Genomic DNA, 269,213 nt, shown 5'->3' with positions numbered 1-269,213 from the left:
AAGCAGGCATCTGAGGACAGATGGCTCCTCACATCACATGGTTCAAGTCCCCTCCAACTCTCTTGTTTGCCTAATTGCCAAAGAAAGAGTAGCTCCCCAGCTGTGCCCAGTCGCACCATGACCCCAGAGGCTCACACAAGGCAGACTAAGGACCATTTTTCTCCATAAGTGGTCTCACCTGACTCTGTGACTTACACTGGCAACCAAATCCCCCAAAGTCTTTGACACACATTATGTTGAATAGACTGTTGGGACTTTGGGGAGGGTTTTGAACTCTAGACTTATTCCTTTTAATTTTTTTCTTTTGTATTTTTCTAAAGTTGAAAACGGGGAGGCAGTCAGACAGACTCCTGCATGCGCCCAACTGGGATCCACCTGGCATGTTCACCCGGGGGCGATGCTTTGCCCATCTGGGGTGATGCTCTGTTGCGACCAGAGCCATTTTAGCGCCTGAGGCAGAGGCCACGGAGCCATCCTCAGTGCCCAGGCCAACTTTGCTCCAGTGGAGCCTTGGCTGCGGGAGGGAAAGAGAGAGACAGAGAGGAAGGAGAGGGGGAGGGGTGGAGAAGCAGATGGCGCTTCTCCTGTGTGCTCTGGCTGGGAATCGAACCCGGGACTCCTGCACGCCAGGCCGATGCTCTACCACTGAGCCAACCGGCCAGGGTCCTTTTAATTTTTTTAAACTATAAAATGTAACACCCAAAAGAGTCCATGGAAATACATATTCATTTTTATTTATTATTATTATTATTATTTTACAGAGAAAGAGAGTCAGAGAGAGGGATAGACAGGGACAGACAGACAGGAACGGAGACATGAGAAGCATCAATCATCAGTTTTTTGTTGCACATTGCGACACCTTAGTTGTTCATTGATTGCTTTCTCATATGTGCCTTGACCGTGGGCCTTCAGCAGACAGAGTAACCCCTTGCTCGAGCCAGCGACCTTGGGTCCAAGCTGGTGAGCTTTTGCTCAAACCAGATGAGCCCTTGCTCAAGCTGGCGACCTCGGGGTCTCGAACCTAGGTCCATAGCATCCCAGTCCGACGCTCTATTCACTGCGCCACCACCTGGTCAGGCTATATATTCATTTTTAAGGATAGTTTACCTGTGTTCTTGCACCCAAGCTAAGAAATAGAACAGCACCCCAGCCCCACTGCCTTGTGCCCATTTCTAATCACACCCTTTCCTCCCTTCTAGCTCCCCTGACTTTTGTGATAACCATTCCCTCGCATTTCTTCCTGGATTGTATCCTCTATGAGCATTTCTCAGAACAATACATTGTTTCTGCCTCGTTTTGAACTTTATATAAACAGAATCTTGTAATTTGTTTTTTATTACTTGTTTCTTTCACTCAATCTTATGTGTTTAATGAATTTTCCCTATTAAAGATATGTCATTAGAGTCTATGGAGTTCAATCTGGCTTTATTTCCTCTAACATAATCCTCTTTACAAATGTTATCAACATATTTATAAACATTCCTTCCATATTGTCATCCAAAAAAAAAAAATTGGAAAAACATTGACTGAGGTTGGTCTCAGGGTAGTGCTTTCAGCAAACTTCTGAAAACATCCTTGCTGACTAAGATGAATCAGTTATTCAGCACTCTTTGGGTATACTTGTCCAGTACCTAATCCTCCAGATTTTACATTAATCCAGACTATATTTTTCTACTTGCCCAGATGGTTATCAAAAACACCTTTCTTGAAATCCAGATAAAGTATATTTATTGCATTTTCCTGATCTACCAGTCCAGCAACCTTGGTAAAATGAGGCTTAGAGAGTTCGCAAAGGCTCCTAGTAATTGCTGTACCACTTTCTAAATAACAAAGCAGCACTTTGGTTTCTCTAATTCTGCCTGAGATTGATGGCAAACTCACCAAGCCTGTAGTTGTGGGAAATTGGCCTCTGGAAAATAAGAAATGTACTTTCTGATCCTTTGCTTGCCACACTTTCTCAAAAGTTCACAAGTTTTCAATACCTGGAGGGTCCCTTTTCTGGGCCAGGAAAGTATGACTGGGAGAAATCAGCAGAGACAAGGAAGGCATTTTTAGTGCAGAGAGGGGAACAGGACAAAGCTCTAAATGATTGGCTTCTGGGAAGTCATAGCTAAAGTAGTTTTAAGAAATTGGCCTTCAGAGTGGGTTTAAGAATTAGAGGGTGAAAGGGCAAGGTTGAGATAGTCACTAGAGTAATGAAAAGCATGCTATTACAAGAAATGAATCAAATTGCCCAAAGGCGGTGGTAGAGTGAGAATGATTTTGTACTTGGTCCATTTAGCATGGAATGATAACTTTCTCCACCAGCCAAGAAACAGGAGAGGAAAAGAAGACAGAATATTCCAGGGCTGAGGGTGTAAACCGAGTTGAGTTTAGGCCGTTTGTGAGGATAGCATCGAAGGGGCTGAGGAGTTCCAGGTCCCAGAGGAAGGAAATCAGATGGAACAGGGGAAACCGGGACAGGTTATGGACTGTGATTTGATGAGAGGTGATTGGGTTTTGATTAGGGTAGGAAAGGAAGGCACGGTGTGGCAACAGGGGAATGGACACGGAGTAGGGTGACAGGGTGGCCTGGGGCAGTGGTGATGCATGCTGCTGAAGACGGCAGAGTGATGGCAGAAAGGTGGAGCAGGCTCAGATGGGGCGTCCCCATTCAGGTAGGCACCATGGCTGTCAGAGCATCAAGCCCACCCAGTAGGTGCCAGAGTCACTAGAGCTCAAGAGCAAAGGACCAGAACCAGATGTGAACTTCGATAGAGGAGCAGGAAGCCAGTGATAGATTCATGGCCTCCAGACAGCAGGGAATGCAACAAAGTTTCCTACAGGACCACAGAAGGTGATGGCAATGGAAGAGGTCTCCATAGTACAGGGGAAAGCCACTTTGGCTAAGGAGATGGATGAAGGAAAGAAGGGGGTTGAAAGTGAATAGAAATTCACAATGATAAAGCAGGAATGTCCAGGCTCCGGGCTTTGTGACAGGCGCTCTGCTCTGGGAATCAGACTTTCAGGAACCGGGCTGAGGCTGACTGGAAAGTTGCTGGACATAGTAAGGGAGCTAGTGAATGGCTTTTCAAGGAGATAGCCATGGATAAAGATGGATGAAGGCACAAAAAGTTGGGGGGTCTGCAGGAGGGCCACGAGTGATCTTGTTGAAGCCTCAAATCACCTTATGGGGTGAAGATATTCTACATTTTATTTTATTTTATTTTTATATTCTACCTTTTATAGGTGCAGAAGTCCAGAGGAGAAAAGAACGTAACCAGTGAGTGCTCTGCAAGCAGGGTCTGCCTGGATCTTCATCTCCATGTATACAGAACACCTGCCTGATGGGGGTAGTTCAAAACGAGACAGTTTATACACGCGCCACAATCCCTGCGAGCTTTTCCAGGGCACGCAAACATGTGAGACTTTGACAAACACACACTGGCTTCCAAAATTAAATCGAAACCAGCACATTCAAATACATGGTTAGCTCATGTCTACAAATGAATGACTGGCATAGCATCCCTATGTTTAGAGTTAGCATTCATAAACATTTCATTCCATTTTACACTCTTAAGTTTCCAGTGCACATTGAGTACTGAAAAATCTTAATCAGCTGTAAACTTGAGTTCATCAAAGCCAAACAACATCTGAGTCATCTGAAATAAGGGTGAGCTCCAGTCCTGGGTGTTCCTGGTGAGGCCCCCAGTCTCACCAGCTTTATCTCACCAGAGGCCACCAGGGCCAATCTCATTGTTCTTTTATCAATCATTGCCAAAGGCCAGAACACTGAAAGCCCAGGGCCATGATGGGTAGTAAACCAACCCTGCTCTTATTTGTGCCTCATTGTTTAATTTATTTTCTGTTTAAAATTTTTTTTAAATTTATTTTTCTCTATAGCATGTATCACCATCTGCCACATATTTTTTGTATCTATTTGTATGATCCCACAAAGGCTCCATAAGGGCAGGGATTGTTGTTAACTATGCAGCCCGATCCTACGGGGGCCTGGCTCACAGTCGCATTAATTTCACAGAGGGACAGGGAACTGGTTTAGACTGAAGAAGACAGAAGACCCCTGATAGCTAAATTCAGCGCATGGTTATGGATTGGACTTTTGTTATCAAGGATGTTATTGAGACCATGACAGAACAGCTTAAATGTGGTGTGAATATTACGTGCTAGTGAAGTATCCACGTTTATTCCTGATTTTGACGGTTACCCTGTGCGTATGCAGAAACGTGTTTTTGTTCGTTGGAAATATAACAAGTATTTGGGATTTACACGACATTCATGTCAGCAGTTTACTCTCAAATGGTTTTGGGGGGGATAGTTCTTTTACTTTACTTTCTAACTTTTTCATAAGTTTGAATTTCTTTTCCAAAACTAAAAAAACGATAGCATTTAAAAAAGTGTTTCCTATGTTTATTAAAGAGACTTGACAGCAGTGATAAGCCAGTAGCCGTGCATGCCTCCTGTGCCCAGATTATCAATCCTAAACACCTTTTTCCACCAAAATGAATCAGAGTTCCTTAAAGAATGTTGGATTAGCCTGACCAGGCAGTGGCGCAGTGGATAGAGCGTCAGACTGGGATGCGGAAGACCCAGGTTCAAGACCCCAAGGTCGCCAGCTTGAGCGCGAGCTCATCTGGTTTGAGCAAAAGCTCACCAGCTTGGACCCAAGATCGACGGCTTGAACAAGAGGTTACTCGGTCTGCTGAAGGCCCACGGTCAAGGCACATATGAGAAAGCAATCAATGAACAACTAAGGTGTCGCAACGAAAAACTGATGATTGATGCTTCTCATCTCTCTCCGTTTCTGTCTGTCTGTCTCTATCCCTCTTGCTGACTCTATCTCTGTCTCTGTTTAGAAGGGGGAAAAAAAGGAATGTTGGATTAAAAGTTCAAGACAAGCAATATACAAGATAGGCCAAGAATGTTTTATCCTGAAAGCAAGAAAACTATTGAAGACTACTGAGGTTGGGTCAGAAGAGTTTGGGGAATAACCCAACAAGGCCAAGGATGGGACCCTTTGAGCACAAATAACAATAATAAGTGCAACAGTTTGAAACACATCAAAATTGTTAAAACTCATTAGTTAATAACAATAATACAAAGAACTCATAGATCACCCTGGGATGATATAGTGTGGGAACCAGCTCATTCTGAAAACTGGAAAACAAGAAAGGAAGGGACTTGAATTCACTCTGCCTACCTAGAGGAGCTGTGATCACTATTTGAGGAGAACAAGTTTCTCTTTGAAAGAATTCCAGCTGGTAAGTGAATATGCAGTGCTAGAATCACCATTTTATGAAGCCCTATGAGCTAATGGGCCTAGATAATGATCATCAGTATCCGCTAACATCCCCGAAAGGGAGACCGGTGGATATTGTGTACCTCCTAATGGCACAACGTCATGTGACTGAAGTATTGTTGCTCCCAATCACACCTCACATCTATACACCTCAGTATCAGTTTAGAGGAAATACCTGGGACAAGAACATGGTTGGGATACTCTAAGAAAAATGACCTACCTGGCTTCTTTAACAGATGCAGTTTGTAAGAAAAAAGGAAAAAGAGCAGGAACCTATAGATTCAAAGAGACTGAAGAGACAGCTCAATCAAATGCTATACTATGTACATTTGGGGGCAATTTGAACACTGACTGTTCGATGATAGTATGGATTTGCTTCAAACCAGTCCCTTTGTGGAGGTGAGAGTGGCTAATGACACAGTTGAAGGAGGTATGGCCGTGAGTTGATCTTTTTAAAAACAAATTTGGGTGATCAATACATAGTAGTTTATTGCTCTCTACTTTTGTTGTGCTTTATTTGTTTTTTTTTTTTAATTAAATTTATTGGGGTGACATTGGTTAATAGGATCATATAGGGTTCACATGTACATTTTACAATACATGATATATTTATTGCATTGTTATGCTTTCAGTTAGCTATAACACTTCTAAATATCATTAAATCCGGCCTGACCAGGCGATGGCGCAGTGGATAGAGTGTCGGACTGGGATGCGGAAGGACCCAGGTTCGAGACCCCGGGGTTGCCAGCTTGAGTGCAGGCTCATCTGGCTTGAGCAAAAAGCTCACTAGCATGGACGCAAGGTCACTGATTCGAGCGGGGGGTTACTTAGTCTGCTGAAGGCCCATGGTCATGGCACATATGAGAAAGCAGTCAATGAACAACTAAAGTGTCACAACGAAAAACTGATGATTGATGCTTCTCATCTCTCTCCGTTCCTGTCTGTCTGTCCCTATCTATCCCTCTATCTGACTCTCTCTCTGTCCCTGTAAAAAAATAAAAAAAATAAAAAAATAAATAAACCCAATGTGCGTATGGATTTCTGCCTAGGTTGTTATGGCTCTGGTGCCTCCCTTAGCCTGCCTCCCAGCTGTTCAGAGGGGAGCAGGAGATCCTCTGACAAGTTATGTTAATAGCATCCCCTTTGACAAAAAAAAAAAAAAATCTTCCTTCTCCCTCCACCCAGTGGTGAGGGAGCAGAAACCGGAGAAGAGGTTGAGGCCGCGGGCAATATAAAGTTTTGGATTTCAAGCCTCCAAGAACAACGGTAAAGAGTGCTTGTGAGGCTCAAATATCTGAGATAATGTATATGAAAGAGAAAGAGCTTGTATGTAGAAAATGATTTGCAAATGTAAGACGAGATAGTTTTTATTTTCAATTCCTTCTCCTGAAGAGGATTTTTCTTGGCCCCAAGCTATAGGAATATAGGCAAAAGGGGTATGGGGGAATTGTTGAAGCCTAAGAGAAGTCTCTCTGATTTTCTGCAACTACCTACCCCTGAATTTGCTGACCTGGGGGTCCTGACATCTGTGTCTTAGGGCAAGAGCTGCCTGGGCCAGCCGGGAGGGTGAGCTGAAGGGAGGGGAAGAAGGGGGGGCAGTGATGGGATCCCAGCCAAGTGATGAAGTATATGAATCAGAGTTGGCTGGAACCAGGCATCAGCACTAGGTTGGCCATGCAAATGACACAGCTGGGTTTTCTGGCTCCGGCCCTGGGCCAGCATCCCACGCCTTTGGGCACAGAGGGAATTGGGGGAAGCCAAGCAGCTGCCCGCTTAGCAAAGGGGCTCCACTGGTCTGAGGGGAATCTGAAGTTGGGCAGGTGCATCTGAACTGGCCTCCATGGGACTTGAAGCATCCCCTCAATCACTCCCCCGGCCCCAGCACTGACTCGCAGCAACGCTATCCAAAGAGATGCGTGGTTGAGGTTTCTTGGACCCAGTTGGGTACATTAAGGAGAAAACCAGGATGGATGTGCGGAGGACAGAGCGTGCAGCAGGACGGCAGGGCCTCATTCCAGTCCACCTTTTCCTGGCCTGGTCGCCTACTTCTCCTCCTCAGGGCTGAGTTACCCCAGGTCTTGAAATCTTTTCTTCTAAAATCTCTTCAGGTCATTCTGATGATCACACAAATTAGAAACCATGCCCTCAACCAGATGGTCACTCAGCCTCCTTCTGACTGCGCTTTGGAATCTGATCCTGTCCGACCCTTTGCCTTTCTCTCAACTGTGTTTATTTAATTAAATAAACAGATACATGGGAAGTGTTCATTCATGAGGGAAGAAAGCAAAACTGACATTACTTGAGGTAATAGTCTGTGTTGGGTACTTTACCAACTTGCTCAGAAAACAGTCATAGGCTGTAGATGTACCTTCAGCAGCTTGGCTTTCTCCCTTTTCCTGACTCTGAAATACAAGGGCTGTTACTCTGCCCGGGGTCCCCTCACATCTGGAAGGAAATGGGGTATTTTTTTAGGTATTTTATTTTTTTAGGTATTTTATTTACAATTTTCTAAACTAAAAATTATATTAAGAAACATGGCGGGTGGCTCAGTGGATAGAGCATTAGCCTGATGTGCGGAAGTTCCAGGTTCAATTCCTAGTCAGGGCACACAGGAGAAGCGACCATCTCCATGTCCCCCTGCTCGCTCTCCTCTCCTCCTGCAGCCAGCGGCTCGATTGGTTCGAGCCTCAGCCACGGGCACTGAGGATGGCTTGATTGGTCCCAGCGTCCGGTTGCTGGAGGCTGCTGGGTGGATCCTGGTCAGGATACATGCGGGATTCTGTTTCTCTATTTCCTATCATCCTCTCACTTAAACAAACAAACAAACAAACAAGAGAGAGAAAAGAAAAATAAAGAAACATCCATATGTAGTTTGAAAAGCCTGTGATGAAAAATAGTCTGTTTTCTCCCCATATTCCAAAACTGTCCCCCTTTCTATCACTCAGACAACCACTTTCACCTGTTTCTTTTGGTAGCTATCCCTGTAGTATAAAAATAACATGCTTATACTGCTTCTTTTTGATACGACATATCTTGACATCTGTTACGATAGTGCTGTATTTCCCCGTGTATAAGATGCTCCCATGTATAAGACACACCTTAATTTGGGGGCCCGAAATTTAAAAAATAAAGTGTATTAAGTAAAGTTATTGAACTCAAGTTTTATTCATCGTAAAATTCATACAACTCCTCATCACTGTCAAAACTCCCATCCAGGCCCTGGCTGGTTGGCTCAGCGGTAGAGCGTCGGCCTGGTGTGCAGAAGTCCCGGGTTTGATTCCCGGCCAGGGCACACAGGAGAAGCGCCCATCTGCTTCTCCACCCCTCCCCCTCTCCTTCCTCTCTGTCTCTCTCTTCCCCTCCCGCAGCCGAAGCTCCATTGGAGCAAAGATGGCCCGGGCGCTGGGGATGGCTCCTTGGCCTCTGTCCCAGGCGCTAGAGTGGCTCTGGTCGCAACAGAGCGACACCCCGGAGGGACAGAGCATCGCCCCCTGGTGGGCAGAGCATCGCCCCCTGGTGAGCGTGCCGGGTGGATCCCATTCGGGCGCATGCGGGAGTCTGTCTGACTGTCTCTCCCCGTTTCCAGCTTCAGAAAAATACAAAAACAAACAAACAAAACAAAACAAAAAAAAAACCCAAAAAAACTCCCATCTATTAGCTTGTCCTCATCTGTGTCTCATGATGAATCACTGTCTTCAACAACGAGCGCAAAAACAAGCACAAAAAAGTAGGAAATGCAAGTAAAAAAAATTTACAACCACTGTATAAGACACACCTAGTTTTTAGACCCCAAACTTTTTGAAAAATGTTCATCTTATACATGGGGAGATATGGTATATGAGAGATTGAGTTTGCTTATATCTCCCCCACCTGTTGTCTCCCAGATCCTTTCAATATAATTGAATCACTGTTTTTATTATATGTCAGTAACCAGGTTTACATCATCAGGACTATAAATCTTGTTTGTTATGGCAGAGTCAACTAGCACATTATGATTGTGTTCTCTTTCCTGCACAGTTTTTTTTTCCCCCCGGAGTTATTAATTTCTTTTTTAGTTGCATAATTTTCCATACTTCTTTCCAGAAGCTCTATCATATAATCTACCATAGCATTTATGTTATCAAGTTTATGTTTTTTCTAGAGAGCTCCTTTTCAGAATCCTACATTCTTCTCTCGTCTGGAGAGGTCCCTCCCTCGATCTGCTCTAGGAACGTCCTCTGAGACTTCTTTACCATCCCTCTGAGTGGCAACCCCATTTCCTGGAATCTAAGACTTTTTGCATCTGGGTTTACGTTTTTGTCTTGCTGGCATCTATGTTTCCTTAGTTTCATAAGGCAGTGTGAATGGAAATTAAATTTTCTGAATCTTTACCCTGGCTGGGTAGCTCAGCTGGAGTATCGTCCTGATACGGCAAAGTTGTGGGTTTGATCCCTGGAGAGGGCACATACAAGAATTAACCAGTGAATGCATAAATAAATGGAACAACAAAACTCTCTGCTTTCCTTTCTCTCTAAAATCAATCAGTCAATTAAAAAAAATTTTTTTGAACCTTTGTATATTTGGAAAACATTTCTCTTCTGCTTTCACATGTGATTGGTAGATTAACTCGGCACAGAAATGTAGACTGAAAATAATTTTATCATAATTTTAAGATACCTTTGCTCTGGAGAAGTTTAATGGCATTCTCATTCCTTTATGTGTAATTTTTTCCTTTGTTCTGCCTCTGGAAGCTTTTTTGTTTTTTGCTTGGTGTCCTGATATTTTAGGATCAAGTTCCTGGGTTTATTTATTTTATTATTTTTTTATTTTTTATTTTTTAAATTTATTTATTCATTTTTTTAGAGAGGAGAGAGAGAGAGAGACAGAGAGAGAGAGCAAGGAGAGAGAGAGACAGAGAGAGAGAAGGGAGGAGGAGCTGGGAGCATCAACTCCCATAGGTGCCTTGACCAGGCAAGCTCAGGGTTTCAAACCGGCAACCTCAGCATTTCCAGGTCAACACTTTATCCACTGCGCCACCACAGGTCAGGCTGAAGCTCCTGGGTTTAGATCTTTTAAAATTCTTTGTTTCAGTCCCTTGGCAGATTCTTTTAAACCAATGATATGTATTCTTTAGTTCTGGAAATATTTCTTATATTATTTGTTTCATAATTTCTCTCTCTTTTTTTTTTTTTTTTTTTTTTACAGGGACAGATAGAGAGAGAGAGAGGTATAGACAGGGACAGACAGACAGGAATGGAAAGAGATGAGAAGCATCAATCATTAGTTTTTTGTTGCAACACCTTAGTTGTTTATTGATTGCTTTCTCATATGTGCCTTGACCGTGGGCCTTCAGCAGACTGAGTAACCCCTTGCTCGAGCCAGCGACCTTGAGCTCAAGCTGGTGAGCTTTGCTCAAACCAGATGAGCCCGCGCTGAAGCTGGAGATCTCGGGGTCTTGAACTTGGGTCTTCTGCGTCCCAGTCTGATGCTCTGTACACTGCGCCACCGCCTGGTCAGGCCATAGTTTCTTTTTTTTTTTTTTTTTTCCATTTTCTCTCTTTCTGGAATTTCTATTAGTCAGTTGTGGAACCTCTTGGATTGATCCCCTAATTTTCCTTTTTTTTTTTCTCTCTTGTTTTATATTTCTATGTTCTATTTTCTAGGAAATGTCCTCAATCTTATCTTCTAACCTCCTAGTGAATGTTTTATTTTAGTTACTAGTTTCTAAGAACACTTTCCTGTTAAATGATTGTTCCTTTTTCATAGCACCTTGTCCTTATGTTATGGCCTCTCTGGTTTCTGTGAACCTAAGAGCTATGTGTTGTCTCTTCATATTTAAGAATGAGAAACTACAAAATTTGATTGGAATCTCTGTGTTGCTTGTCACTTTAGGGTGACTGAAATGAGACTGCTATTTCTTTGGAAGAAGCCCCCTAAAAATTAGTATCTGGAAGATTTTTCCTTGGAGACTATTTATTTTCATGAAAGAACCCTATTTTCCTACAGAGGGAAGGATGCCCATCAGCAGGTAAGGTAAAAGACGAAGGGACTAGAGGGACTAGAGGCCTGCCTGCTCCATAGTCAGACTTTCAACTGATATCTGCTTTTCAACCCTGAATCTCACCCTCACTATTTAGTGCCTGGAGCCCCCAAGTCCATAACCTCTGCTGTTTTCCTAATAATAAATCCTGTCTCTTGCCTAAGAAGTAAGTGCCTGGCTGCTGGCATTCTAAAGGTAGACAGGTTTCTAATCCGTGTCCTCATTTCCCTCCCATCCCTGCCTTCCCCCTCCCCCCTACCTGGTGCCTTCACATTCTAGGCCAGCGATTCTCAACCTGTGGGTCCCGACTCCGGTGGGGGTCGAACAACCAAAACACAGGGGTCGCCTAAAGCCATCGGATTTTCGTGACCCACAAGTTGAGAACCGCTGTTCTAGGCCTTTCCAGGGGTCTATGGTATAGCTCTGTTCTTTTCTCAGAGACACCATTCTCAACTAGCCCATTTCTCCCCATCAGTGCTAAAATAACTACTACTCCTTCCATCACTGAAGCATCCTCTTTTTCTACAACACCCACTCCACTTCCAGGTTCCATTGGTTCTTCCTCTCAATCACCTCTCCCACTGACCTGCCGTCTCCTTTCTGCCTTCGCTTCACCTCCACAGTCAGATCCCCCCTTGTCTCTTGCTCAGTTCAATCGAATAGCCTTCTTCTGACAGTCTCTTTGCCCTGTTGTGTATTTCTCTTCTGCACCCTGGAGCCTCCCAAATCTGATCCTCTTGTTCCCCTGCTGAAAGCCTTCATTAAAGTCTAGGCTTAGGATAAAGTCTAAAGTCAAGCATGAGCAGTCAGGTCTCCGCTGCCCTGTTCATCCTCGGCCGTTCCTGGTCTTCTGTCCACTGCACGTGCGCCATCTCCTGCTGTAGTGACCTATTTCTATTCCTCCATGAATCCGTGCTCTCTCTTACCACCAGACCTATGTACGTGTTGCTTTTGGTTTTCCTTTTTGATTTTAAGACACTACTTATCCTGCCAGGCTCAGCTCAGGTGTCATTTTTTTCAGGAAGGTTTTCCTGGTTCCTGTATACATCTGTATAGTAGCATCACTTGTCCTCACTAAGCTACAAGCTCATCTGGAGCAGAGACAATAGTTGGATTACTAGTGTGTCCCCAGTGATAAGCACAGTGCCTGGCTTCTAGTAGGCACTCAGTAAATATGTGTTGAACGAATGAACATGGGAATAAATGGTCGGATTCCAATGTTGAGATCAAGAAAGTGAAGTTGGGAGAGTCCAAGCAAATTATCCAAGGTCACACAGCCGGGATCTGCACTGATACCCCTCTGGCTCCAAAGCCTGGGAGTCCCTGTTGGATGATGGGTACCTTGTCTCTTGAGCTGTGTTGTCTTTCCTGCATCCTGGCCCCTGGCTCAGAGATGTTGACTTTGGTGGCCTCGGGGATTACGTTTCCAGGGCTTTCTGGGTAGTTGTATGGTCAGCACTGATGTCCAGCTGTTCCAGCCTGGGTCTGCCGAGGCCCTGCAGTGGGTAGCTGCCAGGCAAGTGCCCATAATGAAGGAGAGAGGCACATCGGGGTCAGCCCAGTACCAGGCCTCTCCCTCCTTTCCCCAGATCCCCTTAGCACTCTTTTTTTTTTTTGCCCTCGGCTCCCAGAGAAACTCAGACTGAGGGTTTCTGTGGGGGGAGGCGAGAGGGAAGTGTGAGCGAGGCAGCTGGTTGGTGCCCTCACTAATGGCTCCCTTAATGAGCTGAGGTGTGAGTTCCGTTTTGGTCACATCCAGAGGACGCTGCCCTCTGGGGAGAAGCCAGGGCTGAAAGTTCAGATTATTTTGCAGTTTTTGAAGCAAACATCCACTCAGAAAATATGATGTCACCAAAGATGGTTTGATTACTCTGTGGGCCCTGGCAGCAAAGTCACCTTTCTCCCACCTCCATCTCATCCTCAGGGACAAGAAGAGGCTCATTTCAAAGCCAGAATGGTGCTTCTGAAGGGGGCTGGCCCAGTGTCTTCTGGCTCTGTGTGTGTGGCAGAGAGAGAGGGGGGGGGACAGAGAGTCTCCCAAACATGGGACAAACCCCATGCCAGCACGCTGTAGTGCTGTTAACTGTCCTCACAGCTGGCACCACTGCTAGTTCGGGAAGCTTCCCCCTAGTCCAGCCCAGCCGGGTCTGTAATATTGACCCTAAGCGAAGCTAGAGGGCACTGACCAGTATTCCTCTCGCTGTCCCTCAGGCGGGCCTTGCTCTTTGAGAGGTCCCCACGGAGCCCCAGGGATTCCCGAGGAGAGGATCAACTCCTCCTTTCTCCCCTTTTCTTTTTTGCTCTGATTCCTTCCTCTTTTCGGAGTTTCTTTCTCTCCTTTTTCCTTTCCTCCTGCTTCTTCCCATCTTCTCACCGTAAGCTGATAATATCTAACACTTATGTATCTATTATTATATGGCAGCCCCTCATTTTGCTAAATGCTATGTGTAGTGCTATAGTATGTGTACTGTGCCATTTAATAATAATAAAAAAATGTCCCGTTAAATGTTTTTCACAAGTAATTTTTGCTCTTAAAAAAACTTTTTTAGAACATTCAGGTGAAGAAAGAAACAAGAAACAAAAAAATTAAAGTCTCCCCCATTCACATTGTCCACGTTTTGGTACGTGCTCTCCCAGATTTCTCTAGAAGAATAACCCCTTCAAAATCTCCTAGGAGGCTCTTTGGAAGTCAGAAGTCCTGGGTTTGTAGCGGAAACTCCACCTTGAGCAAATCACAGCCCCTCCCGCCCCCAGCCCCCACCACCCCAGCCACAGCCCGGGTCTCAGTTTCCCGGGGCTGCACCTGCATTGCGAGGGAACAGGCCCCGCTGTGTCTGGGTGGCCACACCCAAGTTGGGAGACAAGGGGTTTTTTCTCTCAAGGACGCCCCAGCCTGTTGCCTTTTGCCACCATTTTAAGAGTCAGACTTGGATTCTTGGCCCAGCTGAGCACCCCCCACATCCCCTCCCACCTCACCCCTGCCTTCTCAGCTTTCACTTTTCTGCCAACACATTGGAAATTGCTCCTGTTCTCCCTCCACCTGTACTAACAAACACAAAGTGCTGCCCCAAGCACTTTTCCCACGTTCTGCATGTCCTGTGCCAGGCGCAGGTGCTGCACAATAGGGTGCTAAGTGTTCCTGGGCATGGCTCCTTTCTCCACTGATGTACCCGGTTTGGCGGGGCTCAAGGGAGGCTCTTCTCCTGTGTGGCTCGGGCCTGTTTTTTCCTCCGGAGGACCGGGGCCAAGTTTCCATGGCCCCGTGTTCAGGGACCCTGGGCCAGGGCTGTGGTGTGGGCAGCTTTCGGTTCCATGTGGGTTCTCAGCAGGAAGGGCTTTCATGTGGGTGCCAGCTGGACTCCCAGGCCCAGCTTCGGGCTGGGCAGGGCCCGAGGAGGGAGAGCTGTGAGTGTGATAAACACTCCCTGCCTGGGAGCTGGCTGGTGGGAAGGGAAGGCGAGAGGATGAGGAATGGCAGGTCACAGTGTTCGTCCAGGCTGAGAGGACAGGGACCGTCCTGACCCTGTGGCAATAAGACCATATGGCCCTTTCCACCCATGAAGAGGCCTCGGCAGAAACACAGGGAAGAAAAGTCCACTGGGCAGGGATGGAAAACAGTTTCTCCAGCCGCCTTTGCTCAGCTCTCTCCAGGCTCACTGAGCCTAATCAGGTCAAGCATCCAGCTCCTGCCGCCAGACACAGTGGCATTGTTTTAATACCCCCGGCCTCCCTCCACCCCCTCTCCCCACGGAGAAGGGAGTTCTGACAAAGGAGGCCCTGAGGGACGGGTCTGAGAGGACAGAGGCCCAAGGTCTGGGGAGGCAGGGTCACTCCCTCTGTCACTCTCTCTTCCCTCCCACTGGTTATTTTTCTACCAGGGACCTGAGAGGGAAAACAAGGGCCTCTGGAAAACCTGAAGGCTGTTTTTGTTTACATAAAGTCACTTTCCGAGCAAACTGCTCCCTGAAAGGTCAGCACCAATCCCAGGCAGCCCGGGGCTGGGGAACGGGTTTGGGAGGTGGGGGGGAAGGGAAACTGCAGGCCACTGTGGGTCAGATGACTTCAGTGGAGCCGGGGAAATGGCAGGCCAGGCAGCAGGGAGGGGAGCTTCCTGTAGATGAGGTTCTGGGAGACGTTGGCTGATACATAAAACTTAAATAGGGCTTGTTTATCTGCTTTCCAGAACACCCAAGAGCATGGCTGAGAGGCTGGAGTCAGGAGCTAAGAGCAGGACACAACAGCCTGGACCTGGGCCTGGATCTGCCCTTACCTCTGGCTCCACCTCCCTGGGCCTCAGTTTGCATGAAGACACCAAGGTAGAACAACCTTGAGATCCCTACTAGCCCGCATATTGTCAGCTTTCAGTAAACATTTACTTAGCATACACCACGTACCTGATATGATAACTAAACCCAAGGTCCCAGATAAGGTGACCAATAACCCCGTTTGCCTGGGACTCTCCCAGTCTTAGTACTGAGAACCTGGACTGTTAGTCACACCTAGACCTCCTGCAGCTCATGATCTGGAAACAGTGACAGGTGCATAATAAATAGCATGTGATGAGTTGTCTCACAGAGGGTATACAAAGTGTGGAACTTCGTGGAGGCAAAGACTAGCTCTTGGCAGGGAAGCTGGGAAACTTCACCATGCTGACACTTGTGAGCAATGGGGAACTATGGGTGGAAATTTTTAAAAAACCAACTGTATTGAGGTATAAGTTATGTATAATACAATGTACATACTTCAATGTACAGTTCAATGAATTTTTTTTTTTTGTATTTTTCTGAAACTGGAAACGGGGAGAGATAGTCAGACAGACTCCCGCATGCACCCGACTGGGATCCACCCGGCATGCCCACCAGGGGCGACGCTCTGCCCACCAGGGGGCGATGCTCTGCCCCTCCGGAGCATCACTCTGCCACAACCAGAGCCACTCTAGTGCCTGGGGCAGAGGCCAAGGAGCCATCCCCAGAGCCCAGGCCATCTTTGCTCAAATGCCTTGGCTGTGGGAGGGGAAGAGAGAGACAGAGAGGAAGGAGGGGGAGGGGTGGAGAAGCAAATGGGCGCTTCTCCTATGTGCCCTGGCTGGGAATCGAACCCGGGTCCCCCGCACGCCAGGCCGACGCTCTACCGCTGAGCCAACCGGCCAGGGCCCAGTTCAATGAATTTTGACAAATGCATAATATATTCGTGTAACTATGACACCAATCAGAATATTTATGTCACCCCCCCCCCCCAAACACCCCTAGGGCTCCTTGGTAGTCAATCCTATTCTAACCATTCCATCCCACGTAACCACTTACCTGGTTTCTGTAACTATAGATTAGTTTTACCTGTTCTAGAACATCGTATAAGTAGACTTAAGCAATCTGTGTTCTTTAAAGTCTAACTTCCTTTGCTCAGCACAATGTTTTTGAGGTTCACCAAAGATATTGTGTATTATCAGTAGTTTGTTCCTTTTTTAAATTCAGAGTATGGCTATAACCACAATTTGTTTATCCATTTACCTGTTTCTGATCATCTGAGTTGTTTCCAGTTTGTGTTTCTCCTGCTAGTATGAAAATCCAATGGTAAGAATGTTACCATATGCTGTTATAAATATTCTATGCAGGTCTTTGTGTGGATACGTGTTTTCATTTCTCGGGGGTAAATACTGAGAAGTAGAACTGCTGGGTTAAGTATATGATCAGATTGATAGGAAATTGCCTCACTTTTCCAAAGTGGTTGTACCATTCTACAACCCTACTATCAATGTATAACAGTTCGGGTTGCTTTACATGCCCGTCAACATTTAGTATGGTTCATTTTTAACATTTTAGCCATTATTGTGATCTCCCATAGTTTGATTTGCAGATCCTGGTGATAAATGAAGTTGAACACCTACCATTTACTTACATGTCATTCATATATTTTCTTTCTTTTTTTTCTTTATTAAATTTAATGCAGTGACATTGATAAATCAGGGTACATATGTTGAGAGAAAACATCTCCAGATTATTTTGACATTTGATTGTGCTGTATACCCCTCCCCCAAAGTCAAATTGTCTTCTGTCATCTTCTATCTGGTTTTCTTTGTGCCCCTCCCCTCCCCCACCCCCTCTCTCCTTCCTTGCCCCCTCCCCCATCCCCCCCACCCCTGTTGCCATCACATTCTTGTTCATGTCTCTAAGTCTCATTTTTATGTACTATCTATGTATGGATTCATGTAGTTCTTAGTTTTTTCTGATTTACTTATTTCACTCCGTATAATGTTATCAAGGTGTCTGGGAAGCTTTTTATTTCTCCTTCAATTTTAAATGATAGCCTTGCTGGATAAAGTAGTCTTGGTTGTAGGTTCTTGTTCTGCATTGCTTTGAATATTTCTTGCCATTCCCTTCTGGCCTCAAGTGTTTCTGTTGAGAAGTCAGATGTCATCCTTATGGGGGCTCCTTTGTAGGTGATAGCTTTTTTTTTTCTCTTGCAGCTTTTAATATTTTCTCTTTATCGCTTAGCTTTGGTATTTTAATTATGATGTGTCTTGGTGTAGGTTTCTTTGGGTTTCTCTTTAATGGAGTCCTCTGTGCTTCTTGAACTTGTGAGAGTTTCTCCTGCATTAATTTAGGGAAGTTTTCAGCTATGATATGATTGAACAAAGTCTCTATCCCTTATTCTTTTTCTTCTTCTTCAGGAACCCCTATGATGCAGATGTTATTTCTCTTCATGTTGTCACAGAGCTCTCTAAGAGTTTCCTCAGACTTTTTGAGTCTCTTTTCTTTTTTCTTCTCTGCTTTCATGCCTTCATTCCAGTTGTCTTCCAACTCGCTGATTCGATCCTCAGCTCTATCTATCCTGTTTTTAATTCCTTCCATTGTGGTCTTTATTTCTGATATTGTATTTGTCATCTCTGACTGATTCTTTTTTATACTTGCTATTTCTTTATTTAGGTGTTCATAATGACCATCCATTGTTGTTCTAAGAACCCTAACCATCCTTAAAATCATTATTTTAAACTCCGCATCTGGAAGTTTGATTATTTCCATATCACTCAGTTCATCTCCTGAAGGTTTCTCTTGTGGTTTCATTTGGATTGCACTTTTTTGTCTTCTCATTGTCTGTGTTTGGGTGTTTTGTTTGTAGAGTTGGTTGAGTCTAGGCTTGGTGTTGTCTGCCTCTAATTTTCAGTTGTGTTATTTCTAGGTCTTCTTGGGTTGGTATCCCATATATTTTCTTTTGAAAAATGACTGTTCAAGTCTTTTCTCATTTTAAAATTGGGCTGTTTGTCCTTTTTAAAATTGACTTTTAAGAGTTTTTTATATATCTTGAGAGTACATGCTTTGTCTGATATATGTATTACAAATATTTTCTCTTAGTTTGTGATTTGCCTTTTTATTTTCTTAAAGGTATATTTTGAAGAACAGAGAGTTTTAATTTTGATAAAGTCCAGTTTATCAAGATTTTTCTCTTATGGCTTTTGACTTTTGTACAAGGTCATGAATTATCTCTTATTTATCCTTTTAGAAGTTTTATAGATTTACTTCTTATGTTTAGGTCTGTGGTTGATATTAGATAAATATATTCAAAGAACTAAAAGAAAATATGCTCAAATGAATGACAAAACAGAATCTCAAAGGAGAAGTAGAAGCTATAAAAAAGAACAAATGGAAAATTTAAAATTACAATAAACTGATATAAAATATTTACTGGATGAAATTAGCAGCACATTGGCAGTGGAAAATAAAATGTCAATAACTTGAAATCAAATCAATAGAAATGGTCCAAACTGAAGAATAAAGAGAAAGATACAGCAGAAAAATGAACAGACCCTCAGGGGCATATGGAAAAATACCAAATAGTCCAACAATATTCATGAAATTGGAGAGCAAGAAGAGAAATTGAAGATAAATACAAATGAAATCACACCTATGCACTTACTAGTCAAACTGCCCTAAACCAAAGATAAAGAGAAACATTTGAAAACACCCAAAGAATAAGACACATTACAAACAGAAGAATAATGACATGAAATATCTCTGACTTCTTATCAGAAGCAATAGAGACAAGACAATGGAATGAAATCTGTCAACAGAATTTTATATCCAGTACAAATATTATTTTTAAATGAGGGAAAAGCAAAGATATTTTCAGAAAAATGAAAATTCATATGCCTGGCATGTAGAAGCAGCATAGTGAGTAGAGCATTGACCTGGAATGCTGAGGTCGCTGGTTCAAAACCCTGGGCTTGCCTGGTCAAGGCACATATGACAAGCAATCAATGAACAACTAAAGTGAAGCAACTATAAGTTTACACTTCTTGCTCACTCCCTCTCTTTTCTCTCTGTAAATCAATAAGTAAAATCTTTTTTAAAAATTAAAATTCATAAAATTTGGAGCCAGAATATCTGCATTATAAGACCTGCTAAAGGCCTGACTGGTGGTGGCACAGTGGATAGAGCATCGGCCTGGGATGCTGAGGACCCAGGTTCAAAACCTTGAGGTCACTAGCTTGAGTGTGGGCTCATCCAGCTTGAGCACAGGCTGTCAGTTTGAGCACAGGGTCACCGGCTTGAGTATGGGGTTGCTAGCTTGAGCATGGGATCATCAGCATGATCCCAGGGTCACTGGCTTAAGCCCAAGATCACTGTCTTGAGCAAGGGGTCATTGACTTGGCAGAGCTCCTGAGGGTCAAGGCATGTATGAGAAACACTTAATGAACAACTGAAGTGGCACAACTATAAGTTGATGCTTCTCATCTCTCTCTCTTCCTGTCTATCTGTCTGTATGTCTGTCTCTCTCTCTCTTGCAAAAACAAAAACAAAACAAAACAAAACAAAAAAACCTACTAAAAGTTATTATTCATGCTAACAGGAACTATCAGATTAAAACGTGGATTCATGGGAAGGAATGAAGAGCAGCAGAAATGGTAAATGAGTGGACAAGTATTAAAATTTATGGGATTTTTATCTTCTCTGAATTTTCTTAAGAGACATCTAAGAAAAATAATAAGGTAGTAGGGCATTTATAATGTGTGTACTTATAATGTATTAGGAAGAGATAATAATAGCATGTTAGACAAGGGGAAGTATGTACATGGAATGTTGCTGTTGTAAGTTTATTATATCAATGAAGTGGGATATGTGATATAGGAATGTCAAGTGTGAAATAGGAAATGTGGAGTGGAAATAAGTTAAAATGCATATTATTAACCTTAGAGCAAGCACTAAATTATGTATTGCTAAGAAGCCATTAGAAAAAATTAAAATAGAATATTAAATTTTTTAAATTAACCATGAGAAGACAGGAAAGGAACAATAAATAGAAGAATAGAAAACAGAAGGAAAGATGGAAAACAAATACAAGATAGTAGACTTACACCCTAACATACTAATCTTTACGTTAAATGTTGAAGGACTAAATACTCTTAATTAAAATTCAGAGATTGTCAGGCTAGATTTTTTAAAAAGACTTAACCAGGTACTGTCTACTTAAGATGGACTTTAAATACAAGGATAAGCTGAAAGTGATAGGATGGCAAAAGAAGTTTTCATGGCAATAGCATGCCTATGAAAGCTGGTGTGCTATATTAACAACAGAAAAAGTAGATTTCAAGACATCACAAGAGAAAAAGAAGAATGTGTCAGAATAAAAGCGAAGTAACTTACCAGAAAGACATAACTATTATATTTGTATAAACTTAATAACAGAACTTCAGAGTTATGAAGCAAAAATTACAGAATCAATGAAATAAACAAATTCACAGTCATAGATGGGTATTTTAACACCCTCCTTTAAGTAATTGACATAATAAAAAGACTAAAAACAGGTCAGTAAGTGTACAGAAGATATGGAGCAACTTTAACTGATAATTATCGAACACTGCACCAAATAACAGCATCAGAAACATTTCTTTCGAGGAAATATAGGTCATCAAAATAGAATATACCTTGGGTCAAAAATTGTCTCAGTAAGTTTTAATAGATTGGAATCTTACATAATATGTTTTCTGATTACAGTGAAAATAAAATAGAAATCAATAAAAATAAAATATCTAGAAAATCCCCTCCACCCCGTAGATACTTGTAAACTAAATATCATACTACAAGTATCACCCCTTTGGTAAAAAAAGAAAAAAAAAGAAAAAATAGTTCTATATCGATTACAAAAATTGAATTTTTAATTCTTGTGTATAATGCGAGGTAATATCAAGGTTAATTTTTTCCATATGAAAAAAAAGACTCTTCTCTCCTTCTCTCCTTACTGAAATTTTTTGGTGCCTTTGAGGAAAATCACTTGATAGTGTATAAATAAATCACTCCCAACAGGCCAGTTTCCATGCCTCCTCCATGTCTCCAGTTTCCATGCCTCCTCCATGTAGCCCTGGAGGGGTCAAATTTACAAATTAAATCGTAAGTAACCTGTGATTACTAAACTACCACAGAGGTAAGCTTCTTACTGATCAGAAGCTTCTTACTTTTTAAAAGCTTCCTACTTTTTAATCCCACACGTTCCCTCACCTTCTCCTTCTGAGCTGTTCATTTCCTCAACTATCTGCTGAGTCCTTTTTATTTTTAAAATACATTCTTAATCTCTGTCTTTTTCCTAGTCAAAAATAATTTCTTGTTTCTTGGGTCATATGAGTATGATCTGTATACCTTAGAGGAAATCAATTTATATGTATAATATATTTACATATTGGTATCTATTACATACGACTAACATCCACAAATTGATTTACATATATATGCCTGGCGAGCGGTGCTTCTGCTTATGTTGGCGAGAGTGTGACATAGTTTCTGTGGAATCTGATGGCAAAATGGAGAACATCGAAGGGGAGGGAGAGAACTACATTGACTAAGCACTGACGTTAATATACACCCTTTCCATTCAAATGCCATTTCATCCTCATTACTGCTCTATGGTGTAAGGAGCCTTACACTTAGTTTTTAGAAGGAAAGCTGGGGCTCAGTGAGGTGAAAGTAACTTGCCCAAGGCACAACTGGTAAACAACACAGCAATGACTCAAACCAACATCTCTCTGGTTCAAAGGTGGACTCTTTTTACTAGACGATGCTTTCTTCCCAGAAAGGTGTCTGTTAAGAAATGTAATCAAAGGGCACATAGTCCCCGAACTCGTGGGTTTGGACTAAAGGAGAGAAGATATATGGGCAGCAGAACCACAGTCTGGCATTGCTTTGATGGAAATTATCAGATCATAGGGTCCTGGATTATAGTCTCCCATCTGGGACCTGAGTGATCTGGGAGGGTTTATGATCAGGCACAGGAGAGTGAGAAGGGTGGGAGAACTTAGCCGGGGGATCAAAGGTTTAAGGAATTGAAAATTGCAGAAAGGGAATCAGGACTCTCAAGAAGATGAGCCCAAGATCTAGGAGGAGGAATAGAACCCTAAGGGGATAAAAGGGTCGTTGGGTACTGAAATTTACAGGAATCCACAGTGGGCAGGATTAATGAAGCATACCAGAGCCTTCCCAGAAGTCAGTCACATGTGGAGAAACGGGAACTGGGTGAGTGCAATCAGCCTCCCCTTGTCTCAGCAGGGGGTACCAACATCACTTATAATCAGGATGAAACAAGTGATCTAGTTGGAAATGTTAGCATGTTATGAATATATACTGAAATGAAGCATGATGTCATGACAAGTGTAAGAAAAAGGGATGGTGTCAGAAAGTTTGAAAAAGAAAAAAGAAGTAAAGTGAGGAAAGAATCTCAGAGATTCTGCCACTTTGGCCAAGAGAGAGACTGAACTGGGGGATTTAAAATGTGCTCTCCAGGAAGCTGTAGTCTTGGATGAATATAATGATTGGCCAAACTCTCCCCAGTCTGGAACAAGTGTAAATACTTCCTACTTGGAAAGGCAGCCCAATTTCTTTACTTTTTAAAAATATTATAATAAAAATAATTGTTTAAAACATTCATAAGAGCCCAATGAGGCAAAAGAATATACAGGAAAAATCAGGCCTGCCTCCTCCGTCTGTTGCCCAGTTCCCCTTTCCAGAGGCCACTTACCAAGCTTTTATAGAACCTCCCAAAGATATTCTTAGCATTTAAAAGCAGCTATGTGTATATTTATGGTTTTCACACAAGCGATAGCACACTACATTCTCTTTTGCACCTCGCTTTTAACAAATTTTAAGTTTTACAGGATATTTTGGAAATGATTTCTCATCATAGAGACCTTATTACTTTTTCTTTTTTTTCTTTATTCATTTTTAGAGAGGAGAGAGAGAGGGAGAGAGAGAGAGAGAGACAGAGAGAAAGAGAAGGGGGGAGGAGCTGGAAGCATCAACTCCCATATGTGCCTTGACCAGGCAAGCCCAGGGTTTCGAACCGGCGACCTCAGCATTTCCAGGTCGACGCATTATCCATTGCACCACCACAGGTCAGGCGAGACCTTATTACTTTTAACAACCACATAATTTTCCTTCATATAGATGTATCATAATGTAATTAGTCCCCTATTAACAGGAATTCAGGTTAATTTCCAATTGTTTGCTATTATATACTGGACAATAGACATCCTTGATTATATGTCATTTTGTGTGTGTGTGTGTGTGTGAGAGAGAGAGAGAGAGAGAGAGAGAGAGAGAGCGCATAAGAGTGGAACCACAGAGTCAAGGGATATGTTGTTTTAAAATATGGAGAATGTCTGCCTTCTTGAAACGCATGATGGCTGCTCATTTGTGAGCGGGTGGACCTGTCCTGTGAACTCTCTGACTGATGGGAGGAAACAAAGCAGAAATACCATACAGGTGTTATTTGTCTAGGTTCTTCTGACAATGCTGTGAAGTACAGAATTAAGTTATTCCTATGTTTTGTCCAAGAAAGTCAAGCTCAGCAAGGTGCTGGCAATTCCAAATGAACTGGGCAACTTCTGATTAGTCTGCCAGGTACCTTAACACAGGCAAAGGTTGCATCTCTCTGGATAAAGGATGGAGCTGTTTGATCTCTAGAAGTATGTATGTAGCCTTCATGATAAATAACCTCATTTTACTTTCTGGTCCAAGTTGGCTGCTGGGTCTGGCTCAGCTTGAATGGAGCTGAGAGAGGACACCCGGGCCTGCTCCCAACCCACCAGGTTATTCTGCCATGCCCTAGGGCTCTGAGATGACCTGGCCAACCACCTCCAAACACAGGGTTCCCAAGATTGTAGATCAATCAGGTGTTCTCTCAGTGCCCACACACCCACATCTGAGCACAAGAGGACTTTTATTTCCAAAGACAGGGCCTTGGGAAGCCTGCTCTACCCACCTGAGTCCTTCCTCTGTGGTGTGGGAAGATCATGAGATACAAACACTACACGGCTCAGTGCATTATTAACAGCACGTTAGGTGACTCGGTTTAGCTTGGAACTGCCACACAGTAATCCCGCTTTTGATCAGCGGCTCCTGTTTCGCTTCCTCGTTCCTCAGGAGCTTCCACCCCCAGGCTGGCTCAAAGCCCTTTCCCACTGGGCCTCCCAGATTCCAAGGACACCAAAACTGTTCCCACTGCCCCCCCACCCCAAGTCAGCACTTTGGTTAGAACCTGGGAGGTCTGTAGACCCCTGAACCCAGAGAGTACCCCCCTCCCCCAGCTGGACACTTCCAGACTGATTTACCAAATTTTTCTCTCAGGACCCTCTAGGGTGGCTTGGACACACTCCTTTCAGGGGCTGCTTCTGATCTTCAGGCCGTTCTGATTGACCAGTTTGATCACTAGTGTTTCCGGAGCATTTCCCATGGAATTCCAGGCCCAAAGAGGGTGCTTTGGATTGCTTTGGAGAGTCCTTTAACCACAGGGTTCCCTCACCTTTAAAAAATTGTGAACTATATATCTTACATTCAGAAAAGTATGAAAACATATGTGTACTTTGTTTTTAAAATAGTTCTAGTTTAGAGCCCTGGCTGGTTGACTCAGTGGTAGAGTGTCGGCCCGGCATGTGGAAGTCCTGGGTTCGATTCCCGGCCAGGGCACACAGGAGAAGCGCCCATCTGCTTCTCCACCCCTCCCCCTCTCCTTTCTCTCTATCTCTCTTCCCCTCCCGCAGCTGAGGCTCCATTGGAGCAAAGTTGGCCCGAGCGCTGAGGATGGTTCCATGGCCTCCGCCTCAGGCACTAGAATGGCTCCATCTGGTCGCAATGGAGCAACGCCCCAGATGGGCAGAGCATCGCCCCCTGGTGGGCGTGCCAGTGGATCCCAGTCAGGTGCATGCGGAAGTCTGTCTGACTGCCTTTCCACTTCTAACTTTGGAAAAATACAAAAAAAAAAATACTAGTTTAAAAAGAATTCTAGTTTAAAAATAATTCTAGTGTCCTGGCCAGTGACACAATGGATAGAACATCATCCTGGAGCACCAAGGTGGCCGCCTAGAGTCCTGGTCAGATGCAATCAGTGTCACAACTGAGTGGAACATAGAATTATTGCTTCCCTCTTTCTCTCTCTCTCTCTTTCTCAAAAAAAAAAAAAAGACAAAAATAATTGAAAAGCCAATACATTCACCAGGTCAAGAAATAGAATATTGTCAGGACCCGAAAAGTCCACTTTGTGGCCCTCTCTAATCTTTTAATAATTGAAATTCATAGATTTCTCCTCTGAAGCAAGTCTAAAAAACACCAAGTTAATGTCCTTCCGGAATGCTCCTCTAGCCATATTCCCAGCTGCTAATCACACATATTACCGTCTTCACTCTGGGTCTGTGAAGCTCTGAAACTTTGCTCTCTCCCAATCCCGGCCTTGCACCTACCACCCAACCGGGTTAGGGAGAAGTATTAGTAGGCAAAAAATACTTAACAAAATGCATAGGTGAGGGAGAAGTGGTTTGCTACAGTAATTGTCTTCCCTTTATCTTTTTTTTTTAAAGAAGTATGGGGGGGGAGGGAGTGGCCACGATCAAGGACTTTGGCAGTTTTCCCCCTTTATCTTGGCTCCTTTTTATCCCTATCATCCTTTCTTCCCGATCATAATCATGACTGTCATCATGACTCCTTCCTGTAAGTGAAAATACTTTTAGAGTACAAACCATTCACAGGTCACAAACTACATGTACAATGACTGGGCACAGAATTCATTTCTGTCCAGCACTTTTAGTTAGAATGCCTAAAGTATAGGAGGCATTTAATAAATAGTTTGGAACAAATAAAACTTTCTTGAAGTTTTATTTATCTTCCAGCTTTATCCCAGGCTCAAGTTTTCTCCTACCTGACACCTCAAGAAACCAACCAGATTCCTAGCAGTTCCTGGCTTCTCTTTGTTGCCTAACTTGAGTGTCCTCCAGCTCTCTTGGCCGAGACCTTACTTCCTGGTTTGCTATTTCTTCAGGGTCCACTCGGGAGCAAAAATCACACCAGTTATTCAATAGAGAGAATATAATACAAAGAAGCGTTGACTAGTGTAAAGTTGTTCATTAGAGAAAAGGCAAGGTGAGAACCCTAAGGCACCATGGAGCTAATCACTGCAGGCAGCAGCTGGTAAAAGAAAGGGTCAAGACTGAATTATTAAGACTCAGAGCCTGACCTGTGGTGGCGCAGTCAATAAGGCCTCGATTTGGAATGCTGAGGTTGCTGGTTCGAGACCCCGGGCTTGCCAGGTCAAGGCACCCACAAGAAGCAATTGTGAGCTGGTGCTTCCCGTCCCTCCCTCCTCCTGCCTTTCTAAAATCAACAAATAAAATCTCAAAAAATGACAACAACAACAACAAAAAAACAACTCAGAAACTTGGGAGAGGGCCCATGAAGCTAAAACTCAAATGTCTGAGGAGGGGGGCTTGCTCAGCTGATACTAGGGTCTCAGGCAACCAGTGCTGGTGTTTCCAACGGGAGAAGGGGAGGCAAGAAGGCTGTTTCTGTGCTGGACAAACTTAGAACTGGCGTCAGTTGCTGGTACTGGTTAAGAAGGGAGGTTGGGGCGATGATCACAAGAAACAGAGGTTCTCAGGAAGCAGACAGGAGGGGTGAGCCTTCTCCTCCAGTCTTGCAGTCTTCCTCTAGTGCCCCCTCTGGGCAGAGCCGAACAGGGAGCCAGGCGGGCAAGAGAACTGAGGCCAGTGTCATAAAGCAGGTATAGAGAGGAGTGCAGAGTTTGGACCTGAGAGACAATAGCTTAATAACAACTGACCCAATCGGTCAGACAGGTGACTGGGGCCTGGCTGCCGTGGAGCCACCAACTGAGGGCTGCACTGGTCCGTTTCAGCTCACATGGATTGAGCCAGTGGTGGGATTCAGCCTGTTCACACCTGTTCGGTAGAACTCATACCTAATTTTTTGTTGAGTTCGGCAAACTGGTTGTTAAAATGGCACTTGCAATCAGGCTTCTCTCTAAGGTGGGCGCCTGCGCAGCCGCCCAATGTGGAAATCACAAATTTACATTCCTTGCTATTTTTTAATCTTCATCTGCACAACCCCATATTCTAAGCGTCCGTGGTAATGTTCATTCGTCCATGGGTAAAGGAATGGGATCCTACTCCTACAGTGAAAAGATGGTTAAGGATAAATCACACAGCCGATGATGCTCGGATAAAAGCGAAGAAAATTGCAAGCAAGGACGCCAATCAAGAAGCAATATGGAAATATTTTAAATAACAGTTTTATTGTTTTTTGTCAGGTATTATTTAATATTTTTCATTAATATCTAAAACTCTTATAACATGATCTAGTTTTGTGTACCTTTTTATTGTTTTTATTTAAGTATTAAATACATGAAATAATAAACTGCCTTTAGGTATGTTGGTGTCTTATACTTAAAACGGTCATTAGGGCAGAGAACTGGTTGTTAAATTATTTGAATCCCCCCACTGAATTGAGCACTCAATTCTGGAGAAGCAGAGATGAACGTGTGAAACACAGAGCCTGCAGTCCAGGACTTAACTGTCTGGTGCGAGGGCACGTCTTTATGCAGATTAATACAGTGCGAGCGGTCAGTGTGAAGTGCTCCCTCTCTGCAGCTCACCCATCCCCATACTATTAATTTCTCCCCCTACTTTTGAAGAGTTGATCAGGGGAGGCCCCCCGGAAGAGGTGACATTTGAGTGGAGTTCTGAAGGATCAGGAGAGTCAGCCAGATGAAGGTCACAGAGAATAGGGTTCCGGGCAATGAAATCCACAAGAGCTTATACCCTGAGAATGGAACCTGCTGGCCTGTTGGAGGAAGGTCAGGGCCCCTGTGACTGAGGGAGTGAGTGAGGGGCAGAGGGCCAGGTTAGACAAATCTGCAGGGTCTAGAGCAGGCAGAGCCTCGTGAGCCTTGTTAAAGGGTTTGGAAAATATTCTGTATGTCAGGGGTCGGGAACCTTTTTGGCTGAGAGAGCCATAAACACCACATATTTTAAAACATAATTCCATGAGAGCCATACAACGACCCGTGTACGTTACGCATTATGCAATAAAAATTTGGTGTTGTCCGGGAGGACAGCTGTGATTGGCTCCAGCCAACCGCAACCATGAACATGAGCGGTAGGAAATGAATGGATTGTAATACATGAGAATGTTTTATATTTTTAACGTTATTATTATTTTTATTAAAGATTTGTCTGCAAGCCAGATGCAGCCATCAAAAGAGCCACCTCTGGCTCATGAGCCATAGGTTCCTGACCCCTGCTGTATGTGATGGGAAGCTGCTGGAAGTGTTTTTGGAATGGAATGGCCCAGACTCTGGTTGCTCTAAAGAGAATCAATTAGGAGCAGCAGCAGCAAGATCAGAGTGTGCTGGGAATTGTGCTGTGAACCTTACTCCCAGTATGTCTCCTAAATCCAACAACCCTGTGGAGAGCTTTTATTATCCTCACTTTATAGACATGGAAAGTGAGGCTCAGGAAGTCACACAGCTGGCTGGAGCTGAGATCCAAATCTAGACACCAGGCACATGCTGTATCTGTGCCCGCCAGGCTGCAGCCCTGTTCTTCAGTTTCCTCTTCAGGAGGGAAGAGAAGGGGCCAAAGAAAACCTCCTCCAAGTTCCTGGGGTGTGGGAGGGAGAGGATACGAACCTTCTGACTGACAGGCTTGTAATCTTGTCAAGTTCATGGTGAAAAGCAAATGGCAAAATAAAGGGTGTTGACTGAGTTAGCTCATCACTGTAGAAAATAAGAGGCAAAAATATCTCAGACACCATGTGCCTTTTACCTTTTATTACCAGACGTCAACTCCTATGTATTTTACCATTTATTTTATTTCTTTTTCTTACTTTATTGAAATGTACAGGCTGTCCAATTCAATGTTGACTGTAAGTGGTGATAGCAACAGACACCCTTATTCTTTTTTTAGCATTAAAAAAAATTTTTTTTTCAATTACAGTTGACATAAAATGTATTAGTTTTTTTTTTTTTAATTTTTTTTTTATAATTTTATTTTTTTAAAAATGTATTAGTTTTAGGCAGACACCCTTGTTCTTGTTCCTAAAGAGGATGCATACTCTCTGTCTCTTTCTGTCTCTCTCTTAAGATATTTTATTAATTAATGTACTGGAAGATGGAAGGGAGACTGGCTTGAGGGGAGAAAGTGTGGCTATATTCGGGGACTATAATATTGTCATCAGGCTCTGCGTCTGCTTTCTTATTGTGGCTTCTTTCTTAGACAGGGTCTTACCTCATTTTTAGGCAAGTGGTCATAGCCACTCCAGGTTTTCAGTCTCCTGACTTGGTTACCCCAAAAAGAGAAAATGCCTCCTTTCTATTATTTCCAGCAAAATTCTGGAGGCGACACTTTTTGGCTAATTGATCCTGCCTGGGTAACATGCCCATTTTCATGATTAGTGTGGCCAGAATAATGGCATTCTCACTGGTCAGAACTGAGTCACTGGCTCACCTCTGGGGAAGTTTGGGTGGTGAGGTCATTCCCATTTGAACAACATGAAGTGATTACAGGTATTTACACAAAGGGAGATAGGGGTGTTGTTACATGAAGACGAGGGAGTGGATGCTTGGTAAACCAAGAACAGCTAACTGCGGTCGATAGCATCTGAGCTGTGTTTGCAGGTCAGGCAAGATTTAGGCCTGGAGATACATTATCACACTTCATAATTTCTTTTTTTTTTTTTTTTCTTTTTTTCTTCTTTTTTTATATTTTTCTGAAGCTGGAAACAGGGAGAGACAGTCAGACAGACTCCCACATGCGCCCGACTGGGATCCACCCGGCGTGCCCACCAGGGGCAACGCTCTGCCCACCAGGGGGCGATGCTCTGCCCCTCCAGGGTGTCGCTCAGCTGCGACCAGAGCCACTCTAGCGCCTGGGGCAGAGAGAGGCCAAGGAGCCATCCCCAGCACCCGGGCCATCCCTGCTCCAATGGAGCCTTGGCTGCGGGAGGGGAAGAGAGAGACAGAGAGGAAGGAGGGCGGGGGTGGAGAAGCAAATGGGCGCCTCTCCTATGTGCCCTGGCCGGGAATCGAACCCAGGTCCCCTGCACGCCAGGCCAACGCTCTACCGCTGAGCCAGCCGGCCAGGGCCTATTGCGGTTCACTTTTTGTGGTCTCACTGTATCGTGAATTTTAAAATTGTATATATCTAATTTTGTTCCACAGGTTTTTCATGGGATTTTGCGGTATGTAGGTATTTTTATATATTTATTATTTTAATTATTTTTTTGTGGTAAAATAAGCATAGGAAGGGTTTATAAGAGTATGGGAAAGGTTAGTAACAGTGTGGGAAAGGTTTACAAGAGTGTGGGGCTTTATAAACCCTTAAGATATATATAAATAATAAAATAAATATAAGGTCGCAACTTTGCAGATTTTTGCCTATAGCGGAGGGTTCTGGGACCTAATCCCCGCGATAGACAACAGACCACTGTACATGCATATATTCTTTATCCATTCATCCACGGATGAACACTTAGATTATTCCCATTTCTTGGCTATAATAAATAATGCTTCAATGAACAGGGAGGGTTGCAGATATCCCTTCAAGTTTTTGTTTTTTCTCATACCCAGAAGTGGAATGTAAGTCTCTTTTAATCTATAATATTTCCGGCCTGACCTGTGGTGGCGCAGTGGATAAAGCGTCAACCTGGGAACACTGAGGTTGCCGGTTCGAAACCCTGGGCCTGCCTGGTCAAGGCACATATGGGAGTTGATACTTCCTGCTCCTCCCCCCCTTCTCTCTCTCTCTCTCCCCCCTCTCTATAATGAATAAATAAAATCTTTAAAAAAAAAAAAAATATTTCCTTTCCTCTACTCTTCACTTTCCCCGTGGTATTTATTTGTTGAAAACACTGAGTCATTCTGGGTTTGGCCAACATCTCAAGGTCATGAGATGGTGTTAACATATTTCTTTCTTTGGAGCTATTGTACGTAAACTGGAAGATAGTGTAAACTGAAAGATAGATCTAAAGACTTGACTACACTTAGGGTCAATTTTCTTTCTTTTTTTTGGCAAGTCTACATAGGTGGTGGCTGTTTACCTTCTATTGCGTCATATCAGGAGGTATGTAATGTCTGGTTCTCTTTAAGGGAATAATTTCAGTTTTTCACCTTTATTAAGGATATTTGCTGTGAATTTTTTTGGTAGATACTATATTTTATGTTTAAAAGTTCCCCTTTATTCTCAATTTGATAAGATTTTTTAAAAGGCATGAATAGATGCTTTACTAAATGCTCTTTTTTTCTTTGGATCTATTTACCTATTTTCTTTTCTGGTTTTTGTATAAAGGGTTTCTGTCCTCATAGAATAAGTTGGGGAATACTCCTTGTTTTCTTCGTTCTTTGGAAGAGTGTGTTAGATTGAAATTGTATCTTTTTTTAATGTTTCGGTAGAATTTGCCTATAACTCTTTGTGTATGGACCTGGTATTTTCTTTGTGGGAATATTTTAAACCACTGATTAAGTTTCATCAATGGTTTTAGAATATTCATCTTTTCTATTTCTTGAGTCAGTTTTGATTAGTTACATTTTCCTATGAGTTTGTTTATTCCATCTAAGTTTACAAATTTATTGCCATCAAATGTTCATAACATTTCTTCTTAAGTTCATCTTTTTCATTTCTAATATTCTTTATTTTTGCCTTCTTTCATTTTTCATGATTAATGTTGCCTACAGTTTAATTGATTTTATTTGTCTTTTAAAAGAATCAACTTTTGGCTTTCTTGATCCTCTCTATTCAAAACCTCTGTTTTCCATTTTCTTAATTTCTGCCCTTTATTATTTTCTTCTTTCTGCTTCCTTTACATGGTGCACTTCTTCAAACTTTTAAAGTTGGGCACTTAGCTCATTAATTTTAGCCTTTGTGTTTCCTCTCCAAGTTCTGCCTTGGGTACATGCCTCAACTTTTGAGATTTAGTCTTTTCCTTATAAAATAGCTTTAAAGTGTTTTCTATATTTATTTGAACCTAATTTTTATTATAATTTCTTTTTATTTATTTATTTATTTATTTTCTGAAGTTGGAAACGGGGAGGCAGTCAGACAGACTCCCGCATGCGCCCGATGGGATCCACCCGGCACACCCACCAGGGGGCGATGCTCTGCCCATCTGGGGCGTTGCTTTGTTGCAACCAGAACCATTCTAGGGCCTGAGGCAGAGGCCACAGAGCCATCCTCAGTGCCCGGGCCAACTTTGCTCCAATGGAGCCTTGGCTGTGGGAGGAGAAGAGAGAGACAGAAAGGAAGGAGAGGGGGAGGGGTGGAGAAGCAGATGGGCACTTCTCCTGTGTGCCCTGGCCGGGAATCGAACCTGGGACTCCTGCACGCCAGGCTGATGCTCTATCACTGAGCCAATCGACCAGGGCCATAATTTCTCTTTTGACTCATGAGTATTTAGAAATGAATTTCTATTTTTTATGGTTTTAAAAAATTTATTGATTTTACATTTAGTGAAATGTGCAGGTCATGTATATAGTTTGATGAGTGCTATCAAAAGCATACATCTGTATAAGTCACACATCCACACATCTATCAATACATAGACCATTTCCATGACGGCAAAACATGTCTTATGCTCTTTCCATCAATCCTGCCTCTTCCCCTGCACAACCTGAGGCAGCAATGATTCTGAGCTTGAACATGGTAGAGTAGCTTTGCCTCCTCTAAAATTTAATAGAAATGGAATCATACTATGTGCCGTGCACTCTTTTCTTTTCTTTTTAAAATTTATTTATTGATTTTAGAGTGAGAGGAAGGAAGAGAGAGAGACAGGAACATTGGTCTGTTCCTGTATGTGCCCTGACCTGAGATTGAACTGGCAACCTCTGGAGTGAAGCTCTAACCAACCAAGCTGTTCAGTCAGTTCTCTGTACTCTTTTGTATCCAGCTTTTCTTCAGCATGTTTTTGAGTGTTTTCTCTGTTGTTGTCTCAAGGTTTTGTTGTTGTTCTCACTCTTCCTCTTCTCATCATCCTCTCCTCTCCCCCTCCCTTCCTCCTTGCCCTTCTCCTTCTTTTTGAAGAGTTTATATTTCATTGCATGAAAATACCACAACTTATTTATCCCTTCTTCTGCTAATGGATATTTGTGTTGTTTCCAGTTTTGGGTAATTATGATGATGAAAACTGTTATGAATGTTTTTACACAAATCTTTTTGTGTAATATGTTTTATTTCTCTTGGGTAAATACCTAGGAATGGAAGCTGAGTCATGAGGTAGGTACATATTTACTTTTATGAGAAATTGCCCAACGGCTTTCCAGAGAGGTTCTACCATTTTACACTCCCACCAGGATTATCCTCACTAACTCTGGGCATTTTAAGTCTTTTATTTTGTTTTAATTATTCTAGTGAGTAAAATGTGGTTTCCTAGATGTTTTTTAAAATCAATTTTACTGAGGTATAATTTACATACAATAAAATACACACATTTTAAATGTATAATTTGGTGATTTTTGACAAATGTATATGCCTGTATATACCACCATCTCTAATCACAATATAGAACATTTCCATCACCTGAGGAAATTCTCTTGTGGCTTTTTACAGTCAATTACACCCCACTTGTGCTCCAGGTAACCACTAATCAGATATATTTCTAGCACTTGTGATTTGTTTTGCCTGTTCTAGAATTTCATATAAATAGAATCATACACTATGTATTGTTCATTTGGTATGGCTTCTTTCACTCAGCGTAATTATTTTAAGATTCACTCATACTTTTGTGTCTAGCATTAACATTTTCCTTTCTTTGCTGAGTGGTAGTCTCTTATATGGATGTACCACAATTTGCTTATTCATTCTCCTGATGATGAACATTTGGTTTGTTTTTACTTTTTGGCTATTATAAATAAATCTTCTAAGAATATTCTTGCACAAATTTTTTTTGATATATTTTTTCGACATATTGGTTTTTATTTCTCTTGGATAAATTCCTAGAAGTGAAATGGCTGAACCACCTGAAAAGCACATGTTGAACTTCTTAAGAAACTACCAAACTGTGTTTCCAGCGACATGTGAGGGTTCCTTCCAGTTGCTTTACATTCTCACCAACACCCAGCATGGTCGGTCTTTTTAATTTTAGCTGTCCTAATAGGTGTGTAGTGATACCTCACTGTGGTTTTAGTTTGTATTTCCCTGATAGCTGATGACGTTGACCATCTTCTCATGCACTGTCTTTTGTGATGTGTCTGTTGAAGCATTTCATCATTTTTGTGGGTTGTTTATATTCTTATTACTGAGTTGCAAGGGATAGTTATATATTCTATTTATAAATTATTTGTCAAATATTTTCTCCCAGTTGTGTAACATACCTCATTTACTTAACCAAATCTTTTAATGTGCAGATTTGAGGGTTTTTTTGTTTTTGTTTTTGTATTTTTCTGAAGCTGGAAACGGGGAGAGACAGTCAGACAGACTCTCGCATGCGCCCGACCGGGATCCACCCGGCACGCCCACCAGGGGCGACGCTCTGCCCACCAGGGGGCGATGCTCTGCCCCTCCCCTCTGGGGCGTCGCTCTGCCGCGACCAGAGCCACTCTAGCGCCTGGGGCAGAGGCCAAGGAGCCATCCCCAGCGCCCGGGCCATCTTTGCTCCAATGGAGCCTTGGCTGCGGGAGGGGAAGAGAGAGACAGAGAGGAAGGAGGGGGGGGGGAGAAGCAAATGGGCACTTCTCTATGTGCCCTGGCCGGGAATCGAATCTGGGTCCCCTGCATGCCAGGCCGACGCTCTACTGCTGAGCCAACCGGTCAGGGCCAGATTTGAGTTTTATGAAATCTAGTTTAATAATTTTTTTCTATCATGGTTAATGCTCTTCTTGTTTTAGCCACAAAATCTTTGCTATTCCAAGGTCATAATGGTATTTTGGTGTGTTTTAGTCTCTAAGTTCTGTAATTTTAGCTTTTGTATTTACCTATCTTGAATTACTTTTTGTTTTTAGTATAAGGTAGCGGTCAAGAGATATTTTTTCCCATACTGATATCCAATTGTTCCAGCACCTTTCTTTTTGTTGTTGTTGTTCACATTTAAGTTCTAATTTATTATTGGGGGAGGAAGAGTAAAATGGAAAGTGAGGCTAGGAAGGAGGAATAATGAATATCAAGTGGTGTGTTTCTGAGTCAACCACAGTTTCACAAGAAAACAGCTGGTTGCACAATCATGGGCAAATCCATAAAGTACAGGACAGGAGCAATTACTGCCAGGTTCTTTCTATCAACTGTCCTTATTAGCCTGCTTCGCACTTTAGAGTACTCTCTCCTCCCCACTTCTGCCTCATCACTTCTTAATTTCTATGAGAAAACCATGCAGAAACTTTGGGATTGCACAATTTACGGAGAATGTACAATAGTGAGCCTTTCAATCCATGAATATGTCCTGTAATTAAAAAATTTTTTAAATGTTTTAAAAAAACGAATGAATATGTGTATCTCTCCATTTATTCTGATCTTTTAAAATTTAACAACATTTTCTATGTAGAGGTTTAACACAAAATTTTTTAGCTATTCTCAAGTATTTTATGTTTTTGATACTAGTATAAGTGATAGTTCTTGAATTTCATTTTGTAGCTAATCTATAAAGATACCACTGATTTTTATATATTGCTTTTATATCCTGTGACCTTGATAAGTTTGTTTATTAGTAAAAGTAATTTTTTTAGGTTCTTTAAGAATTTCTGCATTTACAATTGTTTTGTTTGTCAAAAAAGACCCTTTTGTTTCTTTTCCAATCATTACATTTGCTTTGCTTGCTTTATTTCACTGGCTAGAATCTCTAGTACAATGTGGGAAGCAAGTGAGAAACCAACACCCTTGCCTTGCCTCTGATTTTAGAGCAAACATATTTGGTCTTCACTTTTAAGTATAATGTTAGCTGAAGGATTTTCATAAGACAACTTTATTCAAGTCTGAAATTTTCTTTCATTCTTAGTCTGTTGAGGGTTTTAATTAGTAAATGTTGAATTTCAACAGTCTTTTCTTTTTCTTTTGCATCTATTGAGAAGATCCAGTGCTTTTTCTCCTGTAATCTATGATGAACTATATTAATTGACTTTCAAAATGTTAAACTAACCTTGTATTACTATGATAAACCCCACTTATTCATAATGAATTATTTTCTTTACATATGGATAGATTTGATTGACTAATATAATTTGTTAATAATATTTTCATTTTTATTTATGGAGGTTGTTGATAATTTTATCTTCTTATAATTTACTAATTCCTTCCTCTATTTTAAAAAAGAGTTTATGTAAGATTGATAGTTATTCCTTAAATGTGTGAAATAAATCACTAATTAAACCATCTGGGCCTGGAGTTTTCTTTAGGGAAAAATTTTAAATTATAAATTCAATTTAAAAAATATGTATAGGTCTATGGAGATTTTCAATTATTTTGTTTTAGTTTCTGTAATTATTGCCTTTCACAAATTTATTTTTTCATTTCATCTAGATTATTGAATTTGATGGTATAACTTTGTTCACAATATTCTTTTAGTATGCTTCATTCTCTGTAGCATTCATAGTGTGGTCCCCTCTTCTATTCCTAATATAGTTAATTTTTTTCTTCTCCCTTTGTTTTTCTTAATCAGTTTAGCTAGGGGACTATCAATTTCATTTATATTTTCAAATAATGAACTTTTGGCTATGTTAATTTTTCTTATTTTTGTCTGTTTCCTATTTTGTCAACTTTGACTTTAATCTTTGTTTCCTTCTTTGAACTTATTCTGTGTTTAAATTTTCTTTTATTTTTCTAGCTTCTAAAGATAAAAACATAAATCAGTGATTTAAAATCTTTCTTTTTTTCTTATATAGTCATTTAAGGCTCTAAAATTTCCTTCTAAGCACTGCTTTATCTGCATCCAACAAAGTTTTGTATGTTGTGTTTACAATGCCAATTCAAAATATTTTCTAAGTTTTCTTATGATTTTTTTCTTTGACCAATAGTTATTTAGAAGTGTGGTTTTTTTAAAAAATGTGTAAGAACTTGTGGATTTTATATGTATTTTTCTGTTACTGGTTTCTAGCTTAATTTTATTGTGGAGAGAAAATATTGTCTTTATCGTTTCCATCTTTTGAAATGTATTGATACATAAAGCCTAGTATATGATCTATTTTAATCAATATTGCTTTTGCCCTTGAAAATAATTATGTTCTGAAGTTAATGGTTCTAGTGTTCTATAAATGTCAGTTATAGCAAGTGGATTGACTTAATTCAGATTTTCTATAGCTGTATTGATTTTTTGTCTACTTGTTCTACCATTTACTAAAGAATAATGTTAAACTTCCACTTACAGTTGAATATTTATATATTTTTTTCCTTGAATTCTGTCAGTTACTGCTTCAGGTATTTTAAAAGTCTGTTACAAGGTTTTTACACATTTAGGATTTTTAAATTTTCTCAATGAATTGCTGCCTTAAACATAAAAAACAGGCCCTGGCCGGTTGGCTCAGCAGTAGAGCGTCGGCCTGGCGTGCGGGGGAACTCGGGTTCGATTTCCGGCCAGGGCACATAGGAGAAGCGCCCATTTGCTTCTCCACCCCCCCTCCCCCCTCCTTCCTCTCTGTCTCTCTCTTCCCCTCCCGCAGCCAAGGCTCCATTGGAGCAAAGATGGCCCGGGCGCTGGGAATGGCTCCTTGGCCTCTGCCCCAGGCGCTAGAATGGCTCTGGTCGCGGCAGAGCGGCGCCCCGGAGGGGAGGGGCAGAGCATCGCCCCCTGGTGGGCAGAGCTTTGCCCCTGGTGGGCGCACCGGGTGGATCCCAGTCGGGCGCATGCGGGAGTCTGTCTGACTGTCTCTCCCCGTTTCCAGCTTCAGAAAAATACAAAAACAAACAAACAAAAAAAAACACAAATGTGTCTTTTATTTTTGGTAATTGTCCTTGTCCTGGAGTCTGCTTTGTCTGATACTTATATAGTCAGCCCAGCCTTCTTATGATTAGTATTTAAGGTACATTCATTACATTTTTAAAATTTTTGCTTATCTTTTTAACCAGTCACCCCAATAAATTTAATAAAAATTTTTAAAATTTGCTTATTGTTATTTATATTTAAAGTGTGTTCTCTTTCAAACAGTTTATTAAGTCTTCTTTTTTATCTAGTTTAACATTCTCTGCCTTTAAATTTTTTTTTTATTTTTCAATAACAGTTTACATTCAACATTATTTTGTTTTAGTTTCAGGCATATAGCATAGTGGTTAGACAATCACATACTTTACAAAGTGATCCCCATCTGATGCCATACATAGTTATTGTAATATTATTGACTATGTTCCCTATACTTTACATCCCTGTGACTATTTTGTAATGATCATTTGTAGTTCTTAATCTCTTGACCTTTTTCACCCAGTCCTCCAAACCCTCTTCCCTCTGGCAACCATCATTCTGTTCTCTGTATATATGAGTCTGTTTCTATTTTGTTCTTTAGATTCCACATGTAAGTGAAATCATATGATAGTCATCTTTCTCTGTCTGACTTATTTCACTTAGCATAGTACCCTCTAGGTCCATCCACACTGTTGCAGATGGTAAGATTTCATTCTATTTTATAGCTGAGTACTATGTACCACAACTTTTTTATGCATTCATCTATTTTTTTTTTTTTTGTATTTTTCTGAAGCTGGAAACGGGGAGAGACAGTCAGACAGACTCCCGCATGCGCCCGACCTGGATCCACCCGGCACGCCCACCAGGGGCGACGCTCTGCCCATCAGGGGGCGATGCTCTGCCCCTCTGGGGCATCGCTCTGCCGCGACCAGAGCCACTCTAGTGCCTGGGGCAGAGGCCAAGGAGCCATCCCCAGCGCCCGGGCCATCTTTGCTCCAATGGAGCCTTGGCTGCAGGAGGGGAAGAGAGACAGAGAGGAAGGAGGGGGGAGGGGGGGTGGAGAAGCAAATGGGTGCTTCTCCTATGTGCCCTGGCTGGGAATCGAACCTGGGTCCCCCGCACGCCAGGCCGATGCTTTACCGCTGAGCCAACCGGCCAGGGCCATGCATTCATCTATTGATGGGCACTTGGGTTGCTTCCATATCTCTGCCTTTTAAGTGAAGTGTTTAGTTCACTTATCATATTTCCCCATGTATAAGAGGCTCCCATGTATAAGACACCTTAATTTTAGGGCCCAAAATGTTGGGAGCCTATCCACTAATGCTGGCTAACTAGGTCACAGCAGGAGAAGATCCACAACTGCTGGTTGACAAAGTCACAGCAAAAGAAGATAGAGTCACCGCAGTAAAGACCAACAGCTGCGGGTTGACAAAGTCACCGCAAGGAAAGGCACAACGATACTTCCCCCTTTAATCTTTTGAATTAATCTGGCCTTATATTCCCCCCTTTTCTGGGTGTGTGCTATTATTTATGGCACAGGGATAATAGTACCATGCTTTCCCTGTAGATTTGTAGTAATTTCTTTGGAAATGAGACAGAAGGTGTAAGTTCCACAGAAAACCCTGTAAGCCCCTTGAACTGGGCTCATAAACATAAGAGGCTGGCTATGATATCCCTCGTAAAGGGTTAAGTTTGTAGGAGAATTTCTTCTTAATCATGTTAGAAAGAATAGATTGTGACTTGTGAATGGGTAGAAGGCAGGGGCTGTGCGCAAAGCACCTTTCGGCCTTCACTTAATTCATCATTTTTCCTCCCTAGCCTTTTCATGTGATAGAGTAGAGAAACTTTCCTTTCTTCTTGCTTATTTGATCTGCAGATAGTGGAACACTCTAAGAAGAATATAGTTAAAATTTACTAGTGTGTGAATATAGTAAATAAACAGAATTTGACTAGACAATAGAATCTTAGGTAAGGTGTTATGGAATGGCCCGTTGCATGGCTTGGGATGGGAACGCAGTCAGCAAGAAAAGAATGTTTTGCTAAGAGACTTGTTTTATGACTAAAGGCAGTTACTGGGCTTTCTCAGTGAGACATTCTCATGAGATTTATATACTTTCCCAAGGTTTTTCGTTCAGATAATAAAGAGGAATATAGAAGAATCCATAGAAGCAATAGCAATTAATGCCTTCTGATATTATGTTGCTACTAAGCTATCTTGCAGGTGCACTTTATATATCTTTAAGCAAAAGTTACTCTTGATGTTATGACAATTTCTTAATAAGCAAGCCTTTTGAAGTCTTGTGAGAAAAATTAGGACACTGCATGAACTCAAGGCCATTTGCCTAAGCAAGCGGTGGTCCTTTGCTAGTCCTCAATGATTTCGTCTGCTAATCTCTCTCTGCGCCCTTGACTCACAACAACAGTAGAGTTATTAATTAGTACTAATCTTTTAGAAGTTTGTACCAATATTGTTATTGCTATTGTATAACTGTACTTTGAATAACTTACCACCTGATTTATAGTTTATAGATATGAATTAACTGTTATCTGGAAACATGTAACCATAGTGAAACAAAATACCATGTGATTGTAACTTAGTGTGTGTGCATAAAAAGAAAGCTAGACCAGCATTTGGTAGAGATGCCTGGCAGTAAATGCTAACTAGAGAATAAAGAGAAAGAAAAGAATTCGGCTCTCTCACTCGATTTCGCCGACGCCGTCTCCTCCTGTGGGACCCCTGGATCCCCCCGGGGCTGGACCCCGGCACCAAAATTTGAAAAAAAATGTAATACATAAAGTTATTGAACTCAAGTTTTATTCATCATAAAATTCATACAACTCCTCATCACTGTCAAAACTCCTATCCCTCGCCCTGGCCGGTTGGCTCAGCGGTAGAGCGTCGGCCTGGCGTGCGGGGGACCCGGGTTCGATTCCCGGCCAGGGCACATAGGAGAAGCACCCATTTGCTTCTCCACCCCCCCCCTCCTTCCTCTCTGTCTCTCTCTTCCCCTCCCGCAGCCAAGGCTCCATTGGAGCAAAGATGGCCTGGGCGCTGGGGATGGCTTCTTGGCCTCTGCCCCAGGCGCTAGAGTGGCTCTGGTCGCGGCAGAGTGTCGCCCCCTGGTGGGCAGAGCGTCGCCCCTGGTGGGCGTGCTGGGTGTATCCCGGTCGGGCGCATGCGGGAGTCTGTCTGACTGTCTCTCCCCGTTTCCAGCTTCAGAAAAATACAAAAAAAAAAAGAAAAACCTCCTATCCATCAGCTTGTCCTCATCTGTATCTGATGACGAATCACTGTCTTCAACAATGAGCACAGATGCAAGCGCGAAAAAGTAGGAAATGTAAGTTAAAAAACCTAAAACCATTGTATAAGACACATCCAGTTTTTAGACCCCAAATTTTTCCAAAAAAGGGTACATCTTATACATGGGGAAATATGGTACATTTACTATAATTATATAATTAATTTATTTTGTTTTTTTTATTTGTCCTTTTTTTGTGTGTTCCTGTACTCTTCTTTACTATCTATTTTTAGATAAACGGAGTATGTTTAGTATTTCATTTTATCTCCTGTATTTGCTTTTTAGCTACAGCTCTTGCGCAGGTTTCTGGAGCTCCTTCTCTGTACAGCTCCCTCCTGCCCAGTACCCTGTCCGGTGTCTAATTGCAGCTGCCTTGGCAGCCCCAAACTCCGACCCCTTCTGTTTCCAACAGTGAGACCAGTGCTGTCTATTCGGGACCCACCTCTCTGTGAGGTGGTTTGCAACGTGTTCCTGGGCAGAAAGCTGAATGACTCAGGAGCTCACCCACCCTGTACTGAACACAGTCTGTGGCTGCTGGCACACCTCAACAACTGGGGGTTGAATGAGTGAACAAATTCAGTGGGCTCTGCATGCTGCATATGAAGTTATTAACTGTTTCCTTCCATGTCTACAAGAAAGGAGCCCTATGATGCTGAAATAAGGACCATGATGGATGATGGGAAGCAAGTGTTCCCAATTTTCTTCTTTTAAAATTTTTTAAAATTGGTTTTAGAGATAGGGAAACATTGATTTATTGTTCCACTTATCTGTGCATTCACTGGTTGATTCCTGCCTGTGCCCTGACTGGGGATTAAGCCCACAACCTTGGCTTATCAGGACAGCACTCTAACCAATTGATCTACCTGGCCAGGGCTCAAGTTCCCAGTTTTAAACATAGACAGGGGAAGAGTCAAGCGTTTGGAGTATGAATAGGTTCTGGGGGCTCAAAAGAAGAAGGAACCATCAGATTTCTGATCTGGGTAAAATCATCATGTGAAGATTCTTCCTTTCCATATGAGGGAGTTGTGCTTTTCAACAAGGGAGAACGCCGGAAGCAACATTTGGCTTAGGACAATGGTGTTCAAATATTGTGATCACACACCCCCATTAGCAAAAATGTTTGGACTATTTTTTATCTCCTAACATATGTAAATTAATTTATTTATAAATTATTTTCCATATTTCTATTATTGGCTAATATCTTAGGGCATAATTGCACTTAGGGTGGTGTTTATCATTAAGGATAGTAAATACAAATTCATTTTCAAATTATATTCTTTTTTTTTTTTTTTTTGCATTTTTCTGAAGCTGGAAACAGGGAGAAACAGTCAGACAGACTCCCGCATGCGCCCGACCGGGATCCACCCGGCATGCCCACCAGGGGGCGATGCTCTGCCCACCAGGGGGCGATGCTCTGCCCATCCTGGGCGTCGCCATGTTGCAACCCTCCTGAGTGTCGCCATGTTGCGACCAGAGCCACTCTAGCGCCTGGGGCAGAGGCCACAGAGCCATCCCCAGTGCCCGGGCCATCTTTGCTCCAATGGAGCCTTGGCTGCAGGAGGGGAAGAGAGAGACAGAGATGAAGGCGCGGCGGAGGGGTGGAGAAGCAAATGGGCGCTTCTCCTATGTGCCCTGGCCGGGAATCGAACCCGGTCAAATTATATTCTTAGTCATTCCAAACTGTTTGGCTGACTTCATGTCAGATCTGATTATGTGAAAACAAACTGTAACCTAAATGGACGAAACACCATAACAAGATGTTTTATTTATTTATATTTTTGTATTTATTTTTTAATTGAGTTTATCGGGGTACAGGTTCAGGTGTGCAACTCGATGAAATATCATCCTGCACAGTGCATCATGTGTATGGTACCCCAAGCAAAATGTCTATTGTCCCCCTCCCCCCCTTGTTCCACCTCCACCTACCCCACCCCTCTTTCCCCCGGTTGTCACCACCCTGTTGTCTGTGTCTATGTGTTATGTATATTTATGTTCTTTTTTTCATTTTTGCTTAATCCCTTCACCTTTTGTTATTCAGCCTCCCAACTCCCTCTCCTCCGCCAGCTCTCAGTCTGTTCCATGTAACCATGTCTGTTTCTATTTTGTTTGTCAGTTTAATTTATTCATTAGATTCCACATATAAGTGAGATCATATGGTATTAAGAATGCGGTTTAATATGCAATAGTTTGTTCCTTACCCATTTTGGAGATCTTGGGTCTAAGGAAAAGGTCACAGGGAGGTTAGGGGCCTGGCATCTGGCTGGCATCTGGCTTCCTTCTCGAAGCCTCCACCTGTCACAGTAGGGAACGTGCTTCTGTCTCTAATTCCAGCAGTGCTCTTGCTAATCCCTTGTGACTGCCTAGTGACAAGGCAGCAGGATGGGGGCGGATGCCTGGCAGCTCTGAGGTTTGGGGTCTTGTCATAGCTTTGCCACTGGCCTACTCTGGGACCTTGAGCAAGTCCCTTTCTGCGATTCTTGGCCTTCTTCGGCACAAAACACAGGCCCGTTGAATTTCCGGTCCTACCATTCTGAAAGAAGTAGTTTAGGGTAGGTGGCTTCCATAAATCCAGAGTTCAAATCCACATAACATCTATGTGGCCTTGAATGAATTACTTTACTTTTCTGAGCCTTGTTGTCTCAGAAAATACATTTAGCTTGTTAGGATCAAACAAGATCATATATATGGATCCAAAAGAATAATATTTTCCTTTCTTTATCTCTTACACCTGTGGTTCTCACATTTTATATGGGAACTCAGAATTCCTGGGGCAATTCTCCCCCGCCTCCCCTACTCCACCCCATCTCTGCGGTTCTGAAGCAGCTGGTCTGGGGTGGAGGCCCATGGTCTGCATTTTATGGGCTCCTAGGTGGTTATCCCCTGCTGAGAACACTACTCAGGCCTCCTACCACATCAAACACAGAGCCTTACACGTCCATGTGTTGAAAAGAAAACAAAAGGACTGGACAGGTGAAGGCAGGGAAAACAAATGACCTGTGCTTCTGGGGGCAAGCAGTCTCCAGGGGCCGCTCAGTGTGTGCCCGGGCCGTCCCTTGTCAGCCCAGCCAAGCCCAGCCCTGCTGGAAAGGACAGCGTGCTCAGACCATGTTTGTCAGCTCCTCACTCTCCGCTCCCATGGCTCTGTTTTGACAGGTGTGTCCAGGGCTGGCACGGCAGATGGTGCCAGCTCAGACCCTTACAGGGAAGAGGAGCTGGAGGAAGGCCTGGAGGTTTGGCCCAGCCCACTGTCCCACCCCAGCCTGAGGGGCAGTGAGACTGCTGGGGAAGAAGGGTGGGAGGCCTGGGGTTTTTAGGGGTGCTCACAAATGTACCTGAGGGCTGTGGCCTCCAGGAAGCCCTCTTGGTCTCCTTAGAAGGAGGCCCAGGAGCTCCCTCATGGCCCTGCAGATCTGCTTGGGATTAAAACACCCCAGCAGCAAAGTGCATGGTTCTAATCCAGTAACTGCCATCCTGTGAGCTGTCACCTCACAGTCTGGGGTCAGGCTTTATCGCCTTGGCCCTGGCAAGTTCCAGGAAAGTCACCAAGGCAGGCAGGAGGAAGAGCACTTGGTTAGAATTGCAGAACAGGGGAATCTGGCACATTCCATGTGACTCCCTAAATGAGTTAAGATCGGGTCACTGTCTGTTTCCTGATAAAGAAACTGAAGGTCAGAGCCAGGCAGTGCTGGGCCTACGGTCCTACAACGAATGAAGGGCCCAGCAGGGAGGAAGCATGACCAGCCTGGGTCGATGTCCACAAAGGGACCCTGTGGAGCCCACCCAGTCTCCTCACTCTGATGTGATTGGATCCATGTTCATCAAGTTCAAGTTCAAGCACAAACAACATATTGACTCCTAGTATTTGCTACAAGCTTTATGGTTCTGACTGGCTGTCCCACCAACCCTCATGGTCAGCTCTTGGGATTATCAGCAGCACTTATAACGGCCCAGGTACTCGAAGGGTCACATTAGTTCTGTGGGCTATTTGATGAGGTGGGACAGAGAAATCGGGGTGTGGGTACCATTTGGGGAATGTGCAGCAGGACCTGCCCAATGTTCCTACCCAGCAGCAAAATGGCCTGAACATTGGAATGGTGGCAGAACCAGAGACATGAGGAATTGCATTGACCAGGAACCAAGAGACCCAAGTTCTAGTCTGAATGGGCAGTAAGCCCCTTGGCTGTTCTCAGACTTGAGTTTCTCACTTGAAAACTCAAGTGTTTGCACCTGATGGTTCTCCAGCTCAGTCCTCGCTCTAACCAGGAAGGGAATGTGGGAGAGGGCAGGGCACCAGTGCTGGCCACTCATCTGCAGAGGAAACTGGCACCCTTGTGGTTCAAGAAGCTCTGGATCTGGGTAATGAGGACCCTCATGATAATGCCTGATGTTTATGGAATGGCAACCGCTGTCAGGTACCATGGACAAAATCCATATGTTGAAGCACTAATCCCCAGTGTGACTACCTGGGGATGGGGTCTTAGGAGGTGATTAAGGTTAAATGACGTCATAAGGGTACAGCCCTAATCCAATAGGACTGTGGCCTTCTAAAAAAAGAAAGAGAGGAAGAGAACTCTCTCTTTCTCTCTCTTTCCCCCACTTTCACAACTCTTTCTCCCTCAACGATGTGGGCACAGAGCAAGAAGGCAGCCATCAGCAAGCCAGGACGAGCTGGAACCTTGGTCTTGAACTTCTAGCCTCCAGAACTCTGAGAAAGTACGTTTCTGTTGTTTGAGCCTCCCAGTCTGTGGTATTTTGTTATGACAGCCAGAACTAACTAATACACTGGGCAGCTGGACAAAAGAGTCATCTTACTGCCCCCTCAGCAACCTCACAGGGTAGGTTTAATTATAATTTCCACTTCACAGGGGAGGAACAGAAATACAGAGAGGTTAACTCACATGAGGCTAAATTTCAATCAAAATGTGTCTATAAATGTCATTATGTGACTGTGGGAAATTAATTCACCTTTCCAAATCTCCGTTTCCCTATTTGTAAAGGAGGAATAACGATAGCACACACACACACACACACACACACACACACACACATATATATATATATATAGTACATATATATATAGACATGGATATATAGAGATATGTAGATATATAGGTACATTACAAACTATAGAGAGGATTAAATGAGTTAATGTATGTGAAGTACTTAGAATGGAATTCTGTTGCATAGTAACTTGTTTTTGTTATTATTGTTGTTGATGTTATTATGCTCCTAGTCCTGTATCACCAATGGCAGATTTCATGTCCAGCTTTGTTCATGTTCCTCTTGCTCTTGTGTCTCTGTTACCACATGACCCCTCTTCCTCTGCCTCTGCCCCTCCCTCTGTGGTCACAGCCCCCTGGCTCAGTGGTTGACCTCTGACTTGAGGGTTAGCAATCAGATTGCTCTCTTAGGGTTGGGGATTAGAAACGGTAGTGCTGAGTCCTTTGGTGGGGAGCAGCACCCTGATATGCTGCACCTTGTGCAAACATAGGCAGAGATAGGAGGCAAAGAGTAGCAGAGAGGAGCGATTGAAACCATCGAGAGAGGACAGATGACAGACTGGTCATTTCTCTGAAGTAAAGACAGAAGCTTGAGACACCGGCAGCTTTCCATGTCTAGTAACCCTGAGGCTTACCTATACTGCAGTTCCTACCCCCTTAGCATGAATGCCTCCCACTGTTTCCTTGCTTGAGAGGACTTCTGTGACCAGGGAAACAAGAGGCCTGGGACTTGGGGTAGGGGTGACTGTATGGGTGGGTTCAAGGTGTCTGTCTTCACCCTGTGCCTTTGAATCAAGCTGATCCCCCAAATCACATGACCAAGGATGTGTTGGTGGAAATTATCCAGGACCCAAGAGTTCTTCTAAATGTCTTTGCTTTGATGTTCTTGAATTGCATCAGTTTTTGATCCTTGTGGCCTTGACTTTCATTTTGGCCTCCACTCATCCTTTGGAATTGCTCCCAGATCTAACTTCTCTGCATTTTGACTCTGGGACATTTTTCTTTGTGTATGTGTGTGTGTGTGTGTGTGTGTGTGTGTGGCAGAGACAGAGAGAGTCAGAGAGAGGGACAGATAGGGACAGACAGACAGGAAGGGATAGAGATGAGAAACATCAATTCTTTATTGCAGTTCCTTAGTTGTTCATTAATTTCTCATATGTGCCTTGACTGGGGGGCTACAGCAGACCAAATGACCCCTTGCTCGAGCCAGCGACCTTGGGCTCAAGCTGGTGAGCCTTGCTCAAACCTGATGAGCTTGCACTCCAGCTGGCCACCTCAGGTTCTTGAACCTGGGTCCTTCGCGTCCCAGCTTGATACTCTATCCACTGCGCAACTGCCTGGTCAGGCTCTGGGACATTTCTTGCCCTGCTGCTTGGGCTTTTCCTGCCCCCACTTGCCAGGCCCAGTTTCCCAGGATGTGAGCTTATGCTGGCCCTCCCAACAGTGCCCCCACTGGGCATGGCTTCCACCCCACCCTGGACAATGAGTAGCTAGAGTTTCCTGGAGATCTCCTTGGGGACCCAGACTTTGAAATGACATCACTGGTTCGTCCTCCCTCCCTCCTTCGTGGCCCATCATCTCAATGCCACTATCTGAGTAACACTTCCCCTGCCTGCTCAGCCTCACCTGCCAGGTGTGACCTCAGGGGTCCCTTCCGCTCCAGCCCTTGACATGCCCCATACCCTGCTCAAGGTGGAGAGCTATCTTCTACTGTGTGTTTCTCTCCCCTACTAGAGATGAGCCCCCTTAGGACAAGGCCTTCTTCACTCACCTCAGTGCCCAGCACACTCAGGTGTTTGTGAGAAGGAGGGAGCCCACACCATGGGTGGTTGAGGAAAAGATGAGGGCCTTGTGCGGTGGCCCCAATTAGGCCTGTTCCCATTCTTCCACTTTACTGTTCGCTTCCCCTACAAAGAACCCTGTGAAGGTTCATTTTATGTACCAACTTGACTGGGCCACGGGATGCCCAGATATCTGGTTAAACACTATTTCCAGGTGTGTCTGATGGTGTTTCTGGAAGAAATTAGCATTTGAATAAGTGGACTGAGTAAAAATCGCCCCTCCACCAATGTTGGTGGTTATCATCCAATCTGTTGAGGGACTGACTAGAACAAAAAAGTGAGGAGGGAGGAATTCTATCTCTCTGCCTGACTACATGAGCTGGGACATGAATCTTCTCTTGCACTTGGGCTAGAATTTAAGCCTTTGCCTCTCTTTGATCTTAGCTTGCAGATGGCAGATCACGGGACTTCTCAGCCTGTCACCATGTGTACTACTGGTTCCGTTTCTCTGGAGAGCCCTGATTAATGCATACTCCTCCCCACTAAAGCAATTCTGGCACATGGCTTGCATTAGGCCATGTTTTGCTAGTGAATAAAGTTTTGTGCTGCCATAGACTGTCCCCCCAAAATTCGTATGTTAAAGTCTAATCCCCAATGTTAGGAGGTGTTGCCTTTGGAATGTGATTAGGTCATGAGAGTAAACTCTTATGAATTGGATTAGTGCCTTTATAAGAGACCCCAGAGAGCTCCCGTGACCCTTTCGCCATGTGAGGACACAGCCAAAAGATGGAGGCCTATGAACCAGGAAGTGGGCTCTCGCCACTGAACCATGATACCTTGGTCTTGGACTGCCCAACTTCCAGACCTGTGAGAAATAAACTTGTTTGTAAGCCCCCAGTCTATGGTATTCTGTTAGAGCAGCCCCAACACTCTAAGACATGTGCCTTAAAAGCTGACTCCCAGAGACAGAGCTCCCCACACACCCCTGCTTCCTGGAGCAGCCAGCTGATTCACAGGGGACCCACCTGTCCTTTGTTTCCTGTGCACCCCGCAGAGCCAGACGCTTCAGGGCAGGTCTGGCCTGATCTCCTCCTCTTCTGTTTTAGCTCCTTGACTTAGAAATAAAAAGGGGAAGCAGGAGTTGTCTCGCAGGGGCCTGGGCCTGTCTTATTTCTCAGTCTCATTTTACCCACATTGCTCTAGGACCCTGCTGCCCGATTAATAAAGTCGACCTTGCTCGCCACTGGGTTCCTGCTCTTCATGGGTAATTCCCTCAGATACTTTTGGTCCTTGGTCCCAATGGGACCACTGTGACCTCCCAGCAGAGTGAGGGGCCAGGTGTTTAGACCCAGACTCCACAGTGGGACTGAACACCTAGGGGACCCTTTGTCCACTGGTTCCCCTTCACCCCTTCAAATGCCGCCTGAGGCAGAACCCTGAAGGCATCGAGCCTGCAGTTGGGCAGAAAGGATCAGAAGACATCTCCTTCTTGGAAACAGCTCTTTACTGAGTCAGTAACACTATGTTGCATGATATCATATGTAGACAGGAGAATTACATGGTAGTGGAGATGGGCAGGAGTGCAAACCAGTTGCACATCTATTACAAGGAGGAGATGGCATCAAGGGTATTGGAATGGGGAGAGCGGCTGGTCTCTGAGTCAGTTTGGGAAGGAGACGGCTCCGCGCCCCACCTCAGGAGTGGTTGGCTCTGCTGGAATACAAAGGCGGGGCCACTTCGCAGCGAGGGAGCCAATGGGCGGCCTTCTCCCCGCTGGGGGACTTTCCCCTCGCTCCTTTCTACCCGGTGTGCAGAAAGTTGGAGGTGGAAGAGCGGTGATGTCCAAATGAGCCTCTGCTGATGCTCCGGCCCTTCCCTCCTGGTTCAGTTGTGCTGCTCATCATACAGACGGGGCCATGGGCCCTTCTGGGTCATGGTGGGGTGAGGTCAGTGGGCCGCTGTGGGCAGGAGAGCTGCCCTGTTACTCGGGGTTGGTCCTCCCCCAGCCACCACACAGGGGCGCACCCTAGGATGAACAGCAAGGGGGACGGCTTGCTAGGCAGCCCAGTGATCACAGCCTTGGCCTCCATCTCCCGAGTGCCGGGCGCCGCTTTGGCCGAATGCTCCAGTACCTGGAGAGGGTCCCCGCACTCCTGTTTAGATTTCTTCTGGAAAGCCCCTGTCAGGTGGGGGTGAGGATGAAGCAAGGACTTTTCTGGAGTTGTGGGAAACAACTGCCGAGCTCCAGGAGGCACGGTGCACAGGGCCCAAGATGAGGGAGTGGTGGATTTCTCTGTCCTGTGCCACACGGGGTGGGCCCTAGGACTCTGCTCCTGTGGTTACAGGGAGGGTCTGCTAGTTGCCAAATCCACCTTGTCCCTAGGATTTGGAGCCATATCTCCTATAAAGGTTTACCTGGGTCATTTTAGCCACTGGGAAGCCAGGAAACTCCTGGCTGGGGTAGGTGTGAGGATGCTGGAGGGAATGAAGTTGGTCGCAATTCAGAGACAGATTCAAGACCTTTCTCCCGAGGTAGCCGCCTCCCTGGCTGGCTCAGTCACAGGAGAGAGAGGTCTTCTGCCCTCTCCTCCTGCCCAGCCAGGGAAACCCAGCTGGCTCCCTGGCCAGCAGGGAGATGCATGTGTGTGTGCGTGTGTGTCTGAGGGCTGCTTTCCATGGTATGGGAACTACTGGGGAGCCCAAAGGTGTGGGGAAGCCTGGGGGCAGCCCCCTTTGGTATCAAAGGAGCACAATTGTCTGTATGGGAGGCTTTCTGGGGGCTCACCCTGCCCTGAGCCTCTGTCCTGGCATTTTATGTAGCAGTGTCTGGGACTGGGCACCCTCCTCAGTAGCGGATCTGGCTTCCTGGTGGGCCTGGGGGCCCAGGAAGACCAGGGGGACCCTGGATCCCTGGCTCACCCTTAGGCCCCACAGCTCCCCGCTGGCCGGGCAAACCTGTCTTCCCAGCAATCCCTGGTTTTCCCTGAGGCCCTGAGGGCCCTGGAGACCCTGGGGGCCCCTCTGGTCCTGGGGGCCCCACATCCCCTTTGGGGCCTGGCTGTCCTCTTGGGCCTCCAGTTCCAAAACTGCCTTTTGAGCCTTTGAGGCCTGGGAAACCTCGCAGGCCAACTGGCCCCCTTTCTCCTACAGGTCCAATTTCCCCAGGTTGCCCCTGAGGACCCTGGGGTCCCGGGGGGCCCAAGCTGCCAGGGTCTCCTTTTGGTCCTCTGCCACCAGCAGGTCCTTTCATGCCCACATCTCCTTTGAGTCCTCTTGGTCCTGGAGGGCCGGGGGCACCTAGGGTTAGAGAGAAGAGGGGAGAGGTCAGTCCACAAGGGATAGGTCTCATGAAGTCGATGCACGAGGGCTCGATAGATGCAAAGCCCAGGTCTGCCAACTGCAGGTTTGGGGAGTTCAGGCCTGTGACTTGCCTTCTGTAAGTTGGCTTAGCCATCTGTGAAGTAGGAATGAGAATATTCATGATTCTGAGTTAACACGTGTAAGTATCCAGTATGAGGCCCGGTGCATGGTGGGCACTTACTGTTCAGACTTCAGGGCTGTCCATAGTTCTACACATGCACTCAAGTTGGGGATAGCTGGACAGCTCTGGGAAATGGCCAAACCTGTCCAGGATGGTCTGTCCTGCTCCAGAGTCTGGCCTGGCCTTCTACAACTCCTCATGGTCTTTGTTTGCTATGCTCATCCTGCCACGCCCCACTCCCCACCCCAGGCTGTGCTAATGATCTGTTAGGCATCTGAGACCAGGAGTGAAGTCAGGTGTTATGGAGGAGAAGACCAAGACAGTGAGGCATAAGAAGCAGATGCCTCCCAGTGTGAGTGGGCCCAGCAACCACCCAGAACAGAGGCTGCTCCTCTAGGAAGCACACACTGATCACTCCAGTCTCTTCTCTGAGCTATTGGGGCTACTGCTTTCTGAATCTTTTAGTTGGCATGTAGAAGGAGAAGTCTCAGGTCAGAGAATACAGCCTTGGAGCCTATCTGGTGGACTCTGCTGGACTGTGGGGTCCCAGGACGATGGTGAGGGCCATGGCTTACATCTTCCACCCTGGGCCAGGAGCCTGGCAGGGGGCAACTCAGGATACACTTGAAGAGGGCGATTCACCAAACAGCTGTGGACACCTATTCCACCTGCCTAGGGCCTAGGGGAGATGCCAACGTGAAGATATACCCCTTCTTTAAGGAGCCCAGTCTAGCGCCCAAGCCAGGGCTCAGATGACCTGAATATCCTTCTGGCTGCATAGGCCTGCAAGTCATCACCTCTCAGAGCTGTGCTGACTGAGGACACAAAGCAGAGTGTAGCCATCGCTCTGCCCAAGGCACATCAGAATGCTTGGGAGCACAGAGGACAGACAACCATCTGGCCTCACTGGGATAGCAGCTGTGGAGAAGAGCTTTAGCCCCCCGGGGGCCAGGGCATAGTGAAGAAGGTGTGGCTTTCTTCAGCAGTGTGGGCATAGAAGTGGTGGGAAGAGGGAGCCTCGGGGCTAGCCTGGGGGATGAAGTCCTGTGCCATAGTCAGCTCTGTCTGAGAACTCTGCTGTTACATCATCCTCTTGGCAAGAAAATTCTAGCATGTTTGAGCTGGGTAGGAGCCAGTCCAATTCCTTCATTTCACAGAGGAGGCAACCAAAGCCCAGAGAGGGGAAGTGATATACCCAGAGGTCCCTGAGTGGAAACCAAAACCCAGGTGACTTCTCAGAGAGAAGGGATCCTGCCTGCTGGGAGTTGGGAGCCTGCCCAGTGGCTGTGGTGCAGGTCTGTGTCACGGCTCCTTCCTTGGCCGATGCTACCTGCTGCCACCCCACCCTCCCGCATGCTCCCCACCCCTGCTGTTCCTCTCTGTCTCCTTCCAAGAGTGTGTCTAAATGGGACAGAGTGTCTGTGAATACTGTCCTCTATTGCCATCTAAACTGGAAATGGGAACCCAGACAGAGTCAGCCCCATGAGGGCCAATAAAAACCTTCCAACAGTTCCTGCCACTGCCGGCCACACCCACTTCTTGCACACCGTGGGGATGTGACCCTGCGTGGGCTCGGCTCACGTGGCCTGCCAGCAGCACCAGCAGGGACTCCACTGTCAGGCTGGGGGCAGGGTGGGCATGGCCCTGTCTTGGGGGCAGCCTGAGATAGACCTTGCCCTCTGCTCCACAGCGATCCCCCCCCTGCCCCAACAAAACAGCCAGACAAGAGAACATGGGCACAGGGAGGTGCCCGAGCAGGGTCTTTTCCCTGCCTGGCAGGACAGGCTGGGAACTGGCAAAGCCACCACCCTGTCTGACCCCAACTCTGCTCCTGGCACCTAGGCCAGCTGAGGATGGAAAAAGCAGAGCCATTCAGAGGAGGTGCAACCCTGAGGCTGTGCAGATGGATGAGAGTCAGGCCACGGACGGACACTGGGCAAGTCCCTGCTCATTCGAAAAAATTGAGAGTTGCATTCAACAGTTCCTCATGGCCTCCATGGCTCCATGACCATCCTTGCTTCTTGGCCTGCTTTTTTTTGTTTTGTTTCCTTTTTAAAATTGATTGGAGAGAGGGGGAGAGAGAGAGAGAGAAAGAGAAAGAGAAACAGAGAGAGAGAAAGGAGGTGAGGAAAGAGAGATCAATTTGTTGTTTTGCATTCACTGGTTGATTCTTGTATGTACCCTGACCGGGAATCAAACCCACAACCTTGGCATATTGGGATGATGCTTAACTAACTGAGCTACCTGGCCAGGGACTCAGCCTGATTCTTTGGGCTCCTCGGGCTTGCCCCCAGATCCCTGCTTCTTCACTCTCTCCTCTTACCATCACTCTGTGGCTTCCATTCTCGTCCCCTGGATGAATGGCTCACAATCCCCATCCCTAGTCTTGACTCAGGAAAAGCCAGAGCAGTTTCATCTCGACCAGGAAACCCTGCCCTGCGTGGCCCCCAGGTCCAGCTAGAGCCTCCTCACTCTCAACTATTTCTTCCCATGCGACCATCTTTGGTGGGTGCTCTCTACTCCCTGGCCCCTGGAGCTGGATGCAAGGATTTCTAAGGGTTTCTATGCCAACAGCAGAGAGAAGAGTTCTCTCTCCCCCTCTGACTCACCTGCTCCCTCAGTCCTCTTCCTGGGGAAGCTCTCAGTGTAGCCCCTAGATGGGGAAGGCTGGATGCCCACATGCCCTGGGTTACAGTTTGTGGAGAAGCCCAGGCCACACCTCCACCTCATTTTCCCAGAAGTTGCAGTCCCCAGCACGAGTGATGAGTGGCAGGAGGATGACAAGGAAGGGGTTACCTCCTTCTCTATACCCCCACTGGCCTCGCCTCTGAGAACCCAGACAGGGTTCCCAGGCAATAAATAGCCTTGAGCACATCAAGCAGGGTGGCCTCATCCAGGGCCATTGCTGGGTGCCCGTGTTGCAGACAGTGGCCTTCATCGCTGCCTGTGTCACGGGCGGTGGATGGAGCCTGCGCCATGTCCTGCCCCTATGGTTGCCCCGCAGTATTCAGCCCTGACTCAGCCTCTGAACTCTCTGTGACCTGCCTGCTCGAGGAGAAGGGAAGATTGATTAAAGAAGTGAACATTTGTCCACAGAGTCTCTACTCTGTCCCCAGCACTGCACACTGAGACCATGGTCTCATTTTATGGAGGAGAAGCCATGGAGCACAGAGGGGCAACTTGCCCAAGATCACCACCCACTGAGGGGCAGAGACAGGTTCAAACCCAGGTCCAAGAAGCTCTGAAACCTGTGCTCCTTCATCCCCACCCTGCTGCTCATGCGGCTCATCACATGGTGGCTGGGCTCCTGGCCCTGTCCCTATCCCTGCCCTCCCTCTGCCAGGGCCTCCTCTCCTGGTGCTGCCCACAGAGCAGGGAAGGGGTAACCAGAAGGCCTGTCTTCTTCAGGTGAGCCAAGCTCCCGCCTGTCCTCCTGGGCCAGCCATGACTCATGCGGTCAGAGAGTGGAGAGCTGTCAGGACCTGGGTCTGGCTAGGGAGGAAGTCAACAACCTCAGTTTAGTGGTGAGCACAGGACGGAGACTGACCGAGGCACTGTCCAGGACAGGGTGCCCCTGACATTGCCAGGAATAGGATCTTGGTATCAGCAAAGCTACAGGGGATAGGACGGGAGCACTACGTGCCACTCTGAGCAGTGGGCACGTTTCAGGCACAGGAGGCATTGTGGGCGGCAGCAGCTGCAGTGTGGTGTTGGGAGCAGGGAACTGAGGACTCGGGAGTCCTGGGGAGGCCCGTAATCACTCAGGAAGCCAGAGGCTGTAATTAGGCCATCCTGGCCCATTAGGGCAGAGCCACAACTGACTGACTGTCTGGGACAAGTAGGTGGTCTGCTCCTGGTCTGCACTGGGAACAGGGAGGGGGAGGCGATGAGCAGAAGCACCAAGACTTTCAGGGCACCAACACTGCCAGCCAGGGGTGGGTGCTGCAAGGGCAGGGGACGCCCCAAGTCCACCCTCCAAAGGAACAAGCCAGCCTACAAGGGTAGAAGGACAGAGAGACAGAAGGGGTGCCTCTTGGTGAGTTGGCCTGGTGCCATGGAAGGCACACTGGCCTGGAGCTTTGAGGACTTGGGTTTGAGTCTCAGCCCTGGTACTGACACACTGGGGGCTGGGTAAAGCCCTGTCCCTCTCTGGACTTCAGGCTTCCCTCTGTTCAATGAGAGTATCGGCGGAGGTCTGCAACTCTCTATCCTGGCTTTTGTCACCCAAGGAGCAATGAAGAAAATACTAATGGACTTCCACTTCTATCTACAACTGACTAGTTTGTAACAGGCTGAACTCTCACCAAGTACAACCAGCATCATTAGATAAAATACCAACCCAGTTTTCTGAAGGCGTTGGAGAGAATTCAAGGGCCAAAAATCCCAGGGAGAAAGGAAACTCGTTGAACTAAGCCTGACATTTGTTGATTAGTAATGGGTTTGGGTAGAGAGGCCAAGAAGCTGAATAGAAGACCACAGCTGTCAGGCTGAGAAGCTGAGTAGGGTTTTCAGCAGCTTCAGTGGGGTGAGAGTTCAGGGCTGCTCAAGTTCACAGTCACAAGTCAGGAGAAAAGGAAACTGTGTGCATTTGCTATAAGGACCTCAGGGCAGAGCAGCTGAGCAGAACATTCAGCTTCATGTATTCAGTCTTGTGGCGCTGATGAGATGATAGTTCAAGGCGACACAGTGGCAGGGACTGAGAGGACCAGGTATCAGAAATCGGCCACCTGTCATGGCGAGGTCTCCTGCAGGATGGAAGGCTTGCCTGGTCCTTCTCATCAATCACTTTTTTTGCTGTTCAGCAGCAAGCAATCATCACTGCAGGCATTTTCCTCACTGCCACCTCCCCAGGTGCCCCCTCTGCCCTAAACAACAAAATAATGCGACATTCTCCACATTTCCCTTTTTAACATGTAAACTCTTGAACCCTTTGGGTGTGGGAGAAGAATGGAGGGTGGTGCTCATGGAACAAGACTGAATATTTACTTCCTCTCTATCTCCCTTTCCTGCCCATCCTCAGCTTCGACCCTTTGGTCATGCTTTCATTTATGCATTCAAGGAGCAAACGTTTGCTGAGTGCCTTCCAAGGGCTAGGCACTCTGCTGGGTGCTTCATGAGTAAGACAAGGAGCCCACCATCAAGCAAGCTGGATTCAGAATGATCCCTTCCATTAAGACACCTTTTATAGTTTACAAAAACTTATTCACACTGATACTCACAACTACAGGTAGGGCAGGTTTTTTTTTTTTAAGACTTTATTCATTTTAGAGAGAGACAGAGAGAGAGAAAGGAGGGAGGAGCAGGAAGCATCAACTCCCATATGTGCCTTGACTGGGCAAACCCAGGCTTTCGAACCAGCGACCTCAGTGTTCCAAGTCAACGTTTAATTCACTGCACCACCACAGGTCAGGCAAGGGCAGGTGTTTTATTTGTGGATGAGGAACCTGACTTGAAAGTAGCCAAGAACTTTGTCCAAGGTCATTCAGCTAATAAGCAATGATAGATGGTTTCCTGTCTCCAATTCCCATAAACACTATCTAGCATAGACACAGAAATCATCCTACAGAGTAGGAAGAGAGAAATCTTCTGAGAGGCTCAAACACTATAGAAATACCACAGGCTTTCTGTTCAGCAAATGGAGATTCAGAATTAATCACAGAGCTAAAAGAAGTCTTTGAGAACAGCTGGTCTTATCCCTTCAGCTACAGATTAAAAAAACAAATTAACCAAACAAATAAAAAAACAGAGGCTCAGAAAGGTTAAATGATTTTCCTAAGGACCCAGAGCAAGTCAGAAGCCAGGCTTCTTTCCCATGCAGTTCAAGAGTCCCAGCCTGACTATCAGCACTTGGCACCTTCCACATTGGCTGGGACCATTGCTGTCCTTGCTCTCCTTATTCTAGAGAGCAGCTCAGCTGCAGCCAGAGGGAGACTTCATTGCCAGTTCCAACATCAGTGCCTGTCAGCACCTATCTATGCATCAATAAGTGAACGACAAGTTCCTGTAGGAAAGCATGTATATTTTGTCCCTAAAATTTTCTTTCCGATATGAGACATTTTTCATGTGGTGATTTAACAACCAAGAGGAATGTTGGCCAATAAAAAACTATAAGCAGAGGTTGAACTAAGAATCAGATGTAGCTCACACAGATATCCCACCTTATTCTCCAGCTGAGGTCCTTTGGCAAGAACACTGCTTGTTATTAGCACACCAGCAAGTATAATTTCCTGTGACTATGGTTAGGTTATATTTAGAATAAGGTTCTCAAACAGTTCCCCTGCCAACACTTTTGGTCTCTCATCTCCTCCTTCTCCTCCCCTCTCTGCCCCCATCCTACACCTACCTAACAGGACTGAGCAGAAACACCTTGTTGATATTTGTATGCTCATGTTCTCAGTGCCTCCTCTTCTGGCTGGGCACTATGTATGTGCATCTCAGAGCCATGGCAAGGGGTCAGGATTTTAATTACAGTGTGCCCTTGAGCTCATTCCTTAACCTTTTCTTATGTCAGGTCACCTTCCTGTAACATCTTGGCCACTGTACAAAGTTGCTGGGAAGCTAAAATGAAAAAAAGTGTGTGAATGTGCTTTGTCCTGGGGAAGCTTTATATTTCACTTGCAACAAAGATACAAATTACTAGAGGATGAACCAAAGGAACTATCCACTAATGCCTTGATTGGAACACTGTATTCTAGAGGTCACACAGATAGGCTTCTTAGAAGAATACTGTGAAAAGATTTCGGTTACCAAGGAAATACTCAGAAACTGGCATTTTAGGAGAATGGTGTGGGAAAATTTCTGTTACCAAGGAAATACTCAGAAACTGGCTTTCTACAAAAATAGGACAACAGGCAAACAAAATCTACTCTCCCATGAGCCCCCAAACCACCAATCTTGATGAAAGAGAAAATGACCCTCAGTGGCAGTAGAAATGCTCAATGATACAAAATGAAGGCAACATACGTTTGAGACGAAATGGCTAAAGAGTACCAGAGAATCAGAGAGGTAAGTTCTAAGTCTGAGCTCTGTGGAGAGTACAGAGCTGCCTGGGATAGTGGGGGTCCCTGGAGCTCCCTGGATAACTGGGCCCAGATATTGTCCCCCCAAATGTCAACTATATGTTCTGGAACTACCAGATCTCTGTGGCTAACTATTCTGTTCTCTAGAGCCAAACAAGAGCTACTATATTTTTAGATTCAACATTCTTCCCACAAAGACGCAGACTTTATGGGGGATGGTCCAGGGAATCTGGGTATAGCTATACAAGTTCTTTGTGAAAAGAAACCCTGATTAGCAGTCTTTGGGATCATTTTCCAGAGAAAAACTGTTGGCATTATTGCTGTGAAGGACTAGAATAGAAAAAAAACACAACCCAATAATGTTCAAGGGTTGAATTGTGTCCCCTCAAAATTCAAATGCTGAAGTACTAACCCCCAGTACTTGGAAATAGGGTCTTTGGAGGTAATCATGTTTTAATGCAATCATTAAGGTGGCCCCTAATCCAGTATGCCTGGTGTTCCTATGAAAAGGGTTAATTTGGACACAGAGCCTGACACCCAGAGGGAAGATGACATGCCTCCAGAGTTGTGTCTTGGGGAGTCAGGAAGGGAAGGCTCTAACAGTGTGGTTGGCTGGTTGGCTGAAACATGGGCCAAAAGGAGACCCACAGAGAATGGGTTAGAAGTGCTGGACCAGCTTCGGTTTAACGTAGAGGAAGAGATTCAAAGACTTAGGGAGATTGAAATGTTGGCGTGGATCTGTCATTTCAGACCAGTCACCCAGAAGACGTGCCTTTCACCACGGCTGTGTGAAATAAGTTTGTGAGGGGCGCCCAGCACCCTAGGAGAGCTCTGTGATTGCTCTTCTCTGTAGGCCACACCTCTCAGGAGGAACTGCAGTCACTGAATTCGGAAACCAGAATGGGGGTGTGTGTGTGAGTGGATCCCATTTCAAGGAGGCAGCGGCCAACTAGCAGCACTCAACCACCAGAGGCACGGTGGGTGTGGTTACTGACTGGACAGTCACAGCAGCAACCAGAATGGTCGGATGTGCTAGGCTGTTAGTTCTCTGAGCATGGTGTTCCTAGAACTGAAATGGAAAGGAAACCTACTAAATTCTTACTCTGTGTAAGCAGAAAAGTTCTAGGTCAAGTGAATAAAGTCTAATCTGAATCATTAAAACAAGGGTCATGGCCCCTCAATCAGTCCCCAGACTTGAGCCAGTTTACAGACCCAACACCCCTTGAATGAAAGGAAGACTGGGTCCACTTGATAAGGGACTCCAGCACACTATCAAATATTTATACTGTTAAGCTTTGTCCCAGCCTTATCCAAAAGGACCTAGGCCCTTTCATTGGGTACCTGCACTGGAAAAAAGGAAACAATCAGACCTTTGAGGACTACTGGACACAGGGTCTGAACTGACACTGACCCCAGGAGACCCAATGTCACCAACGAGCACCTGCACAGGTGCTCACGAAAGCCAGGTGATCAGTGGAGTTTTAACTCAAGTCCATCTCACGTGAGCCCAGTGAATAGTTATTTCCTCAGGTCTGGAATGTAGAATTAGAATAGACATACTGAAAAGAAAAGAAAAGAAAAGAAAAAAGAACAGATATACCGAGCAGCTGACAGCCCCCCACATTGGTCCCCAGGCCTGAGGAGAGAGGGATATTAGGAAAATAGTGAAGCAAAGCAATACCATGTTCCTGGAAGGACTGCAGAGATTAGTGCCACCATCAGGATTTACGGGATTCTCACCACATCCCCATCCATATCTCCTACCTGGTCGGCAAGGAGTGAGAAGAGGATTATGTAAACTTAACCAGGCAGTGACTCCAGATGTGGCTTCATTGTTGAGAAAATTAACACATTCCCCGGTATGCAAATACATTTAACAAATGCCTTTGGGTCCATCCCTGTACAGAAGGCCCACCAGAAGCGTGTGCTTTCTGCAGGTAAGGCCAGCATTACACCTCCACTGTTCTCCCTTGGGCATCTATCAACTCTCCAGGCTGGTGTCAGAATTTAGTTTTCCGAGATCTTGATAACAGGGTCCCTTTCCCTTCCACAGGATACCTCACTGGGCTACTGAGAACATTGTGCTGATTGCACCTAGTGAGCAGGCAGATAGCTCACTCTGATACAGCCCTATTTGTAAGACATCTGTGTGTCACAGGGTGGGAAACAAGTCTGACAAATTTTAGGGTCCTTCCACATCGGTGAAATTTCTAGGGTTCCTGTGGATGGGGCATGTTCAGGTATCCCTTCAAAGGTAAAGGATACAGGCCCTGGCCAGTTGGCTCAGTGGTAGAGCATCAGCCTGGCGTGCAGGAGTCCCGGGTTCGATTCCCGGCCAGGGCACACAGGAGAAGCGCCCATCTGCTTCTCCACCCCTCCCCCTCTCCTTCCTCTCTGTCTCTCTCTTCCCCTCCCGCAGCCAAGGCTCTATTGGAGCAAAGCTGGCCCTGGCACTGAAGATGGCTCCATGGCCTCTGCCTCAGGCGCTAGAATGGCTCTGGTTGCGGCAGAGCAATGCCCCAGATGGGCAGAGCATCGCCCCCTGGTGGGCATGCCCGGTGGCGCATGCGGGAGTCTGTCTGCCTCCCCGTTTCCAACTTCAGAAAAAATACAAAAAAAAAAAAAAGGTGAAGGATACATGTCATATCTGGTCCCTCCTACAACCAAAAGGAGGCATCACACCTGGTGGGACTGTTTGGGTTTGGGAGGCAACATATTCCTCATCTGAGTGTGCTACTCCTGGCCCATTTACTGAGTGACCCAATAAGCTGCTGGTTTTGAGAGGGCTCTGCAGCAGGTTCAGGCTGCCATACAAACAGCTCTGTCACTTGAGTCATCTGATCCAGCAGGTCCAATGGTGCCGGAAGTGGCAGTGACAACAGGGATGCTGTCTGGAGCCTTTGGAGGGTCCGCACAAGTAAATGGCTCAGCAGGCCCTTAGGATTGGGGGCCACAGCCTCGCTACCCTCTGCAGTTAACTGCTCTCCTTATGAAAATAGTTCTTGGCCTGCTATTGGGCCTGAGGAGAGAATGAATGCGTAGCCATGGGCCAGCAAGTTACCATGCAACCTGAGCTGACCATTGTGAACCAAGTGTCCTCTGACCCCCCACTCCATACGGCTGGGCATGTAGAGCCGCACTCCATCATCAAATAGACAAGGAATATAGGTGATTAGGCCTGAGCAGGCCCTGAAGACACAAGAAAGAAGTGGCCCAAATGCCTATGGCCCCCATTCCTGTGACACTGCCTTCCTCTATGGCTTCATGGGGCGTGCCCTACGATCAATCAGTAAATAGGGGAAGAGACTAGGTTCAGGTTCTGCACAATATGTGGGCCTCCGCTGAAGGTGGACAGCTGCAGCACCGCAGCCCCTCTCTGGGACATCCCTGAAGGACAGTGGTGAAAGGCCATCCTCCCAGTGGGCGGGACTTCAGACCGTGCACTTGGCTGTTCTGTTTGCTTGGAAGGAGGAATAATCAGACAGGTCTTCAAATCATGTCGTTTCATTCAACGTCATTTTGTTATAACGTTGATGAGAAAAACAAAAGGTCAATTCCCAGCCAAGGCCACTGTGTGGAGTTTGTACGTTCTGCTCATGTTTTCACGGATTCTCTTCAGAGGCTCCGGTTTCCTCCCGCACCCTGAGGATGTGCACATTAGGTGATTGGCATTTCTACATCGTCCCAGTCTGGGGGAGTGTGGATGCGTGACTGGCCCTGCTATGGAAGGGTGTCCTGTCCAGGGTGGGGTCCTACCTTGCACCCTCAGCTTCTGGGAGAGGCTCCAGCACCTGAGACCCTGAACTGGAATAAGCAGGTTGGAAAATTATTTTCTCATTTGTTTTTATTCATCTTTCCCAGTGTATGTATAGCTCACATGTCTTTCAATGTTTAATATTAGAAGTGTTTTGGGTCTCTGTTTATTAGTTTGGTGATGTTTTTGTAACCAGAAATATGCTGTGAGAACCTAACTTTGTTTATATCAACTAACTTATGGTAAAATTGGGTTTTATATTGTTTCATTTTTAGTCACAGTTTCCAAGAACCTACTGACAACATTAAATGAGAATTTATTGTGTACCAATTCATAAGCTGTGGCCAATGAGTTGGCTGGATGTTCAGGGACTTGGAAAGAAGACAATTAGAAAATTAGTGTCACACTGTAGTCACACTGTGACTACAATTGTGTGACAAAATTGTTGAAACAAAATTTGGAGAAGAAGTATGTGAATAGTTCTCTCTGAATGGGTAAACCATGTGAAGACTTGTGTCCTATGTGAACACTTACCAAAGGGTGACCTCAGCAGAGGAGGATTTTTAATAGGCAAGTGGATAAGAGGGCCTATCTGTGGAAGCCAGTCAGCCTCTTCCCCAGGCCCTTGTCATCCAGTGGGCTCATGAACCCCGTGGCCATGGTGACTGTGTTGGAAGTTATTCATGGTTTTAGCAGCATGCACAAAGGCTGACCTGGTTAGAGCCACTGCTGGGAGCCCAACCTGTCAACAGAAGAGACCAACAGCGAATCCCTCATGTGGCATCATTCCCCAGGGGAATCAGCCAGCTGCCTGGTGGCAGGTAGGTTACCTTGGACCACTTTCCTCATGGAAGGGACAGTGCTTTTTTCTTATGGGAAGAGACACTCACTCTGGATATGGACATGCCTTCCTGCATGCAATGCTTCTGCCAAAACTACCACCACGTGCTTACAGAATGCATCCATCTGCATGGTATTCCACACAGCATTGCTTCTGATCAAGGAACTCACTTCACAGTGACTACAGTGTGACAATGGGCCTGTGATCACAGGATTAATCGGTGTTACCATGTTTCCTACCACCTTGAAGCAGCTGGCTTGCTGGAAGGGTGGGATGGCCTTTGAAGACTGTTACAGTATCAGTCAGGGGTCAAACACCCTCAGGGCTACATATGCTCTGAGTCAGTGTCTAATATGTAGTGCTGTTTCTTTGATAGCCAGGATTCACAGGTCCAGCGTTCAGGGGGGAAATGGAAGTGTGCCACTCACTGTTACCCTTAGTGACCCAATAGAAAAGTTTTGCTTCTTGTTCCCACAATCTTATGCTCTGTTGGCTTAGAGATCTTAATTCCAAAGGGAAGAATGTTTCTGCCAGCAGACACAACAATGATACCATTGAACAGGAAGTTAAGACAGCTTCCCAGAGACTATGGGCTCCTCATGCCTCTGTCTTAACAGGTAAAGAAGCTATGATGCTGACTGGGTGACTGATCCCGACCACCAAAGAGAAACTGGACTACTACTCCACAATGGAAGGGTATGTCTGGAATATAGGCGGTCACTTAGTATGACCTGTGATTAAAGTCAATGGAAAACTACAACCCAATCCAGGCAGGACTACTACTGGGCCTTCAACAATGAAGGTTTGGATCACCCTGCCAAGTAAAGAATGGTGACCAGCAGAGTTGCTTGCTGGGGGCAAAGGGACTATGGAAAGGGTAGTGGAAGAAGATAGTTACAAGTATCAGCTATGCCCATGTGGCCAGTTATAGAAATAAAGACTATAGTTGTTAAGAGTATTTCCTCCTTATTGTGTTATTAGTATATAAACATTTATATCTTTGTTTCTTTCCTCTCTTACCCCTTTATCATGTAACATAAAATATAAAATGTACTGATTTTATATCACAGTATTTAAGTACTGTAAACTTTATGTCATAGTATTTAAGTTATAAGATATCAAGGACAAGAGTCAGCATCACTGAAGGACTCTGCCTCCTCTTCTGGGCAAGAGGTTACTGTGTTTTTGGTTGTACACAGGACAGTTACATCATGTACATTAGGTGAAATTATGACCTTGTCATTATCTTCATTTGGGGATTAAGTATGATTTAAGGAGATATCTGTGAGGGTCAAGTTGAAAAGGGGTAGATTTGTAATGGTTAATTTTATGTGTCAACTTGACTGGGCCACTTGGTAGCCAGATATTTGATCAAACATTATTCTGGATATGTCTGTAGGTATAGTTGTGGATGAGATTAACACTTAAATAAATACTGAGTAAAGCAGATTGCCCTCTCAATGTGGGTGGGCTTCATCTAATCAGTTGAAGGTCTGAATAGAACAAAAGGCCGACTCTCTCCCAAATAAGAAAATTCTCCTGCCTGACCTAATGGTCTTCCAAGTGGCACATCACTTCCTGTTTCTACAGCAGCTCCCAGTCTTTGGCTATGACCTGGGATGTCAGCGGTACAGATTTTGGACTTACCAGCCACCATAATCATATGAGCCAATTCCTTATAACCTCTCTCTTTCTCTCTCTCTTTTTCTCCTATTGGTTATGTTCCTATGGAGAACCTGACTGAGCAAGAGTGAGACAGGAGAAGATAACATCGTAGTGATGGGCATCTAATGGGCAGGTGAGAGGGTGAGAAGGAAAAAACAAGAGGAGACAGAATTTCCAAAGGACGATGTCTGCCTATGTCTTTCTGTGGAGCAATTAAACAAATCCACATCTAAAAATAAATAAATAAATAAACAAACAAACAAACCCACATCTAAAAATCCAGATGTGTACGACAGACGTTAGGAGCCACAACATCTTTACAAAAGAGGTTCATGAGTGCGTTAAAACTGCCAGCTGCCCTACGCATTTGCTACAGGGTTATATTAGCCCACTAGGATTTCTGCCTGAAAGTAGGTACCTCTGGGTCCAGAAAGATGTCCAAGGCCCCCTGGGAGCTTTGTAGCAGCCTGGCCCATATCTCACTCTCACCTCGTAGAATGGTGACATTGCGAAGGATCTCTCCATGTTGCGTGTCCACGGCCTTCATCTCCTCCACGATCATGGACAGGTTGCGGACGTTGAAGTCCAGGCGGGCGCTGAGCAGGCTGAAGCGCTCCCGGAGCAGGTCCGTGGTGCCCAGCATGAGGGAGACGGACTTGTTCAGGTAGTAGAGCTCCTCGGCGTGAGTGTGGAAGCCCAGCGTGCAGGACAGCCGCACGTCGTCCAGGTACTTGAGCATGCTGTGCACGTGGCTGTCGGTGGCATTGATGTTGGTGAAGATGGTGCCAATCTCGATCTCATGAGAGGCCATGCGTCCTTCCAATGTCTCGAACCTCTCCACCGTGCGGTTCTGGGCATAGCGGGTGTGGTACTGCAGGTCGTGCATGTTCTCTTCATGGTCGTCCAGGAAGGACGAGATGTTATCCAGCTGCAGCTGTAAGCCCATGACCTGCATCACCAGGTCATGCATGCTCTCGGCATTCTGGCTGATGCGCTGTGATGAGGCCCCCAGTGTGGCCTGGATGTTCTTGACTGCTTCTCCGGTCTTGGCCGAGGTGGTGCGCAGGCTGCTAAAGAGCCGGGTATAGTTCTGCCAGTCAGTGACAATCTTCTGGAGGGTCAGGGTTTCCTCGTCTGTCTTCCGGCGGATTCCATGGATCCACTCTGAAGTCTGCCCCACGGTGAAGTTGATCTGGTGCACTGCAGCCCTGACGTCATAGCAGTCCTGGGTGAGGTCCTTCAGAGAGAGGTCCAGGCCAGCTGTGGTGGCCTGCCAGCCTCTCACCTGAGTCAGGAAGAGCCCCAAAGATTGGTTGACCTGGTGGATGGAGAAGGAACAATTGCCCATCTCCTGGGAGATTTGACTGCTGGTGGTGGAGAGCAGTTCATGAGTCTGAGAGGTCTGGTCCAGCTGGACCTCCTGAGCCAGAAGCATCTTCTGAATTCCCTCCAGCTCTTCCTGCATTTTTCTGATCTCTTGCCCCAGTTGCCCAGCCTCATGGCAGAAAGAGCAGTTGTTCGGAGCTTTTACATCTTTAGGAGAGAGATAACATTTTAGTTGTTGAAAGATCATGGGAAAAAGGTTGCTTCTTGAAGCAAAATATTTCAGAGCATAAGAATTAGCAAGTGACTTTCTCATCCCCTTCCTTTCCTAAGTCCTGCTATGAAATCTTACTTTGGAAGAGCCTTGTCATCTCTGTGAAATCTTATTTTTATCAAATGTCTTTACTAGAACCTGAGATGTAGGATCAGGATATTTTCTCTGTCTTGCCATCAAATCTCGAGAATATACCTTCCTAACTTTTCTGAGGTTGCCAAGAACCTCCTCTCATTTACATTTGACTTTAAAATTTCTCCATATATTTTTATATGTTATCTTATTTGATCTTCTCACAATACACTTACAGAGGAGATGGTGCAAGGATTCCCCCCCCTCCGTGACTGATAAGAAATGAGGCCCAGCCCTGGTGGGTTGGTTCAGTGGTAGAACGTCGGCCTGGCGTGCGGGGGACCCAGATTCGATTCCCAGCCAGGGCACATAGGAGAAGTGCCCATTTGCTTCTCCACCCCCACCCCTTCCTTCCTCTCTGTCTCTCTCTTCCCCTCCCGCAGCCAAGGCTCCATTGGAGCAAAGATGGCCCGGGCGCTGGGGATGGCTCCTTGGCCTCTGCCCCAGGCGCTAGAGTAGCTCTGGTCGCGGCAGAGCGATGCCCCGGAGGGGCAGAGCATCGCCCCCTGGCGGGCAGAGCATCGCCCCTGGTGGGCGTGCCGGGTGGATCCCGGTCGGGCGCATGTGGGAGTCTGTCTGACTGTCTCTCCCTGTTTCCAGCTTCAGAAAAATACAAAAAAAAAAAAAAAAAAAAAGGAAGAAATGAGGCCCAAAGGGGTGACTGGACAAATGTCATTCATTGAGATGGGCCAGAACAGGACTTTCTCTTTCCGTGACAGCAGACCACCTCCAACCCCTTCTATTATTTCTTTTTCTGGATCACCGTCAACATGAGAATGTTCTTTGTTAAAGCAGGAGATAAAGAGCATCATGCAACGTGCACAATTTAAAGCAGTGATGAGGACTTATCAGGAGGCTTTGGAAGGTCTTAAAAATAATTTCAGACACATGAGGACATTGGAAGAATGAACCATCTTTGGTTTCCTTTCCCACCCATAGGCTCTGGCTCTGCACACACAACCTCCAGCCCAGGATAGCAGCCCTCCTTCGATGGGTGGCTCTGCAGCAGACAGGGAGCAAGGAGCCATGCTGTCCTCCTTTAAGCCTAGGCTGGTGGAGGCTGCCCTGTCCAGGTACCACGCCATGGAGGACACATAGCATGGGGAGGGGATTCTCACCCTACCTCAATTAATATCGGTCTTTCAACATAGCCATTAGCACAGCTGGACACTGGACACTTACCTAGTCCCTGGAGATTTTCCTGCACAGACATAAGCTTCTTGTCATACGTGGCCTGGGCCAGGGAGATGTCTTCTGAGAGAGAGTCTACTTTCCTGAAAACTGTAGGGCAAATACAGATGAGAAATTGGGGCAGGATGTTAGATCAGAGAAAGGCATTTTTATCAGCTTTTCTGCAACCAGAACCATCCAGCCTTCTTCTACAGGGCTTCCCAAAGGTGCAGACAGAAAATTCTTCTTATGAGTTTGTCACACATCTCTTAAAAAAATACATATCTAGCCTGACCAGGCGGTGGCGCAGTGGATAGAGTATTGGACTGGGATGTGGAGGATACAGGTTCAAAATCCAGAGGTCACCAGCTTGAGTGCAGCCTCACCCAGCTTGAGCAGGGGCTCGCCGCTTGAGTGCAGGGTCGCTGGCTTGAGCAAGAGATCATAGACATGACCCCCTGGTCACTGGCTTGAGCCCAAGTCACTGGCTTGAGCCCAAGTTACTGGCTTGAGCAAAGGGTCACTCGCTCTGCTGTAGCCACCTCCCCCCCCGCCCCATCAAGGCCCATATGAGAAAGCAATCATTGAACAACTAAGGTACCGCAATAAAGAATTGATGTTTCTCATCTCTCTCTTCCTGTCTGTTTGTCCCTCTCTCTGACTCTCTTTCTGTATCTGTCAAAAAAACCCCAAAAAACAAACTAAACTAAACAAAAAAAACCCTATGTGACTATGTCTACCTCTAGACATAGATAGATATGTATAACATCTTTTCTCCCCAGATTTCAGAACTAGGGCCTGACCACAGGATAGAATAGGGAAAAATCAGGAAAAAAATATAAAAAGAAAAGCAATATTCTTACTCCTGTCACTGAGCCATAACTACAATCTTATTTATCCCCACAACCATTCTACAGCTAAATAGATACATTTTTAGAAAAACAACAGAAAATTGGGATGTTCCAAATACCTCTTCTATTTTACTTTCCTTTATTAATATCATATCATGGAAATTTTCCCATTGATGTTTAAATCATTTAAAAATCATTACTTTTAATGTCTGTTAACATACTCTATAGAAATGATTCATCAACAATGATATAAAACTTCCGTAATATTGGGGACATTTAGGGCACCTCCCCTTCTGAGCCTACAAATGAAACTCAATATGTAGATCAGAGTAATTCTTGATCCTAGAAATAATCCCTGGATATGATGGTTGTGTGTACATGGTTTATCTCTTAGGATAAATTGCTAGAATTAGAATGAATGAGTCAGAGGGTATTAATATTTTTGCAGCCCTTGATACATGTCGCCAAGTCGCCCTCTGGGAAGGGGTATCCCAGGTTACCCTGTATGGCAGCCTCGTACCTCCTAAGGGTCAGTGCTGGCCAGAGGCTAGAGCGCCTGGGCAGCATCAGCACCCCTGGCTTTCTTCATCACATGCCTGGCTGGGCACACAGTGAGAGAAGGGCACAGATGGGATGGAGGGTGAACAAGAGATTTCCCACAGATCCTATGAAGGTCAAATGTTGAGGGATGAAGTCAGCGTCAGCAAGAGAGTTGAAGAATTCGACTTCTAGTTTCGATTTGCCTCAAATGTGTTGGGTGACTTCAGGCAAGACAATTAATCTTTCTGGAGTTCAGTTGGATCATCCCTACAAAGACAGTCTGAAGCTAAATGACTTCTAAGGTTCTTATCAGCTCCAAAATGCTATGATTCCAAAAATTTTGGAATCAAAATCGGGTTCTAATTAACATTGTATAGGTCAGAGATGTCAAGATTTAATTAGTAGCAGTGATTCGGTGAGAGAACCTGGGCGCTCTGAGTTACCGTGCATGTGTGTGATGCGCCTGGGATGGAAAGGGGTCCTGTCCAGGGTGGGTCCCTCCTTGTACCCCGAGCCGCTGGGGTAGGCTTGGGCCACCCGCCACCCCAAACTGGAATCGGCAGGTTGGAAAATATTCTTAGTTATTCCTATTCATCTTTCTTAAATGTATAGATAGATCATATTTATTTTAATGTTTAATATTAGAAGTATTTTGGGTCTTTATTTAGAAGTTTGGTGATATTTCTGTGACCAGAAATGTAATATAGGAACTATTTATATCAATTAGTCTATGGTAAAACTGGTTTCAGTATATGTCACTTTCCTTCAAGTCACAGCTTCCAAAAACCTATTGTTGATGTTAATTGATGATTTACTATATCTCTAACCAGGGCCAGAACCAGGTACCCTCTTAAGGATCAGATGGACAAGTGCAGGGTTAACACCTAGAGTGAGGTACCCTCCACCCCTCTTTTGTCTCATTCTAGTCCCTGTCTTGTCTCTGATGTCTAGGCCATTAGGGCAAGCAAACTGACTGCTTCCTTTAGTAAAGAAGCCTGGATTTTTAAAAATCTGAAGCTAGGAATGGAATGTGATTACAGTGAGAAGTCATCAAATTTGTTTTCATCAATTTACCATGAACTGTTTAGCATCCAGAAGGCAGAAGTTAACCTGAATCTAGCTGTAGGCCGTCGCCTGGGTCAGCTACCACTCACATGAACTACAGCGTGTAAGAGAAGCACCAAGCTTCAGCTCCCTGGACTTTACCTGCATGGCTCTGATTCAGCAAGTCTGGGTCACACTCAGGAATCCGCACTTGAACAAACACTGAGGTGACCCTGACTCAGGTAGGCATCCCACCTCACCTTGAGAAACATTCTCAGAGACCCCAGAAGGGGCTTAGAAATTGTCCGAACCAGTGACCTCAACCCTGCCCATACCACAGAATCATCCGGAAAGCTTAAAGATAGGAATGAATTCCATTATTCAGGGCCCAGCCAGCAATATTTTTTTTAAAGCTCCCAGGGTGATTCTAACATGGAGTTAAAACTAAGAATCGCTGATCTCGTCCCAGCCTCTCATTTCATCCCTAGGAAAACAGAGGTCCTGAGAGCCTAAGGTTCTTGCCCAAGGCGCACAGCCAACTGTGGACCAGAAATCAGGAGCCAGTCTTTGCCGTTTGAATCAGGCATTGAGATTCCCCGGCCAGGAAGATACTGGCTCTGGGCCCTGCCGCATAGCTCTGTGCTTGTCTGTGCGAGAGTTCCGGTGCTGGACGCCTGACCAGACAAGCCCTGAAGCCCGGGGAGGATGCAGGCTTGGGGGAAAGCCCCAGGTCTGCCGGACGCTGCTGCGAGTCTGCACTCACCCAGAGAGGCCAGCACGACCACGGCCACCAGGAGCAGGGCCAGGAAGAGGTAAAGAATTCGCACGGACGTGTGCAAAGACAAGTTCTTCTGGCAGCGGCTACAGTGGGGCCCCAGCCGGCCTGTGGGGGGGGGGGGGGAGGGAAGAGAAGGAGGATGGAGGCTTAGAACAGCAGGTGATGCTGCAGCTGAAAGCCAGTTCCATGTTCCCGCTCTGGCCTGTCTCGTCGCATTTCACATTCTAGATCCTCATTCTTTACGCATCTCACTGCCTTTCCTCTAGGCCCTAGAGCTTTCAGGAACAGAAGAGACCGGAGTCAGGGTCTTCAAAGTATACTCATCGCTACCATCGTTCTATGGCATCGTCGTTCAGCCTGGGCTGTGAGCAAACATATCTTCCCGATACATTGCCCTCACTGGTGACCCACAGCATGGGGCAGCCAGCAAACGTTTCACTGCTGTGTGACCGACTCGCCCCGGTTTGCCTAGGACTTTCCTGGTTTCAGCACTGAAGGCTCATGTCACAGGAACTCCTCAGCAAGGGGTTGCCCAGGATGGTTTACCAAGATTGAAAGTCACAAACCCTGGGTAACCCTCTTAGTCCCAGGCAAACCAGAGGATTGATCACTAGTCCCCAAACTTCACAGCAATTCTTATGGAAACCAAATGAATTGTTCCAGTCCACCAGGAGGTCCCTGGTACAGAAGAAGGAGAGAACCAGCTATTCCTGGCTACTCTGGCAGATGGCGAATGCCCAGTGAGAAGGCAGTGATATTCCCATCTGTGACATCTCTAGGGTTAGTGCCATTTCAGCTGCACATCAGGAGTGCCAGGAATGTTTGAAAATCTTGATGCCCTGTTCACACTCCAGACCAAAAGCCATCAGCATCCCCGAGGGCTGGTCTCAGGCATCGCTGGGTGGTTACAAGGTGCATGCAGCCAAGGACGAGAAGAGCTGCTCCGATCTCTCCTGAAACCCACCAAGAAGCCCGACTCCAAGTACTGGCTCAGAGGAACCAAATGCCACGCTGGCTCCTGTGGGCCTGAAGAAGGACATGCTACTAGGGTGGCATGGGATACAGTGAAGGGGACAGTTCGAGGCCAGGTGAAAGACAGGCCCTGGGGGAGATGGCAGAGGTCCTTGACAGGTCTCGCCAGGAGCCCTGGAGACAGATGGCACTGTGTCAAACTCTGACTTCATCCGTAACACATAACCCAGGACCATGCCTTTTTACCCCTCAGGAAGCAGATGGGAGAAAGACAGCCAGGATTCTGGCACCATGTGACCAGCCTGAGGATGGGAGCAAGGGGGGACCCCCGGCACAGAGAACAGACCAGAGCGCAGCACCCGGAGCCCTTACCTTTCTGTGTGCAGGGGAAGGACGGCATGTCCTCATCACCAGCCAGCTCCTCTTCTGACACACACAACGCATCCCCGTCGCCGCCAGCCGACCTCACTGTGAGGAAGCCCAGTGCCATTAGATGCTGTCAGGTGGGCCCCCGAGCCACACCCACCACTCTCCAGCTGCCCCATTCACTAACAGACCCCACATTCTGGGCCCACCTCCTCCTGCCCCTGGGTCCAAGTCAGCCCACTTGAGCTCCAGGTGACCTGATGGTAAGCAGAGAAAACAAGGACAAAGAAAAGAATCAAGTGGCTGAGGAACTAGGGTATCCCAACAGGCCTGGATAAAGACTCCATGATCTCTCACAAGCTGGAAAAGACATACAGGCCGGTTCAGCCGCCTATTCTATATGCGCCTTGTCCATTCCTCTTCAGATGAAGTAAAAAGAAGTTAAGAGCCAGTTGCTTGACCCAGTGTCCTTCCACTCCTGGACACACGGTGACTGAAGCAGGTGTATCCTCCTCCCACCCCTAGCCTCCTGCCCTCGCTCCTGTTTTTCCAAGGAGCAGACTAGCTGACCTGAGACTCAGAATCTCCCGCCATAAGCAGAGGTGCTGACCAGGCATGCAGTGTGGCGGGTCCGGGGGCAGTGCCTGCTAGGGTGGGGGCTTGTGCTGGGGTTGTCGGTCCAGCTGCCCTCCTCTCCTCGCGCATTCTCAGCCTAGACTCCTCCTGCACCCAAGACTCGAGGTTCCTGGCATCCAGCTTCTCTAGTTGTTGACCCATCTTGTTTCACCTCCTAATTTTATTTTTTTCTTAGCTTGGTCTTTGGGGATTTCCTCTGTTTCCTTTCAACTTTAGCTATGCATTTGGCAGTTTGCCTAAAGTTTATCTAGTACCTAAGTTTCATAGTCCCAGGACATTTTAAGCTAGTAACGCTAGAAGTAGAAGCTCCAAGTTTGGCTTTCCTTTGTTCCACTTTTTAATGCTGCGAAGGGCTGGGTCTTGTCTCAAGGCATTCACAACAACGCTATAAGCCAGGGGTCCCCAAACTTTTTACACAGAGGGCCAGTTCACTGTCCCTCAGACCATTGGAGGGCCGGACTATAAAAAAAAACTATGAACAAATCCCTATGCACACTGCACATATCTTATTTTAAAGTAAAAAAACAAAATGGGAACAAATACAATATTTAAAATAAAGAACAAGTAAATTTAAATCAAACTGACCAGTATTTCAATGGGAACTATGGGCCTGCCTTTGGCTAATGAGATGGTCAATGTGCTCCTCTCACTGACCACCAATGAAAGGGTTACCTCTTCTGGATGTGCGGCCGGGGCCAGATAAATGGCCTTAGAGGGCCGCATGTGGCCCGCGGGCCGTAGTTTGGGGACCCCTGCTATAAGCTTTATAGTGTAAAGCAGTGGTAGTCAACCTGGTCCCTACCGCCCACTAGTGGGCATTCCAGCTTTCATGGTGGGCAGTAGCAGAGCAACCAAAGTATAAATAAAACGATAGATTTAACTATACTAAGTTGTTTTATAATGATTTATTCTGCCAAACTTAGCGAAAATCTGACATAAAGTACTTGGTAAGTAATTATTATTATATGCTTTAACTTGCTGTAACTTTGCTTTATAAATTTTATAAAGTTACTTCCCTACTTTATAAATCACCATTACTATGGAACTGGTGGGCGGTTAGAAAATTTTACTGCTAACAGAGATACAAAAGTGGGCAGTAGGTATAAAAAGGTTGACTACCCCTAGTTTAAAGTATCACTTTTAGGGCCAAAAAGACAAAGGTTCAGAGATGTTAAGAATGTTGCTTAACAACACCCAGAGTATGGGGTGAAGCCAAGATCTGAACTCAGAAATCTCTGCTATCATACCTACCACCTCCACAAAGTGGTGAGCAAAGGTTCTACAAGTGCTAAGAAACTGGGTAGACATGCCAGGGGGTTGGGCCCATGACTGAAGTTGTGATGGAGCCTCAGGGGCCCTGACAATGACCAGGAAGTAACCGGAGTAGCATCTGTGACCTCATTTCCCACATGTTGTGACCATTGTAATCAAAGCTGAAGCCAAGAGGCTAAGCAGGCAAGGGACCCTCAGTAAGTGAAGGCAGCCCCGAGTAGGCTCCAGAGGGAAGGAGCTGTGGGTGACCCGAAATTCACGATGCCACCACCATCCTCGGGAATGCCCTTGGCTTTGTCTCCAGGTCACAGCTTATATGTCGCTCCCTCAGCAGTATTCTGGGAGCTCCTGGACTGAAGTTAGTCTTCTGTTGAATGTATTTCCAAGTGCTCTGCATTTATCCTTTAGAATGCAAGACTCCTTTTATTACTTATCCAAACAGCTCTCTTCCCCAGTGTTTAAAATCTGAGGGTGGGGAAGCGTGTCTGTCTTGTCTACTCTTTCCAAAGCCCCCAACACAGTCATCGACTCAGAGAAATGCCCAACAAACACAATTTAGAATAAATCTAAAAATGATTGTGTATTATGCTTTCCGGAAGTAGGTCTATGCCTGTATATGGATCGTTGGGGAGCTTGAGACCAAGGTCAGTGCTTTGCCCCCAGAGATTCTGAGTTAACTGGAGGGAGGATGGAGACCTGGGCTTACATCCATCATCCCTTTTGACCCCTACAACTAGCCTGATAGGCAGAGTGAGAAATGATTTACCCGATTTTACAGGTAAGGAAGCTGACCTGGGGGAGAGGGTTAACTTTTAATATCTGGCTATGGTCACATAGCCAGCTAGTGGCAAAGCCTCCTGAATCCTGGCTGAGTTTTCCTTTTTTACAGTAACAGACTCCAGGTAGCCTCTGATAGTGTTAGAATGTTCTTATGTGTGTGCATGTATACATGTGCATGTATACTTTGGAGTATGGTGTGTACAAAGAAGAAAGGCTGACATGGTGGGTATGACTGATCCCTGTGTAGTGTATGTATTCTGAGAAATCAACCATTTCAGCCCTGCTTTGTGTCTTGCGCTGCTATTCTATTATCAATCTGCCAACAGTTTACGGGATAACTTTGCCTGGGAGGTTACCATGATTACCATGCCTCGGGCGGGGCCTATAGGACTCGTTGGTGCCTTCTGTGTTCTGTCTCACCCCAACCTTAGGCCCTCTCACCCCAGATGATGTTGCGCGCTGTCGGATTTACCGCCATCACGGGCCCCCTCAGGGAGGTATCCCTTCCACTTATTTGAGCAGAAATCCTTCTAGGCCTTCCTGTCGTGTTCCTCATTTCTCCCCACCCCTTGATGGTGCTTCTCTGCCCTCCCTTGGGACTAGGCCTCCTCCCTGTTCTGGCTCCAGGGCTCATTTCATCACTTCACTGTTTACAGCTTTTGCAGGGAATCTGGGAAGACTTAAATCAAGCAAGGCTGACATGGCCCTTCAGCAAACACCCCCCTGAAAGGCACACAGCTTTGTCATAACTTTGCTCTCTCTTTGAGAGCCCCTCAAATTGGCAATCATTAGCAAGTGGGAAGTAATCAAGACCCCCTTCTGGCACTGTGTGGAGCAGCCCATGGGAAGGGAAGTGGCAGCTGCCAGCAAGGATCTCAGCCCTCTCTGGAGGAGGGCTTCGCAAGGATTTGGCCCTATTCCCTCAGCTGACATCTCGGTCCATAACTCACGGCCTCCCCAACCCCCAGAGCTCTCTTCTCTTTCTAATCCTTTGGACTTCCTGTTCACCAGGGCTGAGCCTTGAATCTTGGGGACCCCTGACTTACCTGTGTCTGGAATGCTATAGCAACTCTCCACTTATGCCGTGCTCATTTTAATGAGAACACAATCCAAAGCATTTGTGAGGCTTTTATAAGCCAAGCCCTTTGCAAGCACGGGCTCATTATATTCACATTATCCCAAGATTGTTCCAGTTGGAGGATGGAGGAAGAAACAGACATAAAGAATTAAGAAAAGGTTGGCTTGAGGACACAGAGTGATTGATGGGAAGATGATTGATTAGACAGGAATCTGAACTCCTTCCTTGCACTGGGCCAAGCAGGCTTGACAGAGTCAGGAAAAGAATGTTCCCCCTCCTCTCAGTCTCCCAGGCCTTCTGGGCTGATCTGATTTAGTGTTGGGTGTCCCAGCTTTCGGAAGTGTTTTCAGAGATAGGTAGTGTGGACGAGAAAGGGGCCACATACTAAACCTGACACGCTTAGGGACCAAAAGCAACCACACAGGATGGTCTGAACATAAACATTCCTAACTAAAAGCAAGTCATGGTGGGTAGCACATCCTAGGCCTATAGCTTCCTCGACAATCTTTGCCTTCATTGAGCCTGTCTGTTGTCCGTTTGCATCTACAATAATACACACTTGGGATGTCAGAGTAATCAGGGCACCACTACACCCGAGAGGAGACCACAGGCCCCTCACTGTTACCTTGTTCCCCACACACCATCTCCTTGTGTTGTGAATGTTCATTGTTAACCATCCTGTGCCCACCAATGCAAAAGAAGTATGCGTCTCTCTTTATCCAATCTGAGATTTCTCCAGTTTGCTTTCTAAATCCACCACCAGTGATTTTCCTATAAACCCTTAAGCTTCTTCCTTTGACTTTAATGTATAAAATAAGCTGTAAAACTAACATTCACTGGAGAATTTTCTCAAACTGTTGAGATTTTGTTTCCCCGCAACTGTCATCAGTTTGGTTCAAATAAACCAATAAAAACATCCCTGCAGGTTTGGATGTTTCTTACGTAAATGGGAGTGGGAACTTGTAAGTCACAGCACCCATCTGTCATGTTACAAAGGCTCAGAGAGGTTCAGGGACCTGCCAGCTAGTTGGTGGTTCGTAAATGTCCCGGAATCTGAGGCAAGATGCAAACAGACATACAGAGTGCTTGCAGAATTGCATACACGCAGCTCAGACAGGCTACAGGACTGGGCAAAGTCTTTGCAACCAGGCCTGCCATCTGTTTCCATGTCTGGCCTCCCAGCAATTCGTCATCTCCTTGAGGTCAGGAAATCTTCCCTCAGCACAGGGCCAATCACAGAGTGGGTGTTCAAAACAGATGGGTTCACTGACCCTTTGAGAAGCCTGCATCCTTACTTAATTATTAACTTCTGCTCTTTTAATTAGGGGCTCATTTTTATTCAAAAATAAAGATGGATGACTGGAAATGTGGTTTAAATATGGCTTACTGTTAGAGTTCTCCATGGAAAGGGAGTGTTGGTGCATTGAAGAGGCAAAGGCTTAAAGTGGTAGAGATTTAAAATGAACACACATAGGCCCAATGTTTCAACTGAAAAGGAATGAATGGGGGAACAGCATTTCCCTCCCTCTCTCAGAACTGGAACAGGGCTATCATATTCCTCTCCTAAAGCTCAAAAGCCTCTCTTGTGGTTTTTTGGGGGGAGGGTTTTATTCCCTTTAGTCTCCCACTTAATTACCTTAGAAAACCCCTGGCATTTTTATGGCCCTCCAAAATAAGGCCCTGATCTTTCCCTCTGTCACACAGACATGACCCATGGATAACTGAGGACTTCTGACATGCTGAGAACTGAGAAGCACCTGAGTATCAAAAATGATGGGTAGCCAGGTGTCTGAAATAATTGGAGAAGCCACCATATTGTAGGCCACGGGTGTCCGAAAAGAGGCTAAATTTCCTCTGTTGCCTTCTCTCTCTCTTTCTTGCTTTTTTTCACTTGGCTCATCCTGCTTAAAGGCTATTGTGACAGGAGGGGGTGAGTTTAGGAAAGGACACTGGAGAAGATGTGGTAATGCCTGGACTTTGGGAAAGAAAGTCCCTTTCTTGGGACAACGGGAGGACAAGCTCTGGGTAGCAAATATCTGAGACTCCATAGCCAGCTTCTGCTTCCCCTATTCCAGAGCCCCCAAGAGATGGGGGCTGTCACGAGAGAGTATCCTGGACCCGGTACTAAAGAAGCCAGGCCCACGACTTACCTATCCAAGACAGCCAGGACCCACTCTTCACCTAGCAATCTCTACTGCAATTACAGACGGTGTTGTTTTTAAAAAAGTCAGTGTTGAAGCCAGTGTTGTAAGCTCAGACTCGTAAAGCAATTGCAACCTTGGAGGTTTGAAAGAGCCTCTGTTCCTCTCATTCCTAAGGTCATAATAGCCAACTCAAACACTGGGACAGCCACAAGAGGTACTCCTTTTTTTTTTTTTTTTTTTAAGCCTCTGCTCCCACAGAGCCACGTGGAAGATCCGATGGAAGGTGCATGTGTTGGCACACCGTGAGGCACGACTGCTGAGTCGGCGGGGTTCAGCCTGGTTCACTCCTCCTTCTGGAGGCGGAAAGCAGCCCAGACCTGGTAACCAACTGCTAATTCCGCTGCGGTTGCGACCCCAGCTTTCTTTTGGTTGACCAAAAAATGTGGAGTTCATTCACTCGTTAACCTTTTTGCAATCTTCCATCAGAGTCAGCAAGGGGGAGAGATTCGAGGAATAGAATAAAAGGTCTTTCTTTGGGAAATTCAAGGAACACATTTTGATGATTATCTCTTCTACAAAGTTCACTGAGTGGGTTTTCAAAACAGCCAATTGGGTCAGTAAAAATAAAGATTTGAGAGTCTTCTCAAGAGCCAATGCTATATTTAAAATTGCAGACTAGCTATAGTCTAAGGTTGGAGAATGCTATAATTAAGGTTGCAAAATTGTTTTCATTAGAAGCCTCCTGCTCTTACCCCCTCCCCAGAGGCTTCCTCTGTGGATGTGCCTATATTCGGACAGGAATCAGTCTGCCCGACACAGCTCTAGGGAACCTGGTCCTTCCCTTTCAGGCTCTCCTGCCCGAGTGCTCACGATCTGCACCCCTGGAATCCCACGTCTTTTCTGCCCCTTCATTCCTAAAACCCACACTCAATGCTCAGGGACAGGCACTTCCCCTCCCCCTGCCACCTCTGTCTGAAGCCAAGCCGGCCCACAGCCTGCCACTGTCTGCCTTCCACTGCGCTCCCGGGATCACAGAGCTTGTGGGCAAATTCTCCCTTTTTCCCAAGCCCTCTTTATCCTGAATGACTCTCCTCCCTTTTCTTGCCCTCAGTGCTTCTAACTGGGGTACTCGTGGCCTTTGGGTGGCACAATTCTTCACGAGACAAGATTTTCCCACACTGCACTGACGCGTGGGATCCTGGCCTGGTAGCTGCTAGTAGCAATCCCTGGTCCTTGGGAAAACTCTAAGTGGCCACTCCTTTTCTAAATACCCTTTCAAGGGGCGGCATGACTGCTAGTCGGAAGAGAACCCAGTCCAGTCACCAGTACAAAAGACCCCAACTCTGCCCCTCCACATTACACACTGGCTTCCTCTGTGCAGAGAGCAGCTCCTCGGCCCCCCTAAACCCCACAAGTCCAGTGGGATGGGACAGACCCTGATGTCTGTTGTCACCTCTTGGCCTTCAAACCCCACTTGGGGTCCATGCTATCTCTCACATGGGGGCTTTCCTTCCCTTCTCTGAGTTTTATGTACAAAAATAGTGGAAACACCATCTACTTTACAGGTGCTGGGAAAATTCAATAATGTGGTATACAAGCAGTACCTGGCCCATAGTGAACACCTGATCAGTGGTAGTAACATCGTTTTCATCAGGACTGGCCTTCTTTGTCTCCCTTTCTTCCCCACGCCTGTCACTTTCAGGACCAATTTCCAACTTTCAGCAAATCCATTTTCTAAAACATGTCCTATAGAACACTGGATTCAAACTACTCTTGATGAAAAAGAACCCTTTGACCGAGTAAGTCTAGAAAATGCTGCATCTCCTTTCACCATCTGAGACACTCACAGCAATCCACCAAAACTTTTTTAGTCCCTCAAAAAAAAAAAAAAAAAAAAAAGACGCCTGTTTCAATCTGATTGATTCAATGTTTCTCAAATTAATTTGACAATAGAACTTCCTGCCATTCTTGAAAAAAAGTGAACTATGAAAGCCCCTGGAAATGGTGCTCAGAGGTACACTGACGTCGGGGAACACTGTTCTGGACAAGGATCTCGCCTGGACTGGATCAATTCTTCATCTTGTCTCCCACCATCAACATTATGTTGAGAGCCCACTGGACCTCTGGACCTCAGGGCCCCATGACCTGGAATCTATAGGTCTCATCTCAGGGGCCATAGCTCAGCCTGACCACCCTCTGGAGCCTAAAGTTTACAGCTATTCTATCTGCATGATCAACTCCTTTCTTATACCTCTCCTGATGTTTCCTCCTAATCCCTGCTGCACTAAACCTTTACACCCCGCACTTCATCCGGGCTCTGGGTGAGCCCCTGGTATCAGTGGCAGCTCCCTGGAGCCTTCAGTGTACTCTCCTGCCCCTGTGCCCTTCCCTGCTCGGCCAGTTTGCTCTGCTCTGAGCTGGGAAAGCCCAGCCGGATGAAAGCATGTCAGAGATCGGTGTGGGTCCCCCCCCCCAGCCAAGTGCTGCCATCTGGATCCTCCCGCCATATTCCTCCTCTTCTTAGCCCACCCCATTCTCCAAAGATGAGCTCACCTCCTCCCTTTTAGAAAAGAACAAACCCATTCAGTTTAAGATCTTCATCTTCCCCTAACTCCCTCCAGCTGTTTTGCCTCAAACCCACTATAGGAGAAGGTGTGTGGGAATGGGCCTCTGTGCGTTTGGAGCACAACGAGGCCCTCATTTCCACACTTCAGGTGGGCATGCCTTGTGATGCACAATCCCCCGTCTAAGAAGTCTTCCCCTCAGTGGATACACATTCAACTAGGCTAAAATGAGTGTGTCAAGATGATCGCTAGAGGCTCCCATAAACCTGAGGAAAAAAGTGGGTAACTCAAATGCCCATTGATAAGGGATTGGTTAAATAAATTATTGTGAATTTGTACTATGGAATATAATGCAGCCATTGAAAAAATAACACAGCTCTCTATTTATTGCCCAGGAAGAATATATATGTTCTACTATTAAACTTATAAACACAAACAGATAGTATAATCTTACCTATGTGAAAACAATCTGTGTGCAAATATACAGAGAAGGACTTCTGGAAGAAAGCACAAGCCAGATCTTGTCAAAAACCTCTGAGGGCTAAGGGTCCATGTGGATGCTGCTATTTTTTCCTTTTCTGAATTTTTCAAAAGTTTTCATGAGTATGTATCGTAAAGATTAAATGCAACTGGTAATGCAGCAAGTCTATTTCCATAGCCTTTTCTCAGGAGAGCCCTTCTTCCTTCCACGGCCGAGGTCACCCACTCCTGCCTTCTCCTCCACCCCACCCCCATTTCTCCCTTCCCTTTCCCTCTGCCTTCCAGTGAGCACTGGACAATGCCGCCCTGAAGAACCCGTCATGCCTGGCCTTGCCTCTTACTTTAATTATTCAGTTCCCTTTTCCAGAGACTTCTCTGACACGAGGCCTCCCGCGCCTTTGCTTCAATGCTCTCCACCCCCTTCCCAGCCTGTGCAGCCTGGCTTTCTCGGATGAGATGATTCCGTGCAAGCTCTGTTGATTATCAGTCAACTTTTTGACACTGTTGCCCTCTTTCTTGGAACTTTCTCCTCTCGATTTCAACATTACCATCATACGTCTCTGCTGGAGTCCCTGACCACTCTTCTTGGCTCCTTCACAAGCGTTTTCTTCCTCTCATTCTCTAAAAGCAGAGATTTCCCAACGTCTCGAGGGAGAAGTAGCAACCAAGCCATCTCCTGACAAGCCCGTTCAAATCCTCTCCAATGTCAACAGCACACAGTTGGAAGTCCTTAGTATATAGCACTCAAGGCCTCCTGCTCTTGTGATTCTCTGTGTCTCTCAACCAACTCTCAACTCCAGACAAATTTTTACCCATCACACCTAAATATATTACCAATGACCGGCTTTCACCAACACTGTGTCCTATCTTTACTGACTATCCCTTGAATAACCAGATCCAAATATCGCCCAACCTTCAACTCCCCCCTCATGTTTTTCCTGAACTACCCCAACTTGAAATGCTCTCTTTATCTCAGGTGATTCCTGTTGAATCTACTATACCACTCATTTTTCTTTTGCAGCATCTCCCTTGATTATCTTGTTTTCTTAAGGGGGCATGTCTAGTCTCTGCCTGAGGAAGGAATCATCCTTGTTTCCCTTTAAACTGGCATGCCTCCTCCCCCAAAGCAGGTACTCAGTACATGTTTGCTGACTGAAAAGGGTGGGACAACATCCAAAATAACCACTATTTTAGCTTGGGTTCAGGCAGCTATAAAGGCATCTCCTCTGAGCCTCAAAGGAAGTGTCTGCAGGGCTGCATCTGGAGATGTTCAGGACACTGTTGGAAAGAGGAGCCTGGAGCTCAGAGAGGTACATCCGGTATCATCAACCTATTCCCACGTCAAATCTATGAAGCTTGGAAAGGCTGTTCAAAGAATAGAGGCCCAGCCTGACCAGGTGGTGGTGCATTGGATAGCGTTGGCCTGGAATGCGGAGGACCCAGGTTTGAAACCATGAGGTTGCCGGCTTGAGCATGGGCTCATCTGACTTGAGTGTGGGATGTGTGGGATCATAGACATGACCCCATGGCCACTGGCTTGAGCCCAAAGGTCACTGGCTTAAGCAAGGGGCCAGTGACTCGGCTGGAGCCCCCTGGTCAAGGCACATATGAGAAAAGCAATTAGTGAACAACTAAGGTGCTGCAACTATAAGCTGATGCTTCTCATCTCTCTCCCTTCCTGTCTGTCCTTCTCTCTCTCTTTCACTAAAAAAGAAAATAAAAGGAAAAAAGTGGATGCTTAGTAAGAACCAAGGAGTCTATGGCTGAAACCACAGACTCATCACAAGAGGAGCAGCAAAAGAGAAGAGACAGGAAAAGAACCAATACCAGCTAAACTGCCTCCTGGGACCGCTCTTAGGACACTTCCTACTCTCAGTCTTTTTTCAATGATCTGGGCATAGATCTTAAGTGTCTTAGCAAAGGGTAAGCTCCTTGAGAGAAAGAGCAGGGTCTGAGACCTTCTTTGCATCTTTCTTGGACATTAGACATATGTGGATATCCAAGCCCTGGCATTTATCAGTTGGTCAATAAATGTTTGTTAAACAGAAGCATAAATCTCCACTGAAAACCTACATTAGGTTCGGGGGATGCCATGGTGTGATACTTGCCTTTAAGGATTCCAGCTCGGTGGGGGACTCAAATGTACCCACTGAACGAATATAGTGGACACCATCTATGTGCCAGGCACAGTGTGTGAGTGAGACTGGAAAGAGGCAGACAGGGACCCCATGCTCATGAAAGTCACATTCTGATACTACCCTGTAGGCAGTGGTGGGATTCAGCTGATTCGCACCAGTTTGGTAAAACTGATACCTTATTTTTTGTTGAGTTCAGCGAACCTGTTGTTAAAACGGCACTTGTAATCAGGGTTCTCCCTGAGGTGGGTACCTGGGCAGCTGCCCAATGTGGAAATCACAAATTTACATTCCTTACTCTCTAACATTCATCTGTGCGACAGCATATTGTGTATCTATTTTATTATTCTTATTTAAGTATTAAATGCATGAAATAATAAACTACCTTCCATATATTGTTTTCTTATACTTAAAACGGTCATTAGGGCAAAGAACTGTTTGTTAAATTATTTGAATCCCACCACTGCCTGTAGGCATTACAGTTCTATTTTGGGTGTGTGTGTGTGTGTGTGTGTGTGTGAAAGTTCTATTTTGGGTGTGTGTGTGAAGGAAAAAACAATCCAGTAGAAAGTTAGTGCTGGAAAGAACCTCAAAGATCATCCAGTCTACTTGCAGATGAGGAGACTGAGGAACAGGAAGTATCAATGACTTCATCATGGTTATATAGTTATAAAGCTAGTTTATAACAGAGGTAGGCCTAGCCTTGGGCTTCAGTGCTCACGACACATACACACACACACACACACACACACACACTTGCTAATATGACTGGCAGTCTGTCGTGCTGCTATACGTGCCAATTCTAACACCCAGCACAGCTGCCTGTCCTTCATGTAAACGGCCAAGCTATCCACCAACATCTACTGAGGAGCAGAATTCTTATTCCTCTCCGAAATCAGCTGTGGAATATAAGTCTTCAGTTATTAAAGTCACCCCAGCTGGTGACAAGGTGACATGTGTGTGTGTGTGTGTGTGTGTGTGTGTGTGTGTGTGTGTGTGAGAGAGAGAGAGAGAGAGAGAGAGAGAGAGAGAGAGTTTGAAGCTGATCCCAACATCTCAGACCCTACCACCTCCCTGATTTGGGTCATTTAGTGCAGTGGTCCCCAACCCCCGGGCCGCGGACCGGTACCGGTCCGCAGAGAAAGAATAAATAACTTACATTATTTCCGTTTTATTTATATTTAAGTCTGAATGATGTTTTATTTTTTAAAAATGACCAGATTCCCTCTGTTACATCCATCTAAGACTCACTCTTGATGCTTGTCTCAGTACGTGATACATTTATCCGTCCCACCCTAAAGGCTGGTCTTGTGAAAATATTTTCTGACATTAAACCGGTCCATGGCCCAAAAAAGGTTGGGGACCACTGATTTAGTGGGTCTCTGCACCTTTGCCACATCAGCTCTGTTTGTTCTAGCACCCCGAGGCCTGGGGATGGAGGTCAGGCTTCCCATGTGGACCCAGTCTGCCTGCTCATGAGTGGCTATAATCTCCCCTCACCCAGCTGTGGGAGGTGGAGTTTCCTGGGATCGCACTGCTGTATTCTGCAGCCCCCTCCTCCTCCTGCCTGCCCTTTGCCCACAGGGAGTGGGCACTGCTCTCTGATTCTTTTGGGGAGGGGCTGTTCCTCCCACACTTGGGGAATAGCAGGGTGTGTCTCTGCCTTGTCTGTGGCAGCTGAGGACAAGTCTCCCAGGGGCAAAGAGTGGCCAGTGCAGCAGGCCTGCTTCCAACCAGCTCTCCACCAAGTCACTTCCGCTTCCCAACGCCCAGAGCTCCTGGCCCGAGTCACTTGCATCAGAGCAGGACAGCCTCAGGGACATCCAGGAGACCAGGACCCAGAGAGGGGAACACTTGGCCTACAGGGCTAGGGATGGGGGTGGAGCTCATATTGCTGGGAGGCCTCCCATGATGGGACCCTCATTGGAGCTGGAAAGGATCCCACAGGTGGCTCCTAAGGGCTCAGACAGGCCAGCGGGAAGCTCCAAGTGGGTCTAGTAGGAGACAGCTGTGTGGCCCTCACGTGTGAAAGGGGCTGCATCTGGGGCCAGGGGCCAGCTTGCATCAAAGATGCGACTGCCTGGGAGGCCCGGCTGGCGGCTGGCGGGCAGGCAGGAGGGGCCTCGGGTGGAAACAGCTTGGCTGGCAGAGCTGGCCCTGGCGCCTGGCCACTGGTGGCAGCGCTCCTCAGAGAATGTGTTTTCTTGTTAAAGTACTGTCCCCGCCAACATCCCTCTCCCCCACAAAACATAACATCACAGTGTTTTGCTTTGAGTGGGGATGGTGAATCTTTGTCAACAGATGTAATTCTCAGATTGGTGGGGCCTTTGGAGAAACATCTGAAGCCAGCTCCCTCTCCAGGAAGGGTTGCCCTGGAAGGGGCTGCCCTGCTCTGCTGGGCACTTTACTTTTTCCATGTGGGGGAAAAAAGTCTTGATGTTTCACACTCCACAGATCCCAAAGGCCAAATATTTGCTGTCTGTTCTGCCTTTTCCATCTCAGGCAGAGGTGCCGGCAATTCCTGGCTCCTGGGGAGAACGAGGGGAGACCCTGCAGGGAAGTGGGCATCACCACTCACCCTCCCCAGAGGCTCTGCGGCCTGGGTTCCCACATGTTACGGGAGAGCACGGAGACGGGAAATACATGAGAGCTGTCCTGAGGCCTCACAGGCCAGGACGCAAGCCCACGTGGTGGTGAGGCTGTCGGCTGAAACAAGAAAAGGAGGTAAGAAGGGCAGGCCTTGGCCTTCTTTCTCGGTCTCCCAGCCTCCAGGCCAGCAGGCCAGGAGGACCCTGAGACCTGATAACATGATGACACATTTCTGCTCGTCCTCCTCAGGAGCCTCCTCTAAACATTGTCACACCAGCTCTTTCCCCCTCCATTTGGAGGAGAAGAATCGCCTCATCAAGTTTCAGAAAGACGTCTCGTGTGTTCCTGACTACCTCTTCCTTGGAGCGGGGTGTCTCCTCCGTTTCGGAGGACTTAGGCCCTCCCTGTGCTTTCCGCACTGTGTTTTGTTTCACAGTGCTTCTCTGGATGGCTGGTGGAGCCAAACCACTCTGAGAATGTGCAGCATCATTGAGGCTGAGAGCCGCGTGGGCTTCGGGCCTGTGGTGAGATGTGGTCTAAGACCTTTCCAAAGGCTTCTGGGTAATGACCTGCCCCTGCCGGCTGACTAGGGAGGATATGGCTGCCTAGGTGCTGTAGCCCAGAGCAGAAACTTCCTGGGTGAGGCTCCTCGCTGCTGCCACTCGAGCTTCCTGGGTTTGATTATAACTTGCTTGCCTCATCCCAGACAGTCCAAGACAAGGTGAGGCCCTCAGGAAGGACAGAAGGGCCAGAGGCCACGGAAGGAAGCATTCTGGCCAGGAAGTCAGGAGCCCTGGGCTGTACTCCCTTGACTAGCTGGAAATCTTAAGCAAGTCCTTTTCTCTTGTCCATAGGACTAGCAACCTAATTTGTGGGGCCCAGTGTAAAATTAAAGTGCAGGGGTCTCTTATTTAAAAAAATTAAGAATTTCAAAAATATATATATAAGAATTAAAAAAATTTTTTTTCAAGACAGCGACAGCAGAGCATTAACCTAGTGCAAGGCCTTCCAAGCGCATGGCCCTGTGGGAATGCACAGGTTGCAAACTCGTGAAACTGGTCCTATCTGTTTGGGCCTTAGTTTCCTCAACTAAAAAGTCTTTATTCAATGAGTAACCCTCAGACCTTTATATGTAAAAGAGACAAAAGGAGTCACTTCTTCAGCACCACTACTCTCAGTCTCAAGCCCTGTGGGTGACCTCAAAGGTCCTTTTTGGTGTCAACATTCAGTAAGCCAAAGAGGTGATGAGGTTCTCACTTCTAAGTGAGGAGTGCCATGGGAGGATTAATGGGAAGCACAGGGAGATGGCACAGATACCCACCCATGGTTCCCCCTTCCACAGCCTGCTTCTCCCTCAGGCTGAAAATTAGCCTGAAGACCAAGCCTGCTCTTGCCCAGGCCCTAAGAAAGCCAGGCCCAGGGAGGAGCACCTGGGACCAAGTCTAGTACTTGTTTCCATCCCAGGAACTGGCTGCAAAGGCCATCATCTGATGACCCACTGTCCTAGGGACAGCTCAGGCCTGGACCACTGGTTTTCTTCAGCTGCTCTGTTCCCAGGAGATGAGAGGGCAGGCAGGTCAGGAAGGATTCAGAGGTTGGGAAGGGCAGGGCTCTCCTGAGATGAGGCTGAAGTCCCTGGAGGAGAATCCCTGGCCTGGCGCTGGGCAGAAGGCTAGGGTGGGGGCGGGGGCCTGCAGGAGCCTCTGAGATGGGTCCCATGAGTGGAGAGTTGCACTGCTAGAAAGTTGTGCTGGTGACATCTTTCTGTGCTTGCTGACCAGTTAAAGGGATTATTAGAAACTTCTCTGTTATTTAAAATCCTTTTTCTTTTTTTTTTTAGGGTTAGAGCAATGACAGGACAGGGCTGTATGAACTTTCTCCATGTTCCTTCTTCTCTCCCCTTCCTCTGGACTTCAGGGCTCCGCGCCGTCCTCCCAACACCCTCCGCAAGGGTCGGTCGAAGGGGCAGAGAGAAGACCCCTGAACTCCTGCCCTGGGGAGTCCTATCCTCAGCCCCGCCTGGGTAGGGTGGTCCCGCAGGGTCTCGCCTGGGAACCCGAGCACGCGGGGCTTACCTTTCATGGTCCCTTGTGCCGGGGCCTCGGGAGGGCCTCGCTGCGGGCGGCTCGAGTTGACCGGGGTGAAGCCGGTGGCTCCTCGAGGGATACCCGATCGCCGCCCTACGCGCCGCCCGCAGGAGCCAGGCTGGGCGTCGGAGTTCCACTGGAGCGCGGGACTGCGGAGGCGGCGCGCCGAGAGGAGGGTTCGCGGGGTCGCAGCCTAGGGGCGCCGAGCCCGCCGCCCATCCCGCTGCCCGCCGCCCGCGCGCTCCTCGCTGGAGGCCGGCGAGCTCTGCGGCCGCCGATCCCCGCGCTCCCGCCCTCGCTCCCTCCCTCTTCGTCACTTCTTGGGCCCTGGCCCAGATCAACTTCCTTGGTATTTTCAAAACTGCCGCGGCCAGGCCTCTTTGTGCCGCCGCGGGTCCCTACGCCCGCGCCCCCGCCCGGGCGCAGAACCTCGAACCCGCCTGCCGCCCTCCCTCCCCGCCGCGGCTGCGCGAGGGGAGCGCGCGGAACAGCCGCTTCCAGGGCCGCGGTTTGCCTGTGGGAGACCCCTGGGGGCCGAGGCGAGGTGGGGGAAGAGGGGCGGGGCGGCTGGAGTTTCGCCCTGGACACTTTTCTCACCCGTGTAAGGGGTAAAGGCACTGGGAACAAGAAGGATCCCTAGGTTCCAGTACCAGCCCTCACCGCTCTGGTTTGCCTGGGACCGTCCCTGTGTTAGCGCTGAAAGCCCCGCATTCTTAGAAAACCCCTCAGTTCTGGACAGACCTGATAGTTAGTTGGTCATTCTAGCTCTGCCACCCCTCGGTGAGTGACTTCATGTCTGCAAACCTTGGTTTTATACATGATAGAACTGGTTCCCCCGGGACCACCAAATTCTGTGATTTTGTTGCTGGAGTGACCTCTGACATCTAGGGGAAACTGACCTCAAGCAGAGTTGTGACTTTTGTCACAGACGCTCTTCTGAGATCTTCACATGCCATTCTTCATTGGTGGGACAAACATTTAATTTACTACGCACCTCCCTACCATGTACCAAACTCTGCCCCAAACTCGAGGCATGTGAGGAACGCTTCACAGCACTGTCTCCATGAGAAGCATCTGGTGGAGAAAGCCAAGTTAAACAAGTAATGGTGCTGAAGTGTGTGAACGCCATGGTTCAGTGGGTGAGAGAAGGGACCACAGAGTGGGGACAACCCTGCCTGGTACCTTCTGATTTCTACAGTCAGAGCTTTTCCCCACACCCCCACACCTCCATGCCCACCCCTCATTTGGCATTTGGAGTAAAGTAGGTGAGGCCAGTGAGGCAGAGAAACTTTCTCCACCCAATCAGAAAGGGTGATGTTCAGCTATCCTTAACCTCCTTTACTTTGGCAAATGAAAAGTTGCCGTTCACAAAGTGCTTTCTTACCATTATCTCAACAGAACCTCAAGACAACCTTGAGAGAAGGAGCAAGGAACCGTGCTACCATTTGAGGAAACTGAGGTTCAGGGATGTGGACAAAAAATGAACACTGTAATAAATCTGACCAAAAGTGATCTCACACATTGACCTGATCATAAGTTCCTAAATGGGCAGGTCATGGTGGGTAGTCATGCCTCAGATATATAGCTGCCCTAGGAAAAGGCATATCTTTGCCTTATGCAAGCCCTTTTCATTATATCTGTGCATCTACACCTTTGAAATGCTTCTTTTTCAGACCCCTTAGAAGCATAACCACCCTCAAGAGAGCACATAAGCTTGTAAACTCTTATAATCTAACCTCTGCCTTATTTCTTCCCACCTTCATATAACCCTCCTTCCTTCCTGCCTTCATTCCAAATGTGTTAAGGAAACTGCAAACCGTCATTCACTGGAGCATTTGAGATCTTACTTCCCAGCAATTATCGGTTTGGCTCAGATAAACTCATAAAAATCCTCTACAGGTTTGGATGATTCTTATGTTGCCTACCTTGTAGTCATGATGTACTCCTGGAGCCCTGGATTCTAAATCTGCCACGTGAGCCTCCCAGGATTTGAGGTGTTGCTATGATAGTGCAGATGCATCAGCAAAGAAATGAAAGATGCCAGTGTCTGGTTGTAGATGGGCCCTGGATAAGCAGAGCTGGACCCCAACCTGAAGAGGTTCAGAGGATGAACTCCAGTTCTAAAAGGGCTCTGGGCATGGATCAGAAGAACTGCTTTGTAAACACCAAGGAGATATTCATAGCAAAGGAATCTTTACCTAGGCTGTTACCTGTATATTAACTTAATAACCCTCACAGTAGCCCTATGAGATAAACACTATTGCAGTTCTCATTTTTCAGAGGAGGAAACTGAGGTATGGGGAAGATAAATAATATGCTAGTGAGTGGAGATCTTAGGATTTTGAACCCAGGCAGGCTAAACCCAGCACCTGTGGGCTTAGCCACAGTACACCACACTGCTTCTCATAGAAGGCACTCAAAAGTTTGTTCACAGAAAGAACAAACACAAAGTCTTTGGTTTTCTCCAAGCTTTCTTTAGTGGCCCATCCAAGATGTTTGGTTAAAAAAGGGTCTAACCCTCTTCCATCTCCCTTCCCCTTTGGGATTGGGCAGTATATGTACCTTGTGCTGCTGCTATGATAATGCAGATGAATCAGCAAAGAATGAAAAATCAATGTCTGGTTGTAGATGGGCCCTGTATAAGCAGAGCTGGACCCAGCCCTGCAGAGGTTCAGAGGATGAACTCCAGTCCCAAAGGGTCTCTGGGGAGAGGGGACCCAGAACTGTGGATTGGCTGCAAAGAGCTGGAGCCAAGTTGGCAGACACCAGGAGCCAAAGCACCAGAATAGTTCAGAGAGGGAAGAAGCCAGAAGAGGAGCATAAAGGATCATCACAGATCAAGATCACACATCCCAGATCAAGAAGGGAGGAGACAGGACTTACTAGAGATTACACCAGCCTTTGGGTAAAGTTTTCAGCTGCAATTTCTACCAATAACCAGAGAGATGGACCCAAGATAAACTGGACCCACTCTCTCCGAAGGACCAAATTATGGGACTATTTGGATGTAGCTCAGCTGGGCCTACAATGCAGAGAAACAGACAGCACCAGACAGGGTGGAGTTGGGTAGGATGGGGCAGGGGGAACAGCTTAATACAGTTTTTAACTTGAGTTGGGGTGGGGGTGGGGTGGGGGCTGTTAATTGAGGTACATATGCCAGACTTACATTGAAAGTCAAAAGAAATAGCTAAAGAGCAGAGGTCAGTTAGGAAGAAAAAACAAAATCACTATTGGTGGAACCTTCTATGTACTAATGAAGGGAGAAACTCCCACCTGAGTTTTTGAGACATGCTGTAATTTGCTCAGAATAAAACCTCCCAGGGAGCACCCCAGACTTTATCTTTTCAGGGAAACAAACAAACAACCATCCTCCTCCTGACCTGTGGTGGTGCAGTGGAAAGGCGTCGACCTGGAGCACTGTGGTTGCTGGCTTGAAGACCCAGACTTGCCGGGTCAAGGCACATACAAGGAGCAATTCTGAGTTGATGCTTCCTGATCCTCCCCCTCTTTCTCTCTCTCTTCTCTCTAAAAATCAATAAATAAAAATCTCTTTTTCTCCTAAAGCTCAATGCTCCCACCTCTGCCTTTCACACTTCTCCCCACCGCCATGCTCCTCTCCAGTATTGGGAGATTACTTCCATTTTCCTCCTTAGAATGTAGCTCCAGCCCTCAGTGCTCAGTGAAATCACTCCCTTCATTCTAGTTGCCAATTATGATAGCCTTTTCAAAATTTGTATTGTCTTCAACCATTTTATAAATTTCACAGTGTATCAGTCAGGTTTCTACAGAGAAACAGAAGCAATAACCAGTGGGCTCCATATTCAGGGAAGTGCTGGTACTGCAGCTAAAGCACAAAGCCAGTCTACCTGCACAATTCTTTCTTTCTCTGGGGAGGTCAGCCTTTTTTTTCTGTTAAGGTTTTTGACTGATTGGACAAGGCCCACCATAGGACAGAGGCTAATCTGCTTGACTCAGAATCTATTGATTCAAATGTTAATCTCATCTAAAATATACCTTTACATCTAAAACATCTAGAATAATGGTTGACCAAATACCTGGGTACCATGGACTAGCCAAGTTGACACACACAATTAACCATCACAAACACCATTGGCAGCTCCTTCTTGAGCCTCTTCTCTGGTTTATGAGATATTATGTGCTTCTGTTTCTCTAAAACTTCTTTGGCTTCTTTTTCTCAAACAGCTTCTCCTATTTGGTATATTTTATAAATATAGGTATCTCCTACCTTTATATTAATTCATGAAAGTAACACACGCTGCTGTGGCAACAACTCCTACACATCCCACTATCTTAACACAACAGAGGTTTATTTCCCATTCACATGACAGTCAAATGTGGGTTGGGCAGTTCTCTTCCAAATGGTGACTTGGGGAACCAGGGCTCTTTCATCTTCTATCACCACCATCTTCCACATATGTCTTAAAGTTGTTGCAAAATGAAAGAGAGAATGGATCAAGGTCCATGTCCAAGGCTACAGGGTTCTCCCTGTGATTCTGTTTTCCATCAGGTTTGGAAGCGATTCCAGTCTCAAATGGAGGAGCCTAGGTCAGATTTGACAATCAACATGCTCATTCAGAAAAGAAAAAAATGAATGACAAAGAAGCTTTCTGTCTGTGGAAATTTTGAGATCCCCTCAGACAATGTAAAGGGCCCTGAAGTATAAAGATTTTCAAGTTTCTCACATCCTGCTACTCACATGCTAAGCTCATGTCATATATTTATGTTTTCATTACAGTAGCATCCCATTTCAAGAAAATAATTTCTACCATAGTTAGAGTAAGAAGCACTAACTCTAATAAATAAGTACAAGATTCTCAAGACAGTATAATAATAGTTTATTTCTCATTCAAATCACAATCCACTGCAGACTGGGCGTTTTCTTACAAATGTTGACTCAGGGATCCGGGTTCTTCCCCCCTATGATGCCGCCATCTTCAGTAAGTAGCCTCTAGGTTTGTTGTAGAAAAGGAAGAGAGACTGGAGGATTGCAGGTTGAAGATTATCCTGGGACAGGCCTCGAAGCAGCATATGATGACAATCAGCCACACTGTCTGGGCCAGAAGAGTGCCACATGGCCCCAACCAAAGGCAAGGGGGCTGGGAAATATCCTTTAGCTGTGTAACCATGAGGAAAGGGGGAAACAGGGACACTGGTGAGCCCTACCATTCATTAACAACCCCCTTTCCAACCCAGACCTTTGCAAGGGTTTTTTGTCTTTCTCCCTCAATAAGCTCTCTGATGCCATGGATTCAAACCCAATGCAGTGTTACAGCCTTGTGAATGTCAGTGCTTCCCCTAGATAATCAATCTTTTGCAAGTGAAAGAGCAAGATATTTTGGAAGGCAGCTATGCTCACCACTCTATCATCAACACTGCACAGGAGTAAAATAGTTTTGAAGAGACTCAGATTGCCAGTCTAGGGTATTTCAAAGCACTTTCCAGCAAAGTTGGCTATAAAGAAAAATCTAAATCCCATTTTCCTATTGGCATCCATTTAAAATATATAAATAACAGAATTCCCTGGGAAAGAATCCATCAACATTCTCAATTGAAGAAGTTTGTCCAGAGAAGTGCTAAGTTGGCAGAGGTTTTTTTTGCTCATTCTCTGAATTATGTAACATTTTCACAATTCTTAAGTTTCCTATCTTTTATTCCTTCCTCCCAGAAATTCACCTGAAGCTTCTCCTAGGCCTATAGATTCTCACCTCACTTTAGCTGTACTAATATTGGAATTTTTAGTAAGTAGTTTGCCCTGCTCTGTGGGCAATACGTTCCAAGACCCCCAAGTGGATGCCTAAAAACATGGATAGTTCTGAACTTTATATATGCTACGTTTGTAAAGTTTAGTTGGTAAATTAGGCACAGTGAGAGATAAACAACAGTAACTAATAAAATATGACAATTATAACAATATACTGTAATAAGTTATGTGAATGTGGACTCTGTCTCTCTCACTTGCTCTAATTATCTTATTGTACTATATGTATAGTGTGAATATGCTACTCAGAACAAAGTGCAATAAAAAACTTATGAATTGTTTATTTCTAAAATTTTTCATTTAATATTTTTGGATCTTGGTTGACCACAGGTAACTAAAACCATAAAAGCAAAATTGTGGTTAAGGGGGTGACTAGCATATCAATGGCCAAGAGGTGCATTGCATACCACTCTTTACCAGTGAGTGATGTTATATAATATGATGTCTAGCCTGAGGAATCATTAAAGGGGGGGGGCATCATATCGTCAAATAACAAAATTAGCTTATTTTATGTACTCCGTAAGGGTGAAGTTCTGAGAAAAGCAGTACAATTCTTCTTGATTAATATAACGACGTCTTGGCAAAGACAAACTACTTAGATCAGTGGTTCTCAAAGTATGTGCCCTAGAAGATTTCCAGGTGCACCCTATGGTATTCTAGAGAAATATGTGCCTGTTGGGGACCAAAAAACCAACAGGAGTTTTGGAGTTTAGATTTTTGGGGGACAGAGGTATGGGGAATTGGCTGTAAGCTGACAGTCTGCCCAACCCCCCACCTCGCTTGCCTGATTAGGTTGCAAAGGCTGCTAAGCTGTGGTGCTGAATTGTTTACACTAACTCCCATGTTCCTCAGAAAGACTGGAGGTAAATTTCTTTATCCTTTGTTATAAAGCAAGATGCGGTTTTGGGGTGCACTTTTTCTTGCCAGCAGCAATTATAGGGCCCTCTCGACTCTGTATTTTCTTAACTCCACGTATTTTCTTAATTCTTCACTTGGGACCTGGAATTACTAGCTGTGCTGCTTTGCAGCATGTCCCTAGATATAAAAATAAATATAGTCACTCTATTATACCATTTCATTATGAAAATAAATATTGCTCTTTTTGTTAACACATCATTATTATATTTATTAACATATTATTATATTATTTTAAAATAAATACACCCAAATAACATGGATAGATTTCTCAAAAAGAAGCGTGATATTGAAGAATCTGATTCTGGAAGTGAGCAAAAGTTAAGTGTAAATAAAATAGGACTTGAAGGCTGATGGGAAAATTTTAATTTATAGCATTTTCCATCACTTAACACTGAACAATACGATTGGATCAGAAACCCATTCATGGAAGCTTCAAGTGATTTTGGTTTAACAGTAACAGAAGAAGAACTGGCAGCTATATCCACTGATTGTGGATTGATGATTAAACATAAGGAATTGTCTCTTGAAGTCTTTTGGATTTCTATAAAAGAAGAATATGTGGCAATATCTAAAAAAGCTTTGAACATTTTACTAGAATTTTCAACATCCTATTTATGTGAATTAGGATTTTCTACCCTCAACACTATTAAGAGTAAAAAGAAAGAAATTCTTCAATGTATTGACAAGAAAATAAGAGTTTGCCTTTCAAATATATGCCCAAACATTGAAGAAATCACTAGGACACATCAAGCTCATGTTTCTCATAAACACAGAATGAAAAAACTTAACATATCCACACCAGGATGTGCCAAATTTACAAAATCTTATTAAGAATGTATCTTATTAAGAATGTATAAAAAGATAACTTTTGGGGGGCGGCAAGATGGCAATGGAGTAGGCAGACATATCAACTTCCATTTCCCAGAACCAAAGTGGATTACAACTTAATTTTAAGAACCATCATCTGGAAAAACCAACTTTGGACTAAGCTAAGAGGACTCTTTAACCAAGGAACACTGAAGAAGCCACACTGAGACTGGTAGGAAAGCAGAAATGTGGAGGGGGCTGCCCAGCTCCCCGGAGCAAACGGCAGCCTGGAGGGACTCGCATAGCGGGAAGTGAGTTTAGCAGAGAGGGGAGGGTCCTGAGTCCCAGCAACAAAGCCCCAGCCTGCAGCCCCAGAGCCTAGAAGAAGCATATGGACAATATTTAGCTGCAAAACAAATCAGGATACTGTTTGTGAGAAAGAGACAGATTTCTCAGACCCAGGATTCTTCTTAAAGGGACTGCACAGAAAACCTCTTTCACAACCACCCACCGGGGGCTCCAGGGGACAGGAGAGAGGAGAGGACCAGAGTAGCAGGAAGAGAGTGTGACCTAGGAGGTACAGGGAGAAACACTTTGAGGGACAGCCACCCTAAGCCCTGGGCTGAGTTACCCCCCAAATCTGAAGTGAATATTTCCCCTGGAACCAGCAATACCAGCAAAGGGAAGCTGGACACGAGCCAAACAAGCTCTCCCATGACATTCAGAGCAGAGTCGCTTAGAAGGAGGGAGCCTTCAGGACTACAGTATGGAGTGTTAGGATCTGACCTGCAGCACCCCCACCAACACTGCCGAGGGCGGGCAGGGGCGGGACACAGAAACGAGGTCCCATTGGTGGGGGTGGAAGCCGGGCCCGCCACAACTGAGGCCCAGTGTGAGCTCAGTCTCACCCGGCGGGGGTGGAAGGGACACATGAAAGTGGTCCGACCTGGCTGCGGGCCGGATGAGCAAGAGTGGTCCCACCTGCAATCTTTCCCTCAGGGAAAAGGCAAAAGCTGGGAAACTGCAGAGACCCACAGCTGAGTGTGGACACACAGCCCCGCTCGGCCTACAGAGCCAGGGCTTGTGGCCCAGCACCTGAGTGCAGCTCTGCCCGCAGGGTGGGGGGAAGCCAGGGAACAGGCAGAGACCAGCGGCTGAGCATAGGTGCTGTGCACAGTCCCACCCGTGGGGGTGGGGTGGAAGTTTGTAGACCTGGGCATGTGAACATAGCCCCTCCTGTGGAGGAGAGGCAGAAACTGCAGCGATTGCCGCAGCGCAGCAACTGCCACAGTGGGTTGGCCCTGGCAACACCCATACCCAAACACCAGAGGGAGGGGCAGAGGGGATGGTAGGCCTGCAGACAGACCACACATAGGGAACACAGAGGCCACACCCACTGGACTCCAGTGGCCACACCCTTCTTACACACAGAAAAAATGGGAAGGCAGAGAAATGCAGCCCAAATGAATTAAGAGAAATTCCCAGAAAAGGACTTGAATGAATCAGATATAACCAAATTACCGGATGCAGAGTTTAAAATAATGATTATTAGGATGCTCAAAGATCTTAAAATAACAATAGATGGACATAACAAACACCTAAATAAAGAGATATCAAGTATAAAAAAAGACATTGAAATAATAAAAAAGAATCAGTCAGAAAGGACAAATACAATATCAGAAATGAGGACCACAATGGAAGGAATTAAAAGCAGGCTGGATGAAGCTGAGGATCAAATCAGTGAGTTAGAGGACTTCCCAACAGAATCACTTGAGGCCAGATGGGAATGGCAAGAAATATTCAAAGTAATGCAGGACAAGAGCCTACAACCAAGGCTACTTTATCCAGCAAGGCTATCATTTAAAATTGAAGAGAGAAATAAAAAGCTTCCCAGACAAAAAACAAACAAACAAAACTCAAGGAATTCATTACAACCAAATCAATACTGCAAGAAATGTTAAGGGGCCTATTGTAAACAGATCAAATGGGGGAAAATACGGTAAAAGAGGATTATAGCTTTAAAGAATAAAATGGCAATAAACAACTACATATCAATAATAACCTTAAATGTAAATGGATTAAATGATCCAATCAAAAGACATAGGGTAGCTCTGTGGATAAGAAAACAGGACCCATACATATGCTGTCTACAAGAGACACGCCTCAAAACAAAAGATGCACATAGACTGAAGGTAAAAGGGTGGAAAAAATATTTCATGCAAATAGAAATGAAAAAAAAAGCTGGAGTAGCAATTCTTATATCATACAAAATGAACTTTAAAACAAAGGCTATGGTAAGAGATAAAGAAGGTCACTACATACTACATAATGATAAAGGGAGCAATCCAACAGAAAGATATAACCATTATAAATATCTATGCACCTAATATAGAAGTACCTAAATATATAAAGCAGACTTTGATGGATATAAAGGGTGAAATCAACAGCAATACTATAATAGTAGGGGATTTCAATACCCCACTAACATCATTAGATAGATCCTCAAGATAGAAAGTTAACCAAAAAAAAGCAGACTTAAAGAACACACTAGATCAACTTGATTTAATAGATATCTTCAGAACCTTTCACCCTAAAGCAGCAGACTATACTATACATTCTTTTCAAGTGCTAATGGTACATTCTCTAGGACAGACCACATGTTAGGGCACAAAAGTGGTCTCAACAAATTTAAGAAGATTGAAATCATATCAAGCATTTTCTCTGATCATGATGGCATGAAACTAGAAGTCAACCACAACAGAAAAATGGATAAATACTCAAACACTTGGATACTAAATATCATGTTATTAAATAACAAATAGGTTAACAATGAGATCAAAGAAAAAATAAAAAAAATCCTAGAAACGAATGATAATGAGCATACATAAACTCAAAATTTATGGGACACAGCAAAAGCAGTATTGAGAGGGAAGTTCATAGCATTACAGGCATATCTTAGAAGCTAGAAAAAGCTCAAATAAACTACTTAACCCTGCATCTAAAAGAACTAGAAAAAGAACAGCAAGTAAAGCCCAGAGGTAGTAAAGGGAAGGAAATAATAAAGATCAGAGCAAAAGTAAATGACATAGAGGCTAAAGAAACAATACAGAGGATCAATGAAACCAGGAGCTGGTTCTTTGAAAAGGTAATCAAGATTGATGAACCTTTAACCAAACTCACCAAGAAAAAAAGAGGATTCAAATAAATAAAATTAGAAATGAGAGTAGAGATATAACAACTGACACAACAGAAATACAAAGGATTGTAAGAAAATACTATGAAAAACTGTATGCCAACAAATTAGACAACTTAGATGAAATGGACAAATTCCTTGAAACATATGATCTTTTAAAAATCAATCTGGAAAAAAAAATCAATCTGGAAGAATCAGAAAACCTAAACAGACCTATTACAACAAATGAGGTTGAAACAGTTATCAAAAAACTCCCAACAAACAAAAGCCCTGGGCCTGATAGCTTCACAGGCGAATTCTATCAAATATTCAAAGAAGAACTAATTCCTATTATTCTCAAGCTATTTCAAAAAATTCAAGAGGAAGGAAGACTTCCAAGCTCCTTATATGAGGCGAGCATAATTCTGATTCCAAAACCAGGCAAAGACAACACAAAGAAAGAAAATTATAGGTCTATATCCCTGATGAATTCAGATGCTAAAATCTGCAACAAAATATTAGCAAACTGGATCTAGCAATATATGAAAAAAAATCATACACCATGATCAAGTGGGACTTATTCTGGGGAGGCAAGGCTGGTACAATATTTGCAAATCAATCAATGTGATTCATTACATAAACAAAAGGAAGGAGAAAAACCACATGATAATTTCAATAGATGCAGAAAAAGCATTTGATAAAATCTAGCACCCATTCATGATCAAAACTCTCAGCAAAGTGGGAATTCAGGGAACATACCTTAACATGATAAAGGCCATCTATGACAAACCCATAGTCAACATCATACTCAATGGGAAAAATTAAAAGCAATCCCCTTAAGATCAGGAACAAGGCAGGGGTGCCCCCTTTCACCACTCTTATTCAACATAGTTCTGGAAGTCCTAGCCACAGTAATCAGACAAGAAGAAGAAATAAAAGGCATCCAAATTGGAAAAGAAGAAGTAAAACTATCAATTATTTGCAAATGATATGATATTGTATATAGAAAACCCTGAAGTCTCAGTCAAAAAACTACTGGACCTGATAAATTCAGCAAGGTGGCAGGATATAAAATTAATACACAGAAATTAGAGGCATTTTTATACACCAACAATGAACTATCAGAAAGAGAAATTAAGGAAACAATCCTCTTTACTATTGCAACCAAAAAAATAAAGTACCTAGGAGTAAATTTAACCAAGGAGATTAAAGACTTGTACTCGGAAAATTATAAAACATTGATGAAATCAAGGAAGATACAAACAAGTGGAATCATATACCATGTTCAAGGATAGGAAGAATAAACATCATTAAAATGTCTATATTGCCTGACCTGTGGTGGCGCAGTGGATAAAGCGTCGACCTGGAAATGCTGAGGTCGCCGGTTCAAAACCCTGGGCTTGCCTGGTCAAGGCATATATGGGAGTTGATACTTCCAGCTCCTCCCACCTTCTCTCTCTCTCTCTCTCTCTCTCTCTCTCTCTCTCTCTCCTTCTCTGTCTCTCTCCTCTCTAAAATGAATTTTAAAAAAGTTTAAAAAATGTCTATATTACCCAAAGCAATTTATAAATTCAATGCAATACCAATTAAAATACCAATGACATATATCAAAGATATAGAATACATATTCCAAAAATTTATATAGAACCAAAAAAAAAAACATGAATAGCCTCAGCAATCTTGAAAAGGAAGAATAAAGTGGGAGGTATCACACTTCCTGATATCAAGTTATACTACAAGGTCATGGTACTCAAAACAGCTTGGTACTGGCATACGAACAGGCATATAGATCAATGGAACAGAACAGAGAACCCAGAAATAAACCCACACCTTTATGGACAATTGATATTTGACAAAGGAGGTAAGAGCAAACAATGGAGTAAAGACAGTCTCTTTAACAAATGGTGTTGGGAAAATTGGACAGCTACCTGCAAAAAAATGAAACTAGACCACCAACTTACACCATTCACAAAAATAAACTCAAAATGGATAAAAGACTTAAATGGAAGCCATGAAACCATAAGCATCTTAGAAGAAAACATAGGCAGTAAACTCTCTGACATCTCTCGCAGCAATATATTTGCTGATTTATCTCCATGGGCAAGTGAAATAAAAGGCAGGATAAACAAATGGGAATATCAAACTAAAAAGCTTTTGCACAGCTGAAGACAGTATGAACAGAATAAAAAGACAAACCACACAATGGGAGAACATATTCGACAATATATCTGTTAAGAAATTAATAATCAAAATTTATAAAGAACTTGTAAAACTCAACACCAGAAAGATAAACAATCCAATCAAAAAATAGGCAAAAGAAATGAATAGACACTTCTCCAAAGAGAACATACAGATGGCCAATAGGCATATAAAAAAATGCTGAACATCACTATTCATTAGAGAAATGCAAATTAAAACCACAATGAGATATCACCTCACACCAGTCAGAATGGCGCTCATCGACAAAACAACACAGAATAAGTGCTGGCATGGGTGTGGAGAAAAGGGAACCCTCCTGCACTGCTGGTGGGAATGCAGACTGGTGCAGCCACTGTGGAAAACAGTATGGAGATTCCTCAAAAAATTAAAAATCGAACTGCCTTTTGACCCAGCCATCCCACTTTTAGGAATATATCCTAAGAACGCCATAGCACTATTTCAAAAGGAGAAATTCACCCCCATGTTTATGGCAGCATTGTTCACAATAGCGAAGACCTGGAAACAGCCCAAGTGTCCATCAGTGGACGAGTGGATTAAAAAGCAATGGTACATGTATACAATGGAATACTATGGGGCTATGAAAAAGAAGGAAATCTTACCTTTTGCAACAACATGGATGGACCTGGAAACCATTATTGTTAAGTGAAATAAGCCAGGCAGAAAGAGAAAAATATCATATGACCTCATTCATTTGAGGAATCCAGTGAACAATGTGAACTGAAGAACGGAATTGAGACAGAGGAGAGATCAAAGGGACCAGAGGAAAAGAGGACAGAGGGAAAGGGGATGATAGGATGGGATAAAGCTGAAGGGAAGGGGGGAGGGCGCTATGGGGATGGGGGCAAGGGAGTTGTTGAGGAGAATACCTGGGAGACGGGAATGCATTCAGGGCAACTATAGAATCTATGTAAACACAATAAATTTTAAAAAATAAAAATAAAATAAAATAAATAAAAAGATAACTTTTTTGTCTTTTTTATTTTTTAACCCTTCTTATTTACAAATTCTAAAAAGCATAACTAAAAAAATGTAACATAAAAATGTTTTTTAATGTCAGAATAAATTTAATTTTGTCGTATTTATTTTGTTTAATTACCATAAAAGCACTCTTGGACTTTATATTTTTTCTTTAATTATTATAACATATTTCTCAGAAATTTGTAAATAGTGCGCCTACAATTATTTGTAAGATTTTAAATGCACCCCGACTTCAAAAAATTTGAGGACCACTTAGATTGTTCCTCTGAATGAGTTACATATTCAGGAAGAAAGTGGTTGATTTTATTTGGGGCTGGATGTAGATGAAAAAAGAAGGAGCCTTGATGATTGCAGGAAGGCGAGACTCTTTTAGCCAAATCACTCCTGGACAATGAAAAGTTCTCCTTGCAGGAATCCCACAACTTAGATGACTGCAAATAGGACTGGAAAATCCCTGTGTCCAGGTGGCCAGCAAGTATATGTATTAAAGTAAAAAGACCAGAGCTGAAGGGGCATGACTGCTTTTGAGGAAGATATTCTCCAAACAAATTTGGTACATAGAAATTTTTTTAGCAGGCCTTCAAGAGGTTGGGATTTTAAATTGATAAGAAGGGCCCTAATGGACATTTCTATCTATATTCTGAACAGAGAACCAGAAGCCATACTTGTTTCTTTGCAAGATTTTGTTTCTCATTCAAAACTGGAAGTACAAAATTCGGAACAATCCGGACAGATGTATACCATGCATTTATAAGATCAAATTCCAAAGAAATAAATTTAAACCCTATATTGGATTCACCATCAGTTACAAAGAATGAAGTTTAGTAATTCAGAGAGAAAGATCCAGTTACTATTGGGCTATGCATAACTTTCATTCATTTATTAAACAAATATGTAGCCAAGAGCTGTTCTTGTGCTGGGGATATGTTCCCTAGCCTCATGGACATTATAGTTTTTACACAAATCAAATATAAGGTGTGCTTTTAGATTATAGTAATTGAAAAATTAATTCAGGTAATTTATCAAGTAATTATTAAGCACCTATTAGACTACATCTTAGAGCAGGAGTCAGGAACCTTTTTGGCTGAGAGAGCCATGAACGCCACATATTTTAAAATGTAATTCCGTGAGAGCCATACAATGACCCGTGTATCTTACGCATTATCCAATAAAAATTTGGTGTTGTCCTGGAGGACAGCTGTGATTGGCTCCAGCCACCCGCAACCATGAACATGAGCGGTAGGAAATGAATGGATTGTAATACATGAGAATGTTTTATATTTTTAACATTTTTTTTTTAATTAAAGATTTGTCTGCAAGCCAGATGTAGACACCAGAAGAGCCACATCTGGCTCGCAAGCTATAGGTTACCGACCCCTGTCTTAGAGAATAGGAGTACAAAGCTGAATAAAAGGAGACATGTTTGAACTATAATCTGAAAACTCTCAGAATAATATGTTTGGTCAGGATTTCTCTCATTTTTCCACTGTCATATGACAGAAGTAGCAAAAAAAACCTGAAGTCTTTACATTTATTTATTTATTTAAATTGTGAAAAAAATGTTTAAAAAGTTTAGTTGCTTGTTACTGTTTGAACTGTGAAATGCAATTCCACAATGATGACACTGACACAAAATGGTAGTGAGGAATCCATGCTAGCCTACCAAAAACTAACTTAACATTAGTAAAATGATCATATACACATACATGAACCTGTATTATTACTTGAATTGCCTTCTCACTCTCCATGATTTAACTTCCAGTGTCAACCATTTGATGTTGAAGTCCAAAGTACCGTTATGGGTTAAATGTGCACAGCCTAACACAGAGAAATATATAGGCAGTCTAGCAAGGTTTTATTTTTTTTATTTGATGGTAACCACCAACACTGCAGTTTAGAACCTAAACCTGCAGTTAATGGTGACCCTTGTAACTAGGTAGAGTCACTAAAATACAGCTATGAAATCTGTAAAGAAAACTAGCAGGACCTGGAACAAAGAGGCAGCATGCACCTGGCTACTGCAAGATAGCGTGCACGCCTCTATTTCAGCAAGGGCAGGCAAGCCAGAATTACTGACTCCTTTCCTTATTGACTTGAACCAACAGAGTTTCTTCTGATAATCCTGTACAAGTTGCATTCCACTGCATCTAGTTAAATACCGAAAGAAAGATCAGCCCTCTTAATAAAATTACATTTTCCACAAATATTATACATAATATATTCAATTATCACTGATTGCTTTTTCTTATCTTTTTTTCCCCTTGAAGTGTAGGTGTTTTAGTCTCTTCTGTGTCTTCTTTTATGCCAGATAAAGGCTGTTTGAAAATGATTATCTTAATCATCATTCATTTCAGTCACTTCAGGTTTTTGCTTCTCCAAAAATGTCACGAGGCCCTGGCTATCCATAGACTTCTCAGGAGCATTAGGAGCAATGGTGGGATTCAATTTATTTACTGGTAACAACCAGTTCTCTGCCCTAATGACCGTTTTTTTTGTTTGTTTGTTTGTTTGTTTTTCTAATGACTGTTTTGAGTATAAAAAAAACACCATACCAAAAGATATTTTATTATTTCATGCATTTAAATACTTAAATAAGAACAATAAAAGAGGTACACAAAACTAGATTATAAGAAAGAGTTTTAAAATATGTTTTACAAGAGTTACGTAGATTTGTCTTTTAAATTGTTTTTGCTATTGCCTTCTTTTTTAAATATGAAATTTATTTTAATTTATTGTGTTTACATAGATTCTAGTGTCCCCCCGAATACATCTTCCCCCCTCCCGTGTTCCTCAGTACATCCTCCTTGACCCCCTCCCTGAACCACTCTCCCTGCTTCCCTCCAGGATTTGCTTTTCTGCTCTCGCCCCATCCTATCATCCCATCATCCCCTTTCTCTCTGTCCGCTTTCCCTCTGGATCCTTTGATCCCGCCTCTGTCTATTCCATTCCTCAGTTCACATTGTTTGTCGAATGAGTGAGGTCATATGATATTTTTCTTTCTCTGCCTGGCTTATTTCACTTAACATAAAAATTTCCAGGTCCATCCATGTTGTTGCAAAAAGTAATATTTCCTTCTTTTTCATGGCCCCACAGTAGAGTTTTAAAATATTAATGAAAAAATATTTAATCATTCCTGACAAAAAACAATAAAACTGTTATTTAAAGTATTTCTGTATTGCTTCTTTTTTAAAAAAAGATTTTTTATTTATTGATTTTACAGGGATGGGTGGGGGCAGAGAATGAGAAGTAGTTGTTTCACTCTAGCTGCTCATTGTTTGCTTGTCATATGTGCCTTGACCTGGCAAGCTCAGGGTTTTGTTTTTTTTTTTATTATTTTTTTATTTTTCTGAAGTTGGAAACGGGGAGACAGTCAGACAGACTCCTGCATGCACCTGACCAGGATCCACCCGGCATGCCCACCAGGGGGCAATGCTCTGCCCATCTGGAGCATTGTTCTGTTGCAACCAGAGCCATTCTAGTGCCTGAGGCAGAGGCCATGGAGCCATCCCCAGTGCCCGGGCCAACTTTGCTCCAATGGAACCTTGGCTGCGGAAGGGAAGAGAGAGACAGAGAGGAAGGAGAGGGAGAGGGTGGAGAAGCAGATGGGCGCTTCTCCTGTGTGCCCTGGCCGGGAATCGAATCCAGGACTCCTGCCCACCAGGCCGATGCTCTACCACTGAGCCAACCGGCCAGGGCCAAGCTCAGGATTTTGAACCAGAGACTTCAGCATTCCAGGTACAGCGCTCTATGCACTATGCTACCACATTGTGCCAGGCCATATTGTTTTCTGATTGATTGGAGTCCTCACTTGCAATTTTTTTCACCTATGGACATGGAATGAACATTACTACAGGTGCTTAGAACACTCTGTTGTGCAGATGAATGTTAAAAAAGAGTAAGGAATGTAAATTTGTGATTTCCACATTGGGCAGCTGCCTGGACTACCTTAGAGAGAACCCTGATTACAAGTGCCATTTTAACAACCAGTTCACTGAACTCATCCAAAAATTAGGTATTGTTTCTACTGAACCAGTGTGAACCGATTGAATCCCACCACTGGTTAGGAGTGATGAAAGCCATTTTCTTCGTCTTCTTAGGTAAAGTCTGGCTTTTTGTGGATTTCCGAAGATCAGTGTTTGAAGCATTGTTTTTCTCCTTTTTATGTAAAATCAATGAAGGAAAATTATAATCAATTCCTTTCTTAGCTAATCTCTTCCTGAGTAATTTTTCTTTCTTTTTGAATCGCTCCTCCATTCACAGCCTTAGAAAAAGTGTCTGGTTCTGATTATACCCTTTCACTGATGGACATGCTGTCTTCTTAAATGGAATACAGAACACCCCTCTTTGAAAAGCTCCTCATGTATTTTCTTGGGTGGCACAAAATGACACTTCAAGCATCTTTCATCAAAAAGGTAGTTGTTCATTGTTTCAGCAACTGTCTTGGCAACATCTTCAGATTCAAACTCCACGAAGCCATAGCCTTTGCTATTTCTAGTTTCTCTTTCTCTCCCTCTTTCTTTCTTTCTTTCTTTCTTTCTTTCTTTCTTTCTTTCTTTCTTTCTTTCTTTCTTTCTTTCTTTCTTTCTTTCTTTCTTTCTTTCTCTTCCTTCCTTCCTTCCTTCCTTCCTTCCTTCCTTCCTTCCTTCCTTCCTTCCTTCCTTTTTTCCTTTCTTTCTTTTCTTTTACTTCTGGACAGTCTGAAGCTCATAACAATGCCAAACTGGAAGAAATATGTTTGGATCTGGGTTTTGTAAAGAGCTGGAAGTAGGTGGCCCACATAAATTATGAGTAAGTTTTTCTTTTTTCTTGCTTTTGTTGCTTACTTGTGTGCTGCCAAACCTGAGCCATCTCCTTGGGAAACTTGGCCTTCTTCTGCGGGTTCAGGGACAGGCCCAGGTGTGGCTTGGCTGGGCCTGCAGAGACTGCCATGCAGAAAGCATCCAAGTCAAGTGCTCCACGCGGCAATCTCGGAAATTCCGAGCCTGTAGCTCCTCCAAAGTGGAACTCTTTTGTCTAAAAAAATGATGTAAAAGTTGCATGCTATGTCATAAAGAAACAGTATTTGTTTTAATATAAAACTAATATTTACTGGATTGGGGAAGGGGGCAGTGGCAGGGTAGAGAAATGGTGAAGCATGTGGTAGAGGACTGCGGTGTTGGAATTTTTTGTACAATTTGATTTATTAATCAATTTGATTATTTGATATTTTAAAATTATATGCAGAACTTACTTCAATAAAAGAAAAATTTATTTAGAAATAAAAAACTGTATTTTTCGCTCCATAAGACACACCTGACCATAAGACACACCTAGGGTTTTTTGTTTGTTTGTTTGTTTTTTGTATTTTTCTGAAGCTGGAAACGGGGAGAGACAGTCAGACAGACTCCCGCATGCGCCTGACCGGGATCCACCTGGCACGCCCACCAGGGGCGATGCTCTGCCCACCAGGGGGCGATCCTCTGCCCCTCTGGGGCATCGCTCTACCGCGACTAGAGCCACTCTAGCGCCTGGGGCAGAGGCCAAGGAGCCATCCCCAGCGCCCGGGCCATCTTTGCTCGAATAGAGCCTTGGCTGCGGGAGGGGAAGAAAGAGACAGAGAGGAGGGGGGGTGGAGAAGCAAATGGGTGCTTCTCCTATGTGCCCTGGCCGGGAATTGAACCCGGGTCTCCCGCACGCCAGGCCGACGCTCTACCGCTGAGCCAACCTGCCAGGGCGACACACCTAGGGTTTTAAGGAGAAAAGTGAGAAAAAAAAATTCTGAACCAAATGGTGTGTTAAAATATTTAATAAAATACTGTATTTTTCGCTCTATAAGATGCACGGGCATTTCCCCCTCCACTTTTTTTGGGAAATAAAGTGCGTCTTATGAAGTGAAAAATACAGTAATAGTTTAAATTATTTCTAGACAAGAAGGAATATAAAAAATGTGAATTCTTCCAAAACGAATATGTGCATTTAGTGCAACTATAATTACAATACAATTTTTTTTCAACTTGACAAAATTAACTTAAATTTCATAAGGAAGAATTAATGTCCTTTCATAGTAAAAAATAAAACTTGCAAAAGACAAGTGAGAGTGACTACCTTCTCAAAATTAAATATTGTTTTAAAGCTAGATAATGAAAATATTGTTACACATGAGCAAAGATATAAATCAGAGGAATAAACTAGAAAGTCTTGAAACAGATCCAATTTTACTTGGGAAACTTCATAGATAATAAACTGGCATTTCAGCTCAGCATGAATAGGATGGTCTAATAAATTATGCTGACATAATTGACTATATATCTGGAAGTAATGAAGGTAGATCAGTGGTGTGATTCAGCCAATTCGCACCAGTTTGACAGAACTGATACCTAATTTTTTGCTGAGTTTGGCGAACTGGTTGTTAAAATGCCACTTGTAATCAGGGTTCTCTCTAAGGTGGAAATCGCAAATTTACATTTCTTACTCTTTTTTAACATTCATCTGCACAACAGCATATTCTAAGCACCTATAGTAATGTTCATCTGTCCATAGATGAAAATAATTTGATGGAACTATACTTATAATATTTATTTATTCATTTCATAAAACTCATTATACCTTTGATGAAATACTACAGTGAAAAGATGGTTAAGAATAAATCACACAACCTATGATTCTTGGATAAAAGTGAAGAAAATCGCAAGTGAGTACGCCAGTCAAGAAGCAATATGGAAATATCTTAAATAACAGTTTTATTGTTGTTGTTGTTGTTTTTACAGAGACAGAGAGACAGTCAGAGAGAGGGATAGGTAGGGACAGACAGACAGAAACGAAAAGAGATGAGAAGCATCAATCATCGGTTTTTTTGTTGCAACACCTTAGTTGTTCATTGATTGCTTTCTCATATGTGCCTTGACCGTGGGCCTTCAGCAGACCGAGTAATCCCTTGCTCGAGCCAGCGATCTTGGGTCCAAGCTGGTGAACTTTTTGCTCAAACCAGATGAGCTCATGCTCAAACTGGCAACCTCGGGGTCTCGAACTTGGATCCTCCGCATCCCAGCCCGATGCTCTATCCACTGCGCCACCACCTGGTCAGGCAGTTTTATTGTTTTTTGTCAGATATGATTGAATATTTTTTAATTAATATTTTAAAACTCTTTCTTATAACATAATCTAGTTTTGTGTACCTCTTTTATTGTTCTTATTTAAGTATTAAATGCATGAAACAATAAACTACCTTTTGGTATGGTTTTTTAATACATAAAACGGTCATTAGGGCAGAGAACCGGTTGTTAAATTATTTGAATCCCAGCACTGAGGTAGATCCTTGCTTCACATCCCTCCTTCACAAACTCACACGTGAGGACTTGCGTGCACGCATGCACGCACACACACTCATTACACACACACACTCCATTTGGATTATCTAAATATAAAAGTAAAGTAAACACAACAGAAAGGTGAAGGAAAATTAGGAGAATAACTGTTCATGTTTTACTTACAAAGGAAGCAAACTTAAACAAGACAGGAGACCTAGAAACTATAAAGGAAAGCTAAACAAATTTCACTACATATAAAAATTTTAAAGCCTTCCTGGTTAAAAAAACAAGACACATGCTAGCTTGGTAAAAACATTTGCAACACACATAGGGTTACTCTATTTATTTAAAATGCTCCTATAAATTGATTAAAAAAAAGACGAATAACAATAAAACAAGCAAACAATATGAATAGGCAGATCACAGAAGAGGTGTTTTGGGGGGGCAAAATTATGCTCAGAGACTGAGGTGACCTTTGTCAATAGTTTAACATAACTTCACACAGGAATTATAATAATTTCACAAGCCAAAAGCATACAGGAAAATGTCTCTTAATAAGCCAATAAAGAAATAACATATTCCAGAGCAATGACAGATTAATCACACTATACATATTTCCAGGCAAGGGGAGAAGAAGTCTGAATTTAGTTGAGGTGTGCCTTTATATGAGATGGTACTTGGGAGAGATGGCTTAGCCAACTGAGAGCTGCCCTTCAGCTGTGAGCACAAAAGTAAAAGTCCCCTGTTGCTAGAACACCTACTAAGCAACAAAGGGTTTCAGTTTTGACAGACAAGCTGTGGGTCTACTGCATGGTTTTCACCACTGCTGGTAAGAGTCTCTTTTATCCAGACAGCAGTTAATGCCCTAGAAGTCTTTGGAGAACTATATACAATATTTAGATTAGCAAAGCATAGCCTTGCCCAGACTGAATACTCTCAGGGAGATCTCACAAACTCTTGATATTTAAAGTCTAAATGTCCTCTTGCCATAGCTGCTTCTCCACGTGTTCCTATCGATAAGCCCCAGCAGCATCGCCATCATTTGGGTTACAGAATGCTTATCAATGACAACAAATGTCATGACAATATCCTGACACAACCTCCTCAGTAAACTACTTCATTTAAGTCACAAATAGATCAAAACAACTTCCCCTATATCACAAATAAGTGGATTTGAAATCACATCAAATCAATACACAATAAGAAGAATGTAAAAATGAATCATTGAAAACAGTAATCAGGGAAGAGATTAAGAAGGCAGCAAAATATCATTTTACCCACTAGATTGGCAAAAAATTCAAAAGGACAACAATATCCAGCAATCTCACTTGAGATTTGAGACTCTACCTTATACTAATAAAGGCACCAACATACCAGGATACATGCAGACAGCTGTTTGTTGTGGCCAGTGTACAGTGACAGAAAAGCTGTAATAAGGGAATGGCTGAATAAAATATGTAGCTACTAAAAAGTGTGGGTTAGAACCATGCATTGACTGGGAGGGATATTCATAATCTTTTATTAAATGGAAAAAAACAAATTGCAAAGCAATATGTATAATATGATTTTATGTTTCTTTTTTTAAAATTTTTATTTATTCATTTTAGAGAGGAGAGAGAAAGGGAGAGAGAGAGAGAGAGAGAGAGAGAAGGTGGGGAGGAGCTGGAAGCATCAACTCCCATATGTGCCTTGACCAGGCAAGCCCAGGCTTTCGAACCGGCAACCTCAGCATTTCCAGGTCGACACTTTATCTACTGCGCCACCACAGGTCAGGCCTGTGTTTCTTTTTAAAAAGAATAAAAAGGCCCTGGCCGGTTGGCTCAGCGGTAGAGCGTCGGCCTAGCGTGCGGAGGACCCGGGTTCGATTCCCGGCCAGGGCACACAGGAGAAGCGCCCATTTGCTTCTCCACCCCTCTGCCGCGCTTTCCTCTCTGTCTCTCTCTTCCCCTCCCGCAGCCAAGGCTCCATTGGAGCAAAGATGGCCCGGGCGCTGGGGATGGCTCTGTGGCCTCTACCTCAGGCGCTGGAGTGGCTCTGGTCGCGACATGGCGACGCCCAGGATGGGCAGAGCATCGCCCCCTGGTGGGCAGAGCGTCGCCCCTGGTGGGCGTGCCGGGTGGATCCCGGTAGGGCGCATGCGGGAGTCTGTCTGACTGTCTCTCCCCGTTTCCAGCTTCAGAAAAATGAAAAAAAAAAAAAAAAAAGAAAAAAAAAAGAATAAAAAAAGGCAAGATCTCCTGTAGGTTCATATATGTAATATATATTGTGTACATACATATTATATACACATGTTCTAAATATAAATGTATGTATAAATAGATACCCATTACTTTAGAAGCATGAGATTTAGAGAGGATGCAAAAAAAAAAAAAAAAAAAAGACAGATGAAAGAGGAAAGAGAAAGAGAGAAGGAAGATTGATTCCTCATTAAATATTAACTTTTCTCCCTAAATCTTTGAGTGAAACTGCAGCCAGTTGCTTCCTGAGTCTTTGTGTACTCTTAGCACACCATAGCCTGCCCCAAGGCCAATGTAAATCAATTTGGGAAGCACAGTGTGCTGTAACAATGTAAAATGAAGTAGACAGTGCCTGAGGGGGTGGTGGGGGAGGGCTCGGGAATTTTCTTATCAAATCACACGTAGTCAAGTGTCTCGCCACCCTCTCACCCGGCCAGTCCAGGCTGGTGCCTTGTGTTTGTTTCTAAAGCTAAGCAAGAGAGACAAGGCAAAATGGAGAAGCTGAGGGGCAGGCAGGAGGTCATCATCAGCCTTACTCTATGAGGAGAGGGCAGAGGACCCGTAAAAAGAAATACATTTAAGTTGAGATGGAAAGTGTTTGTTTTCAGATGTTTGAAGGAGCAGATTTCAGCTCAGTGTAAGCAATAACCTGCTAATTAAGACTCCCTTGATCTCCAATTTTCTCTTCTCTAAAATAAAAAGAATACCACATACTTTTAAAAGGGACCTAGAAGATGCATTGAGGATCGAATGGGCAAACTTTAAGCCAACAATGAACCAACTGGAAAGCAATGGTTCTCAACTCTGGCTGCACATTAATATTAATTGAAAAAAACAACAACAAAAAATAAAATAAAATTACCTGGAGAGCTGAAAAAGTCTGATGCTCTATTTGGCTGCACCCCAGATTAAGTCAATCATAACGTCTGGAGTAACTTTTAAGGTTGGTGGGTTGCTGCGTGGATCCTGGTCGGGTGGCATGCAAGAGTTTATCTCCCTGCCTCTCACTTAAAAAATTAAAATTAAAAAAGCTCTTTTCAGGCAATTTCATTGAGAACCATTGATCTAAATAATTAGTTGCATTCCAAATGGTTGTGAAAAAAGTAGATTTGATCTGAGACAGATTCTAGGGGCCAATTTTTAAGAATGCCCATTAACCTTGGCCAGATCACTTGGTTGGTTAGTGTTGTCCTGAAGCACAGAGGTTGCTGGTTTGATCCCCAGTCAGGGCACAGACAGGAACAGATTGATGTTTCTGTCTCTCTTGCTCTCCCATCTTCTCTTAATAAAATCAATCAATAAAAAATATTTTTAATGAAAATGCCTATTAATCTATGAATTGGAGCAAAAGGTTAGAGCTGACCAACCCAGGGGTGCAATACAGACCACAGAGCCAGTTAATAGCATGATTAATAGTGAAGATAGTTTAAGTCAGTGGTAGTCAACCTGGTCCCTACTGCCCACTAGTGGGCATTCCAGCTTTCATGGTGGGACATGGGCAGTAGTGGAGCAACCAAAGTATAAATAAAAAGATAGATTTAACTATAGTAAGTTGTTTTATAAAGATTTATTCTGCCAAACTTAGTGAAAATCTGACATAAAGTACTTGGTAAGTAATTATTATTATATGCTTTAACTTGCTGTAACTCTGTTTTATAAATTTTATAAAGTAAAGTTACTTCCCTACTTTATAAATCACCATTACTGTGGAACAGGTGGGTGATTAGAAAATTTTACTACTAACAGAGATACAAAAGTGGGCAGTAGGTATAAAAAGGTTGACTACCCCTGGTTTAAGTCATATTTTTCTCCGTACAGGTCTATGATAAGCAACTCAGGAGAGGCCAACTTCACCTCTTTTCCCAAAAGGATCCGAGCTGGGAAGATAAGGGAAATACAACTGATGATGTGAATGTTTGTGGATTTAGGGAGGTCCCCCCATAAAACACTTGAGATTCCTCTGCATCAACTGGGGCTGATTTTATTGTATATAATTTTATTATCCATAATTTTTTTCATGACCCATAATTGACAGAATACACCCATTAAATAATAAGAGCCTAGAGAGTGATTCTTAATTACAGGCCACAGAGTACCGGTCTTATTCATTCCTAGCTTCTTCCAGCTATATTAGCGATGGTTAAGCTGTCATGCTGGTGGCACTGAGCCCGACACCAGTAGGCGTGGAGACACATAACAAGGGTATATTAGAGTAGGGAAGAGGTGGTGGGCCAAGCATAAAGAGACGAATAACGTAAAGCTCTTTACTCTCCCCCTCTCTCCTGCCTGATGTTTCCCCATTTCACCCCCTGAGAAAATAAATTAAGCTAAAAACTCAAACCTGACTGCCTAAGTGCACGTGGGAGAAGAACGATTCAAAAGCAGCATCACCAAGATGATAAATTGTGATGCATCAGCCAAGCGATTCAGCAGCTAAGAGCTGATCTAGAGGGTTTGGGCAAGGGACCGGTGGTCCTGCTCTGCGCTGTGGTCGGTCCCCTCTGGTATGGGCAGGCCCAGGGCTGAGCCCAAGGCTTCAGGGAGGCAAGGTCCAGAAGGCCAAAGGGCAAGCAATGGGGGGGGGGGTTAGGAATTAAGTATCATATGAGGGCCAAACCAACTGACGTCTATGGTTTACTTAGAATAGTCATAATCCAGCGATGCATTTATGGTACTTACAAAATTTGCACTTCTCCCTTTAAAATTAAATCCTCTGAGCCCTGTTTGCTTAGTAGCGGGAGTAATCAAGTCATCATTCCCAGCAGACCACAGTCTTGACTGTGAATCATGTTATTTTCTCCTCATCTCTTCTTGCTCTCCTCCCTTCCCTTCCTTCGGCTGACTAAGGCAGATCTTCCTGCCTCTCCTCCAAAGTTTGATTTTTTAAAACACAATTATCACAGATTTATGCCTCCTATGCCAGATGCTGGGGGAGCCAGAGAACAGAAAAGTTACAAGGAGCGTGCTCAAAAACAATTCTTCTGACCTCAGGAATTGATAAAATAAGGAGGAGGCAGTGTCCACAGAAAATGTAGCTGTTACTGATAATTAGATTTTTTTTTTTAAAGGAAAATAAAGCCCCCAGGAAGAAATACTGCTCCAAATTTTCACTGGATTTTTCTTTTCTTCTAGGCTGATGATCTTCTCACACTTAACTTCATCTCCTGGTAGGCTGAAGGGAGGCCCTTAGAGATGATATAAAGCAGATTCTTCACTGTTCAGAGGAAGAAACAAAAACCCAGAGGACAAAGTGATTGGTCCAAGGTCACCCGGAACCTCTGAGCACCCAGCCCAGGTTCGTTTATACTTCACAAGCCTAGAAGCTTTCTTCAGGCTCCCTCCTGAAGAAGGGTGGGGACTTAGTTGCCCCTGGACTTTGGGCAACCAGTGCCTGGGCCCTCAAGCTGTACCTTGAAGGTAAGAAACAGGAAATCAATCCCTGACATACAGTTCTTCTCTAAACCCTTTGCTCTCACATGGTTTTCAAGTAGGCCACCCAAACTAGGCTGCCTACACCTGCCCAGCCCACCCATCTTCCCCCAGTGAGAGAGCCATCCTTCAGCCCCTTAACCTTGCTCCTGGCATTCAAACATCCTGCCAATCCAGAGTGGGTAGTCTGCTTCTTCTCCAAGACGTAGCTATACCTGATGGGCTTCTGGGTTGGACCTCTCTTTGCCAGGGGGGTGCTGTGATGGCTCCCATTCCTTGGTCACATTCAATCCCCTGGACAAAGGGAGTCCAAAACAAAGCTTCCTCCTGGCAGCAGAAGAAACTCGGGGTAGTTGGGGACAAGTGAGCCCCTTTGGAAACAGAAATGATAGTGTCATTTTCTAGGTTCCGTGCAAAATGAAAATGTGGGGCCCCTTGTTCAAGAATTGTTAAGAATGTCAAGGCTGCAATAGTGCGTCAAACCCAGTGTGGGGCTGCACGGCCCATGCAGCCGCACTGCTTGCCTGGGGCCCAAGGGGATGGGACAGTACTTGTTTAATGTCCAGGAATCAAGGAGACAGGAAGGCCTGATTCCGGGAATGAATGCTATATTCATTCTAATAAACATATTTCTGGCTCCTCTTGGCCAGCAGATCACGGGGATGGTTCGGAATGTTAGTATTTCAAACTTCATGTTTTCTTCTTTAGCACAATACCCCTCCCCATCCCACTCTCATTATTTTTCTACGTTTCTACTTCAATGAAACCAGAGGAGTGGCGTATGCTCAATAGGCTGAGGTTTAATTTGGACTGGGACCGGCCAGAAACACAGTGGACCCCTCGAACCCTGATGAGAGGGGTACGCAGCTGTGCACGGGAACTCAGGCTCGTCCCTCGTGGGGCGCCGTCCTTCAGCTCCGAACCCGAGGAGCGGTGCCTGTGCCCGGTGCACCCCAGGGCTTGTCTCCCTTGGAGACGGCGTGGCTTCTCGCGGTGCCGCTGCGCCTCCCCGCGCCCCCCGCCAGCGCTGCACCGAATTCCAGCACCACCGTGACCCCTCCCGCGCGGCTTCCAGAAAGCTCCTGGTGCATTCCCCGGCATTCTTTGGGCGTGAGTCAGGCAGGTTTGCAGCCAGCCCCAAAGGGGGTGTATACAAGGCAGAGCGCTATAAATACGTGCGCAGCACGGTGCTCACTACGCCGCGTCGCCAGGAGGAGCGCACGGGCACCACGGACCGGTGAGAGGTTCCTACCATTCCTATGCCTGCGCAGAGCCTCACCAGGACCGATGGGCTGGGGGGTTGGCGGGTTGGCAAGCAGGCGAGGGAAGGACAACCGCTAGTAGTCCTAGAGCCGTCAGAACTGCGCTGTGGATAGAGTGGAGGGAGCCTGGGAAGATAAGTGGCCAGAGCCCCATCACCAGGCACCGGAGCAGAGGACCAAATTGGTGGGGGCGGTGCACAGGCTAGGACTCAGCTTATCAGCTGCAACCATAATTCTGTGGGTAAATGGCACAGGTGTAATGATTCTCTTTTCGCAAAGATGGGGGAAACTGAGAGTTGGAGAACTGGTGTCTATTGCCGGAGGTCCAGGCTAATGAATGAGTGGGAGAGTACGCCTGCACTAGGGTCTTTCTGCAGCATCTTCCTTGTAAAGGTACCATCTCCGGTGGTGGTTGTCAGTTTGCATGCCTGAGTCATCCTGTTTGCTTCAGGATTTTCTTGTTCTCTGGGTAGTGTGTTTATAAGAATGATGGTTTGATTTAAGTGTATGTTGCAACCACTTAAATCCTACTCTTTCTGCTTCCTAATGCATTAGGGTACATAAGAGGAAAGTCACACAACCTCCGTCAGATGTCAGACGTCTGATTCAACCGTCTGGTTTTATAGATGATAATCTGAGGCCTGGAGCGGTTTAGGACCTTCTCCAAAGATAAACAGCAAATAGGTGTCAGAAATGAGATTAGAACCTTCTAGAATTTCTGGACCTAATGAAAAGAAAAAGCAACCGATTATTATTATTTTTAAAAGAGGAAGGTTAGGAATTTAAGAGTAAGAACAGATACTATAAAGGGATGCTCGTGGCAGTGTTCATTATAATAGTGGGAAATTACTATTTAAATGTCTAGTTTTGTAGGATAGCAAAATAGAGTATATCAGAAAATGGTCTATATTATTAGATCATCACAAAATTGTGCTTTTAAAGAGTATTTGCTTTAGTGAATGTAAAGAATCTGATTGTATACAAATGCATAGCAAATAGAAGGAGCTATACCACAGTGGTAATATTTGTCTCAGGATGGTGTGAATTACTGGTGCATTATTTTCTTATTTTTCTTTTTGGTTTGTTTTTTTACATTTGGGGAGGAAGTAGGTAGAAGCTTGGGCCTTGGGCTTCAATCCCTGCAGTTTATAAGCTGTGTGACTGCTTTGCTTAGGTCCCCGTGTCTTCCCCAGGCTCCCTCTGTGTGGTTTAAGGCCTCCTGGGGGAGAAGGCTGCCTGGCGATGGTGGGGACAGGAGGGCCTTGGCATGGCTCATCTAATCAGAGCAGTTGCCAGCCAGGCGCCTAGGCCAGGAGATGAGAGGGGAGGCACGTGAGTAGCCGTGCTGCCGCTGTTCTAGTGCTGTCCTGGGACTAACGGTATCAGTGTCACCTGTGAGCTTGTTAGGAATGCGGATTCTGAATCAGGGTCAGCATTATAAGAAGACCCCCTGGCCCCCGGTGCGTCAGAGGAACTTTAAAGTAGCAGGTCATTTCACTAAGGCAAAGCCACACAGTCAAGAAAGGACCAGGGGTGGCCCCGATGTGCCTGCTTTTGTTCCTCTGCCCCTCTCCAAATCGGCCACCTGCGCCCACTTCCCTGAGGGATACTGCCAATGATCACACTTGGTCCTATGTCAAATAGTGAAGTAATCAGGATTCACAGTGATTCTTTAAGACCCTGTGTTTACAAAACACCTTCACATCTCTGAGATCTATGCCAGGTCCATTTTATAGATGAAGAAACTGAGACTCAGAGACTTAAAGGGCTTGGTGTCAAGGAAAGAACACTGGACTAGGGGGTTGGGAGAGCTGGATTCTCATTCTGGGGTTGCCATGTGCTTGCTACGGGCCATGGGGAGCCCCATCCTGTCTCTGGGGTCGGCATCCCTTCTGGAGTGGAGGGATTGAGCAGAAGACTGAACTCCTTCTTGACTCTGAGGTCGATGTCTCCCTGTGAACCCCAGGCTTCTGCTGGGAGACCCTGTACTGTCTGCTGGGTCTCTGGGCTCCTCATCCAGTGCTCTTGCCTTTGGCTGCCCTCTCTCCCCTTTCTTTAGGACCCAATGCCTTGTCTTCTGGATTTCTCAGAAGTCATTGCTACCATGGACCTCACCAGGAATGGTGTATATCTCGCTGACTTTCTCTGGTGTGACCAAGGCTGTGTCCCTGCTTGAGGCGTTTCAGGCCTCAGTGAATAGCTAGGGCAGAACTTGATAGACTGGGACCTTCTGGGGGGCCTAAAACAGTGCCCTGGCTCAGCCTCCCACCCGTCTTTGGGGAAGGCACCGGTCCTCTCTTCCCTGCTCTAAATGCACTTTGTGCAGCTGGTTCCTGAACCACAGCCCTGCAGCCTTACTAATTACTTTCACAAAGGGTTTGCCTTATTAATGTTCTACCGAGTCTCCAGATGGGCCTGCTGAGCTGAGAGCAGTTTTTGGAGGTACAGAACTTCAAGAAGGGGGTACCCCGCCTTCCTGTTCTGTTATGAGAAATGGGCGAGTTCAGATAATCATTTTGGAATGAGGGACAGATTATAGGGGAGGGGCTTCTGTTTTATGCAACAACTTCGGCTTCTGGGAAAGGGTCTATTGTGTAAGACCCGGCTGTCCCCAGGCTCAGGGCAGCCAGCCCAGAGTGGTGGCAGGAACACCTTGGCAAGGCACCCTGCTGTGGATTTAGAGGGAATAGACCATGTGAAAGGGACCTGGCAAAGCAGAGGCACATGTCCTCCCAGAGGGACTGCTCCTGGGGAGGCAACGGGGCCCAAGTGCCCCTTTGTCCCAGTGTTAACCCTTTGACTTTGCCCCTTCCTCTCTATTTCCTGAAGACCATTGTCTTTCCTTCCTGGCTCTACTCTTTATTTTTACCCTTTATCTATGCAGCCTGGTGCAAGTCTCACACTAGGGGTGACAAGTGGATTTTTTTTCTTGTGCCCACCAAAGGGTTGTCTGTCGGTGCTGCAGACTCTTGAAACCAGGTTTAAGTGGTGCTGACGCTTGTTGGGAGAAGTGCTGTGATTGATTGGTGATGCTGCTGTGGGCAGGATTAGTGATTCTCTTGGGAGGTGGGGAGTTTGAGGTCTGGGATACAGTCCCCACTTGGTGCAGGGACTGAAGAGGGCCAGATGAGTGATCCAAGAGAGATGTTTTCAGGGTTTTTTTGATGTGGACCAGTATGATCAGATAGACACCTGTCTGGATGTGGAAAGTGTATGCACCTTGCTCAGGCATATTTAGCTATTATGGAGGAAGAGGAAGGGGAGGGGGAGGGGGAGGAGGAGGAGGAAAACTTGGACCTGAGCCCAGGGTTCTTATTCCAGAACTCTTGTTTCTTTTGTAGCAGGTCCTGTGGTTCCTCCCTGTACCCAGTGCCTCCCTTTTCTTTTGAAAGTGTCCATTGTCAAGTCTGATATTTTCTCCCAACCTTCCTGGGGATAAAAATGCAGTGATGTCAGCTGAGGCCCCCTAGCTAATGGCAAGGACTCTGCAGGGCTCCTGGGAAGCTGCGGCAGGCTGGGCCGGAAACCAGCAGGCTGTCTAGCTGTTACCATGACAGTGTCTTGCTCTCTACAAACAGAAGCGTGCTAAAATTCCAGAATTGGAGGAGGCAAGATGAAGACTCTACTGCTGTTGGTGGGGCTGCTGATGACCTGGGAGAGCGGGCAGGTGCTGGGCGATCCGGCAGTCTCAGATAGAGAGCTCCAGGGTAAGTAGACCACCACGCCCCTCTGCACATACCTCCTCCCTGTCAGGGCCCCAAAGGTTAAAGGCCATTTTATCCTGTGCATGAAATTGTGTTTGCCTGCTGTGCCCTTTTCTGAGCCTCTCCTTCCCGGCCACCGGGCCTAGGCTCTTTGTGGTTAGGCCGGCTTCCAAGCATCTGCAGGTGTATCAGAAGCCTTCTCTGGCTGCTGGGTCTCATTCGTTGGTTCCCTTTCTGGTCTGTGCAGCCCAGTGCCCACCCCTCCTCCATGACAGCCCCTGAAGTCTGGACCATTTGAGCCTTTGTGGAGCTCCCCTTTTTGAGCTTCCATAGGTACATGCATCCGCACCTTCTCACCCCGAAAACCATAGGGAAGGAAAAATACTATTCAATATGAGGCTCATCATCCTTCAGAGCCCGGCTGGTGGTCCCGTCTTTGCCAGGCCTTTCTTAAAATCCATCCTCCCCTCCCCTGACTCTTGCCCTCCCAGCTGACCAATCCTCTGGGTAGTAGTGAAGACCCCCAGCTTCGAGGTCAGACCCAGTATGAGTCTGGCCCTGCCACCCGCGTGCCGTGTAACCCTGGGCAAACATCTTGATCTCACTGTGCTGCTTTTTCCCCGGTTTGTGCCTGGAAACAAACCGGGATGGTGCCTGGAGTGTTAAAGGAAGTGCATGCGAGGTCCAGCTCGTTGCATTGGTCACGTGTTGTTATGTCTTGGTCACAGCCCCCTTGAGGAAGAGTGCTAGAAATTCACCTTTGTGTCTCTGTTACTGTGAATTGGAGAGAAGTTCAGATATTTGGTTAAACTGAATTCTAGAAAGACTTGTATCCAAAATAGAATATTCTTATTTTAATGGTTAAGTAGTTACTCTTCAAAGATATTTTTTTTCCCCTTGAAAATGTTCTTCTGCAGCTGGGTAGGCGCTGCGTCCAGTCTGTAGGGGTGTAGTGCCACCGCCCCCACTCTGGGGTGCGCCGGCTCCAATGGCGAGCATTTCTGAACAGCCGGTGCAGTCGATTCTCAGACTCTAGGTCCATAGTGAACCCGGTGATGGGAACCAATGTCAGGGCAAAGCCAGGGTCCGAAGGCTGCCAGCCAGAAGTTTCCCAGCCTTGACAGTCCCCGGACCCACTGCCTTTCTGACCGTCACAGCTAGGTCCAGGGTTCTATCGCCAGCGCCATCTCTTCCTCTCACTGTGTTCTACTTCCCTGCCCTCCTCTTGCAGAAATGTCCACTGAGGGGAGTAAGTACATCAATAAGGAAGTGAAAAATGCTTTCAAGGGTGTGAAACAGATAAAGAGCCTAATAGAACATACAAACGATGAGCGCAAGTCACTGCTCGTCAGCTTGGAGGAAGCCAAGAAGAAGAAAGAGGTAAGGGAGAGCTGGGTCACCATGCCCACCTCTGTCTCTCTGCTGGAGGGGCGGGAGGGGAGGGGGTCCTGGCTCCTTGTGCGGTGTTCTGCTAGGTTGCTAGGTTGACCCTCTCTGTCTTTCCAGGGCTGTCACCTGACATTGGGACTGTAGTTAAGAAATAGGGAGGGTTTATTTGCTTTTGAAAGCTTCAAAGGGTGAGAACTTGGATCTGCCTTTGTTAAAAGCCTGGCTCAGAGCCCAATATCCACATTCACTTCAATAGATTTTTTCAAACCCTGACTATGGACAAGCTCCAAGGTAGGCTTTGGAGAGCGTCTGTCACTGTGTAGGAAGGGAATGGCATCCTACCTTCCGAAAGCTTATCTGGGAGGTGCGATACGTTTGGGATTAAGCAAGCACTCATTGTATTGCCCATGTCTTTCTAGAGTTCTGGGCTACTTCATAGGGAGACATCTAAGTCCAATAGTGAACATAGTGACTCTAATCTGTGCTTGATGATTCAACAAAATGAAAACACTATAATTCAGTGAACGATTTATTTTAAAAATTGGTAGTCTTCTTAAGGGTATCCTAAAAACCGACTTCTGTTGCCACCCTACCCCTAATGAAGGAGGTGTGAAGAGGGGGCCCCCATATTCATGATCCACAATGCATAGCAAAAGCATTTAAAGGCTCTGAGAGGTTCTGCAGTGAGGAAACCTTTGTAACTTCACTTAAACTGGTGTTTTCCAAATCAAATTGACCAGGGAATTCTTTTTTATTTTTCCTGATAGCTTTTAGCACAATTTAATGGAAGCTACTTAAGGAACTGCTGGCCTGGCTGCAGCTCTAACACTCTTAGAAACTTTATGTTCTGTCTCAGCATCAGTATTAGTTCCCACTAGTCTATGAGAATCCCCAAATAGCTCATGTGGGAGGGGCAAGTCGTGTTCCCGAATTTTTATGGTTAATGTTGGAGTTTGATATCTAACCATCCGGATTTCATAGTAAAGTTTATCAAGTTTGGAAAATGACTCCATTTACTTCTTAGCTGAGGAATATGTGAACTTGAAAGAAAGGAGTGACCAGCGTAGCTGACGCTTCTGAACTGGCTCAGTAGGAGGTGTGGTGGCTGTTCTCAGCACGGAGCAGGGGACAGAGAGCAGGGTGAAGATCACATAACTTGAACTCCTCATGGTCAGATCTTTTTTTTTTTTTTTTTTTTTTTTTTTTCATCTTTTCTGAAGCTGGAAACAGGGAGAGACAGTCAGACAGACTCCCGCATGCGCCCGACCGGGATCCACCCGGCACGCCCACCAGGGGGCGACGCTCTGCCCACCAGGGGGCGATGCTCTGCCCATCCTGGGCGTCGCCATGTTGCGACCCTCCTGGGTGTCGCCATATTGCGACCAGAGCCACTCTAGCGCCTGGGGCAGAGGCCACAGAGCCATCCCCAGCGCCCGGGCCATCTTTTGCTCCAATGGAGCCTTGGCTGCGGGAGGAGAAGAGAGAGACAGAGAGGAAGGCGCGGCGGAGGGGTGGAGAAGCAAATGGGCGCTTCTCCTATGTGCCCTGGCCGGGAATCGAACCCGGGTCCTCCGCATGCTAGGCCGACGCTCTACCGCTGAGCCAACCGGCCAGGGCTCATGGTCAGATCTTTATGGTGATTTCATGATCTAATTAATTCTTCTTTGAAGAGTAATACACTCACTCATCAAGATTTTAACAGAGGAAAGTAGAGGTGGAAAAGTTTTCCCGTAATTCTTATACTTAAGGACAATTCACTGTTAACATTTGATTTCTTTCTTACTACTTTTTTTTCTTCTATGCTTTTTGACAAATCATGAATTTTTAATATAAAAAATGATTACTATAATATTAAAACTTATTATAAACATCTCATAATGATGTACTTATCTACCCTTTGTATGTACCACAATTCGCTTAACTTGTCTTCTAGTTTGGAGTATCTGAATTAATTCTAATGTGTGAATATATATATATATATATATATATATATATATTTGCCATAAATACATATGGGAACAAATGCTTTTAGGCATAAGGATTTGTCTTTTATCACAGGAATTCCTTGGCATAGATTCTTAAAGAATGATTGAGTCAGGTGACATGGGCGTGTTAGAGAGTCTGGGTGGTGGTTGTGACTTTCACTTGGAAGCTTGCCTATTCCTGTGGCATGCTGGGGACCATAGTTCCAGTGGAAAGGTAAGATTCAAGGAGCCTCCAGAAGCTTTGGAAGATGACATTTAAACACCAGAACTTGAGCATAGGAAGTGAGGTAGAAGTGGGAGGTAAATTCTGGGGTAGAGACTCTAGGTGCAGTGTCAGAGAAGGAGCTGTTCGCAGGGCGTCTAGTGGCTGAGGGGGACTAAGGAACAGCTGGGTCTTGAAGATGAAAGGATGTTTAAAGCTGGTGGGCAGGGAATTCCACATAGGCCAAAGAGGGAACGAATGAGCCAGAGCGGAGTGGGAATTGGCACTTTGTGTGGCCAGATGTGCAAAGGTCTGCCCCGGGGGTGGAGAGCCCGTTCCACTGCGTGCTGGGGAAGGTGAAGCCTGTGATTTCTGTGCGGCTAACCTGCTTCGTGTCCTGCTGCAGGATGCCCTAAGTGATACCAGGGATACTGAAACGAAGCTGAAGGCATCTGAAGGGGTGTGCAATGAGACCATGATGACTCTCTGGGAGGAGTGTAAGCCCTGCCTGAAACAGACCTGCATGAAGTTCTACGCGCGTGTCTGCAGAAGTGGCTCGGGGATGGTTGGCCACCAGGTGAGAAGGGGAAGCGCTGCCTCTGTGCAGCCTAGGCTCTGAGAGGAGAATGAGGAGAACCGAATGCAATATACTTCTGTTGTTCTGCACCCAGTTCCGATGTGTGGGAGTTCTCCGACATCAGCTGGGTGTCCTACAATTCAACTCAGTTATGACACTGTCTACCTGAGATAGCGTCAGATCCCGCAGGCGAGGGGCTCAGTTCCACAGAGCTGCTCCCCCGCCCCCTTCAGATGGTAATTGCAAGTCCAGGTTGTCACCTGTGCATCTGACTGTTGGGCTATAGATTGGAGGTTGCAATCACCCCCTCCTTAATTAATTTGCTAGAGTAGCTGATGGAACTCAGGGAGGAACATTTTACTTATTAAATTACAGGTTTATAATGAAAGGATCAGCCAAATGGAAGAGGGGAAAAGTGTGGGAAAGGGACAGGTAGCTTCTATACTCTTCGCCAGGTGCAACACTCTCTCTAAAGCTCCAAGTGTTCAACAAGCCCACAAACTCTCTGAACCTTGTCCTCTTGGGTTTTAATGGAGGCTTCATTAACATAAGCATGATTGATGACATCACTGGCCATTGGAGATTGATTTAACCTCTAACTCCCCCCCCCCCCGAAATCGGGCTGTGGGCCAGGAAGTTCCAACCCCTTGAACCACGGTTGACCTCCATAGCAGCCAGCCTCCTCCATCTTTAAGTGTTTTCCAAAAGTCACCTCATTAACATAGAAACACCTTTATTATTCTCGGCACAGGAGATTCCAAGGGTTTTTAAGAACTTTTTGTTAGCAAGGGTCAAAGGCCAAATATTTATTTCTTATTAGAAATCACAGTATCCCAGTTTCACTTCATAGATGCGGTTGTTTAGTTCCGGCTGCATTTGGGCCCAGAATGCCACTATCAGTTGGTAATGTCTGCTGTGAGTGCAGAAATAGAGAGTCATGAAAAGCAGCTGTGCCGGTTATTTGCCATCTCTTAGAACTCTAATCCAGCAGTTATTCACTGGAATACATAAACTGCTTCATGGTATGGCTGAGCCCTGTGTCCACCTAAGAAGGAGGAATTAAGAATTTATAGTACATTAATGTTCATGCCATCCTTCCCCGTGGGCCTCGATAGTTGGGAAGTTGGGATTCATGAATTTTGCTACCCACTGAAGACATAGCAATTGGTCTTTGGCCAAGCAGGGGTGGGTATCACTGGTGGCTAAAGAAGACAGCAGAAGCAGACTAATCTCAAGTGATGGGCCTTGTGACTCTCACGGCCTCACAGGTTTTTCTAAACTCTTCTCTGTTGGGATGAGTTGAATGGAAGGGCACTGGCCTAATGGTTCAGGAACCAGAGAGCCAGTCCTAGTGGGGTCTTCAGTCACAGGCGGTGGGACTCTGAGGAGACCCAAGTGCATGTAGAGCTGGGCCGGGCCCATCTCAGCAGGAGGTGCAGGAGGTTGGGACTCTAGTGAGCGTCTCCCAACTGTTCCCCACTCTGCCTGTCACAGCTGGAGGAGTTCCTGAACCAGAGCTCTCCCTTCTACTTCTGGATGAACGGTGACCGCATCGACTCCCTGCTGGAGAATGACCGGCAGCAGACCCACATACTGGACACCATGGAAGACAGATTCAGCCAGGCGTCCAGAATTATGGACGAACTTTTCCAGAACAGACTCTTTGCCCGGGAGCCCCTGGATCCCTTCCACTTTTCGCCCTTAGTCTCGTCCCCGAGGAGGCCTTTCTTCTTCCATCCCAAGACCCGCATTGTCCGAAATGTAATGTCTTTCCCCATGTTCGAACCCCGGAACTTCCAGGACATGTTCCAGCCCTTCTTTGACATGATACACCAGGCTCAACAGGCCATGGATGTCCACTTCCAAAGTCCTGCCTTCCAGTTCCCAATGGAGGACTTCACAGCAGGTCAGAAAGGTGTCTCATTCTTCCCTAAGAAGGGATGGGAACTAATGATTTATTGAGAAACCCATAAGGTGCTAAGAACTACTGTAGGGCTTGGCATGTGTCATCTTGATTTCCCTCCGGCAATGCTGTGAGGGTGGTGCTAACCCCATTTAAGGAAGACAGCATAGTGACAGAGACAGAGGAGCACGTCCAAGTTTTTGCAGCTGGTATAGTGGGACCTGGTCCAATCTAGCCCGTGGGACTTAGAGTTCACTGTGCCCCTTCCAGCAACTGGTGGGCATCACATTGACTCCTCCTTCTTGATCCCTTTCTCTTGGAAGCTCAGGTGGATTTTTCTGGATGCCATGGACACATATAATCTTAAGAAAGCTGTTCATGGCTGTAACTTAGGACCTCGTAGAGAATGGGCACACAATGAATATATTTTGAATGAATGAAGTCTAATATGGACGTGAAAAGCCAATACTTTCAGAAGTGATTTTCTTCATGGAACCAGTAGACATCACTTGGCCAACACCATCTCCTAAATGGTATAGTTGGACTGGCACCAGAGTTTGGCTTCAAATACATTGGAAATAGAGGAGGTTGTTGAATTGAACCAACATCTACTGCATATCCATATCGAGGGAGCCCTGTGTTCTAAGGAAGCTGTAAGGAGAATCCCACTCCTGCCTTCAAGGGGCTTGCTGACAGGCCACGGGGAGAGTAATAGGTCAGGTAAAATGCAGAGCAAAATGGGTTTTGGTGCCAAAGCGATGTGCAGATATTTTGAGGAATGTGGTGACTGGAGAGGGCTTATTAGGTGGAAATGGTGGGTGGGGTGACCATACCCAGCTGGGGAAACCCTAGGAAGTACCTTCTGGTCCTTCTTTAGGGACCTCTGACCAGAGACCTGTGTCTTCAGGCCAATTCCAACCTGCTCTGCCTGCAGCACCATCTTGAAGGGCCAGACAGCAGTGTGGAAGGGGTCAGGGAGTTCGGGATGGCCTGTTACTCTGTTGCTCTGTATGGCCCCTCAGCCTGACTCCCTCTTCCTGTGTGTCTCCAGGCGACAACAATAACCGCTCAGTGTGCAAAGAGATCCGCCACAACTCTACAGGGTGCCTGAGGATGAAGGACCAGTGTGCCAAGTGCCAGGAGATCTTGTCAGTGGGTGAGTCCGGGAGACCTGGGTCCCTGGCACCTCAGTGGGGCTGCCTTTATGGGTTAGCCTTGCTGCTTTCTAGCTGTGGCCCTGGGGGAAGTTCTTTACCTCCCACGGCCTGGGCCCCTTATCTGTAGACAAGGGTTAGGATGCGGAGGTGTCCCTGAAGTTGGGAAATAGTATATAAAGTGCCTACCAAGTCATCCAGCACATGCTCAACAGGAAGTCATGGGAGGGGTTGCTCTACTTTTTTAAAAAGCAATCATCTTTGATTTTCATTAATCTTTTCCCAGGGCCAAAAATAGACATCCTCATTTTTTTTCCTGCAGATGATGACATTTTAAATAGTATGTTTTCCAGTTAGCAGACATGTACCATGTGCCAGGCACTGTTCTAAATGCTTTGCAAACAGTTATTTCCTCAGGATGACCCTGGATTGGGTACAATTAATGTCCCTATCTTACAGAAGTAGAAACGCAGTCAAAGAAATGTTAAGTGACTTCTCAAGATTACAGGACACCCATGTGGGGGAGTTAGGTGTTTGGGATGTGTCCTTAACCAGGGCTTTGTGTTCTGTCCCCAGCACACCTGGGCCACTAATGGTGGTCCCTTAGCTGCCCTGCAACATTGTGTTTGGTTGGTTGGTCCCCGAGGCAAAGGAAATAGCTCCCCTCAGTTTTATTGGATCTGAACATTGGCTAGTTTCTTCCTACTTTGAGATTCAGCTCTAAAATCATCTAGAATACTTCCTGACCCAAAATAATGTATGCTTTAAAAGAGTTATTTCCCTCACATATAAAGGATCAATATTGTGGCTTTGCTCTTATTTAATACATTTGGATTTGCCAAGGTAGGCCTTCAGAGTCTGATTAAATATTCTAGCCTCATTCCTGTAATTTTAGAAGCCACTGCAAAATAAATACAAGTGGTATAGGAGGCTGATGGACGAAAAAGTGATGAGTACCCAGCCAAGCTTCATGGGCTGTTCCCATAAAATATCATCATTAGAATAGCATAAATGACACAGTACCTCACATCAAGAAAGTTAGTCATGTTGAGGCGAGAAGAAAAGACATACAGTTGCCTAGGCTCAGATTGGCACTCCTGGCACTGATCTTAATGGTCACTGGTCACAGCTTACCTAAACAGCCACCTTCTTTTCGATATTGAGGAACACTTACTACCTCTTATTTAAGGTTCTTGTGACCATATAAGCAGACACTGCCCAGGAACACCAGACTAGAATTTCTGTTTCCTCACTCTTGACGTTTTGGACCAGACCATCCTTTGTCTTGTGTGCCATGTGGGATATTTGGCAGTATCACTGGCCTCTACCCACTAGATGCCAATAGCTACCTCCTTCCTGAGTGTGATAACCGAAAGTGTTTTCAGACCCTGTCAAATATCCCTTGAGGGCAGTAACTGCCCCCATCTCTAGACCTAGTCTCAATGACTTTTCTAATTATTTCCTAGTACTATAAAAGAGTTGTCAGTAATTCTATTTCTTGCCCCCCCAACATTTATTTTATTGCAATACCAATGATTACATGTAATACAATCATTTGATGTAACTGATTACATATAATCATTCAATAGAAATGATGGCCATTCTTTAGTGTGAAAAGACTGTCTTTCCCCTGACTTGCTTGGTTTTGATGTGCTCTCCTTGGAATATTTTGAGAAATTTAGGGAGAGAAAAAAAACAGTAGTTTTTAGAGAGTCTGGGTAGTTGCCAGCTCTTATCAATCTGACAATCCACAGTGGGTGCTCAGGAACCAAAAGGCATGAACACTATCTTCCCTGCCCTCCTGGTGAGCTTGGTGAGCAGCCATGGTGGTCGGTGGGAAACCAGGACCCCCAGCCACCAGACTGCTGTGCTTTGTGATCCGAGAGTCTGGTCAGCTCTTCTGCTGAATGAATCTTGGGGCCAGAATTTCCAGCTCTACAGCTATGCCCAAAAGACAAGCATGGGGAAGTTTCCAGACACACAGAATCTGAATAGGAAGAGCCTAAGTTCAGGAGTTAGAGCCCTGGGTTCAATCCTGGTTCCACGAGTAGTTTATCACTTCAAGCGAGTGATTGACTTTTGTGGGCCTCAATTTCATCACTGGTGAAAAAAAAATTCACTATTGGTAGTTCTAGAATACATCTGATTATTATAGACAATGGATATCCAAAGCACTTATGTGGTGTCTGTCTGATATGTAGCGGGTGCCACTCAGACAGTAGCTACACGTGACGTTGCCCCCTCTCTGGAAGTGATTCCTGGAGGAACGAGGCCAGCGCAAGTGGCACGAGGTCTGAGCACACAGACACTGAGAGCTGAGAGCTGTGCTTCTCTGAGTGTGGTCGGCGCTGCTCGCCACAGCCTCCAGCGATGTCCCTAACACACTGTTCATTCAGTTCAGCTGACCCTGTTTTCCAGAGTGAAGCCATGTGTTGAGTTACGGTCTGGTCTTTATTTCATCACGACGGATGACAGTTTGGGGGACCAGCCCCAGCGCTGTTCAAACACGATTTCCATTCGTGTTTCTTCCTTTCTCGACTTTCCCTTCACATGACCGCCTTCTGTGTTTTCGCATCTCGGGGCAGACTGTTCAGCCAGCAACCCCGCCCAGAACCTGCTGCGGCAGGAGCTGAACAGTTCCCTCCAGCTGGCGGAGAGGTTCAGCAGGGAGTACGAGGAGCTGCTCCGGTCCTACCAGCAGAAGATGTTCAACACCTCCGCTCTGCTCAAGCAGCTGAACGAGCAGTTCAACTGGGTGTCCCAGTTGGCTAATCTCACTCAAGGCGAAGACCAGTATGCTCTCCAGGTCACCACGGTGAGTCTTGTCCTAAAGCTGGGGGCCCAGGGTGTGGCCTGGAGACAATGTGACCCTCCCTGGGGGTAAAATGGGATGATGATAATAAAAGGGACACTTATGCTTTTCATTGAGCATTTGTCCTATGGCAGGAAACAGAAGGCCTTTGCATACATCATTGTGTGGAAGCCTCACCACGCAGGGTTCCAATGTTATGACTCCATTTTACAGATGAGGAGAGAGAGAAAGAGGTTCAAAAGCTTGCTCAAGGTCAGATAACTGATAGGTGACTCGCCTGGGCATCGGAACTGGTCTGCCTGACTGTGACCCTGAGCTCTTTCCACGCAGCTGCCTCGCTGCCCTGGGCCGAGTGGGAGAGCTCATGGTTGGTGCGTCCTTCTCTACCAATGATAAAAGCCTCCCTCTAGCCCTGAGAACCTTCTTGTGTTCTTTCCCTGACTCCTGTTCTATCACAGCCAGGCCAGTGGCTTCCCAAAGAAAACATGGTGGCTTGGAAACCATTTTGCACTCTGTGGGGCTCCCCCTGAGCTGGTCACTTGTGGTGACATTTACATCCACCAAGTGTCTCTGAATGAGGGCATTTCCTTTCAGCGAGTTGTACCCATGTCGAGATTAGTAAAAAGCAAAGGGGTCAATGGTCCAAATGTAAGCTGGCCTTTTGTTGCAAAATGAGTCCAGTGTGGCCGCCCTTCTCTCCCCTTTCTTCCCAGGTGGCTTCCCGCTCTTCTGACTCCAGCGTCCCCTCCGGCTTCACTAAGGTGGTTCTGAAGCTCTTTGATTCCGACCCCATCACCGTGACTGTCCCAGAAGTCTCCAGGAACGATCCTAAATTTATGGAGACCGTGGCAGAGAAAGCCCTGCAGGAGTATCGCCGGAAGTACTCGTGAGTATCCAGGCCTCTGCTGCGGCCCTTCTGGGCCCAGCAGGTCCCTGGGAGCTGGGGAAAGGGCTGAGTTCCCAGGCTGCAAATGACGGCAGAGCCCAGATGGAGCCAGGAGAGCACTGGGACTTTCCATCTTCCTTCGGAGGCGGTTCCTTCCTGGTTGATAAGAATGCCTGTCGGTTGCCGTCTCTGATCGAATGTAGTGCCCTCACCTTCTTCCGCCTTCCCACTTCTTTTTTCAGGGAGGAGTGAAATGTAAATGTCACTTTTCCAAGTCTGTGGGTGTCTGAATCCAGCTGTCCTGAAATGAACCACAGACCCCCTAGAGAGAGCTCTGCATGTCACCAGGTGGCCGGGCCCTGGCCTCGAGGCCCTCCTGACCCTCTCCAGCGCCGGCTCCCGCCCACTATTGCTTGCCCTTGCTGATCATGAGATGAACTTCCCTTGCATGTCACTAACTCAATAAAGCTGCCCGTATGCTCTGGAGTGTTCTCCTTTCCTGCTGGGTTTCTCTACCTCCCATACACCTTCCTTTTGGTCATAGAAAATAAAAGGAAGAAGTGGAAAAGAAAAGGCAGTGGCTAACCTGACATGGAGGTATCAGACAGTTGAGAATAAAAGGAGTGTGATGATCAAGTTGATCCAGTTCAAGGATTCTTTCTTTTAGGATGAGAGATGTATTCTGATAACCAACTAAAATATTTTTCTGAAAAGTGAACCTTTTCCTTCTCATGATAAAACTTGACATATTCTGAATGGGTGAGGGGAATCTCCTGAAGGAATACATTGAAAATTAGCGTGAGAAAGGGGTAATAATAACACATACCTAGTATTTTAATACATAATTGGTATTTTTCCTTATGGAAACTGTAGTGCAGGAGTCCCCAAACTACGGCCTGCGGGCCGCATGCAGCCCCCTGAGGCCATTTATCTGGCCCCCGCCGCACTTCCAGAAAGGGCACCTCTTTCATTGGTGGTCAGTGAGAGGAGCATAGTTCCCATTGAAATACTGGTCAGTTTGTTGAGTTAAATTTACTTGTTCTTTATTTTAAATATTGTATTTGTTCCCATTTTGTATTTTTACTTTAAAATAAGATATGTGCAGTGTGCATAGGGATTTGTTCATAGTTTTTTTTTATAGTCTGGCCCTCCAACGGTCTGAGGGACAGTGAACTGGCCCCCTGTGTAAAAAGTTTGGGGACCCCTGCTGTAGTCCCTTAAAAAACAAAATGAAGCAGTTTTTGTTTTAGTTCTATGAGCTTGGAATCCCTGTGCCACCTTCTTGACTGTGGCATTGTTTGTCAGCCCATACAACCTTTGACTCTTCCCCCTCAACCACAGGAATTTCTCCTCTGTTAGGGTTTTTCCTGGTGATGAATTCACCACTGTGAAATGTGGCTGAGCTGCAGTACTCTATGCAGCCAGCAGGTGACCCTGACTAACCATGGAGTTTATCTCAAAATTCAATCATCAAGCCTTAGGTAGAGGGTTGGTGTTCCTAATCCCCATATCATTCAAGGGTTAACTGTATTCCTTAATTATAGAACTCTGCTCAAAACAACAACAACAACAAAAACGTATGCTTGCATCTCAGTTTTGTAGCAAAGACTACATGTAAATTAATAGCTATAATAATTTTAGTTCACTATCCCTTGTCTCTCTCTTTTAAGTTATAAATACCTCTGCCGCCTGACCTGTGGTGGCGCAGTGGATAAAGCATCAACCTGGAAATGCTGAGGTCGCCGGTTCGAAACCCTGGGCTTGCCTGGTTAAGGCACATATGGGAGTTGATGCTTCCAGCTCCTCCCCCCCTTCTCTCTCTCTCTGTCTCTCTCTCCTCTCTCTCTCTCTGTCTCTTCTCTCTAAAATGAATAAATAAAATAAAATAAAAATACCCCTGCCACACAAGCAACAAACTCTAAACCTTAACCTATGTCCAAAGAAGCTAGTAGTTTAATATTTCTATCAGTAAAATTCAGAGTAAAGTTAGTATGATTTACTTAATGATACTCATAAACTAGGGCTATGGGTTCAGAAAGCATTAGATAAAATAACTGCAATTGTAAATTATATACTATATTAATGTCACACATCATGTTTCAAAAATTATTTTGTTTTCCATTGTGATGTTGCTAGATTCTGCCAGTCATTATATATCTATTTGTTGCTTCTTTTTATGAAACTCCTTAAACTATTCTAGACTAGCACCTGGAGAGACAGAGCCTCCTCTCTCCCCTTTGCACAGTGGCCTGGTTTGGGGGTCTTTAAATGTCCTTCAAATCTGATGGAAGTTCCAGCCTAAAGCAGTAGACAGACTGAGGCAGGACACGAGGTCATCAAGATATGGGAACAAGATATTGGTAATTCTGGCAGGGTGGCTGGATAATGAACCCTTGGTTTCCAGGAGTCTTGTGGCAAAGGGGAAACAGGCCTTGATGTTCCGAGAAGAGAGGACTTGCATCAGCCTCGGTGGCATCGACCTTGCTGTGAGCCCCTGTGTTGACACTTGACTGGCCTCTGCCAGAAAATCATAATAACAGAGAATCTCTGATGACTAAAGGGTGGAATGCCCCCAGAGTTGTGCAGTGTGCAGCTGGTGTAACTGTAGCCAGCAGCAGTAGCACCTGGGCCAATTTCTTCCTGTAACCCATTTAGGTTCCACAAATGCCCTCAAGGGGTTGTTTATCCCAAGTTCCAGAGGCTTCCAGGAGCAGCCCTGATTAGAGAAGTGTCGTGTAACCAGGAAGGACTGGATGGGAAAATACCTAAACCTAATTCCTATGAGAAGAACCTCTGGTTGCCTGCCCTTCGGTGTGAAGTAGCAGCAATGGGGGAACTGGTGGGGCCAGTGTGTGTGTGTGTGTGCAGGGCAGAACTCGCCACCCAGTGGTGGGGTTGGGGGCCATGGAAGGGCCATTGGCCTCAGACTCAACTCTCCTAAAGGGCCTCCAAGAGGCTTTTGATAGCATCTCCCCTGGGGTTAAACCACGATCACAGAGGCAAACGGACAGGGTTGAAGGAAAATGCTCACAGTCATCCTGGGGTGTACACAGGGAATATAGTCAATAATATTACAGCTGCGTATGGTGCCAGGAGGGGACTGGAAATATCTGGGGGGGGACGACACTTTGTAAAGAATGTGATTGTCTAACCATTGGGCTGTACACCTGAAACTAATACAAAATAATATTGAGCCTGACCAGGCGGTGGTGCAGTGGATAGAGCATCGGACTGGGATGCAGAAAACCCAGGTTCAAAACTCTGAGGTCTCTGACTTGAGTGCAGGCTTATCTGGCTTGAGCACGCGCTCACCAGCTTGAGCACGGGGTCACTGGTTTGAGCATGAGATCATAGACGTGACCCCATGGTCACTGGCTTGAAACCCAAGGTCGCTGGCTTGAGCAAGGGGTCACTCGCTCTGCTGTAGGCCCCCCCTCTGCTGTAGCCCCCCATCCCTTGGTCAAGGCACATATGAGAAAGCAATCAATGAACAACTAAGGTGTCGCAATGAAAAACTGATGATTGATGCTTCTCATTTCTCTCCCTTCCTGTCTGTCCCTATCTGTCCCTCTCTCTGTTTCTCTCTCTGTCTCTGTCAAAAAAACAAAAACAAAAACAAAATAATATTGAATGTAAACTATAATTGAAAAGTAAAATTAAAAAAATAAAAAGGAGGAAGAGAAAGGGCTGCTCAGGACAAAACGATCAAGTAAACAGACAAATGTAGTATTTGCTGAATAGGGATCAGTATCCTCTAAAAATCAGCTCTTGTCTGTCCTGGCCAGATAGCTCGGTTGGTTAGTGTCGTCCTGAAGCACAGAGGTTGCTGGTTTGATCCCCAGTCAGGGCACAGACAGAAACAGGTTGATGTTTTTGTCTCTTTTCTCTCTCCCTTCTTCTTTCCCTAAAATCAATCAATACATATAAAAGTAAATAAATAAAAATCAGCTTTTACCTTAGAGCCCTAATTTAGGCACATATATTGTAAAATACTTCAATGTAAACATTAGTTTTCAGTAAAACAGTCACATATATACTTGAAAAGAGGACTTTCTAAGTAAAACTTTAAAAATAGGAAATTTAAAAACACCTGAATACTTCTGTGTAAGGAATAAATGTGTGTTACCTGGCTAGGTAAAATGTTTAAGTGGTCGGGCTTAACGTAAAAAATGTTAAAAAGCTATGCATTTTATTATTTGTGGTTATAAGTATAACACATTCAAGTGGTCTCAATTCAAAAAAGAAAAGAAAATGCTCACCATGTAACAGCTCCTTTGTCCCACCCAGAGGGGGCTGGAGACTCAGACTGACGGGGGCCTAAGGAGGACCCAGATGCCACTCTCTGAAGGTGCCCGAGGGAAGTTCAAGGCCTGTCCAAAGAAACCATTATTGACTGGCCCAGGCCCCTTTCCTACTCTGCTCTGGGGGACTCTGAATGGGAGGGGGAGGAGGGGGAGAGTCCTGCCATCCCTCCTCCATCCCTCCTCCTCCTCCTCCTCCTCCTCCTCCTCCGATGGGGAAGGGGAAGAGCTGTGTTTGGATATGAGATGGAAGTTCCAAAGTGAGCTGTTTGTTGACTGACTGTGACCTTTTTGAGGCATTAAACAATCTTCTTAAGATGTTATCAAGTGACGAGAACAGCGGTCAGAATGACTAAACTGGTTTCCAGTTTGTGCCTCCAAAGGAGTTGAAACTCCACAATAAACAGATTCCGGTAACTCTTATTCAAAGCCAAGCTTAAAGTTTAGACATGAACTATATAGGGGAGAGAAATTGGGAGTGTAGCTGTAAAAATAATAGGGACCATTCGGGCTTGCAGCTGGTGAGTGGCAAAGTTGGGATTGACCCCAGGTCTGATTCCGGGCTCCATGAGGCCCTCAATGCCACCTTTTATGTGTCCAGAGCTTCCTATCTCAGTATCTTATCTAGACCCAGCATTTGCTGGTATATTCTAGCTGCAATAACAGAATAGTGTGGCAAACCCAGGAAGTATTAAATATTCTAAAAACAACTTAAAAAGGTCTTGGGTCTGCCGGGTTTATGAATAGAACTGATGATTACCAAATCAGTCAATATGATTACAGTAAATGCCAGACCACGTGAAAGGTTAATAATAATAAACTCTCTGTTTATCTCTGAGATAGTCTCAACCCCTCAGTCATAACCCTCCTAGCTTATGACACTGCTCAGTGTGGGGCGGGCAATCGTGGAGTTTGTCCAGCTCCTCTTGCCTGCCCGCCTCCACAGAGAGCTCCCTGATGACCGGCAGCTGTCTTCAGCCTGCTCGTGTTCATTTACACAAAATCACAGAGCTGCACTGACAGCATGAAAAGATCATTCTCCAAATTCAAACCTGTTCACCTGCCCAGAGTGTGCAAGGTTATTAATTAGCCTTTAAAATAATATCCTGCAATTATCTGGAGCACAGCATAACATCATCTGATTCTGTGAAAGGGCATTCTTTTGTGGATGTCAAAAATGAAAGCAAACTGAAATTGTGATAATTCTGTTTTGGAATTGTCTGGAAAATGCCTGGCCCTTTCTTGACCTCTGTGAAGCTCTGCCACATGGGGAATAAGCCAGTGTAAAACCAAGATCAGCCAGGCTTATGTATTTAGTGCAAATTTGTTCAGACACAGCCTTGTATTTTTCCCCTTTTGTGTATAGGTCCCTCAAGGACCCTTGGGATTAGGGTCCTCACAGCTATTTTCCCAGTTTACTGTCTTCCGTCTTTGGAATACAGTAGCTCCTGCCATTGGCTTCATTTTGCTAACTGGAGACCTAACCTACAGGTAGGATCCTTTTTGCAGGGCACCAGACACATGCCTTCTAATCTGAAACGTATTGTGGCCTAGAGACCCTTCCCTTTCAGCCACCCCACCCCACCCCGTGCCTCCCTCGGGGTGCCATTCTTAGCCACTTTGTGATTTGGGACTAGCAGGCCACACACAAGGGAGGCTGCTGTTTCTTCCTGCGTAACTCAGCTGGGTCTGCACAGCTGCCACCAGGGGGCGCCTTGAGTTCTGGGGCTGACCACGGATGCTGACCTCGAGAGAAGGACCCGAGTTGTCCTGTGCGGTGCCCTCACTCCTGTCAGCTCCACCTATTCGCCTCCCTTTATCTATCCTCTGGGCCCAGCCCATGCAAGTGGCCAGGCTGACTGGGACAATTTAGGGATATCCCTATGCAGAGACAACTACAAGTAGAGTGAGCGGGCATCTGTCTTGGGCCTTTAAATGTCCCACATCCTTGCGTTTTGGAAGGCTTTCTGAGGGGTGGTGCATTCCTCTTGGGACCCTCAAAGCACCCCCAGACCCCTCCCTTTCTGCTAGCACCTGTGGAGTGCAGGGGCCAGGGGTCTGCCTGAGGGGAGAACTTGCCCACAATTCACCTTCTCTACTTGGTGACATTTGCATGTCTCCTTTTGGCTTGTAATCTCTCACCCCAAATTCAACTGTGAGAGCCACTCATGGCACAACAGCCCCTGTGCTGTATTCTGATAAGTTTCGCACTGGCCCAGGTGACACCCTTCCTCCTCCTCCTGTCCTATTTCTTTTTAGATGCTACTGTACACTGGTAGAGGTCTAGTCTTAGAACACCTGACTCCAAGTCTCCTGAGATGAGGGGACTGTTTGCACAGGGGGCAGAGCTGGCTTATCCTACTGGAGGCTCAGACAATTAGGAGAGAGGGGACGCCAGCCAGTGGGAACCTGGAGCAGAAGTAGAAAGAAGGAAGTGAGGAAGGAGAGAAAAACTGGTCCCTATAGGCTCAGTACACACCACTCAATATCAAAAGGATCCTGCAATGAGTATTTTTTGGAAATGGTGACCTTCATGCATCAAAACACTCCATATCAAAGGAAGAGTAAATTATATTCATCAAAAGCCTGAACCAGAAAGGGTATCTGGACTCTCTGGTAATTAAAGAGTCTATTTCTAGAACATCCTTTTGGCTTAAGGTTCCAGGACTTAAAGTTTTACTAAACTTTAAGGTTTCAGATTTAAACCATTGTGGTATGTCCCTTAATGTCTGTACTTCTCCCACTGGGGTATATGCGAGATGACAGAAGACCACAGAACAAGCATGCCACTCCTTCCTAGAGCAGAAATGTCATTCAAAGATTTGGAAAAGAAAACACTGCTTAAAAGTTTAAAACACAGTTACATAATGGAATAGGACTCAAAAATCATAGATTTTAGCCTGATCAGGCAGTGGCACAGTGGATAGAGCACTGGACTGGGATGCAGAGGATCCAAGTTCGAAACCCTGAGGTCGCTGGCTTGAGTGTGGGCTCACCAGTTTGAGCGTGGGGTCTCTGGCTTCAGTATGGGATCATAGACATGACCCCATAGTCACTGACTTGAGCTCCAAGGTCATTGGCTTGAAGCCCAAGGCCACTGGCTTGAGCCCAAGGTCATTGGCTTGAGCAAGGGGTCACTCGCTCTGCTGTAGCTCCCCCTACCCCCATCAAGGCACATATGAGAAAGCAATCAATGAACAACTAAGGAGCACAACGAAGAAATAATGCTTCTCATTTCTCTCCCTTCCTGTCTGTCTGTTCCTCACTGTCCCTATCTGTCTCTCTGTCTGTCTCTGTCACAAAAAAAAAAAAATCATAGATTTTAACAGTTAAAGTCAAGTTATCAAAATTACCAGGCTGTGAGACATTCTTTGGTTGAAAGATTTGAAGGCACTGCTTTTCCTAACTTGCTGTGTGATGCTGGACAAGTTTCTTCACCTCTCTGAGCCTTGCTTTCCTCATCTGTAGAACATGAGAGTGATTTGGACTGCATCATTTCCAAAGCCTCAGGGTTTAGCTTGCTATGCTCAACTTTGTATTTGCATTACCAGTCCGTCTCTTTATCTATCAGTGAGGGTCTTCCAGAGAAACGGAACCCAATGCATAGATGCGTATTAGGTATCGGCTCACGTGATTTCCCAAGCCTGAGATCTGTTGGGCAGCCCCAGAAACAGGGAACTCGGTCAGGAGCTTTTGAGGGAGAATTTATTTTTTTACCAGAAGCCTTAATTTTTGTTTTTAAGGCCTTTCAACTGATCGCATAAGACCCACTTACATTATCGAGGGTAATCCCCTTTCCTTAAAGTCAACGGATTGTAGATGTTAACCACACCTACGAAGTACCCCACAAGCAGCACCTAGGTTAGTGTTTGATGAAATAACTCAGTGTGACAGTCTAGTAAGTTAACACATGAGACTAACAGTCACACCTGGTGGTGGTGAGCAGGGCTGCTTTTGTGGGGACATGACCTGAGCAGTATTCATAGGGACAATGTACTTAATTTAATGCTGTGCTGTCCCTTCTTGAAATTCCTGTTTCACACTGGGCCCTGCAGACGACATAGCTGGTTCTGCTGAAAGGCCCGTTCTCGCCCTCACGGCCACGGACTTGTGTCTGCTGGCTGAGCCAGCCCCTCGGGGAAGGTCTGTCCAGTATCCAGCCACAGCTTCACGCTGTGCAACTTCCCCGAAACTCATCATATTCTCCCTGGTATCTGTTCAAAGTCTTGTGCATGCCAGTCTTGTTTTCCTAAACTAGAATATACATTTCTTTGTTTTTGTTGGAGTAAAATAATATATAACATAAAATTTACCATTTTAACCATTTTTCAGTGTACTGTTCAGTGGCATTAAGTACGCTCTATAGTTGTGTAACCATCACCACCATCCATCTCCAGAGCTTTTCCATCATCCCAAACTGAAACTCTGTCCCCATTAAACCCCAACTCCCCATTTTCCCTCCCCCAGCCCCTGGCAATGCCCATTCTACGTTCTGTCTCTATGAATTTGATTACTGTAGCTACTTCATAGATGTTTGTAACTGGCTTATTCCACTTAGTATAAGATCCTCAAGGTTCATCTAGGTTGTAGTATGTGTTGGAATTTCTTTTCTTTCTGGGACTGAAGAATATTTCATTGTATGGATATGCTACATCTTCTTTCTCCAATCATCCGCCAGTTGATGTTTGGGTTGCTTCTACCTTTTGGCTATTGTCAATAATGCTGCTAGAAACATGAGTGTGCAAATGTCTCTCTGAGTCCCTGATTTTGGTTTTTCTGGGTGAGTGCCCAGATGTGGGGTTGCTGGATCATGTAGTAATCAATGGCTGCTCCATTTTATTGCAATCCCACCAGCAGAGAACAAGGATTTGAATTTCTCCACATCCTTAACAATGCATTATTCTCTCTTTCTCTTTGATAATAGTTATCCTAATGTGTATGAGGTGGTATCTCATTGTGGTTTCCTTTGCATTTTCCTAATGATTAGGGATGTTGAGCACTTTTCATGTGCTTATTGGCAATTTGTATATCTTCTTTGGAGAAATATCTATTCAATTTCTTTGACTATTTTTTGTTTGTTTTGTTGTTGAGTTCTAGGAGTTCTTTACATATTCTGGATTTAACTTCTTATGAGCTATAGGGTTAAAATATAAATTTCTTGAGGCCAAGAACCTGTTTTAAGCTTATTTAATTCCCCCAAAGCACACCTGGTAGATGTTCAGCGGATACTCCATGAAAGAATAGGTGTTGGGTTAGAGGTGAATTGAAATGTGTGCAAAAAGAATATGAAGAGCATTTATGAAGCAAGTCCAGACCTGTTACCCACAGAGGGAAGCCAGGGAATCAGTGAGTCCCAGAGGATTACCTCAGAGATGAAGAAGACGGAGCAGAGAGTGAATAAGTCTTGACCTTTATTTAAAAAAAAAAAAAAAGGCAAAGAGTCACATTTTCCTACCATCCCCTGACATAGACACACTGCAGGTGAAGTTACAGGATGTCGGATGGACAGGTTATCCCATCTGGGAAGGGCAGTCCCCAGGCGGGGCACTCACCTGAGCACTTGAAAGACAGAAAGCAGAGCACAGAACGCATGACTTCTGTACCCAAACACATACCAGTAGTGCCCTTTCTAAGAGGGTTGGAGGTAGGACGCTACCAGTAGCAGGAGGACCCTGTGAATGACGGAATCCCTCAGCTCCTTGGCAAACATAACATTTTAGGGCTTCCTACCTCCTGGGGAAACAGAATGTGGTGTGTGGCGATTGTAGGCTCGTGAAAGGGGGCACTGCATGAAGCTGTAAGTGGGGATTCGGGTTCTCTTTCTCGCATGGGTTGCTGTGAGAATGAGGCCTATGGCTGTGGGTCGGAGCAGCCGTAGGTTCTGCAGAGAGGGCCCTGGGGAAGAGGTCTGTCTGTGCACTGGGTGGACTGGGTCCCTGTGGTGCAGACTCCAGCGGGGCTGCCTGAGACCCCAAAGTCCACGCTTTCCCACTACCTGACATCCACTCAAGACACAGGGACAGGAGATGAAATCCTTCATCCAGGAGGTCAACCAGTCAAGGCTGCATCCTTGAATGTGTGTCTTACTCTGCACTTTAAGGGCTGAGAGCCTTGTGCTAAAGGCTATGAACAGAGAAGCTGAAAGGCAGCCCCCAACAGGGTCGGGCTCGAATGTGTGACCAGGGGCCCAAACAGGCACAGGTCCTTTGTAGGGCAGCTGGGCAGAGGGCTGTCTGGTTATCCCGCTCGTGACCTTGGTTTCTGCCAGCTGCAGCTCCTGCCTCTCCGGGAGTTGCTCAAGACGTCTGGTAAGGCTCAGTCTGGCTCTAGGGTTTGCTTAATCTCTTTAAGGTGCCCATGGGCTGGCTGCTTTAGGTCTCTGGGCCTGGAACCCCACTGCAGAGCTGGGCCTCCTTCTCTGGATTTACCGCCCTCCCCCCTGCAAGTGGTCTTTGCCCAGAGGCTCAGCGGTCACTTTCCCTTCCCACAGGCCTATCCCTCGCCCCATGCCTGGCACCTCGCTGTCTGCCGTAAATCCTTCCCAGCTGCTCAGAGCACCTTGTGTGGGGTTATAGATAACACCAGTGGTCCAGGGCCTTGTGTTCTGCCATGTAGACGAGTCACAAGGAAGCTTCATGTGCCTTTGTGAAAAGGCAAGGAAGTGATGTCTAGTGAACAGCCACCCTTCCTGGGGACCTGACACTGAATTCCCCCAATAACCCAATTGTTCCTACCCATTGTGGCACAGGTCAGAGAGGCTGAGTGATTTACCCAGAGTCACACAGCAGGTGAATGAAGGGGCAAGGATCAGAGTCCAGGTCCACTTGAATCCATAGCTCATGCTCCTAGGGTCTCAAGCACCCGAGTTTCCTGGGGCTCAGCTATGGAGAAATGCTGCAGGGGCAGGTCGGGCAGCAGACACGGCTCCTCCAAGGCAGATGCTCTCCAGTGTGAGAAGCCAGACTGGCTGTGCTGGTGGGGCTTCCTCTGGCCCTGGCACATAGAGCTGTTCTAATCATAAGAGCTGAGCCCTGGGACATACAGCTGTTCTAATCATAAGAGCTGAGCCCTGGGACATACAGCTGTTCTAATCATAAGAGCTGAGCCCTGGCACATAGAGCTGTTCTAATCATAAGAGCTGAGCTTGGATTGCCATCCAGGGACCTGTTCCTGATAGGTAGCTTGCCTCTCCATCCTGGTCAGCTGGGGCCACCACCATTACCCCTAGAGCTGAACTCTACTGAACTCCTAAAGAATAGGGACCAGCTTTTCGCCTGGCAGTTCCTCCACAAATATCCCCTAGGTAAGCCTCTTCTAGGTGCCAGGCACTGGGGATTAAATGTGATATAACAGACAGGGTTCCTGCCCTCCCAGGGGTACAGCGACTCTTGTTGTGAAGCAGCCACTCAGCCGCCAATTACCCAGTCATTATTTACTTTTTACTCCTGCACCTGCAGGCACACAGCTCAGCTGGTGGCCCAACGCTGCAGAGATGAGGCTAGGTGGATGCAGTTACCAGAAGCCACTAAGGTGGAGCCACAGGGGCCAAGCTTAGAGGCCGAAGACCCCGCCTGGGATGTGGCAGTGATGATTTAGAACCCAATTTCTATGAATGCTCACTGGGCTCACGCTCCGCAGACAGAGTTGCATAGAGCTGCCGAGCCACTGTGAGGAAGGCTGGAGAGAGAGCCTGGCGGGGCGTTTCCCCTCTCACCCCAGTCCATACTCCCACAGAGTGATGGCCTGCAGGCTGGGCTCGCTCCCTGCTCCTCTCCTTCCCTGCCTGAACTCAGACATCTTTCCGTACACCTTCCAGACAGACAGTCCTCTTCCTAGTTTGGTTTCTGCTCCTAAATGTAGGGCCCCTCTGATGCCATCTGTCACTCTCCTACCCTGGCAGGAGCCTGGTGCCCCGAGGAAGGGGCCGACTCTCCCCAGGTTCCTGGGTCCGGACCTAGGGTGGCCAAGGCCTTAGCCACACCCAGAACTGACACGAACACCAGCCAGCTCCCCAGTTTCTGTTGTCAGTGCTTCCTTTGGTGGGTTTTTATGACCTTCTGTAGGGAAGAATTTCTTAATAAGACACAAAATTCCCAAAGGTCAAAAAACAGATGGGTAAGTTTGACTATATCAAAATGAAGCACATCTACACGCCACAAAACACCATAAAAGTGAAAGACAAGACACAAACAGGGAGAAGATGTTGTAACCCATATAAACAACAAGGATTAGTGTTCAAATACGTGTCAATAAAACCCTACGAAACAGTAAAAAAAATATTTTTTAAAGGGCAAAATATCTATGTATATTGGTACTTCACAGAAGAGAAATGGGAAGGATCAATAATCTAAAAAGCTGTGCGATTTGTTGATAATCAGGGAAATAAGAATAAAAAACTATTATGAGGCCATTTACTCTATATCACATGGAATCTGAAAGCCTGACAAGTCCAGTTTCTGCCCACTTGTGGTGCCCGGGAATCTCCCAGAGCTTGGGGAGTTAACTCGGTATAACAACTTCGGAAAACAGTTTGATCTGGTAAAGCTGAAGATGTGTGTACTTGATGGCCCAGGAACCCCACTGTGTGTATGTACTCAAGACAAAGAAAGCACCAGGGGCAATGTTCTAGAATGCTCCCAGCAACATTGTAATGGCAAAGGATCCTGGAAACAAGCCAAATATCCACGAGCAAAAGTATGGATAAATGCATTGTGATAAGTCAATACAGTGAAAGACAAATCAGTAGAGCTCTCCATATCAACCTGGATACACATCACTATCAAAGCTGAACTACAAAATTTACTATTTGGGGATTCATAAAATGATAGTATGAATAAAAGCAAGAGAAAGATTGGCATGAAGGTCAAGGTGGTGGCTGCTTCTTGGGGAAGATGCTGTGATCTGGGAGTTCCACTAAGAGGACTCCAATTGTACTGGTGTTGGTTTGTTTCTTAAGCTGGTGGTGAGTACATGGTGCTTATCACATTATTCTTAAGCTTTATATATGTTGCCTATATTATTCTGTATGCATGAAATGCTTTTAGTTATTAAGTGTTGGCATTTTACGTCCCGGCTGGGTCCAGAGCCACCACTCAAGGCCCCATCACTCAGTGAGTTACACATGCAGTGGTAGACGTGGGGCCTGAGCATGCGCACAGATTTCAGGCTGGGGAAAACCTGGAAAGCACCCGTGGGTCGGAGAGTGGGGCCTGACCTTAGTATTTTTACAATGGCTCCCTAGGTCATTTGAATGTGTAGGCAGGGTTGAAAGCCTCTAACCCAGGAGACATTACCAGTTTGCGTGAATAAAGATAGGGGGTGGACCACATCCTCAAAAGCACAGGGCAGACGCTGGGAAAGGTCCCTTCCATCTGACCTGGTCCACAGCAGAATCTCCAGGGAGTAGTATCCAATGGCATAGTCCCAATACCAGTTGGCTAAAGAGGTGGGGGACTGAGGAGCAGACTTTATCTGTTCTGGGCCAGAGCTGAGCTGCCCCCTGACCTGTGCATTTCCTCAGAGAGAGATGTGTCCCAGGAGTGGCTCTGTGTGTAGGAATAGGTGGTGAAGAGGTGACTCACCCGCCGGGACAACTGAAAGCTTCACTTCTTGGTGACTCTGCTAATTCCCATGCCCTACTCCCTCTCACTTTATGCTTATGTATCTGTGTGTGTGTGTGTGTGTGTGTGTGTGTGTGTTTTGCATAAAGCAAAGATGTGCCTTTGTCCTTCCCCTTCAGACCCCATGAGCTAGATGTCCAGCTATCACCCTTTATGAACCCATGATAGCCCCTTACACGAAGGGATGTGATGGTCTTTGCCTGACTAGTCCCATCCTCAGTGATGGCTTTGTTTTCTTCTGCTGAGAAGCAGCTTTTGATAAGGACATAGGGGGACAGACAGAACTATCTGTTTCTTCATCCGCATAGTTGGGGGTGGGAGAGACAGGGGTGTGGGAGGGAAGGTCAATGTATTGGGTAGTTTCTGGGGTCTAGCCCAGCTGTCCAGGTTTCTGTTTTATACCATCCTGTCCCATCCACACTTCTGTCCTCCACTCCCCTTCTCCACATCTAGGCTGTCTGTTGGACATGTTGGACCTGTGGACACATTGGACCCTCCCGGGACCCACCTTCCTTTTTTCTTCCACCCTCTGGTCTTTCCTGTTTCTCTCCTCATGCTCAATGACGCTCCCCTTGCTTTCCTCCTCACACCTCGTACCTCACTGACATCAGGGGATAACGAGTGCCAGCGCCCGGAAGGGTGTGCGGTCTGTGAGCTGTGTATAAGGGTGGGGATGAGGCCGGCGGCTACTGTGGTCCTGAGGTGATGCTGACGTTCTCACTGTGGGAACCAGAAGAAGTGGAAGTACGCCGATTTCTTCAGGTGGCTGCCCAGGTTGTCAAGAACCTGACCCATGCCGAAGGAAGGAGGAAAGATTGCATTGGTTACAAGATGAAGGGGCAGGGCTGTCCTAGAAGTCGGTGCCTGGGGTGAGCCTCGGTTTCTCCTGATCAAAAGGAAATACTTAAAGTTGTCCTAACATTGCCAAATGGCATGGAATGTGTTTTATAATATGCTGGACATTAAAATGGTACTTCAATGTTGACTTAACTAATAGAAATGATTTCTCAGTTGTCCTGGCTTGAACTAGTCCTAGCTATGGGAATTTAGGCAAATTAACCAACATCTTCATGCCTCAATTTCTTCATCTGTAAAATGGGACCAATAACAGTATCCGTGTCAGGATTGCTATGAAGATTAAATGCACTAACGACAAGAAAGTGCTTAAAATGCTGTGGGGAACATGGTCAACACAGTCTAGATATAAGCTGCTACTTCTACTACTAATACTCTTATGCTGTCATCATTGTCATCATCATCGTCATCTCTTAATCTCATGATGCTTGAAACATCATAGGTTTTTAATAAAATGAATGGGAGAGTCCTGTTCTAATATAGCTCATTATCACCCACATCCAGATAATATTGGAGCAATATGGTCTCTGTTGCAACTACTCAACCCTGCCATGGTAGCAAGAATGCATTCATAGATATACATTAACAGTGGGTACAGCTATGCACCAAGCACTGCTCTGTCTTACAGAATGTCAGAGCTGAGAAAGACCTCAGGGTTCATGCAATCTAGTTGGCAGTATTTGTTACTGCAGCCCCAGCTGACTGATACAGCCCAACTATCTGCATCTCCATCCTAGCCTCCCTCCCAAGGACCTACAAGGCCAGCGGTCCCCTGACACTTCCACATGAGTCACTTCAAAGTCAAGTTCCCATATTGAATGGATCATCTTGCTCCTTGCACCTGTTCCGCTTCCTGGATTCTCCATCCCGGTGGTGGCCCCACCATTCCAGACTCCTTCTTCTGACTCCTCACCTCACATCCTGATGGTTTTTCATCCTAAATATCTCTTGAACTTGTGCCCCAAGGAAGTGAACTTGGCTCTGTATTTCATCCCGTGGACACCTCTCCAGACGATGCCCACTCTACCTCATGTCTTCCGAACGTCTTCCCATGGCTGACTCTGGTTGAAGCCGTCTCTGCAAGGCCCTGTTTGGATGGTTGTCATAAACAATTTCTTTTGCTCCTGACTGGGCCATCTGGACTACATACTGTGTTTCGAGACCCAGGAAAGGTTGGCTACCCTTCTAGTTCTCATTAGTCATGTCAGCATCTACGCTTAACTTTGGAGTGGGGACCAAGATGGACGTTCTCTCTTTGTGGTCTCCCATTGCCTGCATTTCTGTCCTTCCCTGTCTGTTACAACCCTTTAGCCGAGGACGGCTGGTGTGCTTGGTTCAGAGGCAGCAGGGATGAGGGAATTTGGAGGATCTGTTATCTTGACTGCAGCCAGTGCAGGAGCAGGAGAACGCTGCAGGGTAGAAAGGGTGGATAGTGGAGCTGCTGAGGGGAGAGAAACGACCATCCAGGGTCTGCTGAAGACAAGAGATGGGCGCCTGGGCCTCCCAGCATGTGCCTGAGAAAGATGCCTGGGGTGTGCTTCAGTGGGGGTCCCTGCCGCATCCTACCGCACGGCCAGAATGGAGTGGTCGCCCCTCCATGAAGTTGAGAAGGAAAAGGCCAAGAACACTAGAGGCATGAGGGCTGAAGGAAAGTCAATCTTGACAGTGGATGCTCATGACATTATTCATATTGGTCCTAGGGGCTAGCCCTTGTCCATATTAATCCCCGATGCCAAGCCCACGCAGGCCTCAGTCAACACGCCCGGCCCCGGGCCGAATGTAGAAAGCTTGTTGAACCCTGCTTAGAGCCAATAGGGCACCTAGATCATCCCCTTAGCTCCGGTCTGGGGAGTGCAGCTGGTGGAGGCAGGCCCCAGACAGTCACATGGACCGGCCCCCACTTACGGGACTCCCTGCCTTAGCCCTACCTCATCACTGCCAAACAACTCTATGAAATTCCCTCGTCCTGAACTTACCCCACTTTCTTGGCTGCAGCATCAGGCAACTCGTTTGCCAGAATGGCCCCACAGGCTCAGCATTGGTCCTCTAGAAGTCAGTGACGAACCCTTAGAGCTGCGGAGTCACCCCACAGCCTCCGACTGGGGGTTCTGGGGCAAGTTTCCACCAAGCACAGTACCTCTGAGGAGGTGCCCCCTGGATTTCGGGCCTTTGCTGTGTGGTTTAATACATTAGAAAGTCTAATGGTAAGGATTTTAGACCAGGCTCTAGGTAGTAATATTTTCCATTTTTCACTGACCAGGTGTCATGGCAGACATATGATTTAATCCTCAGATTCAATAATTTAAGGCAGACATTATTAACTCCCTTTTTAGATGAGGAAACTAATTTTCAGCAAGGTTAAGTGACTGGCTCAAGGTCACAGCTTAGAAGTGGCAGAACCAGTGTTGAAGGCCCAGAAAATTTGATCCCAAATGCCACCTTAAGCATGTTGGCTCAGTAGTGCTCACATCACTGCCAACTTTGTCTGTACAGAGGGTCTGCTCACACTGAATGATGAGGTTTGAGGGAGGAGCTCAAACCTCAAGGAACTTGGAATCATAAATTCGAGTCCTATAGCTTAGTGATACCAGGGATAGATCCAGGCCTGCCAGACATTTCAGACCAGCTGCATGCTACCCATCCACCCATCCATCCACCCATCCATCCATCCAGCTAACAGGTTTTTATTCATTCCAAAAACACTGTTATCAACCAGAAGCCAGTTTTTCTGCCTCCCCCCACCATCATCTAGATCCAAATCCTTAAGCACATAACAGGCTTAAAAGTTAGTCCACCCACCTTGCTGTGAAGAAACCATTATAAAGAAAACCCTGGAGGATGTGAGGGCGATCTGGCTGCGACATCTGTCACCCCATTGATCGCCAGGGTTGATTCGGCTGATCTGGCTGGCTAGGCGGGTGTCCCCTTCCTCCCTCACCGCTCCATGTGCGTCCCTCCCGAAGCTGCGTGCTCGGTCAAAGAGGATGACCTTCCCCGCTAGAGGAGAGGACCGTTCTTCGGTCAAGGGTATACGAGTAGCTGCGCTCCCCTGCTAGAACCTCCAAACAAGTCTCAAGAAAACCCTGGATATATCCTGTGGCTCAGCGCAGCTGAGGGTCAGTGCCTTCTGGGGAGCAGTCAGCTCACGCTAGCATCATACCTGCCACGGCAAGTCTCTACCCAACCTCCTTTCTTGCCTATACCTCTATCCTCCCCCTAGCCCCCTCGATTATTCTGAGCATCAAAGATCTGCTCAGAAAGGGGGTTCTGGCCACAGTATTCCTCGGGCCAAGGAGGGGCTGGCGAGGTCAAACCACTCCCCCATTCAGGGGGCCTACAGAGCCACAGGGGGCTGTCAGTGGAGCATGGCCCACTTGTCAACATCCTCCATTCATTTTCTGAGGCTAAGTAGTGGCAAGCAAGGGACCAGTCCCTCTCTCAGGGTGGAACTAGGGCACACACTGTAGGGTGATGAGGAGGATGACTCCCAGGCACCCCAGGTGCGCCTGCGCAGCCTGGAACGCCTCTGCGCTGCGGGACGCGGAGCATCAGAACGGTCCCATTGGCCTTCAGCAGGGTTGGCGCCACCACCTGGCAGTGGGAGAACAGCCACACTTCAGAATCCCAGGGAACATTTCCCGTACTCTTTGGGCAAAACCCTCACTTTCTCCTGTTTGTCCTTGGAAGCAAGGCCAAGTATCACCTGTTCCTGGAAGATCACTGTCATCTGGCCAAAGCGGACTTTCCCAGCTGGCTCTACAGTCACAGCCTAAGGGGAGTCTCAGTCTTGGTGGGAGGTGTAGAAAGGGAGAAAGGGGAAAGAAAGGCTATGTCTGCCTGCCGTCAGCCCCCAGCAGGGAAGGGGACCGTCTATCGCATGAGGTCCCATGACACCCAGTGGCTGGTCCTCCCTTGGCTGCCTTGCTCATTCTGTGGGCTCACAGTCAGGACACAGTGGTACAACGAGCCTCTCCCTTACCTGGAGGGGATCTCAGATGAGACTGGGCTCCAAGGAGAGAGAGGTCCCGGGTGGAGTGCGTTGGGAAGGCAGAGGGAGGGGGTGTGAGCATCTGGGATTGGACTAGCTCTGCTGTCCCAACACAGCCCGAGGACCAGGGTTCCCTGCAGCCTTTTTCTGCCTGTTGTTCCTCCTGGGCACCATCTCTGCCAAGCTGAGTCCATCCTGTCACTGAGGACCCACCTACCTCAGGAACCAGAGTCTCTTGCTTGGCCACGCCCAACCAGAAACCTCTGGGTTTCTGCAAAGAGTAGGATGTTCGTTGGAAACTGGCATCTTTCCCCTCAGCACCACATCCAGAGGAATCCTTTTTTATTGCCTGTTTAAATACTTCTCCACACTCTGCCACCTGCTAATGTGGATGGAAATTGCTTTTGACATGTGTAGTTGCTGGCTGGGTGCTCAGGGTGAGAGACAGATAAAGCTGAACTAATTCTGATCCATAGTGACCGAGACCAGAGGAGAGAAATTAGCAGAAATGGGACATGATGACCCTCTGTGGGAGTCAGGGTGTCAAAATAATTTTTATAAAAACCAGATTTTATATAAGATACAGAGCAATGAATGACAGATGGCCAGTGAAAAACTTCAGCAGGATCCTGCAATGAATAAAGGCGAGGCACTGATTTGTTGACTGTGTGACCTTGGGCATGCTATTTAACCTCTCTGTTTTCCTCAATGGTAAAATGAGGACAATAATCTTTCTCAGAGAGCATGTGTGAAGCATCCAGCTAAGTGCCTGCTATACAGTGGATATTAAAGATATCAGTCTGCACCCTCCCTTCTTACCCAGGTCGCCCAGTTGGTCAGAACATCATCCCGATATGCTAAGGTTGTGGGTTTGATCGCCAGTCAGGGCACATAGAAGAGTCAGCCATTAAATGCATAAATAAGTGTAACAACAAATAGATGTTTCTCTCTCTTTTCCTTCCTCTAAAAGCAATGAATAAATAAAAATTTAAAAATAAAATGAAGATATTGGTCCCTGCCCCTTGCTCTCTGCCTTGGTGTATAAAATACACCCGTGGGGGTCTCCCACTGCTGTCCAAAGGCCAGTCCTGCCCAGCTGGGCTTCCTAAGAGAAGCGCCAGTAAATCTTGTGTGCATTTTGATTTGTGGCCACTCAGAATTATTTCCATACCCTGCTGATTATTTTGAGAAACTGAGGCAATCAGTGTGATATCAGTCTTAGATAGTGGACTAGGACTGTGGCTAAATCTTGAGGGAGAAGGGGTGGTGGCTTTTGTGTTGTTCCTCACCCCTGGTTACTCTTGAACTCTCTTGGGCAGTGAAGCCAGCTCTGGGGATGGGGGTAATGATGTGTCCATCTGGGGCTCTAAGTACCTGGGGATCAGGCCCCACAAAATCGATCATGCTTCAGCTGCAACCGTTCTTATCTACGGTGAGGGGGCACTGATTAACATGGTAGCCTCAGTTTTTCCCCTACCCCACCCACTCTGTCCCTCAGCTGGCCCCCTCTTGCCTGGTGATTGTCTGAGGCTGATGTGGCAGAAAGAGGGAAGGAGGACAGAGCAGCCAGCATGAGTGCCCAGCGCTGGTGAGAAAGCGAGCCGAGGTTCCAGGCACGGTGACTGTGAGTTAAGTTTCCTGCATGGCGTTTGAGAAAGCAAAACGAGTCCCTTGGAAATTGCTTCTGGCCTGTTTTCTTTTGCTCCCTGAGACTGACTGCAGGAGACCCAGCTCCCAAAATTCATTGTGTTTGCTCCATTGTCTGTCTTCCTAGAATGGTACACAGAGGAGAGCTGTACACCGGAGAGCAGGGGACAACTGTCGCACAGGGTGTGAGCTCTGGGGAGGGCGTTGTCTTATACCCTAAATCCGTTAAGAACATCTATGGAGCACTAACTGTGCACACTCTTCTAAGTACCCCACGTGCCTGGTTGTCATGAACACCCCCATTTTACAGGGGAGCAAACTAAGGTAGCCAGAGGGAAGGAGACTTACCCCAGGTCATAGACAATAGCGGCGGAACCAGGAAGGCCCCCCTAACACTGAAAGTTAAAGGAGTTTGCGTTCCAAAAGGCAGCTTCTGACACAGGCTTCATGGACTGTTACTGGGTGGCCATATGTTTAACGTACACTGTCTCATCAACTCCTTGTGGGTTGAAGAGCATTCTCCACATTCCAGATGAAAACAGGAATGTACAGAAAAGTTAGATAACCTACCTACATGCTCATACCCAGTACATGTTGGAGGCAGGTTTTGAACTCAGGTCTAAGTCCAAAATCTGTGCTTATAACTATAACTAGCTCCCTAGACTGGATTCCCGGGGAGTTTCAAACATGCTTTTCGATGAAGGTCAGGTGTGGATCCCAGACCCACAGGCACTGGGCTCCCCCGCAAGGAGCTGTAGCTTCTGTCCTGGCCCCTGCCTGACTAGCTACACTGGAAAGACCCCTTGCCCTGCCTGGCTCCTGGTACAATGGGGATAGAACCCCTTGCCCACCTTGCCCTTTTCCACGGGGTGGCCAGGAGGTCCCTGAGAGGCAGAGGTGCACCAATCTTCACAAGGGCCCCTGTCACTTGGGTCTGTCAGGAACAGAGGAGGCTTAGAGAAGGAGGTGATGTTTCTGGAAGGCACTGCCAGGTATCTATCAGAGGGAGAGACCTGGGGAGTTATGAGGCCCACACGGCTGAGCAGACGTGTCCGTGAGCCCTGTGATTTCCCAGGAGCTGCAGAGAAGAAGCGCTCTATGCGGCCCCCACTCCCGAGCAGTCAGCAGAGTGCACAGAAGCGAGTGGTCTCACCTGAGGCGCCAGGGTGCCATGCTTGATCCCTGTGTCGTGTATCCTGCATCCAATGACACCAGCTCAGTGGTGGGATTCACAATCATTCAAAGAATTTAACAACCGCTTCTCTGCCCTAATGACCGTTTTAAGTATGAAAAGAGATACACTGAAAGGTAGTTTATTATTTCATACATTTAATACTTAAATAAGAATGATAAAAGAGGTACACAAAACTAGATTATTATGAGTTTTAAAATATTAATGAAAAAATATTAAATAATAACTGACAAAAAACAATAAAACTGTTATTTAAGATATTTCCATATTGCTTCTTCTTTTTTTTCCCCAAAGATTTTACTTATTGATATTTAGAGAGAGGAGAGAGAAAAAGGCACAGGAGCATCTTATAGTTGCTTTTCACATGTGCCTTGACCGGGCAAGCCCAGGGCCTCGAACCAGCAACCTCAACATGCCAGGTCGTCCTTTTATCCACTGCGCCACCACAAGGCAGGCCTACGTTGCTTCTTGATTCATGTCCTCACTTGCAATTCTCTTCACCTATGGACGAAATGAACATTACTATGGGTGCTTAGAATGCGCTGTTGCACAGATGAACATTATTATTATTTATTTTTTATTTTTTGTATTTTTCTGAAGTTGGAAATGGGGTGGCAGTCAGACAGATTCCCGCATGCGTCCGACCGGGATCCACCCGGTGTGCCCACCAGGGGGCGATGCTCTGCCCATCTGGGGCGTTGCTCTGTTGCAACCAGAGCCATTCTAGTGCCTGAGGCAGAGGTCATAGAGCCATCCTCAGTGCCCGGGCCAACTTTGCTCCAATGGAGCCTTGGCTGCGGGAGGGGAAGAGAGGGACAGAGAGGAAGGAGAGGGGGAGGGGTGGAGAAGCAGATGGGTGCTTCTCCTGTGTGCCCTGGCTGGAATCGAACCTGGGACTCCTACACGCCAGGCCAACACTCTACCACTGAGCCAACTGGCCAGGAACTAGATGAACATTAAAAATGAGTACGGAATGTACATTTGTGATGCCCACCTTAGAGAGAACACTGATTACAAGTGCCATTTTAACCACTGGTTCCCTGAAATCAACAAAAAAATTAGATATCAGTTCTGCTGAAGCAGTGCGAACCGGCTGAGTCCCAGCACTGCACCAGTTGCGCCACGTCGGACACGGGTCCCAGGCTGGGCTCAGCGAGAGGGAGTGAGAGGGACATACGGGACTGGCTAGGCGTGTCCAGGACAATGAACCCTTGGGGTGTGGTGTGAGGCCTCTCAGAGTGGAAGAGCAGATTTGCTCTGCCTGGGTGCATGGTAGACACTCCAGACATACCATGACAGCTGGTCTGACGGCCGGCTCTCTTCCTTTCTGAGCCTCAGTTTCCTCACCTCAGTGGCCTCTCAGATAAGCTGGTCTTTCCACAGCCTAGAACCCTCTTTTCCTCTGCCCTCCATCTGCCAACAGTCTCTTCTCCACCAACCCATAGCCTCAATGCTCCTGCAAAGATTTCTTTAGACCCAGCCTATCAAACCTGGGAAGACCTGGGGGCAACCTGGTTCAAATGGCACACAGAGAGGTCCCAGTCAGGTATGAAGAGGCAGGAGCCTCCCTGAGCCTTGAGGAAGGAGGAGGAAACCAAGTTTCCCCCTGCTCAGAGGCCCTCAGGGCTCCTCGGCCTCCCACAGCCCAGTATTCCAGGCCCCAGAACAAGCAGAAGATTCTGTGTGCACATGAGGACCAGATTCCTAATGGGGGACAGTACCCAGCAGCCCTCCAGAGAAAGAAGTGCCCTGATCTCAGAGTCAAGGAAAAAGAGCAGGTCAGGAGTTATGAAAGGCCCATTCTCTGAGACCTCTTGGCCATAGCTTAAAGGAGAAGGAAGCCAACATTTATGGAAGGTCCAAGGTGATCTGAGCCTTACATGATACACAATAGCATCACACTCAAGAAATGGGCTTTGCATGGAGGGGGCAGGTATTTCATTGGGCCCTGACCATCAGCACAGCCCAAGGGACCCTGGGGCAGATGGGTCCCCAAAGACACAGGCTGGAGGACACCAGCAGCTCTGCTCTGCTTTCACAGCGAGTTGACGATGATTAGAAACCTGGCCTCGAACTTTCCTGCAGAGATGATGAGACTTTCCTGGGGGCCATCCTGGCAGGACAGGAAGATGATGACAAAAGAACAAAGCCTTTCTAGCCCTGGCCAGATAGCTCAGTTGGTTAGAGAGCATCGTCCTGATATGCCATGGTTGCAGGTTCAATCCCCATTCAGGGCACATATAAGAGTCAGCCAATGACAGCATGAATAAGTGGAACAACAGATCAATGTTTCTCTCTCTTTCTGTTTCCCTTCCTCTCTCTCTAAAAAGTAATAATAATAGGCCCTGGCCGGTTGGCTCAGTGGTAGAGCATCCACCTGGCGTGAAGGAGTCCCGGATTTGATTCCCGGCCAGGGCACACAGGAGAGGCGCCCATCTGCTTCTCCACCCCTCCCCCTCTCCTTCCTCTCTGTCTCTCTCTTCTCCTCCTGCAGCCAAGGCTCCATTGGAGCAAAAGATGGCCCTGGCGCTGGGGATGGCTCTGGTCACAACAGAGTGACGCTCTGGATGGGCAGAGCATCGCCCTCTGGTGGGCTTGCGGGGTGGATCCCGGTCGGGCGCATGCGGGAGTCTGTCTGACTGCCTCCCCGTTTCCAGCTTCAGAAAAAAAAAAAAAGTAATAATAATATTTTTAAAAAAGCTTTTCCAGCCCTCTCTAGCCTTCCCCCCACCCTGTGTATGCTGCTCTGCTGTTGTCTGTCCCCATTCCTTGGACTACTCGGTGAGCTTGCTCTTTCTGGAAAGACCGCAATGTTAAAAGAGATTCATAGACGTCCTGCCTAGGGAAACATCCTGGCCTGCGGAAAGGCATACACACAAAGGTGCTCTTCCCAGAATTACCTGTAATAGTGAAAATCTGAGGACAACCCAGGTGCCACAAAAGGGGTGGTGGATCCCACGGCAATCTGCCTGCTTTTCCCCAAGAACTTTACTAAGATGAAAGAATAATAGAGAAGCACGCCTGTGATGTCGTTCAAAGAAATAAACAGGGTAGAGCAAGGCCCTCAGGAAGAATGGCCCAGGAAGGAAGGAATAGACTTTGGTCCATGAGAAAGTGGAGGTGAGGAGACAAGGGGAAACATCCCCTCCGTGAGCTATGAAGTAAGGTGTTGACAGGGCCCGGAAAATGAACAAGAGCTAACCTTTATGGAGCATTTCCTATGTGGGCCATCTCTAAGTCATCCAGTCCTCTGAGCACCCCTATTTTATAGACCCATTTACCAGATGAAAACTCTGAGGCCCAGGAGGGCCCAGGAGCTTGACAAAAGCTAGGATGAGATACAGGTAAGATTCATACCCAGACCATCTGCTTCTGGAGCTGAGTCATCACCAGGCTACTGTCCTGCTTCCTCTGGCTCACCACACATGAGCCCTCCAGAGTCTTCAGTGGGGTGACTTTGGTAAGCCCCTCTGCCTCAGACCCCAGCGTCTGCATCCAGCAATAGGGGTCATATTCTTTCCTCACAGGGTTGGTGTGACAATGACATGAGACAGTGCATCAGGCACTCAGCGTGCGGCCTGATAACTCTATGCTTCCCTACAGCCGCCCGCCCCTTCCTACATCCCCACAGCACCCTTGAGGCTGTAGAGCTGGTGACCCCTGGGAAAACAGGATGGGAGAGCCTAACTCCCTTGGAATGGCAGATGAGCCCTGTGCAGGCAGTCCCTTGAGGAGGACTGAGTCCCCAGGGAGGACAGGGCACAGAGATGCTCCAGGACGCAGAAGCTAATACTAGTAACTAAGAGAACACCTGTCCTGCTGCTGCCAGTGGTCACAGACTCTCTCCCCTACCTGCTATAGGCCCCTGCACGCCCCACACCCCTTCCCTCTCCTGTGCTTCTCTCTCTGTTCTGGTTCATACCTAGTCATCTTTTAGGACTCAACCCAGGGGCCCCTCCTGCAGGGAGCCTGCCCTGGTTCCCATCCCCTCACAGAGTCCCCTGCCTGCCAAGGCTGCACCTGGCCCCCTTGGAGCCCCACAGTGCCTTGGACACTTCGACATTGAACCTATTTTTGTGCATTTGCTTGCCACTTTGTGTGCCCATCCACCTTGGTGGGAGCTCCTTGAGACTGGGGTCTGGGTTTTATTCATCTTTGCCTTTCCTGGGCCAGAACAAGGCCTGTGCATGGTAGACACCCATAAATGGTTGGGTATCAATGTTCCTTGGAGAAGCAGGAACAGAAATATTTCCAGAGTGAAAAGGTGTAGTAATGCCCAGGGCCTGCAATAAGAACACTGGGGTGAATGAATCACCCACACTTGAAGACCAACCTCAGGCTTACCTGGGGACAATTTCTAGCTGCAAAAAGATTGTTACCCCTATATCCAAAACACCTTTGTCATATATTTCTAATGGTTGAAATCCCACAGTTAGACGTTCAGTCCTTTGGCTGTGTTTGACTATTTCCATGGAAACCCACTGATTTGAAACCTGAGCAATCAGACACCATATTGGACAGAGACAAGTGAAGCCACAGATAGGACGCCCTGTGCTCAATCAGTAGGCTCTTCCATTCCTCTGAGTGCTTATTTTGCATATCCTTCAGTTGGGGCCCATGTGGTTGTTTATTGTAAGCTTTAAGAAATACTTAATCCATGGTTTTCCACCCCTGTACAAGGTTGTTATTTAATGCTTACCTCACCTCTGGTTTGTTCCTTTCTATTCTCACATAAAAGTCCCTGAAGCCATGGGGATGGGGAGACAGGTACCCTATGGGGGAACCAGGGGTCCACAGAGGGTGTGCACCCTGGGAAGTGCTCTTCCTTGGCTCCTGCCAGACCCTGAGTGCCTGGTTGAGGCCAGGGCAGGGGGTGCTGTCAGCATTGGCCCATCCAGGCACGGAGGAGGTGGCTCTTACTCGGGCAAGGCCAGGCCATGCTTATCCAGCTGCGGATGCAGGTCAGCCAGGAGGATGCTAGCCTCCACAGTCACCTGCTTCTTCTCCACGTTTACCTGCAAGAGACCAACCAGCACAGGCTTCCATGAGGGGGCTACCGGCCAGCCCCCAATTATGGCCAGGCTCTGTGAAAATGAGCATGTCTGTCCCAGCCTGTGGTAGCTTGAGCTGCCTCCCACTGCAAGCACCTGAAGGGGCTATGGGCAGAGCTGGGGCTTTGGGAACATTCTGTGTAACCCCTTCTTTTCACAGGGGAAGGAAGCAAGGAGCAGGGAAGAGAAGGGATTTGCCCAAGGTCATTGGCAGAGCTGGGACTAGCGTTCAGGTCTCCTAACTGCCACTACTGCCCTCCCCCCATCCCACCCAGACCAGGAAGGTGAGATCCCTTGTACAATCATGTAGGGTCACCAACTAAGGCAGGTCTATTTCTGCAGGGGCTTGACTTCACTGGATGGAGTACAAATTCTCCGCTAACACTCACCCTGGAAGGAGTGAGGCAAAGAGGAGAACTGGACAGGGAGGGCGAGGAGAAGTGATGTCTAATAAGTTCCTGCCACAGGTAAGAAGGGTGCTACGTCCAGGGTTCTCGTGGCAGCCCCGGGAGAGGGGAACAATCTCTCTTCATTTCACAGGGGGAGACTGAAGCTTGGGGACTTAGAGCCACTCGCTCAAGGTCACACAAACATCAGTGGGGAACTGACATGAGAATCCACATCTGTGTGACTCCAAAGAACAAGCTCATTCCACGACCCTGAGTACAGAGCTCAGCAAAATCAATTGCTAGAGTCCATGCTCACTAATTAGCAATCAGAGTTAATTACTGCCATGACTGATATCTTGACTGGAACGTTTTCTATGAGGTGGAAACTGGCAGTCTGAGCAAAGAAGGAAATAGTAGAGAAACCCAGAACCTCTGTACCAGGGCAGGGGAGAGCAGAAGTTCTCTGGCAAAAATTGCAGCTCAGGAAAGCTGGGTCTGTCAGGTAAGAATAGGAGTCCTGTTAATGTGCTAACATGTGGCACTCCCTGGCAGGTCCCGGGGGTGCTCAGAGGGCTGGTTGAATTGCATGGACAGTATCTCAGCACAGGGCTGGTGTAGTACTCTTGAGTCTGTACCCAGCTGTTGCTAATAGGCTGTGTGACTTAAACAAGTCAGTCAGCCCCTATGATATTCCGTTTCCCCATATGTAAAACCAACTAAGTGCAAATCCTTTTGGATCCGTCAGAGTCCTCTTTTGGGGGTCTGACTTGACATTCTTATTTTAGAGAGGAGGCTCTGGCAGGAGGGGGTGGTGGCCATCCTCTTCATGGCCACAAGGGGGTGTCCAGACCTGACAAGAGGCCTGAAGAAGCCCAGGGAGGACTCTAGGGAGGGGTGGTCACCTGCAGGTCTGGAACTGGGGTGTCACTTAGGGACTCAGGGGCAGGAAAGGGAGCAGGCCCAAGAAGAAAAGCTAAGGAGTGTCCATCTGGGGTTTGAGATGGAGGCTGAGGCTGGTGGCCTGCAGAGGTGGGCAAGAGAGGCCTGTGAGTACCTGGAGGACCCAGCTCACCTTGTCCACGTGGATCATGAAGCCATTGGTACAGGCAAGGTCAGAGGGCGAGTGGCCACCGCCCACCACCTTCACCTGCATGTTCTGCTGCGCGGCCAGGGCCAGCACCTGTCAAGGCAATGCCCGAGCCAGCCCCACCTCAGGCTTTTCTCCACGACACTGAGCCTGCAGGGGGCAGGCACTCAGGCCATGCACCCCCAGGCCTCCATGGCCTCTGCCTGGCCAGAGGCTGCTGTGCTGGCCACTCCAAGAAAGAGAGCCAAAGAGAAGGTCCAGGAAGTGAGCAGGCTGACGACCTCCTAAGTGGGGCTCCTGTGCGTTCTTCCGGCTGGACGCTTTTCTGCAGGGAAGCCTGCCCACGTTCTCCAGCACAGGCCTCTCAAGGCACCCCGGTGCCTTCGGGATCACGCCCAGGCTTCTCCTTCGGCATGCTCCGCCATCTCCCTGGCTGGAATGAAGGCTCCAGGACAGGGACTGCAGCTTTATTTGACTCTGTACCTCCCATGTTTACTCCAGGCCTGGCACAAGTAGGCAGCCTCTAATGATCGTTGGATAAATAAATAAATGAATGAATGCACAATGTCACTTAAATGAATCCACTCCCTTTCACCTTGCTCAAACCTTGTCACTGGTCCACGAAACACTAGTCTTACGATTTATACCACAAGGGGATCCATCAGCAACTGCACATACATTTACAGGGTTAAAGCTGGAGCTTCTACAATAAAGAAATCTGTTTAACAAAGTCTTCAGCAAGCTCCCTTGACCACACACCTGTTTTTATTTTCACCCGGTCCTACAAGCCCTCCAGGGAAACATCAGCCTGCAGTCATCCCGTCCTGTTAGTAATTCACCATGTGGAGGCCAGCACAGCTCAGGAATGGCCTTCGTGTCCAGCGCTATCAGCAACCACCAACTTCTTCCCACAGCTCAGACGAAAGTCCGGTGCCCCAAAAGTCCGGGCCCTATGACCTCTTCACAGCCACGCTGCCCTCTCCACCTCCCTCTTCTGCCCTCCGCCAAGCTCGTCCTCCCTGCAGCCACATCTGGTGACTCTCTGGGGTCTTCACTTCCCCGTGCTCACACTGCCCTTCCCCTGCTCGTTGGCGAACTCCTATTCATCCTCTGCAGCCCAGCTCAATGAGCATCTTATGTAGCTTTTCCCACATGAGAGCTGGGGGCTTTGAACTTAGACACTCCCTGCTTGAATCCTGGCTCTGATACTTGTATTAATAAGTGATGCACACCCTTGGGAGTCAGGAGTTGGGGTTTTATTCCACAGCAACGGGGGGCTTTCAGCAGGGAAGCCCAGTCCAACTTAGATTTTAAGAAAGTTAGTTTTGCTGAGGGCAGAAAGCACATTTGAGGGAAGCGAGGAGGCCAGGGACTAGGCTGTCATAGGTCAGGGGACAGGGGAAGGGTTGGTGGCCTGGGCCTGGAGAGCGGCGACAGTGCCAGAGAGGAGGAGGTGGGTTTTTGGAAAGTTCTGGGGCTGGATTTGCTGACATTAAATAAAAGTAAAGAAGGAATGGTGACCTACTTCCTGGTGTCCAGTCTGAGCAACTGGGTGCCCTTTATGGTGTTGGAGAAGATGGAAAATGGCTATAGAACAAGTCTAAGGCAGTGGTTGGCAAACCACGGCTCGCGAGCCACATGCGACTCTTTGGCCCCTTGAGTGTGGCTCTTCCACAAAATACCACGTGCGGGCGCTACCTCGATAAAGAATGTACCTACCTATATAGTTTAAGTTTAAAAATTTTGGCTCTCAAAAGAAATTTCAATCGTTGTACTGCTGATATTTGGCTCTGTTGACTAGTGAGTTTGCCGACCACTGGTAAGGGGAAAAAATTGAAAAATGTAGTTTTGAGCCTATCAGTGTGTAACGCCTGTGAGACACACCACGGAGGAGTTGTGTGTGAGTCTGCACTCAGAGAAGAGCTCAGGAAGCTGTGACGGGCTGGTGAGGGCAGCTGGAGCAGGGAGGCATGGCCCGGGAGCCCTGGCCCCGACTGCGTGGAGCCCTCAGCTAGCCAGCGGTGCCAGGGGGAGCAGGTGGGGGGCTTAGCCTGGGGGCAGGGCCTGGTCTACAGGACCCAGATGGGCTGGGCCAGCAGGTTCATGGCTGAGATGGGTACTCACCTCTCTGACCTCCTCCATGGATGTGGGCCGATAGCACATCTCTGGGAAGCAGCAATAGGTCTTTGCCCAGTTTGTAACAAATGAACCTGTGATAGTAGAAAAGCTGGGCCACCACGAATGTGTGGCCATGGGCTGCCCTGACCTCCACCCTACTGTCCTGCCATTGTAGGGATGAGAGTCTGGGGCCGGGAGCTAAGCCGTCACCACCTCTCAGGGCCACCGGGAATGTGAAACAGGGATATGCGGGCTTCCTGCTCTCATCCCCCTCGGTCCCTTAAGGTCAAGTGGGCAGGTCCTCCAGCAGATTTTACCCATTCTTTAAAAAAGGGGATGAGGTCAGAGTGGAGCCTGAAAAAGCAGGACTTGTGTCTCCTGCACCAGTCTGGTACCTCTCCAAGGGGCCCAGGAGAAGGTGTCCTCTGGCGGAGTGAGGTGGTCGGGAAAAGGGCTGCATGAGCTGGCCTGGTGGACCAAGGACTCGAAAGTGGCCTTCAGCTTTCCCACCAGGCTTCTCCCGAATAAAAAGAGCACATCTGGGAGACTCCTCGGCAGCCTTCTGTCCTCTAGGCCCCAGCAGAGGTCTTGGGGGTAGGACTCCCACTTGTTGGACACTGGCTGTGTGATGAGCACTGTGCTGGGGCCCTCCATACCATATCTTATGTAGATCTTACAAGGATGCCACACAATAGGTAATACGACTTCCATTTTCAGGAGCAGAAGCTGAGGCTCAGAGAGGTAATGTAACTTCCCTGAGCTCACACAGCAACCAAGTGTGGACAATGGAGTTCAAAACCAAGGCCTTCGCCAACACTCTAGACCTCTTTGGAGCCTCAAGTCCAATTCAAAAAGGTCCCTGTGGCTTTCCTTGGCCACAGACTTGACTTAATTTTGCCCTCCCACACGCCACTCACGGGTCCAGCCGGGCTGACCAGCTGGTCTGTGCAGCCCTACCATGGCTCCAGCAGGGGGTTGGTAGCCTTGCCTGGCTCTGGCTTCCTCTGGGAACAGAGCCCTGGGCAGTGGGGTGCAGAGGCACAGCTGAGGGGCTGAGCCAGCCGCACAGCGACCTCAGTACTCATGGCAGACTCCATAGCTGCTGCTCAAGGGGCCCTGGGGCCCACCAAGGGTGGGTGAGCAGTGTTAGTTAGGGCAGGCTCCACCCAGACAAACAGCAGCTCAGGCCGAGCCCCTACCCCAGGGCTGCTCTCAGCGGCAAGCTAGAAGCCTAGATTTCAAAGGGTGGTTGCTCTGTTGCTAGGAACTGCCTCAGCTGATTCTGACTTCAGGCACCTGAAACCACAGGACCCCTCCGCCTTGAAACTGGATCCCAAATACCACAGGTTGGGAGGAGCTGTGACATGGGGGCCTATGGGCTCTTCATGTCAGGTCTCCCTTGGTGCGTGGCTGAAATCTGTGTCCATGTGTCAGTTCACGCATGAGAGCAAAATTTGTCTCCCCAAAATATGCCTTTTGTTATAGTATTTTAAGCTGATTAAAAATATATATATTTTTAATTTATTTGTGGATTTTAGAGAGAGAGGAAGGGAAAGCGAAACATTGATTTGTTGTTCCACATATTCACGCGTTTATTGGTTGATTCTTATAAGGGCCTGACCTGGGATCGAATCTGCAACCTTGGTGTATCAGGACGACACTCAAATACACTGAGCTACCAGGCCAGGGCTGATAAGCTGGTTATTTATTTATTTTGAAGTATGTTCAGAAATGCACACACAACCAAGATTGTCTTAAATCATTTCCTGGCTCTACTTGTATTCAGTACTGCTAAGCTGGCTATTTTTTAGAGAAGGAAGACTCAGGAAAAACCTTTGACTTTCTCCCTAACTGCCTGAAATAATTTAGGTAGAGGACCTGCTCCAGGAAGGGAGCTGTCATCCTGGATGACTGTGGTTTAACATGCACTGGGGGTGACAGACAGATGGACCTAGCAAGGCCCGTTCGTCAAAGTCCTCTCTGTGCCCCAATGTTAAAGACGGAGCAGCAAACATTTATTTACTAAACATTTGCTTTCCTATCTCCACGTGAATCACCTTCCTGCCTGTTCAGGTCCAAGTTCCAAACCTCTCCGCTGTCACCCCCTACTTCTTAGCTCACGTCCCAGTAGAGCCCAAGCTCTACGTCAATCAGGCATCCCCGATTCAACTTCCCCCACACAGTGGGACACTTCTGCTTATCAGCAGGGCTGGCAGCCTCTTCGAGACTACTCTTGAGGCAGCTATGAAGATGCTACTTATCAGTGCTGACACTAACTGCTACTGGAGGAAAGACACGACCGACACACAAATTAGTTGCAAGAACCACACAGGCAGTTTATTACTCACAAGTCCTTTTGGCATGCCTGGGGACAGCTTAAGGGGGCCCCGTTGCTGTGCTCCTCTCAGCTGTTTTTGGTCAGAGCTCAGAGCGGCGTGGAGACAGTCCACGTCAACACTGGAGTCTGGGCGACTACCTCAGCAGCGGGAGGAGGGGGGGGTGCTAAGCTTTAGTACCTTTTCTGGCCAAGGTTTTCTAACAGGTGTCAATCTATAGGATTATCACCTCAAACCACCTTTTCAGGGAGTTCCTCGCAGGGAGCCCTTTTTGTGTTAATCTGCTGAAATGTTACATCAAGCCACTTTTAAGGTGTTCCTAAGGAAGCTTCTTGTTTATGGTAACTTACAGAGTTATGACATCAAACTACTTCTTATCTATGTATAACTTCACACACACACTAACTGGGCCCTTCTTGAAAGTCAGAGTCTGTTTATCACATCTGCACACACTAGACTAATACCTGTCCAGATGGCATAACTTTATTTAATTTCCTTAATTGATTTTAATATTGTCTTAATTACTTTTATATATCTTCCATATTTTTCTATATTTCTATATATTTATTACTATAACCTTATATTACTGCAACAGCTCAAGATGGCATATAAGCCTTGACTGTCCATCCAATGTGTCCTCGGGGCCAGTGGTGGGATCAAATAATTTAACAATCGGTTCTCTGCCCTAATGACCGTTTTAAGTATAAAAAAATGATCTACCGGAAGGTAGTTTATTATTTCATGCATTTAATACTTAAATAACAATAAAAGAGGTACACAGAACTAGATTATGTTATAAGAAAGAGTTTTAAAATATTAATGAAAAAATATTAAATAATACCTGACAAAAAACAGTACAGCTTGTCACCCCCTGGTTGTTTGGCACTTTCTTCTCTTTACATTATATGTTTGTTCCTGAAGTACTGTGAGGGAATTAAAATGTAGTATTTCATCAAAGGTCTAATGAGTTTTATGAAATTAATAAATAACTATTATAAGCATAGTTCTGTTAATTGCTTTTTTCACCTATGGACATGGAATGAACATTATTACTATGGGTGCTTAGAATACAATGTTGTGCAGATGAACGTTAAAAAAGAGTAAGGAATGTAAATTTGTGATTTCCACATTGGGCGGCTACCCAGGCGCCCCCCTTAGAGAGAACTCTGATTACAAGTGCCATTTTAATAACCGGTTCACTGAACTCAACAAAAAATTAAGTGATCAGTTCTGCCAAAGCAGGGCAAACCGGCTGAATCCCACCACTGCTCAGGACCCATATTTTTATGGAACCCCTGTATGTATACATATATGTAATAAATGTGTAAATCTTTTTTGGTACATTTTGTTGTTGATGTTGTTGGTTGATTTGTATGTAAATGTCATTTTCTCCTGCTAATCTGACTCATGTCAATTTGAATTTGAGTCCAGCCAGAAGAATTTAGGAGGGTAAAAGGAAAATTATTTTGCCTCCCCCACAACACCAAGCTGCCCATCACTGTAGGGAGACAGAGCAGGCTGTAGCACAGAGGACGAGGGACTCTGGGCCCAGCGAGGCCTTCCAGCCGAGTCGGTCTTCCCTTTCCAGGCTGTAGGGCAGAGGGACCGGGCTCCTCAGCACACTCTGCTGACTCAGTGTGTGAACCTTTCGAGGTAAGAAACATTCAGATCTGTAGAGAATTTTTATGAGTTTATTTGAGCCAAACTGGTGACATATTCCGGGGCACAAGTTTCAAATGCTCCCAAGAATAACAGTTTTGCAGGTTTTTAAAAATGCATTTGAAATTAAGAAAGGAATATAAGGGTGGGGGGGATGAGGGGTGAAGCAATGTGGGAATTGGATCACAGGATAGTTAACAAGGATAGTTGATGTGCTCTCCTGAGGGTGGTTATTTCAAAGGTGTGTTAACCTAGATGCACAGAAACAATGAACAGGACTGACTTCAGGCAAAGATAAACCTTTTACTGAAGAAGTTATATGCCTGGGGCGTGACTATCCTCCATGACCTGCCCAGGTAGGAATTTATAATCAGATCACCCTGTGAGGTTACTTTCTTTCTTTATCTTTTTTTAAAAATATTTTTTATTGAGTTGAGAGAAAAGAGGGGAGAAAGTGAGAGAGAGAAGCATCAACTTGTTCCTCCGCTTAGTTGTTCCATTTTAGTTGTATACTCATTGGTTTCTCCTTGAATGTACCTCGACCAGGGATGGATGGAGCCTGTGACCTTGGCGTGCCAAGACAATGTTCTATCCATTGTGCCACCTGGTCAGGGAGAGGTTACTTTCTATAGAACCCCCTGTTTTTGTCCACACCACAGTTTCCTCCTCAACAAGGTGGGGTCACTTTGGCCTGATTCTCTGGGTCAAAATAAAGGTTAGAGAAGATGTGTCAGGAGCGCAGGAACACAGAGCTTGAAGTGGGAGTAGGCTCTCGCATCTGCCCCAGGTGGGAGCTCACTGGCAGGATCCTCGGAACACTATTGCCGGCCCCACCATCCCTTAGCTCATTACCTGGCACAGAGCCCATGCCCGAAGCACATTTTATGCAACAAACAAATGAATAATTCACTAGGCATCTTGGCTTATCAGATCTCTCCAACTCAAGACTGGTGTCCAGTGGGAACCTGAGCAACAGCCTGGAGCTTTGGAGGAAGAAAGGCCAGGCTGGAGTTGTGGAGCTGGGTCAGAGGTGTGCACGGGAAGTCCTGGAACAAGGTGGCGGAGGAAGGGGTCAAAGTCACACCCGTGTCCCCAAACCAGGATTTCCACTGAGCAGCCAAGTGCGCATGTGTTCGCATGCACACAGAAATGCACCCCTCAATGCAAATGTATTTTCAGTGAGGTGAGGGGTTGTGAGCTCCCCACAGGGAACCCTGGCCAGCGGACAGGATTGTTCAGAGACAGCTGTCACAGAGAGGGGGATCTCAGAGACAGGTGAGGGATCTGTGGAGCTCCGGACCACAGAACAGAGCCGACTTTATGGAAAGAGCTATGTTATGGGCTGAATTGGGTCCCCCCCAAATTTCTCAGAATGTGACTATATTGGCAATAGGGCCTTTAAAGAGGCAATTAAGTTAAAATGGGGCATTGGGATTGAGTCTGATCCAGTAATGACTGGTGCCTAAGAAGAGGTTAGGACAAGACACACACAGAGGGAAGGCTATGTGAGAAACTGGGGAAGAGAGCCATCCATCTGCCAAGGAGAGGTCTCAGATGAAACCGACCATGCCAACATCTTGATACTGGACTTCCAGCCTCCAGAACCCTGATAAAATAAATCTCTGTTGTTGAAACCCCTCCCCCGGCCCCATCCACGGCACTTTGTCGGGGCATCCCAGCTGACTAAATACACCATGTCTGTGAGCCCCTGGGGCTGGGGTCTGCACCCAGGCCTTTGTGACAGAGAACAAGCCTGGGCAACTTGCTTCTGTGCCTGTTTCCCTTGGGCCGCATCTGATGGAGGAGGCAGGGCCTGGGCACTCCATGGCCACCAGCTCCATTGTCCCAGGGGAGAGAGCTCCAACCTCCCTATAGAGCGGTGTTTCCCAACGTGGGGCCCACACCCCACAGGGGGGCAATTTGATAGTTAAGGGGGACAATTTGAAAATGGACTCACACGACTTTAACTCTTTCGCCCCGGGCCATTTAAATGCAATGCTAGACATCGGTGCCAAATTTAACAAAAAATGCAATTCTTAAATAATTGCAGTAATTATTAAGTATAATTTCGTTTGACGAGACCAAAATATCAACTGGGTGATTGGCGTCGTCAAGTAAACTTCATCCTGGGTTCACCGCGGAGCATGCCATCTGCCACGGGGAACCCCGGATGTTTTAAAAACTCGATAAACAACGCAGTTATTCTCACCTAATTGGCCCTTCTGTAGTGTTTCACATCATTCAGTTGGTGTTAATTTGAAATAAGTGTCAGTCAAAACTGTTGTAAAAGCTCATTGATTTAATAAATATATATATATATATATTGTATAGATATAATTGGTAAGTATTTGATTTTATTTTTATCAATATTAAACTCTTTATTAAGTACTTCTTGCATCGGGGCTAGAAAGCACTAATATTTTATAAATATTATTGGGGCTATAATAGTGCATGCACAACAATTTTAATTTTAGAAGCATAACTTTCCAGAAAATTTTGTCAAGTGGAAAAAATATAGATACCTTTTGATTTGCGGTGGTAGTGTAGTAAATGTGTTATATACATTTAAATAAATATAAATTTTTAGTATACGTTTACTCTATGTCACATTGAATATATTTTAACACATATTTTAATATTAGTTTTTAATTGATCTTATTTTTATTTCTTATAGCCCATAGTAAAATGAGTGGTGCAAGCAAGAAAAAAATCTCGTCAATATTCGGAGGAATATTTAAAATTTGGGTTCATACCCACTGTTCACGATGAGCGGATTCCTTTTTGTCTTTTATGCCAGCAATGCTTGACCAACGAATCAATGAAACAAGGTGGTCTTGAGGCGCATTTGAAGGCAAAACATAGTGCTCATATTAATTCAGATTTGAGTTACTTTAAAACCTTAAAGAAAAATTTTGAAAAAAGAACAACATTAAAGTCTCTATTTACTGCTCATACTTCAACTAATAATCGTGTTCTTGAGGCTAGTTATCAAATTTCTTTATTCATCGCTAAAACTGGAGAAAATCACACTATAGGAGAGAATTTAATAAAACCGTCAATATCAGCATTTCTTAAAACGGTTCTTGAAAAAGATGACAAAGATGTAAAAGCTATGTCACTCAGTGACAATTCTGTTAGCAGAAGAATAGACGAAATAAGTGAGGATATTGAAAAACTTATTGAAAAGCTGAAAACAAGAAAATTCTCCTTGCAAATGGATGAATCAACTTTGAGAGACAGTGAGGCAGTATTGATAACTTACGTAAGATATATTGATAAAGGACATTTTGCTGAAGAAATGTTGTTCTGTAAAAGATTAGAAAGCACCACTACCTCCAAAGATATATATAATAAGCTAAAAAACTACTTAGATGTCAATGATATACCAATGAAAAATATAACATCTTGTGCTGCAGATGGTGCTCCCAATATGATGGGCAAGAAAAATGGCTGCTTAAAATTGATGAAAGATGCGAATCCAGAAATGATTCTTGTGCATTGTGTTATTCATAGGGAAAACTTGGTAGCTAAAAACATCTCGCTTGTTCTGAATGAAGTATTACATACAGTAATTAAAGCTATTAAAGCTAGTGCCAAATGTGAGTGTCTTTTCAAGCTATTTTGTGAAGAACAAAATGAAGACCATGTGAGACTTTTACTTCATACTGAAGTAAGATGGCTATCTAAAGGAAACTGAAAAGACTTATGGAACTGTTTGATACTCTTAGTGATTTATTTATTTTTTTGTATTTTTCTGAAGCTGAAAACGGGGAGAGACAGTCAGACAGACTCCCGCATGCGCCCGACCGGGATCCACCTGGCACGCCCACCAGGGGCGACGCTCTGCCCCTTCAGGGCATCGCTCTGCTGTGACCAGAGCCACTCTAGCACCTGGGGCAGAGGCCAAGGAGCCATCCTCAGCGCCTGGGCCATCTTTGCTCCAATGGAGCCTCGGCTGCCGGAGGGGAAGAGAGAGACAGAGAGGAAGGAGGGGGGGGGTGAAGCAAATGGGCGCTTCTCCTATGTGCCCTGGCCGGGAATCGAACCCGGGTCCCCCGCATGCCAGGCCGACTCCTCTTAGTGATTTTTTAAGCGACAAACCTGAAATGAAGTATCTGTTAACAATAGATGGTAAAGCATTTGTGAGTTATTTAACCGATATCTTTAAAAAACTAAATATATTAAATAAGCAACTTCAAGGAACAAATAAAACTCTTGTCGATGCAAAAGCAAAGATATTTGGTTTCATTACCAATATTGAGTTATGTCAGAAACATATTAACAACAAAAACTTTAAACAGTTTCGTTGGCTCCAAAAATGTGAAGTAACTGACACCGCTTTACTTGTTATTGTCAATCATTTGAATATTCTATCGGCTGATTTAAAAGAAAGATTTTCTGATTTATTTCCCAACATGGATGATGCAGCCAATGTTAGTGGATTTGTCTGATATATCAAATATGCAGTATCAAGAAGAACTCGCAGAATTGCAAAATGATGAGTCAGTTAAAGCTTTATTTAGTATCAAAGGAGCGATGGCATGGCTTTGTGAGGAAACAAATCAAATACCCAAATTCAACCAAATGTGCAAGAAAACTATTGCTACCGTTTCCATCTTCATTTTTAGCTGAATGTGGATTTAGTGCTGTAAATGATTTACTGGTAAAAAAAAAGAAATCGGCTGGATATAACACAACGTGGAGACTTGAGACTAAAGCTAACCAAATTGGAACCTAATATAAAATCTCTGTGCAGCAAGCAGCAAGCGCAAGGATCACACTAAATTAAAAGAATAAATTAATATAGAAAAATCTGTATTAAAATTATTTGGAATTTAAATTTCTGTTTTTCATTATATGTTTTGAAATTTTACTTACTGTGTTTTGTTAACAATTTCATAGTGATTTCTTCCTAGAACCTATCATTTATGTTTATTAAGTGAACAAATCAATTTTTTAATGTTAAAAATTATGTATGTTACATAGGGGGGGACATAAAAATTTTAGAAAGGTTAAGGTGGGGCATGGCACAAAAAAGGTTGGGAAACACTGCTATAGAGCTTCAGACATTCTGTGTGGGAAAGGCAGGGCTTCGGGGGAGACCTTGGGGCTGAGGTATGGAGGCAGCACCTCTCAGGCTAGCTATGGTCCCTTCTTTACAACAACCACTGTCCTGAAGCCCTGGAAGGGGGGCCAGGGGCTGTGGCCAACAGGTGGGAGAGCCTCAAGCCCGAGGACAGAGAGGCCCCTGGCAGGGAGGGGAAGAAAGTGCTGAAGGACAATCTGGTGTCATTCCAAATAACTTATTTTCCACTCATGCTCAAGCCCTGTCCCTATAACCTCAGGCAAAGTATGTCCTGGTCCATCCAGGAATGGCCCTTTCAATGACAAGTAAACCAAGTAAACGCACTTTTGGTGAGTGCACTCTGCCCTGGGACATTCTTGAAGCCAGTTACAGGGGCCTGGGTGGGCCTGGGAAGGGCCCCATTGCCGCCTCTGCCGAGATTTCTGAGCCTGGAGTCAACACACCCGGTTTTCTTTCTTTACCCTGAACCTTAGGATGGAACGCTTCCTCTCCCACACCACGCCAGTCACATCAATTTTATAAACCGCCTTTATTGAAGAAAATAAAATTACAAGAAAAGAAATGTACAAATCAGCAAAAACAGTGTGTATTAGTTAATTCAATCTGTGTTGCCACCATCCCGTGGTTGAGGTCGATGGTTTATTGCTTATTTCTTCTTGTCTGAAGGACTCAGCTCGTTCAATAATTGCTGAGGCGTAACTTTTTTCACACAGTTGTTGGCAAGAGAAATTAATGTTACCATTTGGATGGTCACTGAAGCTTTTTAAAAAAATCTCTTCCTTTCCTGTACTTGTGAATCAATGAGAATGAGCTTCTTCATGTACCATCTGTACATGGTAACTCAACTCATTTCTTTGACACATGGGGAATATTTGGAAGAGTGTTTAACGATTTCTGATCTGCAAATCTTGCTTTCTTGTGCCACCTTAGCCAGCTCATTCTCTTTAAAATATGATGTAGGGCATCAAGTTCACTCAACACATGACATGAAGTGGGATGGCACTGTGGGAGTTCAGAACAAGTCACGCAAAGATGTGCTTCTGTGGTGTGCAAATTGTTTTGAGCTAAAGCCAACAGAGACCTGAGGCTCAAGAGAAACTTCTGTCCCTACTCTCTTAACGACCTAGAAGGATTTTAATTAGGGCCTTGCCCAGAATAAGAGATTATCTGGGCTAATGTTTTATCTATATGGTAGAGCAAGCCTCTAATTACTGGACATCTGCTCTTTTCTTCTTTTTCTTCTATTTTCCAATTGAGAGGAGGGGAGACAGAGAGACCAACTCCTGCATATGCCCCAATCAGGGCCCACCTGGCAACTCCTGTCTGGGGCCATGCTTGCAACCGAGTTATTTTATTTTTAGCACTTGAGGCGGAGGTTCACAGAACCATCCTCAGCACCCAGGGCCAATGCATTCTAACCAAATGAGCCATGGCTGCGGGACAGGAAGAGAGAGAGAGAGAGAGAGAGAGAGAGAGAGAAAATGGGGTGGGGGAGGAGTGGAGAAGCAGATGGTTGCTTCTCCTGTGTACCCTGACTGGAAATTGAACCTGGGACATCCACACACTGGGCCAACTCTCTACCACTAAGCAAACCGGCCAGACATTTGCTCTTCTAATTGTCCTTCAATGACCTTCTTCCCCTCTGAAGCCCCAAAGTGATCATTAGCTCAGGATGTCTGACAGACCCAGTTTCCCTTCCTGTCGTGAAACCTCTCATGCACGTGGGGTCTCTGATGCTCTCGTGCTTGCAGGGTTCCCATACATGTGTATGTATTGAATTTGATCGTCTTCCCCTGCTGATCTGTCTCCTGTCTATTTGATATTAGACCAGCTGAAAGAGCCTGGAGAGTTGAAGAAAGTTTCTGCCTCCCCAACAGCACTGTCCAAATATGCCGGGCCGCTCACAGCTCTTTTTCCATCTGAATTCAGAAAAACTGATGGAGGCAATATTTTCAAATCATATATCTTCTCAGAGATTAATATCCACAATATATAAAGAAGCCCTATAACTCAACAACCAAAGAACAAACAACCTGATTTTAAAATGGGCTAGGAACTTCAATAGACATTTCTCCAAAAAAGATTGCCAGTACAATATTAGAAACTGAGATAATGAGGGCAAACAGGTTCACTTATTTGTGCTTCTTCTGGTGAAGGGTGTTCTAAATTTCTTCTTTCCTCTCCCCCAACTGCTCCTTACAAAAGAGCCTGGAGATTTTATATATATTTTTATATATATATTTACTTTATATATATATAAATATATATATAATATATATAAATATATATTTTATATATATATTTACTTTATATATATATATATATATAAAGTAAAATAATGTTATCTGGTTTGTGTAGTCATTTTCCAGGTCACATATTTGCCTTTTAAATGAATACTTTAGGCCTTGGCCAGGTAGCTCAGCTGGTTAGTGTCATCCCAACAGGCCAAGGTTACAGGTTTAATGCCTGGTCAGGGAACATACAAGAATCAACCAATGAATGCACAAGTAAGTGGAACAACAAACCAATCTCTCTCTCTCTGTTAATACATTAAAAAATAAATAAAAATAAAAGAGCACTTTAATTTTCCAAGATTATGGTGGGGTGGCTAGAAATTTAAAGCCCTCATAAGCCTTGTCCTAAGAGAAACTAGAGATCTTACAGCTAATACTTCTGTAGCACTTCCTCTGTGCCCAGCACCATTCTAGGGCCCTGCATACAATACCTAATTTAATACAACCACCTATGAGTTTGGTACAATTACTATCCCCTTTTAATAGGTGAGGAAACTGAGGCACAGGCAACCCTTTCTGGAGATCATGCAATGGTGAATGGCAGACCAAGAGCCTGATCTACATAATCCGACTCCAGACTTACAAAGATTTTGATAAAAGGAGCTCAGCCTTTGGAACCGTGTATCTAAATCTAGGCTCTGCCACTAATGAGCCAAGTGACCTTGGGTAAGTTATCCGGACCTAATTTTGCCATCTGTTAAATGGGTGGGATAGAGAGTGTATGTAAGGCTCCAGGTACACAGGGTACTCGACAGCTGCAAACACTTCTGACCTTCCCCTTGCTTTCTATACACACAGACACACATATCCTTTTTGCCTGGTTAATTTATACTCATTACAATCCATAATTCAGCGGAGAGAGCTGGCCATCCCAAGCTCTCCCTGCAGAAAGTGCATCCTGGGAGGTATGCATCTGTCTAGGAGCACACCATGCTGGGGCGGGGGGCAGGGAGAAAGGACACATGACCCCGCCTGGGGACTTGGTGGAGGAGATGGCAGGCAGTACCCCCACCGGCAAAAGGACCTGTTAGCTCAGGCGGAGGGCGGAGGTTGAGGAGAACCAGCTGCTGTGACAGGACCAGGGACTGGGGATGCTGGAGGGCGGTTAGGAATCAGGGAGTGACGGGGTCAGGCTGGGGGGGGGCGCCAGGCAGTGCATGGGCTTTTGAGGGGCATCATGGCCTGCGATGTTCAGATCAGACCCTGTGCGGGAGTCAGGAGGCTGCTGCGGCCGGACCCTGGGCAGGAGGTGATATGGACTTGAAACAGGGTGGCTGAGCAATGCCAGGAAACAAAATCAGGGGGACATGGCTCTGTGTGACACTAGAGGGAAGTTCTCAGAACAACTACTCTTCCTTCCTCCCAAGAACACAAACAGCAGAATCACAGTTGTCTTAGCTTTATTGAACAAAAGAGTTCCATCCTCTGTGGAAATGTCTCAAAATTAACTGCTGGTTTCGCTGCAAAACTATGAATTGATTAGTTCACCACATAGATTCCCCCCCCCCACACACACACACACAGAAACAGAACAATCATCCTTAGAGATAAAGTAATGTGTTTATATCCAGAGAATAAATAGCATATGATTTTTCCCATATCTAAAATTATGTCAAATTTGACTCGCTTCATTGAAAGAAAGCCACCTTTCAGAATAAGGCTGCTGGTGCTGGGAGAGGCGGGCCAGGCCGCATCTTGGTGCTGAGAGCAGCAGCCCAGCAGAGGAAGGGGCTGGAGCACCTGCTGGGGGCTGGCACACGTCAAACCCTAAAGCTTCGAGGCCACTGGCGGATCCCTGGCATCAGTTTCCAGCCACTGAATGAGTATCTGATTCAACTCGGTGGGCCTGGGAAGGAGATGAAAGGCAATTCACACGTATTTGAAACATTTGCCTAACACTACGTGAATGTAAGGCTCCAGGTACACAGGGTACTCCAAGCCAAATAAACCCAGGAAGGCCTGTTCACTGAAGGTGAACAGGAAGTTATAATGTCCCCCACCAAGGGACCCTCATCTCCTTACTTCTCCATCTGTATCCAGTGTCCACAGTCCTCAATGTGTCCCCTTTTCAGATGGGGGATCTGGAAGGAAACACCACCCAGAAAAGTAAATGGTACAATGCAAGTGGGTCTGGCTTCAGGTTAGTGCAATGGAGACCCCTTTGAGGAGGTACCTTCCTCCCTGCTCCCCTCAGGCCACCCCCTCCCCCTGAAAAACTGCATTATTTAGGAAAGAAATGACGATTTATTGAGCAACTACTATGTATTAGGTGCTCTACATGCATTACCTTATTTAACCTTTCCCATAATCCTGTGGGGCAACAGGAAAGCTCAGAGAGCTTAGGTAACCTGCCCAAGGCCACACAGAGTAGCTGAGCTGAGATTCTAATTCTGGGCTGACTTCCACTCATTACAACTGTCTCCCTTCAGAATCATTAGGTCTCAGCCTGTTCACTGCCTGGAAAATGCTTGGCTGCTGTTTGGCTCTCGCCACACAAGCGTGACAGCATCCCCTTCTCGGGCCGTCTCGCTGGTGGTCTGTAGGCAGGGCTGTTTGGTTTCTCTTCTGGAACCTAAACTCCTACGATAGGTCAAAGCAACAAGCACCAAGGACCAAGAGGGGGCAGCAGTGCAGCAGCTCGGGCTATGAAGGTTCTTCCTGACACAGCCTCGAACCATGACAGGATGTGGACAAGGCTGGGGGGAAAAATGCCCTTTTCCTCATGGAGCCAGGAGCTGCCACTTCCAAGCCAAATAAACCTCAGTGAGGTTAGCAGTCAGTGTCCAGGGCCTGGAAAGAACCAGATGAAGAACCTGAATTTCCATAGCAACCTTCCAGGGTTCAGACCAGGGAGATGAGGCCCGTGGGCTCACGACCTTACAGCGTCTTCCTTGGCTGGAACCGGAACCCACAGGGCATGGTGGCAGCGTTCCAAACACACCCTCCCCACTGTGCCTGACGATGCTGACAAAGCCACACCAAGTGCAGATGGGCCACTCTCAGCAGGTAGCTAGCCCACAGTGACACCACCTGCAGGGCTCCCAAATCACTACCAAGCTCCATACTTTGAACAGAGTGAGCTTCTAATCCTGGATTTGAGCCCATCCCTCTCCTTCAGTGGCTCACATGCCTATGGGCCCACACAGCTCAACCTGGCCCAGAGTGCTCGGCAAGACCTTCCGGCCTCATTGAGCTCCTGCCGTGTGCAAGCATGCATGCTCCCTGCCTCTTAACATCCTGTCTCCTCGCTGTGTCCTCACTCCGCCTGTCTGCGTTGAGTGTGGGATTAACTGCAGGACAGTGAGCTCCTAGAGGGCAGGGTCTGTATCTTACTCATCTTACCCTCTCAGCATCTAGCACAGTCCCCACATTTAAGTGTACAGTAAAAGCCCATGAAATGAATGAATGAATGAATGAATGAATGGAGTGAGTGAATGAATGAAAGACTCCATTCAAGGAAAAGGAAGCATCAATCATGACTGTCCCTCCCAAGAAGTGTCAGTGGTGATACTGATGAAGCCCCTTGTCAAATAAGTGGTTTAGTCGAATACCCACTCTGTCCTCAGTGGCTGTCGTTCCTCTGGGACACCTGCCCTCTCCCAGGAAGCCCCGATGGCCCCATGCAGCGCCATCCTTACCCAGTCGTCCATATGCTTGGTCATCTCAGGAGTAAGCACACGGTCCTTCCCTGCAGTTACCATCAGGGCTGGAATCAGGATCTGGGGTGGGGTGACAGGAAGTAGGTGCAGCCGGAGAGGGAAAAAATGTCCCCTTCTTGCACCCTCCAAACTTAGGTCTTCCCTCCCCTGGGGCGAGGAGACATGCTATATGGCTTCCTCCACCACAAACTCCCCCCAAAGACCCCCGCCAGCACTACTGTGGCCCTAGCTTTGTTTCTGGCATGCTTTGTACGAAGGTGGCAACACTCTCACTGGAGGTCTAGAATAGTGATGTGAAATATATATACCGTATATGCCTCTGGGTCCTGGCGCAGAGCTGCTGAAACCCCTAGAAATTCCTAAGTGACAAGAACTCTAGGAGTACCTAATATTTGTCTTTGACCCTTTCCCTGATACGTGGCTCCTAAAACCCTTGTAAATTCCTAAGTGATAAGAACACTAGGAGCATCTTTTCTTCTAAGGAGGCAACTCTGGGTGTTTCCTGGGTGGGGGCTGGTCACCAGAAAGACCACAACCATGGTTAGAAGCTTGAAAATTTCAATTCATCTCCCCACTTCTCGAGCGCAGAGATGGACTTACTGAGTGATCTTGCCTATGAGAGGAAACTCCATAAAACTCTGAACAGTATGGGGCTCCTGCATTCGGACCCTCCCAGACCTCGCTGTGTGTGTTTCTCCACATGGCTGGTCATCTGTGTCCTTCATGCCATCCTTTACTAAGCTGGTAAGTGTAAGGAAGAGTTTCCCTGAGTTCTGTGAGCCAATCGAGCAAATATTGATTGAACCCAAGAAGGGGCCTCAGATCTCTAGCTGGCTTGTCCGAAGCACGGGTGACAACTAGACTTGCCTGATGTGAGTGCGTGAGGGGAAGTCTTGCAGGACTGAGTCTTTAAGGTACGGGATCTGATGCTCCCTTCAGGTAGGTAGTGTTAGACTCGAGTTCAATTGTAGGACCCCAGTCGATATTGCAGAGAATTGCTTGGTGGGGGGAAAACACTCACACATTTTATGCCCAGAAGTGCCAGAAGTGAAGTGTTTTGTGTGAAAACAAAGGAGGAAAAGACTGGGTTTTTCTAATACAGATGAACTTAGCCGTGTAGTTACCGACACAGGCTTGTGTGCATGTGTGTGAATAAGTAGGAATGCGTGGCCTGCCCCACTCGCTATAGCTCATATTGTTGGAACCTGATCGATGGCACCAGAAAGGAAGAAAGATGCCCTTGAAGGGAGATCAATATTCCTTTTCTTTGAATTAAATGAATGCTTAAAAAGGGCAGCCAAGCCTCTAGGGAGCAAATGGGTCAGCCACAACTGTTCTCAATGTGACATTTAAGGCAGCAAAAATGACTTCCATTTTATCTACTGACAAATGAGTTATGGAGAGGTCACAAAAGCTTCCATTTATTCTTTGTTCTCACTCTACCATTATAATTTTCAAACTGCTTCAATTTGTCCCTGATTAAGGAATCTGCACCAGTTTTTTTTACCTACATGCAAAACCGTGTGTTCCTCACTTCACCCCCTCCTCCAAAGGAGGAAGAGCCAGGGGACATTTGAAAGCTCTTTTGCTGTGGACCTTCCCCCTGAGGCTGCTGTGGGGTGTGTAAACTCTAGACTGCTCCAAGGATAAGTAAACTGGTGGTGAGGACAAGGGAGGAAGATCTGAAAGGTAACTGCAGAAGAAGGGGGTTCTCAGCCTAAGGCCCCTCGGGGTCCACCTTCCCAAAGACTTTGTCATTATATCCTTCCATGCTTTGAGAAATTTTGCCCTTCAAACTGCAGTTTTGTAATTTTTGCTAATCATGAATAAGAGTGATGATAAGAAAAATGAGCATTAACTGAGCTACTACTAAGTGCTAGGCACTGTTCTAAACATTTCATGTGCATTAGCCCATATTATCCTTACACAGCGCCATAGGCAGGTACTATTCTTGTCATTTCCATATCACAGAAGCAGCAACAAGAGCAGAGTAGTTAAGTGTCTTGCTCAAGGTCACAAAGGGGTCAGATCCCAAGCTGAATTGCTGTCCACTTTTTTAAAAATTAAACTTATCGGGGTGATGTTACCCAAAGCTAAACCATCTTTCATCACTATGTATTTGGTCCCCTTTCCCCCACCACCACCTGTAACCTCTATTTTCTAGGCTGTACTGCCTCCAGACCTAGTCAATGAGGTCGGGATCGCATCTGTTTTATTGCCTGGTGTCTCCATGGTCTAGCACAGTGCCTGACACAAAGCAGATGATCACATTTCGGTGAGTCGGTGAGATAACCAGGGCTCCTGAGCAGGCTCAGAACTGAGAAAATGAAATTCCCTTAGGTTTTGAACATTTTGAATGTAAACTAAGGACTTCATTACTCCCATTGCAGACCCAAAAATTGGAAACCATCTTCTGCTTGACAAAGGAGGAAACAGATTCAGACTAATGGACATGTGATAAAGCCAGAGGCTCAGGCCCATCTCTCTGAGAATACCCATGTTCCTTCTGTGAACCAGATCTTGGTCACATTTGGGAGTCACCCTGGACCACCTGCTGCCCTGAGCTGGGGCACCAGCAGGAGCCCTGGGCCCTCCAGACCGATGCTGTAGCCACCTGGACAGACTCTGGCTCCACCCTAAAAACCACCTTCCATCATTCCAAGAGAAGCATCGGCAGAAGAGGTCGTAAGGGGAAACCCTGAGTGGAAACACTTCCAGAAGCCCAGAGGAAAAGGACAGAAAGGAGGAAGCCGGCAGGTCAGTGTGTCCGCCTCCAGCTCTGACCCAAGGGCATATCAGTTGGTCAGTGGGAAGGGGGAGGAGAGGGGCAGGGTGGGGAGCAACGCTAAACAGCACTCACCTGCCGTCCAGCGCCTTTGCAGCCCCACTTCCAGTTCCTGTCTATGTTTCGATACCAGTTTAGGGGACCCCTGGGGGCGCAGATCAAGGAATAAAAATAGGAAAGGTTTCAATCAATGAACTACGCTGTAGACACAACCAAGAAGCAGCTCTGCACGAAGCCAGTCTTCCCAGGCAGAGCACAGTCTCTGCAGGAGCCCAGGGGGCACATCTACTGCCCAGCACAGCTGCCGGCTTCAACGAGCAAGGCCTAGTGAGCACACAGCCCAGGGGCAGGGCTCTTACATGAAAGCCAGCCCCACAGAGCTCTCCACTGTGTCCCAGGGCTGCCGCATAAAAGGGTGAGGAGCTTGCTCAAGCGCCCTCACCAACCAGAGGCCACTCCTCCGCCCTAGAAAACCACTGAAAAGGGACATCAAGGGGTGGCACAAAGGTGCCTCCTCCAAATGGAACAGGGGAGGTGGTGCAAAGGTGTCAGCTGCAGGACAGGTAAGGGTGGCTCGAGGACTGGACCTAGAACACTCTCCAGTTCTCAGGTCTGGGCAGGGTTGGTGCCCTTGGTCCTCAAGGTCCCCCAGTGACTCTAGGTCCTGGGATTACCTAGGACAAGCCACGGGCCCTTTTGAGACTTTTAATTTTCCCTTCCGAAAAAGAGGTGAGACCAGAGTATCTCTATTTGTTCTTTCCAGATCAAATCTGTCTCCAATCTGAGACTCTTACATTGTTTCCACTTAAAAAAAAAATGCTTAAGGAAGAGTTGTAGGATGTGGTGGTGTAGGAGACACTGAGGGCTAGCTCACGGCCAAGGCTGCAGTGCCGTGGACTTCCAGGGCTGGGCTGACCAGGGCAGTGCCCGTGCTTGGCTCTTTCTGTGTCCTTGGGTTTGAGTGAAGGACAGAGGTGCAAAGAGAGAGGAATAAGGGACAGAAGGATAAAAATGTGGTGAACTGCCGCATCCTTGAAGAAATCATGAGCTCCAAAGCTTCGCAATATTTAAATATTGAAGGGCTAGGCAGGAGCAATTCTTTGTGTTTCCACACTGAGGCCTGACCTGTAGCATAAAAATGATCTGAGAAAAGAGAATGAAGCATTGACACTTGCTCCGTAGGAGAGCCCTAAGAACGTCAGCCGAGTGAGAGAAGCCAGGCACAAAGGACCACAGAGGGAGAGGGAGAGGGAGAGGGAGAGGGAGAGGGAGAGGGAGAGGGAGAGGGAGAGGGAGAGGGAGAGGGAGAGGGAGAGGGAGAGGGAGAGGGAGAGGGAGAGGGAGAGGGAGAGGGAGAGGGAGAGGGAGAGGGAGAGGGAGAGGGAGAGGGAGAGGGAGAGGGAGAGGGAGAGGGAGAGGGAGAGGGAGAGGGAGAGGGAGAGGGAGAGGGAGAGGGAGAGGGAGAGGGAGAGGGAGAGGGAGAGGGAGAGGGAGAGGGAGAGGGAGAGGGAGAGGGAGAGGGAGAGGGAGAGGGAGAGGGAGAGGGAGAGGGAGAGGGAGAGGGAGAGGGAGAGGGAGAGGGAGGTTGATTTACAATCTCCCTGAAAATTTATGCAATTTTTGAGTTTCTGTGCTTTTCTGAAGAAAAAAAAGCTGTTATTTGATTCTCACAGGAGTCATGACTGAAAAAGGGTTAAAAACAGCTGCTCTAAGGGGGCCCATAAACAAAGCAGAGCGAGGGGAGCTATCCCAAACTAGAGCAGGCAGAGCATTGTGAGCTAGATGGTGAGCCTCCCAGCACTGGAAGCATTCAAGCAGAAGCAGGAAGGCATTCCCAGGGGCTGTGGAGAAGGGAAGCTGGGCCTTTTCCTGCACCTTGAGAGCACACAGCCCCTCTTTGCTGACCACCTCTCTCCTGTGTTCTGGGCACCATGCTGTTTACCTGAAACCAGACTTCTTGAACTGCTGCACGTAGAACTGGAGGGCCTCCTCGGTCATGATCCTGCTGAGGCTGGGCTCTTTCGGCATTGTCACCAAGAGTCCTCCTGCAAAAAGCCATTGTTTCCAACCCCATGCCCTGGGCCAGGTATCCAGCAGTGAATACTGGCCTTCTCAACTGAGGTTAAGCTCCTAATTGCCTCTCATTCATTCATTCTCTCTTATCCACAATAAACCCATCTCCTCTCAAGCTCCAAGTCCGTGCTGTCTGTCATTCTAGAACCCAATGGTATCACACACACAGGCCTCAACTTCCAGGACAAACTCTAGGACTCACTATCCCCCCCCACTCCTTCAAAAAGTTATAACTCAGTGCCAGGATGACACTTGTTTTCGCCTGTCTTCCAGCCCTGCCAGCCCTCCAGGTCTCCCTTTCCCTACACGAAACCTTGTCTACATAGCTTAATGAATTACAGCCCTCTTCCGATAGCTCAGATACTGGGATTCTTACAAGGGTGTGCTCCGACTATCCTGTGCCCGGAAGGAAATCCAGGAGAGGGCACAGGCACTGCCTTTTGCACGCTCACAGACCTTCCCGCAGTGTCCTCGGGGTGGTTTTCAGGGGTGCGCACTGTGTCCTGGCAGTCCCCAGCCCCATGGAGGGCAAGCTCGTGCTGATGACTGACAGCCCAGGGACCGCTGCCATTTCACAGGGGACAGCTCCAAGGGCTGTGAATGCTGGGGCTGGAACAGAGCTGGCTCCCCAGTTTCAGGCTCTGGAAGCTTTGTACAAAAGCTGGGCAATGCCATATTGTGAGCCATATCACAGGGCTATGTGGTCAGGGTGCCTCTGCGCCGTCTCGGGGCCGGGGTGAGAGACCCGCCTGCCCCCCCTGCACTATTGCCTGCTGTCTACCTCCCCGTGGGCTCCCTGACTCTGCTTCATGTGTTTGCATAGCTGTCTCTGCCTCCCACGTGCGAGCTCAAGACATCTGTGGAAGGCAGGACTGCAGAGTGACTGAGCGAATGAGAAAAGGAACAGAGGGAGGAGGCGAGAGAGGAAAGGGAGAGGTGATCTTGACCAGTGAGAGGAGTATGGCCTTTGGGGCCGGAGGACTCTAACCCCAACCTGGCCACTTGGACAAATTCCTTAACTCTGAGACCTATTTTCCTTATCTGTAGAATACAGATAATAAGGGGATTTTTGGAGTGTCATGGGGATTATAAATAATGTATCTAAAGAGGGCTAGGTCAGTATTCAATGCACACAGTAGGTGCTCAAACAAGCTGAAGTGTCATCACTATTAATAAAAATACAAGTGAATCATGGGAAGGCCAGAGTGTTGGGGCAAAAGTGAGGTCTATGGGTACAGTGCTGGGTCTAGGGGCCCCAGGATGAACTCTGGTCTCCTCTCGGCTCTGTCACCTCACTTGTATCCGACCCAGGAGGGAGAACAAGGGTGGTCTTCCTGTGACAGAACTGAAAATGATCAGGACAGAGGATGGAAGAGGGGAAGTGAACCAGGACGGAGGAGACCTGGTTTGGGGTCTAGCCTGCCTCTCCCCGGACCAGGACGGGATGCAGGTGTCAGTTCCTATCTTGGGTCTCAGTCCTCATCAGTGGAGGGCTCTAAGACTCCTCCAAGCTCTTACTGCTTACGATCTTAAATCCAAAGGTCCCTGAAGGAAAGGGACCCGAGGCCTTGTGGTCAACTCAGGGCTAGGGTGAGTGTTATACAAGTGCAGGGAGCCTATACAAAGCAAGCCCTGACAGCTGACAGGTGGCTGCTCCTGCCCATCGCAGTCAGATGGACAGGCACATTAAGTGATTAATGCTCAGCTGGTTCTTGCCTGGCTCTCCTGTCTCCCTTCCCTCTGAAGAATATCTCTTACCCATTTCACGGACCTTCTTTGTGGTGAGAGAAACCTGTAGGGAGAAAAGTTAGAAATAATGTCATGGGGAAAGTAAAGGAAATATGCTGGAACAGGTCATCTGAAACCCTGTCACCACATAGACTGGCAAGTGCCATCAGACTATTACAAACATGCTAAACTCCCAAGAAAGGAAGGTCAGGGGTCAAAGTAGAAAGAGCTAACAATGGAAGCTCAGGGCCAAGTTTGTCATCCGAGTGCTTGCAGGCCTTGGTGATGTAAGAACTTGGCTATTGCAACGAATGGGAACAAGAGATGAGACCCTAAGCCTATGGAGGATGGGCAGTTAAAGATAAGATCCTCCTCAGCCCTCTGCAGTAAATCCAGGAAACGTGTAGTCCTCAGTGAAAGGGTGGGCTAGAAAAACCCACCCATCGTGACAGAGAGATGTCAAAACAGTCGGTCCATTCAGTTCAGTACTAAAAAGAAACCAAAAACGTTCACCAAGAAAGTCATAGCTACAAGCCTGCTTTCACAAGTGCTTGGGTTTGAATTTACACCATCTATATGATCTGGAGACCCCCAAGAAGCAAAGTGAGAATGAGCTGGTAAAACCATAAGAATGCCTGACAAAAGCAGCAAGTGCTAAACCACAAGAGGGCCCCTTTCCTCAAACCCAGCTGGAGCTGTCTGCTGCAGCTTCGGTGCTGCTGAAGATGAGCTCACAAACCAAAATTACAAAACTCCCCCTCTTCTCTCTCTCTCTCTCTCTCTCACACACATGTACACACCCCAAATTCCATTGCAAGAGACAGTAAAGCCTGGCCGGGTGGTGGCGCAGTGGATTGAGATGTGGAGGACCCAGGTTCAAGACCCTGAGGTCGCCAACTTGAGCGCGGTCTCATCTGGCTTGAGCAAAAAGTTCACCAGCTTAAACCCAAGGTCGCTGGCTCCAGCAAGGGGTTACTTGGTCTGCTGTAGCCCCATAGTCAAGGCACATATGAGAAAGCAATCAATGAACAACTAAAGTGCTACAACAAAAAACTGATGATTGAAGCTTCTCATCTCTCTTCGTTCCTGTCTGTCTGTCCCTATCTATCCCTCTGACTGCCTCTCTGTCCTTGTAAAGAAAAAAAAAGAGAGAGACAGCAAACATCAAATAGTATCAAATAATAGAACTTGCAAGACAGAGAGGGAAGAGAATGAAAAATGACTATACTTAAAATGATGAAAGATGTAAAAGAAAAAAACTGAAAAACAATTATTACAGAACAAGAGATGAGAAAAAGAATCAAATACAACTTTCATAAATTAAAAACATGTTCATTGGCTGGGAGAGGGGGCTTGGAGGGATCAAGAAGAAAAAAAAAAGACCAAAAAAAGAAAAAGAGAAAACTCATGGACAACAGGGTAGTGATTACCCAGGGTGAAGGGTGGAGGTGGAGGAGGTTATGGAGGGATAAATGGTGATGGACAGACATTTGACTTGGAATAGTGAACACACAATACAGTGTACAGAAGATGTGTTGTAGAATTGTGCATCTGAAACCTGTATAATTTTGTTAATCAGTGCCATCCCAATAAATTCAATTACAAAGAAAATAGTGTTCACTGAAAAAATTTTTTTTTAATTTCTGAGATGGGTTAAACTGCAGATTAGATAACAGTAAAGGACCAATAAGAGGGTAGATGTGAGGCTGATTTCTCATGCAATAACAGGAACCTTTATAAGAAAAAACATTGTCAACCTAGAATTCCATACTCAAACTATTCTTCAAGATTGAAAGCAAGCCTGACCAGGTGGTGGTGCAGTGGGTAGAGCGTCGGACTGGGATGCGAAAGGACCCAGGTTCGAGACCCCGAGGTCACCAGCTTGAGCGCGGGCTCATCTGGCTTGAGCAAAGAGCTCACCAGCTTAGACCCAAGGTTGCTGGCTCCAGCAGGGGGTTACTCGGTCTGCTGAAGGCCCGCGGTCAAGGTACATGTGAGAAAGCAATCAATGAACAACTAAGAAGTCGCAACGCACAACGATGATTGATGCTTCTCATCTCTCTCCGTTCCTATCTGTCTGTCCCTGTCTATCTCTGCCTCTGTAAAAAAAAAAAAAAAAAAAAAAAAAAAAAAAAAGATTGAAAGCAAAATAAAGACATTTTCAGTCTTGGCCAGATAGCTTGGTTGGATAGAGAATTATCCTGAAACACAGAGGTTGCCAGTTTGATTCCCTGGCTGGGCACATCCAGGAACAGATGGATGTTTCCGCCTCTCTCTCTCCTTTCCTCTCTCTCTAAAATCAATAAAATTAACATTTAAAAAAGATATTTTCAAGCCAAAAAAAATTATGAGTTTACTACTAACAGACTTTTGAGAAAATTACAAAGGAAATCCTTTAGACAGAAAGCAATTGAACTCAATATAGAAAAGAGTGAGATGCTAGAAGTGATCAGCAGAGAAAGTGGCAAACACAGGAAAGTCTAAGCAGGCACCATCATGTGAAAACAACAGTAATGACAGTGACTACTAACACCTAAGACAGGAGGGTGGGTGTGGGTTACAGAAGTAAACCATTATAAGCAAGTCTGGTTGTTCAAGAAAAGGGTTAGAGATAGCCTGAAATTATGAATGGAACAGCTTTTAGCTTTTCCACTTGACTTCTCAGAGTCCTTGGAACCCCATTCTCTTCTCACCACACTTCAGCCCTTAACCTATTCCTGTGCCAACCCTCCCCCATTCCCTTAAAGGGATTATAACAAGTAGTTATAAATTAATATATAATATATAACAAATATATAGTATATAGCAAATATATAACAAATAATTATAAATTAATTTCAGACTTTGATGCATGCTAAATTGGTAAGGTAAAAATGCTATAATTTCTCAGCTGTCACTATTATAATCATCCTTTGATTTTAGTTTCAAAACCGTACTGGAGTGTGGCAGTGAGGATGTTAACTTTCCCCACTAACATGACCAGCAGAGGGAGGATGCCAATCACCCTGACTACAAAAGGAAAGAAGGCCAGCTTGCTTCTTCCCAGGCACTCCAGTCCCCTCCCCCATCCAGAGAACTTTGCCCTCCATAGCTCCCCCTCCCTGCCACCCAGCTGCCCTCCCATCCTCCCACCCTGTGCTCCTCACCTCATCACTTGCTTTGAATAAGCTTTTGAAAGTCCGATTCAGGTTCTCTTCCAGTTCAGCCTCAGCCACTCCCTGAAACAACAGAGAGAACAAAATGACAGACTCTGCCAAAATCTTGGACACCGTCTCCTCCCCGATCTGACTGAGAGCAAGAAGCCCCCAACTGCTGTCCATCTGACCCAAATTTCATTAAAAGTGTATTCGTGGTCATTTTCATACTGAAACACATTTTTTTGTGTGTGTATTTTTCTGAAGTGTGAAGCAGGGAGGCAGAGAGACAGACTCCCGCATGCGCCCCACCAGGATCCACCGGCAAGCCCACCAGGGGGCAATGTTTTGTTTCCTCCCATCTGGGGCATTGTTCCATTACAACCGGAGCCATTCTAGCACTTGAGGCAGAGGCCATGGAGCCGTCCTCAGTGTCTGGGCCAACTTTGCTCCAGTGGAGCCTTGGCTGCAGGAGGGAAAGAGAAAGATAGAGAGGAAGGAGAGGTAGAAGGGTGGAGAAGCAGATGGGCGCTTCTCCTGTGTACCCTGGCCGGGAATCAAACCCAGGACTTCTACACGCTGGGCCGACACTCTACCGCTGAGCCAACTGGCCAGGGCCTGAAACACAAATTAAATACAAGATGCTAACAGTGGTCCTCTCCTGGGAAGTAGGTTTATGGAGGTGGCTTTCTTTACTTTTATATTTTTCAAAATTCCTACAGTGAAAATGTACTACTTGTTAAAATCCCTTTAAGGGAATGGGGGAGGGCTGGCACAGGAATGGGTTAAGGGCTAAAGTGTGGTGAGAAGAGAATGGGGTTCCAAGGACTCTGAGAGGTCAAATGGAAAAGCTAAAAGCTGTTCCATTCACGCATCTCATTTTGCTGTGGAAACTTCAAAACCATCTCCTTTGATTGGCACCTAAATTATTACAGACCATCACATTGCCCATGGATTGTCTCCCAAGGACAAGGCAGCAAGGTTTCCTTGTTAAAGAGACACACATCCCCCTGACCTGTGGTGGTGCAGTGGATAAAGTGTCAACCTGGAATGCTGAGGTCACCATATCAAAACCCTGGGCTTGCCTAGTCAAGGCACATATGAGAAGCAAATTTTATGAGACACACATCCCTTGTGCTAGTAAATTCCCAGGACTTTTGCCTCACGGGAGCCTCATTACATTTAAGTGCCTCATCTACACATAGTTCTCTGGCCACTTCCAGGAAAACTGGTCTAAGAGATGCTAACATACAAAACAGAGGTCCTGAGGGTGGGGGCGGTGGCTGGATGTGGACTGCAGCAGATCATCCGAGGCACTGGGACGTAACTCTGGGGGCTGGGGAAGAGATTCTCACTGGAAATGAAGGGTCTGGATTCATTCCCTCCCCTTCCCTTCTTAAATTCCCCAGCCTGGAGCATTTCCAGACATAGGACCAGGGAGGCAGGTGGCAAGAGGCTTTGGGCTCCATCAGGGGATTCTAATCTACTGGTGCTCAGGACTCCTGGTTCCATGATTTTTAGGACATAAAAGGGAAATAAATTTTAATCCAATCTATCTTTTCTAGGAATTGAAAGCCCTTGGACCAGAAAGCTGTTACAGAATCAGTATCAAGAAAGTCAGCTGTCCCTGAGGCATGGGTTCACCAGGGGCAACTGCTCAGAAATAAAGAGGTTTCCTCAGCACAGTGCCTGAGGGTACCAGTGTTATGTGAAGGAACTAAGTAAGAGTGTGACAGTGTGCCTTAGACCAGTGGTCCCCAACCCCCGGGCCGCGGACCGGTACCGGTCCGTGGGCCATTTGGTACCGGTCCGCAGAGAAAGAATAAATAACTTACATTATTTCCGTTTTATTTATATTTAAGTCTGAACAATGTTTTATTTTTAAACAATGACCAGATTCCCTCTGTTACATCCGTCTAAGACAAGGGTCCCCAAACTACGGCCCGCGGGCCGCATGCGGCCCCCTGAGGCCATTTATCTGGCCCCCGCCGCACTTCCAGAAGGAGCACCTCTTTCATTGGTGGTCAGTGAGAGAAGCATAGTTCCCATTGAAATACTGGTCAGTTTGTTGATTTAAATTTACTTGTTCTTTATTTTAAATATTGTATTTGTTCCTTTTTTTTTTTTTTTTTTTTTTTACTTTAAAATAAGATATGGGCAGTGTGCATAGGGATTTGTTCATAGTTTTTTTTATAGTCCGGGCCTCCAATGGTCTGAGGGACAGTGAACTGGCCCCCTGTGTAAAAAGTTTGGGGACCCCTGGTCTAAGACTCACTCTTGATACTTGTCTCGGTCACGTGATACATTTATCCGTCCCATCCTAAAGGCCTGTCCGTGAAAATATTTTCTGACATTAAACCAGTCCATGGCCCAAAAAAGGTTGGGGACCATTGCCTTAGACCACTCCAGCTGCTATTACAGAACCACAAATCGTGTGGCTTATCAACACAGACATTTGTTTCTCCCAGTCTGGAGGCTGGGATGTGCAAGGTCAGAGCACCAGCAGATTCATGGTGAGAGCCCGCTTCCTGGTCCATAGACGGCATCTTCTCATGTGTCCTCACAATGTGTCCTCACATGGTGGAAGGGGCAGGGGGCTATCTGGAGTCTTTCTTATAAGGGCACTACATCCATTTATGAGGGCTCCACCTCAAGAGCCAATCATCTTCCAAAGGGCCTACTTCCTATTAACATCACATCAGAGGTTAGGATTTTAAGATACGAATTTGCAGGGTGGGGGCAGTAGCAGAAACATTCAGTCTATAGCAAAGTGCCAATCTATTCTTTCCTCTTCTTTTCCAACTGCTCACCCAGGTAACAACTGAATTGAACTGCACAGTGTTTTCTGAAGGGGGGCCCTGCTCTCCCACCTCCCTGATTTAACATACTGTAACTTCCACCAAGAGGACCTATATCCCTCAGTTTGTCTTCAAGAAACCTTCAACACCTTCCCCAAATACTGCCTTCTCCATGAAGTCCTGCCGTCCCCCAGCACAATAAAATACTACTCTTGGCTCCCACAGAGCCTTTACTGTGCCCTCCTTGGAGCACCCAGACAGCAGGGAAGCATCCACTCATCTTATTCCCAGGATTCTCTGTGACTGATCCCGGGCAGACTAGAGGTAGACCAAATGTTTGTTCCTCTCCTCCTGGCAATGTTCCCAGAGAGGAGGGTCCTAGAAGCCAGGTAGAGAAAGCGTTCTAGTGACCAGTGGCCCTCCATCCTCACACCCTGGAAGAAGCCCTTTTCCACCGCATCTTATATGTTCTGCACACTGCAAATCACAAGAGCTCTGGATCTACGAGATGCCAGCACCACAGCAAAGGAAACATCTGTCATCAGACAGTGCTGGAACCACAGTTTAAGATTTTCTGAGGAAAGTAATGTTGGTGCATTAATTACAATCCCCTCACAACTGTAAGATTCAATTATGATGGAGAATCGATCATGGCCCTCTGCTGCGTGATGAATGCTGAGGCAAGAAATAGCTCTGGGAGGAAAGTGATCAATGTAAGCCAACCCCTCACCCCACCCCGGATCAGCCCAGCATGTCATCACTCTTATTTTTTGAGAGCTGCCCCCATCCCAGAAACCACTGCTGTTCATGAGCTCAAGGATGTATCTCAGAGTGTGGAGGCATCTGCGCAGGCCCAGAGGTCTGGACAGGGCTTTGGCCCTCAAATGGTCCTTAAAAGAGCAAACAGAGACCAAATGGGTCAATAGAAAATCAATGGGAGCTAAAAGGGAAATACTGTAAGTCTGTGCACCCACGTGGAAGTACATCAGGGCGTCAGGGAAAATGAGAACACCGGTCAGGGCCAGACAGGGGAGGCTCTAATAATGTTTGTATTCTGGTTGTGTGCCCTGCTAATGCCATCTAACAGCCGTAATTTATACGAGGTGCTGCCCTATGTTTAAGTCCTACAGATCAATGTAAAGGTTCCTGTCTGCCCACCTGATTGGAGCTCCTCCCTTTGCGCTCCCAATCATCAGACTTAAACAATGGACTTGGGAATCCAACAAACACGGTTTCAAGCCCCAGTACTAAGTTATTAACTGGGCAATTTAATCTTCCAGAGCCTCAGTTTCCTCATCTATGAAATGGGGAGTTTTATTTTCTTACAATCCCTGACATATAGGAGGGGTGCCAGTAAATGGTTATCGTTATCATCATCAGAATTATTATCTCGATCTTTAAAGTTATCGAATTGCGTCAGAATTGCCTACTTTGGATTCTGGCCCCCTCACCAGCCTGTGAATTTCTTAGGGATATCTCACTATATTTTCTTCATATTTTTATTCCCACTGCCATAGCATCGTAATTGTAGGTGCCCAAACAAAGGCTAGAAGGATGGGGAGGAGAGAGAGAACAAAAGAGGAAAAAAGGGAAGGAATATGAAATAAAGACTTAGGAGGGAGTATCTTCTAAATGGCCACATGAGTTGTGGCTTTTCTAGTCCTGCCCTCTACTGTAAGCTCATATCCACCAAACAAGGTAACTCACCTCCAGCTTGAGGCAGAGCCAAGCACTAACCCAGGAGTTTCCAACCTTTTACACTTGGGGACTGTGTGAAAATAGAATTATTTCAGGGACTGCTAAGGCAGAAATCACCCTAAGCATAAGCCAATTCAACTAAGATCATTGGGTCTATAACCTTCATACAACATCAGGGTGTGGGGCCCACATGAATTTGTGGCAGATTGGTCCACAGAACAGCAGTTGAAAAACCTTGCACTAATCTACAGAACAAAGTCAAATGAAAGCATCTGATCTACTATTACCCAAAAGCTATCACCTGGGGCAGGCAAACTGAAGCAAGTTCTAGATTCTAAAAGAAATTCCTAGAAAAAAAGTCTTTGGAATTTTATGAATCCTGGAGCTTTGTCTCAGAGTACTGTGAGGTTGTTTGAGAATAAAGATTTCCTAATAGTCTACTTAGAAATGGTGTGCATGACTTAAAGAATAAAAAACCAAGCATGGGTCCTGGCTGGTTGGCTAAGTGGTAGAACATCAGCCTGGCCTGTGGAAGTCTCGGGTTTGATTCCCGGCCAGGGCAAACAGGAGAAGCGCCCATCTGTTTCTCCACCCTTCCCCTTCTCCTTTCTCTCTATCTCTCTCTTCCCCTTCCACAGCCAAGGCTCCATTGGAGCAAAGTTGGCCCGGGCACTGGGGGTGGCTCCATGGCCTCGCCTCGGCCTCAGGTGCTAAAATGGCTCCAGTTGCAGCAGAGCAACACCCCAGATGGGTAGGGCATCGCCCCCTGGTGGCATGCTGGGTGGATCCCAGTTGGGTGTATGCAGGAGTCTGTCTTCTCTGCCTCTCTGCTTCTCACTTCAGAAAAATTAAAAAAATAAAATAAAAAAGAAACCAAGCTTAGGAGAATTCACCAGAATCTTTCGGCCTTTCTTACTAACCAGACCTATTTCTCTCCCCCTCTTCTTTATTTTAAACTTAAATTCACAGACACTCAAAGTAAGAAGGGAACTTCTAATTTAGTGGTAGTCAACCTGGTCCCTACCGCCCACTAGTGGGCGTTCCAGCTTTCATGGTGGGCAGTAGCGGAACAACCAAAGTATAAATAAAAAGATAGATTTAACTATAGTAAGTTGTTTCATAAAGATTTATTCTGCCAAACTTAGTGAAAATCTGACATAAAGTACTTGGTAAGTAATTATTATTATATGCTTTAACTTGCTGTAACTCTGCTTTATAAATTTTATAAAGTAAAGTTACTTCCCTACTTTATAAATCACCATTACTGTGGAACTGGTGGCCGGTTAGAAAATTTTACTACTAACAGAGATAGAAAAGTGGGTGGTAGGTATAAAAAGGTTGACTACCCCTGTTCTAATTCTTTCCTCCTTGGTTTCCACGGCTTATAGATCAGTATCTCTAGGTTTGCCCTTATTCCTGAGACATCTTTCCAACTATCTGATACACATATTCATCTGGATATCATGTCACACTCCTCAGTTTGATCATTACAATTAACTTTAAAACCAATAAACAAGGCCCTGGCCAGGTAGCTCAGTCAGTTAGTATCATCCCAATACACCAAGGTTACAGGTTTGATCCCTGGTCAGGGCACATACAAGAATCAACCAATAAATGCATGAATAAGTGGGACAACAAATCAATGTTTCCTCTCTCTTTTTCTCTCTCTAAAATAAAAAAAATTGCTCTGGCCGGTTAGCTCAGCGGTAGAGCATCGGCCTGGCGTGCGGGGGACCTGGGTTCGATTCCTGGCCAGGGCACATAGGAGAAGCGCCATTTGCTTCTCCACCCCCCCCCTTTGTCTCTGTCTCTTTCTTCCCCTCCCACAGCCAAGGCTCCATTGGAGCAAAGATGGCCTGGGCGCTGGGGATGGCTCCTTGGCCTCTGCCCCAGGCGCTGGAGTGGCTCTGGTTGCGGCAGAGCGACGCCCCGGAGGGGCAGAGCGTCGCCCCCTGGTGGGCGTGCCGGGTGGATCCCAGTCGGGCGCAAGCAGGAGTCTGTCTGACTGTCTCTCCCCGTTTCCAGCTTCAGAAAAATACAAGATAAATAAATAAATAAATAAAATAAAATAAAATAATTTTTTTAAACCAATAAATAAAATGTAGTGTTTGCCTGACCTGTGGTGGCGCAGTGGATAAAGTGTTGACCTGGAAACACTGAGGTCGCCAGTTCAAAACCCTGGGCTTGCCTGGTCAAGGCACATATGGGAGTTGATGCTTCCTGCTCCTCCTTTCTCTCTCTCTCTCTCTCTCTCTCTCTCTCTCCTCTCTAAAATGAATGAATAAATAATATTAAAATGTAGTGTTTGATGAAATACATTTTTTATGCATACCTCAGCATCATCATACCTCACCCTAGTGCAGTGGTTCTCAAATTTTTTGAAGTGGGGCACATTTAAAATCCTACAAATAATTGTAGGCGCACTATATACAAATTTCTGAGATATGTTATAATAATTAAGTCAAATATTAAAGAAAAATATATAAAGTCCAAGTGTGCTTTTATGGTAATTAAATGAAATAAATATGACAAAATTAAATTTATTCTGACATTAAAAAACATTTTTATGTTACATTTTTTGAGTTGTGCTTTTTAGAATTTGTAAAAAAGGGATCAAAAAATAAAAGAAACAAAAAAGTTATCTTTTTATATATATAGATACATTCTTAGTAAGATTTAGTAAATTCGGCAGGTCCGGCACAAATGTGTTAAGTTTTTTCATTCTTGTGTTTATGAGAAACATAAGCTTGATGTGTCCTAGTGATTTCTTCAGTGTTTGGGCATATATTTGAAAGGCAAACTCTCATTTCCTTGTCAATACATTGAAGAATTCCTCTCTTTTCACTCTTAATTGTGTTGAGTACAGAAAACTCCCACCATACATATCATCTTAACATTACACCAAACAAAAGATAGAAGAAACTTGCCTCCAGTCTTTCCATGGAACATGGGGGTAGTGTAAACAATCCAGCACCACAGCTTAACAGCCTTTTGCAACCTAATCAGGCTAGTGAGGTGAGGGGTTGGGCAGACTGTCAGCTTATAGCCAATTCCCCATACCTTTATTCCCCCCCAAATCTAAACTCCAAAAACCTTGGGGTTTTTTTGGTCCCCAACAGGCACATATTTCTCTGGAATACCATAGAGCACACCTGGAAATCTTCTAGGATGCACCAGTGCACCCTGGCACACACTTTGAGAACCACTGCCCTAGTGGTTTGAATAGTGATTCCAAGAACAAATGCCCAGTACCTATGAATGTAACCTTATTTGAAAATAGGGTATTGGTGGATATAATTAAATCAGGATCTCAAGATGAGGAATGGACCTCCAAGTCAAGGAATACCAAGGGTTTTCGGAAACCAACAGAAGCTAGGAGAGAGGCATGGAACAAATTCTCCCTCAGCACCCCCAGAAGGAATCAAGCCTCCTAACACCTTGGTTTTGGACTGCTGGCCTCCAGAACTGTGAGAGAATAAACTTCTGTTGTTTTAAGCTACCAAGTTTATAGTCATTTGTTACGGCAGCCTTAGGAAACTACTCCACCACCTCAAAAAGTTTCTTGCCCTGGCCGGTTGGCTCAGTGGTAGAGCGTCGACCTGGAGTGCAGAAGTCCCGGGTTCGATTCCCGGCCAGGGCACACAGGAGAAGCGCCCATCTGCTTCTCCACCCCTCCCCCTCTCCTTCCTCTCTGTCTCTCTCTTCCCTTCCGGCAGCCGAGGCTCCATTGGAGCAAAGATGGCCCGGGTGCTGGGGATGGCTCCCTGGCCTCTACCCCAGGTGCTAGAGTGGCTCTGGTAGCAACAGAGCGACACCCCGGAGGGGCAGAGCATCGCCCCCTGGTGGGCGTGCCGGGTGGATCCCAGTTGGGCGCATGCGGGAGTCTGTCTGACTGTCTCTCCCCGTTTCTAGCTTCAGAAAAATACAAAAAAAAAAAAAGTTTCTTGATTTGAGGGGTAGGTAAGAAAAACAAAACAGTTAACCTCTGGGTTCCATGGGGCCCACAGAGCAGCAGGACGATATGTGTGCTGACCCATGGGTGGGCTGGGCGGGAGAGGCTCCCAGGATCCCAGGATCAAACACTCAGACATCTCTTTATGCCTCCCCTCATTTTACTCCCCATCACATTTCCAAGTCACTGTCAGCAGAGCCCCAGAAAAGTAGGTACAATAAAGACCAAGTTTGTTTAGACTTTCTACCCGAGTGCTGGCAGGGGTGGCATTCTCAACCGCCTCATTTGCCTGGGAGGTTCTGACAGCTGCGAGGCCATAGCTGGCCGCCATTTCCAACTCAGACATCCTCAGAGACATCCTCCCTCTTCACCACCCCAGTGGACCGTCTCTTTAATCTCCCCTTTGTTCTTTCCAAGATGAAGATGCCCTTAATTGAGTCTATTGTTCCATGGCTAAGCCAGTGGAGACAGCCGCTTAAATCAAATGGCAGCTCCCACAAAGCGTGAGCTCAGGCCACTTTCATGCCTCTACAGCTAAGACCACAGACACTGGCTCAGAGGGAAGATGGGCGTGTCCAGTGGTGGGATTAAGCAGGTTTGCACTGGTTTGGCACAACCAATATATAATTTTTGTTGAGTTCAGTGAACCAGTTATTAAAATGGCATTTGTAATTAGGGTTCTCTCTAAGGTAGTCCAGGCACCTGGGCAGCCGCCCAATGTGGAAATCACAAATTTACATTCCTTACTCTTTTTTAATGTTCATCTGTCCAACAGCATATTCTAAGCACCCTTGATAATATTCATTCCATCCATAGGTGAAAAAAATTTGATGAAATTATGCTTGTAATATTTATTTATTCATTTCATAAAACTCATTATACCTTTAATGAAATATTACATTTTAATTCCTTTGTGCTTGTTACTTCAGTAAACAAACATATAACGTAAACAGAAAAAGTGCCAAACAACCAGGGGGTGACAAGTTGTATTGTTTTTTGTCAGGTTTTTAAAAAAATTAATTTTAATGGGGTGACATTGATAAATCAGGGTACATATGTTCAGAGAAAACATCTCCTTTTGTCAGGTATTATTTAATGTTTTTTCATTAATATTTTAAAACTCATTCTTATAGTCTAGTGTTGTGTACCTCTTTTACTGTTCTTATTTAAGTATTAAATGCATAAAATAATAAACTACTTTTCAGTATATCGTTTTTTTATACTTAAAATGGTCATTAGGACAGAGAACCGGTTGTTAAACTATTTGAATCCCACCACTGGGCGCATCCCCCTAATCAGGGGGTTGCGGCCAGCAGCTCTGCCTCACGTTTTGGATACCTTGACAATTACTTGAATTCCTCTGAAACTCTGGGGAAATTATCTCAAAACAAGCCAGGACACACAGCTGGGGTGGTCGCCCCTGGAGTTGAGGATGCCGGTGGACAGAGGCATCTGACATCTAGGCAGAAAGAGAAAACTATTTACTACTCTCGGCAGCGGGCCAGGCAGGCGGGAGAGAGAGGAGGCCGGGCTCGGCGGGCCACGCGAAGACCTGCAGCACTCTGACACCGGTCCCGTGCGGACTCTTCCGTGAGTCACAATGGCCCTGAGTTGGGAAGGCCATGTTGAGGGTGAAGACCCTCAGGTTGAAATGTGACCTTGTTTGAAGATGGATTATAAGTGGCCAGATTGGAAATGAGAACCCCAGACTTTAAATCCCATGGTAGCTGGTTCTTTTCACTATAACATAATAACACTACCCACTTAAGAAAACAAAATTGAAATGCCAAGGGTTTCTTCCAGGGATGACACAAAAACAAAAACCATGATAAAGACTGGTGTGTAAGGTAGCTCGTGGTGGTGCTTGCTCTTCAAATCTATTATTCAGCTGTGAAAAACCATCAAAATCATGTCCCTCAATGAGGACTGGTTAAATAAATCATGGGCTATCTTTGTTATGAAGCACCAGGCATCACTAAAAGGAATGAGATAAATCTATATGTGCTGACAGGAAAAACTAAGATCTTTTAAATAAAAAAGTAGAATGGTTCAATTTATATTGAAATTTATGAACCCTGGCTGGTTTGCTCAATGGGTAGAGCATTGACCTAGCATATAAATGTCCTGGGTTCAATTCCCGGTCAGGGTACACATGAGAAGCAACCATCTGCTTCTCCCCCTCCCCTTCCCCCCTTCTCTCCCTCTTCCTTTCCCGCAGCCAGTGGCTCCATGGGTTCAAACCTTGGCCCAGGCACTGAGGCCTCATCTCTCTCCTGCCTGCCTGGCCCAGCTGCCGAGAGTAGTAAATAGTTTTCTCTTTCTGCCTAGATGTCAGGTGCCTCTGTCCACTGAAGACAGCTCGGTTGCTCCAAGCATCAGCTTCAAGCTCTGAGGATAGCTCATTTGATTTGAGCATTGGCCCCAAACAGGGGTTGCCAAGTGAATCCCAGTCAGGGCACATGTGGGAGTCTGTCTCACTATCTCTCCTCCTCTCACTTAAAAATAAAAATGCATGATGGCCCTGACCAGGTAGCTCAATTGGTTAGAGCAGTGGTAGTCAACCTGGTCCCTACTGCCCACTAGGGGGCGTTCCAGCTTTCATGGTGGGTGGTAGCGGAGCAACCAAAGTATAAATAAAAAGATAGATTTAACTATAGTAAGTTGTTTCATAAAGATTTATTCTGCCAAACTTAGCGAAAATCCGACATAAAGTACTTGGTAAGTAATTATTATTATATGCTTTAACTTGCTGTAACTCTGCTTTATAAATTTTATAAAGTAAAGTTACTTCCCTACTTTAAAAATCACCATTACTGTGGAACAGGTGGGCGGTTAGAAAATTTTACTACTAACAGAGATAGAAAAGTGGGCGGTAGGTATAAAAAGGTTGACTACCCCTGGGGTAGAGCATCATCCCAATATACCAAGGTTGTAGGTTCATTTCTCTGGTCAGAGCATATACAGGAATCAATCAATGAATAGATAAGTGAAACAACAAAATTTGATGCTTCTCTCTTCCTCTCTCTCTAAAAATAAATAAATAAATAAATAAATAAATAAATAAATAAAACTTTTAAGCCTGACCTGTGGTAGCACAATGGATATGGTGTTGATCTGAAATGCTGAGGTCACGGTTTGAGGCCCCAGGTTTGCCCAGTCATCACAAGCAACTACGAGTTGATGCTTCCTGTTCCTCCCAGGAAGTTGATGCTTCCTGTTCCAGACCCAAGGGGGTGGTCGCCCCCTCCGACCACCACCTTGCTCTCTCTCCTCCTCTCAAAAATCAATAAATAAAACATTTTTTAAAATGTTTTTAAAAATTATTTATACACTCATGTACACACACTTACTTAAAAGCATATTCTTTAAAAATGGGATAAACCAAACTATTCCAAGTAGCTAGCTCTCAATGAATGAAGGAGGCAGTTGACATTTTAGTTTACACAACTCAGTACTTTTTTTTGGGTAGCAAGCGTAAATTACTTACAAAATAAAGTCTGTAACAAGTCACCAGCTATCCCTGCTGCCTAAGGGACAGGGTGTCGGAGGAATTGGAACTCAACACTGTGAGGAAGAAAGATCACTGTGGACATCCAGGTGCCCTTCGGCCAGGCGAAACCTTCTTCCTCCACTACTATTTAAAATTTCCTTTCCTTACGTTTTCTCTCCACTCTCTAGTTTCTGAGCTGGTTAAATACTTAAAAGTTGGTTTTGGTGCTTGAAATCTGCCTGTATCTTGTTATATGGCTCCAGAAGCATGGGCGCATGCACACAAAACACACGTGTGTGTGTGTGTGTGTGTGTGTACTACTCCCTACCCTGTAAATAACAATACATACATACTGCTAAGAAGAAGTAAAGATAAAACGGTGTTGAGAGGTGGAAGAGGGCAGGGTTAACAGGACATCCTGGACAAAGGCAAGGGGGCTATGCCATATCCTCAGGCTAAGCGAAACATGAAGAATCATTAAGATTTAAAATATAGAACAGGTTCTGCTGAAATTACTCAGCTGATTGTCTTTGCTGCCCAGAGCTGCCTCCTCATCTTCCCTTTCTTACTAATACAAATGCTATCTTATTATCCCTTCTCTGAGAAGCAAAATAAAAAAACAAAAAAAAACCAACAAAAAACAAAACAAACCATACCTTTTAATTCCACCAGACTTGGCAGATTCTCAGGACAAGACAGTGAACACATAGGCTAAAAATTCAAAGAGCTGGGGGAGAGGGGAGCTGGATATTTTATTTTTTGTATTTTTCTGAAGTTGGAAACGGGGAGGCAGTCATACAGACTCCCGCATGCACCTAAATGGGATCCACCTGGCATGCCCACCAGGGGGTGATGCTCTGCCCACCTGGGGCGTTGCTCTGTTGCAACCAGAGCCATTCTAGCACCTGAGGCAGAGGCCACAGAGCCATCCTCAGTGCCCGGGGCCATCTTTGCTCCAGTGGAGCCTCGCTGAGGGAGGGGAAGAGAGAGACAGAGAGGAAGGAGAGGGGGAGGGGTGGAGAAGCAGATGGGCACTTCTCCTGTGTGCCCTGGCCGGGAATTGAACCCAGGACTCCTGCACGCCAGGCCAACGCTCTACCACTGAGCCAACTGGCCAGGGCGAGGCGATAGCTGGATTTAAAGTTGGAGCTGGTTTAAGCACATCCTGCAGTGCTCAGCAAACAGGACCAAGAGGTGGGAGGGATGGATGCATCTCCACAGACTGGAGCCTCCCTTAGGCCGAATGAGTCCCAAATGACCTTGAACCCTCACATATGGCTCTCCCAGGATGGAGAGCAGTGGGGACTTTGTTGGGAGGAGAGAGTCAGGAAGGAAGGGCTGGCTACCAACACCCATCCCTGAAGCAAAGAGTTGCTGAACATGTTATGTTTTACTTATTAGCCTGAATTCGGCTTACATTTGCAGTTATACCTGTTTGAAAACCATCCAATGAGACCATCCTTTTTTTAGACAAGGAAACTGAGGGCCAGAGAGAAGAAGGGACTTGCCTCGTTACTGAGTAGGCAACAGACATGCTGGCAGAACCCAGGTGAATGGTCTCTCCTTAAGACCCAGCTCTGTACCTATCCTGACCACCCCCGCAGGGCTCCTGGGTTTTTTTTCAGCGGCCAGATCACTAATTTGAATTTCTAAGATTTCCTTGCCAAGAGGTTCTGTTCTTAGAAACAAAACCACCACTAAACTCTTCTTGCAGATTTTAAATTCAGCTGCAATAATAGAACAATAGAGGCATTGATTTTTTCACAATGACTGTATTAACCTTTGAAACCAAAAATTTTGTCTCACTAGGGCTGCTCCTCTCCTCCCTGCTAGGATGTGTAAGACACAATAAAGTCAAGCTCCCTCCCAGCATGGCACAAAGGGAGGCACGTGGGCTTTGAAGTCAAAGGAGACAAGGCCAAGATGCTGACCCAGTCGTGTCCCTAGTATCAGGCCAGTTAGTGAGCCTGTCAGTCTCTGCTTGCTCAGCTGAAAGACAGGAGACATGCCACAGTGCTGTTGTGAGCAGAACTAACTGGCATGTGGCACTCAACAAAAGCAGTAGTTGCAACCCAACTGTCCACCGATGGGTGAATGAAGAAACAAAACATCATCTACACATAGAGTAGGTCGTAATTTAGTCTTAAAGAGGAAGGAAATTCTGACATGTGCTGCAACATGCGTGAACCCTGAGGTCATGATGCTAAGTGAAATCGGCCAGACACAAAAGAACATATACTGTATGATTTCACTCAGAGAAGTCAAATTCATAGGGACAAGAAACAGAATGGGGGTTGCCAGGACGTGGGGGGGGGGAGTGACAGCATTTTAGTTCTTCTAGATGAAAAGAGTTCTGGGGATGGATGGAGGTGGTGGTTACACAGCAATGTGGCTGTGCTAAATGCCACTGAACTATGCACTTAAAATGGTTCAAATGGTAAATTTTTGTTATGGATATTTTAAAAATTTAAAAATAATAAAGAAGAAGATTTTTTTTTTTTTTTTGGTATTTTTCTGAAGTTGGAAACGGGGAGGCAGTCAGACAGACTCCCGCATGTGCCTGACCGGGATCCACCCGGCACGCCCACCAGGGGGCAATGCTCTGCCCATCTGGGGCGTTGCTCTGTTGCATCCAGAGCCATTCTAGCGCCTGAGGCAGAGGCCATAGAGCCATCCTCAGCACCCAGGCCAACTTTGCTCCAATGGAGCCTTGGCTGCAGGAGGGGAAGAGAGAGACAGAGAGGAAGGAGAGGGGGAGGGGTAGAGAAGCAGATGGGCGCTTCTCCTGTGTGCCCTGGCCGGGAATCGAACCTGGGACTCCTGCATGCCAGGCTGACGCTCTACCACTGAGCCAACTGGCCAGGGCCAAAGAAGAAGAATTTTAATGAGTTAAATCTCATTGATACTCGAAATGAAGTTTGATCAAAACATAATATGAAGCTACTACTTCCATTTTTCTATTTCCTGTAATTACATTAATACAACTTTAAAAAAGCAATATTTCTCAAAGTGTAGTCTGGAAAAAGCGTAGGGAGCCCTGCGGTCCTTTTGGGGGACCCACGAGAGATCATTCCATGGTAATACTAACATGTCATGGCTCCTTTTCACTCGCACGCTCTCATAAGCACCCCTGTAATTTCCCAGAGGTTCCACCTGTGCCATCCACAGACTGAATGCAGAGGCAGCTAAGAGAACCAGCAGTTGCTATTCAGCCAGACATAAAAGGAATTTGAGAAAAGTAGAACAATGCTACTTATTCACTAAATTTTTTAAGGATAACAAAATTTTGTTTAAAAATAAAAATGTTGTTTACATTAATATGGACATGTTATTTTTAAAATGAATTATTATTTTAAATGTATAATTAGTAGGGTAAATAGCAACAGATAGAGATATAATCCACATTTACTAAAACTCTTCAAAGTCCTTAATACTTTTTAAGAGTGTAGGGGGAGCCTGGACCAGAAGGTCTGGGAATCACTGCAATCAAGGGTCCCTATATGAGCGAGACAGCCAAGGCCCCCGTGATCCACCCCAGCAATCCTTCACTGAACCAGCCCAGAGGTCTCTCGTGTACTGAGGAGGATGGGGCCATCAGCACACCACCGCCTGGAAAAGGGCTAGATTAGCCCCTCTCTTGGGGCTACAGTAATGGTTCTAGAGATGTGGTTCCAGGACCAGAGGAGTCAGCATCACCTACGAGTTTGTTGGAAATGTGAATCCTTTGGCCCCAACTAAACTCCTGTATCAGGACTCTGGGGCTGGGGTCTAGCAATCTGGGTTTTAACTAGCCCTGCATTCTGATGACGTGTGAGGATCACGGGACTGGAGAACAGAACACAAGCTGTCAACGCTGGGAGGACTTCCTCAAGCAGTTAATGAGCATGTCGTTCAAATGCAGGCTCTTGTTGGGTAGATCACAGGGATTTCCTGCAAGCTCCCAGGTGACGTCCGGGCTGCCGCTCCGCGCACCTCACCTGAAGCACCAGGCCCATCCCGTCCAGCAGCTCTTAGCCTTTACTGAGTTAGTAAGGTTCTGATGAAAGTTAGGGACTCTTTCCCTGGAAAAAGTTATGCAGACATTAATTTCTGTGGGTGATTTCAAGATGTTCCAGACTTTCCAAAATCACCTTAAGGATCACTGACAATTTTGTTAGAAACTCTCTCCCATCTCCCGTGATGTTTATCCGTGGTTACAGGAGTTCTGTATGCAACTTCAGCCCTTCGTCCCTCAGGCTGGAATGTCCTCTCTCATATCCACCCATCCAAATCTTACTCCTCTTTTCAGGTCCAGTGCAAATGCTCTCTTTTGGTAAAAATTAACTGTGTTTTCTTATGGGCTCCCGGAGTAGGCTGCGCCTCCATTTGTCCTTTATGCTGCCTCGTTCTCCAGGTATTCATTACTGCCTGTCCTCCCGGGGACTGCGTAAACCCTCAGAGGTTGTTACTCATCTCTAGATCCCTCCTGAAACTAGAGCATAATAGAAGCTGTACACCTCTGCTCACAAAAATAGAGGATCAGGGAACATGCAGATACTCCAGTACTTTCAGTCTTCTGTATAGTGCATTTTCATCAATGAAATACAAGTCGGGTTTGCATTTCATTGCATAATCAAACAACTTTCTTTGACTTGTCGTTTGTTTTTCTGATGTTCTTGTTTAATAAAAAAATGCTTCCTTTTTTAATTACTTCATATTCATTTTGAAATAGTCCCTAATTGTGTGTGTGTGTGTGTGTGTGTGTGTCAGAGACAGAGAGAGAGAGTCAGAGAGAGGGATAGATAGGGACAGACAGGCAGAAAGGGAGAGAGATGAGAAACATCAATTCTTTGTTGTGGCTTCTTAGTTGTTCATTGATTGATTTCTCATATGTGTCTTGAGGGGGGGGGCTACAACAGACCGAGTGACCCCTTGCTCGAGTCAGCAACCTTGGGCTCAAGCTGGTGAACCTTGCTCAAACCCGATGAGCCCACACTCAAGCTGGCGACCTCGGGGTCTCGAACCTGGGTCCTCCACATCCTAGTCTGATGCTCTATGCACTGCGCCATCACCTAGTCAGGCGAAATATTCCCTAATTTTTGTGATCAGTATATTTCTTAGATGAAATAATGAATATTAATTCTTCACAAATAACACCAGTCAAAACATTTCTGACACTTAAAAATATCTGTAATGCCCAATCCCTCACACACAGTACAAGGCATCTTTGTTTTACAGCAGATAGGAGTCTTCCTGTGAATATTCAATTCAAAAGGATTTAAAAGAGAAAAAGGAAACGAGATTGTAGAGAAAGCAGTGGGCACAAACCCCCATGCCCTCCCTCTCTCTTTGGATTCTCCACACGGGGCACCCAACAGTCGGGGCCTGAGTGTCGAGGGTCTGTTGAACCCTATGCACAGGGCATGGGGGCTGGTTGGGGAAGAAATCAGGAGGGTGAGAAGTGACTGAGATGAAGGAGGCATTCGAGGTGATGGAAGAGACCTGTGGGGCTGGGTCAGGGGTCAGGAACATTTTTGGCTGAGAGAGCCATGAACGCCACATATTTTAAAATGTAATTCCGTGAGAGCCATACAACAATCTGTGTATGTGTGCATTATCCAATAAAAATTTGGTGTTGTCCCGGAGGACAGGTGTGATTGGCTCCAGCCAACCACAACCATGAACATGAGTGGTAGGAAATGAATGAATGGATTGTAATACATGAGAATGTTTTATATTTTTAACATTTTTTTTTTGTATTTTTCTGAAGCTGGAAACGGGGAGAGACAGTCAGACAGACTCCCGCATGTGCCCAACCGGGATCCACCCAGCACGCCCACCAGGGGCGATGCTCTGCACATCTGGGGCATTGCTCTGTTGCAACCAGAGCCATTCTAGCGCCTGAGGCAGAGGCCAAGGAGCCATCCCCAGCGCCCGGGGCCATCTTTGCTCCAATGGAGCCTTGGCTGCGGGAGGGGAAGAGAGAGACAGAAAGGAAGGGGGGGGTGGAGAAGCAAATGGGCGCTTCTCCTATGTGCCCTGGCCGGGAATCGAACCCGGGTCCCCTGCACGCCAGGCCGACGCTCTACCGCTGAGCCAACCAGCCAGGGCTTTAACATTTTTTTAAATTAAATATTTGTTTGCGAGCCAGATGCAGCCATCAAAAGAGCCACATATGGCTCGTGAGCCATAGGTTCCTGACCCCTGGGCTGGGTCCTCTGGGAGGTGAGCTCTGGGCACACAGAGAACAGTGGGAGGGGGCTGGACTCGGTGTGAAGGTCAAACAGAACCAGAAGTTGAGAATGGGTTAGATCAGAGGTGAGAGGGACCCAGACACCAGTTTCCTAATTTAGTCTGGGACTGTGCCTTTCTCAATTCCCAAAGCCCACTGAGCCATCACTCAGGAACCGAGAACCACCACTTCATCTCTCTCCCCCTCACCAGACACTTCTCTGCTGTGAGCTGTGCCTGGCTGAAGCACACAGCTGGGAAGGGTGACAGCGGACACCTCATCTCAGACTGGGCTTCCGATTTCTAGTCAGCTGACGGAATTCTCTTGGAGCCACCTACGATGGGGTGGTGAACCTACTGTGCGTCTCCAGCACTGCTGGCATCGACCACAAAGTGGGGCCTACTTTCCAGGCTCTGCACAAGGGTACCCACCTCCTTCCAGCCCCACTCACCCAGATCTCACTCTAAACACGTCAGTTTCTCACAGTCCTCACCCTTCAGCCTCCCTGTCACCTTCCTGTTATCCTCCTGTTTCTTTCACAAGGGACACTGTCCTTTTTTTTGCCTAATTTACCCATCTGTTATGGGATGAATTCTGTCTCTTCGAAATTCCTGTGAAGTCCTAAACCCTAGTAGCTCAGGATGTAATGGTATTAGGAGATAAGATCTTTAAAGAGGTAATTAAAATGAAGCCTTTTGGGTAGACTCAAATCCACTATGACAGGTGTCCTTATAAGAAGAGAAAATCTGGACACACACACACACACACACACAGAGGATATACCACATGAGAACCCAATGAGAAGGGGGCTATCTGACTAATACACCATCTAATCATAGCCATCCTTCAAGATCAAGACTACTTCAAATGAATTAAAGGCATTTTGATTCAATTCAAGCCAAAGGAAGCTTGCTCTTCCCACACTTTGGGCTGTGGTTCGGAAGGGCCCTGACTTCAACGGAGGATGTGATGTGTCAAGCATCTTTTCATGATATCGATGGAGGCTTCTGGTGTCTTTTTGAAAGAGTCAGGTTATGGCTCAAATGAAAAACTTCCTCTTTCAAGGCTCCATCTTATCAATTAAAGTCGTTCTTAGAAAAAAGTTTCTTAGCCCTGGCCGGTTGGCTCAGTGGTAAAGCGTCGGCCTGGCGTGCAGGGGACCCGGGTTCGATTCCCGGCCAGGGCACATAGGAGAAGCGCCCATTTGCTTCTCCACCCCCCCCCTCCTTCCTCTCTGCCTCTCTCTTCCCCTCCCGCAGCCAAGGCTCCATTGGAGCAAAGATGGCCCGGGCGCTGGGGATGGCTCCTTGGCCTCTGCCCCAGGCGCTAGAGTGGCTCTGGTCGCGGCAGAGCGACGCCCCGGAGGGGCAGAGCATCGCCCCCTGGTGGGCAGAGCGTAGCCCCTGGTGGGTGTGCCGGGTGGATCCCGGTCAGGCACATGCGGGAGTCTGTCTGACTGTCTCTCCCCGTTTCCAGCTTCAGAAAAATACAAAAAAATAAAAAGAAAAAAGAAAAAGAAAAAGAAAAAAGTTTCTTGTCAAATTAAAACTGGGGTGGCTGTGACTCTCACTGGAAACAGGCCATCTTCGAGCATCGGAAGGGCAAGAGCCATGGGGGAGATGTGAGGACACACTCCTGTGCTCTCTGTTTATTAACCGACCCCCTCTTCTCTCTTTATAGTTTTAAGGAAACTTCTTTGATCCTTTCTGGAATTACTCAGGTGTAGCTGGACACTGGAGTCCAGTGTCCACAAATGGATGAGGTCAGCTGCAGGGTGGGGGGCAGGCCAGAGGATGCTGACTCACAATGGTGCTCTCAGGGAATCCCCGTGAAACAGGGCAGTCACACTCTATCACACATGTCACCCGAGCTCAAAGGGGCATCTTGGGATGTGTGACACATGGGGTGACACCTAGCAATGCCCTCGCCCACATCTCCCAAGCACAGTATGGACCAGTGCAGGGCTTTCAGCTCTGCTGCTCCCTGTAATCACAAACTTACTCCTCAAGAAGTCGTGATACCAGGTCCCTGGCAAGAGGCCGGAGCTGTCGCCAACAAGAGGTGGGTTCTACCACCCTCTCAGTCAGAGAACTAAGAGAGGACAGTTCCAAACTAGCACTCACTCCCCAATTCTACAGTTTTGAAGAATCAGGAGAAGCTGGTGGCCATTTCCCCCACTCCCGTTCCCCTTCCTATCCCAAGAACGCACATGCAGAAATGCGTCATCACCTGGGAAGGACCAGCTGAGCTCCAGAGTCAGTTTCACCTAAGCCCATTTTTAAAATCACTTCTGACCAATGCTACAGAAAATTAAAGGAGACAAAGATACATCAAGCCAATGGGGAAAAGTAGAAACAAAGGAGAAAGAAGAACAATACCTTGCTAGGATCATTGCTCTCAGTGCCCCAGACTTACCGGTTCTTGGAAATAGAGCTGGTAATCCCAAACAGGGTTGGCTTTGATTATCTCCATCAGGGGCACATTGGGGTTTGCCGGCATGAAGGGAGTGTTCAAACTTGCCACTGCCCTATCAAAAGAAGAGGCAGTGAGACATAGACCCCATAAGACAGTCTGTAAGAACAAGAAAGGGCCTTACATGTCAAACCAAAGCTCAAGTGGGAAAGTGATACACACAAGCTCTCACACTAGCAGTGTGTGTGAGAAAGGGATTAGCACTCAGATTTCTTGACTTCCGGCTCACTGTTTCCCCCTACCCCATTAAACTGCCATATTACTCACTTGCCTTAGATGAAGACAGAGACCACACACACACACACACACTATATCCATATATTAACCTTAATCAGAATACGTGGGCATCACAAATTCTGCCTAGTTTTTATTAGCATTCATTTTTTCCCTCCCCCCACTCACTGTGTCTTTTCTGTGTTGAGTTTAATTCCATGTTATATACTAGGGGAGAGAAAATATAAAATCCATACTCAAGGAGCTTTTTATAATTTAATAATAAAGGCTGGACAAATAACACCATGACTTTATTGTGAAATAGACTGTGATAGAAGCCATAAGAATAGCACAGAATACCAGGGGCATTCAGGGGGATAAAAGCATTCTGGATTTGGGCATTATGGAAGACCTGACAGAAATCTGAGCTTGGCATCTAATCCAGGAGGTGGAGTAACATTTTGGTGAATCCAATTATTAAGAACTGAGCTTTTATTTTATCTTTGAATGAGAGAGAGGACAGAGAGAGAAGCTAAAGAGGTCAGGAAAAAACAATAGTGTGGAACACATTATAATAATATTTTATAAAATGTTTGATTCTTCTTAGTCTTTGATACCATTCTACCATTTGAGGTGGGGCTGCACTGAACCAACATCTCCAATGTTTCCATTCTTAGAAACTTAGCCGCATAAAGAGTAACTGGCTTGGATAGGGAAGTACAGATGGCTGATAAAGATAATGGTTATTTAATTTGCTAAGATCCCAGGCTGAAACGGAAGGTCAGACAAGTTTTCATTCTGGTTGCCAGCTCCAATGGAGTGTGGCTGCAGAAGAACACCTGACTCTCCATGTTCAACACTCATCACCGGAAAGCTCCTGCCGGTGCCCAGAAATGCCATTCTAAGAGTAATCATGAATGACGTAAGGATGGTCACTAAAGACCATTCCAACAGGACATCTGCACAGCATCCTGCCGGTTGTATAGTCAGGTAGGAATTACCATTACCACTTTGTGCTTGACGAAACCAAGGTCTAATGAGTGGAGTGATTTGTCACACAGCCAGTTCAGGGAAAACTGGAAGCCACATTTTCTCACTCCCTAACCAGGACGAAAATCTCTCCTGGTGCTTAATTCTATCATTTTAACAGCCTGCTGCCTGCCTTCTCCACTCCCTCCGAAGTCTACCAGCATTTTCCTGCATGTCCACTGAATACTCTGTCCCTGAAGTTTTTGTCCTACTACTGCCAGTAACTGGGACAGGCCCCACTTCCTAAGACATTAAGCCCTCCTTGATAATGTGTCAGTGGGCACTAAGGAGCTAAGGTGGTATCTTTCCAGGTAACTTATTTGTTTTCAGAAGTTTTCTGGGGTTCAAGACCCAAAGAAGGGTTCTAATAGGAGTTCAGTCTCAGTTGTACCCAAATCCTTATCGCTTGCTGCCTAATTACCTCACTCTCTCAGGGTAGAAGAGAGCCATGTTCCACACCAGCATGCCTCCCCAGTCGTGGCCAATGAACACCGCTTGAGGGATGCCCTAGCAAAGGATAAAGATGGGAGATGAATGTAGGCAGGTTTCTGGGGTGAGGTGCTGAGAGCCTAGTGCCTTGTGCTCTCCATAGGCCCAACCTTCATTCACTTTCTAGAGACTCCACTGACCACGCAGTATAAGGTCATTATAGCAACAGGACTGGGGTGACCACACTGAGCTATGTTCTCTTAGATGTCCCCGGAATACTCAAAAGTTTCATTGCCAACTCTATGGGACTGAGTGTCTGCACAAGTCAGGAACCATGGCATTTTTTGCCTCATTTACTCGTGCCTGGCACTGTGCTTAGCTGTTGTACTGAAACTCCTTCTATCAGATTCTCCCCTTGACTCTCACATCCACTTAACAAGTGGTAAGTCCACTGCTTTGAGGCGCTCCCTTGGCTACCCCTCCACTGACAGCGTCTTCCCTCTGCACCGGGTCCTAACTGAGGGTGGGGGCGAGGTGTCACTGCGTTGTAACCACAGGAATAGTACATGGGCTCTGCAAAAGCACGTTCACAACATCACCGCTGTTGCTTGGTTTTGAGTTGGACGTTCCAAATAATGTCAAATGAAGGCATTCAATTTTAGGTGTTTTAAAAACTTTTTGAAATGTACGTTTCAAATAGTTGTAAAATATTAGCCTATACGATAGTTTCCCAAACTTCTTGACTGAAGCCAACAGAAGGTATTGTATTCCCTGGAAGATGCTCTTCATGAAACAAAAACAAAACAAGCTCACCTCTACCCTGTCCTCCAAACTCTGCCATCTCTGTCTTTGTAGTTCCTTCTGGTCAACCATCCTGCCTCCCATTGTCCCAAAGTGTGCCTTTCCCTGTCCTTGCTGCTGCCTGGAGGCTCCAACAGCTGACACCTTGAAAGCCTTACCTCTTGTCTTTAATTGCCCGGACCCAAACAGAATTCTCCAAAGAGATCGGTTCCAAATTATTACTTACCAACTTATCCAGGAATGTTACCATGTCCTAAGAAAGAAAACACACATAAAAAATCAGAAATTGTATCCAACATTAGAACTACTGTGTCTACCTTTGTTATGGACTAAATTTTGTCTCCCTAAAATTCATAAGTTGAAACTCTAACCTTCAGTACCTCCAAATGTGACTATATTTGAAGATAGGGTCATTAAAGAGGTGATCAAGTTAAAATGAGGCCATCAAGGTGGACCCTAATCCAATATGACTGGTGTCCTTACGAGAAGAGATTTGGATACAGACACATACAAAGGAAAAACCACGTGAAGATGTGGGGAGAAGGCTGTCTTTAAGCTTTGTCTAGAAGCCTCAGATAAAACCATGATGATACCTTGATCTCAGGTTTCTATCCTCCAGAGTAGCAAGAGAATAAATTTCTGTTGCCTTAGCCATTCAGGATGGTACTTTGTTATGGCAGCCCAAGAAGACTGACACAGCGCTTGATCATTTCACCAGCTTTTCAGTTACCTTCCTTCCCTTTCCAGCACCCTCTCAGAGTGGAAGAGGCAAAGACTTGGAAACTGAGAAGAAAAAAGAACCCTAACTGGAAACCAAGCTTTTGCCTACACTCCCCTTATGAGATGCAAAGGCTGCGTATGGGGCTGAATTTGGGGTGGGGTGGGGGGAAGCTCCAGATAGAGCTGTGACTGAGATAGTAGCTTTTTGTAATTTTAGTGTAATTAGTAAGTTTTCTGTTTCTTCCCCTTGGCCCCTCCAGCCTTTGCTTTTGTTCTTAGGAGGTTTGGGTCACGGGCTATCCTCACCATTGCCCCATCCTCCCCGTGCAAGCTCTGACATAAGGGCCACCCCCCCGATGGTGCTTATGCCTATCTTAGAATAAGAATGCCATTATAGTCACCAATCCATACACAAAGCCTTGAGTCTGGCCACCAGCAACTCTACCAAAAGATAGTAATTTTTTTAAATTCCCAGGATGGAAAGACAATATGGTGGAGTGGCTCAGAGCAGAGATGTGGAAGCTATTGTAGGGTTCAGACCTGGCTCTACTAGCTGTTGAGCTCAGGCAATTACTTTACTTCCCCATGACTCTGGTTGCCTCTTGCACCAAATGTTGCCTATCATTTGAAATGTCATCTCAACTTCCAGTAAGAATTTATACCTAAATGCTGTAAAATGATGCTTTCCTAGGCTTTAAATGAACACCCACACTTTTGTCTTATATCAGTAAAATACCAAGATGGAAAAGATGTAACAGATGTTACCCAAGGAGTCTTCTTACCTTACATAACACTTCAGAGGAATATTCTTCTATTTCTGCAATTAAAAATAAAATGTATTTAGTGTCAGCCTGGCGTGCGGAAGTCCCAGGTTCGATTCCCGGCCAGGGCACACAGGAGAAGTGCCCATCTACCTCTCCACCCCTCCTCCTCTCCTTCCTCTCTGTCTCTCTCTTCCCCTCCCACAGCCAAGGCTTCATTGGAGCAAAGGTGGCCCGGGCGCTGGGGATGGCTCCATGGCCTCTGCCTCAGGCGCTAGAATGGCTCTGGATGCAACAGAGCAATGCCCCAGATGGGCAGAGCATTGCCCCCTGGTGGGCAGAGCGTCGCCCCCTGGTGGGCGTGCCGGGTGGATCCCGGTCGGGCGCATGTGGGAGTCTGTCTGACTGCCTCCCCGTTTCCAGCTTCAGAAAAATACAAAACTAAATAAATAAAAAAATAAAATAAAATAAAATAAAATGTATTTAATTTGCATGATTAAAAATTATCAGCAAACTAAAAGAAGTCTTTTGTCAAAAAAAAAACTTATTAAACTCTTGGATTGATGTAGTCCACTTGTTTTTGCTGCCTGTGCTTTCGGTGTCATGTCTGTGAAATCATTACCAAGAACAATGTCATGAATCTTTCCCCTATATTTTCTTCTAGGAGTTACAGTTTCAAGTCTTACATTTAAGTCTTTGATCTGTTTTGAGTTGATTTTTTTTTGTAAGATAAAGGTTCAATTTCATTCTTTTGTATGTGTGTATCCAGCTTTCCCAACACTGAGACTATCCTTTCCCTATTGTGTGTTTTTGGCACCCTTGTTGAATATCAGTTGACTTATGTGCAGATATATTTCTGGGCTCTATATTCTGTTTCACTGGTCAGTATATCTGTCTTTATGCCAGTACCATAGTTATGATTAATGTAGCTTTGTAATATATTTTGAAACCAGGATGTATGAGTCCTCCAGCTTTGTTCTTTCTCAAAATTAATTTGACTATTGGTCTTTTGTGGATCCATATGCATTGTAGAATTGTGTTTCCCTTTTCTGTAAAAAAAAAAAAAAAGCTACTGGGATTCTGATAGAGATTGCATTGAATCTGTAGATCGTTTTGAGTAGTATGAATATTTTAACAATAATAGCAATTCCAGAAAGAAAAAAGGGGGAGGGGGACCTGAAGAAAAATTCAAGAAAATTTTCCAAGAATGGAAAGATAAATGTATCCAGTAAAGTAGATGAAAAAAGATGTATATAACAGCACAATTCATAAAATTTTAGAATATAATAGATGAAAAAGAGATTCTAAAGTGTCAAGGGCAAAGAAGCAAAAAAAAATGGTCATATAGAAAGGCTTATGGATGAGAATGCATGGGATGTCTCAGAAGCAATGAGGGAAACTAGAAAACAATGGGACAAGGGCTTTACAATTTTAGGGAAAAAACTGTTACTTAAAACTTATTAACAAATGATGTGAAATGTATACACAAATGATCTGAACTGGATGTGTATGTATTCAAAATCATTATGCTTGGCTTTAGAATTCATATTATACAAAATCTCCAACAATAGGTAATACGTAAATTATGAGGATGTTTTTAATAAAAAGAGTTATAATCAGAGTATGACTATAAGTCCCAGTTTCAGTTTATGTCCACTATTATTAATGATGTCTGTTTTGACTTTTAATAGTGTTCTAGTTAGAATGATAAATTATATTACTAAGTTATGCCTCATGGATTCAGGGAAGATTGCGCTATAGATGACTAAAAACAGACATTTTAATAAAAATTTTAAAACCTTAGATGCCTTTCCTGGATGTGTGGGTTGAAGGCTGTCCTTTTGTCTAAAATGTTTCTGCAACATTCAGCATTGTAAGCAGCTGTTGAAACAACACTGTAACATTTAGGGACTAATTATAGCGGCACTCCCCTGCTTTGACAAGCTGAGAGGCCTGGCTGGTAGCCACCTGAGTGACCAAGAAAGAACCTCAGTCTATGTAAGCTGGCTTTAAACTCAACACAACAGGCTTGCTGTGAATGACTATAGGGGAAGCAACTCTGAAAAGGGGTGCTGAGCAGCTGGGCTGGCTCACTGAGCACCGGAGTTGGTTCGCTAAGCCAACACTGCCAACAACGTCGCTGACACTGGGAGGACCAGGAGTTCTGCTGCACACCGGGCGGCTGCTTCACGTTTCTGACTCCATACCTGAGATTCTAAAGTTTTGGAATGAGGACCCTTCTGAAACTGATCAAAATAAAAAATGCTCATAAATCCACATGTGTTCTCAGAGGTGCACAGGCCCCCTGATACCCATCCTTAGAAAGACTCCCACTGGGATCCATAGATGCTGGGTAAAGAATCTGCCCTATAAACTACCATATAATCTAGCAACTTGACTTCTGGGTATATATAACCCAAAGAACTGAAAAGAGAGACTCAAACTGATATTCATGTTGCTAGTAGCATTAGTCAAAATACTCAACAGGTGCTGGTAACCCAAGTGTCCATTGATGGATGATCAGATAAACAAATATGGTATATCCATTCAATGGAATATTACTTAGTCTTTAAAAAGAAGGCAATAATGGTGCAACATGAATGAACTTTGAAGACATTATGCTAAGTGAAATAAGCCAGTCACAAAAGGATAAATACTGTTTGATCCACTTATGTGAGGTCCCTAGTGTAGTCAAATTCATGGAGACAGAAAGCAGAAAGGTGGTTGCAAGGGGCTGGGGAAGGAGGAATGAAAAGTTATTGCTTACTGGGTACAGAGTTTCAGTTCTGCAGGTTGAAAAATATTCTGAGCTGAATCGTACATCCTACACTCTACATCCCCACCAATCATCAGGAGACATCCTCAGGGCACAGTCCATTCATTGGACTTCCTGTATTCATTCCGAGTATAAGCAGACATCTGAGACCCAAACTGTGCAGACAGAGGACATTGCAGGAAAGTGGAGGTGCAATGTCAGACCCCCTTGAAGAACTGCTTGCTCTGACCTGGCTCCAGGGGAAGACAGTGCAGTGGGAGAGCTCAATCAGAAGGCATGACCAACAGAGGACAGCTATAAGCCAGCTAACCCACCAGGAGGAGTGGACGAGTCTCCATAGCCTTTCATATCCAAAGCTAGTACCCGGAAGCCCGCCTGGGCCAGAGCTGGGATCTAGAAAACAAACAATTCAGGTACACTCCAATGTGGTCTTATAAATGTTTGGCTGACACTCCCTCTTTGCTTCCTCTATCCCCCATTTTTATAAATGGCTCAATCCTAAGTACCACATGACATGACCTGGTATCTTCCCCATGGGGCTGGAACGAGCCCACCTGGATAGGACAACCATGGATAGTGGTAGGGTTTGTGCACTGCATCTAATGCCGCATCTAAAAAAGCACCTTTCCCAACAAAGACCTTGCAGATTTCTATAATCGTTACAAAGACTTCCAGCAAGTGGCAGAGTGTCTTAAAGAAGTCTGCTTTTCTTTTTTTTTAATGTGCAAAGGTGGCACATGGGCTAGCACAGCTCTAAGGCCTAGAGTAATCTCCAGCCCCAACATTTACGAGGTATCATGGCCATACTTTGGAGACGATGGTCCACTAAAGTTTCCGCTTCTCGGTGACATTCAGGCTGGGGCACATCACCTAGACTTTCTCCTTCCTCACCCGGACTGGGGCGTACCTCCATCAGTTTTCCTTACCTGGTACCTCCAAGAGAACCAGCTCTCAGGAAATCCATGGCAGAGGCACACGGCCGGGCCGGATCCCAGCTCCACAAAATGCAGACGCACCCCCGGCTGTAGAAGAGAGAGGTGAGCAGAGCGTGGCCACGCGCCAGGCTGGGCGGAGCCAGGCCCCCTCTGCAGACTGTCCGGGCTATTTTAGTGTAATTTTCAGATCCTTTATGACCCAGATTTTTCAGCCTAAGACCCCAATGCTAGAAGATGTCTGAAAAGAGACAGCTGGCTAAACTGTTCAATAAGAACAAGTGGCTTTCACTATAATTTGTATAAGAAACTTGAAAAGATTATAATGTTGGGGGAAAACAAAAACAAATAACTTTACCTCCGCCTTAAAGGACCCTTAGTTTCTGGTAGGATCTGTCATATTTTCAATATTTAAAACTTGGGAGTGGTGTTGTTCAGAACATAATATTCATGTTAACATGCAGAATACCATGATTAAAAACTGGCTATCTCTTGAATTTAAAATTTTTCAAGTTTACTACACTTCTAGTACTTTCCGGGCTAACGGGTATAGCAGAGGCTAGTAGGGTTCAGTATCTGTGTTCCTCTCCCTGATACATGGTGGCATTTACCAGATCCCCCCCCCCCCCCCGACTTCTTTGCAGTGGGCGTGGCCAGTGACCGAGTCCTGGCCAATGGCATATGAGCAGAAGAAACGCATGCAGCATCTGGGCATCGCGGCTTGGTCCTCCCTCTCTTTTCCTGATTGCACCTGAATGGATTGGGCCTTGAGGAAGGTGGAACCAGTAGAAGGAAGGAGACTGTCTGCTTTAATGACTACGTGGATAGAGCCCACTTCTCACCCACTGTACTGTGTTGTACAAGAAACAGACTTGGCATTGAACCAGTGAAAACGGGGGTTATTTGTGACAGCCCTAAGCCTCCTCTGACTATTATGGTGGGGGCTAAGCAAACCAACAAAGCAATATGTAGTCAAAATATAGTCTATTCCCCAAACATACATATATCCAGCTTTCTAATGAAAATGAATGAGAAAAATAAGCTTCACATTATAGAAATTAACATGGACAATTCTGATTAGCTGCATCTCAGACCTCTCCAAGCTGGTGTCCCAGACTAGAAGTTTGGATCATGATTCCCAACAAGCCATTTTGCCCAAGAAAACATTAGGTTGACCTTTCATGAACCCTTTCATGGGCTACAATCTTTTTATCAGAATATGTTCCACAGTCTTCCCCTTAGCACTTGGTAAAGGGAGGGAATTTAACTTTTAATTCCATACTCCTTATATTGAAAAAATGTTACAGTGCTGATGTCCAATCAGATGATCCTTATTGCCTCTGTTCTAAATGGACCCTAACTAAGGCTCATCCTGCTGCTTCATATTTGACTCAGGTGAGTAGCTCAGCAAATGCCTGTGCTTTCCCATCCTTTAAATGATATGTTAATAAAATTGCCATTAAGGCCAAAAAATGGAAAAGATCCCTTACACCCTGTTTGGGTTGCCTGAGCATCCAGTGGAGATGAATACAACAGCACGTCCCAAGCCTGGGCTCAACTGGGGTTCCCCAGGGGTCACTGCCCCAGCTCCTGAATTTGAGGTGGATGTGGGGGGTGGTGGTAAAGCAGTTCTGACCACCCTCCTTCAAGATCAAATGAGGAAGCTATTGAAACTGTCTGGATATGCAGGCATCAAGAGGATGACAAGAACAATCCTGCCCATGGGTTACAGCCCAGACGTCAGCCCCAGGCAGAGCTCCTCACTCTTCATCAGTATAGAGATGAGGTCTGAAGGGACCTTATGAAATGCTCACCCCCTTTAGGACTACCCATGGTTATAGGAGGGGCTGCACTTACGCTGACCCATAGCTTCCAGTTCCACTGTTTTACGCTCCAGTGCCCACTCATTCTTTGATGCCCACTTTACGTCAGCTGAGCCCCACCACCGGCACTGACTGTTGCTGCCTGCATTCTCACCCTCAGAGCCTGTTCAGAGTGCTCGGGGGCACTGCTCTCTGACATGGATCTCATCCTTTGATGTAACCACAAGGGCTTTGAATGTTTCTCAGAAGACCATAAAATTCCTCAGATCTTAAAAGACCTTCCATTCATCTCCATATTTCTCTCTGTGCCCAGCTAAGAACAAATGCTCAATAGGTATCTGCAGGGTTATCTTCCAGGGCAGCAGGTCTCCCCAGGGTCTCCAGACCTCACAGGTCAGGCCAGCTCTCCTCTTCGTCGGCTACTGTTTACGGAGCATGGAACTGTCAGCTACTAAGTCTGTGTGGTCTACATGCCGTATTTCAATGAATTCTTATAAGGACACTGAAGGAAGTATAATTGACCTTTGCACCACACAGATCTGAAATGTGCATATAAGCGAAGTACAAACCTGTACAGTTCAAGGGTCAGCTTTTTCCATCTGCAACTAGGAATCTGTAGATGCAAAGGGCCAGCTGTAGTCAAGTTTTGGCGGGGTCAAAGTTATAAAGGGGGGTCCTCAGGTTACGACAGTCTTGATATACGACGCTCACTCCCATAAAATCATAAAAAAATTGAGACGTGAGTGTTTTGTCTTACGCTGTTAGCATCATACTTACGGACTACGTGAGCAAGCTGGTTTGGTTGAGCGTGGCGGAAGGATATGCAGTAACGTGGCATATGAGTGTGAGGGAGTTGGCGTCCCCCAGTACGCTTACCTACGCCATTGTGGGCTATTAAAAGCTCAAGTGTTTCATGTGTGTTAGGCTAGGGTGTGTTTCGACTTACACCCAAAATCAGGTTATGTCACTGTCATAGGAACAGAACTGTGTCGTAACCCGAGGATCCCCTGTATGTGGATTTTCTACTATGCAAGGATTGGTGCCCCAACATTAGTGTTGTTCAAGAGTCAACTATATTGTCATCATCTTGTTATAAAGCTGTCAATACTGGGATTCAGAATGAAAAGAAATGTATGTAAATTGGCAAATTTAGTAAGTGACAGAGCTAGGATTCAGACTGATTTTATCTGATTCTATCTGTCTTCAAAGTGACTATTGGGCTTTGCCTTGCTTGTAAGCTGACCTAGGTTGAGCTCCCTTCCCATTTAAATGGGGTGAATGACAAATGAAAAAAGATCCCAAAGTGAATTTGTGAAAATATTCTAAAGTCCTGCTCTATGTCCTGACCAGGTCAGGAGCCAGGGCCCTTTTGCACACAGCCTTGGCCCTGCCATAGCCTCAACCACTGGGCATTTTAACAACCATTTCCCTCTTTATCTTTGAGACAGCCTGAGGGCATGGCTGTCTTACAATTCACTACACTGACATAGAGGAAGTGCTTGATAAATACTAGTTAGATGAACAAACACTCTCCCCAGAACACAGGTCAGACACGAATGCAGGCTGGTACCCTTGGGCTATTCAAGACCTCATGTAGCATTTTGTTTCCTGGGAATATGACAATTCCCGTCACAATGTTTTGCATATCCCAACGCATGATCCATGTCTTCTGTTGATTTTTTTTAATTTAGAAAATTAATTTTAAAAGGGTGACATTGATCAATAAGTGTAGATTTCAGGCAAACATCACTCCATCATTTGACTCCAGTCAATTATGTTGTATCTCCATCACCTAATGGCAAATCATTTTCTGTCACCTTATATTTGTCCCTCTTTATACCCTTCCCCCAACCACACCCCTCCCGTACATCTTGTTGATTTCTGAGAAATGATACTTGTGGGAAGTATAACTGGCCTATAAGCAGTGGCTATTCAACTACCCTTGACAGTTAACAAATGTCTCTGTGAGTCATTTTAGGTGACCTGGTGAGATAGTACTCAGCTGACCGAGAGAGCGTGCTCACTTACCTTTATTGGCACGTACCCATGGCTCACATCACTTGGATGGCATGGGGTTGGGAGAGGGTCTGACATTTGGAGAAGCTGCAAATAGAAGATACACAGTGAGAGAGACACTGATACACAATGAGAGAGGCACCTGCAGCTTCCTTCCATGAGAAGTTCTCAGAGTGAGTTTCTAAACCTCCGAAGTGCTGGCCCCAGAAGCAAGCTCACAGATCACCTCTGCATGGCCTCCCGAGTCCTACCAGTGGCTGACCAACTCATCATCCTTTCCTGCGGTAGCACCATCTCACTATATAGCTCTGAACACTGAGATTCAAAGTGATGAAAAATGCACCACGATTGGCCAATTTAGCAAACACCAAAGCAAGAGAATACAGACTGGTTCTATTTGATTAGAACACTGCTGGGCTTCATTTCTTCGCCTTCCTTTCAGTTCTACGGAGGCTCCGACCAGTGAAATGCAGACCGAAGAGCACGGCCTGTCAGCCTGACCCATGAAAATCCCAACCTGCGCTTCCACAGTCTCTTCTCCCTATTTCTAGCCGAGTGCCTGGTGTGACCTCAGGAACCACAGGTGGATGCTAGTGGGTCCTCCATCAACTGAGCCCTTGAATGGCTGTGCAAAGCAAAGCCCCTGGCCGCCACTAACTGCTTCACGTAAGCAAGAAACAAACACCACTTGCTCTAAAACACTGAGATTCCAGACTTCGGTTAATGTAATTCTTCTCTACGGCAGCTCCTACAGTGTCCACACCCAGGCTCTCGTTGAACACCACCAGGAACACAGGGCTCCCTGGCAGCGAGCCACATGCTGCCATGGCATGGTTGGGCCAAATCAAAGTCTCTGTGCCTTCGCTGGTCTGCGAGAGCTGCCACAACAATGTGCCATAAACTGAATTTCTGAATCAACAGAAATTTATTTTCTCATTATTCTGAAAGCTGGAAACCCTAGACCAAGGTGTTGGCAGGGTGATTCCCCTGGAGGCCTCTCTCCTTGGCTTTTAGATAGCTACCTGCTTGCTCTGTCCTCACATGGACTTCCCATGTCTGTGTCCTAATTTCCTCTTCTTATAAGGGCAACAGTCATACTGAGTTAGGGCTCACCCAAATGGCCTCATTTTACCTCTCTAAAGGTACCATCTACAAACACAGTCCCATTCTGAGGTCTTGGGGGTTCGAGTTTCAGCAAATGGATTTTGGGGGAGAGGATGCAGTTCAGGTCTCCTGCCTGCAGGCTGCCATCTATCCTCGAGTCCCAGGGGCTCAGAGAACACATTTTTTTACAACATCGAAGAAAATGGGAAAATTCCTGAATAAAGCATGCTTCAAGGGCTTCTGTAACTTATTGGTGTCAGTTTCCTTGAGACAGAGATGACAAAGGACTGGATGCTGAGCACGCATAAGCGAACATATTCATGTTAGTGACTCCTATCGCTGAACTTCTCATTTTTAGTCCCAAAGGTGCAACTCAAGGAAGACTAGTTCTCCACAGCCAGCCAGGACTCTGACCTCTAAAATGGGGGACACACACTGTGGAATCCACCTCCTTTTAAGAGTCTGCATTGGTGTCCTCAGATGAGGACACAGAGGGAGGGCTTTGTAAGTAGAGGAGAGTAGGACACATACAGGGGAGGACCGTGTGAAGACATAGCAAGGGGGTAGCCATCTACAAGCCCAGGGAAAATGCCTCAGAAAAAAACAACCCTGCCAACACCTAAATCTTGGACTTTTAGTCTCCTAGCGAGGCTGTTATCTCAGACACCTAGTCTGTGTTACTTTATGGCAACCCTAGGAAATGATACAATTCTTTCTGAGAAAATTGTTGTGATGCCCTTGAAGTCCATCTAGCTCAATCAAGTGTATGGGCTCCCTCCTCCCTCCTCTCCCGTTACAGTGATAAACCCTAAGCAAAGCACAGCATTATGCAGGAGGTTTATGTAACTGTCACTCCTGGACTTAGTGAGATTGGTGATCTTAGGTAAGCTGAACAAAAGGTGCCTCAGCTTTGGCAGAGCAGGTTAACTCCTAGGCAGCTACCAGGAGGATCCTTAAGGACACTGCATCCTTAATGTGAAGGACAGGTTTTACTTAAAAGCCTTCCTTCAGACTGGCATAAAGGTATGAACCAGGAGGAACCGAACACCTACACCTGAGTGCCAGTGGCATGACCAGGCACACAAGGTGCAGCCCGTGCTCCCTACCTGCACAGAGCCAGACCTGACAATTAAATTCTCTTCACTCCAAATGGCAAAACTGGGCGGCTCTGAAATCCCCACTCTTGGCTTGGTTCTCCTGACTACTGTAGGTTCTTGGTCTCAGAGAGAGCATCAGTTCTCTGTGCACTGACTGCAGAGAAAGAAACAAGATGTTCTTCAAGGGCATCACGATGATGGCCATGGGTAATGAACTCCCACCCACGAGGTCTCCGCCTGGGAAGCACACCTGGAGCAATGAACTGCCTGAACACCGGGTTCTCCTCTGATTTGTTTTGATTTGTGCGTGGAAACACAGGTGAGCATCAGGATACCCAACCCAGCACAGATGGGCAGTTACCTGTGTCCTGGTTACTTTCTCCAGTTCTTGCAGGGCCGTGTCGTTGTCGCGAACGAGGATAGTGACCATTCCTAACTCACGAGCTGGCTTCAGATTAACCCCCATGTCATCCAAGAAAACAACCTGAAGCCAAATGGCACCAACACTAGCATCACTTCAATCAAAACAAACCTCATGCAAGAGGGTCAATGCCAGAAAGAAACACAGTAAAATGTGAATAGTGGCTGTTTTATGATGATGAGATTAAGGATAATTTTTCTCTCCATGTAACTGTTTACTCTTAAAATTAAAAACATTTAATTACATAAGCATCATGTAAACACACAGATATACGTGTTCCCACATACACCTCCTGGTTTCAGCCTGAATTCTGAAACTGTGAGAAGATTAAAGAATGGAAATTATCAGGATGATATTATTAACTCATTTAGAAAATCCAACACATATGAATCGGCAAAATATATGTCAAGAAAAGAACTATAATAAAAGCAGATAAGAAAATACAGGCTTTGGCCGGTTGGTTCAGTGGTAGAGTGTCAGCCTGGCATGTGGATATCCTGAGTTTGATTCCTGGTCAGGGCACAGAGGAGAAGTGCCCATCTGCTTTTTCACCCCTCTCCCTCTTGCTTCTCTTTCTCTCTCTCTCTCTCTTCCCCTCCTGCAGCCATGGCTTGATTGGTTCAAGCACATCAGCCCAGGGCACTGAGAATGGCTCCATGAAGCCTCTGCTTCATGTGTTAAAAATAGCTTGGTTGTGAGCATGGCCTGTAATGGGCAGAGCATCAGCCCCAGCCAGGGTTTGCCAGGTGGATCCTGGTCTGGGCACACGCGGGAGTTTGTCTCTCTATTTCTCCTTCTCTCATTTGGAAAAAGAAGAAAAAATAATAATAAAGGGGAAAACAGTGCTTAGAGTTATAGAAGAAAGCATGGGTGCATTTATGTATAATCTTGGATTAGGGCAGGCCTAGATTTCTAAAGCAGCTCATTCAACTCAAAAGCCCTAAATGAAAAGACATTTATATGCAAACTAACATGTAGAGTGCTGATATAATGCTTAACCCAGGGACTGAGGAGAGCAGGAGCAAAGTTTTAGAGGAGAAAGGTCGGGTCTTCTCCAGTGGTGGGATTCAAATAATTTAACAACTGGTTCTTTGCCCAAATGACTGTGTTAAATAGAAAAAAACAATATATCAAAAGATAGTTTATTATTTCATGCATTTAATACTTACATAAGAATAAAAAAGGTACACAAAACTAGATTATGTTATAAGAAAGTTTTAAAATATTAATGAAAAATATTAAATAATACCTGACAAAAAACAATAAAACTGTTATTTAAGATATTCCCATATTGTTTCTTGATTGGTGTCCTCACTTGCAACTTTTTTTACTGATGGACGGAATGAACATTATTACTATGGGTGCTTAAAATATGCTGTTGTGCAGATGAACGTTAAAAAAAAGAGTAAGGAATACAAATTTGTGATTTCCACATTGGGCGGCTGCCCAGGTGCCCACCTGAGAGAGAACTCAGATTACAGGTGCCGTTTTAACAACCGGTTCACTGGACTCAACAAAAAATTAGGTATCAGTTCTGCTGAACTGGTGCGAACCGGCTGAGTCCCACCACTGGCCCTAGTGTTACTGAGCCTGGTGAGGACCCCAGCGGTGGGGCTCAGGATTTCCCTTGATCAGGTGTGGGAGAGGTAGGGCCATCAAGAAACATCAGGGCAAGGAATTTAAGCCTGGCCCAACTGTCTATTTGAAGATTAGAGTAGGGTAACACAATGTGTCATCTAGAGATAGCATGAAGACAGGACTTAGGGGCACAGGGGTATTTAGTGGACTGCTGCAATATTGGAGCCCATTCGTGCTCACCCTTTGGTGGGATGACCCTGACTATCCTTGTGGTCCTGGAAAAAAATCTCTCAGGTTGATGTGTTTTTACAGGTAAACTAAGGCAGCCGGTCTATAAGCTTTCAACAATACCTATTTAGATCCAGGTCTGTAGAGCCACAGAAAGGGGTCAGATGCCCACCTCTGGTAGAACTTTCTAGAGAGGATGGTGTTAGGCAAACAAGTTTGTAATAAGTGTTTTTTAGGTTTGCTCGCTTGTACTGGGGCAGCACGCCATGTGTGCATAGTCTATGGAAGGCTGGGGTGCTTGCCCTCAGGGTTGCAGATTGCAAATTGCTGATTGCCTTCCTGCTTGGGAGAGGCGATTGTTTGCTGGAGAAGGAGTTTTTGTCCCCAACCTGTTTTGCTGAGGTGTGCAGAGAGAGAGAGAGAGCTGAGGAGCTGGGGAGCCCTGATTTCAGCCTGGCCTGTTTGGCTGGGGAGTGCTGAGGCTGGTGGGGTCCTGTGCTGAGGGGCTTGGGAGCCCTGGGAGAAAGGGAAGCAGTCTTCCCTGCCTGTTTGCTCCTCCACCATTACAAGACTTTAATAAACGGAATGGCCCGCCATTTCTGGCTCCACAGTTCCTTTACTGGCTGCTCAAATCCGATAGAACCTGCATGGCCACAGCGGTGGCATCTGGCTTTACAGATCGGTAAAGTCCTTTAGAGTCCTGGCCTGGGAGAAGTAGACCTGCCGCTGGACCTAGAACTGTCCTGCCAGGCCCCAGGTATCTCCCACCTGCCCACTCCTCCTCAATTCTGTTTGATGGCACTATCTCTAGAACATTCTGCTCCACTGAAAGGAAGCATCTACTATGTACCTCATTGGGGCTGGCCTTCACGGTGTCCAGCAGATACTTGTAGATCTGAGGATCGGGCTTGCTCATTCCGATCTGACATGACTCTATCAGGAAGTCAAAGCACGGCCTCAGTTCACACATCAGCTGGGCCAGGCTGCTTCTCTGGGTGCTGTCATCCAGCCAGTTGTTGGTGAGGATGCAGGTCGTAAATCCTGAGCAAGAAGTCACCAGTGAATGACCAGCTACAGAGCTTTGCCTGAGGAGCTCTGGGAGGGCCACATGGGGGTCTGTTCATGAACTTCAACCTCCTGATGTTTGACTACCTAAATTGACAAGCTGGAAAGGAATCATTTTCACTCTTAAGCACCTCCTGACAGAGACCTGAGTGAGCCAACCGTGTGCATTCAAGGCTTTCAGAAGCCCAGTTGGAGATGCTACATCCCTTCATTTCTTTCAATCATAGAGCATGAGGTTGTGATAGTTGTCAGCTCGTTTGATCCTCACCACATTTGGGCTGGGCAGGTCAGAGCTTACCATCCCACTTTTACCAATGAGCAATCCAGAAGCTCAGACAAATGATGAGCAGAGCCAAGCAGGCCCAGAACCCCGTCCCCGGACTGCCACTCCAGCACCCCTTCCACTCTGTGTTACCGCAGATGCATTTCAAAACACCTGCCCTGGCCTCCAGAAGCTGCATTCCCACTTCAAAACTGGAGAAATGTAACTAGAGACAGCAGTACCCTCTGGTTTTCTCTCTCTAACCAGAGAGGGCAAGAACCAGGAGATACTGGGAATGAGACACAGCTGAGTCGATGGTATGACACTCTCCACGTGATATGAGTTAGAAATATGGACATGAGATGGCTTAGCCACAGTCAGGTAAGTCTACTGATAAGTGGGTGCAATGATTTCAAACACACTTGCAAGGAAGAGCCGAGCTCTGACACTAAATAAACGACTAGTGAACTAACATGATATGTGATCTTGTGTCATAGACATGACACCACTTGGTACCATCTAAATTTAGGTCAGCCAACTCATAGCTCATCACTGTGACAACCAGAGGTTGAGAAAATCACAGTTGCTTAAAATGCTTTATTTTGAAATCACTGTAACAAGAAGTTGGGTCAACTGGAGAGAATTTTGCTCACTGGTGTAAATCGCTGGCATAAATCGCTTTATGTAATAAAATTCTTTCATTGTCCCAGCCATTCTGATAGTGCAGCTTTCTGCCATTTGGTATAACTTACTTTGAGGCTATGTTTTAAGAACAGCTTGCATCAAGGCCCTGAATATTTGCGATCTCAAAACACATTTAGATGTATTCTGACCTAATCCTGCCAGAGTTTCTCATGTGGTTGAGTTGGGAAATGGTCAGTATTGGGTCCTTACCCTTCTTTCTGAGAGCAAGAGCTGCCTGAAACATGGGGTGGTTGATCTTCCTTGCTGTTAACGCCTTGCCAAAGATTTGATTTACAGAAAAATCCTCAGGGAGAAGGATTCCAGTGTCCTTGGAGTGTTTCCTGCAGTCTTCTTCTGCAAGCAGCACCCACTGGGAAAGTAAATTGTTGAGGTACTGTCAATCGATGCAACCACTTGGAAAAGCTTTTGGCAGCATTTATTATATCCGAACACATGCATTCCCTGTGATCCAGCAATTTGACTCCCAGACAGACACCCAGTGGAAATGTCTACATATGTTCACTAAAACAAATACAAAAACGTTCATAACAGCACTATGCCTGACAATTCCACACTAGAAAATATTCAAATGCTCCTTTTATGGGCTGAATTGTGCCTCCTGCCCCAACTCTTCTTGAAGTCCTAACCCCCAGGACCTCAGAATGTGACTGTCACTGGAGATAGGTTCTTTAAAGAGGGGATTAGGGTAAAATGAGGTCATAGTTTGGCCCTAATTTGACTGGTGTCCTTAAAAATAGGAGATTAGGCCTGACCTGTGGTGGCGCAGTGGATAAAGCGTCAACCTGGAAACGCTGAGGTTGCCGGTTCAAAACCCTGGGCTTGCCTGGTCAAGGCACATATGGGAGCTGATGCTTCCTGCTCCTCCCCCCTTCTCTCTCTCTCTCACTCTCTCTCCCCTCTCTATAATGAATAAATTTTTAAAAAATCTTAAAAAAAAATAGAAGATTAGGAAACAGACACACACAGAAGGACTGTGAGGACATGGGGGAGAAGATGGCCATCTACATGCCAAGGAGGGAGGCCTCAGGAGAAACCGGCCCTGGGGACACCCTGACCTTGGGCTACTAGCCTCCAGAGCTATACTATATAGAGCAGGGGTCCCCAAACTTTTTACACAGGGGGCCAGTTCACTGTCCCTCAGACCGTTGGAGGGCCGGACTATAAAAAAAACTATGAACAAATCCCTATGCACACTGCACATATCTTATTTTAAAGTAAAAAAACAAAACAGGAACAAATACAATATTTAAAATTAAAAACAAGAAAATTTAAATCAAGAAACTGACCAGTATTTCAATGGAAACTATGGGCCTGCTTTTGGCTAATGAGATGGTCAATGTGCTCCTTTCATTGACCACCAATGAAAGAGGTGCCCCTTCCGGAAGTACAGCGGGGGCCGGATAAATGGCCTCAGGGAGGCCATTTTCAAACCCTTTCCTCCCATTCTTTCTTGAACATACTCTAATCTAGCTTTCACCTCCACATTCCAGAGATTTCTCTCGTCAAGGTTACCATTGATCTCCTCATTGTGTTGCTGCATCTAGCGAGCACTCGCCAGTATTCATTTTACTTTACCTACCAGCTGCATTTGGCGGTTGATCACACACCCTTCATCTAAAACTTGGTAACCTCTTGGCTTTCGGGACCCTCCTGACTTTCCTCCTACAATGGAGATGCATTCTTTATCTCTGATTGCTGGTCTTCCTCACCAATCTGACCTTTAACATCAGAGTACCCGGGACTCCAGCCCCTTCTCTCCTCCATTCACACTCCTTTTCTCCATGTGCATATTGAGTCAAATGGTGTTAAAAATACCATCTACCTGCTGTCAAAAAATATATATTTATTTAATCCGGACCTCTTCCTTGAACTCTGGGTTTGTACATCCAGCTGTCTATGCCACACTCTATTTAAATATCAATAAATATTTCAGACTAACATATCCAGATCAAGTGCCTGATCTCCCAATCCCCACAGCCACCATCCCTCTCCCATTTAAGAGTAACCCATGCTGCCAGTATGCTCTGGTCAAAAACCTGAGTCATCCTTAACTTCCCTCTCATGCTTCTCACTCAGTTCATCAGAAAAACCTATTGGATCTACCATCAAAATACTCCCAGAATTGGATCACTTTTTACCTCTTCTACCAATATTACTTTAGTTCAAACTGGCATCATCTCTCTCCTGGATTCTCCAAAAGCTTTCTTAGGAATTCTCTGTACAATGATCCTTGCCCTCTTGGTCTATTCACAGAGCAACCAGAGTGAGGTTTAAAAATATAAGTCAGGCCTTGGTTAAGTGGTGCAGTGGATAGAGCACTGTCCCAGAGTGCTGAGGTCGCCGGCTTGATCCTGAGGTTGCCAACTCAATCCTAAGGTTGTCGGTTCAAGCCCAGGTCAGGGCAAATATGAGAAGCAATCAATGGCACAACTAAGTGGAACAACGAGTTGATGCTTCTCTCTTTCTCCCTTCTCTCTCTCGCTCTTCATATATATATGGTCTACCACAAAGTTCTGTCCGTTTCTATCACAAGTTTCGACACGTAAGCACATGTTTATTTGGCGCATGTGTGCCTCTCTATTTTTATCACTTAATGATACATACTGACGTAGCAAATTAACTAAAACAAAGTTGATTCATGTTAGTCTTATGTGTGAAGCAATAGTGTACCCATGGCTACTGATAAAGTTCATTTACGCCACTGTAATTTTTACGAATTTCAACAAGGAAGAAATGCTACAGAAGCATGTAGAAATTTATTGAAAGTGTTTGGTGAAGGAATAATACCAACTATCACTTGTTTATGTCCTTACAAAATTTTTTGAAGGGCAAAAAAGTCAAAAATGAAGAAGATATCAAACAAGCACTGGTTCAATTTTTTGCATCAAAAGATAAAACATTTTTCAAAAATGGGATATACAAATTGCCCTCATGCTGGCAAGAAATCATTAATAATAATGGCAATTATATTATTTAATAAAGTTTATTGACGGTAAGAAAAATTTGTATTTTGTTTTATTCCAAAAACGGACGGAACTTTCTGGTAGACCTTATATATATATCATATAACATCACTTTGCTACTCAAAATCTTCCAATACCTTTTCATCTCATTTAAGGTGAACAAAAAAAGCAGAATGGATAAAGAGATTGAAGTATATGCATATAGTGAAATATTATACAGCAAAAAGAATAAAATGACCTATAACTTTACATAATAACATCTAAGATTCTCATGAATCTAATGGGAAGGGGGAGAGAAACCAGCTACAAAAGAGTGTATCTGCGTGATTCCATTTATATGGAGTACAAAATAGGCAGAGTGATCTATAAGGTTAGAGTCTGGGAGGGCTAGTGTGCAGAGGGGGCCTAAGTGTGGTGCCTACGGTGCTGATAACACTTTATTTCTTGATCAGGGTGCTGGTGACATGGGTGTATTCAGCTTGTGAAAATTCATCAAGCTATACACTGTGTGTACTTTTTATTTGTACCATATACATAAAAGTTAAAAGGTGAATTCATTACTGAGGTATCACTTTTTAAAAGCCCAATGGAACCTAAGTAATCTTTATCACAGTATAGTTTGGTCTTTCAGACCTCCCCCTCTAATTCATTCAAGTTTCATAGAGGCTAAAGAAGTCTGAATGGGTATAGGATTTCCATAGCAATTACTAGGAATTCCCTCTACTAATTCCTATGTTCGTTGAAAATGTACATTACTTCCTTCTTTCCTTACCTTCCAACAACAATATTACTGCAGCTTTTTTACTGAGTCACATTTAGTAGCATTTATTCTTAACAATATCATTCCAGTTTTCATTCACCAGTTGCCACAATGTGTGTGTGTGTGGGGTGTGTTTTAAAGTGACTGTGATTCATTATACTCCCCACACTAAGACCACTCTTGCCTGCACAGAAAAGGTAAGCTCTTGCTTCCTATTATGGTAGACCCCCAAGTTCTCCGGCTGACCTATAGGTGGCTGTAATTTACAAAGAAACTTTTTAAAATATAGATGGTTTTATCTGTGTATTATAGAGTAGATTCTCAGTAGCCTTTTTTTCCTTGAGGTGCTAGTTTAAAAGAATTCAAATGATTTTCAATCCTGATTACTTTGTTAAAAAATAATTGAGGTTGCAGTAACAACAATAATAATTTTTCAGCACTTACTATGCGCCAGGCACTGTGCTAAGCACTTTTCAATCTTTGTAACAACCTACGAAATGAATAGTATTAGCAGTCTTATTTTATAGATGGCAAAACCGGAACTTTGAGAAGTTAAGCAAGTTGCTGAGGTCACACAGTCTGTTAGTGAGAACTATGGTTCAAATCCTGATCTCTGATCCCAAAGTCCACGCATTGTATAATTATTAATTAACACCCCTCTCCAGTGGCCCTGTCTGAGAAAAGCTATTCCAATGATGACTACTATAAGAAACAAACAGAAAATAATGTAAGTGGGCAAAGAGATAAAAAAAATTAGAACCCTTATGCACTGCAGGGGGGAATATAAAATGGTGCAGCTGCTATGGAAAAAAAAGTATAGTGGCTCCTCAAAAAACTAAAAATAGAACTGCCATTTGATCCAGCAGCTTCATTTCAGTATATACACACAGAAGAATTGAAAGGTGTCAAACAGATATTTACACCCATGCTCATAGCAACTTTATTCACAATAACCAAAAGGTGGAAGCAGCCCAAGTGTCCATCACAGATGAATGGATATACCAAATGTGGTGTATATATTAAAAGACAATGGAACCCAAGTAGCCTCTATCATAGTATCATTTCTCTCTTCCAAGGAAAGACATCCTGTCACATGCTACACCATGGATGAACTCTGAAGACATTACGCTAAATGAAATAAGCCAGTTATGCAAAGACAACTATTGTATGATTCTACTTACATAAGGCACCTAGAGCAGCTAAATACATAAAGACAAAAAGTTCAACAGTGGTTACGGGGTAGGGGCAGGTGAACAGGAAGTTATTTAACAGGCATAAATTTCAGTTTTACAAGATGAAAAGGGTTCTCGAGATTGATGGTGTGCACTGTGAAGGTACTTAAATTGTATACTTAGAAATAATCAAGTTGGTAAATTTTATGGTATGTGTATTTTACAGTTTAAATTTAAAAAGAAAGCTACTCTGGCTATTGTAATTCCCTGGCATAGATCTTCAAAGGTTTGGAAATTGGGGTATGTCCCTCTGCTTGGCCCCAAAAGACAACATACCAGTCTAAAATGTCTCTCTGTGTGTCTCCAGGCCTCCAGCCGTCCTGTGAGTTAAATGCCACAAGGGGTACATGGGTAAAGCAGACATGGCTCTGCCCTCAGAGAGCTATGGTCAGTGTGGGAGATGGGTGTGTAGGCACAGAATGTATAAGGTGTCCCCTTACCTGGGAAAACGTGATCTCTCCCTTCATGAGACGAACCATGGAACCAACTGGGTCTCCTTTTATCAAAGCTTCATTCAGAAAGCCTCTGGAAGACACAATGCCATGAATGTTCCAATGACTTCATCACAGTGGCTATGGGGACAGATACTATTTATAGTATCTGTCCACAGTGGCTGTGGACAGACTGCTATTAGAAGGCATTCTGCCATGAACAGAACAAAACTCGGTATCTTGGAAGATTACTTCCTTTTGTAAGTTCCTTCCACTTCATGACAATGTTTAAAAATTTTAAGTGATGTCAGAGAAAATAAGGCTGTTTTAAATATCTATTAGCATGGTTACTATTTAATGTAATTTTAAAGGTTAATGGTTCTATAAATTGTGTTATTGGAGTCAAAGTACACCATGTAATGGACTGGAGTTTCCTTTGAGGTAGGAAGAAAATCTTTCCAGATACCATCCACCAAATGGTACTCATGCCCACAACACTTCAGTGGGTGTTTGAGGATACAGGCAAGAAATGACACCTGTTCCTACTCACTAAGAAATTTTAATTTGATAGAAAAGGTCAAACTTATCTGGTAACAATCTGACTTCAGCAGCTGGTCTTAACTTCTCAATTGTTGAACCAGGAAATGTTTCAATCAGAGACATGGCTTTCTAGCAAAGAGGTTTATTAAACAATACCAGCAATATTCTGGAACCTAGATATTCAACTCACTGGATACTTTAGGGCACCTACCTTAGCCTAAACACAGTAATGAAACTATCAGATTCAAGACAATGGGTAAAAATTATAGAGAAATTGAACTATTCTCTCTCCACCTCTGACAGTACGGTTATTGACAAGAGGATTGCTTGATGTGCTTACCGTCCAAGGGAGAATTTGTGCCCTGCCAACACTTCCTGCTATTCCTGAAAGTATGATAATGTATTAGAATGGTAGGGATATGTAAAGTTTCTCTTCTAATGGAGTAACATTTAGGTGAAATCTAGTTAAAACTGAGCTGAAAAATTTGGGAGAAGTGGACATTTACCCTTATAAATTTAAGCTGTTTATTTAATTAGTATAATTTGCTACACAATTGTACTATGTTCATAAAGATTTTGTTCTGTTAACCATTACAATTTCACAAATGGCTAGTTATAAGGCAAACCAATTATTATGTCTCTGTCAATCTGCAAATGATTCTGATACTTATGTAGAAGTAAATGGTTTTTCTCTAACACTGTTACGTATAGCAAAAAGAACCCAATTGTATAATTTTTAAATGCCCTTAGTAGAAAGCACATAAGGTTTTTAGTTATAGCTCCTGACTTCCTTCAGTCCCATTCCTTTGAACGCTTCTCAGATGTAGCTCAAGTTTGGTCATTCCACAATGGTGGTAAATAAAATTTTGAGACTAATATGGGAACGACTTCTGTAGAACTGTAGTCATGGGCTGGCCTCGGCACTGCTGAATTAGACGTAATGATGTGAAATCAACTATGACAGTTAACAGAATGGCCCCTTCTGACACTAGAGCCACCAGAGCTCAGTAAAGATCTCTAGATTCCCTAGCAGTCCTTGACAAGAGGATTGCTTGATTGTCTTGCAGCCCAAGGGGGAATCCGTGCCACAGGCAACACTTCCTGCACACCTGAATAAATAAATGCCTCTTCCCAAGTTCTTTGGCAACCAAACTTCTTGCCCAATACCTCAGGGGGCATTTCAATTTTCTTCCAGTGCCACTTCCTAGTTAGGATTTAAATTTTCTGACATTTTCAGTTAGCTCCCAACTGAGCTCAGAACTGTTTCCAGGTCTGGATTCCAAGCTGTGTTGTTTACTGTCATTCTAATTTGTTCAATATATTTCATTGTCAAGATACTGATGTCCTGCATAGCCAAATACATAAAATCTCTTCTAAGACTTCAGAAGTGATGGAACAAAGGATAGAAATAATCCATCAGGCCACTGCATCCCGTCTGTGTTTGTAATTCACACTGGTTAAAACCTTTACTCTCAATGCCAGATACCTTTGGTCAGCTACCGTATTGCTCTTATTAACCAAATGGTTTTGTTGTTCTTTAATCTTTCCCAAGTTATCACCTGGGACACCGAGGATCCAAATTTGAAACCTTAAGGTTGCTGGTTTGAGCACAGGCTCATCTGGCTTGAGTGCGGGTTCACCAGCTTCATCATGGGGCTGCCGGCTTGAATGTGGGATCACAGACATGACCTCATGGTCGCTGGCTTGAGCTCAAGGTCATTAATTTGAGCAAGGGGTCACTCGCTCTGCTGTAGCCCCCGCCCTGGTCAAGGCACATATGAGAAAGCAATCAATGAACAACAAAGAGTTGATGCTTCTCATTTCTCTCCCTTCCTGTCTGTCTGGCCCTATCTGTCCCTCTCTCTGACTCTCTGTCTCTGTAAAAACAACAACAACAAATATATATATATATATATATATATATATATATATATATATATATATATATACACACACATATATGAAAGAAAAAGAAAAAAAGACATGTTTCACCGATTTAAATGGCAAAGTCTAAAAGGGTCATCTCCACTGCAGGGGTGATCCAGGATTGGCCTTCCCATGCATGGTCAGGACAAGTACAGCTTTTTTGGAGTAGTCTGGCAGTATCTATCAATATTTTAAATGTAAAAACACTTTAAACTGTCACCTCTATTTTCAGAAAACTACCCAACAGAAATATTGGAGTGATGCTGTTTATAACAGTGAAAGCTTAGAAATAACTAAATGTCCACTCACAGGGAAAATGTTTAAATAAATTATGGTACTTCCGTGTTGGAATGGAATGGTTAAAAAATGAAAGGTAGGTATATATGAACACATAGAATAGTCTGACAGATGTCAAAATATTAAGTGAAGTAAAATAATTAAAATCAAGTAAGTTAAGTGAAAAAAATAAAAATTAAGATCTATAACAATACATGTACAATGATTCTATTGTCCTTTTTTTGAGGTATCTAGAGTGATTTATTGTTAATTATTTTTACAACTTTTTCAGGAAGATAATACACATATTTAAACATCCTCAAACATTCAAAAGGCATTAATAACTGACATTTTACTATCACTAAAGTTCTTGTTGCTTTTTTAGAAAATAACACTGATGAATGATTGAAAGCTATTTCCCTTCATGCTGAAGCCTATGAGTGGCAGTTGCACCTCCAATAACAGTTCCACTGACAAATATTCTTGACTTGCTTCTTTCATCGGCCATTTGGTACAGCTCATCTTGAAACTGGCTTCCCTATTCAAACCTGTCCAGGTCCGCTACTTTGGAGTTAACTTGTACACCATGAAAAAGGCTTTTTTGCCATTGCACAGTAGGAATGGGATGTTTTTGAGAAAAATCACCACACAATTATCAGAGTTATTTCTTGGATCCGATTCACAGAAGCAGTCACTGGCTTCCCCAGAGATGATGACACGCTGTTCCCCTTCCTCAGCCCCTGGTCAGGGCACACACAAGAATCCGCCAAGGAATGCATAGTAGGTGGAAGAACAAATCAATGTTTCTCTCTCCCCCCCACCTTACTCTCTAAACTAAAAACAAATAAATTTATTGATCATCCACCAATCTATGCAGAAAGGTGTTGACAAATTTATATAAGCAAGTGGCAGGTTGACAATCTTCTATCTGACACCTCAGAACCAGATGAGTTTTCAAAAGTCAGAATTTTTCAGATTATAAAGGTAAATTGGGGAATATACCATATATTAACTCTGGAAAGGTCTGGGGCAGCCCTCATCATCAAACTCATCAATATTTCTATAGTGAAATGAGTGACTATTTTTAGTAGCAGGACACACAATGGTGATAAAAGGCCTCATGTGTACTCAAATCAGATTCGCTACCAATGAGACCAGATCAGATTTTATGGTCAAATGAAGTCAGGCCAGGTTTTGCTGCCATGAAATTATGAAAAAAAACAAATAAACATTGTTTGGATAAATAAACTACATAGCAAACAGGATTATGAGTGGGATGAGAGAGGAACAGGGAGAAGTTAAGAGGAACTTATATTTTCTTCTTTACATAATTCTGTTCATTTGAGTATTTTCATAGTAAAAATACATTTGTGTCTTAGTTGTGTAATTAAAACCCATATGCAAAATTAAAAAAAAAGGGAAAGATGTTTCAAAATGTACAGAAAAGCCCAGAAGTGCAAAAAAGCAACTGCAAGTCCAGAAACTTCCCAGAAGCTCTTGGAAGCACTCAACACATATTTCCTGAAATACAGTGTGTCCGTAAAGTCATGGTGCACTTTTGACCAGTCACAGGAAAGCAACAAAAGACGACAGAAATGTGAAATCTGCACCAAATAAAAAGAAAACTCTCCCAGTTTCATACCTATTCAGTGCAGTTTGATATGGGCTCATGCACAGAATTTTTAGGGCTCCTTAGGTAGCTATCCCGTATAGCCTCTACAGACTCGTCACTGACTGATGGCCTACCAGAACGGGGTTTCTCCACCAAACTGCCAGTTTCCTTCAACTGCTTATCCCACCGAGTAATGTTATTCCTATGTGGTGGCGCTTTGTTATAAATGCGCCGATATGCAGTTTGGTCACGGATTCGAATTTAGCGAGCCACAGAACACACTGAACTTTCCTCTGTACCGTCCACATCTCGACTGGCATGGCCGTGGGCTGCTCCGCTGTATACACGGTGTTACGTCATCATCTGCACATGCGTACATGCTGCCACATCATCCTACAGAAACTGGGAGGGTTTCCTTTTATTTGGTGCAGATTTCACATTTCTATCGTCTTTTGTTGCTTTCCTGTGACCGGTCAAAAGTGCACCATGACTTTATGGACACACTGTAGTTCCCAGGATGCAAACAAGAAGTTCTAGTTCTCAAATACTCTTTATGTATTGGCTGATTACGTGCTTCTTCTACTCATAAAAAAAAAAAATTACTAAGCTTTGCATATAGAAAGCACCTCGGATTCTAAAGTATACAGTTTTGAAAGAAATTGACATGTTTTTCAAAACATTTTTTTAAATTTTTTTATTTCAGTGAGAGAGGACGGGAGAGAGAGACAAGAACATCAAGCTGTTCCTGTATCAAACCTGCAAGAAGATGTTCTAACCAACCGAACCATCCAGCCAGGGCTCAAAATTTTTTCGATTACTGTTTCCAATCACTATTATTTTGTATTAGTTTCAAGTGTACAGCACATTGAACAAACAATCATACACGTCACAAAGTACTCCCCACCCCGATATTTCCAGTACCCACGTAGCACCATACAGAGTTATTACAATATTATTGACTATATGCCCTGTGCTATACTTTGCATCTTTGTAACTATTTTGTAACCACCAATTGGTACTTCTTAAACCCTTCACCTTTTTCTCCCAGTCCCCCAACCACCCTCCCCTCTGGCAACCATCAGTCTGTTTTCTGTATCTATAAGTCTGTTTCAATTTTGTTTTGTCCATTATATTGTTCTTTAGATTCCACATCTAAGTGAAATCATCTGGTGTTTGTCTTTCTCTGAGAGACTTAAGAAATTGACACTTTCACCATCCCTCCTGTTCAGTCCCGTGTCAGCGGGCACACCCTCCACAATGAAGCTGGGAGAGGAAGTAGTATTAAATGAAGCACACATATCAGATCTGGATCTCCAATAACTATCCTGGCTTCTCCAAATCATGTCAGCCGCAGTTGCTGAGGTAACCACCCTCTCTAGCAACCTAACTCTCACTCTGCACGACCACACTGAGATTACCCTTTCCCACCTTCTACTCTATGACACTGGAAGACGATGCATCTCTCTGGTCCGTTCTGGGTAATCAGCAATCTCCTCTTCTGTGAGTTTCTCATATATGGCCTTTATTACACTGAGGTATGTACCCCCAATTCCTTAGCTGAGATTTTTTAACATAAATAGGTGCTGGATTTTTATATGATCATGTGATTCTTATCCTTCATTTTGTTTATGTGGTGTATTACGTTTATTGATTTGCAGATGTACCAATCTTGCACCTCGGGAATTAATCCTACTTGATCATGGTGTATGTATTGCTTTGTAATGTATTGCTGGATTTAGTTTGCTAATATTGTTAAGGATTTTAGCCTCTATGTTCATCAGGGATACTGGCCTATTATTTTCTTTCTGTGTAGTGTCCTTATCTGGTTTTGGAATAAGATAATGCTGATCTTATAAAATGAGCTTGGGAGTCTTCCTTCCTACTGAATTTTTTGGAACAGTTTGAGAAAGATAGGTGTTACTTCTTTGAATGTTTGGTAAAATTCACTAGTGAAGCTATCCAGGACTTTTGTTTGTTGGGAGTTTTTGGATTACTGTTTCAATTACTGGCTGTAAATTGTCTACTCAGATTCTCTGATTCTTCCTAGTACATTTTAGAAGATTGTATGTTTCTAGGAATGTATCTACTTCATCCAGATTGTCCAATTTGCTGATATACAGTTGTTTGTAATGTTTTCTAACAGTCCTTTGTATTTCTTTGGTGTATGATGTTACTTCTTTTCTTTCATTTCTATTTTATTTATTCACATATTTATTTATTCTTTTTTTTCTTGATGAATCTGGTTAAAGGTTTGTCAATCTTGTTTATCTTTTCAAAGAACCAGCTCTTGGTTTCATTGACCTTTTGCATTTTTTATTCTCTATTTTGTTTATTTCTGCTCGCTCTTTATTATTTCCTTCCTTCTACTCACTTCAGGCTTTGTTTATCTTTTAAAGTTCCGTTAAGTGTAAGTTTAGATTGTTTATTTGAGATTTTTCTTGTTTCTAAAGGTAGGCCTGGAAAAACAAAGATAGCTACAGAGCAGGCAGACATTCCAACTGACACCTCCCAGGACCAAATTGGATTATAACTTAATTTAAGAACAATCATCTTTTAAAAAAACAACAACTTTGGACTAAACTAAGAGGAATCTATAACCAAGGATCACTGAAGAAGCCACACCGAGACGCAGAAAGAGCGGCTCTACTCCCAGGGGCGAGTGGTAGCTGAGGGTCTGGAGGGACTCTCACTGAGGGGAGGATCGCCCTGAGAGGTGTGGGTGCTCAGTCACAGGCCCAGAGCCCCAGCCTAGAGCCCCAGAGCCTAGAAGAGGCACCCAGACAGCATTTGGCTGTGAAAAGAGCCAGGTTTCTGTCTGCGAGAAAGATACAGAGCTCTTAGACGCGGACTCCATCTTAAAGGGCCCACGCAGAAAACCTCATTCACAGCCACTTCCCCAGGGCTCTAGCAGGGAAGAGCTGAGAGGACTGGAGTTGCGTGAGGAGAGAGTCAAGTTGGAGGCCCAGGGTGAGACACTGGGGGATGGCCACCAGAACCCCTGTGCTGAGTCATTCTCCAGTACTGCAGTCACCATCTTTCTTGGGTGGAGCAATCTCCTCTGAGTGGCATCAACCTGGGGAAAAGCAGCTGTTCCACCCTCGGGAGCCTCTCCTACCCCAGTCATGGCAACACATCATTTTGAGAGGCCAGGAAAGGGGGGACGGGAACACGTCAGTGACTCTGTTTTCTGATGTTGAGCCCACAGCTCCCCGTCACACTCTCCCAAGTCTATGACTGGTGCTTCTATCTCAGGAAAGACAGAGTTGAAACTGTCCCGAGAGCAGGTAGACCACACCTCTGGGTCTCAGAGGCCACACCCACTGGACTCCTGGGGCCACACCCTACTGAGATCTATGAAAAAAGCCAGGACAGACTGACACCTGGGGCTGTGGGGCAGAGCCACACTCACCACCCTTTCTAATCCCTGAATTGTCGCAGGCTCTAGACTTAACAGGGTTTTTTTTTCAGCAGCTGAGCCCCACATTCAGTCAGCAAACAGAGGCTGCAGGGGAGGGACTCAGGGAAACTTGGCTGTTTGAGAACACCGTCCCCCAGGTCCAGTGTGGGTAAAAGCCAGCCTAGGAGTGCAGCTTGGTATTTCCATTTATACCTGGGCCCAGCAGAGGCAGCCACAAACTCTGAATTGCTTGTAGCTCCAAGAAGGTTGCTGAGGGCCAGTCACGGGCAGTGTCTCCCACTGGTCTGTGCTGGATTCCTGCTAGGGAGGCCCAGGACTGGCACATCCAGGGGCCAGCTGCAGAAAGCATCGATTCAGGACCTAACAACCCGTGCTAGAGTGGTATCCTAAAAAAAAGCGCCTCACACCTGGCCCAGCTAAGGCAAGTTACACTCCCTGTGATCAGCACCGGCAAAGCGGATCATGTGCATTAGACAGGATGGAGCTTCACAGTCAGCTGGCCTGGGTGCTGGATATTCTGTCTTTCTAGGCCAGATTCCACAGGGGAAGGGAGAGAGGTCTGGAGCATGGACATTTAAAGCGTGGTCCCTGTGAGTCTATTGTTGGATCTGGTCGAGGGGCTTAGCCACCTTCAAGAGAGGCACGGTCAGCCCCAGGAGAGTACTCTCTCAGTCTTCCTCTCTGAGACCAGGGTCTCACCAGCTGAAGGAACTTCTGCAGAAGGGACTGTCGGCCACACTCGGTCTGAACCTGCTGCTCATCTTGTTGGGGAGAAATAAAATTTGAGTAACCAGCAGTGGCTGAGGGATCAAGCTCTGGAGTAGAAGCCACATTCCCCATACTGAGCTCCTGACCAAGAGACTCCTGAAGTATTCACAACCTCAGCTTCCCTAACCCACCAAGCTTGCAACCTGTGGATGGGTTGGTTGGATGAGGCCAATCTGAGCCCACAGTACAGTCTTACTACAGAAGACTCTGTGGGAAGACCAGGCAGCTGCAAGAGGAGGAGGAGAGCTGAAAAGTGGAGACAAATCTTATAGAGCTTGGGGCTTTTATGGAGCTGCTGTCATCTCTAAGCAGGAGGAAGTTGATCCTTATACACAGGATGGCCCCTCCCACAGTACCCAGACACAGAAAACGCAGACACAAACTGTGAAAAGTATAGTAGCTGCAGACTGGTAGCCCACAGTGGGTTACAAACAACAGCTGACACCAACCCAAGAAGAAAAGCCAACACTACTAGAAGTGGGTGGCAGACAGCACCAACCCTAGACTCAACCACCTACACAAGCAGCACACCCAAAGGAGGAATCTACCAGGCACCAGACACTGTGGAGAATAAATACACCCAACAGGACAGACATTGCACATTGTGTAATACACATGATCAAGGTTGATCCTTATAGCCAGCCAGCCTGAAGGGATAACCGTACCCATGAAAGGACCAACTACATCTAATACTCACAATCAACAAGAGGGAAAATAGTACCCTCAACAAGCATTCCTAGAAAAAGGACAACAGGTGGCCTAGAGGACACTAGCCCATCTTATTCATAAAAACCACACAAAATTTTCAAATTTAGACAGTGCTACCTAATACACAGACAAAATGGGCAGACAGAGAAATGCAACTCAAATGAATCAACAAGAGAAATCCCCAGAAAAAGAACTGAATGAGACAGAAGTAACCAAACTACCAAATGCAGAGTTTAAAGTAATGATTGTTAGGATGCTCAAGGATCTTAGAGCAACAATGGATGGACACAATAAGCACATAAATAAAGAGATAACAAGCATCAAAAAGGACATTAAAATCATAAAAAAGAATCAGAAATGACAAATACAATATCAGAAATGAAGGCTGCACTAGAAGGAATTAACAGCAGGCTAGATGAAGCAGAGGATCAAATCAGCAATTTAGAGGACAAGATAAAAAAAAAAGCATGGAAGCAGAGCAGCAAAAAGAAAAGAGGCTCAAAAAGTCTGAGGAAACTCTAAGAGAGCTCTGTGACAACATGAAGAGACACAACATCACATCATAGGGGTTCCTGAAGGAGAAAAGAATGAATAAGAAATAGAGAACCTGTTTGAAGAAATCATAGCTGAAAACTTCCCTAAACTGATGAAGGAAAAACTCACACAAGTTCAAGAAGCACAGAGAATCCCATTAAAGAAGAACCCAAAGAGATCTACACCAAGACACATCATAATTAAAGTACCAAAGTTAAGAGACAAGAGAAAAGCAGTTAATTACCTACAGAGGATGACATCCGACTTCTGAACAGAAACACTTGAGGCCAGAAGGGAATAGCAAGAAATATTCAAAGTGATGCAAAACAAGAACCTACAACCAAGACTCTTTTATCCAGCAAGGCTATCGTTTAAAATTGAAGGAGAAATAAAAAGCTTCCCAGACAAAAAAAAACCTCAAGGGATTCATTACAACCAAAACAGCATTGCAAGAAATGTTTAAGGGGCCTGCTGTAAAAAGAGCAAAGGAAAAAGAAAAGAAAATTGAGAAAAAGAAGATTGTAGACTTAAAGAATAAAATGGCAATAAACAACTATATATCAATAATAACCTTAAATGTAAATGGATTAAATGCTGCAATCAAAAGACATAGGGTAGCTGTGTGGATAAGAAAACAGGACCTATATATATGCTGTCTACAAGAGACCCACTTCAGAACAAAAAATACACATAGACTGAAAGTGAAGGAATGGAAAAAAGTATTTCACACAAATGGAAATGAAAAAAAAAGCTGGGGTAGCAGTACTTATATCTGACAAAATAGATTTTAAAACAAAGGCTATAGTAAGAGATAAAGAAGGACACTACATAATGATAAAGGGAGCAATCCAACAGGAGGATATAACCATTGTAAATATCTATGCACCTAATATAGGAGCACCTAAATATATAAAGCAGATTTTGATGGACATAAAGGCCGAGATCAACAGCAATACTATAATAGTAGGGGATTTTAATAACCTACTAACATCAATGGATAAATCCTCCAGACAGAAAATTAACAAAGAAACAGCAGACTTAAAGGACACACTAGATCAGGCATCCCCAAACTACAGCCCACAGGCCACATGCGGCTCTCTGAGGCCATTTATCTGGCCCCCGCTGCACTTCTGGAAGGGGCACCTCTTTCATCGGTGATCAGTGAGAGGAGCACTATATGTGGTGGCCCTCCAATGCTCTGAGGGACAGTGAACTGGCCCCCTGTGTAAAAAGTTTGGAAACCCCTATACTAGATCATCTGCATTTAATAGATATCTTAAGAACCTTTCAGCCCAAAGCAGAAGAATATACATTCTTTTCAATGCTCATGGTACATTCTCAAGGATAGACCACATGTTAGGACACAAAACGAGTCTCAATAAATTTAAGAAGATTGAAATCATATCAAGCATCTTCTCTGATCATGATGGCATTAAACTAGAAATCAACTACAATTGAAAAACTGAAAAATGGTCAACCACTTGGAGGCTAAATAGCATGTTATTAAATAACAAATGGGTTAACAATGAGATCAAGGAAGAAATAAAAATTTTCCTTGAAACAAATGAAAGTGAACATACAACTCAAAATTTATGAGACACAGCAAATGCAGTCCTGAGAGGAAAGTTTATAGCATTAAAGGCATACCTTATGAAGCAAGAAAAAGCTCAAATAAACAACCCTGCATCCAAAAGAACTAGAAAAGAACAACAAATAAAACCCAGAGGAAGTAGAAGTAAGGAAATAATAAATATCAGAGCAAAAATAAATGACATAGAGCAGCGGTAGTCAACCTGGTCCCTACCGCCCACTAGTAGGCGTTCCAGTTTTCATGGTGGGTGGTAGCGGAGCAACCAAAGTATAAATAAAAAGATAGATTTAACTATAGTAAGTTGTTTTATAAAGATTTATTCTGCCAAACTTAGCAAAAATCCGACATAAAGTACTTGGTAAGTAATTATTATTATATGCTTTAATTTGCTGTAACTCTGCTTTATAAATTTTATAAAGTAAAGTTACTTCCCTACTTTATAAATCACCATTACTGTGGAACTGGTGGGCAGTTAGAAAATTTTACTACTAACAGAGATACAAAAGTGGGCAGTAGGTATAAAAAGGTTGACTACCCCTGACATAGAGGCTAAGAAGATTAATAAAACCAAGAGCTGGTTCTTTGAAAAGGTAAACAAGGTAAACAAGATTGATGAACCTTTAACCAGACTCATTAAGAAAAAGAAGGAGACTCAAATAAAATTAGAAATGAAAGTGGAGAAGTAACAACTGATACTGCAGAAATACAAAGGATTGTAAGAAAATACTATGAACATCTGTATGCCAAAAAATTGGACCATCTGGGTGAAATGGATAAATTCCTAGAAACATATAATCTTTTAAAAATCAATCTGGAAGAATCAGAAAACCTAAACAGACCGATTATAACAAGTGAATTTGAAACAGTTAACAAAAAACTCCCAGCAAACAAGTCTTGGACCAGATGGCTTTACAGGCAAATTTTACCAAATATTCAAAGAAGAACTAACACCCATCCTCAAGCTCAGGGGTCCCCAAACTACGGCCCGCGGGCTGCATGCGGACCCCTGAGGCCATTTATCTGGCCTCCGCCACACTTCCGGAAGGGGCACCTCTTTCATTGGTGGTCAGTGAGAGAAGCACAGGATGCATCCTTTGCTCCTGGAGTACTGTATGTGGCGGCGCCGCAAAGTGCGGCATCGCTCACGTACAGTACTACTTCCAGTGACACAGGATGCATGCATCATGGCTTCGGAAGCACGTCATATCACTTGTTACGGCTAGCAGTGACAAATATGGAACCGGACATTGACCATCTCATTAGCCAAAAGCAGGCCCATAGTTCACATTGAAATACTGGTCAGTTTGTTGATTTAAATTTACTTGTTCTTTATTTTAAATATTGTATTTGTTCCCATTTTGTTTTTTTACTTTAAAATATGATATGTGCAGTATGCATAGGAATTTTCTCATAGTTTTTTTTTATAGTCCGGCCCTCCAATGGTCTGAGGGACAGTGAACTGGCCCCCTGTATAAAACGTTTGGGGACCCCTGCTCAAGCTACTTCAAAAAATTCAAGAGGAAAGAAAACTTTCAAGCTCCTTTTATGAGGCGAGCATTATCCTCATTTCAAAACCAGGAAAAGACACTACAAAGAAAGAAAACTATAGGCCAATATCCCTGATGAATTTAGATGCTAAAATTCGCAACAAAACATTAGCAAACTGGATCTCACAATACATGAAAAAAATCATACACCATGATCAAATGGGATTTATTCTGGGGAGGCAAGGATGATACAATATTTGTAAATCCATCAATGTGATTCATTACATAAACAAAGGGAAGGATAAAAATCACATGATAACATCAATAGATGCAGAAAAAGCATTTGATAAAATCCAGCACCCATTTATGATCAAAACTCTCAGCAAAGTGGGAATACAGGGAACATACCTCAACATAATAAAGGCCATCTGTGACAAACCCACAGACAACATTATACTCAATGGGCAAAAGTTAAAAGCAATCCCCTTAAGATCAGGAACAAGGCAGGGGTGCCCCCTTTCACCACTCATATTCAACATAGTTCTTGAAGTCCTAGCCACAGTAATCAGAGAAGAGGAGGAAATAAAAGGCAACCAAATTGGAAAAGAAGAAGTAAAACTATCATTATTTGCAGATGATATGATACTGTACATAGAAAACCCTAAAGTCTCAGTAAAAAAAAACAAACACAAAACTACTAGACCTAATAAATGAATTTGACAAGGTGGCAGGATATAAAATTAATATTCAGAAATCAGTGGTATTTTTATACACCAACAATAAACTGTCTGAAAGAGAAATTAAGGAAATAATTCTCTGCACTATGGCAACAACAAAAAATAAAGTACCTAGGAGTAAATTTAACCAAGAAGGTGAAAGACTTGTACTCAGAAAATTATAAAACATTGATAAAAGAAATCAAGGAAGATACAAACAAGTGGAAGCATATACCGTGTTCATGGACAGGAAGAATAAACATCATTAAAATGTCTATATTACCCAAAGCAATCTATAAATTCAATGCAATTCCTATTAAAATACCAATGGCATACTTCAGAGATATAAAACAAATATTCCAAAAATTTATATGGAACCAAAAAAGAACACAAATAGCCTCAGCAATCTTGAAAAGGAAGAATAAAGTGGGAGGAATCACACTTCCTGGTATCAAGTTATACTACAAGGCCACTGTACTCAAAACAACTTGGTACTGGCATAAGAACAGGCATACAGATCAGTGGAACAGAACAGAGAACCCAAAAATAAACCCACACCTTTATGGACAATTGATATTTGACAAGAAGGTAAGAACATACAATGAAGTAAAGACAGTCTTTTTAATAAATGGTGTTGAGAAAATTGGACAGGTACATGCAAAAAAATGAAACTAGACTACGAAACTCACAACATTCACAAAAATAAACTCAAAATGGATATAAGACTTAAATGTAAGTTGCAAAGCCATAAACATCTTGGAAGAAAATATAGGCAGTAAACTCTCCGATATCTCTCATAGCAATATTTTTGCTGATTTATCTCCACGAGCAAGTGAAATAAAGGACAGGATGAACAAATGGGACTAAATCAAACTAAAAAGCTTTTGCACAGCAAAAGACATCATGAACAAAATAAAAAGACAACCCACTCAATGCGAGAACATATTTGACAATACGTCTGATAAGAGGTTAATAACCAAAATTTATACAGAACTTCTAAACTCAACACCAGGAAGGTAAACAATTTAAAAATGGGCAAAAGAACTGAAGAGACACTTCTCCAAAGAGGACATACAGATGGCCAATAGGAATATGAAAAAATGTTCAACGTCACTAATCATCAGAGAAATGCAAATTCAAACCACAATGAGATACCACCTCATACCTGTCAGAATGGCGCTCATTAACAAAACAACACACAATAAGTGCTGGCCAGGGTGTGGAGAAGAGGGAACACTCCTGCACTGCTGGTGGGAATGCAGACTTGTGCAGCCACTGTAAAGAACTGGGGTTTCCTCAAAAAATTAAAAATGAAACTGCCTTTTGACCCAGCTATCCCACTTTTAGGAATATACCCCAAGAACACCATAGCACTGTTTGAAAAGAAGAAATGCACCCCCATGTTTATGGCAGCATTGTTTACAATAGCCAAGATCTGGAAACAGCCCAAGTGTCCATCTGTGGACAGGCGGATTAAAAAGCTGTGGTACATATACACAATGGAATACTATGTGGCCATGAAAAAGAAGGAAATGTTACCTTTTGCGACAGCATGGATGGATCTGGGGATTATTATGCTAAGTGAAATAAACCAGGCAGAGAAAGACAAATATCATATGGTCTCACTTATATGTGGAATCTAATGAACAAAGTGAACTGGGGAACGGAATAGAAGCAGAGGCCGGGTCACAAGAATCACAGGGACAGCAGTCAGAGGGAAGAGGGATGAGGGGATGGGATCAGAGAAGGTAAAGGGATTAGTGAAATTATACATACATAACACAGAGATATAGATAACAGGACAGGAAATCCTAGACTGAGGAAGGAGGGAGTTAGAGAAAGGGGGCAAAAGGGGTATAAAAAGGGACACAGAGGAGGGGGGAGGGAGTTATATTTAGTGAGACACTTGAATCCAAGTAAACACAATAAATTAAAATTAATAAAAATTATTTTAAAAGACTGTTTACTCTGGGAATAAAACTAATAAATAAAATAAAATAAATAAAGGTAGGCCTGTAATGCTATAAATTTCTCTCTTAGGACTGTTTTCGCTGTGTCCCATAAATTTGAGGTTGTTATGTTTCATTTTCATTTATTTCAAGGTATCTTTTGATTTGTTTCTTGATCTCATTGTGAACCCCTTCACTGTTGAGTAACATGTTGTTTAGCCTCCATGTCTTTAAGTGTTTTATTTTTCTTCTTGTGATTGATTTCTAATTTTATACCATTATGGTCAGAGAAGATGCTTGATATAATTTCAATCTTCTTAAATTTATTGAGACTTGTTTTTTTATGAATTAATATGTGGCCTATTCTAGAAAATGTTCCTTGTGCACTTGAAAAAAATGTATATGCTGCTGTTTTGGGGTGAAATGTTCTAAAGATATTAATTAAATCCAGATGATCTGATCTGTCATTTAAGAATGCCGTTTCCTTATTGATTTTCTGTCTAGAAAATTCAGGGGTAGTCAACCTTTTTATACCTACTGCCCACTTTTGTATCTCTGTTAGTAGTAAAATTTTCTAACTGCCCACCAGTTCTACAGTAAAGGTGATTTATAAAGTAGGGAATAACTTTACTTTTTAAAATATATAAAGCAGTTATAGCAAGTTAGAGCATATAATAATAATTACTTACCAAGTACTTTATGTCAGATTTTCGCTAAGTTTGGCAGAATAAATCTTTATAAAACAACTTACTATAGTTAAATCTATCTTTTTATTTATACTTTGGTTGCTCTGCTATTGCCCATTATGAAAGCTGGAATGCCCACTAGTGGGCGGTAGGGACCAGGTTGACTACCACTGATAATGGAGTGTTAAAATCCCCTACTATGCCCTGGCTGGTTGGCTCAGCGGTAGAGCGTCGGCCTAGCATGCAGAGGACCCGGGTTCGATTCCCGGCCAGGGCACACAGGAGAAGCGCCCATTTGCTTCTCCACCCCTCCGCCACACTTTCTGTCTCTCTCTTCCCCTCCTGCAGCCAAGGCTCCATTGGAGCAAAGATGGCCCGGGCGCTGGGGATGGCTCTGTGGCCTCTGCCTCAGGCACTAGAGTGGCTCTGGTCGCAACATGGCGACGCCCAGGATGGGCAGAGCATCGCCCCCTGGTGGGCAGAGCGTCGCCCCCTGGTGGGCGTGCCGGGTGGATCCCAGTCGGGCGCATGTGGGAGTCTGTCTGACTGTCTCTCCCTGTTTCCAGCTTCAGAAAAATGAAAAAAAAAATCCCCTACTATGACTGTATTGCTATCAATATGTCCATCAAAATTTGCTTTACATATTTAGGTGCTCCTACATTGGGTGCTTAAATGTTTACCAGGGCTATCTTCTGTTGTTGGATTGCTCCCTTTACCATTATGTAGTATTCTTGTCTCTTACTATATATAGCCTTTGTAAGTCTATTTTGTCAGATGTAAGTATTGCTCCCTCAGCTTTTGTTTTCATTTCCATTTGCATGAAATATCTTTTTCCACCCCTTTACTTTTTAGTCTGTGTCTCTTTCATTCTGAGGTGGGTCTTTTGTAGACAGCATATATATAGGTCTTACTTTCTTATCCATTCAGCTACCCTATGTCTTTTGATTGGAGCACTTAAACCATTTACATTTCAAGTAATTATTGATAGATATGTATTTATTGCCATTTTTTTCTTTTAACTGTGTTCCTCCAGTGTTTTTTTATTATTATTATTCCCCCTTCTTTTTCTTAGAGAAAGCACTTTAACATTTCTTGGAATGCTGGCTTTGTGATAATGAACTCCTTTAGCTTTTTCTTGTTTGGGAAGCTCTTTGTTTCTCCAATTTTAAATGATAGCCTTGACGGGTAAAGTAGTCTTGGTTGTAGGTCCTTGCTATTCATCACTTTGAATATTTCATGCCAACCCCTTCTGATCTGAAATGTCCCATCACCTTGAAAGGCAGGTATTCACAGATGTCCGGGACCTTCATCTCCTCCTCCCTTCAAGGCTTTAGGACCAGGCTCACAGTCTTCCTTTGCCCTCCTCTGGGCCCTCCAGTCTAGGTTCTTTGTCTTCTATGCCAATGACCTTGCAAACTCCTAGTTCAAGGTCTTGTTTGCCTTAATTCCAACCTCCATCAGGCCTCCTCATCAGTCTACACTACTCCACCTCCAAGCTGTCAAACTCTCAGATCTTACTGTGAATGGCAGCTTCTTTCTTCTTACCAATGCACTTGACCCATCAATTACCTCAACAATCACCTCACTTGACCTTGAACACCAATTATTTTACTCTCTTTCTACCTCATCTCAAAACCCCTCAGCACTGACTATCAAAGTTAGGCTACATGCTTAGCCTGACTTTCAGGTTACATTTCAATGCAGGCCTAGCCAACTTCCCTACTTGTCTCTCATGACTCCCCTCCTCCAGCCAGACTAGCACATTCCATGACTGTCACCTCCAGCCTTTGCTCATGCTGTTCTTTCACTTAGAAAGTTCTCCCTTCACATCTCTACCCTATCACTCTCCCATCAATCTTCTCAGGGTCTGCTTCCATTAAGGCTTGTTTCTCCTGATGAGACCTGATCTCTCCCTTCCTTGAAGCAACTAAGAACTTTGTGCCTCTTATGGCACTGTCTTCATCTTGAACTTGGGCTATCTATGGATGTCTGGGCTTTCATATCAGTTGCCAAGCATGTTGAAATAGGTCCTTTTGACTCATCTTCTGACTTAATGCCCTCGTGGTTACTTCACAGACTCCATAGGCCAAGAAAGTCAAGGTCACAGGCTTTGATCTCCTAGAGTTAGCTAGTTTTGCTATGACCTGGTGTGTGTGTGTGTGTGTGTGTGTGTGTGTGTGTGTGTGTGTGTTGGCTGCGTGTGTGTGTGTGTGTGTGTGTTGGCTGCTGAGAACAATCCTAACCATGACCAGAGGCAGTGAGTCAGTGCCACACTAGATAAACAGAAGATCTCCAACCACCACTTTGCATACGGATGAGACTTTTGTAAATAAAGAAATGTATCAGGAACACAGCTGCCCATCCACCTTGCATGTTATCTAACTTAACCCTCACAAAAATGTCTAGGGGAAAGGAATTTTTTTATTTTAATGTGAAGACTAGGGTCTTAGATGAGTTGACCAAGACTAACACAGGGTAAGCAAAGTCACCCAATGGTAGGTATCAGAACTGAGATTTTTAATCTGGGTCTGATTTAGAGACTAGTTCTCTTTTAAATTCCACACCTTTATAAATTGTATACTTGTGACTTATATCTTCATGTTCACTGCACATCAATAAGGTCACAGGAACAAATATGCCTCAATGCTTACTCTCTTTTTATGTCTTTTTTTAAAATTAAACTTATGAGTCAAAAAAGAAATAAAACAACACTCTCGTTAAAACACTATGGCTTAAGGAATTAAGCTCACTAGTCCTTCTTCTGTTTCTCTCTTGGGCAAATGACCCGAATGGACAAGACTAGATCAGGGGTAGCTTTCCATTCTCAATACTTCTCTCAAGTGGTAATTACCTGGGATGTAATTATTCTGATTTGGACTTTATAGTCACCTTACTTTTGTTTAGACAACAAAGAACTATTGATATGTTTACTATTGATGTTGATATATTGAAATGAATTTACCATTGATATATTCTTTGTTGGTGCATTTAATCACCTTCAAGAGATTAACATTTTTCCCAGAATGGCCAAGGGATATGGTAAGTCACAATGACCAGAGAGGAAAGAATCCTCAACTGGGAGGCAGAAAAATTGGTTCTGTAGCCCATGGCTATTGTGTAATCCACTTCACCCCCACGCTAAGCCTGTTTCCACATCTGTTAAAGTGAAGGTTGCTCTAGAATTTCAGTTCCCTTTTGGCTTGGTGTGCTTGCAGACACCAGCCTTTTATAAATCTTTATAGGTATAGCAGGTCAAAAAGCTCTATTGGCTTTTGGAATCGCAAGAATTCTACAATTCCAGAGATGGGGCAAACTCTCAAAGTTTCTGCCCTGCTTCTTATTCTTGCCAGCAGTTTAGAATTTGCTCTTCTTTGGATGTTGCCAAAATGGTCTTTCTTTCCTTCTTACTTTATTTTTTAACTTTTAAAATAAATATGCTTTCCTTCCTTCTGATGTAGGCATAATATATGTTCACAAGTAGAAAAACTGGGAAATACAAAAAAGTAGAAAAATGAAGGAAATCATTCATAATCCCACTTGGGATTAAAATCCCAGGGATATTTGGGGATATTTTTTCCAGACATGTTTCTCCATGGTTGAAACCACATTGTATAAATAGTTTTACATTCTGGGGGTCTATTCTTTCCACATATTATACAGTGTGTCCGTAAAGTCACGGTGCACTTTTGACCGGTCACAGGAAAGCAACAAAAGACAATAGAAATGTGAAATCTGCACCAAATAAAAGGAAAACCCTCCCAGTTTCTGTAGGATGATGTGGCAGCATGTGCGCACGCACAGATGATGACGTAACACCGTGTATACAGTGGAGCAGCCCACAGCCATACCAGCTGAGATGTGGACGGTACAGAGGAAAGTTCAGTGTGCTCTGAGGTTCGCTAAATTCGAATCCGTGACCAAAGTGCAACATGAATACCGGTGCGTTTATAACGAAGCGCCACCACATAGGAATAACTTTACTCGGTGGGATAAGCAGTTGAAGGAAACCGGCAGTTTGGTGGAGAAACCCTGATCTGGTAGGCCATCAGTCAGTGACGAGTCTGTAGAGGCTATACGGGATAGCTACCTAAGTAGCCCCAAAAAATCTGTGCGTAAGCCCACATCGAACTGCACTGAATAGGTGTGAAACTGGGAGAGTTTTCCTTTTATTTGGTGCAGATTTCACATTTCTATCATCCTTTGTTGCTTTCCTGTGACCGGTCAAAAGTGCACCATGACTTTATGGACACACTGTATATAACACAGTTTTTGAAGTCACTGAAATCTTATCCTGAAAGTCATGTTTAGTGACGGTATGTGTTGGTTTATCATTTCCCAATGATTAGGTTTTGAAGCTATTTGTCTTGTCGGCTGTTATAGTGAGCAAATCTGCAAAGCACAGAACTTTTACTTCTCTTTCGAAATCCCAGAGCCGTCCTTAAGATTCATTCTATCACACAGAGCGAGGTAGGTAGCAGCTAACTCGCGAATAATTCCTCTCACTTGAGGAAAAAGCTTTCCTTATATAGATAGGGCAACTTTGTAGTTCTTGGAGAGGTTTAATTACTGAACATTTAGAAAGATACTGTATCTACTTACACACACTGGTGTTTTAGGGCCCGGTTATTGCTTTAACCTTTCTCAGGGATCTCAAACTACAGCGATCTGAAACCAGGACTGGAAGTCGCGAAAGGCAACTTCTAGGCAGGAATCCCGTCTACGGCACCGACCCACCCGCGCCTGGTCCCTTACCTCGGCAGTGCCAACTCCCTCTCCGTGTGGCCGAAGACGCCGGCGATCGATGGCACCGCCAGGACCCCGTCCAGGTCGAACACGACCGCACCCAGCGCCATGGCGGCCTGAGCATTCGTCTCCTAACGAGTAGCGAGCGCTCCGAGGCTGGACTGGAGCTGCGAGCCCTGATCCAGCACGGCCGGGTCCCTGACCCCCGCCCCGCCCCGCCCCGCCCCGGCGTCCTCTGCGCCCCGCCCCCTGCCCTGGGATTGGTCACGCCTCCTTGGCCTTCGTGTGAGCCCCGCCCCCTCTCCTGACTTAGTCCGGCCCCCTCAGTCTCCTCCTCGACACCTGGCTACCCTTGCCCCACTTCGCTGTTATGATCTCTCCTGGGTCCTTTGGTGTACCCGCACCCACAAGGACTCCATTTCCACCGCTTCCTGGCACCTGAACTGACCCGGGGCTAGAATCGCACCTGTGGATGAAACTGCTTTTTTTTTTTTTGTATTTTTCTGAAGTTGGAAATGGGGAGGCAGTCAGACAGACTCCCGCATGCGCCCGACCGGGATCCACCCGGCATGCCCACCAGGGGGCGATGCTCTGCCCATCTGGGGCGTCGCTTTGTTGCAACCAGAGCCATCCTAGTGCCTGAGGCAGAGGCCACAGAGCCATCCTCAGCTCCTGGGCCAACTTTGCTCCAATGGAGCCCTGGCTGCAGGAGGGGAAGAGAGAGACAGAGAGGAAGGAGAGGGGGAGGGGTGGAGAAGCAGATGGGCGCTTCTCCTGTGTGCCCTGGCGGGGAATCAAACCAGGGACTCCTGCACGCCAGGCCGACGCTCTACCACTGAGCCAACCGGCCAGGGCTGAAACTCCTTTTGTTGCCCAAAATTAAAGTCTAGGATACCCCTGAGCTCCCACAGTAGCTCCTTGAAGAGGCAGTAGCAGGCTGCAGAACATCCTGACCAATTAATGCGAACTTGCCAGAGTTTCACCAATCTGGGCAGGTCTAGAGAAAAAGGAGGCTTGCAGGGCCCCCGCACTAACCCTTTAATTGGGAGTGTGTGTGTGTGTGTGGGGGAAATCCTTCGATGTTTGTATTGGCACATCCAGTAAACTGATAGCTTCGTTGCCCCTTTTTTTCAGATTTGGTATGTATATTTACAGATCCCTCACTCTCCTGACCATGCTCCTCTATTCACACTCTGCTTTGTCAAAGAGAAATGCATTTCTAGAATAAAATAAATATAATGCTTCAGGTATGGTGTGCCAACCCAGAATACATCCATTCCCATCTTGTGGAATGAGACTTAGAAGAAAGAAATCTGGATTATTTATGACTCCTTTTGTACATTCTACTTGTACTAATGCCACCTGAAAATGTGTGAGCTTTGATTTAGGTCACAGATTCCACACATTTGTGTTTCTAGAAAACCTAAAATTTTGCACAGAAATGTCTGAGTGATGCTTGCATAGGGGTTGTAGGCATCCTCACACCTTTGCAATGTAGCTCCATGTATAAAAATATGCTTTTGCCTAGTGTTCTCATTTGCTGAAAGTACAGCTCAGGACTCAGAGAATGGAGACCCTGCTCTTGAATCATGTGAGCTTATCCAAGAGACACTCCCCTATTTAGCTAGAAGAATGTTGTGAGAGATTGTTAGATACCTTACTGAAATCAACAAGTGCTTAATCTATTGTACAACATTCTTACCAGTCATCAAGGTGATTAACAAGAAAAATAAGTCTATTTCAGCATGTTTTGTTCTGATGAACCATGATCATGCTCATTTCTCTTGCTTTGTAACCTCTTCTAGGATCTTACCTGAGATAGTTACTGTTTTCTTAAGAAGCAGAAACTAGTCAGTAATGCCAAGTGTTGCAAAGAGAACTGTAAAGGCATTTGATTTTGAACTTGGATAACATTGGTGACCTGTTTTAGAGTCCTTTCAGTGTAATTTCAGCTATATTACCCTGGATTTGAAGACTGGGAGGTAAAAAAGTGAATACAATAGTCCCTCAAGAAGTTGGTGATCTCAAAAGTAAAATTAACTCTAAAAAAAGGTAAGTAAGCCTGACCAGGCGGTGGCGCAGTGGATAGAGTGTCGGACTGGGATGCGGAGGACCCAGGTTCGAGACCCCGAGCTCGCCAGCTTGAGCGCCAGCTCATCTGGTTTGAACAAAGCTCACCAGCTTGGACCTGAGGTCGCTGGCTCAAGCAAGGGGTTACTCGGTCTGCTGAAGGCCCGCGGTCAAGGCACACAATATGAGAAGGCAATCTATGAACAACTAAGGTGTCGCAACGAAAAACTGATGATTGGTGCTTCTCATCTCTCTCTGTTCCTGTCTCTCTGTCCCTATCTATCCCTCTCTCTGACTCCCTCTCTGTCTCTGTAAATAAATAAATAATAAAAAAATAAAATAAAGAAAACTTTTAAAAAAAGGTAAGTAAGTTGCAGCATGACTTGTATAGTATTAAACCTTCTTTTAAACTGAAATCTCCAAATTAGACTTTCCTTTGGTCTCCATATTTGCATATTCAACTTCTTATTCTTACATCTCCTCTTGAATGCCTAAGAGGTATCTCAAAGCTATGGCTAAACTGAACTCTCTGGTCCCATCTCCCAAGCCTTTCCTCCACTATTTTCCTGTCTTACTAACTGGCATCACTCTTCACTCAGTGGCTCAATCCGAAGAACTTGGAGCTGCTCTGGCTACCTGGTTCCCAGCCCAGCTGTGTTTTTGAACTTATCCTGATGGTAGCCAGGTAACTGGGAGTCTTCCTGAAAGGCCAAACCTGGAGCTTATTCCTCCGTTCCTTTCAAAGATTTTGTAGGCTCCTCATTTCCTGTATTAAATCTCCATTTAAAATAACAAGAGTGATTTCTGGTGCCTGACTGGTGCAGTACCATTTATGAATACATGCACATGCTTGTAAAAGTAGCAAGCAAAGAAGAATGACACAACTATAGAACTGGATTTTATAAATCCCCCTTTTGAGAAGGAAAATAAAAAATTTAGATTATGAGACTTTTAGGTACGAGTCATCTTTGGTTAAGAAGAAAGTATAAAGCTTTCACATGGGCTTTGTTTATTCAGGGGCAGTAAATTTGTAGATTGATCTGGTCTAGAATATTTTATAATACCTTGTAAGTTACAGAACTTTCTGTTTGAATTGCTTAGGCAAGTATTAAAGATATCACTTGCATTCTACTGTGTTCTACTCTTTCTCATAGGTCATACTTCCCCTAACACTTATGTCTGCTAATTTAATATTTATAAAATGGGTTTTAGGCCCTGGCCATTGGCTCAGTGGTAGAGCGTCAGCCTGATGTGCAGGAGTCCCGGGTTCGATTCCCTGCCAGGGCACACAGGAGAAGCGCCCATCTGCTTCTCCGCCCCTCCCTCTCTCCTTCCTCTCTGTCTCTCTCTTCCCCTCCCGCAGCCAGGGCTCCATTGGAGCAAAGTTGGCCCAGGCGCTGAGGATGGCTCTGTGGCCTCTGCCTAGGGCGCTAGAATGGCTCTGGTTGCGGCAGAGCAACGCCCCCTGGTGGGCATGCCGGGTGGATCCCGGTTGGGCACATGCGGGAGTCTGACTGCCTCCCCATTTCCAACTTCAGAAAAATAAATAAATAAATAAAATGGGTTTTAGGTCAGCAATTTTCAACCAGTGTGCTACAAGAATTTTTAAAACATACAATACTTGACTATTTAGTCAGGGGCACTGACCTTTTTTCTTTTAGATTGTCAAATAAAAAAATGACAGCAGCCAACACAATAGCCATCTGGCATGAATGAATCAAATTATACCTACATTTCTTGTCAGATAGGCAAAAAATATTTTTTTGATGTGTTGCAGAATTTTAGTAATTTTATTTGTGCTGTGAGATGAAAAAGCTTAAAAATCACTGTTTTGGGTGATAGCGTGAAATCATAAATCAGGGCTAATATAGTAGTGAAAACTCAGATGTCAATCACTTTGGGAAGTCCTGCCATTACCACCCTTTTCCCACCTCCTGCTAGACTTTGGGTTTTCAACCCTATTTTAAAACTTTACCTAACTCCTGCCCTGACCAGATGGTTCAATTGGTTAGAGCTTCATCCTGAAGCTCAGAGTTTGCTGGTTCGATCCCCAGTCAGGGCACATACAGGAACAGATAAATGTTCCTGTCTTCTCTCTCTAAAATTAATTTAAAAAACAATTAAAACCATCTACTTCCTAATGGTTGAGAGAGGAGTTTGTTCTAATTTTTTTTTTTTTGAGAGAGAGAGAGACAAGAAGCGAGGGAAGGAGGGAGGGAGGGAGGGAGAGAAGCATCAACTCATAGCTGCTTCCACTTCAGTTGTGCATTGATTGCTTATTGTATGTGCCTTGACCAGGGGTTAGACCCAAGGCTCAGGCCAAGCCAGTGACCCCTTGCTCAAGCCAGTGGCCTTTGGGTTCAAGTCAGCAACTATGGGCTTTTCATGCCAGTGACCTTTGGGCTCAGGATGGTCAAACCAGCAACCCCACGTTCAACCCCATGCTCAAGCTGATGAGCCCTGCTCTAGCCAGCGATCTCAGGATTTCAAACAGGTGACTTCAGCATTCAGATTTGACGCTCTTTCCATTGCACCACCACTGATCAGCCTCTCTGTCTGTTTTTTTAAGCCACATTCCACCTGAAACTTTGTCTTTCTTTAGTACAGCAAACAAATATCTTTAATTCATTCAACAAATATGTATTTAGCATCTGCTATGTGCCAGGCACTTTGTTAGGATGTACTGGTAAATAAAACAGACAAAAACAGGAACCACCAAGAGGCTTCCGTTTTAAGGAGTGATGAATTCAAGGAGTTGCCAGTTGCTTCCGCGGCAATGAGAGGAACAAGATGAATATTTATAGTGGCTACTTTTCATTTTCATTATGTATTTGTTTGTTTATTTGTTTGTTTACTACCCAAAATTTATATCCTCTTTTTACATTTGGAAAATTCTGCCCTAAAGTAGGTATCTGTCATTGAGAGACAGCATCCTTCAAATATCTTCTCTCTACTTTGACAATTCTCACATTTTGAGTTCTACCTTCTCAAGGTAGATGCCACAAACACTGTTTCCCAGATCTGCTGGTCACATGACATGAGCTCTGCCAATCAGTGTCCTTGCCTGAGATTTATGTATGGAAATGAGCAAACTGGAGCAACAGCTGTGTAACTGGAACTTTCTTCCAGAGATGGCAGCAGCAGAAGCATCTAGCTTTTCTAAGGAGGCTGTGATGAAGCTTCTTCTGTCCAGTCCTGGGAGTACTTGGTGCCTGCAGATGGGGCAGCACAGTGGTAGCTTCATTAAAATTGTACCATGACATAGTTTGTTTTCACAGCATTGATCTTGGCTGTGCAGTTTTCAAGCCTGACCCTCCTGTCCTCTCTGAGATTGCTATCAATGTCCTAGAAGCCCCCTTCTGCTTATATGGCCCAGAAAAAGTGCTGTGTTTGCAAATAAGAAGCCCATAAGAAATGTCCATCTTATGGGTCTTAATAGAAGAAAGAGCCACTTTGAGCACAGAACCTGAAATGCCATGTGCTCACTTTCCCAGCCTGCTCTGAAGCTAGGATGAAGGCCTGGGAGCAAGCTCAGCAAATCAGAGGCACCCAGCCTAGACTTTACAGCAGGAGGAGTACTGGACAGAGGACAGGGACAGAGCAGGGTTTGACTTGGCAGTTGCAGGCAGTGGCAACAGTGCCCTCACCAGTCTGACTCTGTGCTGTGATTTTGGTGTTGGCCCTCTCTATGCTGTGTTCCAAGCTTGGTTCTCCAAACTCCAAATGGCCTCATCAATGTGCTGTCATTAAATATAGTCTCTGCTTCAATCAGCCAGAACAGTCACCTCTCACTCCTTACCAATTCCCCAAACCCTTCTATTGTGCCTTTTGGGAACTTCTGGAACTCACCATGCTCTCTGCAACTTCAGGTTTATCAATAGCAAAACCCCTTTTTTATTCTCCTCCCCTCCTTGCTCTCCCCTGAGGCACCTGCGTCTGCTGTTCTCCCCTCCTGCCCTTGTACCACCCTTCTAGTCTCATCACTGCCAGTTCCACCCTGAATACCCACAGCATTAATCTTGCCTCATTGGACTGCACTGTTCTCCACCCAACAACTTTACACTCTTCTCTTGTCTGCCCTCTCTCCTAATCTCTCAGATGACTGATGACAAATTTTTTTCTCCTCAGTTTTCAGTGCTCCCCTTACCAATTGTCTCTCTCAGTCAGTGTCATTGCTTCTTATTTTACTGAGATTATTGGAGCAATCAGTAAACTTCTGCAATCTCCCCTGACCCTCTTTGACCCACCTACCTGAGGCTATTTCTACTCCACCTTTCCTCTAGCTACACTGATCAGCTGCCTCTGCTCCAGTCTAAGGCCAGCTGTTCCACTAAGGCACTAGATTGGCACCCTGTAGGCACAGGGATAATCCCTCTTCCCCTATCATCAGTTATGTCTTCTATTGAATCATACCACTCACGTACCAACTGTAATAGACTGAATTTTTGTGTCCCCACCCTTCACAGGTTGAAGCCCCAACCCCCACTTTGATGATATTTGGAGATGTGGCCAGAGATTGTTATTTCTCACAGTCTGGAATCTGGGAAGTCCAAGGTCAAGGTGCTGGCCAGGTAGGTTTCATTCTGAGGCTTCTCTTGGCTCGTAGGCGGCCACCGCCGCACAGTGTGCTCACATGACCTCTTTGTGCACATGCAAAGCAAGAAAACAAGCTCTCTGGAATCTTTTCTGGTAAGAAAACTAATCCCATCATGAGGGATCCACCCTTACGATCTCACTTAAACCTAATTACAACACCCTCACCTAAAGGATTTGTCACATCCCGGGTAAGCCAACTTTCTTTATTCCCCATTTTAACCACCCATCCCTGACTCTGGACTTGAACCAGGATCAGGATCCTACATGCCCAGCAAACAAGTTCCAGGGACAAATTCAGGAGAAGACACAAACTTACCCCAAAACTGCAAAATTCTGTTCATTTATGTCCACAGGCTGGTGAACATGTGTAGAAATGGATTCTTGAGGTTCTAGAATCTAGACCAAGCACAGAAAGTTGAAATAAAATTAGGCTGACTGATAGGGGTGGGCTTTTTAGAGATTTTGGTTTAGTCTACAAGTTTGAAGAGCTAGGGGTGTGTATTAGTCAGGTTTCTCCAGGAGATATACAAGAATGATGAGATTTATTATAGGAATTGGCTCTCATGGTTACTGAGACTGAGCTGGCTCAAGAGAGGAGACCCAAGAGAGATGGTAGCGTAATTCCCCTGGAATCCAAAAGCCTGGGAATTGGGAATGGGAGCCAGTGATGTAAGCCTTGGTCTGAGTCCCAAAGCCTGAGAAGCAGAAACCCTGATGCCCAAAGGCAGGAGAAAATGGAGGTCCCAACTCAAGCAGGAGGAGTGAATTCATCCTTCCTCCACCTTTTTGTTTTATTTAGGCCCCCAAAATTAGATGGTGTCCACCTCATTGGCGAGGGAGATCTGTTTTACTCAGTCTACTGATTCAAATGATAATCTCTTCCAGAGACACAGCACAGACATACCCGGAAAGACTGTTTTTTTTCCAGCTATCTGGGCTTTCATTAGGCCAGGCAAGTTGACACATAAAATTAACCATCATGGGTGGTATTAACAGTTTGTTCAATTTGTAGTCCATGCAAAGTGACAATGATACCAGAATTAGTACAGCAGAATGGAAGATTTGCAGAAATAAAAGAGTTGCAATAAACTTGTTTTTTTAATGTATGATCTGCCACTTTCCTCCTAATACGAGAGAACTCACAAGATATCCTTCTCCCAGCTCCTGAAAAATACATGGGTGTGAGAGGACTATCATCTTGTTATTTACGGGGAGGAGGATGGGGAATGGTTTAGACCAGGGGTCCCCAAACTACGGCCCCCGCCGCACTTCCGGAAGGGGCATCTCTTTCATTGGCGGTCAGTGAGAGGAGCATAGTTCCCATTGAAATACTGGTCAGTTTGTTGATTTAGATTTACTTGTTCTTTATTTTAAATATTGTATTTATTCAGTTTTGTCTTTTTACTTTAAAATAAGATATGTGCAGTGTGCATAGGGATTTGTTCATAGTTTTTTTGTTTTGTTTTTTTTTAAACTTCCACTCAGACTGCATTCTCTCCCTCTTACTCTCCCAAAAGAAGAGAAGAACGATCATCAATGGCAAAAGGCAGTTACACAAGCAACACCAAGAGCCGGCTTCACGCTCAGGAGAGAACACTGCAACTCCTCCTCGTGGTTTTGGGTACTCTACATGATCAGAGAAACTTCTCTAGTAACAAACTATAGAAGTGATCCCTGAAAGTATAGTCTTCATAGTTTTTTTTATAGTCCGGCCCTCCAACGGTCTGAGGCACAGTGAACTGGCCCCCTGTGAAAAAAGTTTGGGGACCTCTGGTTTAGACCTTGAGTGCTGAGATTTGAGTTAAGAAAACTTCTCAGTACTTGACACATCATCATCATTCCTGGCAAGAACAACCAAGTGGGAGCCTCTATAACAAAATAAGAAATAAAATTCATATCATGTCTTTAGGGGAATCATAAGGATTAGGACCACCATCAAAGACTAGAATGATGCAGGGATGGCAAGTTTAGTTATCACCAAATTCTTCCTAAAATGAATGGGTCTTTGACGAATGTCAGTGCCTTGTAAACTTAATACAGTGACTCCAATTACAGATGCTGCTCCTGATGTGGTCCTTATTGCTGCCACTGCCAAAAGCCCAACTCCCCAGCAGCAGTGACAAGCCCTGGGCTCCAGATAAGGTCCCTGCGGTCCGAGGCTCCAATTCTTCTCCTGGTGGCAAACTTATTATGTTGAAACCCTTCCATGATTGAGAGGTAACAGTTTGTCTTTTATAGAATAGAGGCTGGTTCTGGAGAATGGGTGGAGGGAAAAGCTATAAATACTAACTCTAACCTAATGATCTTTTCCAACAATGAGACCTGTTCCTGCCTGTATTTTTTCTTTACTTTGCTAACTTATTTTATTTTCTCCCTACTCCATTACTTTATAGGCAGTGTGCTTTGATAAACTTTATAATTTACTCTATAGCAGCTCTATAGGAAACATAATTTCTATATGATGCTCTGCCAAGGTTGGAGCAAGAATGGGCATTGCCCAGAGAGGCTAGAAGGAAGCTGGCTGGAGTCACTGGGGAGGCTTAGCGCTGTGTCCCTTTGAGGTTAGGATGAGCACTTTTATTTCTGTGAGGAATGGTTTCCTTGTGTTAGTGTTCTAACTGCATTTTCTTGGATTCTTATTTGGCCTCCATTACTCACAGGGCCGAATTTATGGCCAAAGTTGTTTATGTCTCCCCTGTGACCCAGCTTTCATGGGCATACAAAAATCACATTGCAGTCCTGATCAGCACCCCAAACACTCCTCTCTCACACACCAATCCAGTATTCTTCCTGCACTAATTCACCCCAGGGCCAGTACCAGACAACTAGAGATCATCCTTATGCCCAAAGCTTGCCAACATTATTCACACTATCCAACCCTAAGCTGCTTACCCTGCTCTGACTGTCTTGCCTACAGAAACTCCAATAAATACTGTGAGCCATGCTTTCTTCTTTGCCCTTTCTGCCCTTGGCTGGCCCTTGTGCTTCTCCAAGTGGCCCTGTATGGCATGCCATGACTCCTGCTTCTAGGGACCTGTCAGTATAAATTTTCATGACAATCAGTCTGCTGTCTGCATGTCTTACCATACTTGGTTAAACAAGTTCTGGGTACAGATTCTAGAACAACAAAGTGTAAGCATTTTCTTCAAAGCATAATTATGGAAAGTTGAGTGTGCCTTGATGTCAGGAACCAAAGAGTCAGATTTGGGGGAGCATCCCAGCATTTAAACTTCTTTTAAATATCTTGGGACTGTCCCCACCTTGAAGGTGGCACAGCCCACCTTCCACATAGAAACTCAAAACACCAAAATCCTGCTCCCTCAGCCTTCCTTTTGTCTCGTTAATGGGCACATGATTAATCAGATGTGTCTGTCCTGACCTTTGTATTGGGAGCTAGTGACACAAAGAAGCAGGGACAGAGGAGGATTAATACTGGCCGAAGTGGCGGCAGCAGCAGCAGGAATGGCTGGTTTCCAGACACAGTGGCGACAGCAGCACCAGGGACAGTGCAAGACTCTGCCTTTGTTCTGCAGCAGCAGGTCCACCCTGCAGCGGACGGGTGGTGATTTGGGCTCCAGTCTGGCTGATGTGTTCCTGTTCTCACCTGTGCCCCAAGTGGGTTCTCCAGCTTTCTAAGTGCTTCTGTAAACTACACATTGTCCTTGGATGAAATCATTCGCTGTTGTTTTTGTACCATTATTTATTTAAAATCATTCACTGTTTAAAAGTTAATCAATAGGTTTTTATTGCTTCTAAACAGAAACCCTGATTGATACAATGTATGAGTAGTCTCTTTCTTTTCTCATTCCTATCTCTACTTCTCTCTTTTCCTTCTTCCCTTCCTTCCCTCCCTGCCCTCTTCTTTTCTTCCTTCCTTCCTTCCTTCCTTCCTTCCTTCCTTCCTTCCTTCCTTCCTTCCTTCATTCCTCCCTCCCTCCCTCCCTTCCTTCCCTCCCTCCCTCCCTCCTTCCCTCCCTCCCTCCTTTCTTCCTTCCTTTCTTCCTTTGTTCCTTCCTTCTTTCCTTCCTCCCTTCTGTCTTCTTGTCCTTCTCTCTGAAAAATGTATGCATTTAATACTTGTTTAATTTAATTTTTTTTTTGTATTTTTTCCGAAGTTAGAAGTGGGGAGGCAGTCAGACTCCTGCATGTGCCCAACCGGGATCTACCTGGCATGCCCACCAGAGGGTGATGCTCTGCCCATCTGGGGCATTGCTCCACTGCAGCTGGAGCCATTCTAGTGCCTGAGGTAGAGGCCCTGGAGCCATCCTCGGTGCCTGGGCCAACTTTGCTCTAATGGAGCCTTGGCTGCAGGAGAGGAAAAGAGAGACAGAGAAGAAGGAGAGGGGGAAGGATGGAGAAGTAGACGGGTGCTTCTCCTGTGTGCCCTGACTGGGAATCGAACCCAAGACTTCCACACACTGGGCCGACACTCTACCTCTGAGCCAACTGGCCAGAGCCACTTGTTTAATTTTAAATAAACATGCACATACATAGAAAGAGGGTTGTACATATATACATACATACTGATCAACATGAAAGTAAATATGGTGCAATGTTAATATTTATTAATTATGGGCAGTAAGAATATTGGTGTTTTATGATTTTTTGTATTTTAAGTCTTTTAGTTTTCCTAAAAGATAATATTAGCAATCACATATGCATGTGTAAATGTGTATATATAGTACTCTATATATAATATAATACTATCTTATTATTCTAAGCCTTTTAGTTATACTAACTAAATTACTCCTCATAAGCCGATAAAGTAAGAACCATTATTTACACCCTCCTTTTACACATGAAGAAACTGAGGCACAGAAAGCTTTAGCAATCTGCCCCAAATCACACAGCTATTAAGGAGCAGAGCCAGAAACCAACCCCTGGCAGTCATGTCCAGGTGGCCCTTTGCTTCCAACAAAATTAGGGATAAAATAGAAAGTAGCTTAAGGTAGAGGCAGAAGCCAAAGAGTGTTTTGGGATGGAGGATGAACTTATTTATGGGCTGAGGAGAAGGAGCAATGGGAGGGGGAGGTGATGACATGAGAAAGCCTGGGACAGTTAATAGGTGAGACACTATCGAGATCACAGCGCTAAGTTGCCATGCACAGGAGGAAGCACAGGACCCCTGATTGATGCTAGGAGGAAGGAGGCAAGGGGTCTGTTTATGGTTTGGAGGAGGATGACCTTGCTCTCTGGGAAACAGGAGGCAAGGTCACCAGCAAGGAAGCTGAGAGGTGCAGGTGAGCTGGTGTTCCCACAGGAGGCTGGCTGGGGGGCAATGGGGGTTTCTCCAGGAGAGAAGGGCAAGGGGGGAACTGTAGGCTGGCTGTCCAGTGACTCTGCCTCTGTCTTCTTTTACTTAAAACTATACTGCTCTGTCCACAGACAAACCCAGGACCCTGGAGATTCCCCACCTGTGGGTGGGTCAGGGGGCCCAGGCGAAGATCTGGGAGTATGGGGTCCTTCAGAGCAAAGAGCAAAGCATCCTAGTAACTGGACAGAGGGAAAGCAAATCTGTTGTCTGTCCCCACTGGACACAGAGTGAAAGTCACAGGCTCCTCCTCCTCTCCTCCAGAGGGGGTGTGTGTGTGTGTGTGTGTGTGTGTGTGTGTGTGTGTGAGAGAGAGAGAGAGAGAGAGAGAGAGAGAGAGAGAATGACAGCATGAGCCTCTGCACTTGCCAAGCCAGTGGACTCTCCTGTGGACTGGTTTGCCTTTTACCTACAGAAGCCTTTGTGTTGTGCTCCTCGGTAGCACCTGCCTAAAACGTCTCTGGCTGCCAGACCTGGGAGCCCCAGGGAGCTGAACTGTCGGCAGAACTTGTCCAGCCATCCTCAGGAATACAGCCAGACTCTCAGAGCCAGGTCTTCCTCACCCACCAAGGTGTGTCCTGCCCCAGCCTCTGTTTGACCGTGTAAGGAAGCCACCCAGCTCTGCTCTGCACCTGCTCTCTGCTTCAGGGGCACTTTCGCTCACTGATCAGGATCGCTAAGCAGGCCAGTTCTCTGCATTCTTTGAATTGCCTCTTCTTCCTCTGTGGACATAGGTAAGAAAAGTGTCCCCAAGGTGTGTGTTAGGGATATTTTGGGTGTGGGGACATTCTGGGTGGGGAGATTTTGTGGGGGTGAGGTCAAAGGGATGCTAGCAGATTAACAGCTTCTGGGTACTTAGGAAGGGAGTATGTCAGAATGCTGGAAGTTGGTTGCTTGCTCCTAGAAAAATTTTAGCCTTCTGGTTGTCCCTGTCATTGTTCAGAGTGCAATGACAGTCAACGCCTCCCACTGGTAAGGGTAGCTCAGTTTCAGGAGTTATTGCTTCATATATTGAATCTGCTTTGATGTCATTTTTACTACTATTCCTTCTTTTGCCACTCATTGATTCATTCTCTATCCTTTAATAATGACTAACAGACACCAATGATATTCACTGACTTGGAAGGCAGCAAGTTCTTCATTGCTGAGGCTAGAATTTGTGGGGAGGATTTCTAGATCAGCGGGTGCAGTGATCCAGATGACCTTTAAGATTTGCCCAACCTTGAAATGTTGAGCCTTTGCAATTATCAAATTATTGATCAGAACAGATATAAAAGCTACCGATACATTCTCTCTCCCGCAAGCAGCTTTAGTGAAAGTATTTGGAAGAAGAAACAGTATCATCTCCTTTGATCAAAGGGCTTTCTCTGGGGGTATGGATAGTTGTGCAGAGCCGGGGTGCCGATGGCAGGCAGTGGCTGGGTGGGATCTGAGCAGGCTTCCTGGAGAAGCTGGTTCTTATGAAAAGAATAGAAAGTGGACTGGTGGGTGAGAAGTTGAAACCCAGTGGCAGGAGGAAGATGGACAATGTAGCAAGCCCAAATCACCTTCACTTCCATAGGACCAGGGCTCAAGAGGTAGAGTGTGGGTGGGGGTGGCTTGGACACCCTTGTACATCAGCAGCAATATGAGCTCAGTAGGGACGGTGGTGTCTGAGCCCTCTACACATAGATGCATTATTTTTGTGTTTCTCTGTGCACCCATTCACCCAGACCCACTTTACACACAGGGACATCACCCCACAGCGACCTCTCCTCCAAGCCTGCCAACCCAGCCTCAAGGATCAAAGGGCTCTTTCTCTTTTAAAATCTTTCTAATGAGAGGTAGAGGTTACTCTAATTACTGTCAATTACCTGGAACAATTTCTCCTTTGGTTTCCCGTGACAAATTAATGAAATTATCGTAGTGGGCTAATTACAAGGGATGCAAATTTGAGGCATCTTGCAGGGAAACGTCCTCTTTGAATCTCATTTGCATTCTGCCAGAGCGTCCTCGATGCTTCTCCTTGAATCTTTACATGATGTGGTTGTAGCATGCCTGGATTTCCACTTTTTCCCTTTAGTCTCACTAATGGGGGAAATTTTTTTTTTCTTTTATTTAGTGCATTTGGTTGAAAGGTGAAACAAATCATAGCCTTGAGATCTGTGACCACGATATTGGATGGAAGGAGTGTGAGTGAATTTGCTCATGGGAGAACCTCCTAGAACCTTGGATCTAGGTGAGTCTGGCTGTGGGCTGGGCGCTTTTCCTTTCTCACCACCTGTCCACTGCAGACCTCAAGTTCTGATAGCGGCTCAGCAGTGACAGTCACAGGGCTAGCTCTGCAGAACACACGCAAGCACTGGCCGAGATGCTCACCAGCTGCCTCCTGATTGGTGCTGCTGAGAAGCACTCTACCGCATCATTGTTTAGAAGCCAATCAATCAACATTTCTGAACAATGTTTTTTAATTTACATAAAAGAGACAACAATATCTGTTCCCTGGACCCTCTTAGGGGTGACGTGGTGTCCAAATGAAGTCAAAGCCTCATAAACCTTAAAGTTACACAAAAGCAAGTAGTTCTCAGAAAGACTTTCTAGGAGCTGTTGCCCCAGGGGACCCCAGAATCTGCCTTCCCTGCACTCGCACAGCCCTGTTTGCTCTCTGTTAACCAGAAACGAAGCAGGGGCTCTTTGTGCCCGTGTGATAGTAGAGCTGAGCACCTGGTGTTTCACCTTCTCCTCATGTTAATGAGCAGACGGAACTTCTAGATGGGGGTGATGGCAGGGGTCCTGTAGGAGTGAAGTCACTGACATCCTAAGGTAAGTTAGGAAGGGACGGGGACACGTGAGCATCCTAAGGCCCCCGGGGCAGAGAAGGACAGGGAGGGGAGCCAGCAAGGGAGCTCTGTGGCTGTTGGGTTTGGAATGAGTGTGGAGAGCAGAGTAAAACCTTCACTTGTTCTGCAATTTCTCTGGTGTTGATGAAATTGTGTCTTCAGTGGCTACATCAGAATCTTTTTTTTAATTGAGTTTATTGGGGTACAGGTTTCAAGTATTAAGTTCAGTAAAACATCATCTGCACACAGCATCATGCACCCAACACCCCAAGCAAAGTCTCCTTCTGTCCCCTCCTTAGTCCACCTTTACCTACCCACCCCCTTCCCCTCTGTCACCACATTTTTGTCTGTGTCTATGTCTCTCTCTCTATATATATATATTTTTTTTCTTAATTCCTTCACACTAGAATCTTTAAATTCAACTCAACTCAAGCACCTCTCAGATGCTCATAAAAACCAGTCAGACACAGGGAAGAACTTCCCAATGGGAGCTGTAAAGGCCTGGAAGGGAGGCCTCTGGAACCCGGGGCCTCTCTGCATGGCTTTGGAACCAATGGTACTAAATGAACAATGTCATACCTCCAAGCAGGGATGGGTGAGCAGATGAGATTCTAGAGTTTTCCTTCTTTCCATTTTTCTCTACAGCATTCCCCTCAGGACCACGCATGTGCGATTCTCTGTCCCGAATGCCCAGAATATTGTTGGCCCCGTAACAGTAGAGGAAGTGGAAAGATGAATGAATGGAAAAAGGGAACACATGTTCCATAGTCTTGTTCCCTGAACTAAGCCCTGCGCCTCGGTCTCCTTTAGACTCTTCCTCCCCAGACACCTTTCACAGGTGGTGGCCTTTCATACCGAGAGCCCACAGGTGAACCTCTGCTGTGGGTAGGGGCTGTGCTTGGGGAAAGAGAGAAAAGGTGAACAAGACAGTCTCCATCCACCCTTGGGGAGCTTTTCTCCAAAAGCCCCTGTCAAATTTTGTCCCAGATTTGGACTCTGCCCAAGGAATTCCAATGCAGGGGCCCCACTTCCTGGTCCCACATTCGCCTCAGCCCTTGGGCGGCTTCCTAGGGACACAGCTGACTTTGTTTTTTTAATTGATTGCTTTTAGACAGACAGAGAAAGAAGGGGGAGAGAGAGAGAGAGGCATTCGTTTGTTGTTCCACTTAGTTGTGCATTCATTGATTGCTTGCCATATGTGTCCTGACTGGGGATTGAACCCTCAACCTTGTTGTTTTGAGACGATGCTCAAACTGACTGAGCTAAATGGCCAAGGGCCTGACCTTTTATTTTTAAATGAGTTTTGAGTATTTATTACTTTGTTTTTCCCCAAGTGTTTTTTATTTTAGTAAAATATACATAATTTATCATTTTAACCTTTTTTTTGTTTGTATTTTTCTGAAGTGAGAAACGGGGAGGCAGACAGACAGACTCCCGCATGCACTCAACCAGGATTCACCTGGCATGCCCACCAGGGGGCATTGCTCTGACCATCTGGGCTGTTGCTCTCATGCGACCAGAGCCATTCTAGCATCAGAGGTGGAGGCCATGGAGCCGTCCTCAGCGCCTGGGCCAACTTTACTCCAGTGGAGCCTTGGCTACAAGAGGGGAAGAGAGAGAGAGAAAGGAGGGGGGAAGGGTGAAGAAGCAGATGGGCACTTCTCCTGTGTGCACTGGCCAGGAATCGAACCCAGGACTTCTACACGCCGGGCCAGTGCTCTACTGCTGAGCTAACCAGCCAGGGCCCATTTTAACCATTTTAAGCGCACAGCAAAAGTTCAAATGCTATAAAAGGATATGGGTGAAAGTGCTTTAACAATGTAACCATGTGGGAATCAGAATTATTACTAATGGAGGCATAAAACCTTTTCGATCTGGTTCATTCCCATACCCCTGGGCCACTCTGTCCTAACTCTTAGGGCAGGGATTCCAGCCCTGGTGCTCCACCTCTCCTCAACCTCTCACACCACTCCCACTGCCCCCCTTGGCAGGAGGGGAGTTGGAATTTGTGGCTTTGAGTCCTGGCCCCACCCCTCACTGAGCAGCCTTGTGCAGGGCACTCAGCCTACTGGCATTTGGTCTTATCTAGAAGATAGGAACAACACACTCTCTGCCCTGCCCACCTCTCAAGATGCGGGCAGTGAGCAGGTGGGCTCATGCCCTTCATGAAAGCTCCTGACAGCTGCAGAACGTTGGGCCAGGGACACAGTGCTGCTATGGCTCTCAGGGCACAAAGAACCCGTGGCTTCGCCTGTTGACAGTTTGTGCCAACTGGAGGAAGAGAGAGTATGTTAGGGGTTACTGTGAATTCCAATGTGGTAGAATTTCTGGAATATATTTATTATAACAGGCTTTTACAGAGTGTGTTTTTTTTTTTGGGGGGGGGAATGGCCTTCTTGCACCCATTTTCTTGGAAGGTTTCAACTCAAAGACTCATTAGAAATTAGCAATCACCTGAAACCTACATACTCTTATTGATCAAGGTCACCCCATTAATTTAATTTTTAAATAAAAGAAAAGAACATTCACATTTTTGTATAACCATCACCACCTTCCATCTCTGGGGCTTTGTATCTTCCCCAACTGAACCCCTGTCTGCACTAAACGTTGACTCTCCCTGCCCCCTCCTTCCAGCCCCTGGCAAACCACCATGTCACTCTCTGGCTCCGTGAATTTGACTACTCTAAGTACGTCCCATATGTGGGATCATACAGGATTTTCCCTTTGCATCATGTCTGCAAGGTTCATCTATGTCCACAGATGTGTCAGAATTTCCTTCCTTGTTTAGGCTGAATCATATCCCACTGTCTGTATAAACCATTTTGTTCATCCATTCTTCTATCTCTGGACACTTGGATTGCATCCACCTTTTACACCATTGATTTGATGACTTGCGCTCCATTCAAAGGAGGAAAAAGTCTTGAATCTACATGCATTTTGGGGAGGGATGGCCCCTCCACAATGAGATGGGGAGAGGGCTTGTAAAACACACAGCAGATGTCACTGCCCAATGAAAAATACTTTATAATATTTAGTGTAATACATGCTTATGGTAGGAAATTGGAAAATATAAAGAAATGTCAAAAAGAAGTAAAAAATTGCTCCAATTTTTGCATCCAGAGATTACCCAGGATAGTTGCCTAAGTCTGTGCAGGCAGCTCTAACAGAAATACCATAGGCTGTATGACTTACGAACAACCGACATTTATTTCTCACAGTCCGGAGGCTGTCAAGTCCAAGATCAAGACACGAGCAGTTCGCAGAGCCGTGTCTGGTGAGACACAGCCAGTTTC

General features: G+C 45.3%; 4 protein-coding genes, 2 non-coding genes and 1 pseudogene across 6 annotated transcripts; 2 read left to right on the top strand and 5 right to left on the bottom strand.

Annotated features, from left to right (window-relative positions):
* Nucleotides 1-50,012: 50,012 nt before the first annotated feature.
* SCARA3 (scavenger receptor class A member 3) lies at nt 50,013-88,938 on the bottom strand. Its single transcript, XM_066278573.1, has 6 exons — nt 88,490-88,938; nt 72,743-72,838; nt 71,384-71,503; nt 68,198-68,296; nt 65,776-66,819; nt 50,013-51,823 (listed from the first exon to the last, which is right to left on the bottom strand). Exons 1-6 carry the CDS (start codon nt 88,494-88,496, stop codon nt 51,372-51,374), a joined length of 1,818 nt encoding a protein of 605 aa, XP_066134670.1. The 5' UTR covers nt 88,497-88,938; the 3' UTR covers nt 50,013-51,371.
* Nucleotides 88,939-104,603: 15,665 nt separating this feature from the next.
* On the bottom strand, nt 104,604-107,304 carry LOC136320222 (MKI67 FHA domain-interacting nucleolar phosphoprotein-like; annotated as a pseudogene).
* A 9,114-nt stretch (nt 107,305-116,418) lies between these two features.
* Nucleotides 116,419-131,687, top strand: CLU (clusterin). Its single transcript, XM_066278572.1, has 9 exons — nt 116,419-116,564; nt 120,168-120,296; nt 121,525-121,673; nt 124,276-124,446; nt 125,941-126,352; nt 127,401-127,505; nt 130,089-130,318; nt 131,029-131,201; nt 131,444-131,687. The coding sequence occupies exons 2-9, from the start codon at nt 120,203-120,205 to the stop codon at nt 131,451-131,453; spliced, it is 1,344 nt and encodes a 447-aa protein (XP_066134669.1). The 5' UTR covers nt 116,419-116,564; nt 120,168-120,202; the 3' UTR covers nt 131,454-131,687.
* A 9,665-nt stretch (nt 131,688-141,352) lies between these two features.
* LOC136319408 (L-gulonolactone oxidase-like) lies at nt 141,353-162,103 on the bottom strand. Its single transcript, XM_066252681.1, is given in 13 exon segments — nt 141,353-141,383; nt 144,879-144,955; nt 145,720-145,777; nt 145,844-145,908; nt 148,916-148,974; nt 149,405-149,526; nt 149,528-149,568; nt 152,766-152,827; nt 157,509-157,576; nt 157,725-157,819; nt 159,299-159,424; nt 161,456-161,541; nt 161,845-162,103. Coding segments are annotated over 13 exon segments (1,149 nt in total).
* Nucleotides 162,104-174,207: 12,104 nt separating this feature from the next.
* Nucleotides 174,208-251,294, bottom strand: EPHX2 (epoxide hydrolase 2). The gene is made up of 19 exons (XM_066278571.1): nt 251,134-251,294; nt 230,180-230,264; nt 224,974-225,133; nt 223,603-223,793; nt 220,887-221,009; nt 218,337-218,411; nt 214,480-214,575; nt 213,868-213,946; nt 210,799-210,833; nt 209,523-209,549; nt 208,488-208,573; nt 206,768-206,879; nt 186,216-186,287; nt 183,100-183,133; nt 181,211-181,313; nt 179,344-179,413; nt 176,463-176,543; nt 174,847-174,905; nt 174,208-174,670 (listed from the first exon to the last, which is right to left on the bottom strand). Exons 1-19 carry the CDS (start codon nt 251,232-251,234, stop codon nt 174,592-174,594), a joined length of 1,668 nt encoding a protein of 555 aa, XP_066134668.1. The 5' UTR covers nt 251,235-251,294; the 3' UTR covers nt 174,208-174,591.
* A 3,112-nt stretch (nt 251,295-254,406) lies between these two features.
* TRNAI-GAU (transfer RNA isoleucine (anticodon GAU)) lies at nt 254,407-254,481 on the top strand. The gene has a single exon. It is a non-coding gene; the product is annotated as a tRNA-Ile (tRNA).
* Nucleotides 254,482-259,266: 4,785 nt separating this feature from the next.
* LOC136321494 (small nucleolar RNA U3) lies at nt 259,267-259,480 on the bottom strand. Its single transcript, XR_010728689.1, has one exon. It is a non-coding gene; the product is annotated as a small nucleolar RNA U3 (small nucleolar RNA).
* Nucleotides 259,481-269,213: the final 9,733 nt, after the last annotated feature.

This window comes from Saccopteryx bilineata, chromosome 1, assembly GCF_036850765.1.
Source record: "Saccopteryx bilineata isolate mSacBil1 chromosome 1, mSacBil1_pri_phased_curated, whole genome shotgun sequence".
Lineage (NCBI taxonomy): Eukaryota > Metazoa > Chordata > Mammalia > Chiroptera > Emballonuridae > Saccopteryx > Saccopteryx bilineata.
Note: the sequence above shows the minus strand (reverse complement) of the source record. Positions and strands in the feature narration are given on the sequence as shown.

Coding starts and splice junctions, on each gene's coding strand:
- SCARA3 (XM_066278573.1), bottom strand. Junction 71,504..72,742: donor CTTCCCCTGCACACAGAAAG/GTAAGGGCTCCG, acceptor CCCCCCCCACAG/GCCGGCTGGGGCCCCACTGT. Junction 66,820..68,197: donor GGAAAATCTCCAGGGACTAG/GTAAGTGTCCAG, acceptor TCTCTCCTAAAG/ATGTAAAAGCTCCGAACAAC.
- CLU (XM_066278572.1), top strand. CDS start 120,203: ATGAAGACTCTACTGCTGTTGGTGGGGCTGCTGATGACCTGGGAGAGC. Junction 124,447..125,940: donor CGGGGATGGTTGGCCACCAG/GTGAGAAGGGGA, acceptor TGCCTGTCACAG/CTGGAGGAGTTCCTGAACCA. Junction 127,506..130,088: donor CCAGGAGATCTTGTCAGTGG/GTGAGTCCGGGA, acceptor ATCTCGGGGCAG/ACTGTTCAGCCAGCAACCCC.
- EPHX2 (XM_066278571.1), bottom strand. CDS start 251,234: ATGGCGCTGGGTGCGGTCGTGTTCGACCTGGACGGGGTCCTGGCGGTG. Junction 210,834..213,867: donor AGACTCGTCCACTCCTCCTG/GTGGGTTAGCTG, acceptor TTTTAATTGCAG/AAATAGAAGAATATTCCTCT. Junction 208,574..209,522: donor TAACATTCCTGGATAAGTTG/GTAAGTAATAAT, acceptor ATCCTTTGCTAG/GGCATCCCTCAAGCGGTGTT.